The following is a 252,616-nucleotide window of genomic DNA, read 5'->3' on the forward strand; positions in this document are numbered from 1 at the left end:
TTGTGTATGTGTTCTTTTTTTGTATTTTGGGGGCATCTTCATGTAACCAGAAAAACACTAATTATCAATGGAGAAAAAGTTAGTGACTATATTCGGGTGTTTTTCAAAGCAACTTATAAATTTTAACTTCAATTTCTCGCCCAGCCTCGTTGCTTGAATGGTCAGTTAATCATACATTTCAAGTTCAGCAATTAAGCAAAGCACAAAAAATATTTACATACTCCATGATAGTCTAGTCGACAAAGTGAATTAGGTCACGTCGTCTTGTCTTGGCACATTATTGAACTCGTGACAGAAGTTAACTGGGCGCCCCGCCGCGGTGGTCTAGTGGTTAAGGTACTCGGCTGCTGACCCGCAGGTCGCGGGATCAAATCCCGGCTGTGGCGGCTTCATTTCCGATGGAGGCGGTGTAGGCCCGTGTGCTCAGATTTGGGTGCACGTTAAAGAACCCCAGGTGGTCAAAATTTCCGGAGCCCTCCACTACGGCGTCTCTCATGATCAAATGGTGGTTTTGGGACGTTAAACCCCACAAATCAATCAATCAAGTTAACTGGGCACCCTGTATGTCATGACGTGTAGTGCACATCAGGCGATCCGTGTGCGCATGTTGAACGGCCTCCTTTATAATGGCCTCTCTCTCTCTCTCTCTCTGCGTACGCAGGTGTGGTTCCAAAACCGCCGTGCCAAGTGGAAGAAGCGCAAGAAGACGAGCAGCGTGTTTCGCAACCCCGGGGCTCTACTTCCTTCGCACAGCCTGCCGCCCTTCGGCTCAGTGGGCGATGCCACGGCGGGGCTCACCTTCGGTTCGGCCTCGGACCCCGGTGGACCCCCGCGCTGGGCTCCGCACGCCAGCATGCCTCAGATGGGACACCTGGGGCCGGCGCTTGCCAGGCAGCCACCCCTCGGTCCACCCACCTCCGTGCCGACCATCGCGCAGGTAAGTTTGTCGCTTATGTCAAACCTTTGCGTACAGAGTGGAGTAAGTAGTCGCAGAAAACACACATGCGTCAATCTGGCGAGGAAGCCAGAGTGGAGCAAAAAGAAAAAGCCATCTTCACAAGTATTCTTTTTTTTACTGATGCCATCTCCTCCTCGTCACATCACAAAACAAGTAGACAGTGTCAGCACTAAGTGTTGCCTGTATAGTCTATCGGGATTTCGTTGTTTTTTTTGTCACATGCTATTATTTTTACTTCTGCAGACAAAAACGCAAAAAAAATGAAGTTAGATCAGTTTACCGTACACAATAGACAAGTGGGACAAGGTGTGTGACAAGACGTGGTGTGAGACCACATGACAAAACAGGGTAAGTGGGTTCACAGCTGATATCACAACTTTACACCGAGACTATTGAAATTTACTCTCATTCGAATCGATGTATCACTTGGCATCTGTCACCGCTATTGGAATTCCATTGTCTCGACAGAAGTGTGGTGCATGCTGAACCCATGCCTGTAGTAATGTAAAATGGTGCGTTACAAGGCTGCATAAAAACCGATCGCAAAAATATCAATGGCCAAATAAACTATTATCAAGTGCATAGTCATATACGATGTGTCATTCATGGAATTTCGGCCCAATGGTTTCCCGACAAGCGCACACACATATTCTGCGAATGTTTTCTGTAGATGATTTGATTCTGAAGTTAAAATGCCTTTTTTTCACTTATGTTTTAGCTCTAGCAACTTACAAACGTGTTTAAAAATAATGATTACTTTACATTAACTGCAGAGTCGGTAATCTTTTTTGAAAGCACACTTGCAGGCATGCTTTTAATCTTAAGGCGGTAGACGTATCATCATCATTGGTGCAAATTCCTTCTCTGTATACATCATCATCAGTGTGTATCAGCTCAAGCTTGACTGTTTTAAAGCAGTGCCCCCCAAATAGTAGAGGTTTGGTGTAGATATAGTCTATCGTCGCAGATATGCTTGTTCAAAAGCATGAAACTTTTTGATTGCAGGCTGCGAATTCATGCAGTCCACCAGACTTCGGAAACTGCTACAACTCATTACAATCTTGGAGCATGCTCGACTCCAACATGCTATGGAATTAGGACATGCCGAACTACATTGATAAGTGAGTACACCATGTCATTTTTTTTTTCAAGTGAAGAATATTTATTTTGGGTTTTTCACATTGCTGCAATGCCCAACTAGAAGTGACACACTTAAAAATTAATTTTTCACCACCAAAAGTGGATGAAGAAAGTAAAAGCAGCAGCAACACGTTTTTCGTTTTCTTTTTTCCGAGTTGGGATTCCAAAACAGGTTATATATTCTCTGGGCTACATTTAGCTAAATAATAAACATGCGTTTTCGGTCTTTTCTTATATAACGGTTTTTATTTTGAGCACATGCATAAATGCACAAACTTAAAATGTTTGATCAGAAACGTCGAGTGTGAGACGGAGCCACTAGGTGCTCTCTATAGTGACCCCGCAATTTCAACTTATATGACTGCAAAAGTATTGAACGCAGTCTTCTCCCTCGCAAGAAAGAAGTTAATACAAAAAACAAACATTCGTGTTTGGGTTTTTTTAGGTTGGCTTCACCTTAATGTGACTAAATTTGCGGCAAAGTACGCTTTACAAGCAGCTGCATTTTTAAAGGGTCATTCACCAGGTTTGACCATTTTGAGCTGACAATGCGTAGACGAGGCATTCATGATCACGTCTGTCAAAATTTGCAACGCTACGCGCCGCGGAAATGGCTCAAATTTCAAGATGAACGCTGCTCCCCCTCCCGTCTGCCGGCGCGCGCAAATAGAATGAGGGCATGACGTGCGCGTATGAATGGCTCTACGTACCCGGCAATGCAGTGACGTTGGTCCTCCACGTAGACGACTCTGCTCTGACGTTGCAAACAGTAGCACGTGACATGGCGAAAATTATTTAACACGGCATGCGTAGTTTATGTAATTTGTTGCTTGAAGAGATTAATAATGCTCTGGATAAATAATGAGATGCAATGAGGGAATGTGAGCGTGTTTTTTTTTTTCATTTTTCTTCCGTGAATCGCAACGATCTTAGATGCGGGGCTAATGTGTCGGCGTTTCGCATGCGTTCGGGTCCCCGCGGCCAGCGCATCGAGCAGACGACCAGCGTGGAATGCTCCTACGCGTTCGCGCGCTCATTGTGCTCATCTGTTCTAACACGTCTAAGCCAGCGTTTCCAAAGGATCCCGCAGAAACAGGCAGAAGACCACAAAATAACGCTGGTCAACAAAGCAACGCCGCTCGCGTGCTCGGGGGTTGGACTTGTTTGGGCACGTCATGCGCACGTGACCTCTTGGTCCGATGCCTGAGAGGGTGGGGAAGAGATTTGGCTTGCGAAGGCTACGCGGAGGAGCAGCAAAGGTTTCGAGCTCGCCTCTCATCCGTGTTTTGCGCCGCTTCCAAAAGCCCGTTTTCTCCGCTCGTGATGAACCAATTCAAACAAATTTTGTGGCAAAATGTTCCTCATCGGACACCCAACAACTTCCACTATCTAACTAAAATTTGGTATGGGGCCTGGTGAGTGGCCCTTTACTAGCCGATGTCGTTTTCATTATAACACGTATTTTACATACTCCGGGTCATGCCTATGACACATGAAAATCGTCGACGAGTGAAGCGGCAAGAAAGAGGGGTTCAAGTTCTTGTGGGTGTTTTTTTCTATGCAGTGCTCTGATTTTGAGCGTCACAAAAGGAAGCGTTGGAGAAAGGGAAGGCGATTCTGTAGAGGACGAGACGCTGTACTCTGCTCGGGTTGTCTTTTCCGAGCATTTACACACTCAAACTTAGGGCACTGTGTCTCGACGGGCTTGCTATGCTCCCCCCCCCCCTTCTCCTGTCATAAAACATTGTATCGGATGTGATACTGATGTACATACATTTGTATACTTGGATGACAGTGAAATTGGAACGTTGTTTACGCACCCGCACAGTCGCATAAAAGTTGTGCTGCGTAAATACATAGATATGCCACTTAAAAAGCTTACCTGCTTTTTCAACAGCATTCGTTCAAGGGCTGCATTGAAATCAGGCGCAACTGTTTTTGTGTTGATTCCGTTACATAGAGGGACTGAGAAGTGTCACGTAGTTTTTCACGCCTCGTCGTGTCATGCTATATTTACACTTCCCTCCTTACTTACCTTCTCAAGGTTCCTGCAGGCAAGCGAGCTACAACTTGGAAACTGTCGTACCTCACGTAAAGCCTGACATCGGTGTGTCATTTTTTTTTTTTCGTTCATGGTGAGTCCGGACCGGAGACGCAGATGTACGGACAAGAAACTCCCGAGCCTGACGTCATCGTGTGTGCGTGTATGTGAGCCTGCGTGAGTGTGGTGTGACCGTGTTGCTCTCACGTGTGAAAAAAAAGACCACGGAGGGAAGTCGTGAGACGAAGAAAACAGGGCTAGAAGTGACTTCTTTCTCGACAGTCGGCAGACTAACAAGATGTGCGTACATCGTGTGCCAGACAACCTTACATTTTGTTTTTCAGTGCGGAAGAGATATCATCGATTGTGATAGGATTGTCCTGGCACAGCTATCGCAAACGCCGATCGAACATGATGATACCAATCTGACAGCAATGTGTATATACTGCACAACACAAACAGTTTTTTTTTATTTATCGCGCCACTGTCGTTTCCTTCCCTCTTCCTCCACATCTTGTGCTGCTCCCGGGTGCCACGGGCCTGTCGTCATGGCAACCTAAGAGGCCGTAGCCAGTCAGCGCGTGGTCTTTCGTTCCTTTTTTGTTTTTATCCCCAGCTCTGCTGCGTCGTTCGGGCCAGTGTTGCGCATTTGTTTCATTACCGTTTTTGTTTATTGTTTGCTTGCTTGTTTCGCGTTGGTGCCACTAGGCAGTGTCACCTCGCAATTCACAGCGACAAACGGGAAACGCGGAAAAAAGATTTAAAACAAATAGAACTCTGGGTGCACAGAAGAGGAAATAGAGGACAAGCTGTTAGCTTCAAGCGCATGCGTAGCAAACATCTGAAGTGACGGTGTTGTCGTGGTGCGCCTTTTTTTCTTCTTCTTTTTCTTTTTTGCACGCTTCCTGCAATCTTGCAATGCCATCTCACTTCTATCCTTGCTTAGTTTCTGTTTAACGTCGTTCTCAGGAACTTGCGTGAAACGAGTGCCCTTGTGCAGTCCTTCTTTCTCTTTCTTTCTTTCTTTCTTTCTTTCTTTCTTTCTTTCTTTTTCTATTTGGTCCTTTCGTTGCCAAAAAGTTGAGATTACATGCTCACTTGTTTCTACTCATATGCAGAGTTGTAAAAACAGCATGAAGTAATTTAGTTCTGTTACTTCGAAGTGGTAATGCCAGTAGTGACCGACCCGTGCACCAAACGTCCAGCGATAGTGCGTACGACAGTTACGGGATTGGGCGTCGTAAGTGTCACATGTGCATGGTGACTCGTTCAATAGCGCAAAAAGGAAGAGACACTCGCCAACCCACTCGATTATCTACCACATACGAGTGCGTAAAAGCACATTGGTTGAGAAACATAAAAATAATAAGTTGAAAATGAAAGTTTAAGGTGACTCGTAAACGAATGTGTATTCCGATTGTGGAAATGTTCTGCATTAACATTTCTTTTAAAGAAAGAATCTTGCTGACAAAAATGAATCAATTGAGAGAAATGTCTAAATTGAAGTTATTAAGTAGCCATAAACCTCTAAAATAGCTAATTTTCAATATAATTCTGTCTGATCTGCAGAGCAATTAGCACCAATGATGTGTTCTCAACAATAGATGATTTATTAACAGACTCTGGAATACATCCACATCAAACACTAAAAAAAAAACAAGTTAATTTTTATGATTATGAAGGCATCGTGCGAGTATCTTTTCCATGATGATGCTTTAGATTACACCTTCATTATGTGATTACGTGGCACTTGATCACCAGTCTGACCTTTTGGGTAATTTTTGTTTCCTACTGTACGCATACAGGTTTGCATTTCTGTGAAACAATTCTGTTTGTTTATTTGTTTGTGTGTTTGATTCATTGTTTGTTTGTTTCTGTCTTCGTTTGTTTGTTATTGGTGACTATTTTCAAGAGTCCCCATCATACATATAGCAACAATGTCCTGGTCGAAAGATGGTTTTCAACAGGCTCATACTCACTTGGTTTTCTATGGTAAGGGCCTGCACCAATACAAAGCAAGGTTCACACATTTTGCGTTAATGTTTTTGCTAACTCTTAGTTTTGAAAGCACTAAGCGTAAAGTGACTTAATTTTGCACACATGGCTATGCCGGTAATGAAAGTTTATGTAAGCATATTATAAAATCTGCGTTTTCTCACTGTTACGTGAGGTTGAAGAGAAAAAAAAAGTTAGGCAGCAAAAACAATGAAATGAAAATTGGGAACCACTGCAAATACACATGCCACACTAGGACTATGTGTGTCGATATGCCAAACAACTGATGCTGCACAACGTAAGCTGTGAACTATCAGTGTGCCATGTGTTTCCTGTCCAAGTTCTCACTTTGCTTTTTCTTGTACGTTTATTTTAACTGTTTCTTTTTGTTATTGCTTTATAACTGTTCTTTCCGCCTCGTTGATTATTTTCTTTATTGATCCTTCATGAACCAGCTTTATCTTGTTTACATCGATGACATACTTTGCTAAGCATGCTTTCTTACACTGCTCGCGAGGACAATGATCAGTGAACGGACAAACAGGGTTTCTTTGCATGCATTTAATACTCCATGCTCCTCGGGTCGTTGTTGAAAAGACGGGGGTCAAGTTGTTGATGTCTGTCCTTTTGTTTACCCATTTCATTATGTATAATTTTATGTTGATCAACCAGCCTTGTCTTTTTATCTCACATTGCAATGTTCAACTGATGTATATAGCAATAAGTGCATTGTAAACGTGTCGCTGTGCTTATATGAAATGTTTTTCGGTGTTTCTTTCTTTATTTTGCTATGTCATGTTCAACTTTTATGTTTGCAAGCTTTTTTTTTTACAAGATACAAAATTGTTGTTTGGAAAAGTCGTCCTCAAGCTTTACAGTGTTACGCCTGAGTTGATGTCTTTTTTCTCTTTATCTTCTTAAACCATCATATTGGTCCCTAGCGTACCCAGAAATAAGAGCGTTGTTCAAGCTCTTTTACAATTGTTTTGAAAACCCGTCTTTGAAGCAGGGTTTCCTTTTTTGTTTGTCACTTCAATTTAACAACTAGTTAGTACTTATGATCTTGCACAAGCTGTTGTTGTATTGTATACTCAGTTCTCTTAAACTAATTCTGGTAGGAATATTCACAGCAAACGGTGTCGTAAGATTCAAGAAAGGGATATAAAGGGGTTTTAAAATATCTATATTAAAGCATAGTTTACAGCTAATTTAATTTGTTTGCTATGATTACCTGTGTCAATAAGCAGCCTAATATTAGAGCAATGCACTGATATCACCAAAGGTTTTTTTTTCATTCGCCTTGCCACATTAGAGCATGCTTAATAATTATGCCTTTTGTCATATATTTCATTTTGTTGACAGCGTTCTTGTAAAGTTTCAAATGCATTATTTTCTATGCGTTTCTGTTTTCAAGTGTTTGCTGTGCTGTTATTACGCACAGCTGGCCGGAAGTGTGCAATGTTACTTCTTATTTCATCCCTGCGGGGTTTGAAGCTTATCTTGATATATTACTCCGCCTGTGTTACACTCTAAAGCACAATGTCACAATGTACTCGATGCGCTTTACTACTTTCTCCATTTGTCTCTAAGCTCGGGAACCTAGTGGGGAAACATGGCCATGTAAAAACCGCTCTAAATGCGTACGGTTTTTTGCCTTGGTGAACACTGGTGAGAAACAGTTAAACCTTTGTATGCCTTTGTGCTTGTTATTTGTATCTTGTTCTTTGTCCGCTAGGTATTTGTTAATCTCACACAGGGAAAAACTTTATTCAGTTTGCTTCCTTAACAGTTTCTTTCACGCTGAGTTCGCGATTGCCCCTTTTTTCTATTCGTTGGCAGATGAGGTGTACGACTTGCAATCACGTGGGGGGATGTGGGAGTGAATGTATAGCCTTCACGAATGTACATAACGACCAGCTTGAAAGCAAAGTGACGTCATTGTGCACTTTTTCTTGCTCTTCGCTCCGGTGGACCTGCGTCAAACGAAGCGGCAAGGACAGCGTGCGGTGACTCTATGCGGAGCGACACTCCGCCGCTGGTTTTAAGCCGGCGTCAGGCAAGAGACTGTGACATTCTTCGGAATTCGAGGCGTATACGTGCACTGTGACGCGGGAAAAAGAAGCGTGCCCTGGACGTTTTTCTTAGGGTGAAAAGTTCCTCGCCACGAGCCGACAATAAAACCAAAGGTGTGACCCGAAAAAGAAAACGTGCGAGAAGCAGAAGTGTTTTCTTTCGTCCCGACTACCGATGGTGTACCAACTCTCTCGGTCGTCGTGGTGTACAAACCATGCTTCGTCGACTTTTGTTTATTCCCATTACGTAGCACTCCTGTTATCCGCAAAGTTACGTTATTTATTTTATTTACATAATACTGCAGACCCAGTGAAGGGCCCAAGCAGGAGGGACGTATTTACAAAGCTCGTAATAAGGACAACAGAAGATTAAGAAGATGAAAAGCGCGAAGAACAATGACATAACTCAAACAATGAATAAGAAAGACATTTAACACTTTAACAATACAGGTCAAGATACAATATGTTCAATTGAGTCTATGCTATTTATGGACAATGCTGGTATATATATATATATATATATATATATATATATATATATATATATATATATATATATATATATATATATATATATATATATATATATATATATATATATATATATATATATATATATATATATGTGACGGCTTATGGTCGCTCTCATGTGCTGTAAGTATTTAGAATTCAAACAGTGACGCAACGTAGAAAAGTAAAAGTGATATGTTCGTAGATTTCTTCAAACAAAAAAAGATTATCGGATCACATTGCTACCGGCGTGCATGCACTATATATATATATATATATATATATATATATATATATATATATATATATATATATATATATATATATATATATATATATATATATATATATATATATATATATATATATATATATATATATATAGATAGATAGATAGATAGATAGATAGATAAAAAACAAGCTGCGGCCTGCAGTGTCGCGTCACCATCAATGGACGAGCGCGTCTGGGTAGAGTTGACAGTTTCGGCCGCTGTTTTTTTTTGGGGGGGGGGAGGGGGTGGCGCTAATGCTCCGCTCGTCAAAGTGGATGGCACTTCGTGTTTCAATGTGGTTGTGTGAAATTTTGTGCGTGTCCGTGTGCTTTCTCGTGCTTACTTTGTTTACGATTACGTGTGGTGGGCAGTTTGCCTCTTTTTTCTTGTGATCGAGTACGAATCTTGGGTGTGCGTATGTGTAGCAGACCGTTTTTCAGTGGTGTGACGCCGCGAAGCTGTTGTGAGCCGCTGAGCAGCTCGAACGCGAAAATAGGCGCTACATTGAAGCACAACCTAATCCCCTGCGATATACAGCTTCAAAAATCGTATCGGGATGCGCATTATTCGTAACAGAATACTTATGCTTGTCACAAACGAGCGCTTAACCAGACGTGCGCCGCCGCCTCCAGACGACAACATCGAATCACCGTACCAAGTGTTTACGGTGCTTTTCGGTGGGCCGACACATCAGCCCTTGTAATCTGCCCGACGATTGCCTCCCCATGAACGGAATCAGGTGTCCTTTTCATTTCAGGTGAGCCAAACGGGCAGCATTCGTGGATAAGTATCGAAACCTATATTCCACGAATGATTGGACCTCCTAGGGGCAAACTGTGCACATACAGAATCAAACCTGTGAAGTGCAGCTACGAAACGCGTTATTTACAGCCTCTTGTGCCACGTAGAAATGCGTGTGAAAGTGTTTCTGTTGGGAGAAGCGGTGGCGCCACAGCGGGTGCGAGGTGAACTAGGCCTGTCCCGCTGCACCGTCAGTACACAACAGGCCGCACCTTGTATTTTAGCCAGCGGCCGTGATACGGCAAACCTATACTATATGTCGTCGATCTTTCAAGACAAGCCGCAGCGGCCACGTTTCTGACGGAAGTGGCAGTGTTTGAGGCCTGTGTGCTTAGATTTACGTTCACGTTAAAAACAAACCCCGGGCGTTTGAAATTTCCAGAGCCCTCCACTGCAGCATCTCTCACAATCATATGGTTAACTTAGGACGTTAAATCCCAGCAATTATTATTTTTCAAGGTATAAATGTGAACGATATTCGTGTCACACAGTGACTGTAACGCGCCTACCTATTTTGTTCCCGACCAAGAAGATTCAGACCATCCAGAGCCACCTAGCGGTAACAAATAGATTAAATAAAATGACAAAGCACGCAGCACACTTAAACTTCACAGCTGAACGAATGACACACCACCCTGGTCTTACGTACCAAATCAATTCGTAAATATTCATGCAACCATATGTGAGCTGCGCAGTTGCAGCAAATACCACAGCGTAACCTTCCCCTCGCGCTTTGAAGACACGCTCACTAAATGTCGGAATAATTCCGTTTGAATGTTTACTTTTCGCAAATCGTGGCACCTCGAGCATTGCAAGAAGATAAGTTTCAGCGCATGAATAAAACAGACGCGAGCTGTGAATCCGGAAGACGCATTGGCACCGGGGAATACCCGCGGGGCAGGCGACAGATAGCTGACGTCACAGGCCAGCCTGGTTTTACGCTACGTTAAGCTTCCCCCGCTGTCACGCCCGACCGAAACCATTGTGGGGCGGCCAGGAGGCGTCGCGCCGAGAGTGCAAGCACATCATGAATGAAACGGGGCTCATAAATAATGATTTCGTTGACCGGGCTTTTGGCACCTAGACGCAACAGCGGAGATTTCTTTTCTCTACCGGAGCCGGCTGGGGAATACCCGCTCCGATATGGCCGGCGGGACTGAACGACCCGGTGAAAAACAATGACTGCTGGCGTTCCCCTACCGGGCGCTGTAGGTGACGAAGGGAAAAGAAACGAACGCAAAGAAATGGCTGGTGCGTAAAATGGGTGAAAGAGGAACTTGCACCGTCAAGGGAGCTTGGTGTACAGAAAAAAAATCGCAGCACATTCCTAGAGTGAATGATGAGTGGGGTGAAGCGTCCATACGTGCTTCCGTCCGTCCTTTCGGTCTTGCTTTCGTCCGTCCGCGCGAACATCCGTGCGTCCATACATGCGTCCGTCCGTTTGTGCGTTCATCCGTCCGTCCCTCCGTCTGCTAGTCTGTCTGTCCGTCCGTTCATCTAGTGGACACTCCAAGTACCGTCATCTCGCATCCCCAGTGGCACATACCCACTCTAGAGCGGGTATGTGCCACCGGTGGCTACTTACAACAACATACATCGGAAGATGTACAGACCCACGCCTTAAGGAGCTTCGCCCATAAAACTTGAGCCATCTCCACGAAGATACCCTGATGGAATGCGAAGCGGCAGCGTTGCATAGGTGTGGCGCCACATGTTGAACTGCGCTAACGCGGGTGCTGCGGTGAGCGCTGGAAGATTCGTTTAAAGCGATGGTTGGCGAATGTCTTGTGACACTTGCAGACATGTTTCAACGCGTACATTAGGCGCGTGTCATTTTTATTGCGCGTGACCCGACGACTCGGCAGTGTAGCTTGCGGCAGGTGTTGCGGGCGAACGGACGAGGCGAAAACTGCGGGCGCCACGGCGGCAGGCGAGAGAGAGAGAGAGAGAGAGAGAGAGTGATGTCAGTGCGCACTGCGAGAGTAGCGTGACGTCAACACGCAAGGCACTGCGGCGTGCTCCCGACCGGGTTGCAGAGATAAGGTGCCTTTTCTCATCTTCTAACCACTACCACCAACACGCAGCAGCAGCGTGACCTACTTGGCACCGTGCCAACACTTGCGGCGCGTTCGTACAGAGAGACAGTATCACACATACTATTCAAATAGCTGCTTCGCATCTAACAAAATTGCGGGAAGAATTCCGAATCTTTTACTGCGGTGTCTCAGCCAACTGGTGTATTTTGGAAGAATACGAGCTCCACGCGGCACCATTGATAAAACGCCCGGTTTTTACGTGGTAGTACAAAAGCAGTCACATTGACTTAAATTGTATGTGATACTTTTTTAATTGCAACCGTAAGCTTACTGCTCTGATGGATATACACTTAGAAAACTGAAGAAAGTGCTTCTGTTTGTTCCGTAAGGTGAGTTTCCTAATCTCGGCCGGGAAAGAGACACGTATCACGTGTTCTATCTGGCAAAAAGCTAGTTTAGACAGCCCATGCTTCATTCCAAATAAATATGCACCAACTTTGCGTTACACTACACACTTTCCAGTAGTTCACCCTTTATATAGTATAATACAAACTTTCAGGTTCTGCCAACTCTATCGAGAAGTAGAAGATAATCTCACGAGAAAAACTTTTGGTAGCATCGAATGTCTAGTCGAACACGTCGATGGTAAAACTACGCAATATCGAATGTGGAACAAAAACGCCCAGCAAAATCGAATTTAGAAACTTCTCCACCGAAGTAATCCTTACCAAACTTGTCTTTACTATACACTATTTGCGATATCGTTTGTTACCGGCTCTTATGGCACTCCCAATGCACAAGGAATGCCCGATGCCTCACGAAGAGCAGTGCAAAGCTCAAGTGGGAATACTTCTTTGTCCCTGTCCCCGGAAATTTTTCAGATACGTGCACAGTCATACACAAAGTATGGTTAACCCCCCTAAAGAAAAAATTCAGGCACGCCCCTGTCTGTTACAAGAGAAGATTGAAGCATCTTCCTTATTGATACAAACCCTCGTCGAACATTGGTTTTTTTTTCGTTTTGTTGCTTGCCGATGACAATACACCATATGTAAACATTTCCCATAAAATATTACACTTTTATGATAATGTTTGTCACTTTGAGAAATCAAGCACAAGAAATATGCCAAGGCTTTCTGTGACAGTTGTTTTTTTTTTAATTCTATAGTGCCCATATATCGAAAACAGCCTACATACACTTTTTCCAAAGACACTTGAAGTCAAAAGTTGCGACTACGCTGAAAGCGGGCATCATGAAATCACACTTACTATTGATAAGAGAAAGAAATTGCGCCTTTGCGCATCCGTTTAGGTGTGAGGACAAAGTTATTGCATGTGATGTTTGTTTTGTTGTTCGGGGGGCCATGCGAGGACAAGCGTCACTCGGCATTACACGAGATAGAAGAGAAGCCTTTTGCGAAACGTAAGTATGATGATGCGAAGCGGCAATCATGGGTGAATCGGATAAAAGAAGGCGCAAGGATACTTAATTATAATTTAGAGCCACCTCACAATTATTTTGAGGATAATTTTTCGTCGCTAAAAATAAATTACATCTTTTTATAAGCGAACTTCAAATCTTTATAAGTTTCGAAAAATTATATTTAGTTATATGGTCAAAATGCGAAAGAAGAACCTAAAATCTATTAAGTCACCCTGACATTCGGGTTCTGTATTTTCGGGGCGAAACTCTTCCCTTCATTTTCTTTTTACTATATTTTGAAACCTATGGTCACAGAACCACAGTGAAGTTCTATATATAGTCTTGGGCACCATCGAATATTGATGTAAGACCTGGCAAAGCCGGTGTTTTTAGTCTATCGTAGACGCATCGGCTGCACTCTGGGTTAATCATACGAAGTGAGAAAATGACGTATTCGTCATCATTACGAAATTCGACAGCGTACAAAATTTTATACACCGCAAACCATGACCGCATGTGTTCGAATGTGGTTGCTGAATTCTTCAGTAACTTTGGTGTCTTCAAATGCTCTAAAATATTCCAGCACAAGGTCAGACAAAATACGACAAGATACGCTACATTTTTCACCTCATGGCATATGTAGAGTTCTGTAAGAGTTGCTACAGCAAATGTTAGAAAAGAAAGCCAGTTTGGTTTTCGTGTTATCCACTTTCGCTGCGATCGGTCTTGTCAGGGAACGATTAAATTATTTTCTGTATTTCTTTAGTGTTCATTTTAGAGGAGAAGAGAAGTTTTCGTGTTCGCTAACATGGTCCAACACTGCCCAGTCGTAATATATTGTAACAAACAGTTTCTGTAATGTCCATGAAATCGGCTGTCCACTCATGGCCAGTTGCGTGCACCACGTTCGTTGCGACCAACCTCTTTGGTTGTGACACAGTTAGTTTCTAGCTTAAAAGTGTGGCAGCTTAAGCTAGTTGGTATGGTATGACGATAGTTATAGCGCGAGAACAAAACGACGACACAGAGACCTTCGGGTCCTTCGTGTCCTTCGACACAGAGACACAGTGTCCTTCGTGTCCTTCTTGTCTCTGTGCCGTCGTGTCCTTCTTGTCTCTGTGTCGTCGTTTTGTTCTCGCGCTTTAACTATCGTCATAGTTTCTAGCGTTACGATCTATAGTCGCGTTCACACAAGCTTGCAGGTACGGAGTATACCATTTACTTCGCGTACGAAGGGGCCATCACAATACCGTCCCAGACCACTGCCACCAAGACTGTCGTGCTGGCCAAGCAGTATACTCAGCCCATGAATAGAAGGCGCGCGAGCTTTAGGCGCGCTGCGCGACGGGGCAGTCACCGATTCTCCTGGGATGAAAGAACGGTGGGCTCGAGGGGTAAAGGGATCGGTGAGAGCGAGTGCATGGTGGGCAGAATGATACATAAAATATACACACTATACGCTCTACTTTCAGAATCGAGAACGTGCCCTTCACTCTTTTTTTCCCGCTTTTCGCACTGTGGAACAAGCGGACGCGCCCTGTAAACGCGACAACAGCTGAAGTGGGACCGTGGTACCAGGAACGTATAGTCGTAGATGGTGCGGACGGAACTAGGCCGACGCACAGGACACTGTGTACCTATTTCGCTTACAATGAGAGGGAACCGTGAGCGGGCTTCGTCTAAGCTTCGTAGAGGTTCCCGGCTCGTGCTGGTCGTGAAAGGGGGGAGTGTGCTCTGCTTTCAGTGTGGCGGTCTCACTGGGGCTACGCGGCAGTGTCCTGGTGCCAGTGGCAGATGAGATACGAGAGTCCGTGTGGGTGTACGTACGCATACACGGCTACACACGGAAGGGAGGAGAAGCGAGTCGGTATGAATCTCATCTCCCGAGGGAACCGACGCCACCTACGCACACACGGCGGCCTCTGCGGAAGCTTGGCGGATGGCAGGGAGCGAGGGGGTGTAGATGAGTGGCGGCAAAAGGTATACCGCGTGAATCCCTCGCGGCGAAGGGTCCTAAGCGCCCGCCTCCGCTCTGCCGTTTCTCCGGGAGTGCGTACCCGTATGGCTAATGGAGCATGATACGGCAATTTGCGACCGATGTACGCGGGCTGTATTTTTTTAGCGCCTCGCCTCGCCACGATGCGCCGGCTGAGTAACGCGCGCGCGTTCTCTTGTATTTATGCACCTACATGAGGGGACAGAAAAAAAAGAAAGAAAGAATGGGGACGAAGTAAAGCTTTGTGCGGGTATACGACGCAGCACGGAGTGGAATGCCGCTGCTATGCCGGGAACAAAATGGGAAACAGCAAATATGCCAACAAAACAGGCACTGCTCAGGACTTATGCAGAACACCTTTCCGTATATGCAGCTGCGAATGTATCATTATACAGTGCACCTGAGTGAGTAAACTACTTAAGGCGCGCGCAAGCGAACAGATTTGTCATCCACCGAAATTCCACATTGTATGAGTGATAGGAGAATAGAGAGGGGCGAAAAGGTGTGTTGTTATCGATTAGCATACAGACACGCGAAATCCAATACTTTATTTTATTTCTGCAGGTAATTCAAATCCACTGGTACAGAATTAGAAAGATTATACATTGTAGAGAAAATCTGTATTGATTTTGTGTATCGCTGTTATACAGTATGTTAAGGCGTTTATTAGCCGGTCCACAGTGAGCAAGCACAAAGCACAATGGCGACAGTCACGGCCAAGCACGGGCTCTCAGCGCGAGCGGCATCCCTTTTGGGTAGACCCACTAGAAGGCACCTGAGAGTTCCACCAATTTCAGTGTTCTGAAGCTTCTTTACAATTACCCCGGGGTCGAAGAGGGAGCCGCCTGGCGACTTAACAGCTTGTCACTATGAGCGGGTCATAGTAAGCCTTCAGGCGCTCCACGTTGACTATGTCGCGCCCGCGACGGCGCATGTCCGAAGTTTGTTCAATTGGTTCGATCAGATAGTTGACCGGAGATGTGCGCTCGATGACACGGTAGGGGCCTTCGTATTTCGGGAGTAGTTTGAAAGAAAGGCCAGCTACAGAGGTCGGGATTGAGAGCCATACAAGAGAGCCAGGAAGGAACGTGGGCTCAGAAGTGGCGGAGCCATCACGAATACTCTTCTGCCGCTCTTGCTCATGCGTCGTAAATGTCTTGGAAAGCTCTCGACACTCTTCAGCAAGCCTGGCTGTCTCAGAAATAGGTGCACATTCAGATGGATTCGGCGTGTACGGGAGTATTGTGTCGATAGTGTGTGAGGGATGCCTTCCGTACAGCAAGAAGAAAGGTGAAAACCCGGTTGTGCTCTGAGGGGCGGTGTTGTAGGCGTATGTGACGAAGGGCAGTATAGTATCCCAATTCGTGTGGTTGGCGGCGACGTACATCGAAAGCATGTCGCCGAGGGTGCGGTTAAAGCGTTCGGTGAGACCATTCGTCTGCGGGTGGTAAGCAGTAGTTTTGCGGTGGACAGAATGGCACTCTGTGAGAATGGCTTCGACGACTTCTGACAAGAAGACACGGCCTCGATCGCTGAGAAGCTCCTGAGGTGGACCGTGGCGCAGTATGAATCGATGCAGTAGGAAGGATGCGACATCACTCGCAGTAGCCGCAGGGATAGCGGCGGTTTCGGCGTATCGCGTTAAATGATATACGGCGACGATGGCCCAGCGGTTACCAGCCGACGTCAGAGGAAGTGGTCCATACAAATCGATACCTATGCGCCCAAACGGGCGCTCAGGGCAAGGTAACGGTTGCAGACTGGCTGGCGACGTGTGTGCTGACGGTTTGCGGCGTTGGCAAGCGAGGCAGGAGCGAATGAACTGCTGCACGTAGCGGTACATCCCGCGCCAGAAGTAGCGTTGCCGAATGCGATGGTAGGTTTTGAATACCCCAGAGTGCGCGCATTGCGGATCAGAATGAAAGGATTCACATATCTCTGACCGCAGACTGCGGGGTATCACGAGTAACCACTGTCGGCCATCGGTGTCGTAATTGCGTCGGTGTAGAAGGCCGTCACGGATGGTGAAATGGCGAGCTCGACGACGCAAGGCACGCGTGGATGGCGTTGCGGATGGATCAGAGAGTAAGTCGATCAGCGGGCCGATCCAATTATCCTTTCGCTGTTCGGTAGCGATTATGTCAACGTCAATGGCAGAAACAGCAGCCGAGGATACTGAGCAGAGCACATCACCTTCAGGCAGAGGGGAGCGCGAGAGGGCGTCGGCGTCAGCATGCTGGCGTCCGTTGCGGTACAGCACGCGGATGTCGTAGTCTTGTAAACGAAGAGCCCAACGGGCGAGACGGCCTGAGGGATCCTTCAATGATGAAAGCCAGCATAGTGCATGATGGTCGGTGACGACATCGAATGGGCGACCATACAAATACGGTCGAAACTTTGTAAGAGCCCAGACGATCGCCAGGCACTCTTTCTCCGTGACGGTGTAGTTTGTCTCAGCTCTCGTGAGCGTACGGCTTGCATATGCTACGACATATTCAGGGAATCCGGGTTTGCGCTGCGCCAGGACAGCGCCGAGGCCTACACCGCTGGCGTCTGTGTGCACCTCCGTCGGGGCCGTAGGGTCGTAGTGGCGTAGAATGGGAGGAGACGTCAACACATGGCGGAGCTTCGCGAACGCGTCGTCGCACTCAGACGACCACGAATTGAGGGACCCGTTACTTCCAAGGAGCTTCGTCAGCGGTGATATGATCGTGGCAAAGTTTCGTATGAAGCGTCGGAAGTATGAGCACAGGCCCACGAAACTACGCAGTTCTTTGACGGACGCAGGTTTGGGGAATTCGGCCACAGCCCGAAGCTTGGCTGGGTCAGGAAGAATGCCATCCTTGGACACGACGTACCCAAGGATGGTGAGTTGCCGTGCTGCAAAGCGGCACTTCTTCAGATTTAGTTGCAAGCCGGCATTGCTGACACGTGCAAAAACTTCTTTCAGACGTTGGAGGTGCGTGGAGAAATCTGGAGCGAACACAACAATGTCATCGAGGTAACACAAGCACGTGTGCCATTTCAAGTTGCGGAGAACGGTGTCCATCATGCGCTCAAAGGTCGCAGGTGCATTACATAGACCAAACGGCATGATGTTGAATTCGTACAAGCCGTCGGGTGTGATGAACGCAGTCTTCGGTCGAGCGTCATCAGCCATGGGTACTTGCCAGTACCCCGAACGCAGATCGAGAGAAGAAAAAAATTCGGCTCCGTGAAGGCTGTCAATTGCGTCATCGATGCGCGGCAGTGGGTAAACATCCTTGCGAGTGATCTTATTGAGCCGTCTGTAGTCCACACAGAACCGCGCAGAACCATCTTTCTTCGCAACAAGAACAACAGGAGACGCCCATGGACTGTCCGAGGGCCGAATAACGTCGCGTCTGAGCATATCATCAACCTGCTCGTTAATTTCCCGACGTTCAGCAGGCGACACGCGGTAGGGACGTTGCCGTAATGGTGGATGGGCACCAGTGTCGATACGATGCGTAACAGCGGACGCACGACCGAGAGAACTTCGCCCGACATCGAAAGAAGAACGATATTCTCGCAACAGGTTCAGAAGCTGGGAACGCTGTACCGATGTGAGGTTGTCATCAATGTAAGGGCCAAATACATCAGGAGATGATGAATCAGAAGTGGAAACAGCACTGATGGTACGCAAATTGGGACAACGCGAGTCATCAGGTACGTCCAGGACTTGTGCGTTATCCACTGGTTCCACTCTGCCGAGACATTCCCCTCGAACCAAGGTAACAGTGTACGGGGATGGGTTGGTCACGAAAAGAGAGGCGTTTCCCTGGGTGATTTGCACGGTCGCGAAAGGTACTAGCAACCCTTTCCTTCGGCAAGCACGGTCGGATGGCGAAACGAGTGCAATTGTGTCGGAGAGTCCAGCGCAGTAGACAGATACACCCATCGTGGAGCTTGGAGGCACTATGGTATCGTCTTTCACGAGAATCTTGCTCACTTTCGAAGAACTGTCTTCCGGCGTCAAATGCGAGAAGGGGGAGAGTTCAATTTCGGCAGCGGCACAATGGATGACGGCGTCGTTGCGGGAGAGAAAATCCCACCCCAGGATGACGTCATGAGAGCATGCGGGAATGATGATGAATTGGGCGACATACAGAACGTCCTGAACGACAACGCGAGCTGTGCACTCTGCTGTAGGATGGATACGCTGCAAACCGGCGGTACGAAGGGACAATCCAGAAATTGGCGTCGTCACTTTACGAAGCAAGCGGCAAAATTTTTCGTCCATAACGGATACTGCAGCTCCTGTGTCAATAAGAGCAGATGCGTGAACACCGTCCACAAGCACGTCAATGACATTAGATGGGCGGCTCTGAGGGCTTTCACAATGCGATAGCATCGCAGTCCTTGCCTCGGGGACTGCGACGGCTAGTTTTCCCGCTCGTGAGCAGCTGAACTTGGCCGCATGGGGGACGGGGAACGACGTCGTGGAGACGGTGACCTACGAGAAGATGAAGCTAGGCGAGTTGGCGGTGGCATAGACGGCGTTTCCTCGTGATAGGTACGCCTGATCTGGCCAGCAACAGGCGACGAGATATGGGGCGTCTGTACGCGAGTGCAATAACGTGCTACGTGGCCAGCGTAACCGCAAGCAAAGCAAATGGGCCGGTTGTCGGATGTGCGCCATCGGTTCGCCGGGGTAGGTCTTGTCCATGACGCTAGAGCCGATGGACGGAACGGTGGCTGGAAAGGCTGCAGGGGGTGCTGGAGCTGAGTCTGAGAGGTCACGTCAACATACGTAGCCGGCATACCCACTGCAAAGGATGGAGGTCGTGCGGCAGCTTCGGCGTAAGTCATTGGGGCAGGCGCTTGAACGACTGGAGGCGGCCTGGCGACCACTTGGGCGTAACTTGGGGGTACAGGAGCCGGAATCTGTTGTGGGTGGTACGCAGGCATGACCTCCGCTATTTCCTGCTCAATCGCTCGGCGGATGGGGGGGGGGGGGGAAATGGTAGTGGCCGATTGTTGAGCAGCCGGTGGGTGGGCAAAGGGCAGGAGAGAGAACTGCCGTGCGATTTCCTCACGTATGAAGGACTTGAGGTCTGCCAGCAGTGCCACCTGGTCACAGCTCGCCTCCAAGCCTGCAAGCCCTGCATCTCGTGGTGTGGAGCGACGGGTCATCGAACGCTGCCGGTGGAGCTCCTCGTAGCTCTGGCACAGCGTGATGACCTCAGCTACTGTGCCTGGGTTTTTGGCAAGCAGCATCGTGAAGGCATCATCGGCAATGCCCTTCATGACGTTCCGGATCTTGTCTGATTCGGACATGCTGTCGTTGGATTTCTTGCATAGGTCCAGGACGTCTTCAATGTAACTGGTGAATGATTCACCAGCCTGCTGAGCGCGTTCGCGTAAGCGCTGCTCGGCTTGCAGCTTACGAACGGCAGTGCGGCCAAAAACGTTGGTGATAGCAGTCTTAAAATCGGACCAGGTTGCGAAATCAGACGCGTGGTTGTTATACCACATGCCGGCCACACCCGCGAGGTAGAAAACCAGGTTGCCGAGTTTACCTGCCTCGTCCCAATGATTGGGGACGCTGACGCGTTCGTACATGGCGAGCCAGTCCTCGACGTCGGTGCCATCCGCGCCGGTGAAGACAGGTGGGTCGCGGATGCGGGGGACACCGGAACATGGCGTCGGCGCAGGAGGAAGCGTTTGCTGGGCGGCGTCTTGTTGCATGGTTGAAGGCACGGTACGGGATCTAAGCTCCAAGGGCATCGAATGTGAACCGATGATGTTTGAAGGGCACAGCACTCTCCACCAAAATGTTAAGGCGTTTATTAGCCGGTCCACAGTGAGCAAGCACAAAGCACAATGGCGACAGTCACGGCCAAGCACGGGCTCTCAGCGCGAGCGGCATCCCTTTTGGGTAGACCCACTAGAAGGCACCTGAGAGTTCCACCAATTTCAGTGTTCTGAAGCTTCTTTACAAGTATATCTATAGGTCAACGAGATTGTAGCACTATAAGCCTGTTGGCACATGATCGGGAAAGAGGATGTATAAAGCGGCAAAAGGGGAGGCGTGAAGGTAGATAAACACCAGTTGTTGATGGGCACATGAACTAACGCAAGCCTATATTTTGCGCCTGCCGCAAGCATGGCAACCATAAACCAGGGCACATCCAAAAAGCTTTTTTTTTAGAGGGCGGGAGTGGCGGAGTGTACTTGTCTACCCTTTATACTGTTCGTGCGTAGTTTGTGTCTGTATATGCGCGTATATACACATCGACACCATCATCATCATCATCATCAGCCTGTCTACGTCCACTGCAGGACAAAGGCCTCCCCATGTTCTGCCAGTCAAATCGGTCGTGTGCTTGCTGCTGCCAATTTATACCCGCAAACTTCTTAATCTCATCTGCCCACCTAACCTTCTGTCTCCCCCTAACCCACTTGCCTTCTCTAGGCAAGCGGGTTGACTACCCTACCCCAAGTGTATAGGTAGCCAACCGAGCCAAGCTTGTTTAACCTCCCTGCCTTCCTTCTCTATTTATCTCTCTCTCTTTCTCTCTCTCTCTTTCTCTCTCTCTCTTTCTCTCTCTCTCACTCTCTCTCTCTCTCTCTCTCTAGGAGTCCAGTTAGTTACTCTTAACGACCAGCGGTTATCCTGTCTACGTGCGACATGCCCGGCCCATGTCCATTTCCTATTCTTGATTTCAACTATGATATCCTTAACCCTGGTTTGTTCCCTACTCTGCACTCTTTTTGTCTCTTCAGGTTACACCTATCATTTTCCTTTCCATTGTTCGCTGCGTCATCTTCAACTTAAGCTGAATCATCTTTGTAAGTCAGCAGATTTCTGCTCCGTAGCTAAGTACCGACAAGATGCAGCTGTTATATACCTTCCTCTTGAGGGGTAGGGGCAATCTACCTGTCATGATTTGAGAGTGCTTGCCGAATGTGCTCCACCCCATTCTTATTCTTCTAGTTACTTCAGTCTTCTGGTTTGGCTCCACGGTATTACCTGTCCTAAGTAGACGTTGTCTTTTACAACTTCAAGTGCACTATTACCTATCTCGAAGCGCTGTTCTCTTCCGAGATTGTTGTACAGTACTTTCGTTTTCTGCAGATTAATTTTAAGACCTACTTTTCTGATCTTTTTGTCTAATTCCGTAATAATGAGCTGCGATTCGTCCCCTGAGTTACTCAGCAATGAAATGCCATCGGCGAAGCGCAGGTTACTAAGGTACTCTCCATTAACTCTTATACCTAACTGTTCCCATTCTAGGCCTCTGAAAACCTCCTGCAAGCACGCGGTAAATAGCATTGAGGAGATTGTGTCCCCCTGCCCTACACCCTTCTTGATTGGTATTCTGTTGCTTTCTTTATGAAGCACTATGGTAGCAGGTGATCCCCTGTAGATTTCTTCCAGTATGTTTATATATGCTTCATCGACGCCCTGACTTCGCAGTGTCTGCATGACTGCTGATATTTCTACTGAATCAAACGTCTTCTCGTAATCTATATGAAGGCTATAATGTAAAGTGGTTGGCTATATTCTGAGCATTTCTCTATTACCTGATTGATAGTATGAATGTGGTCGATTGTTGAGTAGCATGTTCGAAATCCTGCTGGTTCCTTTGGTTGATTGAATTCTAATGTTGTCTTAATTCTGTTAGCAATTACCTCTGTAAATAGCTTGTATACTACGGAAAGCAAGCTGATTGGCCTGTAATTCTTCAAGTCCTTGTCATCTACTTTCTTATGTATTAGGGTGATGTTAGCATTCTTCCAAGATTCTGGTACTCTTCCCATCAGGAGACACCTCGTAAATAGGGTCGCTAGTATATACACATACAAAATTAAAAAAAATCTTTCGGGATAGCGGGGAGGGGAACACGATGTCCGCAGCTCAGTGAATGAGTGAGGGTGAGGGTCCCGTTGCAGTCGTGTACTTTGGGACCCTCGTCTGTATATTTTGCTCCCTGTAACATCCTTTTATGACATGATAATAAACTGATTGATTGATTGATTAATTGATTGATTGAATCATTACTACGGCATGATGACGACCTGTCGGCCTTTGCGCTGACTATTTCTCGGGAACTGACGGACGTGACGGACATCTTACTCGGCTGCTGACCCGCAGGTCGCGGGTTCGAATCCCGGCTGTGGCGTCTGCATTTCCGATGGAGGCGGAAATGAAGGAAGCCCGTGTGCTCATATTTGGATGCACGTTAAAGAACCCCAGGTGGTCTAAATTTCCGGAGCCCTCCACTACGGCGTCTCTCATAACCATATGGTGATTTTAAGACGTTAAACCCCACATATCAATCATCAATCTTTGTAGCTAAGGAAATCTCAAGGGGATTATGTATGTCAAGGGTAGGTGGCCACGTCCTCGGGAGCTTCCTTGTTTTCTGTGTCCCGTCTAATTCACTCTGTGTGGCCATGGACGTGGCGATGACGTACACGCAGATGGACGCTGTATGCGATGATTTAAGCGCAGCACCGTTGTTTACCTACCCACCTTTCCTAGTTTTTAAAGAGTAAAGTTTACTACTACACGTCTCACAAGGTCGTTCTTCACGTCGCAGTGATGTTGAGCCGCTGTAGCGTATGTCTACGGCGAACATCAATGGTGTTGTGCACGCTGGGTTATCAAAATGCGACTCGCCTTTTTTTTAATTGAAGTAAACATAAATGAAGAAGTTGTCGCCACTTATTGGTGACAGCTACCCCTTTCCGTTTGGTTGTTAGTAAAAAATAAATACTTGGAACAAAAAGAAAATATAAATACGTACAAACAAAGAGTGCGGCATTTGGTAATTTAAGAAGTTTTCGTTCGAAGAACACGCACAATACGAGTGCACAATTTCAATGTAGTTCACTCAACATTCAACACAAATATTAGTGTTAAAAACTACAACATTCAAGCAATTTACTGTTTTGTGATTAGAGACGGATCCAGACACCCATTTTAAAAAAAAGAAGGGGGAGGGGGATCGCTTGGAAATGAAAACCGGAGAGATACTAAATTCACAAGGACCCCATCACAGGACCACCCACCATTGAAACCACCGCTGTTCTCGACTTATCTGTGACGGTGTTGTGCCTGGTATTCGCGCTAATTGAAAAGTTCACTCCGAGTCCAACAAATGGAGTTGCTGTTCAAGTCACTGCAGTGCATGTTTCAGGTTGGTTAGTTGATTGGCTGTTTCTCGGTGTCCTTGGGCAATCCACCGTAAGAGATCGGCTATTAAACCGGCGGTACCTTACTTCATAAAATTTTTTGCTTGGGACGGTCGAGCAACACTTGATTCAACTCCTTGTAGTCGTGGCCTCACGAACATGTTGACGATGGCGCATGCTCTTTCTTAAGCTTCGGTTCCTATAGATCGGTTTTTCTGTAATGCCCCTATATAGTTTTTTCTCCTCATCTATGTACTATAGTTTGTTTACCTAACGCCTCCTGTATTTAAGGTCCACCTATGAGCGGGCTCCTCCTGCCATAACGAGAAAAAGAGCAGGGACCGCGCTATGTTGCTGATATATAATGTTTATCTTCTAACATTGACTGCATGACTGCTGTTAATGTCCTCTTGGAAGGACGTTGAACCAATGTTGCCAATACACTTTGGCAGAATGTAAAGGAGAAGTTAAACGACATAATTTTATCAATTGTGCAATCAACGTTGTGTGAATGTGGCCAACGAATGCATAGGAATTTGAATACGTCTCTGCATGCACTGTGGTGTTTTATCCAAGCAGTTGCCCATAGCGGGCAACCACCAGGCGCTGTCTTACTGATTTAGTTTGCTTGAAAAAGAATCTGTTGCTAAATTCTACACGCATTATACATATTTCATTGTCAGAGATTAACACGTCAAATCAGTCATTAATTAACTAGTGAACTTGGGGCATTACACAATACAGAAAATTTGGAAAGAATTCACTTTCTACTCGCGCAATCTCATCCAATGGGTGTGTGCCATATATGCAGAGGTCAAGGAGAAGAAGAAAAAGAAGAATAGTAAACGTTTAGAGTCGCTCCTAATGAGTTATTGCAATAACTATCTATTGATTACATTAAGAACATAAACAAATTCATTTATACAACAAATACAACCATGGCCGATCCCCCATGGCGTGTTCCGAGAGTTTCATTACGGTCGACCTTGCAACCAACCTTATGTCGGCCTTACGCAGGCATTGTTCCAGTAAGTTGTAAGTCACTTTGCATCACTCATTAGCCAATGGGCATCTGAAAAAATAAAATAAAAGAGGTAACGCTGGATATTCTCCGGCTGATAAGAATCACATAACCTTTGCAAAGATCTAGCTGGGGGTCACGCATGCAAACAGCCCCGCCGTGGTGGTCTAGTGGCTAAGGTACTCGGCTCATGACTTGCAGGTCGCGGGATCGAATCCCGGCTGCATTTTCGATTGAGTCGTAAATGCTGTAGGCCCGTGTGCTCAGATTTGGGTGCACGTTAAAGCACCCCAGGTGGTCAAAATTTCTGGAGCGCTCCACTGCGGCGTCTCTAATAATCATGTGGTAGTTTCGGGACGTTAAACCTCACATATCAATCAACACATGCAAACGGATGTAACATCATCATCAACCTGACTACGCCCTTTGCAGGGCAAAAGCATTGCCCATGTTTCACCAATCAACCCGGTCTTGTGCTTTCTGCAGCAGCGTTATATTTCCTAACTTTTAAAAGGGAAGCATTTCTTAGTGAACTTCGGTGACTTTGAGCGTATCTATCTATCTATCCATCAAGCCGCTTACGTTTGGGTGCTCTCGTGGTCACCCCATCCACTTGGCGTGAACCCAAACTAGCATGGGAGGGTAAGATGGTTTCACGAATATAACGCGCTTGTCAAGACGTGAATAATCTCACAATCTCGTCGCGTACGTCGTCAAACACTTCCCGCCAGACAGTGGCACGTACCCACGGGCGGGTGTGTGCCGCTTGCATGCGGGTATGTGCCACAGGTGATTGACACTTACCCCCGTATTCAGGAACGACCCTTCACTCAACGCTCCACCTCCACTTGAGAAAGCTGATGGGAGCGCCATCCCTTGGCAGGGCAAGTCACTGTATATCAGTAATAATTTGCTGCTATTCTTGAGTAGCGCAGCGCCATTTTCAGCCGAGCAGTGGCGCAGTGCTCAACTCTGTCAAGTGAATGGTGAAAGTCGAGTCGAGGAGCGCTCGTGAATACGGGGGTTAGTATCTACCAAGGAACGACGAGAACACACATGGGCAGTTTTAACGCGTTTTAACATAGATATCGTCAACCCAACGAAAGCATAGAATAAATGTCAATGTTAAGAAAAATCGGACATAGGCAGCGTTAATGCCCCAATGAATGCAAATAATAAATTTCAAGGTCCCAGCAGGAATCGAACCCAAGCATTCTGCGTGGCAGTCAAGCATTCTACCACAGAGCTACGCTAGGTCTCGGAACTACTTTTCAAATATAGACGCAAATATTCGTGAAACGTCTATAGTGGTTGCAGCGCTACCTACCCAATTTTATAAACATTGCATATAAACTCCTTTGATACAGCTGTCACCAACGTTCTAGAAACGTTGGCTGTCACGTCGGGTTAACGTCAATTATGGCTAGTTGCCATGCGCTGGAGTTGATTTGTGTAACAGTGTCCAGGGCGAGCATCTTCGCGAGCATCAGCGCTTCGTATCAGCTTCTGGTGTTTCTAATACGCATGTTCCAGTTGGCATCGTTGCGCAAGTGCGACCATCTGGTTATATAAGCATTTGTAATAACACTTGTACTTATATTTAGCATCATTTCATGATGTGTCGCTCAATAAAAAAATGCAACGTGGCAACCTTCCCTCCGCATGCTTCGCATAACGTCGATTCCCAGGTACATGGGATCTGCCGATTTTTTAGATCTGCCCGCACCTAATATTCTGTCTCCCCCTCGCGCATTTGCTCTTGGAATCGCAATAAAACGAATGCTACGGAGGCACGATTTTAAACTTCATTACAGAATACAATTTCAACACAAACGCAGAAAACACACAAATGGGGCATAGGTTAAATTTCTCTAAACGAGCGTGATGCTCATGTTTAGGTGTAAGAACCTATATACAACCTTGTTATATTTGAGACGTCGCCAGTAGTAAAACATGCTGACGTGCATACAGTTTCGAATTGTTTACCGTGATCAGTGCCGTAGCCAGGGGGTAACACACAGGGCCCATCATGGCCACCCCAAAGAGGTTTAACCACCTTGGGCCGCCCCTCTTTCTTGATTTTTTTTTTTTTTGGGGGGGGGGGGGCATGGCATACATAGCGAGAAATAACCGTTTGGGGAAGTGCTCTCACACCCAACTTTCAAATCAAGAAAGTGCCCCCCTACCCTAAAAAAATTCCGCCTGTGCCCCCGACAATGATCATAAAACAAAACGACAAAATTTGAGAAATGCCTTTGAGAAACTTCCTTTGCACTGCCCCTTTGTAACCTATGCGAAATTTAGATTTTAAAAGGGAATATGGACTACAAAAAAAAAAGGGGGGGGGGTATCGCAGCTGTTGTTGTTGTTGTTGTTGTTGTTGTTGTTGGTGGTGGTGGTGGTGGTGGTGGTGGTGGTTGTGGTGGTGGTGGTGGTGGTGGTGGTGGTGGTGGTGGTGTTGTTCTACCCCTACAAACATGGCCGCTATTGTTATCGAACTTTACGTCAAACTTTAAACACCATAAAACTTGAGCGTTTAAATATTATTTCAACAAGCTTTCAGGAAATCTGTGTGACATTTAAAAGCAGAAAAAAGCGCTACATATATACTTTGTATAATAATTTTTTTGCCACTGCGCTTACTTTGCATGCAAAACCACAACGAGCCAAAGCAAGTCAAGCCTAATGTTGCGTCGTCGTTACCTTTGCAATTGTCCGTCGCCGCGAAGCTAACGAAGTGTTTGTCGTCACTTTATCCACCCTTATGACCATTGCTGGCGCTCTGTGATAAAATAAAGAACTTCACTAAAGCGTGTGCTTGTAGTTCGCCAATGTTGTGAAAGCCAGCTGCAAAGCAAAGCAATGAATGGAAGACTGGACGGATGTCTAATCGTTAGCTGCTGTGATGACAGCACGGATGGTCTTGTAAAAGGTTAGTTTTGCCAGTAGTTTTCGTGGGCAATTGTCAGTGGGCCTCTGAGATAGTGCTGGAATGCATGTCTAATGTTCTACTTCCTCGGTTTCAGAAATCGTCGACTCTCCATCGGTTTCACCTGTCGATGTTTCTGAGGGCGTCAAAGCTTTCCCATGGGCAGTTGAAACCAAGTACTACACTGCAACCATCTACCTCCACACAACGTCAGCGTCCGTAGTTGACTACGACGACAGTGCCGAAAACATTCATGGTCTTATAGTACTTTTCAACCCAAACCAGGTGGGCGTCTTCGCATTTAGCTTGGCCGCAGACTGACTCCACTATTTGTAATTCGGCCGGCAAGCTTGTAGTTCGGCGTACTGCGTTAAGATAGTGCTCATAGAAAGTAGTATTGGCGCGTTTTTGTAGAAACTACCGTAGAAAATATAAGAACCGGCAGATTTTCACTCGCAAATGGCAAAACAAGTGACGGCGCGTTGCGAAAATTGCCAGAGCACCCAACAGTAGATGCGAATGGGAAGCTCAACCCCGTATTAGGTTGCGGCGCAGCAAAGCGTGTCCGAACGCTGCCAGGATTTAAATAAAGGGGGGGGGGGGAGTGAAGGGGGTGTTTAATTACGCAGAGTGCTTAGTTACAGCTGCAAAAAGTAGAGTACTTAATTACAGCAGCATCATTTTTTTTAATTAACACAACCGCACTGGCGCACATATGTGGCTTGCAACATACATATTGGCCTACAACCACACCGGCTTCCATATGTTGGTGGGTACTTAGCTAAACTCTGCACACCTTCGAATGAGACCTACAAAGACAAAAGTGCTTGCACAAGGCATTCAAAGGGTCAGTTTAACACAAACTCATTGTATTTGCTCGTTGCTGCTCATTTGGCTTCTGTGAATGTAAAATATAGATGCATGAGGTAAGGGAGTCTAACGCAATTTTTTTGCAAGGTAGTGTGGTCTGCTTTGTATTTTTCTTTTGTGCTTTAGTATGCACTCATGAGTCACATTAATTGCTCATTGAAAGGACGCTAAAGAGCAAAACGATTTCTTGCGTATTTGTAAAGTACTGTTCCATTATCCCGAAAACGCCACTCTTGCCACGACAGGATGCTTGGTAAGCGAGAAAGCGCACGAAGCTACCTTCAGATTTCTGCAATAAGCACCGTGATATCACAAATTTCAAAGGTGTCTACTGGGTCTCACATAGCTTCTAATCAATAAGATTGAAGCACATTGGCATCTGTAGGTGCCATAGGCCTAGCATACAATGTTTCTGAAAAATGCATCTAGCCAATGACACAAAAATACGAAGAATACATTTTGAAATATTCCACGTCACGCATGTATATTTTGATGCGAAATTCAGAAAGGATACGTCAACCTTGATTTTCTCTGCTAATAACGAACTAACGGTAGTGAAACATATGGCATTAGAGTTCTCAGAGTGCAAGTTATTGATATAAACCTAGCCGTTGTTACTGTTTAGTGTCCCTTTAACATCGTGAAGGTTGATAATCTGTCCCATATCAGACAGGGAACATTTTTCAACTTGGAGCTAAACAAGAACAACTAAATATCGAGATTGAGTGAGAGCTTTGTGCTTGGGTGTTGTAAGATGGTGTATATGAGTATTTTAGTGTTATTTACAAAACCTGCAACCTCGTATAAAGGCCCACTTTGTTTCTGCACCTTCTGTATGGTTTGGTTACTTGTTTTAGCAAGACTGTTGTGGTACCTGTGCGACCCTGCTTTCGTTTTGAAGTAGCTGCATAATATATTTGTGGCGGCAATTGCAGTAGCCGAGTTCCATTCAGTTGCGAATATATGGTGCGATTACTTCTTGTTGCAAAACTATGGTAGCCTATATGTACAGCGCTGTCTAGGTGTGCTTATTTCCATATAGTGGCCTACGCTTTTTCTGCACTGTCTCTATGTTATGGGTACTTGTTGTGGCAGCTGTACTATCATGTTTTCTCATCATGCTGCCTAGTTTGGCAACTGCAGGTGTTTTATACGGTTTTATAGGTAAATTAAATGAAACCCTTTATTTGGCTTGGGCAGACATCTTGTTTTATGTCACACTGCAGGTCGCGGGATCGAATCCTGGCTGCCGCAGCTGCATTTTTGATGGAGGCAAAAACGCTGTAGGCTCTTGTGCTCAGATTTGGGTGCATGTTAAAGAACCTCAGGAGGTCCTAACTTCCAGAGCCCTCCACTATGACGTCCCTCATAATCATATGGTGGTTTTGGGACGTTAAACCTCACATATCAATCATGTTTTATGTCACACTATTGAACACACGTACTCACATACTTCTCTCTAGGAATATAACCGGGTAATGCGTACACATTGAAACATTACAAATGCTGTATGTGTTAGCATACTGATGACTAGAACAAGCACTACTGGTTCCCCTTGTGTGCCATGGAGGTTGATACTTTTATAGCTAAATATGATGTAAGCTTTATGAAGAGGGTGTAGCGATGCACCTGTGCATCATTTCTTATTATGTGTATTGTTCATAATGGTGGTATGTTTCACAAAAGAATGCAGAAACACTTTTAGACAGCAAGAAAGGTGAATAATTGTACCAGAAAAATCAACTTTTTTTTTGTGACTTAGAAAGACACCTTGGAGCAGGCAGACAAGTGGATAGACAAATGTCGTTGTGACGTTGTGCTTCTGGTTTGTGGCCGCTGCCCATCTGCTGCAGAACCTCAAGGCAAGCAGTGATAACAGCTTTGATTGTGATTCTCTTTAATTTATAGACGTTTGTTTCATTGTAATGGACATCAATATATCAAAACTAATATTTATTTTCTAACCCAACATGTGAGGTTATGCATTTTGAATGCTTTTCATGCTAGCGAAATTTCTTTCGGTAGTCATAATGCTGTTTCATGTTAACTGTATAATCTATTTTGCTGGTATAGTGAAGTAGAATATTTGAGTATGCTATAGTACCGGCATCAAATTTTTCAAAGCATTGCAGCATGCTTTAATGAACTATATTGTTTTAAATCTCGGACAGCTTAAACTGATGGGAAGCGATCTTTTATTTTGAGATATACGAATCTATTTCAGGGCTCTCAAGACAGCAAGTGTTGGAGTGGTGTGTGGAACGGAGCTGTGAGTTGATTGAAACTCAGCCAAATGATGAGGGCGATGAGGAAGGTAACTCAGGTTTTGAAATATACTTAAATGTACTGACACAGAATTTTGAAAGAGAGAAGTATTGCAATATATTGTGTGGGTGCACTTACATAATGTACAAAATATCATATATATGTGGTTAATATTAGTTCCCACACACATTAACCGCATAGGTGTGGGAACTCTTATGTAGTCAATAATGTATCGATTTCCAAGACTCTAACAGATCTTCACAGGATTTTATGTATTTTGCCACTCGTGTTTCATCAGCTATAAAAAAACTAGCTTTTGAACATGTCTGAACCTCCCTCACATATTGTTACGGGGTTGTGACGCTGACGAAGGAAGAGGTGGCTTGTGTAAAGTGAATCTGTTTATTTGGCCTTACCTGTAGCCGGTAAATGGATGGTCAGATTACAGCGATGCACACTGGCACTGATAGTGGGGAACCGAGCGTCGGCCGTCAATCAAATGAGAAGTGGTGAAGTGCTTCTGCACTTATACATGTCCCGTCGAATATTCCGGCCTTATAACTAGTCTTCGCGCAAGCTCTGCGATAATCTCGAATGCTCGGGTCTTGCGTCCAATCTTGACAGAACGACCTACAACAATCGCGAACCTTCTCGAACAATGAGGCGAAGTTTGCGGGGAACATTCCTGACAGGCTTTGTGGGCGAAAATCGAATGAAACAAGAATTAAAATTAAAAAATGCACATTGCAATATTGTTCATTTGAAGGTGTGTTCACATGTTTGCCTCACTTATTGGCATACTTTCAGCTCTCCCGATTTCCGACCCGTCTTCTCGATTATATGATCGCAGCCATTAATTTTTTAATGAGCTGCCTCAACCAAATTTTGAAGGAAAGAAAACGTGCCACAGTACTGATATAATTGCAAATAATCATAAGACCTGTTGATCGGATGTGCGACTCTCGGATCTTACCAAATCGTCCAAGTGGTGGCATGGCTCAACGTAGCTGTGTGACAAAATCAGGTCCTACAAAGGTATAGACGTCAACGAATCTAACAAAAAAATACTGTTCTCCAAACCGCAGCAACTGAAGAATGATTGAGGATTTTTCGCAGAAATTACATCCGTTTGTTCATCCGCCATTAATTTTCGCCACGGTGTCGTGCCCCTGAAAAACTACAGTTCTTTAGCAAGACTACTAAGAGAGCATGGATCCAGCATTTCAGCCGCCGCGAAAGACACTTCCCATCAGTGTATGGTCCTCTGACAGCAGAAGAATTATTTCAAGCTGAGCATTATTGGTTGCATATAATGCAGGAAGACTCGTTCCCAATCAAGATCCAAGCGCTGCAGAAAGGTCTGCCGTTATCTTCATCATCCCCTGTACTTCGTTTGTGCCCATTTATGGATAAGGACGGCCTCCTTCACGTCAGTGGGTGACTCCAAGAGCTTCACTCTGAACAAGACATTCGTCACGCCATCTTACTATCAAGTGACCATAAGCTCACAGCTTGCTTGTTTCCGCAGCACATATGCGTACAATCCACAGTGGTGCTGAAGCAACCCTCAGTGAGCTTCGAGAGTGTTTCTGGTTATTGAGAGAGCGTCAAACCGTGAAGAGGATCATTTTTCAATGTAGAATGTGCAAACGCTGGAAAATTACAGTGGAGGCAGCACCCATGGCCCAACTTCCTCGTGAAAGAATAGCGGAAATCAGCCCCTTCACGGTCGTTGGGCTCGATTACTGCTCACTGCTGTACGGGAAGTCGGCAAGCGGTCCAACAAAGAGTTTACTTTGGTTTTCGTGTGCCGCCACACGTGCCATTTACCTTGAGCTAAAATCAGACATGACCATCACTACAACTTTGCTCGCTTTTGGTCCTTTCCTCGCACGCCACAGTGTACCCTCAGTTGTGTACTCTGACAACGCCCAGAGTTTCGGAGTTGTGCTAGATGGTTTGCATCTGCGCTAACTGCGCTTGGCGAGTACCCCGCGGAGATCAAAATACAATGGAAGTTCATCGCAGAACGCGCTCCGTGGTGGGGTGGATGGTAAGAGCGCCTTATTCGTACCACAAAAAACGCGCTCAAGAAGTCACTCTGACACAGTAGCCTTAAAATGGAAGGCCTCACAACAGTGCTGTGTGAGGTTGAAGCTGCGATCAACAGCAGACCGCTCACCTATCTTGGAAGTGAGCCTAACGAGCTATAACCATTAACTCCATTGTATTTCTGGCTGGGTAAACACAGCATATCATTGCCACAACAGGTCTGCCCATCAGAGCCTCACGTATCTGTCGATCTGCAACGAAAGGCTCGTCATCGCCAGCTTCTAACAGCGGAACTTTAGAAGAGATAGAAACAAGCGTACCTGCTATTGCTGGGGTCGGCACACAATTGCTCGACATGCCCAACAACAAAGCTCCGAGTTGGTGATGTAGTGCTCTTGCAAGAAGATACGGCACCAGTGACGTAGTGGAAACTGGGCAGAGTGCTTAAGGTATTGCCAAAGAGAGATAACATTGTGCACGCCTGCTGCATCCGTCTCGCCAACGGTTCAGTTGTGAATCGCCATGTGCAAAAGATTTGCTTGCTCGAAGCCTCTGATTCACCTTGGCCTGCCCCGGATGATGTTGAAAAATGAAACGGTATGGAGCAACTAGAACGTGCGGCGCCAGGAGGGAAGAGGAGAAAGCCGAGAACACAGAGCACGCGAGGGCAGCAGAACAGATAGTTCGCCATGACCGCAGAATAAAGTGGCATTCTCTCTTACGGTTTGGGAGCCACTCATTTCGTAACAAGACCATCACTATGGTGGCCCGTTGTGCTCGCAATAACTATGCAGCGCACAAGCCCTGCTGGTGCTACTGCACTACAGTTTTGATCTGCGAGTGCCTTGTGCTCACGTGTAGTACTGAATCCGGTTGAGTAATGGATATCAGCATAACTTAGGAAGCGCATTTTGAAGCAGTTTCAATTATCTAAGCACCAAGCAATGTCTTTCAAGGTGTTTAGTTTGCAAGGCACGTGGAAGCAAGGATGCATTGGCCAGCACGCTGGTAAATCGGAAACTGACGATATCGACTGGTAGGTACTGCAAACAGTGTGTTTGGTGCGAGGCAAGCGATCCACTGAAGTTCGTAGCGTTTGAAATAGCAACAACTTTACTATGCTGTGAGCCACCACATACGAACTTTTCTTTTCTGCAATTTCACTTCAAAGGATTGAAAAAATATTCTAGAAATGTTGGAGTAACTGTTTGGAGTGACTATATCAGATTACATTGATACTGTTGACCAATCACAGGGTTCACTAGAAACAATTTTTTTCTGCCTCCTCCCCCTGCCACGGTGTGCCCCAATATTTCAGTACTCACTAAGTTGGCAAAAGTGCATTTCCACTTTGTTAAATTTTTACACTAATATAATGCTTTCATGCCACAAAATTGACCACAGTTTCAGAAACATTTTTTACAGCGAAAACTGTTATGAAATCAAAACTCGGGTCATGCGTGGCGCTGTGGTTGTCCGCTGTCCCCGCCGGTGTCTGTAACTACTTCCGCACAAAATTGGAAAAATAAAACCTAGTACCAATGACACAGTGGGGCTCGAACTTGGGTTCGTTGGGTGCCAGCCCAGTATTCTACCACTGAGCCACACCGATGCTTGGGACTTGTTGGCAAACTTGCCTTGGGCAGGCTTGATGTCGGGAAAGCAATTGCGTTTTAAAACAGTAAAAGAACAACTAGTCGTTGCACAATGCGAATAGCGTAATGAGTGGTTCGTCCAATGTTCCAACCCATTACAAAAGCTTGTTTTTGTTCAGCTATTAACTGTGGCGCATACCTACTTCAGGTGTAATTCCTCGTCGCGTCAGCCGCTGCATGTACAATTGGCACAAAATTCCTTGCAAGTGTTTAGCAGATACCACGCTTCTCAGAAAAATGACGAAAAAGAGCACAGCAAATGTCGGCCTACTACCCTAAAATTTTTATTATTAATACCGTAGTGGGTATCTACCAAATGTGCTTGCAGCAGTTACCCAATGTGTGTTTGTTTAAAAAAGGCTCTGAAAGGTTGTTCTGCTAGCTTTCGCTGTGACTGTGCTGGGACTTCCGTGCAAGCCTGGCGTTTTTTTTTTTTTTTGCTAATATTCTCTTTTGTAAACAATTTGTAGTTTTGCTCTGCATGTAGTTTTGTTAAACAAGAACAATAAGAATATTTTTCGTCCCAATCGCAGATGCAACAGGGGTCAGAAGGATTGTTGAAGCGCTCCATGCACATCCATGGCCTCAGCTTGAAATGAAAGGCAAGGAGAACCATGTGTAATTGTCTTTTGCGTGCTGGTGGCATCTGCTGTAGCACGCAACACTGCAGCACTCTTGAAGTTGCACCCCACAGCATGTTCCTTAAAGTGTAACTGTACCATATTGTGATTTCTTTTGCAGCAAAACTTTTGATTTATCCTAAAGTTTTAAGTTTACATATAACTTTTGTAATGTGTTGTATACTAGTAAATGCAGGAAGATTGTATCTACATGAAACTTGTTGTGCTCTAACATTTGCATGCATGTGCTACAGTGTTGGTAAAATGTGTTGGTAAAGACCGTGTTTGTAAAGACCGACGAGGTGAAGCCATGCATGGGAACTCTAAAAATACTCATTTAGTTATAATACTTTTTCCTATTCGTTCTTCCCACGCGTAATTCGAGAATGGAACAAACTGAATCTAGTCATTACACAGCAGCCAACATTAGAGAACTTTACGAAACTAATTGAAGGCACTGATCTATTCTAACCTAGTTAGCATGTACAGTGATCACCTGTTTTTCTTCACGCAGTCCTTCCTGTTTCCGATTGCCATACTAAAACACTTGTCTGCACATATTTATTGTTTAATACGGTTTCTTGGTAACAATACTCAATCTGTGTTTTCTTCTTTCTGTGCTTCGTTTTTTCTCGACTCCTGTTTTTTGTTGGTGTACCACTGGTGTACTTCGTACTTGGTTATCGTTCAAATAACAATGTATGATTGTTGTATGTTCAGTGATTATGTGTTCTTTATTATTCTGCTTTTTCGTGATTCAAACGTCAAAAGTTGTGACAGTGATGCTCACCACTGTAATAATCTCCATGTGGGGATTGACAGTATTCTGTAAATAAAAAAAATAAATTGAAACATTGCATATAAAAGAAAGAGCCAACAAATTTGAAGATAAGCACACTTATGCTTATTTGGTTTGATGACAAAGTGTCGGCTTGACCTCTCGTTCCTCGTGTTCCCAGTCTGTCGCTATCTTGCTGCACTCACAACATCGAACTAGATTGCTTGAACAAGAGTCATTACTTTTTTAAAAGTTATAGGCTCCATCATTTCATTACTTGTTAGAATATTGATGAAGGTCACCAGAGAGTTCGTTGGGGTGTTTGTTCCCATTGGCTTTAGATTATAACTAATAATTGTTTATCTGCTGTTTGGGTTTGTAACTTTTTTGTGCTCCTCAGAGAAAATTCTTCTGCGTGATTTTTTCTTGTTGCCTTGTTGCTTAGTGACTTACCTTACTGCTCAGGTGAAGTTCCAGGACCAAGCAGAGCAGGGAACCAGCATACGAGATTACCTTCAGGGGACAGTGGAGAAGGTGTGTCTTTTTCTTTATGGAAATACAGACACAATATTTTGAAGGTGTTATAACTAAGCATATTGGTGTGGATATACATACAAAATATGAATGGGTAATATAGCTTACAACAAATTTGAAATCGGCATTGAAGAAAGTGCCGCCTACCTGCATGCACAACAGAGTATGTTGCCACACTTACATCAACTTGGTTTTAGTGCAAACGTCGACGAACCAGCTGCGTCACGAGCTCGTGTTGGCAGCCATGCTTCTTGTGTGCCCTCTCTGTTTTCACACGTGTGCAATACCACGCATGGTTAGTGTGTCACTGTCTCATGTGCTCACTTGGACAGCCGTGTTTACCAATGAACTCTACTATGTCCTGCCTCTCTCTGCACTCTCTGAAACTGAAACTGGGTGCTATAAAAATTTGTCCTCATAATTACTCATTGCACACTCGAGCAAACAAGGTTTCGAGCCATTATGAGTGGGTCGTTAGCTACTTTTGTAGCTGAAAAAAACTAGACAAACTTTTTGTGTCAGTGTTCCTCAAATTCTTTAGAAACATTTGTCCATAAATCTGACTAAGAAATTTTTCATTGCAGCCAGCACAGATCTCAAACTGTTTTCCGAAGCCATGGCATCAGACGGCGATGATGTGAGCTTTGAGGAGCTGTTCGCCAAATTTAAGGATATGAAAGGTACAGTAACTTTTCGTCAATCTGTGCAAGTATGAATATGAGCCATTGTGCCATTGAGAGAGGTTGCCTTGCAATTTTAATTTTTAATTGCTTGTGCCACATTTGCTATTAGAAAGTCAGTGTCTCAGCACATCTTGAGGAAATAAGCAAGAGTACACACACAAGGTGCAGCGCTCTAGATTCGAGAAAAGCATTACTGTCAGTAGTTAACAAAGATAATTTTTCTTCTGTATGACACACTGTTGTTTAACACGTCGAGGAGCGTCTGGTGTTGCTGCAAAGCAAAACTGAACCAGGAATCTTGATAACAATGTTGTGTACATCATAACAGGAACTATCTCAGTGGTTTGAATTATCAAATCTGGAAGTTCTGGTTGCTGCCTGTGTTTTCTACTTCTCAATCCCTCTTTTAGAGTGTATAGTATGTGCGAGAGGGGGGTTACTGAGGTCCCGACCGTAATCCAGCGGGTTCTCCCATAATCCGACCGCCATTTCCAATCAGCTAATCCCCTCCGCTGCAAAATTTCTGGGTCAGCCCCTGTCGCAGTACCATGCACACGACTTAAACCATAGTGTAAACACAAAATAATGCTATCAAGCCAAAATAGCACGAGCGCTTCAGGAATCACATACACTTCCATCAACATACCAATCGTTAACATTTGCTGACCGTAATATTGCTGGGAAAAAAAGCAGTATATGATTGGATATAGTATCTATGAAAAGTGTTGGCTAGTAGCTTAAGCTTTACTTGGACTGTCCAAAAAGATTAGCCACAAAAACTCAGTAACACACCCTGTGAGTGTCTTGCTTACCTCAGCATTCCTCAGTAAGATTTCATGTTAGACAGCTGCATTAGCATTGTTGCTTTCTTGTGCAGTCACTTAAACGAAAGAGCAAGAAAACTGTAATGTCATGATATGTCAGCTGAAGCATGTTGCATTGAAGTCTAATTTCATCAAGCTCAACAGCCCAAACCAACATTAAAAACTGTAGCTGCTGCATTTGTGCCTTGTGAAGTGTCAATTTGCAATATCTAAGCAGCACAGTGTCGATTCCACGCCTGTTAATTCTATGTTTCGTGCATAAAAAAAGACGCTGTTAGTGAGCTTTTCATTATGGAAACCATTTTCTTCCCCACAGTCCAAGCTGACAAGCTTTCGGGGGAGGAGCGGAAGAAGTTTGCAGAGAAAGTAAGACTTAGTTGCTTTTGTACAGCTCATTTTTTCCTCTCAGTAATCGTGCTTATAGTGCTTGTTAAAATGTTCTACCTCCCATTAAAGAAGCAGCAGCCCTTGCAGATAGACTTTCCTTACAAGGTTGTCTGTGAAGTGGCCCATTGCAGTTGCCATCTCGCATGACTGCTTGAAGTAAACTTCTCAAGCGACCTTGAATTAGCGGTAGCCCAGCACTGTACAAAAGCTTGCTTAAATGTCTTCACAAACTGGTCTTGTAGCCAGCTTGATAGAGCATAGTTTTGATAAAGTAGGATAGAGCAGGTTTACTGCTCCCACTTTAGTGGCTCTGTGGTTGGACATGTATTCATATCCGATTGCTTTAATGTCACCTTAGTGCTGAGTAGCCTTGCACAATGCCTGAATAGCCTCCATTACCACCAATGCATGTAGATACCCGTGTTTTGCAGCAACCTATCTCAGACTAAATGCCAGTATTTATTAACCATTTAACGGCAGTAGCTATGCTGGTGTACTCAACTTGTTTATGCTAGTTGTGTCAACTTATGGTGTAAAAATAAGCAGTATACATTGCTCGTTGGATGGATTGAATCTTCTCCATAGTCAGTATCTCTCGACTTAAACATCAGCATGCTGCGTACCGCTGTAATCGATCACTTTGGTAAAGGTACTGAGGTGTTCGACGTGCTGCGCTTCAGGACCAAGGTAAAAAGTACTAGTAGTACTTTTCTTTTTTCCAAACATGTGCAACCAAAAGCTACTTGTGCACACATTTGGTGCTTATGATTTCATTTTTTCGTGACCAAATAGACTGTGACTGACCGCAAAAAAATAAAATATTTGATTACACATTATGATTAACTACAATATAATGACTTAAAAATCGCTCAAAACCACACATCGCTTCATTTTATTTCTCGTAATGTAATACTGAGTGCCTTGAAATTATGCTATGTGAACTTGACACATTTATAGACAGTGAATCATAATTCGCACCTGAAGAAGATACAACAGTTCCTGCAATAAAAGAATTGAATATTATGGAGACATTTACTAAAATGGAATATGCTTATGCAAGTAGTCTCTTATTGGCATGCAAAATTGATACAGTTTGTCATAATAGTGTCAACACTACTTACACTTAATAGAAATTTTAAGACGTAATAAAGAACAGCCAGCAAAAATTCCGTGCTGCATAAATGATAGACTATTTTTTCAGTGCTTATAAAGTTGCCTGCAAACTTCAGGCACCTTCAAAAGGATATGGCAGATTGTTGAAAAAAGTTCTCACTATCTAGCAATGAGAGCATTCATCGTGGTAACTACATATACTTTCATTCGGTTCTTTATCCAAAATAAGTGTAGTAAATACGGTAATATCATAGCAAGTGACAATCATTCCTTTGATATGTCTATAGTATTACATATGCGGGCCCGAACAACACGAAACAAAACTTTTGGTAAATTTAATATGCCAGCGACAAGAAATTGGTGTTTACAGATTAGATAGTTGAATTCATTGGTATAAAATTGTGAAACAGATAATTTTATCTAAAATGATGTATTTATTTTTAAATGTGTAAATATTTGATTTCATGCAAAATATTATTCTCAGGAACTGCCTGCCATATTTATATGCTTTCTTGCATGTTGATGTCTGTTTTCGTGTAACTTGGCACTGTGACTTGCCTATTACACATTTGTATATATTTTTACATATTTGTAAGCGGCCCCACAACTAGTAGCCTTTGGCTAAGCGGCCATACTGTGTTCACTCGTGTCTTGAATTTACCTACCTATGGAAATAAACTTCAAACTTTTAAATCGCAGGTTGCCATCCAGTTCTGGAGAGCATTTGGCGGTGAAGAAGATGAAGTATGTGGCCTCAGCTCTGAAGATGAAGCAGAGAAGTAGCAAGCTAGCGATGTATATAAATATGCAAAGCTTAGAGGAAAAAATAAGCATTTTTCTTGTGTGTGAACTGGTAACTGGGCCAAGTTGGAACATGTTCATAATGTTCATGATGAGCAGTGCAACGACAGCAAACAGTTAACATGGGAATACACTTTTGTTTGGCATTTTGATGGGGTTTTTTTTTGTTGCTTGTTATAGCTCATTTATTTTTTTTGTAGTTGTGTATATCTATGTTAGACATGCTGTCAAAGTTTCAGTTAAAAGACAGCAGAACTTCGTATTTTTTTTTATCCTCTGTGTCTCAAGCATCCTTTATGTAAAGCTAGGCTTTTGTGATAAATTATTCAATGAGCCTGTATACTTGCCCTGGCCACTAAAATACAGCACTGTTGTGTGGCGCAGTTTGTATGATCCTTAAACTGAACTAAATTTCTGCTGCTGAGATATTCAGTCTAGTTGAAAGCTTGGGCACTCTAAGTGGGGAGTTCAACCTTGTTCTCAGGCAGAAATTAACTAAAAGAAATACTGAACATAATTAGTTTTTAAAAACTGCCACATTGAGCAATAAGCCATAAACTATATGAGGTGACATTTAACTCTCTGGAAACTGGCATGCCCATCATGCACCCTATCCGTGCTACCCATTGGCTTCACCAGCCAATAGCAGTGGTGGGATTGCCTTCCAGCATTTCGAAGCAGCCATTGGAGCGGGCGAAATCTGCTTTTGGGGCAGCTACCTATGTGTTTGGGGCACAAATGAGCCTTTTTACGATACACACAGAGAAAGAAAACTGCGGAAGCAACAAGCCTACAAAATAATCACAAATAAACAAAAAGCAGGTGTCTATACAGAAGCAGAGACATAAAACATTGAAGGATATTGAACAAACTAGCCGGCATGAAGTTCTAGTGGCGTGCACGTGAACTCACTGACATAGGCGTGCTTTTTTTGGGGGAGGGGGAGGTAGTGCTAGAGTTGCTGTACTATAAGCATATACACTAACTCTACGAGGTGCAAAGGTAACGCCATACATTGTCATGATAGGGAGGGGGCGCTGCGACTAACCTTCGCCCCCCTTCTCTGAAGAGGAACGCTTGTGTACACCACCCACGCACACGTTGAAAGCTTGTTACAGTAAAACATCGCTATTGAGCACTAAACGTAGTAGGCATTAATCACCATGCAAGTACCAATTCTTTACGTGCACCATCGCCGCTGAAGAAGGAAGAAATTCAGTGCTACAGCAAATAGTGCCTGAAGCATGGAGCTCCATGCTTCAGGCACTTCCTCCATGGCTTGAAGTGCCCACCAGAAAGCAATTTCTTCCTCTTCTCCAATTTTCAGAAATGATCGGCACTCTCGCGTGGCTGTCCGATGTCAAAAAAGCAGCCGAAAAAGTTCAGGCCATTATCACCCCTGATAAGGCTCAACGTTTGTCTGACGTCACACTATGCAACGAAGGTTATACTGTACGCTTATATTAGTCTCTCCCTAGCTGAAGCTTCTCCTGAAACGTTGTTTTTCCCGCAATGCATGTTAAAAAAAGTAGCCGAAAAAGTTGAGTCCCTTATCACGCAGTGGCGACATCAAGAAGGATTTCGAAACTACTGCGGAGTCCGGGATACGCAGCCGGCGCAGCGACTGGCATAGCGATGGAACGGACATAAGTGGCTGTCCGCTATAAATGTGTACCGCGGTCTGCTGCTAAGCGAAAACAGACACAGCTTTCTTGAGACGCGGTCAGCCGCAGGGGAGCCGATCGTCTACTGGTTAGTTGCGTGCAGCGCTTCGCCTACTTAGCGCAGTACATATATAGCTGTTCTGTGCTTGGCACACACACCGTGCCGAGCCGCTTGCGCCCTCTCCGCTTCTGATGGCGCACGGATGCGACGAGAAGGGTAAAGTGCGTTAACTCGATGGTGCGAGCTCTCTCTAAGCGATGCTCTAGTGGTCCCGGCAGCGCACGCAGGCGCTTTAGGGTTGTCGCCTTATAAAAGCGTACAGTATGATGCTTGCTGTCTCGGTGCCCGCTATCCACAACGCTACAGCGAGCATGTAGTGGCACGTTTTCGCACGCTTCGCACAGGCCATCTCTGAGGCCATGCACAGGCGACCCGCTTTCGCATGGATGACACGAGATGGTGCCACTGCAAATGTTCATACTAGAGTTCCTGGATATGCTTCCTACGGGAGCAACCTAAAGGTAGCATATACAGTATCTCTAGGCGACGCGCGCTCGTTGCGCCATCTGGCTGGTAACGCTGAAAACACGATAGTTCCCCCAAGGTGGCCATCGCCAGCGGTAAGTGGTCTATATAAATAGCTTGCTGTTCTGACGCTGAAGGAGCTGCTCCTTCGTGGCTCAGTGGCTAACGCCTCGCACTCGCATTTCTAAGGTCCAATATGATTCCGCGCGCTGAAGTCTTTTTTTCTGGATTACTTTTCTTGCATTTTCATATATACATACGTATACATATACGGTGAATGACGGTGACGCCAGCGGCAAAACCCAGCCGATAGTGTCCATATAATTGCTATCGCAATAAAATAAATTTTTGCAAAGCCAGAATTTCCCTGGTGTCTTCGAATGATAATGTTCCTGGAAGGTGATTTTATACCCACATTACGAAATACTTCAGCAATGTCTTGACAGAAAGTGTTCTCTTTTGTTTTCGTTTTATCTCTGGCACAGAGTACTCATATGGTTAAAACACATTTTCTACTGGCCAACGTTGACGCTTAGCTGAATGGTCAAAACTCGCTTTTGAACCGTTACGCCCCAGGTGTGAAACCCGACCCTACTAATGTATATTTCTTTTACTATTTTCTTACAAGTCTTATTACGTTTTTAAACCCCATGGTACACATATTCCCACTTCGAAATGATCTCCAAGATGTGCTAGTTGCTCATGCTGTAGACGGACAACTACGTAGTGACGCGACAAACCTTACTAGAATGTTCTCAAGGTAACGAATATGTGTGATAATGAACGCACTTAGACGCCAAAGGCATTTACTTTGATGAAGAAAACGATCTCAATTCCTTCTTTCCTTTTGTTTCTGATTTGGTGAGCCTGCTTCCCTTGCCCTCTTCCCCAGCACAGGGTATAGCCAGCCGGTTTAAGGACTGGCTAACCTCCCTGTTCCTCTTCTTCCCTTCCTTTTTCCCGGCTGAAGCTTCCCCTGACGCGCTGGCTTTCCTGCAATGTATGTCGAAAAGCAGTCGACAAATTTGAGGCCATTATCATCCCTGATAAGGCTGAACTTTTTGTAACATCACGCAGTGCAACCAAGGATATACTGTACGTTTATATAAGAGTCTCCCGAGCTGAAGCTTCCCTGACGCGTTGGCTTTTCTGCAAAGCATGTCAAAAAAGCAGCTGAAAAAGTTCAGGCCCTTATCACCCCCGATAAGGCTCAACTTTTGTCTGACTGTGCAACGAAGGATGTCTGTACGTTTATAGTCTCCCGAGCTGAGCTTCCCTGGTACGTTAACGCGGCTTTCCCGCGATGTATGTAAAAAAAAGCAGCGTAAAATCTTGAGGCCCTTATAACCGCTGATAAGGCTCAACGTTTGTCTGACGTCACACCGTCCAACAAATGATATACTGTATGTTTATATTAGAGCCTCCTGAGTAGAAGCTTCGCCTGGTGTGTTGGCTTTCTCGCAATGCATGTCAAAAATCAGCTGAAAAATTTGAGGCCCTTATCACCGCTGTTAAGGTTCAACTTTTGTCTGACGTCACACCGTGCAACAAATCATATACTATATGTTTATATTAGAGCCTCCCGAGTAGGAGCTTCCCCTGGTGCGTTGGCTTTTCCGCATGCATGTAAAAAAAGCAGCCGAAAAAATGAGGCCCTTATCACATCTGATGAGGCTCAGCTTTTGTCTGACGTCACATTGTGAAAACGAAAGATGTAGTGTACGTTTATAATAGTCTCGCGAGCGGAAGCTTCCCCTGATGCACTGGCTTTCCCACAATGGATGTAAAAAAAAGCAGCCGAAAATTTTGAGACCCTTATCACCCCTGATAATGGTAAACTTTTGTCTGACGTCACTCCATGCAACGAAAGATGTAGTGTTCTTTTATATTGGGAGCTGAAGCTTTGCCTGATGCACTGGCTTTCCCGCAATGCATGGCGAAAAACAGTCGAAAAAGCTGGGGCTCTTATCGCCCCTGATAAGGTTCAACTTTTGTCTGACGTCACACCGTCCAACGAATTATATACTATATGTTTATATTAGAGCCTCCCGAGTAGAAGCTTCTCCTGGTGCGTTGGCTTTCGCGCAATGCATGTCAAAAAAGAAAAAAAGAAAGGGAGCCGAAAATTTTGAGGCTCTTATCACCCATGATAAGGCTGAACTTCTTTCTGACGTCACACCTTGAAGCGGTGGACCTAATATTGCAACTTTTCGTTTCGCATATGTCGAAAACTGCTAGAAAAATCTGATGAAGCCAGACAAAAGTGGAGCCTTATCAGGGTTGATAAGGGCCTCAACTTTTTCGGCTGCTTTTTTTGACATGCATTGCGAGAAAGCCAGCGCATCAGGGGAAACTTCATTTCTGTAGGCTTTAATAGAAACGCACAGTATATCACTCGCCGCAAGTTGTGACGTCAGACAAAAGTTGAGCCTTATAGAGTGCAATAAGAGCCCCAACTTTTTCGACTGCTTTTCGGCATGCATTGCGGGAAAGCAAACGCACCAGAAGAAGCTTCAGCTCGGGATGTTCCATTATAAACGCACAGTATATTCTTCGTTGCAAGTTGTGACAGACAAAACTTCAGCCTTATCAAGGGTGATAATAGCACCAACTTTTTCGACTGCTTTTTGACATGAACTGCGGGAAAGCCAAAGCATCAGGGCAAGCTTCTGCTCGGGAGGCTCTTACGCGCACAGGAGGTCCGTCTTTGCACGGTGTGACGTCACACTAAAGTTGAGCCGCTATCACGGAGTTTCTTACAATAAATTTCACGCCTATTGATCACCTCCAGCCTGCAGTTTGTAGCCTTGGGACATCATATGCATATTTACCTGCACTCTATTACCCGTTTTCTTACTCGACTAATAAATATTTATTAATGACTCGATTTACTTACACTACTCGAAAAGGAGACTGTGAGCGGAGCTTCTATGTGCGTCGATGCCATAGAAGCCACCTACATGATCAAAGATGCCTGTCCATCCATCCATCTGTCTGTCACGTAATACAAATTGCACTGAAGAAACTTATATAGAGAACAAAATAAAAATTGTAGACTGCGTTGAGTTTCGAAACTGCTGGGTCACACTCCAGAGGCGAGTGCCCTAACCACTGGACTAAACGCCCAGGCATGCACATAATCACTATCTCTGAACCTTGTGAATGCGCCATAAAGAAATTCCCGTATAAAAAAAATTGCAAGGCTTCATTGAGTTTCAAACCTAAGGCTCCACGCTCCAAAGGCGAGTGTCTTACCTACTGGACTAAAAACCCAGGCTTGCAGGACGTGCATCTCTCAACGTTATTTCCGCACATAAGATTAATAGGCGTATAAAACAAAGGAAAACTTCAAGGCTGCGCTGAGTTTCGAACCCACTGTACCACACTCCAATGTCAAGTGTCTCAGCCACTGGGCTAAAAAAGCAGACTTGCAGGAGTTAGGCTGACTTTTTTTAGTGAATATATTTTACAGTGTGAGCCATTTTTCTGCCATGGATTTCATGTTCGGTAGGGCAGCCCAGTGACCGAAGTCCTTGTTTGATTAACCTCCCTGTCTCTCTCCTTCGTTTATCTATTTATATCCCACATTGGGAAAAGAATGCGGCTACGTAAACGAAATTGCTCTGGTTGAAGAAAAATTCGTCCTTGTCCGGGAACCAGGACGAATTTTCCTTCATAGAAGATCTTTGTTCCGAGAAATCATTGCGGATTTTCTCATGGGTTCATGCTAAGAATGTGTGGCTGTCATTTCTCTCTTAAAGTCATAAGCATTCGCTACCTTGCGGGATTCCGCAGAACTCACTCGCTGTAACAAGGCTCACCGATAACCAGACCGATTAAGAAAGTAGCACCTTTGGGTAGCTTCGCAGCACACTGTTCCTCGTGAACATTTTGCGATGAAGTTTCAAATGCCCAAGCCATCACTGAATGGAATGCTTCAAATCGGTGTCGTGTGTTACCCGTGTGATGAGCACCCAGAGTTAGGCTCATTAGAAACATCTTCCTTTTCTGTCACAGAATTGCTCGTCGTGGAGCTCGCGCAAACAAACAACCCTCCAATGGCACAAGGGTACAAGAATAACGACAACAGCAACAAACATGTCATAATCCTTCAAAAACATGTATTTTGAACAAGAGATGGGAATAACTTTGATACAATAGGCTATGGAACAATAACATCGTGACCTCATGTAATGGCCTTGGTCTTGACACAAATAATCGCACATTCGGTTAAGTTTACGAGCACACTTGTTGTGGGTTTTCCTCATATACACCATGGGCTATCATTGCGCTATTTCTTTTATTATAAAACCATCGACACGGACACCTTATGACGAACACAGAATCATCGCTCAGTTTAGTTGCCTGCATATCTCCATTCGCTTGTGGAGTTTATGACACGAACAAAGCCTTCACAATTATCGTTAAGTTCATCGTGATTAAAACACAACGTGATTTAAGCACACAGTTTAACTTACACAACGTGACTTGGAGTGTTGCCCAGTTTTAACTTTATTTACCTTTGCCGCAAGTATATCTATAGAGTGGTGTTTCGGTATATTCCGAGGTATCACAGCTCACATCCTGTCGCCAACACTGCTGCGACGACTAGACTTATCGAATATGACATGATGCATCTACAGAATCGTACCTCTATCACTTCCAACTGCGTGTCAGCCAAAGGCCGCATCAGATCACGTGCCTTCGAGGGCTCTAAGTATGGGCATCAGCTGACGCTTTGCAAAGGAGGCGACGCAGAAACGAGGTAGATCGGGCACTTCTTTTGCCTGTTTTACGAGTACTGTACCAGCAGCTTTTAACAACTTCCAGTACGATTTCAAGTGATCTCTACCACTGTGAGTACAGTGCTTCGTCACAGTGCTCCTTAGATAATCTCTTTCTGAGGCCTGCGATTCCAAATGTGTGCGTTTACGCATTGAGGGAACGCGCGGCAAGGGTATAGAGTTTATCTTCACGATGCTTGCGAAGCGGCTGCATGACGTGGTCCCACGTCAACCCGTGGACAGGAAAATAGTGGAGCACAACCGACATCGCTGTATAGAAGCAGAACTCGCTGTTAAAACGCAGGAAGCCTAAATAATAAAACCAGCACTCTACGACAAATACGCCAGGTGGTTTACCGCGAACCACGCTCGAAGAGATGGACGGTTGTTCCTTGAAACGTTTCCTGATGGGCTCGGTCTTTACCGAAGCGTGACTTGGAGTTCTGTGCGGTAGCGTACATGCAATTCAGAGTGAATACAGACCAGATGCAATGTCTTCGCATGAGTGTCCCTAAATAATCGACACGAGAAATGGTTCGACACGAGAAATGGTTTGCGAGAGGTACACGTAAACAGGAGTGCGAAGGGTGTCTCAAGGCAAGGGGCACGGCATGCCACTGAAGTCCACCGGTCCAACAAATCCTATGTCCGCTTCCAGCAAGCTCATGATGACCGCCATGGCCGCCTCGTCGTTTTCTTCCCTGTTGCCCTGACTTTCGGAAGTCAGGATGTCCCGACTCACGAAGCTGTTCACCAGGTCCAGATCTATAGGATGAAGAAGCAGAACGTAAAACTACAGGCAAGATCTCTTACTGGGGTAAAATACGCGAGTGTATCACAGTCTTATTTGAGTGAGAAATCGTTGATACACTTATTACACGTATTTGCTATTGCCTATTTTCTATTGCCTATATAAGTTTTAGAAGTATACGTGCTTTACTGTTCATTATTTATCATCTTGTGCGTGGCTCAGCATAGTCATCGTCACTTTTCAGCCATAACACTTGTTGAGCTATACTATACACATCATAACTGCATTCGCTACAAAGTTTCACTAGCATTCGCTACAAAGTTTCACTCTTTAGCGCTGAAGATGGGCACCGGTTTGCGCAGGAGATGGGCACCGGGACAGCCCCTGAGTGGTGAAGCCCGGGGGGGGGGGTGAAGACAGCGTCGGTCGTCAGGCATGACGGACGGCAGCTTTCGGCTACGCAATTCCAGGGTCGGGGAAAATATGCAAGGCGAAAAGCGGTATCAGCGTCAGGACAGAAGCAGCAAGAGCTGGCCGGTTAGCCGGGCGTCATCGCAGCAGCAACCATGCAGGCAGTCCTAGCTCGCGCCTCGCGCCAACGTGTTGATGTCGCTGTGGTAGTGGGCATTCCTCTTCACTACAGTGTATATATTTTCAACGCATTTCTTTCCACGGATAATGTTTTATCTACCCCCCCCCTTAACTGAATGCCTCCATGGGGATGTAAGTAATTTGTAAATAAACAAATCAATAAATAAAAGAAAATTGGCAGTTCCTGCGTACAGTGGAAATCGATGATATTCAAAGCACGAATGAGGAAGCTTTGATATGTCACTTTAAAATCAGCGCAAAGAGGCGGACGTAAATTATGCCGTACATTACTTCCATGTCATGATTATCATGTTTGGACGTTTCATTTACCTTCGTCGTCTATTCACGTCTCGTGATACCGAACTTGGTATATGTGGAGCTAGCGAAACTACTGCGAGAGCGTATGAGCATAGTATGTAGTCATGTTTTAGATGACACGCATGTCATGGTTATCATGTTAGGACGTGCCATTTACCTTCGTCGTCCATTCACGTCACGTAACACCAAATTTAGTACACATGAAGCTAGCGAAACGGGCGCGAGCGCATCATGAACATCATTTATTTATTTATTTATTTATTTATTTATTTATTTATTTATTTATTTATTTATTTATTTATTTATTTATTTATTTATTTATTTATTTATTAGAATACCCTCAGGGCCCGTAGGGCATTACAGAGGGGGTGGGTACAACATTTTATAACACACAAGAAAAAAAGACAAAAAAAGAAACAAGTGTCAGATGCGCAAATCACGAAGGCAACATAAGTAAACTAAAAATGTATAAGTAAGAATTCAAGCACATGCAAGACAAAGATAGATAATGGAAACTGCGTATAGTTACAAACATTGCTGAGAAATTGCAGTCTTGAATAACAAAGGGTCTGTTATTGTTACAACGGAAGAGGGAAGGTGGTTCCAATCGGCGGCTGTTTTCGGTAAGAAGGCTGCTGAAAAGAATTTGGTGCGGCAAAACGGAATGGCAACCTTATGCTGGTGATCAATGCGCGATGAGTGGTATGATGGTTGTGAAATGAGGTCTCGCTTCATTGATGGATTGTGAAAAAATATCTTATGAAAAAAAAATGCAGTCGCACCAGTTTCCTCCGGACAGTTAAATTGGGCAGGTCAAGGTTAGATTTCATTTCTGATATGCTAGCAGTACGGGAATAATTAGAACAAATGAACCGAGCTGAGCGGTTCTGAACAGATTCTAACGCGTTGATTAAATTTTGGTGCACGGGATCCCATATAGCGGACGCGTACTCAAGCTTTGGGCGAATTAGTGATCGGTATAGTAGAATTTTGAGGGACAGCGGAGCGCGAGAAAAGTTGCGGCGTAAGTATCCTAGCGTTCGGTTAGCGTTATTACAGATGTAGGTAACATGCGTGTGCCAAGATAGATTGTTGGTAATGTAAACGCCGAGGTACTTATATGAAGAGACATGCTGGAGGGGAACTGCGTTAATTCTGTAGGTACAGGGGGGAGAAATAGATCGCCGGGTTATTGACATGCATTTAGATTTGTTAGAGTTGAGAGTCATAAGCCATTTATTGCACCAGGTTGAGACAGTGTCAAGGTCTGACTGTAGAAATTGGTTATCTGATTCATTGTTTATTTCGTGGTAAATTACACAATCATCTGCAAATAGCCTTATAGTGGAGTTAATGCTGTCGGGGAGATCATATATATATATATAAGGAAAAGTAAAGAGCCTAATACGGAACCTTGGGGTACGCCGGATGTTACTTTAGAAAGAGGTGAGTTATAGTCATTAGTTGTTACAAACTGAGTGCGATTAGTCAGAAAGCATTCAATCCATTTAAGAATGTTCGGGTCAATGTTTAAGGCACTAATTTTCAGGAGGAGTAATTGGTGAGGTACTTTATCGAAAGCTTTTTGAAAGTCAAGAAAAATGCAATGCACAAGTGAGCCGCGATCTAAAGCCGTCATGACAGCACAAGCCGATGCATGTGCTGTCATGCATCGTATATGACACGCATCTCATGATTATCATGTTTGCACCAGTCGTATACCTTCGGCATCCATTCACGTCCCGTAATACCAAATTTAGTATACGTGACGCTAGCGAAACGGTCCCGAGCGCATCTTGAGCGTGGCATGTAGTCATGTTCTTACACACGCATCTCACGATTATCATGTTTCCACTAGACATATGCCTTCGTCATCCATTCATGTCCCGTAATACCAAATTTGGTATATGTGAAGCTAGAGAAACGACTGCGAGCGAACGATGAGAGTGGCGTGTAGTCATGACTTACATGACATGCATATCATGACATCCACGTTAGGGCCTGTCACTTATGTTCGCCATGCAGTCATGTCATACCATACCATTTTTACAACATGTCATGGGAGCGAAACCACCGCAAGAGCAGCAAGACCATGACATGTAAATCACGACATGCATGTCATTATTTTTATGTTATGATTAGTCACTTATGCTCGTCATACAGTCATGTTATGCAATACCAATTTCGGTATACATCCCAATATCTAGATGGCCAGGGTAGACAAAAGTCGTAGGCGGCTAGACGGACGGGCGGATGGATGGATAGAGATAGATAGATAGATAGATAGATAGATAGATAGATAGATAGATAGATAGATAGATATATAGATAGATAGATAGATAGATAGATAGATAGATAGATAGATAGATAGATAGATAGATAGATAGATAGATATATAGATAGATAGATAGATAGATAGATAGATAGATAGATAGATAGATAGATAGATAGATAGATAGATAGATAGATAGATAGATAGATAGATAGATAGATAGATAGATAGATAGATAGATAGATAGATAGATACGCTTATAAGTTCGCTAAGAAATGTTTTGCATATAAAAGTTAATGAAAGAGATAGTATTTTCTGCAACCAATTCTGGAGTTAATCTTCGTCAGGAAGAGTGTTCGCATTAATGCGAGGGTGATGTTATCTACTGGAAAGATTGAGTGGCACTCACTTTTTTTCTATGAAAAGAAATTTCCCGTCGGCCGCGTGCCTAGAGATCAACGGTACCACCTGGGCATCGAATGCGGTCCTTGTCGTGGGGCTACTGGCATGATCTCCGTGCACCCTGTCCACAGTCACTAAGCAGCTCAGGTTGCGCCTGGGAAACAACGTGCACAGTTTATTTCATGACGCCCCGAATAAGAGACCCCTGAGGTGTCAACGTAGCTTATATATCACACAGGAAGAGCTCGCGCACAGAAGGTTCAAAGGAAATTGAAGTACTGAGATATAGTTACACGTTAACAAACCATCGCGCGAGAAATGTTATGCAGTGCAGACCCCACTTTCGCCCACTACCCGCAAACTGTGCCTTGTAAATTGCAGATTCAGAACTTAGAGGCAAATACAATAAGGTTGCTTAGTTCTGCACAGTGTAAATTTATTGTAAATTGAGTGGGAAACGCCGCAAGTAAACCTAATTTTATTTCTTCGACGCCGCAAAAAGCGACATAAGCAGGTACAGTCTGCGATAGTGACGCCATGGTATCCTCGACACTATGATGAACAAATTTGTTTCTCAAAGATGAACGGGTGGTTCGTTAGGAAATGTTCGTGAATAATTTCAACTTATCTGCCAAAGACTAGTCCAAGTGAAACTCGTAAGTACCGGTGAAGTATAATACGTGAAAAGAGACACTGAGGAGGAGAGATTACCGGCCAGATCTGCAACAACACCACCACAGTCACCATCAGCGCTTTTGGCTTATTCTAGTGCAAGTCTGGCGAATGCGATTTCCTTATTTTCCTTGCCCGATCTCTGAAAAATTATCCAGACAGGGCTATTATACGAACAGGCTCAGTTCAGTTCCACATGATGTCGTCTCTTTCTCGCTGCGTACTTCCCCAAAATACTTTTCCCAACTTTCTGGAGTGGGATGGGGGGACGTGGGTGACCCGAGCGATGTCATCCATATCTGCCATGCAACGATTTGTCACACGCTCTAAGCACTTTGTTATCAGCAAGCGCATAGAAAGCTACGCAGGAGGGAGAGAAGGGGTTGACAAGGAGACCAGAAGTTACGTCTGTTTGTCAGCGCACGCTATAACCTTGAGCAATAATACGAACAGACGTACGGGCTAATTTTGGTATTAAACCTCCAGCATTTTACCTTTCTTTATTAACGACGCACTTACCTTCGGCGTTGAATTTAATTCGACACACGGATTACCTTCAGCGGCTTACCTTTGGCCATGCATCAACGTTCGCCATCGGGAACACGAACGCTTATTATCAGAGTCAAGAACGGTGCTCCCTCCCCGCTCATTGTCACGAATGCGGCTGCGTACTCCTCTTCAACGACACAATGATACTGCCGCATCATGAAAAATCAATTAGCAAGAGAGTGATTGAAGTCTTCCGCATCTGAAGTAAAAACGATAAATGATAATGCTGTCAATTGCGCAGAGCGATGCAGAATTTAGCTATTGTTGTGAACGACGGGCCGATCCCGCCGAAGCCACCACTGTTGCGACGCGCTCCTCCGACGACGTTACGAAGGGCGCCTCGAAATCCCACCGCTGACCTCCACTGTTGCGAAAGACGGCGACGCCAACACGGTCCCGAAGGCGCCACTGCTTTCAACTCCGCCGGGAAGGTCACCAGCCGTTTGGTAGCGTATGTTTCTCAGCTCGCGACTGCTTCTGCGCAGAGCTGATAAGACGAGCGGACGAGATGACGGTGAGTTAAACAAGGTTTATGTACAGCATATATACAGAGGCGTTACAATTTCGGCACTGGGGCCGACAGAGACTCGAAGAGCCGAGCTCTCCTCTCTAACACATGGGTCAGCTTTTCGCCTAAGACCGCCGACTCACACACATGTCGGCTCTCCGACACGGGGACTCCTCTCTCATAGGACCGCCGATCGCGACGCGCCGCAGGGCTTCTTTTATTTGCACCGGGTCCAACCAAAATGTCCAATCAGAAGCGCCGCTGGTCGTCAGGGCAGATTCCTCCAATGGGGTCGCCGCTGGGCCACGTCAGACCCTCAGACACGAAGACGCCGGCTCGCTGTCACGTGCGCTGCTGACTCACTGCACGTGGGCCAGAGAGGCGCCGCGCGTGTTTACGCCGTTGAGTTGTTCGCGTCAGGCGGACTGCGGGCTGGCCTTGACCCAGATTGCCTTTTTCAGAGGCACGGACGTTTGACGAGGACTCGCTGGCATAACAGCACCCCCGCCGCCAGACAATGCGTCGAAAAGACGAGCTGCTTCCACGGGGCTCGGATGACAGGCGCGCTCGTTCGCCAGGTCCCTCCAGGTTCGCCTCCAGGGCCATGGGAAGAATGCAGCTCCAGACTCGGTTCCGGGAACACATCCAATTCTTGACGACGGATCCCAGCTCCACTGGCTTGTCGCCACAACTTGCTGGCCAACTTCGCTCGTCTCTTCTGACCATCTTCGGTTTCAGCACTTGTCGATGGTTCTGCAACTTGCTAAGAACGGTTCGACAACAAACAACACACGACACAAGCAAGTGCCCTCGGTCACCCGACAGAACACCAGACAAAGTATAGTACAACATATACCTATCTACGTGTCTATCGGAATTTTGTTCCCTCTACATCAAGAGGCACATGTGGGACACAAGACTCTTAAAGTAAGAACTTGAATTTTTCACACTTACAACAACGCAACGAATTAGAATACCACATAAAGTTGGCCCCTTGAGATCACTCTGAACGAGAGCGCTCAGCCCAGGTCGTGATGAGGTCAAAATTTTGCCCCGAATCGCCAGCGAGAAACCGAAAGGTTGAGAAGTTACTAGCTGGAACGCACTGCTCAATGCACCTGCATTAGCGTTTACCTTTCCTTTATTTTATTTTTTTATAGCGAACGTCAAAGTTGCGCTGTGGAGCAACATGCTCCACTTCAGTAACCGGCCACTTTTAGGCGACGATACCTATGCGGCACCAAGAGCGGCTCACACTTTCGACGTTGCACAGGGGAACAACGATACGGCTTGCTACGGATTGACTCCTCACCGCTTAGCTCGATATCGTGTTCGATCACCCTCGTGTTTCTGGGGCGGTCCGAAAACACGTCTCCAAACTCGGAAACAATCTTTCTCAGGTCCTCTTTCCGGACTTCACTTAACCTAGGCTCTAGGTTTAACGGCTCCAAGATTACCTCCGATTTCCTTTCGTTTACCTCACTAGAACTAAAAATTTCTGCTTCCTCTTCCTCTGAAGCACTTGAAAGTAAATTTACGACTGCTTTCAAGTTACCGTGATAAATTTTGTTCGGCCGCCTTCCTAATTTAACTTCACAATTGGTATCAGAAAGCTTCGATACTACTTTTGCGGGCCCTTCCCAATCAACCTCAAGCTTGTTCCTTTTGAACGGCTGCAGCAGCATTACCTGATTATCAACTTCAAAAGCACGCTTCTTCACCGATTTCTCGTAGTGCTCCTTCGACAGCACTTGTGCCGCGTTTTTGTGGCTTTCCACTAGCGCTTCAATCGAGAGGTCCTCACGCTGCTCTCGAATGAGCGTCTCTCGATCAACTCTCGGCAGCTCGCTCCAACTTTCCGCTACAGGTGAGAGCGTTGCAGCCCTCTCGCTCTGATTCAATGGCGCCATGTCGTCTCCCCTTTCTAGGGAAACCGCGCCGGTCGCTTTAGCGACGGGCCGCTCGCGCGACTGCTCACATGACTCACGCGGAAAATTTCCTCTCTGAGGTTCCGTCGACCCGCCGACAAGGTCACTTGAGAGTTCACCGCTTTGAACCAGATCAAGCTGCCGCGATAGCTTCCGCGCTTGCGATCGCGTGAGGGCCATGCACGCTAAGTTGGGGAAGAACGATTTGCCCTGCTCTTTGAGAAGCTGCTCTGAGTTGTTGGAGAAGAGATAAGGAAAACGATCATTTAGCGCGGCAGACACAGCCGCTTCGGTGCGAAGCTCACCGAACGGGCCTTCAATGACAACCGTGGCGATTGGTAAGCGAACACTCTGCTCCTCGGCGACTTGCCTGATCCACGCGCATTCTCCTGTAAAGTCATCCGGAGACACCAATGAAGGATGGACAACGTCCATGGTTGCCGCTGAGTCTCTAAGTGCTCGGCACGTTTTCTCATTCACCCTAATTTCTTGGAGATACGGCTCCAACAACCGCATGTTTTTTTTCTGATTCTCGGATTGTTGCGAAGGCAAACTTTTCCTGACAGTTTCTCGCGATGTGTCCTTCCTTTTTGCAGTTGTAGCAGATTAGCGGCTTCCGTTTGTTTTCCGATTCAAATGCCTGTGTGGTAGAAACCTCACTCGATTTCTCCGCTTCTGTTTGCCCTTCCCCTACACTGTCCTTCGTAAGAGACGGGTCCTTCTTGAAATTACGGTGCGGAGCGGGTTTCCGTTGATCAGGTTTCTTTGAAAAGCCCTCTTTTCTTTCATCCTTTTCAACGCGCACTGCCCTGCTGTGCAACTTTCGGCCAGTATAATACTCCTCAACTAACTCTGCTGCCTTGTTTAGCTGTACTTCACCAAGCCTGTCCTGCAGCCAAAGTCTGACATTATCCTCGATGCAGCGGTAGAATTGCTCCAATGCAACGCATTCCACCACTTTATCGCGGTCGTCATAAACACCTTCGCCCTTGAGCCATTCAATCAAATCGGTTTTAAGACGAAACGCGAAGTCAACGTGTGACTCATTCCCCTTTTTAGCATACCGGAACCTTTGCCTGAAAGCCTCGGGTGACAACTTATAACGTCTTAAGAGCACGTCCTTAACCTCGTCATAGCTCTCAACCGCTTCCCTCGACAAGCAAGTTATCGCGTCGGACACTTCGCCGGGAAGAAGAGCTAACAGGTTCCGCGCCCAAAGAGGCCGCTCCAAGGCGTTTCGCTCACAGACGTGTTCAAACTTGACGAGATACTTCGCCATGTCCTCGCCTACTACGAACGGTGGCAGTTGGTCCCGAATTCTAAAACCGCTGACCTGAACTGTTGGAGAAGCTACGCTAGGCGCCTGCGAACACTGTAGGATTGCCAATTCTAGTCGTTTCAACTCGAGACGCTCCTGTCTCTCGGCCTCCTCGCGACGTTCGCGCCTTTCAGCTTCTTCACGTTCGCGAGCTTCTACTTCTCGCCTTTCAGCCTCCTCACGGCGTGCTTTAATATCCACCCAGGCCTCATCGACTTCCTCAGCCGACACTCCCTCATCCTTCATGATCTCAAGGATCGCTTGCTTTCGTTTCGCACGGCCCAAAGTAATGCCGAGTTCCTCACAAATTTCGATGAGTTCCTTCACTTTAAGGTTCTCCATCGTTCACACTAGCCTCTTGCTGTTTGCCCCTGTTAAGAATCTACTTGCCGTACCCACTATAAGTCAACTAGCAAGACGCGCAAGCAATTTTTCACACTCCCGTGTTTACTCCCTCCGCATTAACTTTGGTTTCAAAGCGCTTCGACTTGGCTTGAAACGATCAAAGCTCACTTCAATGCTTCACCCAGCCCTTCTCTAAACTACTACAACCTGAGCTAGAGTAGTCTGGTGAACTGAGGGGAAAACATCAGGCACTCACCGCATCGATGTCGCTGACGCCGGCCGATCCCGCAGCTGCCAACCACTGTTGTGAACGACGGGCCGATCCCGCCGAAGCCACCACTGTTGCGACGCGCTCCTCCGACGACGTTACGAAGGGCGCCTCGAAATCCCACCGCTGACCTCCACTGTTGCGAAAGACGGCGACGCCAACACGGTCCCGAAGGCGCCACTGCTTTTAACTCCGCCGGGAAGGTCACCAGCCGTTTGGTAGCGTATGTTTCTCAGCTCGCGACTGCTTCTGCGCAGAGCTGATAAGACGAGCGGACGAGATGACGGTGAGTTAAACAAGGTTTATGTACAGCATATATACAGAGGCGTTACAATTTCGGCACTGGGGCCGACAGAGACTCGAAGAGCCGAGCTCTCCTCTCTAACACATGGGTCAGCTTTTCGCCTAAGACCGCCGACTCACACACATGTCGGCTCTCCGACACGGGGACTCCTCTCTCGTAGGACCGCCGATCGCGACGCGCCGCAGGGCTTCTTTTATTTGCACCGGGTCCAACCAAAATGTCCAATCAGAAGCGCCGCTGGTCGTCAGGGCAGATTCCTCCAATGGGGTCGCCGCTGGGCCACGTCAGACCCTCAGACACGAAGACGCCAGCTCGCTGTCACGTGCGCTGCTGACTCACTGCACGTGGGCCAGAGAGGCGCCGCGCGTGTTTACGCCGTTGAGTTGTTCGCGTCAGGCGGACTGCGGGCTGGCCTTGACCCAGATTGCCTTTTTCAGAGGCACGGACGTTTGACGAGGACTCGCTGGCATAACACTATCTTTCCAGCACCTGCAGAAGATGATGCCAATGTATATATTTTTCCCCTTGCTTGCGGCTTGTTTGGATGTATTGCTGTTTGTTTATTTTTTTCATTTTTTGCTAAGCTTTCCTTCACTTATATATCAGCTGTTCTTTCCCAAATAAACGTTACTCGCGAGTCAGCGCCTGTCTGTATCCTTTTACTTCGTCGTCGTCTCGTGTGCTCTGTTCAACCAAGATGAGCACCTAATGGCGCTCACGATGAGGCTGAAGTCGGCGCGAGCAGAGAATGAAGGCGGCTTCGCCGCGTGAATTTGAACATTCGACGTAACTCTGCACCACGTGACAGCGCTCGCCGAATAGCGGCGTGAGCGGCTGAAGGAAGAGGTATGCGCAACTCTGCTACCTAAAGGTAGCATGTACAGTAACTCTACTTTAGTTCATACTAGTATGGCGTGCCAGTTAATGGATGCCCCGGATTTTAGTCACGCAATAATGTAGATTTAGATATTATCGGTGCTGCTATCTACACACACCAATCTTAAACATGCAATTACTCATTATTTTCACATTTCTGGTAGGGAATTTGCTACCAAATGATTAACACCCAAACTTTGTGTAACGTAAAATGACTTTTTGGGGCACCGGATGATTATCGCGAAACTTGCATCTGCGCCCTTTTTGCAACGCGCATTGAAAGGAATCCGTTCGCGTCGTGAACGGCCACGAAGTGAGGAATCCGCAGGAATTCGCACTTCGTTGCCGTTTTTTACGGGAACATAGTTACGCAGAACGAAGTGCGGTTCAATGTGGTGCTCGCATACTAGCGAATAAATGCTGAAAGCTTTATCTTTCCTGTGGAGGTTCCGCTCCTATACTTCTTTCGGGGGTCGTCGTCCTTCGGTGCGGCGAACAGCGTCGCTTTTGGCCCGTTCGGGTAGCCCGTGCGGCCGCCCGGAGAGAAGCACTGGTGCGAGTCAGTCCGCCCCTTTGTTCTGCAGGCCGCAGGCTGCACGCGACGCTCGCTATCCACGCGAGATGGCGCTAAAGCGCAACGGGTGCTCCCAACACTAACGACACGCAAGGCCAGCACGTTGGCTCAGAGAACACGTCGGGCGCAGCCGCCCGCACCAAACCGCCAGCACACACACTATGAAAATAGGGAGCCCTCATATATGCACACAATAATCTATAATAGCTCACATAGCTCCCAGATACACAGGCGAAGAAAGGACGCACGAAGACGAGCGCTGACTAACAACCGGATTTCATTTCGAATAAGCGTGTATTAATATGCTGAATTGTCCATACGCGTCATTATTTACAAAGTTAGGATCCGCGTGCAAGGGAGTTGGCTAGGCGCAAGAATGATTACTCCTTCGTGGATAGCGTTATACAAGGTTTGCCAATCGCCTTTTTTCCCCTCACATGACGTTTTAGTGATTACAGTATAGTGCCACGCTAGCCGCGAGAATGACAACTCCTTTGTGGATAGCGTTATAGAAGGTTTGCCAATCACCTTTTTTTCTTCAATTGCCACTGCTTAAATAATGAACTTTTTTTTCTCACATGACGTTGTAGCGATTACAGTAGTGCCACCAAAGATATGAGTGCATCCACACTCGCGGCAAAAAAAAAAACATCTCTGCTTTCTTCCATTTTCAACGATCCTCTAGCAGACGCACGTTGAGACACCCGTTTGTCCCACGTATGCCGCTCCTCAGGAAAAGGGTATGTCATGTACCACGTGTTTAGCACACTCTGTGACTATGCTTAATATTGCAGCCTTCATCTTTATTCACGGGACGAGTTCGCTTGCATAGCTTCGACGGTTTATTGGGAGCAGAAGAAAGAACTGTCACCTCGATTCCCCGCTGATTTTCTTTAAACGGTGTGATATCTGATACACATATGTGATGCGTGATAGCTGATGCGCATGGTTAATTCTGCACATTTATACCTTCATGTTCCTTCCAAAAAACTATGAACCATATCCCCGAAGGGAACCTTGATGGGTTGCGAAGCAGCAGCGGTGCGCACGGCGTTGACCCGGTTGAAACGGCCGTCGACGCGGGTGCTGAAAGGACGGTTTGCAGCGATTCTCGGCGTACCATTTACTCGAGTAAACGTTTGTTGAAAACGCAAAGACACAAGAGGCGGAACGCGTTGAAGACGCTTGCGCTCAACTTCCTTGGCTCGCGTCTCGTCGGTGTTACCCGCGCGCCGTCTGTATTCTCGAAGGCGATCGGTTTTCTTTACTCGCACTTCGTCGGTGTCCCTGGTCTTCCACTGCCGACGCTTTCGTTCGACTTCGCTGGCTCGCGCCTCGTCGGTGTTGACGTCACGATCGGCTTCGCTAACCCCCGCAGCGCTGGTGACAGCCGGAAAAGATACGCGCACACTAGTGGAAAGCATGCGGCGACCGCGCGCCCCGCCCGTCGACGCGATCGCGCGGCAAGTAGCGGCGCGAGACAGGCATGCGCACCCACCGGCTCGCGGCTTATTATGGCCGACAGATGGAGAGAGGTGGCGCGGGTGCGATGATGCCCACGTGAGGAGAGGGCTCGAGCATTGCGAGCAGTGGAGATGGTGAAGCAAGAGAGCTGACACGCGGCGAGCCCGCGGCAGGCGAGAGAGAGACTCACCACACACTGCCAACACCACCTAGAACTCTAGTTCTAGGTGGTGTTGACACTGCTAGGAGGGCATGAGCTACTTGGCACCACTCCAACACATGCGTCGAGGGGAGTGGTGCGGACGGAGAGACAGCGTCACACAGGCCACAGCCGGACTAAACTGCACATGCACGCGCTTCTTTCCTTACGGCCTTCTCACCCGTCGCGAATACAATGGACCACCCGTTGGCGGTAGGGGCGCAGCAAACCTGACATTACATCTTTTGCGCCGCGCACATGGAAGTTTGTCGATGTCAAACCGTGGAATAAGGGTTCTTGACGAAGAGGGGGATTATTAAAGAAATCGAGGATAGTGGTAAGATCAGCTACTAAAAGGCAACTAATTTACCAGACGGCTTGGCGCCTAATGTAGGTATGTATGTGCTCGTGGATAATACAAGCTGAAGCTCAGTGAAAATGCGGAAGAATCGGCGAATGAGAGGCATAATTCAGAAGGCATAAAGCTCTCGCAACGATCAGAGAGGTATAAGAACAATGCTGCACCTGTTCTGCAATCAGAGAGCATTAAACACCTTCGTCCCTTGGTCTCGTCGGACAATGACGTCGCAATTAAAAGAGGTCGCTCACGGAATGACGAGCGCGCCTTCCTTTTTTTTTTAGCTATTTTCTATGTTTCTTTATTTTTCCAGATACATTTGGAGTGTTGTCAAGGCTAATAGCTGCTGTCTGCAGCCTGACAATTCTTTTAAACACGTAAGTGTGTTGCACATCAAATTGCTAAACAACTGCGTATAAAGAGAAAGAAAGCAAAAAAAAAGTGAGCGCCCTTGCTGTTGAATGACGTCTTCGGACAGCACACACAGAGAGCGGGGGTGTGCATTATCAATATGTTAACACCACCTGGAGATATTGATTCTGGAGACCACACGCCCTTTTGCATTCCTTTGTACTACAAGCCACGTCCATGAAGAATGCGAACAAAGTACGCAGCTGCTTACGCTCGCAAGCCGTTTGCCCCAGAACTAAAACGGCAGTGCAAATGAGTTTTGCGCTATCTTTCTAGTTCATAGAAGAACATGTTTAGAAATAGAAATTGACAGCATTACAACTTTTCAGCAAGTAAGCCGCTGTTTTTATTTGAAAAAATCTGTATAAATTATTTTGTGGCTTATTGTTACAAGCAGGTTGTTGTGGATTTCCTTTTATCTCTAGTGTGGCTTGATTAATTCTGGGATTTACCCACCATGGCTGCATTTCACTCGGTGCTTTGTCAGTGTTCAGTCTACAGTAATTTTTTTTTATCTAGAAGGCAGTCGCACAACCTTCAGTGCGCGCATTACGCACATGGATATAAGCTGCATGAAGGTGTATTGCTGTGTTCCGTCGCGGCCGCTCGGTCGCCGTGGTTCCGCATTGCAAGTCCCGTTCGGGGAAAACAGCCGGTGTTCCTTCTCACCGATTCCCCAACAATACTGAGATGTGCGCCAAGTGACAAAAGAATATAGCGAGAGACAACCTCATCATCAACGACAAGTAGGCATCGACAGTCGTATGCAACAGACACTTGCGCGATGAGGACTATGTGCCTGCGTTCCGCATCAGAAAACTTATTTCTGACAGCGCGCACTTACTCTTTTCGAATTCCTACATGATTTCAAGTGCATAGAAGCCTCGCAAAGTTCCTGCTTCACGAGTTTGACCCCTACGTCAAACATCAAGGAAGCGAAAAGCGAAGACCAACAAAACAGATCTAGACATTGCAACTTCACAAGACGCTTTCACTGAACAAGAAGCAGCAAGTGTTTGCACGCAAACAATAAGCAGCGTAGCTCATTGGGCGGGTCGATACCAGACTATGATCGGACGATTGCGCTCCCAAGTGTTGCGCCATCGTTTAAAATTCGAGAAAGTGCAGCGATTGCCGAAAAAAGAAAAAAATGCGTCCTAATATTATCGTGAAAGTAAGCACAACGCATGCGTTAAGAAAATGGCAGCCGATGCTCAGAAAGGAAAGCAAAAGGCCGTGTTTCTTCTGCATCAAATAGAACGTGATTGAAGGCAGAATTCAGCGTACCCAGACGATTTTGTGCCCCGCCGCGGTGGTCTAGTTGCAATAAAGAAAAAAAAAAGCCGCGGTGGTCTGGTGGCTAAGGTACTCGGCTGCTGACCCGCAGGTCGCGGGTTCGAATCCCGGCTGCGGCGGCTGCATTTCCGATGGAGGCGGAAATGGTGTAGGCCCGTGTGCTCAGATTTGGGCGCACGTTAAAGAACCCCAGTTGGTCGAAATTTCCGGAGCCCTCCACTACGGCGTCTCTCACAATCAAATGGTGGTTTTGGGACGTTAAACCCCACATATCGATCAATCAATCAGACGATTTTGTAAGGGGTGTGTGGTATGCCGCTTTTTGTCACAAAGAGGCTACGATCATGAGCGCACTTCGGGGCTTGTGATACTGCCAGCAAAGTGCACTCTTCAGAGGTGTATAGGTTCAAGCCCAGCATCATCAGGTATGATCAATGCCATAAACCATTTGTGCGTCTTCAATTATTAAGCAACAACAGGCTAGTGAAAAAGCTGCTTGACATCTAATAAAACTCAGTTGTGAGTCAGCGCTTGTATGTGCGTGCCGCCTCCATTGAGGCAGCCCGCACAAAAGGCTCCCTGTATGAAAGAGGCTGTTATGCCTGCGAGTCTGCAGCGAACGCCCATGCCTCGGAAAAAGAAAATCTGTGTCAAGGCCAGCACGCGAGCCCGCCTGACTCGATAAACAACTTAACGGCGTCATCACGCGACGGCGCCTTTCTGCTGCGCACGTGCAGTGAGTCACCCAAGCCAGCGAGCCCGTCGAGCAAGCAACCAGCGCCTTCCTGTCTGGCGGGTCTGACGCAATGCCTGGCGACGCGACTCGTCCTTGGGTGCAGCCACCTGCAGCGCAGCCTCTCCAGATTCGATGAGAAAAAATGACGCGGCCAAGCGGCGACCCCATTGGAGGAGTCTGACCTCACGACAAGCGGCGCTTCTGGTTGGACATTTGGTTTCTCAAAGAATCCACCCGGTGCATATAAAAGAAGCCCTGTGGCGCGTCGCGAGCAGCAGTCCTATGTGAGAGCAGACATGTGTGGCAGAGAAGAGAGCTATGTGATAGAGAGTTGAGCTGTATGTCAGAGAAGAGAGCTATGTGATAGAGAGTTGAGCTATGTGTTAGCAGACCCATTTGAGAGCAGACCTATGTGTTAGAGAGGAGAGCTCGGCTCTTCGGGTCTCTGAGCTGTCGGCCCCAGTGCCAAATTTGTAACGCCTCTGTATATATGCTGTACATAAACCTTGTTTAACTCACCGTCGTCTCGTCCGCTCGTCTATCAGCTCTGCGCAGAAGCAGTCGCGAGCTGAGAAACCTACGCTACCAAACGGCTGGTGATCTTTCCGGACGAGTTCGAAGCAGTGGCGCCTTCGGGACCGTATTGGCGTCGCCGTCTTTCGAAACAGTGGTTGCAGCGGTGAGATTCGTAGCGCCCTTCGTAACGTCGTCGGAGGCGCGCTTCGCAACAAGGCTTTATATGAAAAGGAGCAGCAGCGCTCCCACCTTCCCTAGCGGCCGTCCAGAGCGTAAAGGAACGCCGGGAAACCAGGCACGCCCCGCCCGTGCGCGTTGAACCAACACCACCTAGACTAAACACGACCGGTCCCCTACAACGATTGACGCGGCCGCGAACGGCACCCCTGCGCGCTCAGGTAGTCACCGGCTGTTAAAAGCGCGCAGTACGCTTAAAGCGACGCTGCGCTGCACACCTAGGATTTTTATCGGCGATGTCATACTGCGCGCTTTTCACTGGTCGCCACATCGCCTTCCGTCTTTGTAAATTACAACGAGAAAAGGCACCTCCACAATCGCGCGCAACTCGGAATACTTGATGGGCCGATTCCGTGCTGTTGCATCAGAGTAACTGCACGCAAATGCAGCAGCGCAAGTGTACAAGATGGCAACCATCTCTTAATTTCGCTCACGGTTACTTTCGGTTCCACAACCATCGTGTGGCGCAGCAATAGCGCAAATCATACAAAAAGACCCTTTTGGAGCAGCATGGCGCAGTAATTTCCAGTTGGCGCAATTGGTGCAGGTTTCCCAACACTGCAATAGGGAGCACGGATGGGGTGCATCAATTTGCAGCTCGCTTCACAAAAGTCGTACAAACCAGTACTATAGTACCCCAAACCAGTCTTGGCACCTTTGTGGACGGGGAGAGTTGGATCTAAAGGAGAGGCAGAGAGAGGTAAACAGGACAGGAAAGGTTGCCTTTGTTGCTGCTGCTTGTTGCTGGCATAGTTGGCGTCATGTCCGTGGACTCTAAACATGGCAGTTGCACGTTGGCGTGCAACTGCCATGCACTCAGTCCCCCCAGAATGACAGCCGCCTTTTCAGTAATATGTGAAACAAACTCTGGAAAAGTCAACTTTTCTGGAGTCAAATTTTGATACTTTGGTCATTTTTCTCATTGTTTTTTTTTGTTCAGTATCCGTCCACAGCACAATCCACCTGCTGTGCAGCCACATCAGCAATGAACAGAGGTTGTGCGACCAAATAGTTCACAACGTGATGGTCACTGCGAGGCATCTTGGTCGAAAAGTGACCCTTTTGGTGAAGTCGCTCACTGACCGATTCTCTAGGTATGCGACTTTTCTCAAAACTAGGGAAACCCATTAGATGGTACACCACCATTGCGACACTGCAATACCTAGAGCAGTACAATTATTTTAAGTGACCATGATTGCACTAGCAACAAAACAGATGTGAACAGGAATATTGGCAGTAGTGACAGAAGGCACATCACTGATACTGGTGTGAACAATGGTCACCATAAGCTCCTCAGTTGAAGATTTCTGTCAGAGTTGGTGTGAATGCCATCATGCTAGCTTAGAATAGATCACACAGCACGCCTTTGACAAAAATCTGTTTCAAATACCAAATGCAGCTACTCATTTACTGGACAGATGCACTTGAGAGAAAACGAGATGGGCAGAGAAGTTAATTAGGTTAACAATCTGGTTAGCTGCTCTCACTAATAGATATGACAGAAAAAGAAAAATTTAGCCTTCAGAAATTTATTTTTCAATTTTTGAAAGTTTCACCTAACTTTAGTGAAATCGATTATTGGCAAGTTTTGATTACAAAGGCAAAGCTCTAGCCTTTGCAAATTTGTATTTTTCGATTTTTGAGTTTTCTCTAACTTAGTACACAAAAAACAAGGCTGGCACTTAACTATTAAGTTTTCAAGTTTCGTAGCATCCCCACACCTGAACTTAAGCTGCAAAATTTCATTAGCTATGCATCTTCACAATTCACAGAGTCACAGTGGTGCAGAGAAATGAAACATAACAAGGACTCGCTTGCTGGATTTCGTGCCGGCCGATTGTGCCCCTGCGATCTCCAACGACAGCGTAGCTCTGGTTGACTGTGCTCGCCCTATGTCATCTCCTGACGCCGACCTCCAGCGATAGCACAACTCTGGCCGACTGGGCCGCCCTACGCCATCTCCTAATGCCGACAAGAGCTCTCGCCAGTGGTGCCCCTACCTCGGACTCCTGCGACCGTGTCCATCTTTCCTATGTCCTCTTGAGTCGCTCGCTGTCCCTGCGCCTCGCTCTCTCCTACCTCTCTCTACATACACCTTTTAATCCTATCCTTTTAATCCCTCCTTACCCCCATCCCTCGTGAGTGACTGTTGAGGTGTCGTACTGTGATGCAGACAGTTATGGGGCTCACTTTTCTCTTCTTTTCCCTTTAAGAACCACATAAGAAACATAACAGGAAAAGCGAGAGGGTTTTTCATGCAGGCTTTGTTGTGGCACCGTATTGTGAGACTGGTACTGCTTGTTTTGTACACCAGCTTCCCAAGTACTTGCACTGAAAGGCAACACTGCACTCACAACTAAGTGGAAAGTCCTGCCAACTTTCTTAATACTTCAACATCAAAGTGCTTGCTAGCATTATAGCCCGATCTGCAATTCTAACAGTAGTAACAGTATGTGGAGTTTCATAGACCAGAACCACGATGTGACTGTGGGGCAAGGCATAGAGGAGGGGAAACCGAGTCTCGTCTTCTCCAACATGCATTGATACCACACAGAATACGGTTTTCTACCTTTTCGTGTCAATTGAAATACGACTGTTGATGCAGGCATTGAACCCATGACCTTTGATTCTGCAAACAAGCACTGCAAAAACTGTACTACTACGGTGGACTGTGTGAATGTGAAGTGTCAGTGCAGGACTGCCACTTAGGCATGTGCGAATATTCGAGCACTTGAAATATTTGACCGATTATTATTACAGTATTCAAATTCATTTCGAAACATGTCTAAATTATTCTAAATCAAAGTATTCGAAATGAATGAATAGACATGTATAATCGGTATGTAACCGTTGCAGTGAAAAAGTGCTTTACCGCGTACTTCCCAGGGAGAATCCACACAGTCCCACTTTAATCATAGTAGAATTCAGCGCAAAAAGCAGTGATGAAGGGACACAGTTTGCATTGTGTTTATGCAATTAATTCCTTCTCCATCCTCGATTTTCATTGTATATTCTACTACGATGCTACAGCAACTTGCCAAACAAGCTACTTTTAAGAAGTACCGCACCTTTAAGGCGATTCATAATTTTTAGATTTAAAAGCTTGTTATATCGGCTTATGTGCTCCGAGTACTACGTTATCATTAGCACTCTACCGAAAATCGAACCTGTTCGAAGTAGCTTTCACTTCCTTTTGAACCAAAAGGAACAACATTTGCACACATTTTGTTTCATGAAAAATATTGTGCACATTAATTGGGTCACGACAAACGTGTTCATTTTTTATACAAGCCATATATACTACACATATTCAATTTGAAATTATTCAATTATATCACTATTCTTCTTTGCATTTGCTTCAAACCTATAACTTGGTATTCACACATGCCTACTACCACTCTACTGAAAAGCTACAAAGCTACCTAGCAGCTATATGGCACTTGCAGCACGGGCACTTGCACTAGAAGCCATTCCAGTAAATTCTTGTAGATGCAGTGTTTTAACAGCAGTGGTAAATTACCGAAGTGCTACAGCTACAGCCGACTAATGCTGCTCTTGCTTCCTTTCCTAATCATGGAGAAATGTCACGGTGGGCACTAGAGGTTAATTGATGCGAGAACTGAATCAAATAGCACTATATTAGCTCCTTTTAAGCATTTAGAATATGTACAAGCCCATACTAACCACATAATGACCAGCCAATGCATAACTCAATTATGCATATACAGAAACTAATCTACATTTGCATCAATATCATACTACATCATACGCTACATTCAATGGCAACTCAGTTCTAGGTGATGTTCACATGTTCAGTAGAAGTTCAGCTTTATCACAGGTCCAAAGCAGCAGAAGCTGCCATTTTGGATAATGGAGCAAAATATATCAAAAAGCATAAATAGACAGCACGAGCATTTCTTTATTGTTGACGAGAGATTCCATTTTACGAGCAGAAACGCTTCGCAAGTGCTTTACAGACTGTGAACAGACAAAAAAACCTCTGTTATTTTCTTTTATAATTGCAGCCCATGCCAAGCTCTTAGGAACTATGACTGACTTGACAAAAATGTATAGGGCTGCCGACTTTGTCTCCACCTATAAATAAGATCAATTTCCATAATTTCTTCACAAAAGCACAGACATTCCAGTATAGTACTCTTCATTTTTTTTTGTCTCAACAAACATCGAAACATCTGTTCACACGTTGGATGCATGCCATACTCGACTTTCAAATTGGCATGCATCACATATAAGACAGCATTTATTCTAGCAGACACATGCCCTGGAAGAATCATGCAGAAGTTGCATAAACCACTTTTTCGTCGCATCTCTGGCTTAGCAGATGAGTTGGTTGCTAAACAACACGATGATGCCATGGCACAATGTGACTTGCTTGGTAGAAAAAAAAAAAAAGAAATGTCAGTTATAAAGGTGTGAGCTCTTACAGAGCCGCCCTGATCAAAACAGCAACCTTTATAAATGACTATAAAGGTCAGTCCTGGCAGCAAATCCGCACATCTAGCTGTGCTGCATATGCAATACCAGACCACCACTAATGAGCACAGCAGTGCAGGAGCAGTTCCTCCTCAAAGGAAGTCTTTCGCCGCAAGCCCAAAGACTTGCCACAGCTAAAACCATTCCATGCATTAAGTACGGTTATCACTCCATCTGATACTTTCTCATGAAGAAGCCTTCGCTCAGTGCAATCCAATGAGGTACCCTTGGCACTTCTTGTGTGGTCCCAACAGGCAAATGGTACCATACTGAGACCATAAAGCATCGCTTCCATCTGCCCGTGATAAGACGGCTTGCACTTCCTCCTCCATGTCATCACGAGACGTCTTGGTGGCTTTCCACTGTCCGTGCAGTACCCGACATTAGAGAAGTGGGAGAAGATACACTTGTGCCTGAGTGAAGTAATGGCAGCATCTTGATCACACCTTGTAAAGTGCTGTCGCAAAAGCTAAGGTGCAGAGAAGCCCATGCAATTTCGTGCTGAACTACCCGCATAGTTCGCAAAGACTCCTCACAGACAAAAGTAGAGTAGGTACACGTCAATATGAAGCGGCACACTCTTGGCAGCCTGTTCTTCTCTATCCAGACGTCAAACTTGTGCTCTATCATGTCCATGTGCACCAAACCTCTTGTAGCAAGAGAAAATACCATGACTAGATGAGGGACTATAACAGACATGTGGCCACAGCATTCTCATAACACTGCTCAGATGTACATGGGCGTTTCCTGACCAGTCAACAGCCTGAACATTGATGTTGGCATTGTCTTCATGTGAATCTGCAAAAAAACAATGAAAGTAGACACTAAGTCTCAAAGTACGAAAGCTTTAAGATCTGTACGGTTACATGTTTGGGGAAGTGGTTATTCATAAAGGGACACTGAAGTCAAATGACAATTTACGTGAGAGTGAAAGCTGAATGTATGACGTCTAAACCGACATGACTATCAACAGCAGTGCCCTCCTTACCGAAAAAATTAAGCTAAATGCACGAGAGCACATGCGCCACAGTAGGACTTTCTCAAAAGGATCTCGAGGACGTCACAGTTACAGCCTACAATTAATCACTAGTAATTGAACTAGCTGCACTAAATCAAGTACTTTCCGTGCATCAAGAGATGTAATAAAATGCTGCTTGTTCATTTTGGTTTGACTCATAAAAAAAAAAAAAAAAAACACCAGACGTTACTAGGGGGAATGGCGCGAGTGGTTCAATTTTCGCCTTTAAACTGGACAGGTCGTTCCATCTAGCGGGGCCCAGATGAACCAAGCACGTGTGCCACCTCGAAGCCAATGGCAGGAAATTGTTCAATGGCCATTGTAACTGCTGTGGCTCCCACTGCTTTCGTTCTGCTGCTACTAGTGTCGGTGGCCGCACAGTAAAGCCGGGCAACGTCGTGCACGGCAACAGTGATGTGAGGTATTCTACTTGAGGCAGGTAATTTGAAGTGAGCTAACCCAATGCGGACCACTAAAACGTGATTGCATTTCAAAATAAGCACTTCTTTGGCACAAAAGTAACACTACGAGGTTTCTGGGCTGCTATTTCAACAATTAACATTGACTTAACAGTTGCCATTAGTGTCCCTGTAAGGTGTCATGCTTTTAATTCATAGAATTCACCAAAGCATCGATTTGAGCACATCAATAGTGGTTTCAGAACCTTGGTGCCGGGAAAAAACTTATTCTTAATAAAACATTACACACAAACAGTACAATTAAAAAACAATGAAATTAAAAAGAAACCTTACTTTAGCATTCAGTGGTAGAAGTGGACTTCAGTGTTTTGGAGCCGCTCAAAGAGCAGCATTAATGCTATTTCGGAGCAGCTTTGGCGCAGTAAAAGGAGAGTTTAGGAGCAAGTTCGGAGAACCAAAAGGTACATTTTGGAGCAACACAAGTTAGTTTTGGAGCAGCTTCCTAGAGTCGAACATCATTGTCAAAAAAAATTTTTTGGTAAAAAGAAATTTCAATGATTTTCACTAAACATTCAGTACTAACAAGCTTACCAGGCTTACTGCCTACAAATTGATTGATATGTGGGGTTTAACGTCCCAAAACCACTATATGATTTTGAGAGACGCCGTAGTGGAGGGCTCCGGAGATTTTGACCACCTGGGGTTCTTTAACGTGCACCCAAATCTGAGCACACGGGCCTACAACATTTCCGCCTCCATCGGAAATGCAGCCGCCGCAGCCGGGATTTGAACCCGCGACTTGCGGGTCAGCAGCCGAGTGCCTTAGCCACTAGACCACCGCGGCGGGGCTTACTGCCTACAAATGTGTGCATGTCAGTGCATAATACTGAACATGTCCATTTCATACTCAGCCTGAAACATAACAAAAGATATATTATAGGTGGTAAAAACATGCAACTATTCGTTTACACGAACGTATCTGCAGCAAGGAGCCTTGCTAGTCTCTCCAGAGTTGCAACTGATGCGTAAAACAGCGTATAGACGATTGCGGCACACTTCGCTTGGCAGAAGTTTATTATCTCCGTGCCAATTGAACACACTACTCTGCTCACCTGTGCTCGGACAGGAGCAAAGTGGCAACGAGCAATTCACACTGCCAATTCATGCGCACAGAACATCAAGCCGCCCGGAAAACGCCAGCGTGGGCAGCATAGGCACTGCGCTGCACACAACTAACCAAGATGTGATCCGAGTCCACGTGACCACTCCGTGTTTCAATCAAATTGTCAATTGTCGCTTAGTACCAGATCATGAAAGAGGAGCGCGCACATAAGCATTGCAGAAGGCCAATAGTGTTCGTTTTGTCACCATTTCAGCCACTGCGTGCTATAAAACGATCCTGCGCGAGTAGCAGCCCAGTATATTTTCCACACTTTGTCAGAAAAGGAAGAAGTAAATACTTTCTGACAGGTACTTTGGGCAACAACATTTGCTTTTGACGATGGGGCGTGTCGAGAGGTGCGCATATGCACTTGTAAATGCACGGTGCCGTTTAGTGCATGATCATTGGCATTCATTGAGTGTTCCCGGCTGGTACAAATTATCGAGGTTTCACTGTACTACTAGATAATTTAGAGTTACTCATGTTGGTGCCACCACCTTTGCAGGGAAACAAACCATGGTGATAACAGCAATGAGACGAGCACTAGCAAGCCCCATCAATGAATCAAATTACGTGATCCAACTCCGCTGGATACGATTCCGACCACATCCTTGGTGTGGCCAACACTCAGCATTGCTCGGTCGAGGATAATAGATGGCTGTATTTTGAGGGTTATACTTCCAATCGACAATTATCACGGAAAGTGAAGTTTATGCACAGCCGGTCAGATTGGCATAGCACTTCTACCCCCGAATATTTCTATTGCCCGAGTGGAGCTTGCAATGTTATGAATGTGCTTCTGTCTGCATTTTGAACTCCTGCTTCTCTGTGCAATAAAATTTATACAACTGGCAGTTTTTACTTTCAAGCATCATTCCTACACCCGTTTTTCTGAGTAATATGAGGAGCTGACAACTAAATGAGAATGATACAGGGGCGTAATTTCAATGTTGCAATGTCCCAAAGCATTTTTCTTACTATCAGAGGCACTATCAAAAGTGATCAGCCTCACATGGTGTTAAACAAAGTTGTTTCATTCAATTAATCAATCAATCACATGGTTTTGGGAAATAAAGGACAAACTGAAGTGTATGCCAACTCGTTGCACAGTGATGACATCCACACTCTGCTGACGAAGCATGAAAATTACTGTTACAGCAGGATGCCAAAGAAACATGCTGTTTAAGGCATCTGTTCACTCACCTCTCCGACCGATGTGGCCAGCAGGTTCACAATCTTCTCATGGGGAACAGCCACAACACTCTGTCCGTTTATCTCAATGATGCGATGACCGACTCGGACACCGCCACGCTCTGCAATGCCGCCACGGAGTAGGCTGCAGATAACGCCATTTTGCACACTGAAGCCCAGCTGGTACTTGGTGTCAGGCCGCTTGATCTTGACTTCAACGACAGGTGCACAGGGAACTACTGTCAGCTTGACCACGCTCTGGTGTTTGGTGTTCTTGACGTACGCCTGACAGGTTGAAAGAGGCAGGCCCACAAGGCTAACTCCATTAATAGCAATGATCTGGTCGCCTATGTTCAGCTGTGAGCAGCGGGCGGCTGGACCGTTGTGCGCCATGTTGGCCACGACCACGGTTGGCAGCATAGAGCCCCAGCCACTCTCGACGATGACCATGCCCAGGATCTCGCCCTTGTGCTTGGGCACAACCACCTCCTTCTGGCGCTCCTTTTTGGCAAACATCTCCAACTCGTTTCCAAAAATCTCCTGAGAGTTGAGCACTTCCTGGTAGTCCATTTCTTTGACAAAAGACGAATCCTCAATTCCATTTGCTTTTAGAAACTCCATGTACGCCACCTGCAGGACACCGTGCTATGGTTACACAGTTGTCTAGATTGACTTGGAGATTAACTTAGTGTCCAAAACAAAGACCTTGCAATACTAGTACCAACCAGCACAAGCTCTAAAATGACATTTTATTTTAACTAGCACAGTTGAACTCCATTATATAAGATATGGGGTGTAAACACAACTGGACATATCAGAACCATTCATTTCCATGGGTGGCTTTTTGTGGCTCCGAGAAGGGTGTGCACAAATTACACAGGGATTTCACAACACTAGCGAATGCATACGAAATAATGTGAAATAGTACTGCCGTGCACAGTATATACATAAAATAAAAGAAAATAAATCGGAGCACAAACGAAGTGTGCTTGTTAATGTAACCGAATCAGCATGTACTTTAACTGTCAGATCCAGTCACGAACAGTCTAATCAGAATCACTGATCGAGAAGTGCGATTGAGAATCATTGTCTCGGCCGCTGTCACCTCTCTCCCAAAGCGCATTGTGCTTGGTTCCGTTGAGCATTTTCGAATGCCCCATTTTTTTTAAAGCTCTTCTCGACAATGCTAGAAAAAACTAGGTCCCACGACATGGCAACACCAGAGGACCTATATGTTTCTTGAATGGCAAGGAACTTGCATGAGCAAGCATGCACTTTTCTGCTTTCTCCCGTACCAGTCACACCGATCGTCACACGTTGAAGAACTTCATGCTGAAGTGCTTGGCAGCAGCACGGTTCCCGTTTTTTTGGCAAACTTTACAACAGCAAGCTTGAATTTCACTGTATATATATTTACTGTAGCACATCGCAAGGGAACCGTCAGAACGTGCTGGCCGAATTAACTTCCGAAATCAACCAAGCGTGCGTTGCAGCACTGACGCAGACAATGCAGGGAACAAATGGCATGACAGGCCCACAGTAACAGCAACTACCGTTTATAGAACAACTTTCATTAACGTTGAGTAACGGGCCCTCATACGCCTCCGATGCAGAAAGTTGTCTGTGCTGCGTTACACCCTAGCCGAATACTAGCCGAATATCGCAATGCCCATAGACTATCGTGCCTCCAAGCGGAATTCAGGGGGCATCCTTTTGAGGATGGTCATAGGCAGACGCTCCGTTGTTGGGCTGTGCTAGCCTCAGTGTTAACACATAAGCAAGAAATGAATACTAACCACTTTGCTTGTTTTGTGCATCAGAGAATAAACCTGACCATGCGTGAGACGATGAATCTGATTCGTTCTTGCAGGACGTGAAGCTTTCGTGAAGTGAAAACTGTGGCAACTCGCACTTCCGATTACAGCCCGCAGAGTACACATATCAGCTTTGCAAGATTTTCTGCAGCAAGAGTTAAATGTTATCGACGCACCTTTGCATTCGAAACTTACATTCATTGTACACCGAAAGTCGCACAGGCTCGAAATTTGCTCTCTAAAACATTACCAATGCTGTGCCGCTTGTTTTTGTGAGTTTGTTGATAGATGGCAGCACACTGCAAGCAATTCGCTTGTGAACAGGTTTCAGAGCGAAAGGTTTTCCGTGCCCAGATAAACGCGGTGAGTGACGCAGAGTTGTGTGTGGTTGAAGTCATTCGGAGGAGGGGATTCCTCAGATTGTTTTTAGCAGCGATGTTGAATGAAACCATCATAATGATGAGGATCATTTACTGAACATAGAAGGTCATCAACACACCAAGAGTGACAGCAGGGATTAACGATCAGCTGATAACTCAGGAGGAGCGAATTGCACTTCACGTCCCCTCGTCTGTTAATGTTTTTTCATTCTCGTAAATTCTTCAAGATTGTACAGTCGAATCTCGATAATTCGAATTCGATGGGGGCCGAAAATTCGTTCGAATTAAAAAAAGTTCAAATAAATGAAAGCTAAACGATAGGAGGGCTCACCATGCAGTGACACATGTTCATTGAGCTAACACACGAGCGGGAAGTCTAAGAATTCTTACATTTATTCACAAATCACAGGACATCCGTCATTAATTGAAGTAATCGCTGATGTGCGTATACACACGCTTGCCTTGCAGAGAGTCAATTTCGCACGCAGCTTGCAAAGCATTTCTTCAGCTTCAGCATTCTCCCGGCAAGAGAAGTTGGGTGTGGCAATGTTCAGCGCCAACACTCTCTAAAAACAACGACAATGACGACTGCGTCTCCGCTACTCTCTCTGCTACTATCCTCCGTGCCGCAGCCTGGCCACCATGTGACGAGAAAGGAAGCAGATCGGCATTTGAGAGAGAACCAATACTCCAGGGAATAAAATGAAAAAACTCTATGTCAGCTTTTATTCTTCATTGTTCTCTTCGCGCGGGTCGTTGAAAGGAGAAGGGTCTATGTGGCAGGGACGGGAAAAGGGGAAGCATGGCACCGGCGCGTTGCAGATCGGCATTTGAGAGAGAGCAAAAACTCCACCACAGCCTTTTCTTTCCTTTATTTTTCCGTTGTGCACAGCATTGAGGTGTTAGAGGTGCCGCCACAGGATTGGGCGTGGTGCCGAGAGCATTTTCGGGGCGGGGTATGTTTGAATTCACCGTCGCAAATCCTTGTGCATTCGAATTACAGGGCGTTTTCGCTCATTGGAATACACATAGCTTTGACGGGACCCCAGCGTGAGTTCGGATTAACCAGAAGTTCAAATTAAGCGTGTTGGTATTAATGAGATTCAACTGTATTTGATATATAATATCCTTCAGCGAGGTCAGAACAAAAGCATAGTTTTTCTTGTGCATTGCATGTAGCTCATTTACAGTGGATATTATGGAGTGCTGAACACTGCCAACACGCTCGAGCTCGACCAGAGAAGCAAAATGGTTGGAGCAATGAAACATGCAGTTACGACTACAATCCACGCCCTCTGCTTATCCTGAGCTTCACTGGTACCTTCCAAATTCTGGACAAATTTTCGCAATTTCGATGTGGCGAAAAGCATACATGTGTATTGTTTTTGATATTCTTGTTTCGATCGCACTGATGAAACCTGCAACACCAGAGTGCTGTGAATTGCGCACGGTTAGAGTTTGTGCATGGTTGTCACAAGTGCTACTTAATTGGAAGTTAAAAGCTTGTGTTTCGTTGAAGAAGTAACTCCAATTTGCTGACAGCGCAAGTAATGACAACAGCACAATATGTTTGCAAACCATCGCCATGTTAAACATTCATTCCCGTTCAGCCGCATGGCGCACTACTCGCTAGCGGCCTACTACTGCAGCAAATCCGTCAGGCTGACTCTATACTAATTACAGTGAAACCCCGCTGTTACGTTCCCCACTGCTGTGTTTTCTCAGCTACAGTCGAGCCCGACTATATGGAACCCGTTTATATCAAATTATCCTGTATATCGAACAATTCCTGAACACGGTAAGTTTACATTGAGAATATATAGCAAAAGTTACTGTTTTAACGAACGAAAATGGCAACGACAACTGATATATCAAACTCCATGTGCCTCAAAAGCGCCCCAGCAAGTTGGTTTTCCCGGCACCACGAGGGAAAACTGCCGGCGCCACCCTAGAAAAAGTTGGTTAGATCCGGTTGTGCGCGGGCGAACACCCGCTCCAAAAAGTGATCCTGGCCCGCTTGCAGCACTTACAGCCAATCAGAGGCCGTCGTGCTTTCTCCAAGGCACGGAGGCGGTAGAAGTTAGCGCCATTTTTTCTTTCTTTATGCTTGTGTGCCTGCTGCTGCCGATTCAGCGTGGTCTGTGGTGTTGCCTGTTGGTGCTCTGTGAACTGTATTGGCGCGCTGTCATCATGGCTTGCGCAAAGAAGCAAAATTTGCCATTCGCCGCTGTGTACGAATATGTTGAAGCGGCCGTTTACAAGTGGTTTGTGGACGTTCGGTCGCGAAACATCCCGGTGTACGGCCCTATGATCGAGCAGAAATCCAAGGACCTTGCTTTTCTGTTTGATAGGAATGATTTTCAAGGCGGCTCAGCCTGGCTTCAGCGGTTCAAAGAACGGCACGACATCGTTGGCAAAGCTGTTACAGGTGAAAGCTGAGCGGCAGACCTGGACAGCGTAGAAAATGGCTCGAGCAAAACTGGCGAGATATCACAGCAAGATATAGAGCCCAAGACCGCTCTATTTTGGCAAATGTTGCCAAACAAGACACTTGCGTGTCGTGGCGACAAGACAAGCGGCGGCAAGGCAAACAAAGCTCGTGTGTCCGTGCTGTTGGCAGCTAATTTAGATGGATCGAAAAAGCTTTGACCTCTGGTTGTCGGGAAAAGCACGGCACCGCGGTGTTTTTGAAATGCGTTGTCGCTTCCAGTTACCTACCGAGCAAACTCAAAAGCGTTTATGACCGGGGAGCTTTTCAGCAGATGGCTATCGTCGTGGAATGATGATTTGGTAGGCGAAAATCGCAATGTGTGCTTGCTCGTGGACAATTGTTTATCGCACCACTGCAGTACGACCTTCAGCAACATCGAGCTGCGTTTTTTGCCCTCGAACACGACGTCTGTACTGCAACCACTGGATGAAGGCAATATACGCGCAATGAAAGCCGGCTATCGGAAGCGCCTGGTGGAGAGGCTGCTGCTGAACCTTCGTGTCGGCAGGGAGCTTAAGATCGACTTGCTCGGAGCTATTTCTATGTTGAGTAGATCGTGGGCAGATGTCAAGGAGGAGACGATCCAGAACTGCTTTAGGCATGCCGGCTTCCTCATGTCTGGTGATGACACCCCAAATTCTGACAGCACTGAAGACACCGCAGGTGTTTCCCCCGAAGTTTGGAATGAGCTGGCAGAGTTCCCGGGTGCTATCGACGGATCGACATTCGACGAGTTCGTCAGTGCGGACGATGATGTCCTCATCATGGGTCAATCACAGGATGAGGATTACATTGCAGATGTCGTGCCGACCACGAGCCAAAGCGTCAGCAATATGGAAATCGACGACGGCCCATTGCCTACATCCTCCGAAGTGATTAGTTCAATTGCGTTGGTCTGGCTCTATTGCTTGAATGTAAAAGGTTGCGGGCTCAGTTCCTCCGACTCGTTGGACAACGTGGAGGCGTGCGTGCTGTCGCAGGCAGCGAAGTCGTTGACACAGAAAAAAATCCGGGACTATTTTGTTCCACAGTAGGGCACGCAAGTAAGCCACCATATTAATAAAGTACTTTTCTTCTAGTTTGTTATGTGCCTTTTTGTCAAAACCTATACCGGGCCTATATCGAATTATGCCATATATCGAACTAATAAACGGTTTTTGGCAAGTTCGATATACCCGGGTTCAACTGTATTACATTGTCTTTCATCAGTCCCGACATAGCTTTCACAGAATCCCATGTATTGCGAAACCAGCTGTTACGTCGCAACTGTGAGAACGTTCCTGCACGATGCATCGCAACCTAGTCCACTGAACCAGCCCAGGCACCACCATTTTGAGTTGATGTTTGACAGACTTGGCTTGCCAATGGAACAGGCTGCAAGAAGCCGCAGGTGAGTAGGAGAGGCCGCCCCTAGATGGTCAGTTGTGAAAAGTGCTATCACCATCATCACTGTGCTTCATCACTACGAGATGCCGAGAGTGTGTGACAGTCCCACCGCCGCATGTCGCTCGTTGTGACTCGTCTTCAGTCGCTTTTGTGAGCGCTAAGCTCGTTACCGTTGAACTTGCCAACGCAATCTTTGTCAAGCCTTAATGGCATCGTGTAAGCAGAAAGCGCTTTCCCTTGAGGTAAAGCTGGACATACTTAGATCAATCGACAAGCAGCCAACGCGAAAAAGGGTCAACATAGCCAAAAACCTTGGACTGCCACTGTTAACGCTCAACAGCATCGTCTCAAAGCGTGCCGAGATTGAAGAGAATGCCGTTCTTTTCAGCCCGAAAGCCAAGCAAGCTCGTGGCGCCACGCACGTGAAACTCAACGAGTCTCTTTTCACCTGCTTCAGGCAAGCTCGCACTGCCGGTATCAACTTCGACGGCAACATTTTACGAGAGAAGGCGATAAAAATAGCTGGCAGGCTGAGCATCACTGATTTTGCGGCGTCAAATGGCTGAATCGACCGTTTCTGCAAAGGTACAGCACCGCTTACAATATGGTAAGTGGAGAAGCGGCAAGTGTGAACGTCGGAACAGCTGATGATTGTAAGTTCACATTATCTCCTTTAATGAAAAGTATGAGCCTCGTGACAATTACAACGCTGATGAAACAGGCATCTTCAATCGTAAGCAGCCATCAAGATCGTTAAACCTGAAGGGCGAAGCATGCCACGGAGGCAAATGCAGCAAAAATCGGCTGACGGCGCTCCTTTGCTGCAATTTGGACGGCTCGGACCAACTAAAGCCTTGGGTGATTGGAAAGTTTAAAATCCCACGGTGCTTGAAAAACATTCGCCTGCTGCCATGCCACTACAGACGTAACAGTTGTACGTGAATGACGTGCACTTTGTTTGAAAATTTTCTTCGATACTTCGATAATAAGATGAGTTGACAGTGCAGGAGGGTTCTCCTTTTCCTGGGCAATTGTGCTGCCCACCCGAGAGACTTGCCGTTTCTACAGAATGTCAAACTTTTTTTTTTCCACCAAATACGATACGCCACTTGTAGCCGTTGGATGTCGGGGTCATAAAATGCGGGAAGCATTCATACAGAAAAAGCCTCACCAAGCGCTGTCTTGCGCGTATTGATTGTGGACAGCAGCCTACCACAATTTTGGTACTCAACGCCATGCATTACGTCGCATCAGTGTGGAATGCAGTGCGCGTGTCAACTGTAGAGCACTGTTTCGCGAGGTGTGGGTTCTGTATGGACAGCAAAGAGGAGCCTGCCATCGAAGCTCAACAATCGAAAGCATCCTTTTGTTAGCAAAGGTCAATGAATGTGCTGGGTGCTACGTGTACAACTTACGACGTCTACGTCGCTGTGGATGTTGCCGTCGTGGCCTCGGAGTGCCAGACAACCGCAGAGATCGATGCAAACTCAATCGCAACTGAAGACGGGGACATCGATGACGACGACGAGCATGATCCATACGATTCTGAAGAGTTGTCAGTGGAGTCGGCTCCTCTCAACTTTGGAGAAGCCGTCGCGGCCCTGGACTATCTTCGCAAGTACGTTGCACACCAAAGCGAAGCTGAAAGCAATGCAGGTTTGAACACTATTGAGAAACACGTGGTGCTTACCAGCGAGCAAAAGACGCGGCAGTCAACTATCTCAAGTCTTAGGCTCACCTAGCTGAAATAAATTGTTTGTAGTCAAAGCGCCTGTGCTTTCACTCATTTTTTGAGCTTTCTTCACTCTAGCGTTTCCTCGGCTGTTTTGTTTTTCCTATCCAGTCCACTAAAAAACATATGAACAGGGTTCCACTACCTCAGAGTGTCGTTCAGTTCATACGTCTATTCTATTTCGCGCAGTTTTCTGTAATGCGCACAGGATTATGCAAGACATTGTTATACACAGTAGATCAGCTGACACTACGAGCCTTCGCACTGCGGTGAAAAATGAGGTAGCGAACATATAGCAGCTTTTATCATTTTGGAAAGTATTTTGGTCTGATATAAATTTATTGGATGGTCAAGAGTTCATTCGGTGAGAGCGGCACAGGGCGTATGTCTATCTGTCCTATCTTTTCCTATGTGAGTTCATGGGTTGACCCTCCTCCCGCTGGCATCTTTGATTGCACGGCGCGCCACCTTTCGCCCGTGGGCATTGCGTGGCGACCCGCCTTGAGTCTTTGGGTACGGTATTCTAAGGGACCCTACTTCGGGAAATTCCTTGGAAGAAGATACTTCGCACTCACAGCCCGTTTGACTATGCTTACCTGCTTGGCGAGGTGCGCGCCCTGTACGCCTGTTCAAAGCATTCAAAGGTTTCAAGTGCGCGGGTCGGCGAGCTCAATCGGGTTTGCCGAGGAGTAAATATGGTAATTATTAAAGCAGGAAACTGCAATACTTTCTCACAATCTGCAGCCTCCCCCTATGCACATTAATGCGCAGTTTCAATGTCCCTATACTGAAATAAGGGTTGATCAAGTAATTAAAACATGATGCTCTGATACGAAAGGTCCCTCCATATAGTAACAAATGAAAACTGCAAATGAAACGACTTTCAGGGGACCACGCAGAACCATTGTATAATCCAAGCGTCGTATAATAAAAAACTAAGATTACAGGCAGTGACATTCAGCCTTGCCCAAAGAACGGGTACAGACTACCCCAATAAGCCCACAGCATGACCTTGTACCTTTGAAAAGAAGGTAGATTAAATTATCTTTGCCAGAGGCTGCTAATGACAGAATTACTTAGTTGAAGACTGTGCGAGCACATTTTTATTCTCAAGTTCCAAATAAATCTAATCGAATGCCGAAAACTGCCTGCACGAGAAAACGAAACCAGAACAGTGTAGCCAACAGTCGCCCGTCACAAGAATCTAACACAGTGTCATTGCGATCACGTAATGGCGACGAAACACGAGTTTGCGTAGAATGCCTTCAGGCATGGCTGAGCAGTGCGCGTTGTAATTTGTTGCCTTGTGAAGTGGAACTAGTGGTGTTTCGCTCTTATTATGAACGTTGACGTCAAGTGAAAGTAATTTTGCACGGTGAAAACAGCTGCGTCGCGCCCTTACGCGTGCGCAAGCCTCTGACTGCGAGTGCGACAAAGGCAGGAGATCAGCTGTATGTCGACCAGGACAAGTTTTTACACGGACTGAAAACATGAAAATATCAGCTTTTTGCCAGCTGAAGCCACTCTGTGTGGATAGAGCTTCATTAGGTAAACGAACCCGGATAGGTACGCACGTGATCGCGGCTTATGTAGAAGCGCATGAACTTCCAGGAGAATAAATTTTCTATTTAAAGAGGACATCTTGTCTCACTCTACTCCTCCAATTGTCAATCTAGGGGAAACCAAGTTCATGTTTCGCGCTCGTGAATATTTGGTCGACAGTTGATTAGAGTAAAGGTAGTTTTCTCTTTTCGAACGAAATCTGAAAGTCATCATAAGATGCAAGGTCGGCGTAGAACTGCATCGTATAACCAAGGTTTTTATGACATTATTTCTATGGTGATTTTGCCGAAACCAGACCGATTCATCGTAAAATGGCGGTCGTAACAAAACCGGGGGACATATAATGGAAGCTTTACTGTACGTGTCTCTGATAAAGCGGTTCAACTGTAATGACAACAGTGAACAGAATTGTATGAATGGTAAACAAGGTATGGCAGAGAGTAAAAAAGAGGCATGTAAGAGCAAGTGTTACTATGACCTCATCATTCATTGAACAGCAACACTATAAAGCATTCGTCCTGAACAAGCCTTACCTGGAAAGCCTGACCAATGGACTGTGCAATGAACTGGGCCTCTTCCGACTCAAACACGTGGCAGACCATCTTCGGAGTGCGTCGCAGCTTACTCCCGCCTCCCGCATCATCCTCCAGAGTTCGCCTCCGTGCCATTAGCACCACCAGGTCCCCAATGTCCGCAATGTAGGAGATGCTTCGCAGTGCATGGTCCATCATGATCTCCTGCAAGTAAAAACACACAGGTGATGTCGAAATGCTTCCATGATTCCATGATATCACCTTTCTATAGCACTATGTTTGTCCCCTGAACTAAACAATACAAATACATTTACAATGCAAAACAACTGCTGTGATTATCGTTGTCAGAAAGAAACAGCATATGCATTAAGAAAGCTGTTTTCAAAAAAAAAAAAAACTGATGTTGAAATGTCAAAACAAAACCTCATTATGGGGTGTGATATAGCTGGGGACCCTCGATTAATTTTGGTGACACTAAGTTATTCAATGTGCACTTAAGCTCAATCAAATGATCATTTATGCATTTCATGCACATCGAAATGCAGCTGTTGAGGCCGGGATATACCAAACAACCTTAAGTTTATCAATGCAAGACAACAGCCACCAAGCTGTCGTGGCAAGCACGTAGAAGTGACCACTGAGAAGCAACTGGAGCGGCTACCTTGAGGTCTGTATTCAGCACCATGATTTTCTCAGTGGAGATGAACAGGTCCACTTCAGTACTAGGTTGCGCTTCTCCTTCGGGAGCCTGTACAAAGCATCGAAACACCATTCACCATGACCGTTATACATGACACTCGCATCACATTTATCTTGATAGATCAAGAGATTGCATGCATGATTTTAATGACAGAGTAGCTTGTCACACATACGTATAGCGTAGTGTCGTTTCATGCTGAGCGTGCAAAATTTCATATATCTCTCTCTACTTAATATAATCAATTATGTGTACTTATAAAGTGCAAGTACAGGGTGAGTTTCTTTGAATGACACGCTGTAAACTCTAATAATTTTTCCTTGGCTGGGCACTTGAAAATGAAATGTCATATTACACTATTAAAAAAAAAATGAGCAGCAGGCTTCAAAAAAAGAGAGAGAGAGAGAGAGAATGATTCCTAAAGTAAAAGCTAAATGCCTTAAGTCACTCTACATGCTATAACCAATGATGCAGACAGTTTATGATGACAATTTCTTTAACAGACGTACTCACCAGGGACTTAATCCATGAAGCAGTGGTAGAAGGAAAAACAAAGCAAGCATGAGCTAAATTTACAGTTTTCGAAAGGGCAAATCAAACTTCAAGTTCTCTGTTTTACTCACCACAGTAAGGTTACCGAAGCAAATGCAGTGTTAACCAACACACCACAACGCAGATTAATTTAATTCCACGTGAGCACAACTGGTCACAAGCCACTTACAATGTCATTAGTGTCGGACTCAAACAAAACCAGAGAGAAAACACTGAACTGTTAATGGCCACCACTGGCTGCAAGTGATCAACTGTATTATAAGAGGCCGCATAAAAAATAACAAGTAATTATAGAAGGCAAGCAGTCTCATATTACTAATGCTACTACTGGAGCTCTTCAGGAGCTAAACCCCCCTGTGCACACTAACATTACATAAATCCCATCAATCAAATCAATTAAATCTGTGAAATGCTCTATCACAATATTTGCCAACTCATGGGAAACTCTAGCTATTCACTGAAAGAAACTCTGCATTCATTTAAAGATTCAATACGAAGCCTTGAACCGGAAAATGCTGTTCAGCCATGTACATCACAACAGGGGTGTTCAAGTAAGCTGTTGTAGTTTGTCAGTACCCACTGTAAAAATCTGAGACAACACAACCGATATCTTGAGCAAAGCAAAGCTCCATGTAAGCAATCGGTTATCGTTGGAGACAAGCAGGGGGATAAGTGTTTAAACAGACCTTGATGCGCGACACGGCCTCCTCTGCCTGGATCATACGAGTGGCTTTGGTGGGCTGCCCCTCACACACTAGCTGCGTCGACCCCAAGTAGCGGGCTCGGAAGAGCACCCCTTCAATCAGCACTGCCGGTTCATGTACCAGAACTGCAGAAATGCAAAACAAAACACTTACATCCAGCAGAAGGCCGGTAGTACAATAAACAGTACAACAAACAGCTAAACATGGTTGTCAACATGTCTGAAAGTGCTGCAACTGCAGCACCTTAAAAGGAGCATTGAGATATATCAACCTTCTTTCTCTGCTTTATAAACTCGCAGAAAAAAAAAGAAACCCTAGATGCAACATCAAAATATAAACAATTTCCTGAAACTACAAACTAGTTTCAGTTTCACCAGTGAATGATGCCATGATATGTTGTGCTTGCTAATTTCTTGCTATTAGGAAAACTGACAGGTAAGACAATCTGCATCATTTTTATTGCAATAGCAATTATATGGACTCTCTCGGCTGGATTTCACCATCGGCGTCATGCACTGCATATGTATACGTGTCTATATATATGAAAACATAAGAAAGGAAGAAATCCCAGAAAAAAAGACTCTGCCGCGCAAAATCGAACAAGGGACCTCCGCGTCGTGAATGCGAGGCGTTAACCACTGAGCCACTGAGAGGTATCTCCTTCAACATTCAAACAGCGAGCTATTCATATCTACCGCTTACCGCGGTTGGCAGGCATCTCGGAGGGGACTATTGTGTTTTCAGCATTATCAGCAAGATGGCACAGTGAGCGCGCGGTGGCTTTCATCTCTCACGCGTACTTTGGCCCGCGTAGAGAATAAGGGGGTGTATGCTTGATCGCGCGCCCTTATTTTGCAGTGGGGAGAACCGTACATGTTGGCTAGCCTTTGAGTTTCGTCTGCATGATTCTGTTGTAGTTACTGGGCGCACAAAGGCTACTGCAATCATTGCGCAGCCTCCGTTAGTGAAAAGGGCATGCTTTTCAGGCGCAACGTAGTAACAACTGAGACGCTTATTCGGGTTAATCTGTACCTGTAAGCACATTTCGCGCGTCCTTTGTGCATGAGAAACGCGAGGCACGTTTCGATCTGCTTACCATTCTGCATGTGACCTTCAAATTTTTTGCTATCGCGTTCATTGCTTCGCCTTTGCGGCAAAGCTGTGACTTTTTATTAACAATGCTGCGCCAACTTTCCAATCATAAGAAGTTGTCAGATTTCTCGCTCCTGTTCATCATGTCAGAATAATATCGACAAGTCTTGAATCTTGATTGATATGTGGAGTTTTAACGTCCTAAAACCACCATATGATTATGAGAGATGCCGTAGTGGAGGGCTCTGAAAATTTCGACCACCTGGGGTTCTTTAACATGCACCCAAATCTGAGCACATGGGATTACAGAATTATCGCCTCCATCAAAAATCCAGCCGCCGCAGCAGGGATCCGATCCCGCGACCTGCGGGTCAGCAGCCGAGTACCTCAGCCACTAGATCACAACGATGGGGCAAGTCCCGCATCTTCAGAGAAATTTAGTATCAACTAGAAAAATTTCCAACCTTTGTGCTTACCAAGTATCATCATTTTACAATGTGTTCGTGGAGTTTTCAGACCTTGTTAAGCAGAAGTCAATGCTCTTTTAAAGTAATCTAACACAAAGTAATCACCCTTATATGTAGTCGTATGTAAGCAATAGCAATTAAAGTTGGTACCCACAGCCTTTTCTTTATTATTTTTATTCTGCATGCCGAGCAGCAAAAAAATTAATTTCTGCTCAGTTAATTTAAGTGATTAAATGAAGCCTTCTCAGTGGTTTTATTACAATTCAATTACAAACTTTATTAATCCATGCTGACAACTTAAAAGGAAGATATCCCCAGTACTGTTCCTCCACTCATCACCCCACAAGAACTCCCAAGAAGTGAAAGCAGAGCCCTCTTTGACAGAAGTGGCCATCACAGTTTGTTAAGGCTCAGAAACTATTCTTGAGCACAATGCCCATGAGTAGGCCACACCAATGTCTGGTTGAATGCACTTTTGTAAAGTGCATTTCATTAAACATTCTCAAGTCATTGAAGTGAAGGACACACAATAGCAGAGCCTCCTTAAGTTGAAGAGTGATTGTGTAGTCAAGAATAACTGTAAGTTGAGGACTGTTTATGAATATGAGGGGTGAGTGCACACATTGTCATAACAAATTAAGTCTTGCACAGGCACACATAGATGTGAACACTAACTCTTTAATTTATCCAGTGCTGCATACGGTGAATATGAACAAAAACTTAACGACACAGAGAAGCACAAAAGCTTAGAATAGTAGCACCCTCTGCGCTCATTTGTACTTGTAACATTCATGCCCAATTTTAAATGCATCACAAAAGGAACAAGGACAACCAGACCAGCTTATAGATAATATAAATCCTGCACTTTGCTATATAAAATACAATAGTTCACACCAACACAAATCAGTGAAGTGCAAAAGGACTGAGCACAAAGCTTTCATAAATACTACTGACCTTCCTTCGCCCGACAAACTTTCGTCAAACTCTTACTACATATCATTTAGGTTTCCTTAAATTCGTACAGACAGTGCCGTGAAAAAGTTGTGCATTACCTTTAATTGCTCAACTCTAGCAGCACAATGAAATCAGGGGCATTATGCCTCCTGAAAATACACACTCCTAGAGTAGATGGATAACACAAGTGATATGCACCATAACCACATATAACAGTGCTCACTTTTCACTGGTGAAATTCAATTTGTTAATTATCCCACTGTCACTTGTCCTGAAACACAATAACATTGCGATAGTTCTAGGTTCAGCAAGATGAACCTAGAAATCAAAATGCAAGCAAAGTTCAACTGCGCAGCTCACGCCTGAACAGCGAAAGAGTGAACTCAATTCAAGGGCCTCGTGTACAAAGCCTCGTGCACCAAAGCATTCACGGCACCCGTGCAAGTTAAGCGTGTGTCTTCCAAATGCAAAAAGGAAAAGTTGAGCGTGTGTCATCCAAATGCAAAAGGAAAAGTTGCAAGTGCACACGTAGAACTCACCAAAATGGGTGACAGTGTTGGTGATCCAGGCGCACAGAGAGAGCAGTGAGCAAGTGAAGGCAAGAAAAGCAGATGAAGACAGTGCAGAGGAAATGGAATCAAATAAATGCGCCCAAGGCCACATGACACCAACGAAGCTGCCAGCACTTCTATTCTGCAAGAAACATCCACCTCTGCTTGCACTGGCGCTGGTTGCACATAGCTCACGAAATAAGGGCATAGGAAAAAAAGAAAGCAGTATGTCTTGCAGTAATACCCCCCACCCCCCTACGAAAAAAAGAAGAAAGCTTGGCACCATACTCATGAAGACTGTAATCTTCGAAAGCACTAGAACATTATATTAGGCAAGTCTTAGCAGATGTTACGCCTTCCCCTCGAGCTTAAATCAGTTTGGACACTGGCGTTAGGGCTCGTGCTGAACAATGGGTTTATTCAGAGACAGTCGGCGCATGTTCACAGCAGCATACGATATAAATTGTTGAAAAACACCGAGAGAAGGAAGATGGATAGCTCACTAGCATTGAAGTGTTAATTTGGTGAAAACAAAAACATATGCAGCGAAGTTAAAAGAAAATACAAAAAGGGGAAAAAAAGAAACACAAATATGTTCCAAATTAAAGAATCAATGAGCCAAACAATAAGTGTCTCAGAGCAAAAACAATGACGTGTTTGGCAAGCAATAGAAGCAATTACATAATAATATCTTTAAAAAACACCACACATACGGTAGTTGCAAGCACAGAATACAGATTTCAGTTGATAGGTAGCCACATGTGCATTCACACAATTGTTCTGCCTTTTCTGTTTTAACAGACTACACAGCAGGGGAATCATGCCTTGTACGGCGTTTTTTTTTTTTTTTACTTGTAATTTTGCTGCGCCTCTTTAACTCCATTGAATAACTGAGAATCAAACTGCATCACTTACCTTCCTTTGAAGTGTTTTTCTTTTTTCCCACAGAATTCTGGGCCTGTGTAAACCACAATGGACACAAAGCAATGCTCAAGGGCAAGCAGAAGGAAAGAGGAGAAAAAGAGGTGTTGGAAAGTAGTCAGATTACCTTGTCGTCAAAAAAGCCCCGGTCATCCGACCTCTGCGCCCCTAGAAGTCGGTCGGTTTCCTGATCTGTGTCACAATCTGGGTTGCAGACATGCACATAGTAGGCATGTTGTGTTAGTTCACAGCAAACCACACATAGCAGGAATATATTAGGGTATAAAAGCTGAGTGTTTTGGGCTCAACCAACACAAAACAATTTTGAAAATGACAATACCACATTCGCAAATATGTGCTTCAGTGCGATCATCCCATCATTTGATGGTTGCACGGAGTCCATCTACACCTACTGAATATAACATAACAATGGAATAACAGTTTCTCAAGCAGTTTCTAAAATGCAATGAACCAAGAGCTCAAAGAAAATGGCTATTTCCTACTTCTGATTGTTCTTGCTAGCTCTGTCTAATTTAGCATACACGGCACTGCCTGCTATCACCATTTAATGCCTTACGGTATTAATGTTCTAATGTCATTGTAGCCTGGAAATATGGCAAGGCTATAGAACAGCACGCTTTTTATGCTTAGTACTACACACAAACCATCTATATTTATTCACAACAGCCCCTAAACCATTCTCCTGCTTTTTAAAATATAGTTATACTAACCCAACAGTGATTGTCAATGTTCAAGATTCCTCAAGACAGCCCACAAGAATCGTACAAAAACCACACAGGCCACAGACCACACAGCCAATTGCACACAGGTATATTGCAGAAGTCGGCAATCAACTTGCTAATGCATTTTGAATAGCTTTATGTGTACACAGCTTTGTTCCCTATGTCAGGAGTAAAGCTAGAAATGGTAATAACAATATGCCATAACAATACGCCAATTTACACTTCCCTACGTTTCATTGCAATACGTGAAAAAAAAAAAAGAATATTGTCCACCTCTTATCATGAAAGTCGTAACGTTAGGTAGTAGCACAAAGTTGCAAAAAAATACTTGCACAGAAAGGATTATTAGAAATGAAGATTCAGTGTCGAATAAAGATTTGTTCTGGTCACGGGTTCGTGAACTCTGGGGCAATCACTTCACTATTTGATCTGACGAGGAAGCTAGCATGCAGCATAAGTGGCAAATCAGTTCTGCAGAAGGCCACAGAACTGATTTGCCTATGTTTTCAGCACTAACAACTTTCAGCCTGCAACATGGGTTCTTTTATGGATTGCACAATATGGCCGACAGGCGATTTAGCTCAGCGGCGTTTAGTATGTCTGTTGAAAGAGTGTAAGAGGATATGGCTGGAAAGCTGTGTCAATGGTTTATAATTATGAGACCACCACAGTGGTACAGTGAACTAGTTTTACCCAAAGTTTAGCCTTTTTTCTTCACACACGATAAGCCTCAAAACAGCTCTTTGAAGCACAGACCAACAAACAAAATGAAATCTGCGACTGTGAAATGTTGCCACCACTTAACAACATGAGTATTCAAACAGCCCAAAAGGGTATTAGTGTGGGATCCACTCGAGGGGCAATTTGCATGCATTTCATGGAACTGCAAGAAAACAATATTAGCTCACCATCATCAGGGGCCTGGTCTTCTCGGGTAGACTGAGAAAGTCTGAAAGTACAAAGTACTTTCAAGCAGGCTCTACGGGCCCTTTTCATTCGCAACGCTATTGATATCAAGCAACAGCACTGACTGAAGAATGTTTAGACTGAAACAACCATGTGATCGCACTAAGCAGTTACAATATTGCTCTCAAAATTAAGAATGATTGACATAGCCCAAATGCATGAATTTTCACTTGCAAGGGATGACGTGAAACCAGAATTGCATAACAAAAATTCCTCGCTGCACAGCACAATAGCTCATATGAATATTTTGAGTTAGAGTGAACCTGCACCCTTTAATGCAGTTGTGATCGAAATGCAGTTTAATGCAGTTGTGTTCGAAAGGTCTAGCATCAATCTATGTTTAAAACTTTTACAAGTAGGGGTTAGTTGAGAAGTTATAATGTGGGAAACTTTCACAATTAGGATTGACCTAATTAAAATAAGATATTACACAAACAATTTTCATGCCACTTGAATCAAGGTTTTGATAAATTATTATAAATGAATTATGAAGCCTAGTTTACACAACATTCAAAATGAAATAGACGTAACTAAGGCCACACGGAAAGTTGGTTAAGTTGACAAAACATTTTATGAACAGGTTTAGGAAAAGTGTGCAAACAGATTGAACAAAGCAGTACGTGTGTTGTGTTTGTTTTCCATGCCAGCTGTTCGCACCAATTTTTCCTACATAATTAATTGGTATTAGAGTGTTACATTCTTTAATGAAGGCAGGGTTAATGTGTCTTTCTTTTATTGCTATCATGAAGTGACGTTATACATTTCAAGTTCCATGGTGATTAATAACTAAGGCAAGAATAGACATGACAAAAAGCATGTCGATCATATTAGGGGCAGCAAGAGCAGAGCTGCATGTGCATTACTCAAAAGTTACAGCAAATTGGCAATGCTAGGGATCCTTCTAGCGAAAATCTCTCACACGCACTGGAAATGATTCAGAACAATTCTATTCGTTTTATTTGCTCTCAGTACAGTCGCACTGCCAGCATAACAGCAATGAGAAATGATTTTATTTTACCAACTCCTGCATCTCGATGTAAAACACACTGTCTAGTTCTTTTTCATAAGCTTTACTATCATCCACACTTGAATAACGAACTAATCAGTCCTCTGCAGTATGTTTCTAATAGACTAGACCATATACATTAAGTCGGAATTCCACCAAGTAGAACTCACGCATTTCTAATTCATTTCTACCGCGTGCATCAAAAGAATAGAATTGCCTTCCCGCGCCAACAGTAAAAATTAGTGGCTCTGATTTATTCAAACGTGCTTTACCAGTGACACCATCGTTTTTTGCACACTTAGTCTACATGGTGTATATGCTATTTGTCATTTTACATGACACATGGTCGTATTTCACCCTTCACTGCGTTACAATTATTTCTTTTCTTTGTTGTCCTCCACCAATTGCCAATGTGTAATATTGTTGGGTTACTTATTGTGTTATTTATACTAATAATCTCTACATATTGTGCAAGTTTATTCTCTTATTGTATATCTGGAACACTTCTTTTGTAAATATAACCGTTCCCCTCTGTAATGTCTATAGAACGTGGGGGTAAATAAATAAATAAATGCGGCTATCGGACAGTACTGTCCTGATACAAGGATAAGATCACTGCATGTGACCTCATACGAACTGACTGTGTGGCAAGCCCCCGTTGCGAGAGTGCGGCACCATTAGTGACACACACTAAATACCAGCAGATCATCACTTTTGATTGATTTGTGGTGTTTAACGTCCCAAAACCACTATATGATTATGAGAGACGCCGTAGTGGAGGGCTCCGGAAATTTTGACCACCTGGGGTTCTTTAATGTGCACCCAAATCTGAGCACACGGGCCTACAACATTTCCGCCTCCATCGGAAATGCAGCTGCCGCAGCCGGGATTTGATCCCGCGACCTGCGGGTCAGCAGCCGAGTACCTTAGCCACTAGACCACCGCGGCGGGGCAGAGAGATCATGCATTTTACCTGGGCACCCAGACAGGTGGGGCGTCCCCTCTTTCGGCAGGGCCGCAGCTCTTGAGTGCCAGGCGCTTGCTGTGTTGGATGGCCTGCTGGATCTCGCGGATGGCGTCGGACACCACATCATCCGAGGGCGGCTGCGTGCCTCCCCCGACCGAGCCTTCCGTGTCCGACAGGTGGCCGCTCGAGAGGCCGTCCTCGAGCACAGGCATGGCCAGTGGTGCGTCGGCAGAGCCCGCTAGTGACATGGCCTCGCTGGCCGACTCGCAATCCGTACCGTCGGGCGAAAGCGTCAGATTCCTCGTCTGCTCGTCCATCTGTTCGCCGGTCTCGGTACTGCTGTTACTTCGCGGCCGCGGACTCAGCCTGCTCCCGGCACTCCCCGGGTCGGGACTGGCCGCCAGCGGCGGCGTACCGCCGAGGCGCGGGGGGCTGGGGGGCCGAGGACTCGGAGGGGTGCGGGGGCTCGGCGTGGCTCCCGCCAGTCGCTGACCGACGTACGAGCTTCCGCACACCGTGGTTTCGTCCGCTTCTGGCTGGGCGTCGGTAGCCACGCGCTGCGGGTAACCGGGCCGCGGTCCGTAACGGCGCGGTGAACCCTCGTACTGGGCGATGGGCACGTTACCGATGAGCCGCGCCGGTGCGTTGGTGGAACGCTCGTCGATGTCGTCGTAAACTTCGGCGCCGCAGACCGGCGCCTCGTACACGAGCGGTTCGTCCTCCCACGCCTCGGCGGCATCGCGCTGGCGCCGCTTGGGTCGACTCCGACTCTTGCAGAAGATCTCCCGTCCGCCGGCAATCTCGATTCGCGACGGCGTGTCGTAGGCGCTCACCACGGAACCGTCCTCCATGGGGTGGTGGTTGTTGTTCAGGCTGTCCGCCTCATCGTCGTCGTCTAGGGAGTGGCCGTCGTGACGACCTCGGCACTTTGGGAAGAGCCGCGCCACCTCGTCCGTGTCGCTGCTCGCCTCGCTCGACGGGTGCATGCTGCCGATGGCCCCTGAGCCTCCTGAAATGCCCCCAAAACGCAGGTTACATAACCGATTCGAGGATGCCGGCAACGCACGACGCCTTGCACGAGCACCCGAAGAACGGGAGATCGAACTACCCGAAACCATTCACGCCTACGCCTCGCGGAAGTCGAAACGATTGGAAGACTCAACGCTCCACACAATTTTCCCGATCGCTTGGCGAGAGACAAGTGAAAACACCTGCGGACGAGCCAGGCGGTGGTCTCGATGACCAAACCGCACGCTGGTAGCGTTGAACCCTGGCTACATCAGTTCAGGATCGATCGGCGTAAGCAGATGATTCATGCTTGAGAAGATAACACACCTTAGCGCATGCTTCCGGCGACGTTTACGTATTAAAATCCGTGAACGCGTAACAAAATCGACACTCCGGAATACCAGTTCACGCATTATTTGTGCAAAACGGATACATTCGCGAGATCAGTGAGCAGCGGAGCCGGTGGTTACAATGAAGTTTCGTGCACATTCGTCGAGACGTACTTGAGAGCTTGGAAACCGAACTTTACGTTTCTATGGGTGAGCGATGGAATTTTACACCAACGTCATTACGTGTACAAGCTTACAGGGTGAAATATTAATTAGAAACGGGGAAAGCAGCGCAGGCTGAAAAGTTAGGCTTACCCAATACCGAGGTAGACAGCCCCTGAAAGCAGGGGTATGGCGGTAGGCATGGATACACGCGAGCGGTCAGACCTGGTCCCCGGGCCTAGGGTGGCCTCGCTGATGTTTCACAACGGCTGCCAGGGCAGAGCCCACGACGCTGGCCGTCGCCGCGAGGGCGGACACACACAGCGCCCACGGACACCCATAACTGCGAAGCGCTCGACGTCGCACCCTACGGTTCCTCGATGCGCGCGCCCTATCGCACCCTCGAGCACAGCGCCAACAGCGCCCTGACGGTCACGTGGCCGAAGACGCGCTCGCAATTTCGTAACCCCGTACTCTCCACTTGCCGACTACCTTCTTACTTTCGAGCATTTACTAGTGTTTGCTCGCGCATTTTATCTAATTTTCTCTAATCCACATGGCGTTATGCCACTTGCGTATACCTTCCGCAGTTGCCCATACGACCTTAAATGGCAGGCAGCACTTTCACACCAAAGATTCACCAAAATGAAGCACACAAGTGAAGACCCACAAAGATTTTATTGTGGTGTAGCTCTGTGGTGCGCCCGTAACCAACGTTCTGACAAGACACGGCGGGACAAAAAAACAAAATTAACAATAAAAAGAGGTCCGCACAGTGCACGATAGACCGTCGGTTCTTCCAGTATTTTTTTTTTTTTTACATAAAACTTCATCTCCTAGTGTTAAAAAAAAACTCAAGGCAGGCCAACGGAGCGACGAGAACTGGTCAGTAACAAGCGCATTGTTAGGCTTGTTGACGATTATAACTTGTCGAAGTACTGATCCAGGTCTGGCAGAGAGTCCTTGAGTCCTTTGCGCTTGCGGGTCTCCATGACAACGTTGTAGGGGCGGGACTTGCCGTCCAGGGGGTCACCGGGCAGGATCTGCCAATGGTCGAACACACACTGCGGGAAGGCTTGGCCTCCAGTGTTGGAACGCAGGTCAGCCGTGAATCCTGCAACAACTCGCATTAAGTTCCCTCTGCACATAACCGGTCCCCTACTTTTGGCATCTCATTCAAAACACTTTAGAATGCAATGTGCTGTTTTTACACTGTTTGCACACTGCAAATAGCTGAAATATCAAGGAATTCTACACAGCTTCAGAAACATAATTAAAGCTGCGGTACACCTTATTACAAGTCTTATTTACGATATGCTGACAATTTCAGCCAAAGCAGTGCTGTGATAAGTTACCCAAGACATTGCTTAAAAATGCAGAAATTATCCCTGAATTTAATTTCATAAAGAGCTGTTTTGCCAAGGTAGATGTACTGCAACAGCAACAACCTTGAGGGACGTACCGAATGACTCATTGACTGGCAGATAGGCTTTGACCACGAACATGGGTGTGCCAGCAACCTGGGACTCCTCAAAGACATGACCTCGACGCCTGTTCAGCACTCCGTAGATGCCACCCACGGCGTTTTCTGGACACTGAATCTCCACCAGGTACACTGGCTCCATAAGCCTAGGCGACGCAGTCAACATGCAGGCATACAGGCACCGTCGAGCCGTTGGGATGATCTGACCGCCACCCCTGTGGATAGCATCAGCGTGCAGGGTGACATCGTGAATGTTGAACCGTACACCCCTCATGTTTTCTTCACAGAGTACAGACTCCTTGGTGGCCCACTGGAAACCAGCAACAACAGAGTCCTTGATTTCATTCAGATACTGCACACCCTTAGTGACATCCACAAGCAGGTTGGGGCCTGTGCCTTCAGGTCCAAATGCCCAGATCTTACGGGCTTCTGTGGCATCCCATTCATACTTGTCAGACAGGTAGCGGGCACGAATCTTGAAATCATCACGTGGGTTCACTTGACCCTGTCAAATTAAAAAAAGCGAACAACACATTATGACAAGTACTGACATACTTTGCTCAGCCAACAAATGCTAAGCAGCTATTGGAAATCATCAGTTCACAAAGCTTTCTGATGGCAACACCTAGGAGTTTTACCATTTTTTATGCACAAAGAAAAATGTGAATTAGTTCTGAATGCAATAAAGCAAACTATATTCAATAAGTAGGATTTGTAAGTCCAGCACTCGTTCTGTGCAAGTCCAGCGCTTGTCCTGCATGTTATTTTTTTAACCGTCTTAGTGTGGTTTTTCGCTGGTTTCATCTTCCTATCACTATAAACCAATTAGTCCAGAAAGAGACGTTACTGAACGTCTAATCAAAGCAATTTGTGAACAGAAACTACCACATTTACTCTTGTAATGAACCCACCCTCCACCCCGGTCCTTTAAAAAAAGAATTATATTAATTTTAGTGTAGTGTAACCAGTGCCAAACATTAAAACGCCATTTTATCACAAAATAACGATGCAATAAATGCCAATACGGTTGCAAGCAGCGTGAGCACAGACGACGTCAATCAATTTAAGTCTTGCCTTTTACACGAATTATGCAGACACGAGCTAGATTATCAAAATGACACGAGAACATGTCTAGTGACAGCCTTGTTGGGTTCTTCGAGGATGGGACCTGTTCATTTCGTTCCCAAGGGGGTTAAACGACAAACAGGCACCGAAGGCAGAACCCTGATCAATGTCCCTCTGTAAACATTCGATCTTCTCCAGTCAGGAGAGAAGATTGCCAAGACAGAGGCCTTACTCAAAAAACTGTAGTCACTGTTATTTATGCATTAGAATTATCATTGCATTGCAAGTCCCCAAGCCTCAAATCAAGCAAAAATGTGTCACTTGTAACTAAATTATATCGACTGCATTATTGCAGCTCAGGTAGACATGATACATGCCTTGTCAATATCCTCTGGAAGTCCATCAGGTAGTGGGCAAGCTTTCATAAATAGACGGTTGTGCTTGTTGGGCGACTTGGAGAGACACATGATGCTAGATTCATCCTGGACAGACTCCCTGTATGAGACGACAGGGTCGGTTTTCTTGAGCGGGATACCCGCATGATCTTCCTCCAAATCCTTGAGGCAGATTTCCAGGTGCAGCTCACCAGCACCGGCTACAATGTGCTCTCCAGATTCTTCAATGATACACTGCACCATAGGGTCTGACTTGGCCAGACGCTTCAAGCCTTCCACAAGCTTGGGCAGGTCGGAAGCATTCTGGGGCTCCACTGCTACACGCACTACAGGGCTCACAGAGAACTTCATGACACGCATGTTGTGCGCATCCTTGAAGGTACTGATGGTGCCAGTCTTCACCAGGAACTGGTCGACACCCACCAGACCACAGATGTTGCCGCAGGGCACATCTTCAATGGGCTCCACGTAACGGCCCATCATCAGAACGGTCCTGAAGGAGAAAAATTGAACAGGCGATATGATAAAAATTTTAAACCAAAAAGCTCTTTGAATGTTGCGTTTCGCAGCGCCAGCAAGACATTTGAAACAAGCCAGCCTCTCAAAAGGCACAGTTTAGCACCCATGTAAATTTAGAAAATGACCTAATGAATGAGCAGATTTTACCTAGATTTTGTCACTATATTATGACACCTCAAAAAAACCTGCAGTAAAATAGAGAATGCCTATTATCGTTCAGTGACGGTTTGATAGCCAAATCACCTAATCCGCTGTTATAACTCTCCCATAGCTTTTTTTTTTGTTCAGCGTAATGAACCCTTTCCCAAATTGGCATCGACTTAAAAAAAAAGGGGGGGGGGGTTCATTACACGAGTAAATATGGTATTCAAGAATAATGGGCACACCAACCTTCATAAAACTGGCAATGCAACAAATGTTTCTACTCATAAAGACTGCTCTATGTTGTCCACGAAAAGCAATGCACATACAGAAAAAAAAGAAAAAAGCAGTGAAGCCGGTGCAACAGGTAGTTGTAGGGCCCAGTGAGGATGGAACCTGCTCGGTCCATTCCCAAGGGGGCTAATGGGGAGCAGGCACCGAAGGCATTAGACCCAACACATCCTTTTATGTCACCTCTGTAAGCATTCGGAACTTCTGTGTGAAGACAAGAAGACCCGCCAAGAACGAGGTGGATGAAAAACATTTTGCTAGGAGACCTTTACACAAGATTTCCCTCTGCTGCTTTTGCTGATTAGCACAAATTTTACAGTAGATCATTATTCTCCGAAGCCTCTCGCCATACCTGCACTATGTATCCAAGAGCAGGCTGTGCATTTCAGCTCTGATGTGAAAGCCTGCTATTCAACTGTAAGCAATATGAGAAGGAACACTGAAATTACTTATTTAAAAATTATAGTGGCTGGCAACACAATTGCCAGCTGCTATAATTTTTAAATGGAAAATTTCAGTGTTCCGCTGCAGTTAGCAATGCAAGTGCAATAGTGTATTAATCTTTAAATAGGTAAGCTATAATCTTTAAATTGGTAATTTCAGTGTTCCACAGCCACTAACAATGCAAGTGCAATAGTGTTATTAAACATGAATACTTAAGTGAAAATCTTGCACCCCCCCCCCCCCCCTTCACATGTCTCGTCAATATCTGTAAACACTCATTCGATGTTTCCTCATATTGCTCATGACAGCACTTCCAAAAAAATAATCTCTTGCTTCTGCAACGTTGTGACCGCTCACCTCTGAATGGCCTTCTCAGCCAAGTCTTCCTTCTTGCCAGGAGTGTAGTTTGGACCCATGATGCGGACTTTCTGTCCCGATGACACGACACCAGAAAAGACTCGACCAAATGCATAGAAGCGGCCCTTGTCGGATGTGGGTACCATCTTGGAGACGTACATCATCAGTGGGCCCTCGGGGTCACATGCCTTTACAGCGACAGCAGCCTCATCGTCCTGAGGACCTTCGTAGAGGATCTCCATACGGTAGCGCTGCGCAGTCACAGGAGACGGAAGGTGGATCGTGATCATCTCGAAGAGCGCATCTCCAGCGGGAAGCCACGTCCTCATGACCACCTTCAGCAAGTTCTTGCCTGCATAGATGCCACAAAACAACAATTCGTAACCACCTATTCCTAAATCGTGGCAACATAGAAGTGCAACCCCCGGCCATTGAAAGGGACAATTAAACGACACAGTTCTGATCTCGCGTAGTAATACCATATGGGCCAAACATGCCTGGATGGCCTCACAACAGTCTAATAATGTTTACAATGCAGGTGGTGCTCTCACAATTTTCGGGCAGGCAGCTATCTATGCCTAGAATTTAGTGCTCATTATCGAGCACAAGATTGCTTTTACATCAAGGGTTACTTAAAAAACAAAATGCACTCACCATCCTTGTCCTTGTCGTCACCCTTGAGAACAATGTTCAGCTTCTCCAAGAGGCGGGCAGTTTCTTCCTTCTTGTAGTTCATGATGGCATCAAAGATCTTGTAGATTGGGTCCAAAATGAACATGGTGAAAGCACGCTTGTAGTCCTCATCGGGCTTCTTGGCCCATTTCTTGGTCTTAGGGTTGTAGAAGTTCTCTCCCCACAGCCGGCTCATCAGCTTGTCTACATCAATCTTGAACTTCTCTGCATAGATTTCAGCAAACTGCTTCAGTGTGAAAGCCCAGCCGTGCAGACCTGAGCCAAAGCCAACGTTGCCCTTAGACGGTTCCACCTGTAAAATACAATTGAACAAGCATAGTAGTTCAACAAGCAGTTACATAGATACATCAAATACTACGCAACAGTGCTGAAGATTCAGGGGGTACTCTTCCGGTAAGAGAAATGTCAAGAACAAAAAAGAAATACAGTACATAAGTGTAATGCACTAATACATAGTTCACACTCCATCATACTGACAGATATAGGAAAGAACCAATGTTGTAAAATTAAGAACGATTCTGCAACAAGAGCCCTCGAAACCCGCTAAATTCAATGTGCCGTGAACATGCAGAGAATTTGGAGAAATTTTAGAACGAAAAGAAATTCTCCCTAGACTCACAATTTACCTTAATGTAACAAAGGGATTCTTCCAAGCGAGTGCTTTTTGGTGTGTAATCTTCCTCCACGTAATGCAGCCTGCCCTTCTGCTAGAGTTTAATGGAAACTGCTTTCTTTTTGTTTCTTCAGGCAGCTTTACTTCAGTGAGAACATATGAGCACCGGCAAGTTTTTGTGAAAAATTTCGCCCGCAAAAAACAATGCTAGCAAGGCTTAACACCGCTGAAAATCTCACATCCCACAATACAACAATTGTGCGTGCTGAAAATAAGGACTCGCTCGCTGGATTCTGTGCCGACCGGTTGTGCCCTCACGATCTCCGACGTCAGCGTAGCTCTGGCCGACTGGGCTCGCCCTACATCATCCCTGACGCTGACCTCCGATGACAGTGTAGCTATGACCGACTGGACTTGCTCTACACCACCTCCTGACGCCGACAAGAGCTCTCGCAAGTAGTACCCCGTCCTCGGACTCCGGTGACCGTGTTTCCATCTTTCCTATCTCTCCTATCCCCTCGATTTGTCGGTCTCTCTGGCTTACCACCTCACGCCTCTTTCTCTACATCTACACCTTTATTCCTACCCTTTTAATCCCTCCTCACCCCCATCCCTTGTGAGCTACTGTTGAGGTGTCGCTTGCTAAACAGACCGTTACGGGGCTAATTTTTCTGTTCCTTTCTCTCTCTTAGAACCACTTTGTGTGCTGAAAATAATAGAAACCTGCTAGATTTAGTGAAAAAATTGGCAACACTAGACAGAACACAAGCAAACATAAGTACAACTCGGCTCGTGTGAAATCCATAGGCTAATGAGCAACTTATTTCAACACACCTTGATGTCTCCCATTGGGCCAGTCTCATCACCATAGGTGGCAATGATTACGTTGGTGTTCTCGACCGTGCGCTGGAAAGTCTGGTACAAGTCCTCAGGCTGCAACTGCAGAGTGAGCAATGCAAGGTCCATCTTGTTCATGAAGAGCACAGGCTTTATACGTTCAGCAATGGCCTGTCGGAGCACAGTCTCAGTCTGGACGCAGACACCTGGAAAAAATGCCATACATATGCACACAAAGCAAGGCACCCAACAAAAAAGTCTCTCTCAAGCTAAAGAGTAGTGACTGAAAATAGCCGTTAGGCGTGTCGGATGATGCTCCATCACTTGGTATTCACTACAAATACATAGTGTGTTGTAATGTAGCTGCCCAACCCCTCTAGCATTTCGTGATACTCACCACTGACACAGTCCACAACAACCAGAGCACCATCGGTGACACGGAGGGCTGCAGTCACTTCTGAGGAGAAGTCAACGTGGCCTGGGGAATCAATCAGGTTGATGAGGAAACCCCTCTCGCCCTTCTCACGCTGGTTATCCTCCTTAATAAAAATCAGATCCTTGTCAGCCAACTCGAAGTACATGGACACCGCCCTGGCAAAAGAAAAGAACCAAAGATAAAAGAGCTATACTATAAAATGCACATGTCTACTTGCGAGACCGATCACATTCAGACTAGCATTGCAGAAGTGTTTTGACACGCCTTTATTTTCTATGTACAGCTTTCATAACACATTATGCATCAAGAGCCAATGATGCATATGATCACACTCCAGCTCTCTCCACCCTTAACAGCCCCAGCTTTGATACCCTCCCCTCCTTTGATGCCCTTTTGGTGCCTCAGATTGTTCAGTGGAACCGGCTGTGTGAAAAGTGAGCTGTGCTACTGAAGGCTAGTTAGTTTACCACCTGTAACCTACCTGCTATAACACTTTCGGGCAATGAGCAATAATCCTTGAATAAGGAATCTCAAGTAGACTCCTCCAATACTTTTACACATTAGCTTGTCGCCACTTACGTAGACTTGATGGTGATGCAGCGTTCCTGCTCGTCCTTCCGAGTATCTGTGAACCGCATTTCACCAGCTTTGGCAGCGGCGATAATGCCAGCCTTGGACACAAGAGAGTCTGTGAGTGTTGACTTGCCATGATCGACGTGAGCTATAACGGACATGTTCCGGATATTTTTTTTCTTGTTCATCAGCCCACGGATCTCGTCCACCGTGAAGTTCACCTGCAAGTCGGAACGGTCATAAGCACAAGGGGGGCTAAGAAACGGAACTTGACAAACAATGAATGAAAACTATATCAGTATTGTGAAACCATTTGTCACGGGAGTATTTTTAAGTCATGAAAAAAGATTTGCATAAGTAAAATTTAAGTACTAATAAAAACACTGCCTCAGAAAGGAATGACCAAAGCTTTATGAAACCACCTGTTACAGGAGTATTTTAAAATGACTGATTTGTAGCATTAAAATTTAAGCGCGAATAAAGTCATGACCATGAAAAAAAATAGTTTTTTGGGGGGGAGGGGACACTCGGAAACATTGTCCCCCAAAACGGCCTATTCCACATGGGACTTATCAGCAGCAGATATTTTCAAGTGAATGTGGCAGCACTGACTTTTTCCATCTCAGCAATGTACCTTTATTTATGCCGACTCACTTTATAATTTGCGTAACGAACGTGAAATGCCAAGAAGGGCACAAAAGCTGTCAGTGGCGCAATTTTCAGCGCCGGCTTCGACAGCACCTCAAACGTGCGACCAGCCTCGTTTATCCCTCCTGCAGCTTTCCCAGTACATGTCTGATCTTATCTCTTCGAGCCTTTCAGCATTTTCAAAACTTCGACCGGGCCCACTTACGTTGCGGATGATCAGCCCAACACATATCGTCATGGTCAAGCGAAGTGGCGTAGCACGACACGGCAAGTTTCAAAAAATAAAACGACGCAATATGCTACATGGCAACGAGAGGTCAGCAACGACACACCCCGCGTCGCAGCATCATAGCACGCACACGCCATCATCGTTAGAGCGCCACATGGCTTCCATACGTCAGTGCCGTACATGAAACTCGGCTACAACTACGTACGAGTGCTTTCCCTCTCCGTTGCCACAATGGTCGACATAGCGATGCCAAGATCACCAGCTCGCCACGTGTCGCTAAACCAAGCTAAAAAAAAAAAGTCGACCTACTTTCCGTTCGCACTATCCTGGTAACTAGACAACGTACGCAAACTATTACACCCGAAACTACGACTAATTTCGGGACGCCACGGAAGACATCAAAACACATCCCCAACCCAGTGTCTGTTGGCAACGAGTGTTTCATTGATAACCAATTTGCGTCTTCTATACACTAGTACTGCGCATTGGGTCGAATTCTGTCAGATATATGCGTAGTCCCTTGCACGGTGAACGGCACTTGGTCAGGCGAGCAAATTAGAGCAAACAAAGTATGTGACAACGCGTCTACATCATTGTCATCGCCCGAGGCAACGAAACGTCGGATGACACCCGCGCAGTCAGCTGAACGTCAGCTATCATTTACTTCCGGCAGCTAAGAAGTCAATTAGGCCTGTACGTTGGACGAAGCGCATAATACGCAATTGACATGAGCGATCGTCATTCAAGATACGCCGAGAAGAATGAGCACTTCTTTGTTTTTTTTATGCCCAGTTTCCCGAAAGACATAATGCCGGCCAGACTAAGCGTTGGGTGAAGTGCACAGCTAGCATATGACTGATACGAGGTCTACTGAGAAAAATTCGGGGCTATTTGTACTCGTAAACATGCTGGGAATGAGGATTGAGTAAGATTGGGAAAGGATGCCACATACCATCTTGAGTTTTTAGAGTTTTCTTCCAATGGATAGAACTTCGGTCGTATCACTATGGCGGATACGGGGAAAAAGGACTGGGAGATGGCAATGCTGGTGGCGAGGTTAACAACTATGTGGCCAGATTTTATTGTTGTGGCGCTGCTTGCATGCCCTTAATTTTTGAGTAAGCGTCTAATATACCGCTTTACTTTCTGAAAATTTTGTCGGCATAAGTTTTAAGTAAATTGAGACTTTTTTCAGAGTCATATATGCCATTATGCGTGTTCAATAATACCTTTGTCTACTAAAGTAAAAACGGCCATGAGGCTGACTCGCTGGCCAAAATGAGAAAATGGTGGCGTCCGTTATGCAATAACGAAACTCGTGCTGCCGAAGTTGCTCTCTATTTTGGTACGCTGTATACCTTCAGATTCAGCAGTCCCTTAAATTGTGGGAGCCTTCTAAAAGCTGCCCACGAATAGCGATTTCAGACGCTTCACTTGACTTCTCCTTTCTTCTGTGGGACGGTATCATTATTATGTCAAGTTTAAGAAGTTTATTTGGAGTTGCCGGCAGGTGCCTCAACGTGGTGTGAGTAGAGTTTCTTATGTTGCCAACAAGTTTTGCCCGATAATTTCTTCCGTTTCTTCTGTTTATGAAGTTCTCTTGGCCAGTTTGAAATAGTCTGCTCGAGTTTTCGTTTCTGATGAAGCGATGCGTTCTGCGCGTGATGGATGGCCCTGTTAGGGATCCTAAACCAGAATTCATGTTTATCACAGGCTCATTTGAACCACAGGTGTCAAGAAAAAAGTAAAACGGCATAAATTTTCTGATTTTTTTGTCCTCCAACTTCTGCTGTCGCTTTACAATCCGCAGAACGTGACATTGAGTTAAAGGCATATTGCGTTTTGACCACTAATATTTTTGCAATGCATGTTCTTGCTGTCAGTTGCTTTCAGTTGTTGCAATGCGATGTACGAATCTCACACTTGTCTATTTAATACTTCAATTTTCCAGATGCAGGGGCCTATCCGTGCAGCCCTGTCAACTGCTACAACCATTAACTGTATCAACAGAGTTTCAGCAAATGAGGACCCTGATGCACCGTTTTTTTCCACGTCCGAGCGAGCACAGGAGACTCGCCAAACATGGCTTCAAGAAACGCATCTCCACTAAGAGTGGAAGAAGAGTTCTTTTTCGTCGTATGCTTAAAGGAAGGCACGTCCTGTCCCATTAACACTAATTTCACCATGCATTAAATCAATATAGTATTTGTCACCAATAAACTGTTTTGAACTATGTATCGTGGGCTGACCTGCACAGTACGAAATGTACTACAGCACTGTATGTATACACGTTTTATTTTTTTTTTCAGCCTTATTTGCTCTTAGTGACCGAGTGATAAAACATGTTCCGAAATAGCCCAGCACATTGTCGATGTGCAAATTGACTTGGTAGTTGGATGCAGTGTATACTTATGTTATGAAATCAGAAGCAAGCATCCATTTTGCTATTCTCTGAAAGTTGAAAAAGATAGTTGCTATTGACGGAAGTCAATATTTCAGACAGTTTATGCTTTGTCTGCTGTTGTCCCGATCGCAATGTAAACTTCTGGTGCAACCAAAGTACATTTCAAATCTTAATGACGTCTTCCCTACTGTGGAGTTTGTCAGTGCATTGTGATGATGGGATGTGCATACTATCAGCGCGCTGTAGAAGAGAATTATCAGCCCTGAAAACTTCCAGTATTATGAGATGTGTGAAAAGCTTCATTGCCTTAAAGCAAGGTCATGGAGTTCCAGTTAAAAAGAAGAAACTTTGAAAGAAGTGGCTTTGCCCAGGAAGATGTACACTTGTACTCTCTTGATCTCCAACTGTATTTGTACATCACCCAAAGTTAGATAACCTGTTGACCGAGACAGGTCGGTTGAACAGACACAAGATACTTGGGCTAATTAGTGGCGATTCATTATGCAGGTCCCGTCATTTAGAGCTGTTGCTACTGCATAATGGCTGGACAGAGTTCTCATGTCTTAAACAGCTGAAGCGCAAAAAGGTAGCAACAGACTGAGGAAACAACGAGGATAATGGAACCAACAGTGCTTGTGCTTGTTGTTTCCTTAGTCTGTTACCTTTTTGTGCTTCAGCTGTTAAAAGAGATGGAATACCAACTAGCCTAATCCCACACCTTGCTTCAGAGCTCTCAATGTTCTTGTCAGCATTATCTTGACTTTCCTTCAATTCTACTACTACTCGGTGAATATCTCATTCAATTCCCTATAATCTGCTTTTTGAGGCGTGCTTACAGGGACGAAAAGTTGTGGAGGGGCACATTTGTCTAACAGAATGGGAAAGGTGGGTGATTTAATAAAGCTTTGCAATATTTTTAGAGCATGGACTGATTCCATCGCTAATTGGCTGTTAAGGTGCCTTCGAACATGCAAACTGTATATGACAGCACCTCGCTCTTTTCTTGGCTGATGAAATCAGCGGGACCAACATGGCTCTTGGCCAATTTGAGCATTCCTGTGCTCTGTAGTGTGCTAGAATTAAACAGTAGTGACACTGCTGTGATTGTGGTCGAACCAAAAGTAAGCCAGAGCATTCAAAGATTAAAAAAGGGGAAAATGCAGAATGTTTCATGCGCACCGTTGCTTCCTGACTCTTTGTCATCCTCCTCCCAACAGCTTACAGCAAGATTGTTAGAGTGAAAGGAGAGAAAAAGCACTTGAAGTGTGTGACAAATCTCTACTATTCCACTCATACGGGATGGATTTGTTATATTTTTATGCTGATCGATAGGAGAGGCAATAAATTCTATTAGCCAGGTCATTCGATGATTGCTAAAAAAAGTGTTGCAGCACCCCGTTAAAACATGAAGGTTGTAACATAATTGAACGGTTGAAGTTAAACTGTAATCTTATTGACATGGGGGTCTTGAAGGGAACGAGTGGCACACACCGCGGCCTGCACAAGCACCAACCTAGCCTCCCTCCACGAGATCCCAAGCACGTCTCGCAAAACACCTGCGAAGAAACCAGAATTTGTACCACCCACATCCAAAACCGACAAGAGGTGAAGACACCGCCTACAGGAAACTACACAGCAGTACGTTTGTACATGGCATCTTACTGCACGGTGTTGAACTGACGTTATGCAGCTATTAGCAGTGCCCCCGTGGCGGCAGGCAGAAAATAGCATCCTTTTTATCTCTTCCTCTTTCATTAACCTCTCTCTCTCTATGAAGCTATGCCTGCCCACAACACCCTCGCACACGTTTTACTTTGATGCAAAGTATTACAACTCTACAGCCAGTAGTAACACATGCAGACCCAAACCTCCTCACTGAACTGTGGAAGGCTGTAATCTTCATGCTGAACCTGGTTGACCAGCCTCGACTGATTGCATGGCGAGCGTGTGCATATATATATATATATATATATATATATATATATATATATATATATATATATATATATATATATATATATATATATATATATATATATATATATGTGTGTGTGTGTGTGTGTGTGTGCATATATATATATATATATATATATATATATATATATATATATATATATATATATATATATATATATATATATATATATATATCACAATACTATCGGGCCACAGAGGAACAAGGGGCAAATGTGAAGATTGTTTCTGCAAGCTAAGGGCATACACCAGGACTAGAAGGATAAACTAGGAGCAGAACAATTACATAAGCGTCTGTTTCAGTTGTGGGCTGTCTCTGAAAATTACAAATTACGCAGTACCATTCCTATGTGTGGCACAGTAACTAGGAACCCATTGCAGAGATTTTTTGGTGGCATTATCTATGGAGACTGTAGATCTTCACTATACTCAGCAAGGAAAGAGCCAGTCTTGCCATTACTCATGTCTAGTCTAGCCAAACACAGTTTCTCAATATATTAGGTTTGCACAATTTATATGCAGACAGACAGCTGCAGGCATTTTTCAGGTGACGAAAAAAATCATGTATACATTGTCTCTACTCAGTGCATGGTCTTCCAAGTCCATCTCATGCACAAGAACAGGTCTAGTTTCATGTAAGCAAAGACTGTTTTCACAATGCCAGTGAAAGATTTCTGTGCCACCCATCAGTGATGTCCATCTCAGAGAAGAACAAGAATTGAAGACAAAAACTAGTTCAAAAGCTTGGCACTTGCATACCTCAACACATCTTTTATTTAGATAGATGGACAATAGACTCTGTACACATAATTAACTTGGTTTGCTAAGGTAATCTACCATAATCTCTCAGAAGACCAACTGAGACAAAGGCGGAGAATTATGTGTTTGCATCTGTGTTTCCCCATTTAAACCAAATCAGTTTTACAGAGCCTTTGCACATTTACAATGAAAATCGTGTGCCAACCATTTCAATTCTCTTGCACTATGGTGAACATGTTTGGAACAGATGTCAGCATTTTTTGTTCGTGCACGTGCCCTGTGTGCTAGGTAGATGCCACTGTGCAAAGAATACTTGGCAGTCTTTGTTCACCTTTGGGTAGCATGATCCTCTTGTCTCTTCATTAATTGAATGGTTGCGCACTGGTAGTAAACCGGCAGTTAACACTGTTTGCAGGAAAGCACATAACTGAATGCCTCCACAAAAGAAAACCAGCCGATATGGTTTCTTTATCGCAAAGAGGGCGGCAGATGTTGAAGGCATTGCTTGCTCTGGAATCACCAGCAAATGCGCATGAAAACCAAAGCGGTGGTTGCTATGACCAGATGCTGAATAGCAGGCGAGAACAGTTCGCACAAATTTGCACCGTACGAATTATTGTTTGGAGGCTCAAAACACTCTACCAAAGATAGTTCTGCATCCATGTACACGTATGTCCCAAATGTGGAAAAGAGTGGCACAGAACAAAAAAAAGTAATCCTTGTATTTCTTTGTATAATCAATTCACAATACAGTCCTGTGTCTGTGTATTAAAACACAACGGTTTTAAAGCAATATTTGTACAGAGACCAGTAAAATAAATCAAGGCACTGGTTCGGCGAGGTATGCTGGCCTCCTCAGGAGTGAGAAGACGTGCTTTTTGGAGCTGGCTCAACGGCTTCTCGCGCGGCATAGCGTGTGCTATCAAACTGCCGTAGGTGGATCTGAAACAAGAAATTCCCAATGGGAGGAGAGCTTTAGACGATACAGAAAGGCAAGCACACAAAGATGGAGACAGTGCATGCCTGAGCACACATGCATTATGTTCACTGCTTTTGCTGGCAGTTCATTGCTTAAAAGCTTAGAAAATGCTGACCAGTCGAAGATTAACAATATCTGATCTCATAAAATTGGGCAACACAGGTTATTTAAGAACAGTCAACTGAATGTGAAATCCAGTGCAATGACCAGGCTCAACTGTACATTTAGAAAGCCATACAAATTATGTTTAAAGTGGTGCTGACACAAAAACTTTGGCCTCGCATTTTTATGCTGTAATGCGTTGCTGGGGGCCTGTTAGTCATGACAGTACATATTGCTTGCTGCAGCACCAGGCAGATAATTAATTACAGGCTCATCATTATCAATCAGTCTCAGTTTCGGTTTGAGAGAGTTCCAAAAACTGGGTGCAACTGTCGCCACCTAGTGAGTGCAGCTCTTGACCACCTCAGCACACGGAACTGGGACTAACTTCCGCACGGTCCGCATCAAGAATTACTTTCGAATAGAAAACAGGACTGGAATGTCAGCAAACACAAAACTTTCTAAGCGTGCGCCACGGCCACACACTCGCAACCAGCCACCGAGAAATATAGACTTCGGGAACTAACACGGCAAAAGAAAAATGGCAGCTATGACGTCATCATAACTTGTTTTGTTGACCGCGGCGTGGTGACGTGAGGGAAGTAGGCAGTCACCTCGGGGTCACCTCCGAGGGTGTCTATAGCGCTATAGAGTTGGTTCCTCACGCAAACTTCAAAATTAATTTAAAGTACCTTCCAAGCTATATTCGCTGTTGATATCTTGCAGATGACATATGAATGTTCATGAGAATTGACCCCACAGGCTATCTCGGCCCTGAAATTTTGTGTCAGTACCCCTTTAACACGCAGCCGCACAGCTACCCTTGCTGTATGAGGAACATCAATAGTATCAAGTTCAGTTACAGTGTCATAATATATTTTTAAGACAACACCATGCATCATAAGTAATTAAAAGGACACTGTTTCTCGACAATAGTCGTACCTACATGGCTATAACAATAGCTGAAAGCACCGAAATTTCTGCCATGTCAAATAGCACCAGCCCTTACCGCTGGTCTTGCACAATACAAGAAAAAAAAGATATAAAATTATAGTGAGATTTTTGCCAATATACCTGCTGAGCAGATTATTGTCACGGTATAGAAACTTGATGTGCTCTGAAGGAAAATACGTACTTGCAGTAAATACAGCTTTAATTCAAGAATTTATTCTTTTCATAAGAAGCATCTGTATTTCTCAACAATTATGTAGTGCTTAATGTTGAAACATGTGCACTGTGCTTGACATTGTGTAATAATAGCTGTGGCTTCTATTTAGCATTGTAGAAAAAGTAGAATAACTAAGACAGCTCGTTTGAAGAAAAACATAGGTTTCTTTTATAGCCGGTCCTATTCTGTTGTCCCTGAAATGCTCTATCAGAACCCTGGTTTTAGCTAATTGGTCGCATACTTTACAGTATGTTCATAGGCACAAAATGAACAGAGAAAGAGACAGGTCTTGATGTGCATTCAAGTTTATTGAAGGCAGTTGGTTAGGAATGTTAATAGCGCACTAAAAATGAGGAAGGCACGCATACACACACACATTCTTAACCATGCAATACTAACGTGCCCAGATGTCCACCTTGTTAAGACAGTTCATTGGAACATCCTGATAACAAGCTGACAACAGCTATATTTCAAAGCTGTCTGTTATAGCTGTCAATTCGCACAAATTTGTCCTTACTTGCTGATAACAATGACCTCACAACATTTAAGGTATCAGGCTAAATAGAAAAAGCAAATTTTTGGTCAAAATGTCACTTTTGGGGTTTTGGTCATTGATTGATATGTGGCGTATAACGTCCCAAAACCACCATATGAATATGAGACGCCTTAGTGGATGGCTTCGGAAATTTCGACCACTTCGGGGTCCTTTAATGTGCACCCAAATGTACGGGCCTACAACATTTCTGCGGGGCCTACAATATTTCTGCCTCCATTGGAAATGCAGCCGCTGCAGCCGGGTTTTGGTCATGCTGATATTGTCGACTATTTTAATATCAACTGCGCCCAGTTGATATTGTCCACCACATTAAGTGCCTTGGTGTTGTATCTAGAGCTCACATGTCTTGTAAATTTTACGTGAAAGTTCATGTTAACAAAATTAGCTTGACTAACTGGAATAGTTGGTCAGCTCAAATACATTCTCTCACCAAAACCTAAAATACAAGTTTACAATTCTCTGTTCTATTCACATCTTAATTATTGTCAACTTGTCTACCACTTCATTATATAATCTACAAAAAGTTTGTTATGCAGAAACGATATCTACGCGATTTTAAAAATGCTGGATATAATGGAACAAGCATAGACTTCTTTCATAAAACTGGTATTACAACAGCTCACAAATTGTACTATTATCTGCCAAGTTCTAGATAGAAATATGAAGTAAGACATAACATACATAATTTAGATACCTAGCATATTTGAAGACAAATGACCACTATTATAAACGAGGCATAGACACAGTATTAGAAAGTTGTCACACCCCGTTTGGATTGGATTGGATAAACTTTTATTTGGTCCTCCAAAACACAGATCACTGTGTTGCGGGCAGCTCCCACGTGCACACCCCGTTTAAACACTAGCAAAGAGCGTTAGTGCTATTCTTTACCATCATTGTTAAACCATCTTTAGTTAATAGATTTTGATTTGTTTTGTTTTTCCTCAGCTACACTTAGATTTGTGTTTGTATAAGAAAACTAATTTTATTGATCCTGGCATTGTATTCTTGTATGCTTTTTTTTGCAGGCTATTGTACACTGTTATTATTCTACACAAATCATATGTTTTCATTAGTTGACTGTTTTTCTTTGTTGTTGCCCACACGCCATAGCTCACGTTGGGCTACGGAACCAAGCCATTTCTCAGCAGCATTTTTTTCCCGTTCTCCATCAGTGAGACTGTACATGGTATAAATAAAGATTTGATTGGATTGGATTGAATACACAATTTATTGCCCATAATTTTACTGCATAAAGTTTGTCTACACAGTTTCTTTCAGAAAATACAAAAAGAATGTTAGATCATCCATCATCTGCGAAATCGAAATCGCCAGTATTGTGTGCATAATAAAGTTAGCTAGATGTGTTGCATTTCCTGGATTATTTAACAATCATATCAAGTTTGAACATGAAATAATGCTATAACAGCACTGCCAATTTATCATTTTTAATTATGAAAGTCACAAAATTCTCAGCAGGTGAATGTGCAATGTCGTAGATGTGTTGTATACGCTTAAGGTATGCGAGCCTGTCAATTATCAAATTTGCTTTGAATGACAAATAATAGCAACAGAAGATTTGATATTTTCAAACAAGTTGGCATCGTGCCTGGCCTCAATGCTGCAAAAGCTTGCCTCACAAATGTTTGGCACCGAATCGCAAAAGCATCCCGTCATGGCACTGATGCTACAATGCAAGCTGGAAAAATATAAATATGTATAATAAAAAATGTCGAGCTGCCATTAACGCAAAATCTGTAAGCAGTAGGCTTGTGCAAATATTTAAATGCTTTGAATTTTTAAACGAATAGTTGAGTATTTGAATTCGTGATTCGAATTTAAATTATCAAATATTTTTGAAGTATTCGCCATAAACGAATAGGTGTATATTAATCCACATGCGACTGCTTGTAAAGCTGGTTTCACTGCAATGTAGAAATGATAAGCGGCAAAAGCGCCTATCCAAGGGAAATTCGCTTTGCCGCGAAGCCCCTCTTCAAGTTTAAAGGGGTGCTCAACACTAACTGAACATGGTCACAAAACGCTGCCGATCGGTAGTCCTAGCTACTGAGAACACGCGAGGCAAATATTATAGCGCAGAACGCGGCTTGTAATTCATGGTAAATTTTCAAAGTTATAAATTGCTTTCTTCCCTCGGCAAATGACACTACAAGCTCAAAAATCAATTGTCACAGCCAAGAAGGAATATACGGAGCATGAAGCGCTCCTCGTTACCGAGGCCGCAGCATGTCCACGAGTACGTGCGCGATTGCATTGAAAAGCAGTCCACGAATACGCGCGTGATCGCACTGAAAAGCCCTGTATTCGAAGAAGAAGAAGAAGGAAAAAAAAAGAGGTGCTCAAGGCCACGAGGTGGGTGTGATGCATTTTCTTTCACCGTGCCTTTCCTCCCTGCTTAACTTCCAGCCATTTCGCCGAGATGAGAAAAGAGAATGCAACTGCAGCGTGCGACAAATTTTTGGAACTCCGCTCGTACTGGACTGATTCTAGAAACCTTACGGCGGTAAATTTGTGAGGCAACATGCATGTTTACTGGTTCCATGGCTACTTGAAAAAGTGTTGCAGAGCCCCTTTAGAGGAGCATGTTACCCCCAAATCAATTCTTCATTTTATTAGGCTTGTTATGACGGCTTATAGGCTCCAAGTATAATAAATTTTAAAATGTTAAGTATCTTAAAGGTTATCACTCTCGTCCTACCAAAACTACTACTCAAGATTGTCTCGACTTCTTTCGAACGAAAAAAAAAAAGGCATTTTCATAGAACCCTTATTTCAATTCAAGAGAAATATTGTGCAGGTTAGTTAGGTCCCGATAGATATTAGTTTTTTTTTATATCTCATACATACCATTTGAATTCGACTCGAAATTATTCGATCAAAATCACTATTCGCTTCGAACCTAAACTTCACTGTTCGCGCAAGCCTAGTAAACAGCCGTTGTGTCGAGCCAACGTTTCGACAAGCGGCCTAGTCTTGCTCAAGGCTGCAACAGAACTACAGAACACAACGTAGGCTCGACACGGCCTGTGTTTACGGATTTTTCATTGCAAGCATCCATATTCCCATTCCTACCGTTTTTTGCACTAACACAAAGGCATACAAGAGTAAGATTCACTATAAAACTGGCCAAAAATGTAGAGGATTTTAGTGTTCCTCATAACATTGTGTAGGTGCTGCACCTGTTTCAAATCTTTTTGTTGTTGATTTCCCATAACTTATATTTTTGGTATTTTTCTGTAGGCGAACAACCAGTTTTTTCCCTAATGAAATTTTTCGTTAGAACTTCATTCAGATTCATCACAATAGTGAGTGTGCAATGAAACTCAATAAGCGAAATCGTGCTGTGAGATTTATATGGCTGCCTGTTATACAAAGGTGCTTCTAGTGTTAGTGCAGAATGTTCTATCTGATCTTGGTTCATTTCACTGACCAAGGCTTCCATTGTGTCCCTACAAAAGGTTTGGTTGTTCTAATGAGTGGAGTTTCAATCAGGTGTTTGCATATAGGCTCACCTTTAATTAAAATTTTAATTATGAAAAGTAAACAAAAAGTAGGGCTTGATTTATAATGCCCACATGTGTCTAAAAAAGGTAAACTTTATAATGTAAACAAAAGATCTCTAGTGCTTAAAAAAGTTTTTTTTTTTTTTTGAAGTATGTGGCATCATGCCTTAACATTAGATGATGAATATCATTGCAAAGAAAAGAAAAGCAATGTTTTTATCACTGCCAGTACTTCAAACTTGAGCTTCAACGGCTGAACTTTATTTAGCCAGAGCCACTCTACAGGCAATGGAGAAACAGTGCATCAGGTAATCACCTGAAGGTGCATGGAGAACTCATCACTGCGGCTCAGAAAAGGAAAGTTGCCACCTCGTTTCAGGTGGGCCCTTTTCGCATGTGGATAGAGTTTGTACAGCTCTTCCTTCACTTCTTGTTTTAGTGCACTGCTGTCGAAAACCTGGATATGAAAAAAGAGAGAGAGAGAGAGAGAGAGAGAAGCATGAATCGTTACTGCATAACTTTTTCAATTATACAGAACACATACATACAATAAAAGATCGGATTAGCTGCAATGCTAGGAAAAGAGATGGGATTATGTAAGGCCATAATGACACAAGGCGAATTGTAGGTGGACGACGCCGTCCGTGTTTGTGCTCCAAGCTCTTAGTCGGCCGATCTCTGTCACCTCGTGCGACATGCAAAAGACGCGTGAGGCGGAGCTAAATGCACTTGCGCGCCAAATTTTCTCCCTTTTTTACAAACATAGATGAGTGGCGTCATCTGGTGTCTTCTTTCGAACTATTGGTAATGTGGCAGTAGCAGAACCGCCATCTTAAAGGGGCCCTGAAACACTTTTTCAAGTATCCACGGAATGAATTCACTGGAAGAGCTTATTGCCTCACGAATTCAACGCCACAAAAATTTTAAGAATCCTTCCAGGGCGAGTGGAGTTACAAAGGTTTGTTGCACGCTGCAATTGCATTCTCTCTACTCTCATCCCAATGAAAGTGCTGGAAGCTAAGCAGGGAAGGATGGCAGGGCCACAGAAAAACGTCACACATGCTTTGCGACCTCGAGCACTTTTTTTTGTTTTGTTTTTTTTCAAATGCGCGGCTTTCTCAGTGGTATAGCACGCGTGGACAAGTAGCAGCCTATCGCGGCAATCTCTGTAACGAGCGAGCGCACCATGTTCCAATCAGCCAATGGCTGATAGATGGGTCATTGACGTGCGATTTCTGGGCATATAACACAATTTGTTTAGAGAAGAGAAAGCAATTTTTAGTTGACTTTGACAATTTCTTGTGATTTCCAGGCCATGTGCTGTGCTATAATATTTGGCTCGCTTGTTGTCGGGAGCCTCTAATACCGACCGGCAGCGTTTTCTGACCATGCTCAAAAAGTGTTGCAGGGCCCCTTTAAGCAAGGCACATGCAAGCCAGAACCACGACATAAGTCTGAATTATATTTAGTTTTACAGATTAACCAGAGTCACAAGAATAAGCATTTAATTAAGAGCTTTTAGTGTATAAAGTGAAAGATCATTTATAAAAAATACTCACGTCAATAATTGTGATAGGAATACCATCCAAGTATTGGGGTTCCACATAGGAGTTCATGCAATTTAATGTAAGTCGTGATGCAAGCTCAGACTGTGTTAAGCTTTCCAGCTGGAAAAGCAAGGACTAGTCACTCATATACACTAGGAATGAAGTGAGAATACCTAATGCAAATACTATGACAATTTTCACAGTGGATATTCATTTTAACACGTAAGTCAAGATCAATTTGTGCTAAAGTGTGTTACTTTGAGCCGTACAAGGTATCGCTGGGAAATCTCCAGCAAAATATTTTTTGCCATATTTTTTTAAAATATCTTAATTCTTATATTTTGCACGTTCCAATGTAGAAAATGTGCTTGTGATACATTTATGCCTCATCCTTGTACTGCTAACCTCTGTAGCAGTAAGAAATCGAGGTTGACTGAGTCACATAACAGCCTCTACACATAGTTCCCCCTTTTTTCTATAACTTGAACATTTCAAGCAAAACATTCTATTCACTTAAAACTCAGAAAGAAGTTTCAATTCTGTAGCAATATTGTAAACTTCACAGAATGCAGAGTCCATGTGGGATCTCTGCCGACAAGATAGTTACATACATGAGCAACAACTGTTTCACACCTGCCATTCTCGAAAAGCATCAAACCAGCCAGCAAAAAAAGAACTACCGTATTTATTCGCACATCTTGCGCTAATGCTACGTTCGCAAGCTTTGCGTACGATATTCTAAAACTGTCCACTATTTGCTTCCAGCATCTGTGTCTCAAATAAATCTTTGGCTACTAGCGTGGCTACTAGCGTGAGAATCACAATTTGCGGCCACTCCATTTTTTTTTTCGCTCCGTATGTTTTCGCGGGAAATTTTCCTCGCTTAACTCTCACACCCCCTAACTTTTCATAGGTTCTCCATAAAAGAAAAAAAAATAGGAGAGGATTATGCGATAGCTGCACGGTATCTGCACAACAACCCTACTGGCATCGACTGCAACGCCCAGTTGCCTGCTTTTTTTACTGGCTATACAGCAAGACACTTCACACGTAATGTTACACAACATTCTCTCGCAGCTCTATTCAGAAGCATGTCAGTATGGGTATGGAACCTACTAATACAGAATTTTTCGGTGCTTTTGCATTCAATGAACTCTTTGGGAAAGCTCTTCTCACTAGTCAATTTATATATTCCTTCCCATTTCCCACAGGAGAGCTTCAAACAGCATGAAATGAGCAGGACAGACATGTTGGGGCATGTCAAGTTTGTCATCCTCCTTTCATTGCACTTGAAGCACCATTCGATTCCTCTCTAATATCCTTTCCAGTGTTTCAATACCACAATCGATCATACCAGAATGCATGCCTTCATATCCTTGCCTTTCAAAGTATTTCTGCATGCTGATTGTCTGCCACAGCAAAAAGAAAGACACATAAGTAAAGTTAATCACTGCGATGCAAGCACACCCCTTAAAGTAGGAATCCATGGCCAAATGGCAAATGCCGCAAAAATCAAGGGTACCTAATTGTTGAGGCAGTAGGTCTAATTGAGCTTATAACAACCACTTAGGAAGACACAGCTCAGATTTCTCACTGTTCCATTGTTTGCAACAACAGGCAGATAGATTGATGTCGGGCCTAATAAATGTGTATGGACAACCAGGCTACAAGCTGCAAGTAAGTTTATTGACTATTAATTTTAGTAATGAAATTTTCCCTGCAGAAGATAATTTCACAGGATGTTTACTGTGTAGATATAAGCACACAAACACACCCACTAAGCATGATTCATGCAAAAGCTGGCTGTTCGTTATTTGTCCACATGAAGCCAAATACTCTTTATAGTGTGGTCATCGCTCCAGTGTCTGTGCTCAGTCACCAATCAGAGACTTATTTGAAAATGTTAGTGGCAAGCTCTCCCACAAAATTTCATTGCATGAAACTGTCATACCCAGTGGCGAGGTTAGTAGTTACACTGCCTGATGCCTCATCCATTATACCAGTACTATTTTATTAATTGTTGGCAATCAGTTACAATCAGCTTTAATATAAAATATGAATCACATCAGAAAAAGTACAATAATAATTCAATAATTGCTGAGGTTTAACGTCCCAAAACCAAGTTGTGATTGTGAGGAATGCCGTAGTGGGGGGCTCTGAAAATTTCAGCCGCCTGAAAGCACACGAGCCTGAAGCATTTCCATTACCACCGGAAAGACAGCAGCAGTGGCTAGAATTCCATGTCATGACCTTTGGGTCAGCACTTGGGTGCCATAACTAGACTTTAGTGGCGGGTACATCAGAAAGGCTGAGCGAGACATTCTACAGGGCTGAAATTTTATTTTTTCGCCATATGTTCTTGTGGGCAGTGTGATAGAGCCACAGAGAAATACAAATAAGTGAGGATTTGAAAGAGATGAGGAGGTGCGAAAATTGGGCATTAAAAAAATTGGTTTGCAAGTGCAAACCTGGTCGAAACCATCCTGTATGCCTATGCAATGTTCAAAAAGAAACATTCTTACCTTTTCGACCATAAAATCAATTGAGTCAGCTATGTCACTTGGTACAGGGTGCAGACTGTAACTGCCCATTACCATTCTTTTAAGCACAACTGCTGGAAAGAGCCAAAACCTGTAACCATTTCAAAAGAAAAATAAAAAAACAACTGAAAAAACATCTTTGGCAAGCTTTATAGGATGTATGGTAAGTACAGGAAAGGAACAATGATGGGAACTACAAGCAGTAATGGTACAAATAGAATCTGCATTGGGTATTTCACAGTGTGTTACTTTTACATGATGTAGAGCCTCAAAAATTGTATGCGCACAGATTCTAGGATACCAGTTTGCTATGAAATTTTAAATTGTGCATTACAGGACAGACTAGTGCATTTAAATATCTCACAGTTAATTCACATCTCTGCAAGTGCAGTTAAATGTACAGTACTCATGGATTAAAAGGAGACACCGTAGGACTAATAAGCCAACCTATTTTCACTTACACAGTCTTCAGTTTGGGTCATATCTGTGTAATTTCAACTTGAATGCAAACATCACAACCAACATATTTAGAGACCAGATTTGTTGTGACATTATGAGGCTATTGTGAATAATCATGCAAATCAGTTGCCATTCTATAAAATTTTATGTCCCATTTAATTTCATGAGTACCGTAACTTGGCTGCAGCAGTGATAACACTCACTTTAACAATGCTAACGCCTGCTTTGATGGCCTAGATAGCAAATATGACGCCATTTTGTGGACTCCTGCAGCACTTAACTTTCCTTTTCATCTTCTTGCCATACCCTCTGCACTCTGTGTATGCTTTCATCTTATGCAGCCATCGGCCATACCATGCTGAATGCGCCGGTTCTCGTCATCTTATGCAATGTTCAAGCTCTGGGTATTAAAGATGAGGCATGCCGACACTCAACGCAGGACTGGGCAATCTCCAAGTATTAAAGATGACAAACACCAACACTCAATGCAGAATTGAGCACCTAGAAGCTGTGCTCTAAGAACTATCACCATCAGCCTGACTACACCCACTTCAGGGTAAAGGCCTCTCCTATGTTCTGCTAATCAACCCAGTCCTGTGCTTTTTGCTGCCACGTTATACCTGCAAACATCCTAATCTCATTTGCCTGCCTAATTTTCTGCATTCCTTTCATGCATTCGCCTTCTCTTGAAATCCAGTCAGTTAAACCTAAGACCAGCAGTTATTCTGCTTACACTCTAAAAACCAGGAAACTTCAAAAGTACAGTCAAACCAGACTATAACAAACTCAGGCAAATTGAATTATCCTTTATATCAAACTATTTCAGAGAACAATAATGCTTTAATGACAGTGCATGGGAAAATTTACGACTACATTGAAGGAAACTAGCTGGGACACTCGATATAATTAAAATCCTGCAGTGCAAAGCATCTCATGAAGCTGGCTTTTCCTGACAAAAGGGGACCCTCCCACATGCATTTGTCAAACACAACACAGTCGAATGCAAAGGAAAGGAGCCTGAAATCCCCCTGCGTACAGCATGACAATTAAATACAAGGCCAAAATTGGGGTCAACGTGAACTAGAGACTTTCGGAGGTTGACGGATAGGCACAATAGTGTATGAAGGTGTCGTGACGCTGTTTCCATTGTGCATAACTCACAATCCCAACACCGAAAAAAATGTAAAAAAATCTGTGAATTTCCATGAAGCTGCCTTCATTGCATTATCGTGAAGCAGTGCCATGTAGCTAACTTGCACACAGAAATTCCACCAGTATATAGATGAATTTTTTTCAATTTTTATGTCAAATCATACCATAAAATAAACTGATTCCCTTTTCTTAAACGCTTGATACGTGCGGTGTATGAGCAAAAAAAAGAAAGGTGAAGGAGGCTCTCACAGCACGGCAGTGTCTGTGTAGGAGAAGATGGAAGTGTCCGAGAAACTATTGCAGAGCACAAGCGAATGGACCCTGGGGCACGTGTGGGTGGCCTCTGCAAACTTCTGGGCCAGAAAGCCACCCAGGGAAGCACCCAGCACATGAACTTTGTCGAGTTGCAGATGGTCCAAGAGTTTCCGGAAGCCAGCCACCCACTCGCGCATTGTCCAGTACACAGGGTACTCCAACTGCAAACAGTTGAGCAAATTGATAGGCTCATCACGTTTACCATCCTGCATGACACGTGGTGCTCTTCTTTTTATACTCGTTAATTGCCAATATCAGCCAATAGTTTGTAGACTTAAAATGTTTATACATTCAAAACTTGCTGGACAACCAGCTTTCATTATAGTCTCTCTTTTCCAATACACCCATCTAAAGACAACAGCTGTCGGAAAATGCTTTGCTATCTCCTTAAATGAGGGTTATCAGTCTTTCACCCCTTGGTTTTTGCTATCTTAGGCCAGAGAGAGAGCATGTGTATGCTACTATTATGTAGTGAGAAAACAGCTGCATATCATTTCAACAGTATATACAGATAGCATGTGTATCCTACTGTTATGTAGTGAGAAAACAGCTGCATATCATTGCAACAGTATATAAAAAGATCAGTGCTCTCAAACAGCTACTGTAGAGACCAGCTTTCAATGTCAGATGTTGAATTACTGATTGGACAACTTTTCAGCAAACATTGATGCCTTCTAGATGCACTGCCATGCGATGTCACTATCGCAATGTTTAGTGTGCGCATAAATTTATGTTGAGGGAAGGTGGACTAAATATGTCTGATTTAGATTTGTTTCTTCCCTGAAATCTGAAAGATTCGATTCGGCACCAAATAACTTTCAAAGGACTTTCTTCATTAAAGAGCAGCAGATATGATTACAAGGAACACTGTAGGATTGGCACGCTGGATTAATTTCTTCCACCCGGGGCTCTTTAACATACACATAAGTTTAATATTTAAGTTATGCATTTTACTTCAATTAATAAGCAACTATTCCGGCTGGAATTCACATTCGCATTATAAAGATTAGCGATACAACATCTTAGCCATTAAGCCATCGCAGCAGTTAATGGTACCGAGTGAGGTTAATTGGTGAGCAGAACAAACCCAATTACCCCAGTTGATACAATGGCAGGTTTTAAATCAGGTTACCCCAGCCAGAATGCACGCGAAGCACCCTAGTGATGCTAAGTGGAATAAAATTGTGATATTTGAATACCCCTCCCCCCCAAACTCTGCAGGTTTTACATATCAAAGTTCAGCAAAGAGCCATAAGAGAGCTGATGAACATCTTTTACAGACTCCAAGAGAACGGAAGAGTGATAGCTGCGATTTGTTTCATAGTGAGGAGTGGTTTTGCAATGGCACTTTGAAGCAATACAAACACCAAGTTCATATTTAAGCTTTTTTTTTTTCTCTTTTCCACGATGATAGCAATTTGTTATTCAGGACACCTGCGGAAACTGGTTTAATTGATGGCTGCTGAAAAAACTAACCGTAGTCAAAAGTTTGTGCCAGTCACCTTGTCGTGCTGCCACCTTCTGCATCATGACATGACGACACATCCACTTCCGAGAACAACAAAGTGTCGAAACAGTACTATAATAATACAATATAATAATAAAACACAACTATAATAATATAAACAGTACTATAATAATACGATATAATAATAAAACACAACTACACTCAAACCTTGATATGAAAAACCCGGATATAACGAAATACCTGTTATAATGATGTAAACAATAAATAGCCTTGCAATAGATATAGTGTTAAGAAAAACCTTCATAACAAATTTTTGGATGTAACAAACTTATTTTCATGCAAAATGCAACTTTGTTATAATGACGTTTGAGTGTAATATGATAAACACTATCACGATATTACGAGCCATTCCAGCATTTTTTCTCTATTGTTCCGAGGTGTAAGAGATTATGGCCCGTATTCACAAACCAATCTTGCCCTTTCCTCACGGTGTCCTCAAGTTTCTGTACTCTCTATGTACGTTATAAGGGCACAGAAATGATAACAGGGAAAAATATAACAATGAGATTGGTTCACGTATACTAGCCTACTTTGTTCAGCAAGCGCAATAATGGCTTAAAAGCGATGAGGGAAACTCGAGGTAAGATTGAGGTTGGTTTGTGAATACGGGCCTAATTTAACAAGAAAAAGTGAAGAGTCGACCACACCATGTCGATACTATTAGTTTTGTGCTACACAAAACAGCAATTTTTTTTTAGTTTAACTTGCTCGAGAATCGAGCCATAAAAAAAAAAGAAAAAAAAACAAGAGCACTGATCAATTTTTTTTTATCTAGATGTTGAAAATATTGTGTAGTATATCTTATGTACTTTCTGAGAAAATGGCGTAGATAATTTTATTAATACTAGGCACAGGTACCAAGCCTGAGTAAAATATAAAATGATGCCAAAACTATACACACCACATATGCATTTTGTTTTGTTTTTTGCACATTCAATGTGGAACTCATGACAAATTGACAAATGTATGCATACATCAACTATTATTCAATGCATGGAAGTTTCTCGATCGCTGAACTTACCGATATCACCCGGTATCCTCTTGCCGTGAGGGCCATAATTTGCCTAAAGAAAACGTCAGCTGTACCACTGATCGGCGGCAGGCAAACAAGTGGACAACTGATGCTACGTGGACCATGGTCATAGTAAGTCCACACTTTGGAGCCACCTTCATCAACTATCACCTGAAACGAGCATAGACAACATTGCTTAATAACAATTGTCAAGATTTTAGCAACCTAACCCTAAAACTACGACACAATTATGAGCGTCCTTGTAGTGGAGAGCTCCTGAAATTTCATTCTCCTGAAGTTCTTTAATGTGCCTCTAAATCCAAGTAAACAGGCCTCAAGAATTTTCACCTCCATCAAAAATATGGCTGCATAGCCTGAATTCAATCCTCTGACAATCAGATCAGCAGCCAAGCACCATAAGCACTAGACCACAGTGACAGGTAGGTAACAGTGAACGTTTGAACAATTTGTTTCAGTAGTATAAACCCCAGTGCTACTTCTGCTACTACTATGAGATCTGTAATAATATCAGATTTGATATACGTAATCATAAAAAATATGAGAAATAGGCACATGGTATGTTTCCTTAGGTTTGCAATATAATACTGCACTGTAACAAACCTGAATGCGAAGCTGAAACCGTTTAGTTTTTACTATTTGTCATGCTTCTAATGAGCCTAGTTTTTCAAGTGCCAAGGAAACTAGACAGAAGTGCTAAACGTGTTTGAATGATTAATAAATTGCATAAGAAACAATAATTGTGTTTGTTATAACCATTATAGGAAAATTTATCCTTTGTTAAAACATGGCTATCTATGTCTCCTTATGAAAAACTTAAGTCACTTTGTAATTCGTTTATTCTATCAGCAATTTTATTATGAGCCACTTCATTATGAAGAACTGAGCCAACCTTCCAGTTTTTCTTTCTTAAAATAGCAAATTTTCCAAGCTTGCAAAAAAGTATTTCTTGCAAAGCCACATGACCAAATGCGTATCAGCCAAACCTATGTGCCGTAGGATAAGGATTGCTGTTGCATAACACATACATATTAATGTAAACTATTTCTTGGGGTTTAACGTCCCAAAATCATGATTTCATCATGAGAGACGCCATAGTGGGGGGCTCCAGAAGTTTCAACCAACTGGAGTTCTTTAACATGCACATAAATCTAAGCACACGGGCCTCAAGCATTCTTGCCTCCATCGAAAATGCGGCCGCTGAGGTCAGGATTGGATCCCTCAACCTACGGGTCATCAGATGAGTGCGTTAGCCAGTGAACCATCGTGGCGGGTACATGTTAGTGTAAAGCTGAAACAAAAATTTCAATTTTATTTATTTATTAATTTTTTTAAGACATACTGCAGGCCCAGGTAAGGGCCCAAGCAGGAGGGGCATGGGAAGTACGAATTATAATAACCAGAGGGAAACAACATTGTAAGTATGGAACGGGAAAAGAAACAATACAAAAGTTGGCATATAAACTAAGCATATGCAAAGCATATACAAGGCAAGAACAAAAAGGCATACACAAGGCATATACAAAGCATGAAAAAACTTAACATCTTAACTGAGCAATAGCGTCAATATTGGACAGCTGTTCACAAGGCAAGTTGTTCCAGTCTGTTATTGTACGCGGAAAAAATGAATACTTAAATACGTTGGTTTTAGTATTATAAGGCGTTAGGGATTCGGCGTGGCAATGCCTTGTCCGGCGTGCTTCGAGTGGAGTTATGAAAGGCTGCGGGTTAAGGGATAAACGGTTATTTTTCAGCTGAGAATTTTACGCCGTAGTTGTAATGTTGGAATGCTATTAGTTAGCATAAGGGTTGATGGGGAATCAGTTGAACGGTATTTGGAGAAAATGAATCTTATTGCTTTGCGTTGTATCATTTCTAATGCGTCAGTGTTACGTTTGGTGTAAGGGTCCCACACAGTACATGCATATTCTAATTTTGGACGGATGAGCGAGTAATAAGCCTTGGAGTAATTTACTACAGCCTTGGAGTAATTTTACTCCAAGGCTGTAGCTGCTGTGGGGAAGGTAGTATATATGAATTATGGAATTGCTTGTGGTATATATGACTCTGTTAAGCATACTACATTTGTAGTAATCCTGATATAAATGACAACTTAAAGTGGACAAAAAGATGACTTGCCACCAACAGTGGCCAAACTTGCCATTCGTGAGAGGCTTTTTGGAGAGGTTCAGCTCCCTGCCCAATATAGGCCACTCGCTTTACCCGGATGATATTACGATTTGGTGCCCGGGAGAACCACTCACAGAAGAAAACGGACTGCAATTAGCCCTTGACGAAACTGAGTTTTACCTAGAAGGCACAGGCCTCCAACTGTCCCCAAACAAATCACAACTATTGCTGTACAAACTAGCCAGGCAAGGCATATGGAAGACTTCCACACCTGGGCCAAACTCCCATCGCCCTTTTCGCAAGAAATGGACAGCGCATTCCACGAGTCGATTCAATTTCTGGGATTACTTAGTGAGCTGAGAGGGCGTAACATGGAAACCCTGACACACATCACAACCAAAACTGAAAACATGCCGAGACTCGTCGCCAGAGTCCTAGGATGTAGGAAAGGACTAGGCGAAAACCACCTACTCCGGATTCATCACGCCTTCCTAATGAGTCACATTAACTATGTAGCTCAGGCCCCTTAATTGGACCAATACCCCCAAAAATAAGCCAAACACACTCATGCGTAAGAACATCAAAAAAGGTACTGGGGTTACCAGTAACCATTCGCTCAGACAGATTAACCCAACAGGGTATGGACAATAATATTGATGAAGTGATCGAAGCAAAGGTGGTCAGGCTCTTGTCAGCTAGGGCAGGGAGACGCATCCTAGACGCGGCCACAATGACTTCTAAATGGTTAATGAACGCGAAATCACCTTATTCAGGGAGGTTCGGGAGACCTTTGTGGTCAGCCCATTACCTCGATATATGCACCCATTGCAATACATTGTAGGGAGGCGAAAAGTCCGAGCATGGGTAATTTTACAGAAGGCTGTGAAGAAAGAATCGAGAATCGATTGTCTTTGTCGACGCCGCTCAGTCTGGTAACTCTTGTACATTCGCACTGGCAGTCATTGACGGCAACGAACAATAATGCTCCTCAGCCTTGATTAGGTTAGCTACTAGCACTGTCGGGGAAGAGGTCGCCATAGCCCTAGCCGTGACCAACCCCTCCCACACCAACGTTTTTACAGACTCACGAGCGGCCATCAAAGATTTTGACTCAGTAACCTAGCGTGAGAAGCTGCCTCCATTCTAGAAAAAAAAAAACGCATTCTGGCACTCACTTCACCTCTTGGTTTCCTGCCCATGTGGGTTTAGACGTTCATCAGACCATACCTAAGCTCAACGAGCTTGTTCATGATTGTGCGCGAGATCTCATGTGCCACGGCGACATGGAGGCCTTGTGGGGACGGGATGAAATCCAGCTTAACAATCCGCTCCCTACTTTCAATGAAATCACCTCCACTATCAGCTTAGTAGAAGGCCATATCCTCTTTCTCTCCCGAAGTTAGACAAGTCTCAGTCAGTCACACTTAGAATGCTCCAGACAGGCTCCTTCCCTTCGCCGGGATTCCTTAGTTGCATCTCAACAGAGATTGATTAGAGTTGTCCGGACTGCAATGAAACTTGTTGTTCCTTAGCGCACATACTTCGGCAATGCCCCGTGTTATCTAGTGGTCCTCCATTCAGCGAAGTCGACTGGGAAGAGGCCCTCCGGAGCTCATCGCTCAATACTCAACTCCAGGCAATCCAGAAGGCCCAAGAAAGGGCGTTACATCACGGTGTCGCAGCCCTGACTTGGATGTGGCCAGCGGTTTTCAAAGGTCCTTGATAAGGGCTCATGCCAGAGCTCCTCACCTCAACATCTAATAAAGTTATTTGTCTGTCTGTCAAAGCTTTCCATGAAATGATAATCTGCCATTGTACATGGGTTCTGTGCAAAGGATTGCAATGCTACGGGTGTACATCCGAATGAATTAGTGGACCGAAAAAATGCGGCCCAGCAAATTCAATAAGCGACTATATTTATAGCCTTAATTAAAGATCAATTTTACAACAAACTGGATCACAAATAAATCAATATAGCCATATGTGACATTTCCTCTTGTATTTCTGGCATGGTATGCAAGATCACAAGGAATATATTGCATATTCATTTCAGTTTCAATCAAGCAGGATTGCACTTGCTATGCTACAGTTTTGTTGTGGGGTGAAGCCATATGGATGGCTGGTTTAGAAGGTTTTATGTCTTAAACTGTCACAGGCTATGACGTGAAATACTGTCGCACAATGCTACAGATAATTTGAACCACCTGGTGTACGACACAGGGGACACTAGAATTCTGCCTCCATCGAAATGATACCACAGTGGCCAGGTTTGAGTTTGCGTCTTTTGGGTCAGAAGATGAGCTGCCACAGCAGCACGGTCAAGCAGGAAGCAAGTCAACCTGCAGTGCCCTATCACCTACAGGAATTTAAAATTTACTATAACATTCTGCATACATAGGCGTATCAGCGCGGGGGGGGGGGGGGGGGGGGAGAGCCCCACAGAAGAGAGTTGACCACTTTCGATAGTGGTCACTCTTGGCTGGACGCTGGGGAAACCAACAAGTAAGGCTTACTTTTCCGTCACAACCATAATCACTAAATTATGTTCTCACGGGAGAATTAAAATGTTACGAGGGAATGTTACAACATAGTGAAATTCTGCCAACATTTCCGCTGTGATGATTTTCCTTGTAGGCTCTTTGCGGTGCGGGTCGCAAAGTTTGCGACCCGCACCGCAAAGCGAGTTTTTTGCGTCTTGTGTTGTAGTATTGCAGAGCAGGCAAGCACTGAACAGGGGCCCTATACTATTACGTCACTTTGTCATGCTTTTGTTCTGCTGTGACTTGTTGATGTAGTTACGGATGGGATCGAGCAAACATTTTAAGGACCGGTCAAGGCATTTGCCGCTTCCCAAAATAATTTTCTTAGAAAAAGATAAGTTGTCACTGCTGCTCTGTCGAAGTTGTTGCGAGCCAATGAGTGTGACGAATCGTTTTTCATTTAAGTTTTTCCGTACTGAAACGCCAAAAATTGTTTCCATTTATTATCCGATAAACTTGATCAGCATTGCTTATGGTAACTCGGAGCTACAGCGGTAACTTGCAAAGTGGTGATGAATAAAGCAGTGGACTTAATTAAGCTCAGTGTAGGGAGCTCAGCTTTTTAAGCTTGCCCCACAACTTGACCCACCGGACCAGGTAGAAAGCAAAAGACCGTGGTTTTTAGCACTATGGAGGCTTAATTAGGAGGCGGGCTAGTTGGTTTTCACTCAACTTGAATTGTCTTTTACAGTTCAAAATACAGATCGAACAGCAAAGAAGCACACACATGCAGCGTTGCTTATCTCTCTCTATTCCTCTTTCTCTTAGCAAGTATGAGCTCACAGAGATGTATACGTGCACAAACTACTTTCATGCTGCAAGTGGAAATATTTTATTACACTCATAATCCACCTCGCCCGCTGCTATAAGTAGCTGACGCATGTTTATATGACTGGCAGCTAGCCTACTTGAATTACAATTAGAAGGAGATGCTTTCCGGCTTTGTGACATCATGTAACAAGCAGGTGATTTTGTGGCACACAAAATTTTAAACGTCGAAGAAGCTATGGCAAACAATATGCCGTATCAAAAATAGTTTACTCTCTTATTTTTTACGTGATAGTGCATAAGTGGTCGATCATTACGCAATGGATCATTTACGCGTCATTTGTTGTGTCGCATACAAGCTGGTGCGGTGTGCATGACGAAGATTGTTTACATCAATCATATACAGCTAACTATCATTTTGAAATGAAGCAACGAGGGATAGTTTAACGGCATAATCACCCACATTGTGTTCTTTCAAAGGAAAGTTTTGTTTACACAATTTGTATTGGCATATTCATGCAGGTACCCAGGGGCCCCTCAAAATTGCTAGTACAAATACTATGAGTGTAAACAATGTACTGCGCCCCTAACACCACAAACTATACATTAAAAAAAATGATTGAGAAGTTGATAAGAAGGTAACAGTATTATAACAATGCAATATTAGTAATAAGTGCATGCTCCAGAAACTGTGTTCAGACTACTAGCAAACAATGCAAATTATAGTACACACAAGCTTGAATATATGCAAAAATGTAATCAGTCATTGAAAAAACATGGTCGATCCCTTCTTCATGGGAATCCGCATGTAACACGAAAATAAATTGTGCCTTTACAGAGGTAATTGAATGTTTATTGTACATTGATAAATGAGCATTTGCCGAATGTATGTTATCGTGTATGGCAGTAAATAAATATATATATATATATATAGGAAGAGAGGAGACAACTTAGCGGTTGCCCTAATTTTTTTCCAACGGTATCGACCAGTGGACCGGTCTTCATCGGGGTTTGCAAACAAGTCCCGTCCACCAGTCGAAACCGTTGGAAATAAAATTAAGGCAAACGCTAAGTTGTGTCTCTTCTCTTCCCAAGTACATTTGGCCCATTGGAAAAACTTCTTAGTATATATATAAATATATACACACACACGCGCCGGCTATGGAGTGAGATAGGTTTGCCCCCCCTCCCCCTCCCCACTAACGAAAGAGTTGGAATGCCACTGTCTGCATATTAATGAGACTCTCTGAAAGAATTAGGGCAAAATATGGCAATCAATGAGGTTCCCTAACGTGCATCTGAACTAAGGAAGTACTGTTGGGAAGAATTAGTTTGAATCACTGCTGCTTCCCTCACTTTACTACTGTAAAACTTGATCTTATAAAATCTGATGTTATGAATTTCCCAATATATAGGAGAAATCTTCATTTGCCTGCAAGTGCTTATAATGCTCAATGTTGTCATCAACTCAAATTAAAGCTTCCACGGCACTGAACTCGGTTTAACAAAGCTTTTTCAGAAATAAATAGGCAAAATTCAATGATTTTTTTTTCCATTTCATACAGACAACCTTTCTTTGGATGAGCACTGCAATGTGACTGCATTAAAACATATAGTCGTGGCACTAGTGTGACGAGGCTGCATGCAATCAAATCAGTATCACTCTTGGAGGGACAATAAACCACTACCACTGGGTGGTAGTGGTTCATTGCCCAGCAAATACTTCCACAGAAACACGCTGGTTATTTTCACTACTTAGTAGTTTATGCCACAGATGGCATCGGTCATCATCATCATTATCAGCCTGACTATCCCCACTGCAGGGGAAAGGCCTCTCCCATGATCCGCCAATCAACCCGGTCTTGTGCTTTCTGCTGCCACGTTATATCTGAAAACCTTTTAATCTCATCAGCCCAGTTAACTTCCTGGCTCCCCTTTGTGCGTTCGCCTTCTCTGGGAATTCAGTCAGTTATCCTTAATGACCAGCAGTTATCCTGCCTATGTGCTACGTGCCCGGCCCATGTTTATTTCTCATTCTTGTTTTAAACTATGATATTACTGCGCGCATGTGCCAGTGGCAGCGACAATGAAGCAGCGCGAGTGTCCTTGGCCGAATGTAGACACGAAGAAGACATTGCAGTCTTTTCCCTGTGATCGATAAAGTGTATTTGTTTGAGGTGCTTTATGTGCTCATCGATCCCACGTCGTCACACTGGTGGAGGTGCTGGGTTGTCTTCATGCTTGGCACCCCTTCGCGGACCCGACATACGAGCCCGGAATCGCTACCACGCGCCGACACACCAGTCCACCGTTTCAGTCGCTGTCTGCTAGGCTAGGCTCCCGAGCTCAATCCCTTGCGAGAAACTGCCTGCAATCACTTGCCTCCTTCAGCCACCATGGCCACTGTGGCTCCATCACACATGACACTTCAGAATCCCATGATTCCTAATTGTGTTCATGGTGAGACCTATAAAGACGCTCAAGACTGGCTGCACCAATTCGAACGCTGTGCGAAGTACAACCAGTGGGCCACCCCAGAAAACAAGCTTACGAAAGTGTAGCTCTACCTGAAAGACAACGTCCAGACATGGTACATCAACAGGGAAAGAAGCATGGCTATGTGGGATGACTTCCGCAACCAGCTGGCTGACACCTTTAACGTTAGCGAAGTTGTTAAAAAAGCGGTGGAAGTAAGAACAGAGGCCAAAGCAACTGCGAATGCCTTTGGTACGCGTTGGTGCAGGGAAATCTTTTACTGCCCGTATTTTATCTTGATCAGGGCAAACCCCTACAGAATCAACGAGATGTCCAAGGACAGAAATTTCACGGCGGCCGAAGTGGCACTTTGCCGAATTGAGTTGCAGTCTCTCCGTACAAAGACAGATAAGATTTTCACTAGCCTTTCAAAGTGCGTCACAAAAGAAGACGAAAAACGATGACGTCGACCAGGCCGCACAAGCAAATGGACCCCTTGAAGTTGTGCAGCAGGGCGTCCATCATACATTCGAACGTGGCGGGCACATTGCATAAACCGAAAGGCATCACTTTAAACTGGTAAAGGCCGTCGGGAGTGATAAACGCCATCTTCTCACGGCCATGTCATCAACGGCAATTTGCCAGTACCCGAAGCGAAGGTCGATAGAGGAAAATTATTTTGCACCATGAAGGCAATCCAGGGCATCGTCTATGCATGGCAAAGAGCAGACGTCCTTCTTCATTATCTTGTTTAAATGCCGATAATCGATGCGAAATTTCCAGCTGTTGTCCTTCTTCTTGACAAGTAAGACAGGTATAATGTAAATGCAAGGTCAAAAGCGGTATCAGCCTCTGTACAAAAGCAGCAAGAGCTGGCCGGGTGTACGGGCAGCGTCCCAGCAACAACCAGGCTGTCTTAGCTCGTGCCTCGCGCCGTGTCGATGTCGCTTTAGTAGTGGGCATTCCTCTTCACTACACTTCGTCCCCCATCGGAAAAGGAGCCATCCTGGCGACTCACGGTGAACAGAGTACGAGCAGATCGTAATAAGGTTTCAACCGCTGTACGTGAACAGTTTCACAACCCCGAAAGCGCTGGTCCGTGGATGGTGTAACGGGTTCGACGATGTAGTTAACAGGTAAAGTCTGCGAGACAATGCGGTAGGGTCCCTGGTATTTTGAAACAAGCTTCGAGGAAAGGCCTGTAGACACAGCAGGAACCCAAAGCCACACAAGAGTGTCCGGAACAAAGTTAGGGTACGGCTGGTTATCGTCACGTCGAAATTTTGTCTCCACTGGTCGACAGTTGTAAATGACTGGGCGGGCTTCCGGCATTCCTCGGCACGGCGGGCAGCTTCAGAGATAGGCGTAGACTCAGAGGAATCTGGGTGGTAGGGTAGATCGGTATCTAGTGTGGTGGAAGGGTGTCGGCCATATAATAGGAAAAATGGCGAAAAGCCCGTAGTTGCCTGTGGAGCAGTGTTATATGCGTACGTCATAAAAGGAGAATGAGGTCCCAATCGGAGTGGTCTGAGGCAACATACTTTGATATCATCTCCCCTAGGGTACGGTTGAATCTTTCCGTCAAGCCATTCGTCTGCAGATGGTAGGCGGTGGTAGTCCGGTGAATGATATGGCACTTGGCAAGGAGTGCGTTGACGACTTCAGAGAGGAATACACATCCTCTATCGCTGAGAAGTTCACGCGGTGCGCCGTGACGGAGAATGAAGTTCCGCAGGAGAAAAGAGGATACGTCGCGTGCTGTGGCAGCAGGCGAAGCGGCTGTTTCTGCGTATCGCGTCATATAGTCGACAGCGACAACAATCCAATGGTTTCCGGAAGCCGTGAATGGAAGAGGCCCGTACAGATCGATCCCAATGCGTTCAAAAGGCCTGGCTGGATCGGACCAGAGGTACAATGAGACAGAGCTTTCCGTCATTGGCACTCTGGGCATGACTGAATGTACTTGCGCAAAAAGTTGTACATGCCTCGCCAATAAAACCGGGAGGAAAGCCGAGCGTATGCTTTGAAGATGCCCGCATGTGCGCACTGAGGGTCAGCGTGAAAAGCTGAACATATTGCAGCGCGAAGATGGCGTGGAATGACGAGTAACCACTTTCGGCAGTCGAACTTGTAGTTCCTGCGATAAAGGAGGCCATCGCCGACCTGAAAGTGAGCCTCTTGACGGCGCAACGTTCAAGAAGATGGAGAAGTCGACAGGTCCGAAAGGAATCGCAGAAGAGTGCTGATCCAGTCATCCTTACGTTGCTCAGACGCCATGTCCCAGTTTTCTGGGAACGCAACCATTTCGTCCACGGCAGATAGACATGCAGAGCTTTCGGAGGACACAGGCGAACGTGATAGGGCGTCGGCATCAGTGTGACGTCGACCAAACCTGTAGACAACACGCATGTCGAACTTTTGCAACCGCAAAGCCCAGCGAGCTTAACGGCCGGAGGGGTCTTTCAATGTGGATAACCAGCAATGCGCATGGTGATCGGTGACTACGTCGAAGGGGTGACAATATAAGTACGGTCTAAATTTACTTAGAGCCCATATAATTGCCAGACACTCCTCTGTCACAGAATAGTTCTTTTCCGCTTTGGTGAGGGTACGGCTTGCGTACGCGACTACGTACTCCTCGAATCCCGATTTGCGCTGCGCGAGCACTGCGCCGACTCCAACACCGCTGACATCAGTGTGTACCTCAGTCGGAGCAGTCGGGTCAAAGTGACGCAAGAGTGGCGGCGAGGTTAACAGGCGGCGCAACTCTTCGAAAGCATCGTCACAGGCGGGTGACCAAGCATAACTTTTCGAGTCACTGTGCAGAAGTTCAGTCAAGAGGGCGCTGATCATCGCAAAATTCCGAATAAAGCGGCGGAAATAGAAGCAGAGGCCAAGAAAGCTGCGCAGATCCTTCAGAGAGGCAGGTTTAGGAAACTCTGCAACTGCCCGAAGCTTGGTGGCATCAGGAAGTATACCGTCTTCAGAGACAACATGGCCGAGGATGGTGAGCTGATTTGCGCCGAAGCGGCATTTCTTCAGGTTGAGCTGAAGGCCAGCGTCAGTTAGGCACTGCAGTACTTCATCTAGCCTGCAGAGATGCGTTGGAAAATCTGGTGAAAATATAACTACGTCATCGAAGTAGCACAAGCATGTTTTCCACTTAAGGCCACGCAAAAGATTATCTATCATCCGCTCAAATGTTGCGGGTGCGTTGCAAAGACCAAAAGGCATAACACCGAATTCGTAAAGGCCATCAGGTGTGACAAAGGCCGTCTTAGGCTGATCTCCAGGTGCCAGAGGGACTTGCCAGTAGCCACTCTGTAGGCCGATAAAAGAGAAGTACTCCGCACCTTGGAGGCAGTCAAGGGCATCGTCGATTCTCGGTAAGGGATAAACGTCTTTTCGAGTTATTTTGTTAAGACGACGGTAGTCAACACAGAAGCGAATTGACCCGTCCTTCTTCTAAACGAGAACGATTGGAGATGCCCAAGGGCTATTCGAAGGCTGGATGACTCCACGCTTGAGCATGTCAGCTACTTGGTCATCGATAACCTGGCGCTCGGCTGCGGACACGCGATAGGGTCTTTGATGCAATAGCGCATTGGTACCCGTATTGATGCGGTGACACACAGTGGACGTGCGGCCGAGGGGAGTATGCTGACAGTCAAAGGAAGAACGGAACTTCTCCAGCAGTCGTAGAAGCTGAGCGCGTTACGAAATGGTTAACGTGTCGGCGATGGAGCTGCTGAGTACGTCAGGCCTAGTAGTCTGCGGCGAAGAGGCACAAGTCATTCCGGCGACTTCGTGTTTGGCGGAAGGACCAGTCGACATGTCAAAAATTGCAGAAGGGTCGAGACTGTAAACCCACCCGACGCACTCACCCTGAAGTAGTGTTACAGGACATGACAAGAGGTCCGAGATGAGCAGTCTGCTGACGCCGTCATGAAGTTCTAGAAGGACATAAGGTAGCGGCGAACACTTGCGGCGAACGAAAAGGGCAGATGGCGTGAAAAGAGCACTCGACTCGGCGAGCGAGTTGCAAGATACCATGGTTAGGGCGAAAGAGTGCGGCGGTATGATGACCTCTTCAGCAAGAAATAGTTTGTCCCCGGTTTCAAGAGCATCATTTAACGGCGTGTCGCCAAGCACTTCAAATTCTACCTCAGCGCGAGAGCAGTCGATGACGGCCTTGTTAGCGGAGAGAAAGTCCCAACCCAAAATGAGGTCATGGGAGCAGGAATCCAAAACTAGTAATTCAACGACATAGATGAGGCCATCAATCGCAATGCGAGCAGTACAGGCAGTGGCTGGCGTGACGTGCTCTGCACTGGCTGTACGAAGTGATATACTTGCTACTGGTGTCATAACTTTTTTGAGCAAGCGGCAGAGTCTGGCACTGACACTGCGGCACCAGTGTCGACAAGAGCGAGTGCAGCGACGCCGTCCACATATACGTCGAGAACATTCGTTGGGGAAGAGAGAGGCCTTGGTCTTTTCGCGGGCGACGCAGTTCCTACCTCTGGAACTGCGGCAATCAGTTTTCCCGCTGTGGCGATGAAGGACGACAACACATCAGGGATGGCGAACGGCATCAAGGTGATGGCGAGCGACGGTTAACAGGAGGGCGGTGGTTGGCGTATGATGACATCTGGTCAGGAGGCTGTGATCCTGTCAGGAGGCTGTGAACGAAGGGTGCGGTGGCACATAAAGGGCAGGTTCGGAGCTCTGGTGGTAGCTCTGGTGGTAGCTCTGGTGGTAGACAGGGACGCGTCGATGGCAGTATCGCGCTATGTGGCCAGGTAGGCCACAGGCAAAGCATATGGGCCGATTGTCGACTGTACGCCATTGTCCACTACTCTGGGGGGACCTTGGCTGAGCGAACCGAGCAGTAGTAGGTCGCGGTGGCACGGCTGATGGCAGTGACGTAAAAGTCTGAAGAGGTGGTCGAGCGGCCACTTCAGCATAGCTTAGAGGTGCATTTACCTCGGCACAGGCAACGGGGGTCGGCAATGGTGAAGCGTCACGGGCAGATGGCAGAGCCGCGCAAACTTGCTCCTGGATGGCCTGGCGAAGGTTTGCTGAAAGAGGTGACTGTTGATAGCAGCGATAGCACGATTTCAGCACGAACAAACTCCTGGATCTGCGATAGCAGGGACTCAAGGTCAGAGGTGGTGGTTAGGCCTGAGAGTGTGTCATTCGCGACGTTAGGCGTCGCGTGAGAAGGCGCTGTTGTCGGAGCTCGTCGGAATTCTGACACAACTAGATGAGCTCAGAGATGGTGACAGGGTTCTTCGAGAGCAGCATTTGAAAGCCGTCGTCGGAAATGCCTTTCATGATGTGTCGTACCTTGTCAGTTTCCGCCATCGTCGGGTCGACACGCCGGCAGATGTCGAGGATGTCCTCGATGTAGCTAGTGAATGTTTCGCCAGTTTGTTGGGACCGACTTCGTAGACGCTGTTCTGCGCGAAGTTTGCGCACACCAGGGCGTCCAAAAACATCTGCGATGCAGGCTTTGAAGGTCGTCCAGGTGGGAATATCTGACTCATGGTTTCTGTACCACAGCTTGGCAACATCCGTTAAATAAAACATCACGGTACCAAGCTTTGTGGGATCGTCCCATTTGTTAGTAGCGCTGGCTCGTTCATAAGATTCCAGCCAATCCTCAACGTCTTTCTCGTCGGTGCCGCTGAAGATGTCGGGTTCTTGCAAGAGCTGGGCACTGGGACAGCTCCTGCATGGCGAAGCCGGTGGGGGTGTGAAGACAGCGTCAACAGGCATGACGGACGGCGGCTTTCGGCTACACAGTTCCAGGACTGGGGAAGACCGCAGCACTCTCCACCAAAATATAATGTAAATGCAAGGTCAAAAGCGGTATCAGCGTCTGTACAAAAGCAGCAAGAGCTGGCCAGGTGTACGGGCAGCATCGCAGCAACAACCAGGCAGTCTTAGCTCGTGCCTCGCGCCAACGTGTCGATGTCGCGTTAGTAGTGGGCATTCCTCTTCACTACACAGAGAATGCCCACGGACTGCGGGAAGGCTCAATAATATTCCGAGAAAGCATTTCGTGGACATCCTGCTTGATGATGCGCCGCTCAGCATAGGAGATGCAGTAGGGTCTCCGATGGACGGGACTCGTAACGCCCGTACCAATCCGGTGCGTAACAATAGACGTTTGGCCAAGGGGGCGGTCGCCAAGGTCGAAGACGTCCCAAAAAGATGCAAGCAGGAAACGCAGGTCTTTAGCTTGTTATTTCGTTTAGTCGGGTGCAATCATCCTGGTTAACACACTTTAGTATGATGGAGGAGTAGATGAAGTTTTCTTGGCACTCGGTATGCTGTCATAACTTAGAGTGAAAATATGGCACTCTGCCGCCAGCACGATTTCAGCGAGAGATATACCACGAGGGAGAACTTGTGTACATAGGCCAAAATTTACTAGTGGTAGGCAGGATGCGTTGGCCGTTATAATAACGACAGTGTGAGAAAGCGCAACGTTGTGCGAAAGCAAGACATCAACAATGGGGGACACAATATAAACACCGTCTGGAATAGTCGCTGAGAGCCTGAACCTCCCGGCACCATCGTGGGTGGGGCCCCCAAACGGTACCCCCCGACAGGGGCATTCTCGTCTTCTCAGGACCAAATAAAGTTCCTTGACTGACTGACTGCCGTAGAACTGGTGAGACGCTTATGTAAGCAACTGTTTGTTGAGGGAGATGCAGGTGTTCTGTGGAACAGAGCCGATTTGGAAGGCAACTTGGAGGATCAACAACAGTGGGTAGAGCGAGTTGCACTATACCGGCAGAACAATCTATCAAGGCCGAATGTTCAGACAAAAAGTCATGGCCCAAAATTATGTGGTGAGGGCAATGTTCTAAAACATAAAACTGAACTGATGTGTGATGTCCGGCGATACTGACGCGAGCTGAGCACACACCAATCACGGCAACTTTTCTACCATCGGCAGTTCGGACCACAGGAGTTGGGCCAGGAGTAAGGACTTGAGAGCACGTCTCTGACTGACACTCCCACGTTTAAATTCACATAATATTTAGTACTTGTGTAGTTGTGCTCTTTCGGTGTTCACTGTTGAGTGCGAAACTACTCAGTGATTGGAGGAGGGCTCATGTTATTTCATTTTTTAAGAAAATCAACCATTCACCTGTAGAAAACTACCCTCCCATCTCATTAACATCACCAATTTGTAAAATGCCCGAACATGTAATATCTAAGTGCACTGTGGAATTTCTCGAGCAAAACTCTGTGCTGACGAATTTTCAGCATGGCTTTAGAAAATATTTATTCAACGGTAACTCAGTTAGTCTCAGTGGTTCATTCATTTGCAGAAACTCTGGATAAAAATGGTCAAACTGACGTCATTTTCCTTGATTTTAGCAAGGCATTCGACAAAGTTGTTCATCACAAATTAATTACAAAACTTGAGGAAATCAATCTACCTGCCATATTCATTTTCTGGATACAACACTATTTGTCAGAACGTTCACAGTTTGTTTCAATAGATAGAGCGATTCGAGCTCTCTTCCTGTTACATCAGGCGTGCCGCAGGGTAGTGTCCTGGGGCCGCTGTTATGTTTAATTTATGTAAACGGCATTGTAAACACAGTACTACCAGGAACTCAAATAAGATTATTCGCGGATGACTGTGTGCTATTTCATGAAATTACTTGTTCTAATGATCAGGAGAGCCTGAACGTACGTCTTAATAAGGTACTAGTCTGGTGTAGTGACAATGGTATGGTACTGAACGCACAAAAAACTGTTTATCTTTGCATGGCTCGTTCAAAAACACCCCTTCATTTTACTTATAACCTCGACTTATCCTCACTACAACAGGTAAAAAACTACAAATATCTAGGTGTGACATTAATGACCTGTCTTAGAACACTCACATAGACAACATACGTTCTTCTGCATTCCGTAAGCTGTGTTTTCTAAAACATAAACTTAGAAATTCTCCTTCTAACATAAAACTACTTAGTTATTATATGCACATAAGACCAAAACTAGAATACTCTTGTGTTGTAGGGGACTCTTTTACTAAATACAACATTAAGAAACTCGAAGCAGTACAAAGGACGGCTGTTAGGTTTGCTTATTCTAAGTTCAAACTTACCGACTCGCTGACTAAACTCAAGACTGCTAATAACATTTAAACACTTTCATTACGACGAAAAAGGAACAGCCTTAACTTCCTATATCTGCTAGTTAATCACAAGTTAGCCCTTGACCCGAGTGCATATGTATCTCCTCTGTCCACTAGGCATACACGTTATCATCATGGCCATTCTTTAACCCCGTATTTTGCCAAAACCAACACATTCAAATTTTCTCTTTTTTTTTTTTTCGTGTACTGTGTCAGAGTGGAACTGCGTGACTGATCTCAGCCAACTTTCTGTTGTTTAGAGCTAAAATAGGCACCATCAATTTGTGTTATGTTTCTTTTTATATAATATTTTGCCATGTTAACTTTTATGCATTCTATTAGTACGAGTTTTCAATTATATTTCTCGTGATATATTCTTATGTTATCACATGTGTTTTTGTATTTATATCCTGCCTCTTGTACGTGCCTTGCTTGGACCAGTTTTTGGTCCGCAGTATCCAATAAATAAATAAATAAATATACCCAATAAAGTGGCTGGGAGAATAGCCGCCATGGTAGCTAAGTGGTAGAGCATCGAATGCATTATTCAAAGGTCGCCGGTTCAGTTCCTGCCCACGGCAAGTTATCTTTTCACCCACTTTCCTTTCTTCACACTTACAATACAATGCGGTCTAATAACTTCCCATATACTTTCCTTGGCATTATTGCTTGTTAGATCTTTTATATATATATATTTCACAAGAAAAGACAGCATATCAGTCACATTGATAGGTCCTACCACCAGCATAAGTATATATGTTGATGACATAACTATGAGTAGTATTCACTGAAAATTTGCAGAATTCATTAGTCAGTGACACCAGCTTGTGTCTAGTCAACATGACATGTAGCATGTCATGGCCAAGCACCTCACTACCCTTGCAGCAGCTAAGTGTGCTATTCATTCATGCCCCTTTCTAGAAAAAAAAAAGTTTGCAGACTAATGCACAGAGAGAGATATCACAATGCTCAAAGAACAGTGTCCCCACAGCTGAAACATTGTAAAAAAAAAACAATGTTTTTGACAGAAATGCCGAAAACAAGGTATTACATTCGTGTTACCTGCTCAGTGCCGTTAAAACGTGTCTTGATTACGCATGCATACTGCAACTGGCAAATGTGCATCAATCATGTCTCAATCTTTGCAGCCGAGCTTATCGCTCACCGCACATGCGCACTGCCAGCGGGTGAATCTGTTGAGAAAACTCGAGAAGTTCGCGCGGCATCGAAGTACGTATGTAGTACATAATAAGAGAGGCCCTCTTCCACGAGAACGGGGCGTGAAAGGACAGTTGAAGAAAATGCATCTTCAGAAACAAACCTTCCTTTGAGGGATGGTGGCTCTGAAGCTGGCATATTCCGGCGACTGGGAGATTTCGCTTGAAGATTTGCTGCTCAGCAAGCTGAACCTGAAATGAGAGCACTGTCCACTTATCGGTGCTTGGCAAGGTACTCGGCTCACGAGTGAGTCAGCTAACGCACATCATGTGACATGCAAGAGCTTCAGCAAGTCGACGAGAGGAAAGACAGTAGTAAAAACCGGTAACTGCAAACGGTCGTGTTAAACCAGGGCCGGGCGGCACAACCCCCCTGCTAGCAGTAAACCGAGCCAATCCACCCTGAAGCCGTGCTTATCTAAATGGTGAAGGGGCCGCTTTTAACGCCGCCCAGATGTATCTTGTATATAGCACTTACACTCTTTCAGCGCTCATAGTAAGCAGGCAGCATCAATTCGTAGTGGGAGCTTCTCGAACGCAGTCGTGGGAACCTGGTACGAAAAGGAGTACGCAGTTTTCAAAGTCCAAACTCTCGAAACCACGCACATTCGTCACGCACAGATACTGTTCCGCTGCCTCGGTTTTGTTGTGAGCTTCGGTAGTAGCTTCGGCGATGCTAGCGGTGCAGCAGACAAACAGCTGTCACTGATATGTCAACATTTACACCACCGCACGTTCACTCTTTCTTATAGCATTGAGAAATAACGTATAAACATATAAAAATACAATTAATATTTACACTTTATAAAGTTACTTTTTGTATGTAAAAAATATGCCAACATACATTTTTTGCCTTTTTCAATAATACGATAGTGCGGCTTTGCGTTAACATTGTTGTGTACGCTCTTTTTTTTTTCTTTCTTCTGATCAGCGTTTGAGCATAGAGAAATTAAAAAAAAAAAAGGCTTTAGTTTCTCTACGGTCGTCCCGGACAAGGTTACAGCACTTCTCTAGAAGTTATGGGTGGCGACCTTACTGAACATGGCCATCATCACGAACCGAAACCTCCGGCGATTCCAGATTACAGGATTTACAAAGTCGAGGACGTCCCGAGGCTGGTGAAAATGAGGGATACCCTAGCCCAAGAGGGCCTCAAGGATCCCTGGATAAGGTACGTTGGGCTTTCGTCGGTTCTACCACAGAACGCCTATTTTTGTGTAAAAGGACGCATCTACGAGAGTCTGAGAATAAAGAGCGGTGCACAGTCGATGAAAACGTTTAAAACTTAAGGAACAGCTGCAGTGTGGCACACAAGCTACGACAGTAGTGCAACGTACTGAGCAAATCGAAACGGCGAATGAAACCATTCGAACGCGCAAGTAAATTGCGGCAGAGAAAAATGAGCTGGATTTAATGTAAAAGCTGGCAACGGCGAGGTTCACGGAACAGAGTTATTTTGTCGTTTTCTGTAGCTTTTTAACCGCAGCAATGCTGTGTTGTTGTCTAGGACACTGTAGTGTGCGCTGCAGTAGCTGTTCGATTGTGATGCTGACTGCCAGAGTTGGATCCTCGCATTTCGAAGCCACATTGCTGTGGTACGCTCATTTACTGAGTGAAATACAGTGCGACAGACGACACAAAACTTGTGTCTATCCTGTTGCTTTGTCTTTATTTCACGATAAACATTAACGAACTTGCCCTAATCGCCATCCTGCTTCATTTACAGAGCAGTGTGCGCACGTTAAAGACCCTTTGGAAAAAAAAAAGCGTTTATATCGAGTTCCACACAAAAGTATCCCTCATAGCCACATTCATGCCTGCTAAGTTTGTTTCATGTTATGCCTGGGAAGCCAAGGAATCAACTACTTGTCTCAATAAGTGGCTTCGCAGTTTGTCAAGCGTTGTGCAGAAATCGAAATTATCATCGGTTTAGCTTTTTGAAAGGTATCGTGAAAGCGAGGTAGACTGCCTATGAGAGTTCATACAACATAATGTTCAAGGAAGGGTGGAAAGAGAGAATTCATGAAAGCATAGGCTTGCTGTTCTTCGTTTCCTCACTTTTGTATCATTATTCAATGTGCTGCTCCTAAAGGTAGCCTGAACCACATTTTTATAATGGTCAGAAAACTGATTCATCTAACTTTTCTTAAGAAAGCATGCAAAGTCCGATGTTGTAATGACATTATGCATGTCCTTTTCTTATGTGAGGTTCGGGTGCATAAATAAAAAAAAGGCTGCAGCCGCTGCAAAGTAGCCACTACAACTTTACACGAGTGTGACATAGAAGATATATTCTCCCTTAGATTTTGCCGCAATGCAACATCAGACCCAGGAATGCGGAAATGTCTTTGTTTGTGGTGTAATTATTTCAGTCTCTGCAAGTGCAACAACACTTTTTTGTGCATTTCAGGAATGAAGTGTGGCGTTACAAAGAGTACACGAAGAACAACAGTTTGACCCTTATCAAGAATGCTTTTTCACGTGGACTGAAGCCTGGCCTAGCGCTGGCTGTAGCAACGGTTGTTTTAGAGAAAGCATACGACTACGCTTTCCCGAAACAGCACCACCATCCTTACTATGAGAAGAATGAGGGCCACCACTAATTAGTACAGAAATATTTGACAAGTAATGCTAATGAATAAACAAGTTAACTTGTAGAGATTTACATTTTGCTTCATTGGCTGGCCACTTAAAACCTGGGTAGTTCTACAACACCACAAATTCTGCCTACAGAAGCTTTAGAAACTGGCTTTGTGCTCCTAACATGGCTGGAATGGTTCTAAACTGTGTTGCAACAAATACATTTCCCTGAAAGAGACCTCTTATGTGAGTTGAAAACACTATGAAGTGCAACATAGTGCAAAGACACTATAGTCAGATACAACTTGAAAAGTCAAAAGAGGCCTCGCCCAGACCAAAGCGCAACAGCTAATCACCTCTGCGAGTAACGAAATGATCCCATGCCGTGTGCTCTGCAATGTTCTCCAAAGGCTGTCACCAGCCGTTCAACTCATGACGTCAGTCTGGTGTGCACGCCCATTGGCGTAGGCTTGTATTCATCCGCCTTTGAAGAGGCAAACGCTGCCGACTTTTAAAGCTGTATCCGACTATAATAGTTCAACTTCTTTAGAAGGGGACAGCAAAGTGATTCTCACACTGTGGAGATTTGCATAGCAAGACATAATGTAGTTCACTCTTTTTTTTTTTTCATGCTGACAAAGGCAATATATTTTTTTCTTTCTATATAACAAAATTTCTCGATCATGCTGCATGCAAGAAATTGTTCGGAAGTGAGAATTTATAAAAGCTAGGATTTTGTGGGAGCTGTTTACATTTACATAAAACACAATCAGTGCAAGAGCCCAAACTATAAATTTTCAATTCCATAACTGTACAGAGCAAGGACATCCTGAAACATTACATTCGGGAGGAAAATTCAGTGTTTTTTTTTCTTTACAAATATACCAAAAGCAAAGCCTTGACAAAATCGAGCGTTAATTCGCTACTGAATTCCAGCAATGATTGGTCAATACACTTTCTGAATGCTGGCCTATGAAGAGTTGCACTCAACATATAAAGCCAAAGGAAAGCTCAGGATGCAGTGGTGCAACTCTGCTAACTGGGAGAAATGTTAACAAAATGTATTTTGCACAAAAAAGCTTATATTACTGCTGAAGATGCCCTAATTCTTAATCGTTTGTAACAAAGCTGTTACTAGAGTGTATTAGAATAGGGGAATGCTTGGAGTGGCTGCAAAAACAATGTACAGAAAGTGAAACCGAAACAAGGTCAAGTCACTTGTGGCGCTGCAGTGGTAGCCTGCGATGTTGTGTGGTGTTGTCGTTAGAGTACTGCGTGGCTTTTCCAAAGTGGTGCAGGAATGCCTGCTTACCACTCAAGAGGTCCATGTTCAAGTCGCAGCTGCATATGGCCGGTTTTTATTTAATTTTAGTGTCACTTGTTATCGCTGCATTGGTTTTCTTTTGTTTCATAAAACTAGCTTCAGTTGTAACGAAATGTGAAGGTCTTGTTTTCGAAAAAATCTCAGATGTCAGGCATTACATTTATGTGCAATGCCGTGAAGGGGCATTGCAAATAATTATGCTCAATGTCAGTTTTTTTTTTTCCATTTCACTTCACATTTCACATTACTTCTGTAGCAACACAGCAAATAAAGCTTAAGAAACAAAGGAAAGTCAAATACAGCTATAACAAATGACACTAAAATTAAAAATTGGAAGACGCTTGAGCTTCCTCTTTAAAGTGCAGAACGCTAGCCTCCTTTGGTTCACGGTGCATGCCTCAGCCGGGCCATAAAAAAATGAACGACTGTAGCTTAACATTGGCCATTTCAAAGTATTATTGCATGCTTATTGCCAAATTAGAGCACCCACTACGCCATAATTCGTTTTGCCTACTACGCGTCTGTGACAACTTTCCCTTTGTTGATGCTTCTGCTGCTGCTGCTGCTGATGATAAATATGTCAGAACTCGATCCACATCTTCTGATGCCTGGCACGATTCAATACTTTTCACACGCAATATGAAATGTGTGAAGGAGACTACATGGCATTCATATAGTGATAACGCTTTTTTTTTAATCAAAGCAATTTTAACAAATATTGCGGCTTTGTGGTAGGACACTTGCTTGCCACGCAGACCGCCTGGGTTCGATCCCCACTCGGACCCAAAAATTCTTATTTTATACGCACCTCCGAGATTTTTCGGCCGTAGACAAAACGATTTTCATCTCCCAACCAATGCCAACACCGACACTGGAATTCTTGCGCAGACTCTGCCCAAGCGGTGCTGCGAAAAACGCCGCCATAAGCGGTGCCATCGACGCGTCGGCCATAAATGGGTAGTGCAACGCGAGCCGTCCGCAAGCGAACGTGCATAGGCCCTTCTTTTTCGTTGGCCTTTAGGCGCGGTTTCCTGAAAATCAAGGACCTGGCAAGCTTCTTACTTCAATACAACCTCGTTTCAGAGAAGTAACTCATCAAAAAAAACTGGGTACAATGCAAAAGATGTTTCAGTTGTTCGGCGTACTGAAACTGGCACGCAAGCGAGCATCGCATGAGTTACAGGCAAGCACTCCGACGTTCGTTCTGTAACGCCTAAATGTGTTAAACTTGGGCATACACATGATGCCAAAGCGACGAGGTGCATACACGAGCAATCTATCTTACGATCAGTCGTACGAAGTTCACTTTATTTGGCACAAATAGCCGTGGCGATTTTCGCCATTGCAGTTGCATTCTCCACCGATCTCTCACTTCTTGTGTGCTGAACTGTTTTATTATGGTTGCTAGAATGTCCTGTTGACGATTATCATCCGTTTGTATATACTGCAAACGGGGATGTGTGCGTGTCCACTTTCTCAGTGTACAACGAAATGCAAAACCGAGGCCTCCGAGATAGCTTGGGCAATCGCGGAGACCAATGGCAAGAAAAAAGAAAACATATTGTGGTCATGATCATTTTGCGATTTGCCTGTATGACGTGCATGTTCGCATTTCACAGATAAAGCCGGAACTTGGAGCTTTGAAAGCCTTCAGGCGTAATGGCGTAAAGCTTCAGGTTATCGGCAGTCGCGGCGTTATCGGGCGCGTCACCTGTCTACTGCTGCACTGTGCGCACCGCGGTCAGAGGCTCTGTTAAGCTTTATAATCAAAGTTACTACGATATCGAAGCTACTCAAAACAATAACAGGAGGCCTCCATTATCACAATTTCTCACGCGAACGGCTGTAAACAACGCGAGTGATTCGCTTACCCAACACAACAGCCCATGGGCAGTGCTCTCACAGTTCTCCTTCGCGAAATCTGCGGAAAACAGTAACACGAAGTCCTTAACGTTCGTAGAAATTCACAACGCAACTGTAGCGTCGGCTCTTTTTTTTTTTTTTCGTGAAGTGCGGAGCTGTTGAGTCTGCTCTTGTTTTCGCCATCGTTCTGGCCAGTGATCCAGCAAGCACTTCACGGCGGTGAGGTGACGCGCCTAACTAACGGAGAAAACCTCGTAGCTCTTTTTCTAAGATTCAATGCTGAAAGGCACCTAATATTTAGCTCAATCGCTGTTTTTTACGCTGTAGTTGCACCTTGTTGCGCAGCAAACTGTGCAGGAGAGTTGGGATTCGCACTACTCAAAACTGCGTCGACAGGTGGCGCTGCGTGACGGAAGTGGCGCTGTTTGACGTACCTACAAGGTTTAGAGGCCAAATTAGCGGGAAGTGGACTTGGCTTCAACCTCTCTTTCGTCAAACAAGAAAAACTCATTGATCAGGCACTACCGGCATTAATGTATGCATATGATATAGTGCTAATGGCCGACAACAAGGAAGATTTGCAGAAATTGATGGACATCTGCGGTAATGAGGGAGATGGGTTAGATTTCAGATTCAGTAAGGAAAAATCAGCAGTCATGATTTTTAATGATAATGAAGGTTGTGAGCTTATAGGATACAGGAAGTCACGCTAGAGATAACAAATAAATACAAATATCTGGGCGTATGGATAAGCAACAGAACCGAGTACCTAAGGGAACACGAAATATACGACTAAAGGTAACAGGAATATTATGTTGTGAGAGGAATGTGGAAAGGGGTAATAGTTCCTGGGCTGACGTTTGGCAATGCGGTGTTGTGCATAAGATCAGAAGTTCAAGCAAGATTAGAAATTAAGCAACGTGGAATAGGTAGGCTTGCTTTAGGATCTCACGGAAATACACCAAATCGGGGAGTACAAAGTGATATGGGATGGACATCATTTGAGGGCAGGGAAGCTAGCAGCAAGATAACATTTGAGAAGCGATTGAGGGAAATGAAGGAGGAGCGTTGGGCTAGGAAGGTTTTCAGCTACTTGTACATGAACAATGTCGGTACAAAATGGAGGAAGCGAACCAGAAAATTGACGATAAATACTTAGAAAACAGCAGGTGGCCAAACCAAAAAGAACTATCGGTTAAGAAGAAAGTGAAGGAAACGGAGACTGACATGTGGAGAATTGGCATGAATAAGAAGTCCGCACTAGAGATCTGTCGAACTTTTAAGCAGGAAATTGCCAAAGAAGTCACTTGTGGCGCTGCAGTGGTAGCCTGCAATGTTCTGTGGTGTTGTCGTTAGAGTACTGCGTGGCTTTTCCAAAACAAACTGGGTACAATGCGAAAGATGTTTCAGTTGTTCGGCGTACTGAAACTGGCACGCAAGCGAGCATCGCATGAGTTACAGGCAAGCACTCCGACGTTCGTTCTATGATAATACGCGGGGTAGTTCTCTACAGTTTGAGGCCAGGACGGGAGTACTGCGAACCAAGACATATTGGGCCAAATACGAAGGGGCAGACACAGTATGCAGTGCGTGTGGAGAGGAAGAAGAAACTGCCGAACACTTGATAATGTTCTGTAAAGGGCTTCACCCTATAGTTCAGGATGATGACGCAGAGTTTTTCAAAGCACTTGGGTTTAGGGACAGGGAGGGCAAAATAGACTTTAAGCGGGTAGACTAAACTAGAAGGAAGTTATCCGATTGGTGGCTAAAAGTCAAGGAACGAGTGAAAATTAAACCCTTCACTGCAAAGTACGAACCCTCAACCTCACTATTTAAAGGGGAAAAAAAGACAAATCTAATGATTAGATGTATTACGGCTAGGTGGCGTTAGCCGGCGCCCGATCTAAAGGGTACAGCCACATACACCCATCTATTCATCCATCTATCCACAAGAGGCTTGACAGTTTGGTATTCACTTTTCCAACCTCGTCCTGAGCAGTCCCCTGTTCTAGCACAATATACTGCTACATAGAAGGCATTCCAATGAATATTCACCTTCTCCATAAGACATAAAAAACACTGTTGCATAACCTCAACTTATTCTCTTGCGCCACCACTGCAAATAGTTCACGCCATAATTCTACTGGCAGGAAGATTGATAGATTTGAAATTTTAGTTTTCTGCTAGCCTAGCTCACATTTGGCACTATTCCTCAGCTTTCATCATTTAGAGAACAAGCATTTTCCTACCAGTTCCCTCGCCACTCATTCACCTATTAAAGGAGCACCGACATCAAATTTAAAGATCGAGATGTGCCCATCATTTGATAGCTTGGTATGCATAGGTCTTCTTGGCCAAATCTGAACGGCATCTGAACAGAAAATCTGAACAGAAAATAAGACTGCCCTGCGACATCGACTCTAGTGCTACGTGTTCGGTGTGATGCATTCCACAAATACCATCCTGAGTGACGATGCCCTAGTAGCGATGACGTGTACGATCCGAGTGTTCTTATCGTGGCGCCGAAGTGCAGAAACGCACTCGCTCGTCTACGGCCGGGCAAGCGCGCGCAGGTGCAGTCAAGGCCGTGGCTTGTCGCGTCTGATCTTCATCGCACCGGTTTGAATGATTACGTGAAATTATCAAGATAAAAATCACCTTTAAAAGAATATCGAAAGAGCATGATTAAACGTGTGCTTGTCGGTCAGCATGTCGAGGAATCGTAAGTTGCAGTCGTCTAGTTCGAAGCACGGAAAACGCGCAATCGGGGTGTATTTTCAGATCACGTATGTGGTACACATCAACACCACCGCAAGCTACAAACGTGGAAGAGCCTGTGTTCAGATATCATCGCTAACAAGTAACACGCAGGTATCGTTGAAGTTTAGTTCATCTGTAGACTTTGCGTCCACGTAAAAGTGGTAATGGCGTGTTAACCACGAGAAGCTGGATAGGTGGGGCTATTTGGAGGCGCAAAAAAAAGAACCTGACAAGCAGGAAACGTATTGTATTTCTCCGCTGATGCTCATTCGCGGTAGCTATATTTCATTGACCCCTGTGCGTATATCGGAGTGCTTTGCACGACAAAACACACCAATATAGCTGAGACACACGAGCGAACATGGCTGAAGCGTGCATCCTCGGGCACCTCTGCAGTGCTGCTTGGAACGGCGTCCATTTCAGAATCACTGTTCTGCAAAAGGTCGATCGAATGAGAAATAATTCGCGACGTCACGAATCGCGGGGATTCCAAGCTCCAGACTATCGTATTGAACCCGAGTCGACACTTTGTACGGCGACGACAGCAACGCACGTGACAAGGCACAACTGAATGCGTCCGCCTAGCAGACGAAGAAATGTTTGCGGAGCAGCTGAGCCTGACGTCACTCTTTTCTGTGGAGAAGTGGTCAATTGTGGCGTGATCTGGAGGTGACCGCGAGGTAGCGCCACTGCTGGTGCTCCCAGCGCTAGAAATGGCGGGATTACCGGCCGTTTTTGAATAGTGCAAGACCCCAGTGATATAAATCAATAAAAGTGATAGTTATTCGTCCCTCAGTTGCGTTTTAGGTCTTGAATCGCTGCTATAGTCTATAGCTACTCGCCGACGCAAATATCTTGGCATGAGTAAATTTGATGTCAGTGCTCCTTTAAGCTCTGCGCGGCTAAGGCTCTGTGAACTTTCCAGTGCATCGCACATGTGCCACACAAATTGGACAAGCACGCCCTCTAGACACAGGCCGGCTGAAAATGAAGGGAACACATGGGTAAAAAACACGTATGGTTCACAAGATGCCAAGTGCATGGGACAAGCCAGACAATGCATGTCGCAAAAAAGGATAATGCGCAAAAATGCACAAGTACCATGCTGCCGAGGAAAACCTCAAAACAGCATGTACTTAATTCAAGACTTGTTGAACAGAACCAATATATATGGTTGCAGGGTGCACGTCGAATGTTTCGAGACTCGCTGCAACTGCCATGTCCTGTGCTGTTTCTGGTCATCTACATTCACAAAGTGGAGTGGCCAACAGGTTTGTTCTGTAGCACAATCATAAATAGAGCAGTAAGCAGCCGAGTGCTATTCGCAGCCCAAGCCAAGAGGAAAAGAAGTTATGAAATGAAAACAAACTTACCTGGTGTGTTAAGAACTTCTGCAGAAGTGTGTCGTTGTAGGGTATTTTTTAATCTTGCATCGCCAAGAATTTAGTACATGCGACACAGACTAGGGTTTGCATTAGGTAAAATTCCACACAGGAAACATCCGATAGAAGTATGTTAGTTGTACAAGTGCACTCTGGGCCATTAATATTTTCAAACAAGTTATTCTAGTATTCCTTATATGGGATGCATTTAGGCATAACAAGTCAACATGTGCATATAAGTAGGTTACTTGATGTACCCAGTCTTACAATTGTCACAACACTGCTCCAATGATTTGCGGTCGACAAACTTGCGCAGCAATTACACAAATAAAATAACAGAAATGCTGATTAGCAATAATGCACTATGCTGTACCCCCCTCCTCCCAAATTCCCCCCCTTTTTTGTCTTGTTTTGCCCTTGTTTAAGCAAACAAACTGTAGGCCTAGATATAGGGTCTTTAATTTCATACCAGGCCAGAGTACTCGTCCTGAGGGCAATTAGTGCCATAGATAGGTTGAACAAACTTACCTCCTGAATGACTCCAGCAAAAACATGAACTCATTAGGAAACTCTTATACGAGCATTACAATTCAGCAATTTCATGCAGTTTTGAGAGAGAGCAAGTGCTATTATAATAGTGAGCGGAAATAATTCATGAGCCATGGAGTGTCTGAAGGCTGGCTGGGCTTTGGAACTAGGTTGCACAAACTTCCTTTTTGACAATTTGTCATAGATCAACACCACATTACAACACTGCAGCGAAACTTGGCATTCAGGGTTGGTTAAATGCACTTCTTTGTCGTTCCACGTGACATATTTATATATGTATTTATATACCTTATAGAGTACCCAAAACTAACTGGACTAGTGCTGGGACGAGCAGAGCGTGAATAGCATGATGTACTCCCGCAGGTGAGCATCAAGGTCATAGAATTTGTTTTGAAAAGAGAGGTGCGGCTTGATGTGCCATCCCCTAGTTACGACGCCACTAGTGAGCATCACACTTCTTAAGCGCAAATTGTAATTGGAGACTGTCCAGTGCAGCACTTTCCAAAGTACCCCCCCCCCCCCCCCCCCCCGGTATATTTTGGCTTGTCCACCTCGTACCAACAAAACATTCTGCCAGACCAATATACTGATATTTCATTTGAGAGTACAATAAACAAAGCATGTTAGCATTAACACAAAAAAAAGTCTTATCTTCTCATAACAGTGAAGATAGTGTGGTCTGATGTCAGCTACTTCGGGTGTTCAAGCAGTGCAACAACTTAAGATTACAATAAATGCCACCATTGTACTGTACAAATTGTTTGTTCTTAGACGAATTATTAAGTGCACAGAACTGAGGCAATAGGTTTTACCAAGGCACAACAACCTGGTAACACTGTAGTACCTGCAATACCAGTAACACAACTTCAATCAGTAAGAGTGATTATCAAAGATACGATGCACTCAAGCTCGAACGAATCGGTGAAGAGCAGGAGAAGTTATCTAGTATATCTTGGAGCTCAGTACCCTGATATTTAGGAGAAAATATGAGGACGAGATGGGTTGCCGAGAGATTTTTCCTTCTGTTAAACAAGCAAAGGGCCAAAACCTGCCATGCTTTGGAAGATCAATTTCAAGGTGATCCAAACTTTTGCTCTAAAGTTATTACTCATGACCAGTCGTACTACTGTTCTTAGAATCCCGCAAAAATATTGCACATATGCACATGATTCACTAAATGTGGCCATCAAAAAAAAGAAACAAGCACGTGATAGATGTTTCCACGCGCGCACACACACACACACAAATGGTATCTAAGGAAAGGAAAAGCTACCTAGAAGAATCCACTGCATGCAATTAACTCGAAATGTTAGGTACGATGCTCACACAGCAGAATTGTGCACTGCGATAGGTCTGCCCAGCGTAGCGCTAGTCCACTACCTTTGCTGTTATTGCCAGCAGCTCTTCGATGTGCCAAAAGATATCCAGCAGGTCCCATTTAAACAATGCTCAGATTCATGTAATGATGCAAGATTACCGTGTGGTGCTATGCATAGCAAATAAGTGGCATATTGCTGAATGTTGGCTCTGGAAGAAGTTTCCTTGCATGTTTGGCGCAAGCAGCAGCATTTTGAGGTGAGTATGTTCCGCTGTCCAGAGAAGCTCCAAACAATGCTGTTTTTGATGAGACTGAAAGGTTTACAGGTATATTGCAGAGCTTTTTCTTAGAAACAGTACACCTGAGTAGACCTAGTGCTTGCATTTATTAATTTATACACCCAGCAATCCAAATCATACTTTGCAGGTTACCAAAAATATTGAATAATGAGGGAAAGGCAGAGTACGTGCTGCTGCAAAACATACACAATCTCGGGCACAAAATTGGGGAAGAAAAATAATCAATGCAAATAAACTTAGAGAGGGGCAGTAAAGGAGGTCCATGGCATGGGCACTGAATGACACGGAAGATAATAGCAGATTACAACCCCCGTGACGTGACGGCAGGAGACGGCCCGGGGAGGCTCCGAGAAAAAAACTTAAGGCACTTGGACTGACAAAAAATGCGCTGAGAGAGAGAGTGAGGTTTCTTGTACGCCCAGTGCGGTCATCGCAAAAATATATCCTCCAATAATAACATGCCTACCAAGCTCTCTCTCCCTCTATCCCTCTGCACGCAACAGAAGTAGTTAAGCGCCCAAAAATCTCGGACTCCCTTGCCTGTGCTCGCCCGTGCTGTGCAGCTACACTCAACTCTGCCCCTATTTGCGAGCTACACCCCTCCCTCTTTCAATGTCAGAGAAGGCTTAAAGAGAAAAAAAATAGGGGGGGGGGGGGAGTGAGAAGGAAAAGCGACTATTTACAAACAATCTGAACATTTCGTTCGTCAGTTACCATCCTCCTATCTAGGCTTCAGTGGAGGCCGGTCAAAGAAAGTTACATTTTGCCTTTAGGGCCATTTGCCAAAACACTTCTTGCTTTTGTCACACACAATTGAAAATAATAATAATAATAAGGCCCTAATGGCTGTGTTCTGCCTTTCCCTAACTCTGTCTTGACTAGGCCCTTTCATCAAACGTCAAAAACACCATCTCCCATATTAGGAAAAAAAAAAGGCAAGACCATACAAACATTACTAAACCAAATGAGCACAATAAACACACTTTGAACATGGGAGAAGGAAGAAAAATGAATCCGCAGATGAAATGGCAGCAAACCCGCATTTGTTGCTGCACTAGGCACACCAAAATGAAAGAACAGAACATAAGAAAAACTTGCAGTGCGCTTGCTTTATCCTGATTTTGTGGACCTCTTCACAAATTTGAGGCTACAGACGAAATACATTCATACCCGCAAAGAAAAGAACTGCAAGAATCAAGTATAATGGAAAAGAAAGAGCCCTTAGGGCTGACCAACTGTATGTGCAAGCTTCCCAAAACGCCCTGCTGGCATAGCACACTCCACTCAATCTGAAAATTGCACTGCACACTTTCTCTCAACACTAGCCTTTGCTCACACCCTGGTCTCGATTCACATTGAAGCCTGCCTGTGCAAACTTGTCACCATAAGCTGTAGTAAAAATCAAAATCCTACATGGCAGGAATTTTTTTTTTCTCTTAACTGGCTTTTTGTTTTTATTTTCATAGCCGGCTATAGTGCATTGGTACCCCAACATTGCGTAACATGGTGCAAGCTAAGCATGCATTCGTTGAGAAACCAGGTGGTACTAATGCGAGAGAGAACATGCACTGCGACATCAGCCGTGGCAACACTGTGTTACAAAGAACTTTGGGAGCGAACAGTTTTTTTGTTTACAAAAAGTCAAAAAATAATGGGGCAGGCACCTCGCACCACGGTTGCCAGTAAACACAGCTTTGACGACAGAAATATCCCGCAGACAAGCTCACACAAGAGACGGAAGACCGCCAGGAAAACAAACGGGAAGCATGCGAGATGCGCACTTAATGGGCAGCACGCCGCAAATATGTGACACAGCTCGTTATGCTGTGCAGGTGGGCACCACCACTTTGGAACATCTAGGTGCCTCTGGATGTTGTTCGTAACAATTGGCTTTTGGAGATTATACAAACACAGACAATAACATATAAAGAAAAAAAAAAGCTATCCACTCCGTTGTTTTGAATGGTAGTAACACTCCTACAAGAACAGTGCTGGAGAACACCAATGGCCTACCTGCCATCATGTCGGGTCTCTTATGTGATCACAAATAAAAATAAAGAAAGAAAGGAAAAAAAAAAATGCCCCAAGAGGGCAGGGCAGGCTTTTCGTGAAGTGCCAGTGTTGTCTCGTCACTAGCCCTACCCTGGGCAGCCCCTTTTAGAGAAGTCGGCCATGGCTTCACGCAGTCCTTTGCCGATTGGCCACTGCCAAGCACGCGTGGTCTTGTAGCACGTATGTTGTTACCATGCTGGTTGCGGCGGAGCCCATGGCGGGTGGGTGGAAGGTGCTGTGGTCCGTCACCTACCACCCTTGCATATTGGCCAGCAGCAAGCAAGGCCGTTGGTACCTTCCTCTTGGGAAAAGCCTCGTGGTGTAGCCACACATGGCTTCCAAGCACACCATCAGCAACATTTTGCAACAGGAACAAAAGTGTTCCTCCCTTGTGGACACTGAAGGTCTCGCAGCGAGGAGGAGCAATGTTCTTTCATCCGGACCGACCGTGAGGTGATTGGTAGGAGGCGGGCAGTGTGCGTGCGCGCGACGTGAATGGAGAGACAAGAGTCATAAAATCAACAAATACTGTCGTCACTTGCACAGCACAGTACCCCCTTTGGGAGCCACTACCTCCTGCCGAGGCCGTTTTGGCAAATGATGTCCTTGGCACCTCACATGGTGGCGAGGATAAGCGTTGTGGCTGCGAGGGCCACACATCAAGCCTTGCACAGTTAATGGGCATCTTCACTTGGTGGGCTGCGGTGTCTGTGGGAGCCAGTGGCTGCAGATCGGCGGTCGCGCGAGTGCGCACGGGGCTCCATCCTCCGGCCAGGGCCCCTCTGCGGCTGACCCACTGGTGCTTGCTCTGGCCGCTGGCCATGACCTGCAAAGAAGGGTCATTCATTCACCCTCCACACCATGATTTAATGGTAAACAAAATCTTGAGGTGCAGCTTTCATAGACTGCTCATAACGCAAGTCGCCAGAGCCACGATTATCTGCATTATAAAGGGTATCGCAGTGCAGTCAAACATGGACTTACTGAACTCAAAGGAGATTGCAAATTGGTGCGAGATGAAAAATTTGATAGAGTATAACCAACAATAGGCACATTTTAAATGACAACTACTTTCGCACACACGCCACAACAGAATGTTTTATTTGCATGAAAAAAAAACTTATCTTGGCCTGCTCCTCAGTTTTCGAAATAAAGTTGAAAACGCTAGTCTCGATTTTATCAAGGCTTTCCAGGTGCGACAATCGTGTTCCCTCCTTGTCGTCGAAATAATGGCAAATTACGCCAAACGCCATCGCCATTTTAGTAGTGGATTACGCGTGTGTAGCCACAGTATCCTCCTCGTCACTTCATCTGTCGGCCTGGGCATGCTGGGTGTCCCTGCGACCGCAGCTACAATGTCCTCATCAGCGAGGCTCGCAACGACCTGAACATTGCAGTGCGCTCACGAAATCGTTTGCAGACACTACGGGTGGAACGCTTGCTGGGAAGAGGGACAACAAATCGCGAAACGCGTCTATGTGCTCGTCGTTGCGGTCTTCACTGGTTTGCAAGTTCGGCCGTCTCGAAGCCTGCCTTGAGGAAGCAGTTGACCACTGTGTCAGTCTTCACGTCTCGCCAGGCACCCGTGATTATTTGAATGCCACCAAGAAGGTCAACCTTCAGCTCAGTGCCCATGCGGAGGTTGACCAGAAGCTTAGCAAGGAGTTGCCTGCTATAGCCATTCCTTGAACCGCTGATGCGTGATCTACGCCTTCTTGTTCGAGGCGTAGTGGACGGGTAGCTGCTCAAAGTTCACGATGCCCTTGCTTTCTCGATCACAAAGGGCTGGAGCTTCCAAGACCTATCATTGCTGGCTCCAGCAGAACGCTCAGGCGAACTCATTTTGCCCCCGGACACGTACTATCTCAAATGTGGAGTCTTGCTCAGCAACATTTGCCAAAAGAGACCAGTCTCATCGACGTTGAAGATCTCCACAAGAGAAAACTTCGCAGAGATTTCCAGCCACTCCTCCGTCACCCACTGTTGGATGTCCTGGCTGCTGACGGCTTCGCTTTCGCCAATGAAACTTTAATCGTAGCAACAAGATCTACTGTATTGACATGCAGCCTCCGAAAGAGTACGGCAATGATTTGGTGCTGCATACTACAGGCTGATGTGACTGAAGAGCAGGACGCTGGCATCATCCAGGCGACGGGGAAGGAGAGCTTCTGCGAGGCTTCTTCTTGACAAAGCACAAGGTTTATTTACATTTTTACAACAGTTCAATAGACTAGGCGTTGAGACGCGCCTTTACATGAGACATGACAAGCCCAAGCGAAGGCCAGAGAGAGAGCACTGAGCGAACACTTGACGCGCTTTTGATACACTCGTCCGTGCAAGCGCTTCTTATTGAACGCCGACTGCGCGTCTCGGCAACCACAATGCGCACTCGAAGTGGCGCACACAGACGCCTCTTGCGTTGCTGCAGGACGCAGACCGCGTTAGCAGGGCTCACCGATGACTGTCTCTTGCAGGGCTATTGTCCTTGCTCTGCCACTCATAACAAGGCATACTGCATGCAAATCACTGCTGGAAAGCAAACCACCTGGCGTCCTGCTTGAATAAACGCAGTCATATACTTTTACTGCACTCAAAATTTTTTTGATTACATCATCAACCAGCGACGAAGCTCTGCGTTTTTTGCTGCAGATGGAAATCTGTGCCATCTGAAAACAATCTGTGCCATCTGCCAGTCACAATTCCCGCGTCGCGTTTTGATCTTGACAGGAAGTGCCGATTGAAATCTTCCTTTTGTGCCGATTGATTTTCCATCAAAAGATGGTGAAGCGGTGCCAAGATGACTTTTTGTAAGCGGGAGTGGCGTGAATAGGCACTTTATTTTATTTCAATATGCCAGAGATGCTCTGCATGCGTGTATCTCTGGTGCTATGTTATCTTGGCACCCGAGATACACATGCAGTTCGAAACAAAATACAGCCAAACCACTTTACAAGAGACACTGATATAAGAGACACCAGTGTTCCTACAGCAAAATAGGGGTTAATAAAAAAATGCATATGAGGTACCCTGCTTATAAGAGACAATTGCTGCCCAGAGCATTTGTCTTATAAAGGGGGTTTAACTGTAGCATCCGCGCGTGCCAATTGTTTTTGCATCCAAAGACAGTGTAGACAACTGCTTGTAAGCAGGAGCAGCATGAATAAGCACTTTTTCACATTTTAAAATCCCAGAAATGCCACTTGCCATCCATAGATACACGCCTTAGCGGTTCAAAACAAGATGGCATCTGTGTGCCCTGCAACTGGAAAAAAAGTGCTCACTCGAGTTCCGAAGACCTGGCTTTGTGGGCTCCTTAGGTTGCTCAGGTGCAGCTTGCGTCGCAGCTCTACTTTTGGCCATGGCAGCCACTTCCGAATAGGTCAGCTTGCGACCTCCCTCTTCCGCAACTGCTGCAGTCTTCTGAGTGACCTGCCAACATCATTTTTATTAACACAGTGGCAGGCACTAGAATAGGGAACCCATATACGTGAGGGTTGGCACCTAAGAGCTATCAAAGAAGCTATGGTGAAACCTCAATTATAGTCCCAAAATCATATGATAGGTCGAATTTTAAGCAAAATAACTTGTTCCAGGCCAAATTTCCATAGAAATAATGTGCTGAAAAATGTCGATCACACTACTGAATGGGGATATGGAGAACAGCAAGACAAAAATGCCCAAATGATTCTAGCAACAACATTTAGAGTAGACATTATATAAGTGGTCATTAGGAAAGTAAATCTGGATCAAGAATGATACGTAGAACTTAGATCAAAGAAAGAACAGTGAAACCTTGTTAATTCGAACTCGGTTATTTCGAAATCCCGTTTAATTTGAAGGATTTTTGCGGTCCGGTATTTTCCAATGTAAGTTTGAGTAGATAATTTGAAGCGGCGGCCGGCACCAGACAAGTTCATTCGATAACTTGGGTTGCCATGTGCCATTTCTACATCCATATTTCGCAGTGAATCCACGGTACGACGGCCATTAATTGCCACAAGGCAATACAACGTATTGATACTAATGAGTGGTAGCTGAAGCACTCCAGTCTTGCTACTTTTGGCGCAAAAAAACAAAGAAAAAAAAAGGTCTTGTGGTCAACCAAAACATGCGCCTGCAGAAAACGAGCCATGTTTCACTGCAACACGGCGGTGACACGCCGGCAGCTTATCGCATGTTTCTCTCAACGAAAGAAATTTATTATATAATAAAGAACAGTTTAGCTAAAATCACGATGTATGCGAACCGCCAATTGCCAGTTGCTCCAGCAATTCATGTCTTTGTACTGCTGGCAGAGTTCTTGCCAGCAACACTTACTTCGAAAACAATGTTCGAAAGTTTCAAAGATCATTTTTTACAGCTAAATCACACCGTGAGCTTCATCATACTGGCCATTACTAAATTCATAATTATAATAAAAAGATGGTAGAATCACGACGTGCTGACGCAGCGAGGAGGAGGCAACATGCTGACCGCGTGTCACTACTGTTTTGCAGTAAAGATGTCTAGTTTTCTGCAGGCGCACATTTTAGTTGATCCCTACCGCGTTTTTTATTTTTTTTTTTTCAGTGGCAGCAGCGAGGCCCACTCTTCCTTTATATTTGTGGCAAGATAAAGACCAGGAACTGCTAGAAAACATGACCTTTGGAGCCACAAGCTAGTCGGCACAGCAAGCTACGAGCACCGATTACTTTGAATAGTTCCAAGTTCCTTGCATTACACTTTTTGTGTATTCTGTTAATTCGAAAACCCGCTTGATTCGAAGCTTTCTTGCAGCCCCAGTGACTTCGAATTAACGAGGCTTTATTGTATCAACAATAGAACTGTTTCTGCCACTACGTCATGGCGCTCTTTGGCCCTTGTGCCTTTGGATATCGAAAACATGCAATAAAATACGACACCTACAGCAGTGGACACAGGCTGTGCGGTAGCTGTTGCAGCTGGTGTTGGTACTGTTGGTGCCGTTGCAGTAGGAGCAGCCGGAGTAGAATTCACAACAGGGGTAATGGTAGCAGTAACTGCCTCTTCAGTGGGCACTGGGCTTTGAACCCTCGCGGGGACCTCCACTTCCTGAGAAGAACCTTCACGCCTGCAAATGGGAACGGCTCTGAGTTGCATGCACATTGCTAACAGCACTGAAAAGTACAGCATACTCTCAGTAAACGGGTACCTGTTAAATACCGTATTTACTCGCGTAATGAACGCACTCGCATAATGATCGCACCCCTAAAATTTGTTGGCTAAATTCGACTTTTTTTCCCAGCGTAATGAGCGCACCCTGAACTTGCCGCATCGACATGTCATGTGCCAAGTCTAGCTGAACGCACCTATCATTGTTTTTATGATCTGAAAGCGGGCATCACTATGCTAATGCCGTAAATATACAGATTTAAATGAAAGCATTCCTTATTTAGATGGAAGAAACTGTTCCGACGCGTGTGACGTACTCACAACCTCCATGACTGACGCAAAGAAAAAAAATACGGTGGCTTCGCTTCACGGAGTGCTTCGCTCCGTCAGCCGCCATGTTTCTTTGACATCCCGCACTGTTACAGAGGCGGCCACCTGTTGGTCGACCTGTGTTCATCCCGCAGCAATGTCCCCCCCCCCCCCCCCCCCCCGAGACATTTTTTTTTGTGTGTGTGTGTCTGCTTTGTGATGGTCTGTTGAAGCGCCGTTTCAACATGGGGCAATATGTGGGCTTTTATGCCGCGTTCAAGCTGAAGGCACTTGACTACGCACTAGAGCACGGCAACCGCGCTGCCGGCAGACATTTTGGAGTCGACAAAATCCGGATTCGATATTGGAAAAAACAGCGCGAAAGGCTCATGGCTACTAACAGCACGCAATGGGCTTTCGTGGACCCAAATGTGGCAAGTTCCCTGACATTGAAAAGGCAGTCCTCGAATACGTGAAGGACATGCGCAAGGACGGTTATGCAGTGTCATTAGACATGATACGGACGCAGACGTGCACAGTTTCCCGGAGTCTGGGAATAGCCACAAAGCACTTCCGCGTTAGTTCCGGCTGGACGACGCACTTCATGCGGCAGAATGGACTGTCACTGGCATTTCCAAAGCGCTCGACGGAACGGAAGATGAGTCTCTGTGGGACAGTGAAGACACTGCCGGTTCCGACAGGAAATCGTGCGGCGACGACACTGACACCAGTGATGCTTCGGAGTCTGAATGAACGTTAAGGGGTCAGAGAGGTAAAAAATAAAAGGGCAGTGTGCCATGCATGTAGCTCCTGCGTAATGCGTGCATTTTATTACAAAGATAAGCCTTTATTTACTTTTATTTTTGGTTATGTTCATGATAGCTACCGTAAGAATTTCGATTAGTGACTTTTTTGCGTTTCCGGTGCTCAGAATATTTTTTTTCCCGGAAAATTTACCCCGCGTAATGATCGCATCTCGAAGTTGGAGTCAATTTTTTGAGGAAAAAAAAGAAAAAAAAAACAAAAAGTGGGATTATTATGCGAGTATATACGGTAAAGCTACTGCTTAATTAAACGGTATTGCCTCTGCTATGTGCATTGGTTTCGGGCTTGTATTCTGCACCCATGTTCATTTATCACTTAGTGAATGAAACTGCTGTTACATGGAACATATTTTCCCAGTTCCTTGAGCTTCCATTTACTGAAAGTCTACAGTATACTGAAAGAGAGAGAGAGAGACACATAGTGCCCAGAGAGACACAAAGGCCCAGTTACATTTTACTGAGAGACTAAGCGAAATGAAAATGAGCAGTCTGAAACTCTCTTCACGATATATGGCTGAACAAGAGCCAATTACTTCTAGATGCTTGTTAAGAAATTATTTGCAGATCGTAAACTAAACCATGCACAGATACCAAGTGGCCCACAAATTACTGTTGCACTGGCGTGGTTTAAATCAGAAGGGGAATGCTTTATCCTGAAGCTTTTTGCGATTTTATATATTATGGTGAAACTGATGAAGTATATTTATGTATATATTTCAAATACCAACAAGTTTTCCAGTAAGACGTGTATTTTTCAAAGTGTCAAACATTTTAGGAGTCTTTGTGGCGGCAAAATTTTTTTCCTGGACAGATAATAACAAAGTCGGCAAATCTCAATTACCTAGGATGAAAATTGTATGCAAGAAAACAAGATTGGGTGTTCCAAACCCAACTGAACAACAGTTAAGGCGCGTCGAACATTTGTGATCAAAATCCAGACTTGACGTGTGAATATTCTGCCAAAGGGCACTTCAGGATTGCATGGTTGAGAAAAAACGAGCACGAGGAGACGTAAAGGCGCAAAGCCCACACTGCTGCACTAATCAAGCAATCACCTGTCCGTAACCTCAGACACTCACATGGCTGTGTTTGGAGACACAGGAGATGCGGGTGGAGTTAGCATTGTCGCTGGGAAGTCGCTGCCATTGGTCAGGGTGGCACTGTCCTTGGTGACGTGGGTTGATGCCAAATTGGCCGTGCTGGCAGCCACTGCAGGACTCAGGGCAGACTCTGCTGTTTGCGTTTTACTGTCACGCATGGGAGGTTTGGTCGAAGACGAGGCTCCTGCGGCTGCTGCGATTGTGGCCGACGTGGAAACGGGTGCGGCCGCTGGTAAGCATGGGCTGACAACAGCACTGTTGCTTAGTGTGCGGCTAGGGACAGCACCACGAACTATGTCCGAGAGCCTGCTGTTGGCTGTCACTGCAGCGGGCGTCGTTAGAGCCAAAGAGCTTTCATCCAACACAGCTCCCTGGCCTAACGATTCCTCCTCCTGAAAGTTATTCCAAACGAAAAAACTTGATGAATCCCATGTTATTGGATGAATTCGAGAACAACTTGCTTACCACCGAAACTATGATACTCCAATGAAGCATTAAACTGCGTTCCAATGATGCGATGCCTATTTTCATTGGGAATCGTAGGCTGCACAAATGCGCGCACACGTATTGGGGACAGCTGAACAAGCTTGTTTTGCCAATTTTTCCTAGCAGTGTTTTGTAATACTGCTCTATCATGACCATGAGCTCTTTGTGCGAGGGAGATGAATTACTTCAGAGTTTTATAATGAAGAGCTCTACAACAATAAACTTTCTTCATATGCCTAAGTATGCTTACTAATTAAGATGCACAGGTACTTTAGAAACCTCCAAAAGTATTTTAAGGCTAATGCACACTGGCAACTATTTAAGGCTAATGCACACTGACAACTAGCAGCGGTCGCACGACCATTTGCAACTGGCGGCCAAGAAGTGACTGATGTTCACACTGGCAGACGCTGCATGTGAGCAACCGGAAGTCGCAAACTAGGAGAGTCACAACCAGATCTTGTTATCAGCGAGAACTCTGGAGACGGGCGCCTATCAGGTGATCGCCGCTAGCTGAGTGAGCGGAGCGAACCGAGTGCGCCGCATTTGTTTTCATCAGTTCCCGCACAGTGTTCCCAGCGGAGTCAAGGAGTTTGATTCAAGCGAAGAACAAGAAACTGTCATGGCACTTATGCCATGGTGTCAGCGCTGGCAGCACAGAAGCCTCCAAAGAAAGAAAGCCGGTGGTGGGTGTGACCACCCCTTCGCTCGCGAGAGTTGGCCGGCCATGAGAGCCGCCTACCTCCCAAGCTGCGCTGAGACTAATAGGAGCATTTTCGAGAGTGGTACGTGTTCAGAAACGGTCCTTGAATTTAACTTGACTTGCCCCAGCCTACAATGTAGCACAAACACGTCTCTAACACGGTGTCCTTAGTCTGTGCCAAAGCATGAAGCACAAACACGTTCCAAGCGCGCTGCATTGAAGGCGGTGACAAGTCAAGCCCAAGACAAACGATTCTGAATATGGGGGAAAGATAGTGCACAATTCATTTTCTCTTTATTTTGAGAGTGTTTAGCGTCTTGCGAATGCCGCCACAAAAATTCAACACTTTGCTCTAGCTGCTGCACCCCGCCATGTCTAAGCCACGTACTCAGTGATGGCCATGGTGCCACAGACTAGGAGGAACGCACTCGTTTGTATTTGGCGGCAGGAAGCACGCAATGAAAAAAAAAAAAAAACAACAACTGGGCATTGCTGGTTGGTTTCACCAGCTTTGTGACTGCAGTCGCGGGACTGAAAAATAGATCAGGAAGCGACGAGCCAAAGCAGTCGCTTTGCGACCGCTTGCAACCATTCGTGACTGCTTGGGACCAGTAACAAATGGTCGCGCGACCACTGCTAGTCGCCGGTGTGCACCAACCTTTACAGTAAAACCATAGCAAACCCGACTAGACAAAATGATCAATTAAGTTGCGATTGACATTCGTTGCAGTTTTTCCAATGTCCCAGCAGCGGTAAACCAGGTGTTCCGGGCAGAAGTGGCCGGATGGAACACCAACGATGCTTGACCGTGGTTTTCACTGTTGCACCCATTTACGAGCAATGAGTGCAATGGCATCCTCACTGCAGATACCTAAGGTGCATTAAGATTCCAGGGAAACACTGTTTTGTTGATGCAAGTGCATCAGGGTTTGCCTGTACAGCACTTCAGTGAAAGTGAGAATATACACGCAGAAATCGTCATCAATTTGAATTCCTATGGTCCCGCATTTCCATTCGCTATTCCATCCCCACGTCCCTTTTCAAATAATGGGCAAATGAACATCTCACTATATGCCATAGACCATTTTTCTTTCTTGCACTGGTCCCAACTAGGCTGAATTTCCTCTTCCATGCATTTTCAACATCCCTGTGTGGCATTACCTCATCGCTTTGCAAGGCCACAATTTCCCTGGGTTCGCAGTGAAATAGGGAATCAATGGCAATATTACAATATTGATCGTGATATCCCGCTATATATGCTATGCTTGAATGTGGTTGCATCAAATTTTTACGTTTAATGTTTGTATAAAAAATTTTTCTGCTAACTAACTGCCACGTTCTCAAAGGAAAGCAGCAGCATTGTAAAAATATAATTTTTACGTTTAATGTTTGTATAAAAAATTTTTCTGCTAACTAACTGCCACGTTCTCAAAGGAAAGCAGCAGCATTGTAAAAATATAACAGAAGATTTAGATGTCAACAGTTCAAGGCATGGCTCATTTGACATGTCCGCTCATTTTCCGTTTCGATTCTAATCCACATTTTGTAGGATGTCCAATTGTAAGACATAGCTTGCTTCAGTGCGGTAAGCAGGCGTAACCAGAACAAAGTGGCTTCAAGTTCACCAGCACGTGCCAATGCTTCATGCACACACAACCATATCCACACCCACCCACTTGCACGTTCACGTGCATGTGTGTGCAAACACACACATGCACCATTTGTGATCTAATCGTGAAAGTACATTAGAGCCTCCAAGATTTATCTCGGAAATTACCACTCATATTACGGGCGATATTGACAATCGGTCAATCCCGCAACAGGGTGCAGATATGTGCACTGGAGCCTGCGTACCTACTCGATTGTCTTCCATGACATCATAGGGAGCACCCGTTTTTCTGGGTAGCAGAGTGAAAAATCGGTTCACAACATCCGTACTCAATGTTCTCTAATGGGCCTTTATCACCTTGAAGTATGCATGAGCCCCAATTGTATGCTCCACATTCGATTGTATATTACATCCATATATTTTTTTAAAATGATAAAGCCTGCCCAGACAAGGAAGAGAAGAAAATTACAATGAAATATAGCATCAACACAGTCACTGTAGCTTACCAGGAAGCCTGGCAAAGGTGGAAAAGCAGCTTCCTCCAGATCAAACTTGGGAGCTTCAGCTTCTTCCCGTGATTTGCCGCAATCTGCATTGCTGCTGTCCTGATAAAAAAAATACAACTTTGTTTGCAAAATAGACCGGCACATTCCGGTTCGCTTGCGTAATGAACACACACTTATAATAAACGCACCCCCAATTTCAGCCGTCAAAATTTGTTTTGTTTTTTTTTACCTCTGCATAATAAACACAACCCCTACATTCCGTTGCAGTCCTGCTAACTGACACATGGCGCCTCCTAGCCCGTTGGACCTCTTTCATTTTTTATTATTATGCCACTCCCCCCCCCCCCCGCCGACTCAGCGCCATATTGTTTTTGCGCAGAACGTCCCTAGTCTTCTTTATCTTTGTGTACAGTGGGCGGTTCACGAACGGTGCGACTGTTGAAACATCGCAGCCGACAAGCACACAGCAAGCGAAGGTCACGAAACTGCCCGTGCCAGCCAACAGTCTCTTACTGCAAATACGAAACTTTACAGCATAACATGCACGCGATATTCGACGCCGACAACAGGATTCGCTGTCGCCATGGCTGTCACAAAGAGCCATTAGCTGCCATCATGTCGCAGGTTTCTGGAAAACCGTAAGAAATCTTTCAAGGCCCACAAAATATCGTGACTAATTCCGCAACATGATAACACCAATTACTCTCACTTCAGTTGGAATTTGCTCTTCGTGCTCATCTGCCGTGCGTACTTCAAGGAAAGCAAAGTATACAGTTAAGCCTGGATATAACAAAATTGATGAAGTCTCGGAAAAATTTGTTATAAAGAGGATTTTATTATATGCAGGTTTTGGTACAAAAATATGGAAATTAAACGTGCAAATTAGGCAAGAGGGGTACTGAAGGAGAGCTATCCCAAAACACTTATTTTACAGTAAAAAAAAAATGTTTTTATTGCGATAGCAATTACATGGATACACTCGGCGAGTTTTTTCCATCGTCCCCATGTTCCGTAACAAGTCCAAATTGATGAATTGAAACAGTCATTTTTTGTGCTTCTCACCATAGATACAATTCACCGACGTCGTTCTTTTGAGATATTTAAATTTTTCTAGAAATTTATTGTGCCTATAATTATGATTTTGAGAGCCTAAAACGGTGTTTTACCTGCCTGCCTATGGCGCCTAAAACACACTTTTTTGGTGCCTAAAAATCCAGCCTCTAGTCATCAACCACCGAACATAAGTGAAGTGCAACAAAGAAGCTGCTTCTAAATAGTGTACGCGTATGTAAATCGCAAAAGGCTAAGCGACCAAACTTTTTTTTTTTTTGCATTACCAGATTTTTCTCTCAGCCCTAGAAAGTTTTCATAAAATGCGCTCCACATAACAGAGGCACCCCCAACTTTGCTCCGATTTTTCTAGAGAAAAAAAGTGTGTTCAATATCCGAGTAAATACCGTATCTAAGGCTGTATGCACATAAACCGGATTGAAAAATATAACTGGTAAAATACTCACTGCTTTGTTGGAGCCATTTTCTTCTTTTTTCCTCCGTCGCATTCGGCTGCTAAGGAGAGAAAAAGAGAGCAAAAGAACAAGCAGTAGTAAGTTGACATAGAAATCTGCTCACCCCCTTAAGGTGGAACATAGCACTCAAAATAATTTCTTGATCAGTTTTGACGAAGTTCATGAGTGTATATGTTTATCTTGGAGCATGTTATTTTCTTAACGAGGAGTAGTAGCATAAATCAGCATATCACAATAATTATGAATTGGAACTGTCAGCAGCATAACAAAAATGAATGTTCTGAACTTGTTTTACAAAAAAAAAAAAATTTATGGTATATTGAACATGTGTGGGTGTGTCGATTTCAAGCTAGGACCTCACTCGCAAATGTTGAACCTAACGTAACTTTTCTTCAAATGACTTTAGAACATCCATTTTTGTTGTACTGCACAACAGTTCTGATTTCAGATTATTATGATATGCCGATTCACTCTGCAACTCTGCTTAGAAAAAAAAAAAAATGCTCTCAAAAAGGTACATAGAATATTTGGCATTCTTGAAAATACAGTGCACTGCAGACTTTTCGAACCCCCGAATTTTCGGACATGCCTGATAATTCGGACATCTTCGCGCACCGCCACGAGCCCCATAGAATCAATGTATAAGAAAGTCTAAAATTTCAGACGCTTGAACCCCCCAGAGTCCAATTTTCCGGACTTTTTTTATGCGACGGAAGGTCGGAAACCACCACTGACCTCCGGTGGAAACCACCACAACTGCCTCACATGCGATTACGATCGCATAAATGAGCGCACTGGTTTACTGTGGCGGCATCTGTTGCTTGGACTCTTTGATCGTTAGCGGAGAAACATATACGGCCTTCGAGATTCCTAACATAGGCCGTGTTTATCGTGCAAGGGTGCTTCGCTGACAATCGAAACTATCCACCCGGAAATTTTTTGGCGCCAATAAAGTTCCTTTCGCTTTAGCGCTTGTGCGTGCCACTCTGGCTTCTCGCGCAGCGCTTTCGCGAAGCGTTTCACCACTTCGAACTAGAACTAACCGTCACACCGATTTGGTCTGGCCACGCTGGCCATCTTGAATGTTTACTAGCGCCACCTCCGGAGTAACCAACGCACCGGCGCCTGCTGTCGCGCCGTTTTGTTTACGCAGCCCACATGGTGTTTAGCTAGCCTAGTGCGTGGTTGTGCAATCGTGTGAAGTGTGCTCTGCAACGCTAAGCCTAGGTGCTTCGACGCTCGTCAGCAAACTCCTTTGTTCACATCGTGAGGATTTCGCTTGCCTGCGATGGCCCCCACTCCGCCTTTGTCGTCCTCGCCGATGGCATCGAAGCGCAGAAAACAGTACCGTCGGTTAACGATGAAGAAAAAAGCCGCCATTATTAAGTTAGTGAAGAGTGGCCGATCGCAGGCTGACGTTCGTCGACGCTGACAACGCGCTCGACTTCTGCGCAGAGCTAACCGACGACGAAATAGACAGTCAGGTTATGGCGGATTCAGACGACTCCCATGTCGAAAAAGAAGAACCAACGCCTGCGCCATCTACGACCGCCGAATTGATGCGAGCATTGATGACGCTGTCATCAGTGTACAGTGATGACATGACCCTTGCTCAGATTGAGGCGAATGTGATCACATGCAAGCAGAACGCCGTTCAAAGAAGAATCAAGTTTTTAAACCCACTGCAGCTCAAACACCGGCTGCCCTGATGGCACCCGCTGTCGGCTGCATGCATTTTTTTAACGGCTCTTTTCAGAGCCATCCCACTGATGCTTTGGCAGAGTTCTGGAAGTCTGGTACTTCGACCTTGACCCTTTTGATCCGAGAAATTTTAATGAAATGATGCGTTTTTTGCTTGCATTGAGAAATACAGTAAAAGCTCGTTAATTCGACACCCGTTAATTCGGAAATTCGAATGGCTCTATTGGTCCAGGCCAAAGTGCTATTAATCTATGGGACCAAATCTTCGTTATTTCGTCTGAATTCGGCTCCGCACCACTTAATTCGGACAAATGCTGACGGCTGCTGCTACACAAAAGTGTGATAAAGCAGCGCTGGCACCACTGGAGTGAAACCGAAACCTGAGTGGCATCGCCATCATCATCAACTAGTGGGGGCGATCGCAGCGTCACCGAACTCTGACGCCATTTTCCCTTGTGTTGTCGTGTCAGAACCATCTCTTCTTGCGGAGTTCTCCTTTTCTTCCATTGTGACCGTATTTGCATGCCACCACCATCGTGCGCTACAGTGATGGCAACGCCGAAAAAGCGGCAGAACTACGATGCGAAGAACTTGGCGACTAAAGTGGAAATTTTGGAAGCACTGAAGAACGGCAAATCGCGACAGCAGGTTATGACCAAGTACAACGTGAAACGGAGCACGTTGGGAACGTACAGGAAAAATGAACAACAGATTCGACAAGCCTTCGAAAGCAAGAAGTTTCATGCCTCTAGAAAGCGGTTGCGAGCCGCAGCTCATCCCCAGCTCGAAGAAGCTTTGCTCCGTTGGATTACTGACTGTCGCAACGCGCATCTGCCTTTGAGCGGACCTCTCATCATGGCGCAAGTTGAGAAGTACGCAGCAATGATGAACATTGAATCGTTCAAAGCGTCAGAAGGGTGGTTTGCGAGGTTTCGAGAGAGACACGAACTTGTCTTCAGGAGTGTGTGCGGCGAAAAGGCCAGTGTTGACGAAAGCGTGACCACCGAGTGGAGAAATGTGAAGCTGCTGGAGCACATCGCCACATATGAACCACGTGACGTGTTCAATGCAGATGAAACTGCTCTATTTTTCAGAGCTCTGCCCGACAAGACGGTGACTTTCAAAGGGGACGCGTGCATTGGTGGCAAGAAGTGCAAGCAAAGGATAACTGTGCTTGTTGCCGCCAATATGACTGGCACGGAGCGCTTGCCACTACTTGTCGTCGGGAAGGCGCTTAAGCCACGTTGTTTTAAGAACGTAAAAAGCCTTCCTGTCGAGTACACAGCGAACAGGAAGGCATGGATGACATCGGACATTTCTCGCAGCTGGCTGGAGCAGTCGGACCGCCACTTCACGTCGAAGGACCGCAAGATAATTATGGTTGTTGACAACTGCAGTGCCCATAACTGTACAGTCGAACTGAAGAGCATCAAAGTAGTTTTTTTGCCGCCCAACACTACGTCTGCTCTTCAGCCGATGGACCTGGGTATCATTCACTACGTGAAGTCGAAGTACCGCAAGCACCTGCTAGAGCGAATGATCCTATGCTCAGAAGCTGGAAAGTTGTATCAAGTGGACTTACTCGGCGCAGTGCACATCATCGCCCACGTGTGGAAAAACACTCCGCAAGTCATCGCCAACTGTCTCTGACCGATCAAGAGATTATTAATGATGTCACGGGCGCCCATGAAGACCACGATTCCGATGAAGAATCATGCGAGGAGATACAGCCGCGACCTCATCGCACCTCACGGGAAGTCTCGGAGGCGCTGTTAATATTAGAGGTCGCTTGCCTGAACACTCCCGACAACTTGCGTGCTGTTGGCCATTTGGAACAGTTAAGAAAAATTGTGATGTCAGCCGGAATCTGCGCGAAAACGCAGACGACAATTACAAACTACTTCAACAAATAAAGGTATGCTTCTGCAGCTTGATTTTAAATGTTGTTTTCCCTGTTCATACGTTAATTCGGCATTCGGTTAATTCAGACAGTATTTCTGGTCCCGTAAAATCTGAATTAACGAGCTTTTGCTGTATTAGCAAACTGGTGCGTTTTTTTTGCTTGATTGAAAATTATCAGTAAAATAATGCATTTTTTTTCTTGCATTCATTTTTTCGGACGGTTTTTCGCTCCCTACAGGGTCCAAAAAATCAGCAGTTTACCGTACATTAATATAAAAAAAAATAGCACACTCAAAATCAGTGCACAAATAAACATGAACTCACGAAGTTTCATAAAAATTGATTAAGCAATAAATTATTTTTAAGAGCAGCATCCCCATTAGATTTATCTTTTTTTCATGCATAAGAAATGTACCATAAGTATAGTGTGTGTGTATGTTTGGCTCACAATGTCACGGCAGCCTCGACTAGCACCTGGCAGCATTTTCTAAAATGTGTTCCAGGGCTCCTTTAAGGCCTTTTTAGTACGCGAGACAGTTGGTTCGGGTATATAACATGATTTGTTGGGAGAAGAGTGAGCAATTTTGCAGCTGAATTCAAACTTTATTTGCAATTTACCTTGCGGGGGTGCTGACACCCCCCCTCCCTTGTAAAGTTGTCTGCGCCGCGTGGCGCACGTGTCTCGCCCCAAGGCTTTATTTCGGTGGTGACCACCGCCGGGCGATAGATGGCGTTGTGTTCGCTTTGAGTACCACTATTGGTAGAGTGGTAGCGCCGGCGGTGGCCCCTGGCGGAAGGCAGGCCTTGGTGGTGTGCGAGAGTTGAGCGAGCCTCTTCTGCGCGTGGCGGCTGCCGAGAACGGTTGTCTGTAGCGTGGGTCCCCGGTGCTCGGCACCGCGGGCTTCGCGCCGGGGTCCCACCATGTGGAAAGTCAGGCGTTGGCGACGCCACGTTGGGTATGTGTTAGTGTGTTGGGTGTGTTAGTGTGTGTTTATCACGTTATTGTGTGTTTAGTGTGTCACTGCGTTATGTTGTTTGTATGGTAGCGTGTTAATTGAAATTGGTGTATCATTCGGCGGACGATATCGTCGTCTAAATTAGTTAATAAATGTATGTATGTTGTGTACTTTGTACTAACCGCATTTGCTGTGTCCGTTCACTCCAAGAGCGTGGCGTGGCGATGCGCTTGTTCGCCTCGCCGAGACCCCACAACCTGTAGTGTGTTGAGTCATAATGTTTGGTTCACACGAGAGCCTCGACTTATTGTTGCTGTGTCCCAGCAGCAGTAAACCAGGTGCTCCGGGCAGAGGCCGAATGGAACACCAACGATGCTTTACCGTGGTTTATCACTGTTGCACCCACATACGAGCAGTGAGCGCAATGGCGTCCTCACCGCAGATACCAAAGGTGCTTAAATCTTAAAAAATTTGCCGTTCGGCTCCCTCCCAGAGCTTTACATAGCAGAAACATCGATAGATGCTGGCTGAGTGTGGGAAGACATTACTACACAACAACAGCACAGCTGCAATCGGTCAAAAGTAGCGTCTTGCCTCGCATGGTGAAGCCTAAACAATATTTGGAGAAAAAAAAAATTAAAAGACCTAATGCACAACCCCACACATAGAATAGAAGCGTGTTGACATTGTTCGAAAAAAAAAATATTTCAGTACGTCACTACTCGGAGCCCCATCACTGACAGTAAATCTTGAAACTGTTTTTTTTTTTGTTCGCTCAAATTTCATGCCCAATGTTTTCCCCCTGACAAGCTGAAAAATTGCCGACATAAAAGCTTCGAGGTACAGTCAGCCAAATCTTTGGCTATCGTGCATGAGTGGCAGTTTTTCTCTGTATCTTTGCCATACAACTTTATTAAGTTTCAAAAAAGGTGAGCAAAGTGTATGCCCACAAGGCACACATTCAAGAAGATGTTTTGTAACTTCATTCCATATTATGGCGCTGAGAGACAAAGCAGTGGCCGCTGCGCACAATAGTTCAAGTTTTCACCGACTATACAGTTGATCACCTAACAAGATGCACTGGTGCAATAGGCTACTTCGTATAGGAAACACCAGTGCACATAAATCGAAATTGGGGCTTGATCAGAAAATGAGAAGATAATTTTGAACATACACGAAAAAAAAAAAGGGGAAGGGGCGGAACACTCAATCGTGCAGCTACTGTGTAGCAGAAAGATGGGAACTACAATTGCGCTCCGGCGTAGCTTCACGGACATCGAAGAAACTACGAGGTGTGTGTGGACTTCGGCCCCCGGATCACCGATGTCTGCGACTTGCTCTGAGAGCATACATGTTGTGGACTATGACGGTGCTAGGGCAAACATTGATGCTATCAGAAGACCAGAGAGCACGAGAGCTGCCTTCACAGCATCATTTCACTGCAGCTCATTTCTATGCACCAACTTACTCTTGGTACTTTTGTGAAGAGCCACTGCCGCCTCCAGAGTCCTTGCCCATGTCTCCCTTTGGACTTCCCCTAGAGTAAAGGGAGTAGAGAGAGTTGCCGGAATCCCGTTTGGAGCTGCCGCCAGACGCGGGCAAGAACTCCTGAATGTATGCAGGCGGGGGTCCTCCACCGCCGCCTCGGGAAAGTGGGAAGGCAGGTGGACCGGCTAGGTAAGTTGAAGGGTAGCCAGGGCCTAGGAGGCTGCCACTGTGCCGCTCATAGAAGCCCCGCGAATCGCCATCGTAGGAGGCCCCACTAGTCCGCAGGTAGGACTTAGACGAACGGCCACCACCCCCCTGCCACAGAACAGGAAAGCCGTGACGACCTGTGCCACCCGTCCCATTCAGAGGCTTGTAGGTTGCCTGGGGTGCCAGGCCATTCATCGAGAACACCTGTGTGCCAGCAAAGTAATGGATATTAGAGTCTCGGAAAGAACACGTCACCCTCACAATGAGACAACAGTGGCACATGCACATACACACTGAAAGAGCACTTCTATATTACTGCGGTGGTTTGATATTTCTGCTAATGGAGCAGTCCACAATGCCTAACAATGGCATCTGCACACGCACCTAGGCACACGCAACACTAAAGCATCAAATTATCGTGCAGTAAGCAGCAACATATGCTGAAATGAAGGGCTGCCAACCAGGCAGCGAAGAGCCTTAAAGAAACTAGAAAGCTGCGTTCTTTTACTTGCTGCCCCTTGCAAAGGCAAAATAACAGAGCAGGGATGGCATGCACAGGGATGGCAGGCAGGAGGGACAAAACTGAGGGATCTAATGCTGCCATGTGATGAGGAAAGACTCACCGTTCCCAGGTCAAAACACGTGGGAGTGGCAGGTGTCCAAGTCTGCAGCATAGCTGGAGGGTAGAAGGGCGGGTACAACTGGGCAGTACCCGGTCCAGCACTGTTGCTGCCCGCACTAGCTGGACCGTAGTTCACCTGCACACAACGTTACTTCCTTCTAAGCATCCTGAGGTGTAAGGTGCATTCACACAGACATTTTCAATGCTTTACAAACTACAGTGAAACCTCATTAATGCGTACCTGCCAGAGATGGCAGCATAGCTACGCACTAAACGTACTGCGCATTAAGCACAAGCTTCAAGTTTGCATCTTTTGATGTGGGCCATCGCTGCCAATAAAGGAATAACTACTGTGCCAAATATTATCCAAGTGTCTACCACAAAATGATTTCTTTTTTTCAAAGTGCAGAAAAGATTCTGTCTGTCACTCTCACACAACCGTCCGATTGCACGCGGTGGTGACGCCATGCTGTATTTCAAAACTACATGTGGTGTCTGGAATAAGCAGCTTGCATAGCGAGAATTGATATAACCGGCTGTCGGCGACATGCGTTTCGCAGACTGTTTCTAAGCAAAAATAAAACTGGCGCAGTTTTTTCGATACGTGATACGGCTGCAGGAGAGCCATACTGTCTACTGGCTAGTTGCGTGCAGCGCTTCGCCTAGTCGGCACATGCCGTGACTGCTGATCCGCTTGCTGTAGAATACGCCTCCTCCACTTCAGACCATGCAAAGATGCGGGGATGACGAGCTTCCTGCAAGCGATGTGCACTCTGTGATGTTCTTTCAGTCCTGGCTGCAGACGGAGGCTCGTTTGAGCTGGTGCCTAATAAATGCGTTCAGTATGGTTACAACAGCGCTACACATGCTTTACCACGCGCTTGTTAGCCTCAATACTAGAAGGTTTCTTGGTGCCCGCGACCCGGAACGCTGAACTCCCCGACAGCGAGCTGCTGGCGTTACTGCAAAGCGCTGCGCGCTTGAACACTGTCCCACAAAACGAGGTGGCAGCGAACGCGATGACCCAGCATGTGCGTGCAGTAGACTCAAAGCAGTGCTACGCCATGCGCCTGACCAGATAGCTGGGGATGTGACAAGGCTTGTTGTAGGCAATAAGTTATACCAGTGTGTTTGTCGGTGGTTGCCGCCTTGCCTTCAGTTTTTAATATGATTATACGCAAAGGCATCACCGCAATCACGCGGAACTTAAAGATCTTAATGGGCAATCTTTGCATGTATCAAGATGACTGAAAACTAGGCTTGTGCGAATATTCAAACGAATAGTTGAGTATTCCAATTCACTTCTGTTCGAATTTAAATTATCGAGTAATAAACGAATAGGTGTATATTAGTCCTCATCCGCTTGTAAAAGTAGTGTCACTGCAATGCAGGAGTGCTAAGCCGTGCAAGTGAAAGCACCTATTCAGGGGAAATGCGTGTTGCCGCAAAGCCCCCTTTCAAATTTAAAGGGGCGACCCCGCCGCGGTGGTCTTGTGGCTACGGTACTATGCTGCTGACCCGCAGGATCAAATCCCGGCTGCGGCGGCTGCATTTTCGATGGAGGCGAAAATGCTGTAAACCCGTGGGCTCAGATTTGGGCGCACGTTAAAGAACCCCAGGTGGTCAAAATTTCTGGAGTTATATGGTGGTTTAGGGGTGTCTTAAGGGGGGACGCGGCACTTCGGGACCGAAAATCAGCCAAAAAATCGAGTTTTCGCGGACCTTCTTTTCGCGTTCCCGACATCATTGCGCACCTATTTACAAAATTTCATAGCCGAATACCATCAACTTTTATCGTTATTCAACTTTAAAAAACCGAAAACGGGCGTCCTGCCCTTTAAAAATTGAGGGCGAATAGCGCAGGTTTCGGCTCTACGATACGCGGGAACTACGCGCTCGATCGGCGCCATTTTGGTCTTGTTTGAAAGAACACGTTTTCAGCTGTTTTTTTTATTCAGTAAGCAACATTGAGCGTTTCCCCGGCTCGAAAAACGGGGCCTCAAAGACGAAGAGCCGCGCTCACTGCCATTGGCTAAACGGCGCACGTGACTGAAATGTGCGGAAAAGGTTAGAACAATTTATGATGACTTGTGCTTCGGCCACCGGGGCAATATTGCCGTTAGCTACGACGGCACGTGGAAGACGCGAGGCCATTCTTCCCACATCGGCGTGGGCACAGTTATCGAATTATTTAGTGGCTACGTGTTGGACTACGTCGTTCTTTCCAACTTTTGCCTAGGCTGCGAGGTGGGCCCAAAGCCTAGTAGTGAGGGCTATCAAGAATGGAAGGCTAACCACAAATGCCAAAAAAATACGAACAGCAAAGCGGGGCAAATGGAAGTGGAGGCGGCTCTAATTCTATTTCAGAGGTCGCTTGAACGCCATGGCCTGCGCTACACAACTATGCTGTCTGATGGAGACTCTAGGACATTTTGCGCCATAGGAGACGCCAAGGCGTATGGTTACATTGACGTGCAGAAGGAAGACTGTATTAGTCATGTACAGAAACGGATGGGCACCGCATTGAGAAACCTGGTGCAGAAACAAAAGTGCGATGGGAAAAGAGGCCTTGGTGGGAAAGGCAGGCTCACAGGTGAGCTGATCACCAGGCTGAGCACATATTATGGCCGGGCTCTGAAATCGCATGAAGGTGACGTGGGCGAGATGCAAAAGGCTGTGATGGCCACATACCGCCACGTCACCTCCACTGATGAATGCTCGGACCACAGTCTAAGCCCAGCTGGTGAAACTTCATGGTGTCGGCACAATGCCGCAAAAGCAAAGGGTGAGCCCGACCCCAGGCATGCCTACAATCTACCGAAAGACGTGGCAGAGGCATTACTACCGGTTTATACCCGGCTTTCGGAAAGAGCCCTGCTTCAGAGGTGCGCACACGGCAAAACGCAGAACTCCAACGAGAGCCTACATTCGGTAATCTGGAGTTTGGCCCCCAAGGAGCACCATGCGTCCCTGTTCGCTGTTGAAGCAGCTGTTGCAGAAGCAGTGCTGCGCTTCAACACGGGCAATTTGAATTCTGCAACGGCAATCTTAGGTGAAATGGACATGAATGTGACAAGTACTGGTGCCAGGAGAGCGAGAGAAAAAGACCACCGTCGCAGCATTGTCTCCAACAAGAAAAGAACAGCCTCATTGGAACTCCGGAAGCTAGTGAAGAGGAGGCATGAGCACAGAATGCATTCAGACTATGCTTCTGGTGCGTTTTGAGGTTGTCTTGTTGCATCTTCTGCAATAAAAATGTGTGCCCACGTTTTTTCTCGATTTCTCAAAACGACAATTTTCATGTGCTTCCCATTATGCCGGAGCAATATCTCTTGTTCTATCTGGGTTATCATTACGATTTCTTTTTTGTTTCGAAGATAAATGCAGGGGATGTGTCGTAAAGTAAGTTTTATTGTAATAATTTTTGGAGAAAATTCTCTAAATGGATCTTTTGTTTCAAGTGTAGATGGGGAAATTTTTCATGTCATATTCAACATCCCACAACTTTGCTTCGAAATAGCCCAGAACAATGATTTATACTTTATTGCACACTGTGAACATACCGAATTGGTTCTATAGGTTGCACATCAATATCCAAGTTACAGTTAATTAGCTAATTAGGCCTTAATTGAAAAAGTCGCAGTTCATTATATCTTTAAAACTAATTGTCACAGCAAAAAAAGAATTAGATTTTTGAAATCAGCAATAAAATCTACATAGGCTCTCCAAATTTGACTGAGGTACTCGCAAAAATAAAAGAGTTTTTGGAAGGTGTAGCATCCCCCCTTAAACCCCACATATCAATCAAATTTAAAGGGGCCCTCAACACTTACTGAACATGGTCAGAAAACGCTGCCGATTGGCAGTCGAGAACCCACGAAGCAAATATTATCGCGCAGAACGCGACCTGTAATTCACAATAAATTTTCAAAGCTAAAAATTGTTTTTTTTTTTTCTCTCGACAAATGACACTACAAGCTCAAAAATCACTTGTCACAGCCAAGAAGAAATATACGGCTCTGGTCACAGCCATTGGCTGATTTGAACATGGCGCGCTCGTCGTTACCGAGGCCGCCGCTTGTACACAAGTACGTGCTCGATCGCACAGAAAAGCCGCGTATTCGAAGAAGAAGAAAAAATGAGGTGCTCAAGGCCATGAGGTGCGTGTGATGCATTTTCTTTCGCCGTGCCTTTCCTTCCTGCTTAACTTCCAGCTATTTCATCGGGACGAGAAAAGAAAACGCAACTGCAGCGTGGGACAAATTTTTGGAATTCCGCTCGTACTGGACTGATTCTAGAAACCTTATGGCGGTAAATTTGTGAGGCAACATGCATGTTTACTGGCTCCATGGCTACTTGAAAAAGTGTTGCAGAGCCCCTTTAGAGGAACATGTTACCCCAAATCAATTCTTCATTTTATTAAGCTTGTTATGACAACTTATATGCTCCAAGCATAATAAACACCGAAACTACAACTCAAGATTGTTTCGACTTGCTCTGAACGAAAAAAAAAAAGGCATTTGCATAGAGCCCCTATTTCAATTCAAAATAAATATTGTGCAGGTTAGTTAGGTCATGATAAATATTCCTTTTTTTTATATGTCACACATACCATTTGAATTCGATTCGAAATTGTTTGATCAAAATCAATATTCGCTTCGAACCTAAATTTCACTATTCGCACAAGCCTACTGAAAGTAGTTCGCGACGCATGGCGACGTCTGCAAGATCACATGATGGCGTCTGCAAGCGGCGCAGTAAATTTACACGGCAACGTCGTGGTATACAGTACACGGTAAGCATAATAACAACCACTATGACTCAAGTGGTCCACGAATGCATTAGTCTTCATGAGACTCTGTCGGGGATTTGTTGCAACTTCGTTTTAACTGTTAGTATGTTTTAAGCGAGAACATACTAAGGAGGTTTGACTGTATTCATTCAGTCTACGCCAATCCACTGTTTGAAGCAATCATGCCGGAGGGCTCACAGTTAAGTGCACAGCAGAAGTCTAGCCCACAAGACTGTTTTCGTCAATTATTAAAGTGTTTTTTTATGAAGTATAATTAAGAGCAAGACTGTGACTGGCCCAAACCATTTTTTTTTTCGTTAGTAACCTGTGCTAAAACATAATAACAAAACACAATTATATTCAGAGTCGTGATTGAAGTCATACTAGAGAACAGACTTGAATGAAACTCGTCGTTACTCCCTTCAGAAATGAACCATGCACGATTTTTTGGAAAAGGCCTCCTTCAAAAGGACATTACTTGTTCAAAACTCTCCTTCCTCCCCACCATCGTTTTAACTGTCCAGGCCCTTGTGGGCGAATAAATTTCGTGGCTGTAACCCACTAGAGGAGGCGAGCTTGAGGCCCCTGCTGTGTACAGAATCAAGGACGCCCACCCACCTGCAGTGGCCCCTGGTAGAAAGTGGACGCCTGTGAGGTCTGCTGAGGCGCCACAGGTGTGCTGGCGGCCGCTGGTTGGCTGTTGCTAAGAGGCTGTGCCGAGACTCCCCCTGGTGCAGGCCCACTGGTGGCAGCCTGAACAGTTGCTGCCGCAGGGGCACTACCCAATCCCTCCCCTCCAGCCATGAGATGAGGAGGCTGGTGCCGCAAACCATTCTTGTATGGTGGCAGAAATGAGGCTCGCGAGATGGGCTTGGCTTTGATGCGGGCCTGAAAAAAAGAAAGAATTGCTCTTTCACTGTAGCAATGAACCAATTAGGTTCCGAAATTCCCAAGACAAATCCATTTTACCATTAGAAGACGACCACAGTGGAGGACTGAAAGTCAATACAGAGAATTCTAGGAGGTTACGGAATTTATACTGTATGACGCCTGGCTTATTTTTTTACTCTTCTACCACACCATATTGTGCATGTTAATGCAGTGTCTTTCCGACAGCAGTTTCAAGCACTGGTATAGCTCTCTGGTGGCCCAAGTTCAAACCCCATTTCAGCCTGAATACTTTTTCTTATTTGCTTTTTCGTTCTTATTTTGTATGAAAACGGTTGCGGATACCTGTGGCGACAGACAACTACAGCACCCTTGTTTCGAGATCTCAGAACAGCTTTCGCAGTTATAGGCATAAATGCCACTCAAGACTCCTAGTAATTGCCGAATTAGAAAAAAAAGTTGCCGACTTAGCATCGGGAGCAAATAAGTAAGAGGGCAGGAAACCAGACTTACCATAATGGGCTTTCCTTGGAAAGAGCGCACATCTTCACGCAGGTACCTGTACGCCTGCTGTGCATCCTCATCAGACTCAAAGGTCACATACCAGCTACTATTGTGGGCAAATTCGCAGCTCATGAACTGCGGGCACTTGTCACTGGCCTTAAATAGCGCCTCAATGTCCTGCGAAGAGACAATGGCGATGAATGAATGACTTCCTCACAGACACTTCTGCAGCATGGGCAAGCCAAGTGCACTTACTTTGACAGGAGTGCTCTCTGGTATTTCTCGAAGAATCAGGACACAGCGTTTGTGGTTTGGGCGCACTTTTTCTCCAGCCTCATCTACTTGCACGTTGGGGGATTCTAGAGGGGGAAAATACCACAATAAATTAGCTAGACTGATTGCGCCCCCTTAGTGATCCTCCCAAGTAGGTTTAGAAAAGCAAGTGCACGTGAAAGAGCTCGAAAAGGTGCAAGAGTCAAAGAAGTTGTGGCATAAATAGAAAATTGTGTGTAGATGGAATGGTCAAAGCATCACACAGTGTTCGCCAAGTAGGTACATGTGTCAATACAGGGTAGAACCAAAATTAATGTGCTTCTGGTAGCATGCAAATGTGCAGTACGATTCTGTGCTGACGTGTACCTACACAAGATATAAACAGTATACAGTGCAGTCCACTTATAACTATATCGAGAAAACCTAAAAATATGATCGTTATAACCGGTGATCGTTATATCTGGACTGCCGCCAAAAAATCGTCGCCGGACGTACCTTTTGTAGCTCCAGGCTTCATTTCGCTATTTTCACCAATTGATAAATATTGTAGAAAGTAGGATGTCAAAAACAAGACTTTATTTCTTACTCCGAAGAACGCATCACGGGTTTGGCACGCCGAAGTAGTCCGAAATCTGCAGTTGCTTCCGCGGAAGCTTCAGCTTCACAACCGCGGTGCGGATAGCTTCCAGCTGCTGCGAACCGCGGCAGCTGGAAACTTTAAAACCGCGTCGCGAATCCTGCAAAATATTCGACTTTGTCTCAAGCGACACGGCCTTTCGCTTCATCGGCGCCATAGAGGGTTGTCTCTGCTCCGCTCTAGACGTTGCTCGCGCGATCGCTGAGGAAGAGAGAATGACCGACGGCGGGGTGGGAGCAGTGGGAGGAAGAAAGCACAGCCAGAGGTACACAGCCGGAATGCCAACGAGGCCCCGCCCCGATGCCGCCGCGGCGCTTTGCTTTTCGCATTTTTTTTTTAAATTCTCTCGGCCTCTCCGCGGTCGACGCGTGGCGAGGCACAAAACGTGACACAGCTGGCGCCATCTGTAGCGCGTCGCGCCAACTCGCGATGCTCTCCTCGGCTTTTTGAACGGCCGGGACGCGCTGCCGGCGCTGTGCTGCAGTGGCGGCAGATACGTACTCGCCTACGCTAACTTTTCGTCTTGTCTCGGCATAGTTCGTTTCAGAGGAACTTATCAATCTAAATGTTACGATTATTCTGAATGAAACATGCCGTCCACGGCAAACTTTTCATCGTTGTATCCGATATGCGGTGGATAACATATCGTTATATATGGTTTTTTTCCCCATAGCCCCAATGTATAAAATGAGACTGTTAAGTCGACCCATCGTTATAACCGATATATCGTTATATGTGGTATCGTTATAAGTGGACTGCACTGTATATAACATGCACAGTATTATTTTCCTTTGCCCCCTGACCCACCTTCATTTGATAAAATTTACCATGTATACTAAAAAATTCTACAATGTACACTCATAACTGAGAGCACCTGGTTTTCTTTGCTTCTAGCATAACTTGGCCCAGTGTGATTACAATGTATTGCAATATCGAACCAGACCTACTAGACATTCAACACAACGAAACAGCAGCATTTTTCAGAAGATGAGAATTTGGAAGCTGCACTGGTGCTCTTGGCAAGCTGCAAATGAAGCTCATGGAGCTACGACTGAAGCACCACAAGCAAATGCAAATTACTGAGTACCTTTAAAGGGGCCCTGAAACACTTTCAAGCAACCATGGACTGGAGACGCTAAAGGGATTACTGCCTCGGGAATTCAACGCTACAAGTTTTAAGAATGAGCCTAGTATGGCAATAAGTACTCAGATTTGTCGTACACTACAATCTCATTCTCTCTTCTCAACAAAAACGCTGAAAGCTAAGCAGGCAAGAATGACGCGGGCAAAGAAAATACGCCATGTGGGCCTAGTGACCTTGAGCACCTTTTTTTCCCGAATGTGTAGCTTTTTCAGCGTGATCGCGTACGCATGTGCGGAAAAGTCGCGTGCCTCCTGCCGTGACCCCAGTAACGACCGAGCATGCCATGTTGCAATCAGTTAATGACTTATAGAGGGCCTTCTTTGCGTAATTTTAGGATGTCTTCCGTCATTTGTCGAGAGAAGAGAAAGCAATTTTTAGCCGACGATTTATTGTGAATTCCAGGCCGCGTGCTGCGCTATACCATTTCGCTCGCCTTTTCCCTGGAGCCTATACTACCGATCGGCAGTGCTTTCTGACCATGCTCAAAAAGTGTTGCAGGGCCCTTTAAATTTAACTCTGCCAGATAAGTAAATGTGTTTTGGAGCATAAATAGCATAATACATTACGACATTAAGGCTTATTGCTTACATAAATGCATGTCGATGCTCGTTTCACACGTATCAATGACTATAATGCAGTGGCACTTCGAGTATACGTTCCCCGGTCCTGCGACGACCCGCGTTTTACGACGAATTGGATTGGTCCCGGCAAAATTCTATAGAACTAATGTATTGAAAACCTCAATTCTACGACGCAATTTCACGCTGGCCCCGCCTCGTACGACGCTTAGCTGGACTGTCCGAGAGGAAAAAAAGAAAACCTACGATGACGCACGCAGGCTGCCACGGAAGCACACTGCGGCCGGATGAAAAAAAGTCGGACAACCGAGGAACCGAGTTCGTTCCTCCACACGTTCTAGCACACTATCCGCGCTGCCACCACAGGGCCTCTTCAATTTTTCGACACGCTGTCGGCCATAGCTAGCAAGAGCCAACGTTATCCAGAGCCGGCCGGAGCGCATTCATTTTGCTTAGTCGCATTACACTGCGCACTTCCGTTTCGCGTCGTTGTACCGGACGTGTTGAACGGTGATTGTTGAGCCCGTCTACGTTAGGGATAGCCGCAGGAACCGGAACTAGCTCCTGTCTAGCTACCAGAGGGCTGGGGAGTTTTAGCCCTTCGCGATTGGTCGAAGCTTGTGCATACGTACGCGCCTGCAAAAATCGAATGGGCCCACTGCCTTGTTGCCTTTCAGCCATACCTTCACATGTTTGTCTCATCGGGGAGTTGTGCGCCGCAGCTGCTGCGTCTAGTACGCGCAAAATTTTCAGTATTCGGACATTGGTGTGCGAGGAAGCTTTCGCATTCTTGGTTGCGAGTGCTGCGTCTCGCAATGTCGCGGAACCGAAAACCGAGACATTGCGTCGCTGGATGACATTAATGAAACTGTGCGTCCTGACACTGCGGGAACTTCCGATGAGGAAGAGATGGATGACACTGCAGAGGCTAGTGCGTCCGTTCCGACGTACGTGGACATGTTGTGCTACGTCGACAACATTCGGCTGTTTGCTTGCGCACGCGACGAGATCGGCGACTTGCTGCCAGATGTCGCAGCTCTCGAAAAAAGCTGATGCATCGTGGCTGGGCAAATAAATAAAAATAAAAAATAAAATTGAAAATAAAAATTTGTTCACACCTTCTATAAAAAGCGTGGTTGTCATTTTTTCAAGTAATTTATTCTACCTTCATCGGAGCAGCGTAGATTTGTGCCGCAGTTTTTCTTACGCATTATGTGACAACTGCTGTGGGGCAACAACGACCATAGGTGCCTATATTCTTGGTTATTCGATTATACGACGCCCGGATTATACGACGATTTTGCGTGGTCCCCTAAAAGTCGTATAATCGAAGTTTCACTGTAGTTGTTGGTGTTATACGTCCCAAAACCACCATTCAATTATGAATGGTGGTTTTAAATAAATTTTAACTATCTCAGTGTGTTGCCAGATGCTGCCGAGCAAACAAGCGAATACTCATCACAGAACAAGCCCCAAAGAAACTGAAACATAATGAATTTTTAGATTCTTGAGAATAACTTTAAAATTACATTGCCTCCAGGATGGCCTCAATTCGGTTGAGACACGTTTGCCAGTTCATGATTAAGGTTACTTACTCATAACTACCAAGTTCACGGATTCTGAACAAACAAACAAAAAAAAAAACGCGAAAAACAAGAGGGGGTGGGTCTCAATTGCAAGCGCCAACATCAGCGTTGCGGTCTTATAGTGGCTCGGAGTGGCTGAACACTCGAGGGTAGGGTTTCCCATTAATGTAAATCTCAAAGGATCAAACAAAACTACCAAAACCTATTTCCTTCAAAACAACTCGCATATGTCTTCCTGGGACACATGTGAACAGACGGGACAGCGCAGCTGGCTGCCACAAAAGTGCGGGTCAAAGCTGTGCTCACTACTAGATTCTTTTGACAGGAACACCAAAATGTGCCTGGCCCTTTTTTACTGCGATATCAATTATATGGACAGTCTAGGCTGGTGTTTTGCCGTCACCGCCACAGCCGTCACTCATTGTATATGTATGCGTATCTATATCTACAAACACTCAAAAAAGAAAAAAATTTAAAAAAAAAAGCCGCCCGGGCTTGGCGCCCGCAGCTCAACACGATGCACGAGTATTTGCCCCGTGGATGGGGAGGAGGAGGAGGGGGGTGGGGGTGGTTTAGATGCTTGTGCAGGCGCGCTTATCCTTTGCCGGGAAAAATAGTGTGCCTTCGGCTTTCATCAGAACGATTGCGTTAGTAACCGGGCCCACAAAAGTCACTTTGGTCTCTGCACACGTCCCGTTTGCAAAAAGAGCGCGCTTTTCATACACAGCGAGGTATAACAACTGGGACACTTGTTAGTTTGTACTCATCTGCACCTGTGATTATGTATTGTGCGTCCTTTTTGTTTGTTTAAACGGCGCGTTACATGCCAAGTGGTGTTGTTAGTTCGCTCTCGTCCTGTGTGCACCATTTTCATGCGTCTTGTGCCTGAGCATCGCACGTTTCGATCTGCTTGCCGTTCTCAGCGTGACATTCCAAGTGGTTGTTGTCACAATCATTGCTTCACCCTTGCGGCAAAACCGACTTTTTACATATTTACTGATTTTAAATTACCGCTGCGTGCCTTCGAAGCTTGTAGATCACTATCGCGTCGCCACGGCCGCGGTTTTGTGCGCGACGGTTGCAGCAAACGGTAGTTCCTTTTACAATCTCTGTGCGCTGGGCTGCGCACGCGCCTTTAACCCTAAGTCATTCCATGCCATCTACGATCACATCTACTGCAGTTTTGTCAGCAGAGTTTGTGGAAAGCAGCGTTGCTTTGACTGGTTGAGTGCACACTTTCGGGGTTTTGTCAGTTACGTCGTCGCCATATATGATAGTGTCAAGAGCGACCATGGTTTCTTCCACAGCTGTTGTGGCAACGACAATCTCACGCACAGTAAAAGACCGTGCAGGGACTGGTCGCAGGCATACTTCTGAAGCTTCGAGTGCGCTGCTCTTGGCTTTTGTTGGACGGTTTCCATACTAAAGTCTGTATCACTTGCCGTGATTAGGAAATGTGTTCGTAACATTCAAATTTATGCCCAATGAACATAGTGCAATTTGGTTTTTCATGAATTCGTATCTGCTGTGGTTTCGAATCACTGAGATTATACTGTACGTTCAAATGAATGCATCTTAAACTCATTTATAATAAAATGGGGTAGTTTTGAAAAGCCTGGAGAGGATTGAGCTGCTTTTTTGTCAATGCGGCCAGATCACTCACAGAAATTTCGATTTTCGGGAGATTTTCTTGACAACCGTACAAACGGAACAATGGGTCGAAATCCGGGAGACTTGGCAGGTATGCTTACTTGTTGATTTCCCCAATGAACGCTTGACTGCAATGAGCTTCATGAAATTAATTTACAAAATCAGCTGGCACAAACAAGTAGTAGTGCCTAATTTGCAAAAACTAGCTCAGAGGTGGCTTCTTTTGGGTCTGACAGCGAAATGTGGTGCATCATGTTTGACAATTTATGTGCCAGCCCACTAATATCAACTTTGCTTAATTAAAGAATTTTTATGTAGCAATAGAAGTCCCAGTGAAGTTTGAATCAGGGAGCTTTCTCTATACCAAAATTTCGCACTCACTGCAATATTGAGGCCTAACTATATACAGTCGACGACCGATAATTCTGACTCCACGGGGAATGCAAATAAGTCCGAATTATCTAAAGTTCGAAAAAGACAGATGCGCATGCGACGGCTCCGGAGCACACGGCGCGTCATCATCGTCAGAACCGCTGTTTGATGGTTGCAGAACCTGCTCAATTATGTCGTCGTCATTCAATTCGACACGACGACACTGCACTGTCAACGTTTGCAAAGTCTTCAAACGTAACAGTGTCGGGAATCGGCACACCGCAGCCATGCAGGTCGTCGATAACGTCCGCAACTGAGCTCTATGCGCTGGGCGGCAGGTCCGGCTCTTCAGTTGCATTGTCGGGTTCTTCGGCTGCAGTGTCGGCGGTGTCGGGCTCACTACGCAACGTAAATCCTGCGTGCCGTAAACAGTTGCTGATCGTGCCTGCCAACACTGCCTTCCAGGCATCAGCAAGCATGCTCAGGGCTGACATCAAATCAACGTTGTATTTTATCTGGCTCTCTAAGCAGAGCAACACTCGCTGCAGCGTGCGTGAACGATACAGCACCTTCAAATTCTTGATGATACTTTGATCCATAGGTTGCAGAATACTGGTCGTATTCGGCGGCAGGTATTCTAGCTCAATGGCTTTCGGATAGCTGATCGGCGCATGGGCAGTACAGTTATCTACGAACAAAAGGACCTTGCGCTTTTGCAATTCAAACTTTCGGTCCGATTTTCCGACATACTCTGCGAACAGCTTCTGCGTGACCCACGCCTTCGTATTGGCTTCGTACCAGACAGGCAGATTTTTTTCCCCCCCTTAAACAGGGTTTTTCGATTTCCCGATTACCAGCAGCGGGAGCTTTTCCATGCCAGAAGTGTTGCAGGCGACAACGACAGTGACTCGTTCCTTGCCGAGTTAACCTCCGTGGCAAGGTTCTCCCGAACGGGCGAGTGTCTTTTCCGGTAGTAGCTTATAGAAAAGCCCGGTTTCATTGAGGTTGAAGGTGTCGTCAGCCGAGTAGCGCCGAAGCAGCTCCACCAACTTTCCACTGCGGTAGTTCGCTACCAGTGTGCTATCCACGGCACCGCTCTCACCGCACATTTTTTTGAAAGCGAGGTCGTACCGCTCTTTAAGGGGAGACGCGGGTCGAAAAGTCGCGTTTTTTTTTCCAAATTTCACCTTTTCTGTTTTTTGTTGCTTTATCATCTTTATACATTATATTTTGACATCTGAAAATATCACAGCGAAATAAGCATCAGAAGTCAGTGAAAAACGCGTCTGAGTGAGCGGCAGTGACGCGCGGCATCACGAAATTTACACAAAACGGGCTGCTGTTCGCGTGCTCGCGGGGCCGCGAAGAGAGCTGTCCGCCATATTGCGGCCGCTGGCTCGTGTAGAGTTGTCCTTACTCTCCACGATCCCGGTTCTTGAAGTCTCGTACGTTCACGAAAAATCTAAAAAAAAAGCAACAAAAACAGTCTTTTCCCGCCGTTTCAAACCGCGCGCCACTAACGCAGGGCCGCCATTGGCTGACAGCACCCGTGTTTTCTTGCCGTAGTTCGCTTCACTGTTTTCCGGAGTTATTTTTCGCTGTTTTCGTGCGATGGCAAGCCCGAAAAAGGCCGTTGCCGACCATCGGAAATACAGAAGTAAGAACAAGTTCAGAGGGAAGCGGCGGAGGACGTACAAGAAAGCCACCGCCAACGAAAATGTCCGCGACGGGCCAGCGGCCGGTAGGCCTAACATCGACCACGGCAACGTCGACCATGGCAACTGCGACGACGAGATCAACGCTGCAGTGAATTTTGTGAGTGCATCGCAGAAAAAGATCGCGTTATTCGAAAACGACATCAGGCCGAATGCCGATCGTGCCGAAAGCGTAGTGCTGTGCGAGTTGGGTGCATTGACGGCCGTCGTCGCAGGCGCGGCATGCCCCGTTTGTCACGAGAGTAAACTCGCAGTTCGGGCACCGAATAAAAAGCGGAAAGGCCTTTCGGCGTTTCTGGAGCTACACTGCGAGAATGCGGAGTGCTCGGAGAGCATCCTTTCGTCCGCGTACTCGTCGAAGCGGGTCGCGTCAGATGGCGGCCGCGGTGCAAGCAGAAGCTACGACAGCGGGAGTTCGCGTGACGCCTTTGCCGTGAACCTGAAAGTGGTGCTTGCAGCGCGTGCCGTCGGTATCGGGCATGAGCAACTTTCACGATTTTGTGCAGTAGTTGGATTGCCAAACCCTATGCACCATAAGACCTTCCATGCTATCGGCAAAAAGATTCACAGTGCGGCAGTAAAGGCTGTCTGTGAAAACATGCAAAGGGCACGCAGCGTCACCAAAGAGGTGGCTGGTAACAGTGACGTGCCAGTCATGTTTGACGGCACATGGCAAAAAAGAGGCCACAAAAGCCACAATGGTGTGGGAACTGTAGTGTCCTTGGACACTGGTTTGTGCCTGGACTATGAAGTGCTTTCCAACTTCTGCCTGGCGTGCAGTTTGCATAACGACATGGGAGGCGATGAAGAAACATGGCAGGCGTTTCATCATCCCGTTTGTGAGAAGAATTGCGACTGTTCTTCGCATGCCATGGAGGCCGAAGCTGCAGTGCGCATTTGGCAGAGGACTGTGGACTATGAGACACCCCTGCGGTTCACCATCTTCCTAAGCGATGGAGACAGCAAGGCCTACAACGGGGTCTGTGATGCCAACGTGTACCCTGACACTCCAATTGAAAAAGAGGAGTGCACCAACCACGTGGCGAAACGTCTGGGCACCGGCCTGCGGAAGCTGCCAACGCCACTTCCACGAGGGGAGAAGCTGAAGGAGACCACCATCCAGAAGCTTCAAACTTACTTTCAGGTGGCCATTGTGAACAATCGGGGAAATGTCCACAAGATGTACACTGCCATATGGGCCTCATGTTTGCACTCGTGCTCAACAGACGGTGCTGGAAGTCACAAGTTCTGTCCTGCAGGCCCAGACTCGTGGTGCAAGCACCGACGTGCTGAGGCGCAGGGCCAGCCTGCACCGTGCCACACCCCCCTCCTGACCAAGGCCCAGGGTTTGGCAGTCCTCCCAATCTACAAGCGTCTCACAGATGCGAAGCTGCTTGCCCGGTGCCTCCACGGCAAGACACAGAACGCGGCCGAGTCCCTGAACAGCAAAATATGGCTGCTGTGTCCAAAGACCCGGTTTGCTTCCCGGACTGCTGTGGAAACAGCCACAGCCATTGCAGTCCTGTGGTTCAACCGGGGCCACGCGAGCTTTGAAAAGGTGCTGGAAGAGCTTGGGGTGCTTCCTTCGGAGGCCCTGGTTACCCTCAGCGACCGCCGAGACAGCATGCGCATGCACAAGATGAATGTGCGTCAGACCGCTGAGGCGAGGGCACACCGTCGCAGTGCAGCCAAGAGGGCCCGGGTGGAAGAGTCCTGCCGCACCAGCCGGGAAGGGAAAACCTACGGTGCTGGAGAGTTTTAGACAACTGATATTCCCTCTGGACATGTGTGTATGTGTTCAGCACAAGTTTCGTGCTACTGCGTTTTTCATTTTTGTAAATACAGACTTTCAAACTTTCAAACGCGTTTTTCTCATTTCGCAATTTTGGCCAATTTGCATTTTTTGCGGGAAGTGTTTCGGGCACTTAGAATGGTCATACGACGACGAAATTTGGCACACACATTGAGGAGAGTGCGTAGGGTGCCGATATCTACTTGAATCAGCACAACCTATCAGCTGTAAATATCTATTAATAAATTTAATGGTGGTCGAGTGGAAAAAAAAGGGTACTTTGCTACACAGATGTTTTTTTCATAGTTTCAAAGTTGGAGCACAATTTCTAGCTAGATATCGGCACTCTATGGCTAATAGGGAGCAAAAGGAGCCATTGAACAACTCTCTGCATGAACATTTAGTATGCGCGAAAGTTCCCGGAAAACTTATCAAGTTTCACCATTACTTGAAACACAACTCCCAAACTATTGCACTTATGTAAAAACTGATTACAGATTTGGAATCAGGAGGAAAAACTGCATCAGTGGTCCAATTTCTGAAGCTCTAAGTTGAATAACAAAAAAAAAAGTGCTTTCGAGGAGCGTCTCCCCTTAAAGTTCCGGAGCCAGCCATCGCTGAACTTAAATCCATCAATGCCAAGTCGAAGTGCCAATGTCTTGGCCTTTTGCTTCAAGAGGTGGCCGGAAACGGGAACCCGTTGAGCGACGGTAGCGTTAAGCCAAATGCTCAACGCTTCTTCCAACTGCGGATGAACACCTTGGCGCACCCTCTTTTGTTCACTTCCGGATGATGCCTCCGTCGCGCCTAAAATCTTGTCATTATTCTTCATGTAGTCCGATGTGGTTTGCTTCAAAATGTTGAACTCTCGAGCAACTTCGACTTGCGGACGACCACTGAGCACTTGCTGAATGATGACTCCTTTCTTTCCCATGGTTAGCGTTGTATATCTGCCTCATTGCGTCGGCGCGGCCTTCGGCGCTGTCTGTGAGGGCACCGTTGGTGCCATTTAAGGGGAGATGCGAGTCGAAAAATCTCGTTTTTAGCGAAATTTCTCGTATTTCTGATTTTTATTGCATTGTAATCTTCAAACCTCTTTCTTTCATCTGTGAAAATTTCAAAACTAAATTCGAACCGCGAAATGCAAGAAAATGTGTATGAAGGCATCGCGGTGGCTCAAAATTTCGTGAATTTGCGCCGATATTGGCCATCTTTGACTGCGCGCTGCTCCCCGTCGCAGTGCCGCCCGCTATCGCGATCGGTTGGGAAAGTTGCGTCCGGCCTTCTTCTTACAGCTCCGACGACCGTCAGTTTCGTACGTGGGCAAAAAAATAAAAATAAAAACGAGGCCTTTTTATCACGTGGTTTGAGCGGTTTGAAACGCGCGGCACCCTAAGCCACATCGCCATTGGCTACCGAGTCATTGTCAGCTGTGTTGGTGGCGGCCATCGGCATTTGGTCAGTCTGCTTTTCTGCGCGTCTACGCATATTTCCGCGATGACAAGCCCGAATGAGACCGCAGAAGTTTCGAACGAAGCACAAGTTCAAGAGAAGGCGGCGCAAAGCGCCCCGAACGACGGCGACGAACGAGAACGCGCCTACGTGTGCTTGGCGGCATCGACGAGTGCGCGAGCGACAGTGGCTGCGATGAAGGGATTGACGCTGTGCTTTCTTTCGTCAGTGCTTCGGAAAAGAAGCTGGGCTTCTTCGAAAAAGACGAAAGACAGTGCGATGAGGTTTGTGCAACGACAGTTTTGTGCGACACCCTCTTGCTGGCGGCACTTGTGGCAGGTGCGGCATGCCCTGCTCGCGGTATTCAAAAACTTGCCGTTCGGGAGCCGGCAGAAAAGTGCAAGGGACTTTCGTCGCTCCTCGAACTTCATTGCGAAAACAGCGAATGCTCAGCGACTGTTCTTTCGTGCTCCTATACGTCACTGCGTGTTACGGCGGACGGCAGCAGCCGAGTGAGCCAACGGTACGACAGTGGGAGCTCCCGAGAGTGTTTCGCTGTAAATGTGAAGGCGGTGGTGGCTGCACGCGCTGTCGGCATTGGGCATGAGCAATTGTCGAGATTTTGCTCCGTTATTGGACTCCCAAAGCCAATGCACCACCGAGGATTTTTTTCGATAGCAAAGAAGGTGCATACCGCTGCCATGGCAGCTGTGAGTGAAAACTTGCGCCGACCCAGAGAGTTGACGAAAGAAGTAGCAGGCGAAACTGATGTGGCTGTTATGTTCGACGGCACTTGGCAGAAGAGGGGCCACAAAAGCCACAACGGGATCCGCGCAGTTATCTCCTTAGATACTGGCCTCTGCTTAGACTTCGAGGTCATATCAAATTACTGCCTGACATGCAGTAGGCACAAGGATATGGGCCCAGACGAGGAAGTGTGGCAGGCATTCCATGGCCCAGTCTGTGAAAAAAATGCAGACTGTTCCTCCCATGCCATGGAAACGGAGGCTGCAATGCGCATTTGGCAGAGAACATCGACTTATGACACCCCACTGCATTTCATGACATTCTTGAGTGACGGTGACAGCAAAGCATATAGTGCAGTTACAGAGTCAAAAGTCTATGGTGCTGTCAATATAGAAAAAGAAGACTGCAATAATCATGTGGCCAAGAGACTTGGCACCGCGCTACGGAAGCTGCATGTGCCATTACCACGAGGGCAGAAAATGAAAGAGCCAGCCATTCAGAAGCTCCAAACATACTATCAGATTGCCATAACAAGCTACAGGGGGAGTGTACGGGATATGTACACTGCAGTATGGGCTTCGTACTTCCACTCATGCTCTACTGACAATGCTGGCAGCCACAAGTTTTGCCCTGCAGGAACAGAGTCGTGGTGCAAACATCAACGCGCTGAAGCACTTGGTGAACCTGCACCACGCCACACACCTCTCCTGACAAAAGCACAGGGATTGGTTGTTTTGCCCATTTATAAGTGGCTAACGGATGAGAAGCTCCTTGCTCGATGCATCAAAGGGAAAACCCAGAACGCATCGGCATCCCTGAACAGCAAAATTTGGCTACTTTGCCCCAAGACTAAGTTTGTCTCCCGAACGGTTGTCGAGACTGCCGCAGCTATGGCAATCCTGTGGTTCAACAAGGGTCATGCTACTTTCGAGCACATCCTGGAAGAGCTCAACATACTGCCACCTAGAGATCTAGTTACTTTCAGTGATTACCGCGATGCGAGGCGCATCAAGAGAGAGAATGTCCGAGCGTCTGACAGCAGAAGCAAGGGCCCACCATCGTCGTGGATTGAAAAGGGCACGGCTAGAAGATAGTGCTCGCAAGGACCGTGAGGGCACAACCTATGCTGCAGGACAGTTCTAGTAACTTGCAGTGCTTTTCAAAGTTCTGTTGTACATTATGGCCAAAGATTATGCATTTCTAACAACTCTGTGATAAAAAGAAAAGGTTTCAAACTTTCAAATGCGTTTTTCTCCTTTTGCAGTTTTGTGTGATCTGTGCTTCTTATACACGCTAGTTCGTATACTTAGAATTGTCATACCTCTATGAAATTTTGCACATAGCATGATGAAGGCCCATAGAGTGCAAGTATCTATTCAGATTGTCAGTGCTGCTTTATTATGTTTTTCAAAAATTACATAACATTGAAAGCCCTTGGCCACTAGAGCCATAGTAAATTTTTCTATTTTATTATTGTATTTCACCTTTTTACACACAAAATTTATATAGTTTTTTGCACTCTACAGTTCCAAAGGATCATAGTCAGCTATATCTGCATGCTTTATCTCAAATTTTTATAGGTCAGAATTGTTGCATAACAATGGCCATAATTTTGCAGTATCTGACCTGCAGAAAGAAAACCAAGCGATCTACATGAAAATAAATGACATATTTGAAAAGAGGAGAAAAAACTATTAGCATGCCAATTTGTGTTAAATTCAGACTCTTATTAAAGAAAATCGTTTTTCGAGTAGCATCTCCCCTTAACTTCAGATCTTGTGAGACAGCTGGACGTAAAATAAAGCGTCTCAAAATAAATATGAACGCACGGAGAATTCAGCAAAATGCTGTACCGCACACACTTGTGACAGAATGGCGGCGATAGCCGCACAGCGAGGGTGGCGAGGGTATACAGGAACCGGAATGTGGGATGATTGCAATGTCGATACGATCCCCCACAGTTGAGCTGTGCCTCGAAGATCGGCATTTTCAAGTACAAATCTCCGAGGCATAAAGTTGCCATCGAAATAAAGCCTCATAGATTACCAATTATATTTCGTTTTGATCTGAGGCCATACTTTGTATGGTTTGAGTGCCGGAGGAGATAATGGCTGCCGATTCGGCGTGCGCGACAGGCGGGCAGGGTCCAAATTATCGAATGTAGATCTGGCAGCTGTCCGAAATATCTGTCGTCTTTACACATTACTTCGATTGGACCATCGGCGGTGCCGCGCGACTGTCCGAATTACCGAGCATGTCCGAATTATCGGTCGGCGACTGCATGGGTACAGCACAAAAAAAATTTAGCAGATAGCCTCCTGTTCCCTGCAGTTGCTTTTGTGTCCCAGCAGTGGTAAACCAGGTGCTCCGGGCAAAGGTGGCCAGATGGACCACTAACGATGCTTGACCGTGGTTTTCACTGTTGCACCCATTTATGAGCAGTGAGTGTAGAGGTGCACTCACTGCAGATACCGAGGATGCATAAGAAGGCATACTATTTTTAGGAGCTCTACGATGACGCATTCCTCGCTGCCGGCGATCGGTCAACGCTCACATCAAGTACACTCGAGTCGAGGCTCACATGAGTAAGAATGCAAGCGCTAGAAGAAACTACATATCAAATTTTAGTAGTTTTTTTCACAACAGCTTAATATACAACCAAACGCACCACCGAGGGTCTCGCTGCTGTCTTCAACTATAGGACCCTGGTCTGTATATTTTTCTGTAAGTGCAGTCTTCAACTATGGGACCCTCGTCTGTATATTTTTCTATAAGAAAATTTGATAGCGTAAGAATAATAAACGACTTTGACTTGCCTCGTAGGACGTCGACGATGAGACTAAGATCCTTGGTTAGCTTTTTGATCTGATTGAAGTTGGCCACTGTACCAATAGGCACATACTGGTCACTGTCCATTTGAGATAGCAGGTATGTGTCATTGGCAAGATTTTCCCTGAAAAATGGAATGAAAACGCTACAAAAGTGAACACAATGCAAAGTAATGTCGTTCACACGTAAACCTAGCATATCCGAATTCTCTTACAGTATTAATCATTCCATTCTATCGACTGCAACACAATATCGGTACTTGGGCGTAATACTGACACCTAATCTATCCTGGTCCGACCACATTACGGCAATCTCTGCCAGCGCCTCGAAATCACTAGGTTTCTTGAGACGTAACTTGAAAGCTGCACCATCAGGCATTCGCAAATTATCTTACTTGACACTGGTTCGCCCTCAACTAGAATATGCCTGTTCGATTTGGTCTCCCCATCAAAAATACTTAATTGACTCATTGGAAAGAATCCAGAATAGAGCAAGCCGCTTCATTGCCAATAACTACAGTCCGCATTCTAGTATATCACAAATCAAACAGGAACTTTCACTCCCACTCTTGAACATTCGTCGCGACATTGCCCTGCTGTCATTCTTTCATAAAATTACCCATTCTTCCCGAATCCCTGTTACTGGTCTGCAAAAACCATATCTCACTTCACGTAGACTACACAATCATCTTAGCTATTCCCGTGTATACGGCTCAACAAACGCGTTCAATCAGTCCGCACTTCCACGTGCTATCCGTCTGTGGAACAGTTTGCCTGACGACATTGCATCCCAGACAAACTTTGACACATTCCGTCATATCTTATCAAGCCACTTCACAAGCCTCAGCAAGTAGATGCCGTATCATAATTCATTGGTCCGTATTGGTTCATTTTTGTGATTGTCACATTCATGTGCGCGAGGATTCTGCCTTGTGGCCGCTGCATGCGCAGGAAATACAGTGTTTCGCCCACGGTTACTATGCGTGTATCTTTTGTACATGTTGAACTTTTGTACATGTTGGTGCTTTTTGTTTGACTTATTATTTTCCAATTGTTTCTTTTGTATTTGTTTTAGTTTGAGATGTATATAAGTATTGCACCCCTTACTGAATTGTTTCTTTTGTACTTTTTTTTCATGTTGAGGTGTCTATATGTATTCCCCCCTTGCTCAATTGTCTGTCTTGTATATTTTTTTCCAGTTTATTTTGTATATATGTATAGCCCCCCTTACTCAATGCCCCCCATGGGGCCTGTAAGGTACTTTGAAATAAATAAATAAACATGCACGACTTCCCAACAAAGAGTTGAACTTTAAGCAATTACTGCAGCAGTACAATAATTGTCAGCTCCAGCAATTTTTTAGCCTAGTATTTCAACGAATCTTACAAACTTGTAAACGTAAGGCATCCACCATTACATAGTGTGACTTAACTCATTTTACTACTGTAAATATGACTTTATAGTATCTCTGTGCAGCTTGAAAAATATAGTTCAACACACTATTTTCAGTAGCACTATTTCTTGCATAAACTTTTCTTCTATGAATGTCTCTGCACTGGTACACAAGGTGGTCCATAAATTCAGCACTGCTAACACTATAAAATCACTTGTGCACTACAATGCACTGCTACAATGCTATCAACAGGTGTCGGAGCGAGTGTGTAATGAAGAATGTACCTGGAGAAGTAGTACTCGAGCTGCTGCATGAGCATGCGACGCAGGTCCGCCAGAGGCAGCTCATCGGGGTTGAAGTGGGGGGGCCCCAGGCCGTGAGGCGGCGGGGGCGCCATGGCTGTGCCCCCCTCCGGTGCTACCTCCGACCCATCACAGCACACTCCTCCACCTCCTCCTCCTGTGCACAACACCACACCAAAATTCAAGCAACAGCGAGAAGCTCGCACACTCAGCGAGGGAGAGAAAAAACACATTTACAAATAGAGACCTCAGCTTGGCTTCAGATCCCGATTGGCTGTATATGAATAGCATGCTAAAAAACAGCAAGAGCTCGAACTGCTCTAGCAGTGCTGGCATGTTTTTCAAAAACCTTGTGACTGGATTAGACATTGATCCAAGGCCAGAGTTTCTCTCCTTTGCTCTAGTCTTCCCAGTGCAGAGTACTACCCTGAACTGTCGTCTCTGCTACCATTTCCAGTCTTTTATCAGTTTTCTTTTTTTTAAGTTACACAGTATATCCAACTGTACTGTTCCCCGAAATTTGCACGAAGAGTATCTTAAGTAGTGCCAAAAATAGTACATGAGATTGACACCTACATGGAGATTTTCACTCGAAGCTGCGGTCTTTTTTTGAGCAGTGCTATAACGAACTGCCAAGCTACTTCATAACTGTACCTTGGGGGAGTGCAAGCACATCCAAGTATTATACATATAAAACGGCAGAACACTTGTTCACATTACATTTAAATGCGCAGTAGCAGGGGGAAATTACGTGAAAAGTACACTTGCGCTGCTAGCACTGCATTTTGTGCCTTGCTGCAGTCAAGGCACCCTGTGCCTCCCTACCTATTAGAAGAATCAGAGAGCAGGTTACCTTCTCAGCTGGGGATGATGCCTAGTTTCCTAGCTGCTACTGTTTAACTTTTTTTTTTATCTGCACCAATCCGCAAGCACTGCAACCCACAGTCATTCCCTGCAGTGCCTCTGCCTTAGTGCAACATACCACCCCAGGAACTTAAAGCGTGAAGCAAATCAAGGAGATCTAAACCTTATGGCGAACTTTAATGGCAGACATTGCACACTTCCAATAGCAGTTTTCTGACCCAAGTGGAGCAAATATCTTCCACTAGCAGACAGAGTGCTCCCTGTAAGTTTAAATGGCAGATCTGGAGCTACTACACCACCAGATCCCCTCCAGAGAGCAGCTCCCTCTAATCTGAGAAGCTGTGGATTCAACCGAAAGTCGCAAGTGCCTGGTCCGTGTGCAGGCTGTGCTGTATCACGTCATGTACACAACATGACGATCGAACAGCCCCATGAATGCAAGGAAAGCCGTGTGCTTCTGGAAGCGAATGTGTACTAGCGCACCCTGCCATTTGCTCTGGTGGGAGTGCCTATCACTGAGCCGAAGGCCTTCTACCGGAGGGAGTGCAGTGCTCTGCTGTAGAGTTCATCAGCCACTTCACAACACGTCTCTCGATGAGCACTTCTGAATTCTTTGCAGTTCACCTCCAGATGAGTGGAATGCCCCACCAGTGTTTCTTATGAATGTTTGTTACAGTTGATGGCTTGATACTGCGAGGTGAATAAACACCTTCAGCTAGGAAACTTGCCCAGTAGCCTTAGCCCACCGAGGTTAAGGCTGAACATGTAAGGGGTTACAGCTCTATTTCTGTTGCAAAAGTGTGTGCAAGGGACTACCTCTACTAGCCCGCCTTGATTAAGAGAGAGGCTACGCCCGTGTGTTCAAATGCCTGCTATACAGTGGGAAATATTTAAACTCCAACCAAAAGTTTTTGAAGAAACCCGACGTTTTGGAACCGACTTGGTTCCTTCCTCAGGGGAAACTGGGACTATGTAATAGCGGAGTCTTCAAAGCACTCGCGGGCGGTCAGTGACCCTCTCTGTCTCTCTCTCATTTCGCCAGGGAGCGCAGTCCACATGTATACACTGGGGGAAAGGTTCCAAGAGAGCTGTTGATGTTTTGGGCTGTTCGCTGTATATGCCACGACTCGAGTCTGCTATACACTGCTATACACTATGCATCACAAACACGACTTGGGTGGGTAGTTTACAGTTGCATCACACCCCTCGCATGATTGAAGGCACATGTCTGAATGTCTTGATCACCTAATGTTGTGTGCGAAGTCTTCCTCCGTCTATTACTGTGTTTTTTGAACAGGTGGCAGGATAAAAAAAAACAGATGTTACTAATCCAAAGAATCCCTGCAATCACAATCAACTTGACAAGGTCAGATTTCCCTCTATGAAAGAATAAGTTAGATCTCCACTTGCAAACCACTTACATTTTCATGCTGAGTTTAAGGCATCGAGCAAAATATCATAGCTTTGACATGACATAAGCAATGACAGCATAACAATGTGTGACACATCAAAAGTATGCTGCCAGCTCAATCACTTTTGCTAGTAGGGGTGCCAAGACCCTGTAAAGTTGTTTGCGTCTTTTGAAGCCCACTTGTTTCGCGAATAGGCCGCATTTAGGATACACAACTATCAAGCGGTAGGTAACGTTGTGCTCGCAAGCGTTTATACCACCACCACCACCACCACCACCATCATAGTTAGCACGGTAGCGCCAGCAGTGACGTCCGACGGCACATGAGAGATGAGCGGGCCTCTTTGGTGTGTGGGGGTTGGATAAAGCCCATGAGAACGGTGGGCTTCCGGTGGGCCCATGAGAACGGCACCACAGGTCGTCGCTCACAGGCCCCCGTGGCAAGTCGAGCGTTGGTGCCGCCACCTTGTGTTTGTTATTTTGTTGAGTGTTTGGAATATTGTGCAAGGTTGTTTCAGTGTGTTAATCACAACTGATATATTTTGATCGTCGTCGTAAAATGTAATTCAATATTTGTATGTTGTTAGGTTTGGTCTGACCGTGTCAACTGTGTCCGCGTGTTCGAAGAGCGGCTCTCCACACGGTTTAAGGCAAAAGTTGTCAGTGGCTATGCAATAAAACAAGAAGATCCACAGGATGACGTGATTAGCGTGAACCGTGTTACAATACGCTGACAAAACCACAATCATCATCACACACAATGCAATAACATTACTTGTGCATCAAGAAGGAGAACCTTTTGTTTTGCCGAGTGCGCATACACAATGGCCTGAAAGCTAAAGCCACATCAAGTAGACCAACATAACAAAGGGTTTCAACAAAAAGCTTTATGAATGAACACATGGCGGCCGTTGCAGCTGCAGGTAAGGGCGTGCGTCGATGTTAAAGAAAAACGAGGGTGGGGGGAACAGAACATTTTACATTTTAGCTAGATTGCAAAGTTGAAGCTAAAAACCTTTACGACTGCTACCAAGGAGCACACGAGTGACTTAGCAAAGAGCCATGTTTTTTTAAAATAAAATTTAAAGTTAATTACATCATTTACAATGATAACATACAAAAAGAGTGACCATTAAAGTGCTTCAAGTCAAGCCAATATCCATGTCAAGTGTAATTAATGCAATACTTGAAATTACTCTCAGCATAAAATCCAGCATTCACTTACAACATAGCCTAATTTGTCGAAACAGCGAGGTTTCGGTCGCATAGATCTGCGTTTTCTGCAGTTCTGGCTACTGACTCAACACAAATTTTTAAGGGTCTAAACAACAACAACCTAGCTGCCACTGTTTTCTTACACATAAGAAAGGCCTACGATTATGTTGACCACAACGAACTTATCATCAACTCCTTAAAAGTTACCTTTCCGATCGAAAGCAATGAATAGTGACAAATGGTATCGAGTCTTCCACTGAGTCAGCAAACTCAGGAGTACCGCATAACTCAGTCATCGTAGTTTTTTCTTTTTTACTATATTTTAATAAAACCTTCCTTCTTTGTTATTGTACTCAAAGCTTTAATGTATGCAGAAAACACGGTACCAATATTTGTTGGAGACAGGCTAACTCAGATTGCAGCTGAAATTAACAAGGAGCTGGAGAGTTTCAAATTATGCCACCTAAATATTAGGAGGAGCATAACTAAGTACATGGTTTTTGACTCCAGAAAGATGATGCCCAAAATAAATAGCCTCAATCTACATACACAGCCTCCAATGTTGTATCGAGTAACCCCGTGTAAATATGCCCAAACATAGCGTGTGGCTGCTACTCATTAAAAGCGCAAAAGTGTTTCAGATATGTTACCCTGAGTTCCCTATACTACTTCGCATTTGTGCACGCTATCTGAGCTACTGTATAGAATTGTAGGGCAGCACATATAAATCATATTTGAAACCTCTCAGCTCAAGAGAATTGCATTTGCAAATAGGACAGATACCACTAAACCGCTATTCTAGCACATGCGCATACTTATGCTGGCGTAAAAAGCGTTGTTTCGCGTTTGAGTAGGAGGCACGGCAGATAACAAGCACAGAATAATAAAACATGACGAGCCTCCACCGCTGAGCCCTTTAGCGCCACTGGCGCTCAGCACAAGAGCTGGAATGAATAATCGCTTTGATTTACCAGTAGTTTAAAATGTCTACAATCGGCAGCCAAAAGAATTTCATAGCTCTCTTATTTGGACGGCTATACTGGCTGATGAGAAAGCAGCACCCTACTTTTCTGCGGCCATGAAGAATTTTATGCTGGTAGATGGTGCAGCTTGATGATTAACCTGTATGCTTTCCTTTGTCTTTAAATTAAAGGATAAGAATGTCCCAGATGTCCTAAAACCAAAATACGATTACGAGACGCTGTAGTGGAGGTCTCTGAAAATTTTGACCAGCTGGGGTTCTTTAACATGCGCCTAAATCTACAGGAGTATGGGTAGATGGGCCCCTTGTATTTTCGCCTTTATCAAAAATGTGGCCGCTACAGCCGCGATTCGACCCCGTGACGTGCAGGATAACCACTACAGTGGGTTGTCTGTAGAAGTGCATTGTATAATCCAGTACATGTGTTTGCAGTTATCCAAAAATGTTTTTTATAATGCACGTAAAATCACACCCACGCACACAAAAAAATGCTAGAGACCGTTTCCCATATGTAGAATACCATAGGCAGCTAAGGCAAAACTTTTTTCCAGAACTCTACATTTAGTCAACTTCATGCTTGGATGTTGTGGCCGAAATGGTAATGTTAAGTGTTTTAGTTTGGATTTTAAGCAAGGAACTAAAGAGTCGGGAAAAGCAAACCATGCCCAAGGGTAATGGTATTCTACAATGCAAGTATGGATTCATGCATTAAAAGAAAGTTGGATGCAGTAGCACCAATTTAGATTACCAAAGTACAGTTAATATCACAACAATGCCAAAACCATAGCCTAGATCTCTGCCTCACTTACTTTGATGAAACATCGCTATGAACAAATACAATTCTGAAATAGCAGCAAAGAAAGCAAATATTTTTAATAAAATGCTACCCTGCTAAAGCATACTCAGAATACACAAGCTAAGCTTGTTTTCACTACAGATTTAAGGCGGCATTGTACAATATTTTTTTATCTTGCTCCACGTGTGATTGAACTACACGTATCTGTGTTCATAGCATTAAAATGGGACTCCACTGCAGGAGCTTCCACATATCTCAAGAGCAATATAGCTGAGTATAAAAAGGCAATAACAGCATCTGTACCACAATGCTTGCAATTTCAAAATTATACCCAACTCGAGACTAGTTCCTCGGTGGCTGACATTGAAATACAATACAGTGAAATTCCAGTCACACTGCGTATCTTCTCCTTTGGATAGGCTTCAGCGCGATTTAGACGAAGACCATAGGAGACACAGAGAACACAGACTAGCGCTGAAGTGTCTGTGTGTCTCCTATGGTCTTCATCTAAATCGTGCTGAAGCTTATCCAATTGTGTACCAACTCTCCCAAGTCAAAGTATCTTTTCCTTTGTTTTTGTTTTTTTCTGCTAATAGCCCATAAGGGGCAATGTATTTTGATTCCATTGATAGAACTACATTTTCATCTAAAATTATATAATAGAAGTGTATAGTAGTCGGGCTTTGCTGCAGATGTTTAGCTGAGCGATAAAATCGTATAAACTTCGATGATTTTACAGAAGAAAAAAAAAAGTTCATACCAAAATGACAGACTGTTTCAATGTTAATACAAGCTGTATGCTGGTTACAGTTCGTGTAGTGTCAAATTAGACTACTCTGCATGATACACTTTTGCTGAGCAGCCTCCCTTAACACGACATCGGCCATTGCTACAGATTTCATCAGACTATGACCATTTTCATACTTTTCAGAGATTGCTTCAGATCATACCAATAATGATTATCATATTCATTATATGTTTTAGTTTTTTGGTTTCCATGAACATAATACCTACAACACTTCAGGGTATAAACGTCACAAAATAGTCTAGCCCAAAATGTAGCTGAAGTGATTCTATTACAGCCAGTACCAGTGTCAGGGCTGAAACAGTTCCCGAAAATCGGACAGTGCCTCGTTTATGCTCAAGGCAGGACTGGCTGAACCTTTTGGGGCCGGCGGGCCCGGAAAATTTCGCCCGAGAGTGCTCTAAAGTGTGTAACAGCAACCGTGCGATAAGCCAAGCAAGGAGGCCCTATTCAGTGACGATCCGTTTCAGCTACAGCGCCGTGTTGGGTGACGTATAACCACGTGCCCAATTATCAGAGCAAGGACTTGCCCGTCTCTCCACTGTCACACAACAAGCCAATCAGCACGCACTGAAGCCGGTACCCCCAAATGCGAGCGTTTCAGAATCCGCGTCCCGTAGCGTCATAGCAACTCGACAACAAACGACTTTTCGGTGAACTACTCAACAAGGAAATATGCGTTAAACACGCGGTATACTCGAGATGGCCGTGTGATTGAAGCACCAATTTGAAATTCGCGCGGGCCGCGCACAGTCACCATGCTAGTTTAGTTTCAGATTCGAAGGAGGCTAATAAAGCATGCCAATGCACTGCCCCGACCGCTTATGACAGGACGTCCGCATAGCCACATGTCAACCGCTCTGCAAATCACCTGTATTTTCAGGCCTAACAGGATGAATAGCGCGTTTTCGATTTCACGCGCCGGTGTGGCGTTTCCTTCGTAACCGGAAAGCCGGCAGGCAGTGCAGCTTGCGCCCGAGCAGAGTTGCAGTATGTTACGTAATACGCACGGGCTTCGTGCTCCCCCCCCCCCCCCTCACAGCGCCGACTGAAACAGATATACGAACGCGCAATGTGCGAAATGAGGTGAGCTGCACGCAAAAACACACTTATAAAGAGGCCAACGACACCGAACGGCACCAGAGCCGCGAGGCGAGAAAGGAAAAAAGAAAAAGAACGCCAGACGGCGGCGACGAGGAAAAGGAATGCGAATACTCAAGGACGAGCAGCGGCTTATCGCGAGGCGAAAACAGAAACGACCGCCGGGGCAGATTAAACGCAACCTGGCCGATGATCGCAAATCCGCTACAAATCCTCGGGGGGGGGGGGGGAGCTACAATCTGTCGTCACCGCAGCCTGCCACGGCGGGCGCCCACACATGAAGCCTACTTGTACCAGACGTGGCCCGAGAGTCGCCCCACGGAGAAGGGAGCCGCCAATAAACGGGGAAAACGAGCGAGTAGCCGGCTAGTGCTGGCCAGTGGCAAAAAAAAAAAAAAAAATCACCTTCACGGCGGTGATGGGGCGCGGTGGTGCGGCCGTGCGCCTCCACGTCGACGGCTGGCGATGGCGCGGAAACAACAGCGTCGTCGGACGATCCTGGCGACGGAGTAGCACACGCCGATCACCGGCGGCACATCGTCACCGCGCGGCGGTGGGGCCTCCTCCGAGCAGCACACAGACGACGACGGGCCGTGAAGCGCGCAACCGACGACGGCGACCGAAGCGCGACCTTTGCCGAGCCTTCGTGGACGCGTGTCGGTGAGCCTGAACGCGGCAGCAGCAGCAGCATCGCCCGAACAATCGCCGGGGCTCCAACACGCGCGCCGCGGTCGAGCCTAGCTAGGCCGCCGCCGCCGGCGTCCGCCGATTAGGAAGGAAACGACGCCGGTGTCCGGGCCGCCGTCCGACGTGGCACACGGCTCCCGAGTTGGATCGACGATAGCCACAAACGCCCCAGAGAGAAGGAAAGCCGCCGAAACGAACAAAAATTCTGCTCCGGCTCGACGAGAAAACTAAACAAAACAACCGAGAAAAAGAGCCAGACACCCGGCATCGCCGCAGCCTCCTCCTGAGGCTGGTGGCGCCATCTGACATAGTGGGCTTAAAACGACTGAAACCGCGCTGGAGAGCGCGCCTCGCGAACACGCGCTCTCGGATTTCTCAATCGTGGAGATACATGGGCAAAAACAAAGGAATCGGAATCAATAGACCATTTCTTTTTATCCTGTAAACGTTATGCTTATCAAAGGAAAAGATACCTGGTCGAACCAACTGAGAAGCTAGGTTTAAAAATAAACGTGGAACTAATTTTATCCTTCGGAGGGATTACATTAGGTTATAGCCACAGGGACGTTTTCTCTGCTGTCTGCGAGTACATAAGGGCAACAAGGAGATTACCCTGTTAGCCTATTGTTATTATTTACGGCTACGAGACTACCTGAATGCCTGACTGAACACACTTGATGATCCTGCCGCCCGGTTCTTGGCCGATCCCCCCTTGTGGGCGAGTGCCAGCAAAGCCGAAGGTTCATTATCATCATCATCAAAGTGACACGAGCAGTCGCAAATGCGAACGAGCATACTATTATTGCTCGCGGCCAACGATTCGGGCTACTTTAAAAATGGCATTACATCAACTGCCCCGTCAAGTCAGACAGGTTAAGAGAGCAGATAATGAGAGTTTGGAGACATTTCCCCTTTCGCTTCTCTCGGCATAGGCAATCTACGGGCACGAAGAGCTTGGAAACGCAACGATCCCTTACGTCACGCATAGTACTGCGATGGCCAACAGAAAGAGATGCGGAACAGGACTCGTCCAATCTTCAAATAAACGGCGCCGAAGCAGGACGGGGGACGTTTTCACGAGCCCAGTGCATCTCGGCGGCCTTGACGTCAGCTCCTCTTGGAAGGAGGTCGACACACTCTTACCGATAAGTTTTCTTCTTCTTCTTTCCTCTCCTCAGACGGTAGGCAAATAACAAATCGACGATAGGAACCAGTTTGTGAGCGGCATTTAACAAATCGCTACTCTACCAGCTCTGTCGGCCAACACCGCTGTACCGTTTGGGTCGTCGAGGTCCGCAGAACTTGCACTTAAGTGCGTTTCCGAGCGATAAGATTTGGGAGACAGTGCGCAGCGTGGCAAAAACCGCCAAAGCCTTGCGAGAATTATTCAATTTCAAGTTCATCGGAGGCAAAAAAAAAAAAAGGCGCGAGGGAGGGGGGGAGGTGTTGTATTTTGGGTTTCGGTTTCGGATTGACATTAGAGGATGCCAGGGGGCGCCGCTCTGGCACCTAGGATTTCAAGGCGACTGTAAAATAAAGCAGTGTGTGTTAGGTAGCCGTGGAGTGCGGTTGTGTGCTTTTCTTTCGGCGCTACGCGCCAACCCGCGTGTTCGGGCTGGTCGATGTCCCCGCCGGCCGCGTACGTCTCCGTCGGCCGTCGTCTTCTTCTTCTGCTTCGTCGGGACCAGCCAGCCCACAACACAGCAGGGGGGGATGCCACATCTAGACATTTTCTCGGCGCACACTAAAAGAGGCTCATTAGATTCTCGCAGACGAAAGTTGGAGTGCTTTCAACGAAGTGCATGAGAATATCACACCAGCAGAGGGAGAAAGGGTCCGCTTGTGTCAAACATGCCAACACGGAAACTATTGCCCCTCACGCACAGGTCGGACAGCGAACTATCCTCCAAGGCGAACTGGAACGAAGTCTTGGACCATGCACAATAGAATGTCAAACTTCAGATAACGCAAATACAAAAGAGCGAAATTGTTTCGAAAAACAAATGATCGCACTAAGAGCAGCTAGAAGTTGGCGAACAGCCCCCACATCCGCTAAGTTGAAGCGGCCTTCAATCTCGCGACCAATCAGAATGACGCCAGAACTTGGTAGTGGTCGTTTTACTCAATCCGGTCAAAGTGAACGTTCCCTGTCGGTTCCGATACAGCAATCCACGCCACAAACGGAACTCGCATGCAAAAACATGCCGTTGCTATCGATATCAGATGCACGGCGATCTTGAAAACTGCCTTAGGACTAGCAGAGTTCTTTCTAAGCCTGTTCTGCACTAAAGACAGGGTGCTTCTCGAGTACTAAAGGGAGCTGCAAGCATCGAGGTCTAGGAACAATGCGAACGAGTGTTGTTACAGCTAGGCACTTGCTGCGTGTAAACAATGTCGCCGGAGAAGTGTCGCCGGAGAAGTGAAACCGGAAATTGATGCAAAGCAGCCCTTCTCTCACCACTGCTGTACCAATGAACCAGGAGACGAAGGAACCAGGTAAGTCGTAAGCCTAACATCACGCGGTAAGTGAAAAGTTCGCACATCTTTAAAACCCTCACGAGAGGGTTCACACAGTGGCCCGTATAAGTGGCGTAGCGAGGAGGTGGCACAGCGGGCTCACGACTGAACCGCAAATGATCAGACGGCAACACAGGGCAGCGGCACGCCAAGCACCACCCCCCATGTAGTGGTCGACACCTCTGTCTATCAAGAGGTCAAACTTGCCTTATTTACCACCAAAGTGGTCTCCTTGTGGAGGCTTCGGTGTCCGGGGGAGATCGTAGATCGCAAACGAATACGCTCTCCTCCTGCCAAGCTCCGCTACGCCCACTACTACTCCCGCCACTCCTCCGTCCAACCCGCTTCATTCAACCAGATAAAATAATTGGCGAAGCGAAGGTTTATTTGTAGAGGAACAGCTTCGCCGTTTCATCAGTGCCAGCGAAGCGCAGCTGGTTTATTGTTTAAAAGTGCGCATCAGGTTACTCCCCTTCCGGCCATAACTGAGAAAGGTACCACTCCCGACGCAGGGAAATTTCACCGCGTGTCACCCTCGTTCCGTATCATACCACGCCCTAAGCCCACTCGGACGCTCTGCGGCCGACTCGAGCCACCATATCGGAGATACCGGGCGGACATTATCGGCTTCGAAAAAAAAAAAAAAAAACTGCATCAGCTGCGTCCTGGTATGAGAGCTCTAAAAAGCGTAATAATCACGTCAATTTTATTTCCCTTTCCATTCAGAATGGAAGCCACACAGGCGCTCAGGTTCGACGTGTACGTTCTGATCTCTTTTCTATGTTTTGCTTTCATAATTCTATAGGCGTGTCGCTGAATCTAGTTGTGGCATTATGAAAAGTTGCGGAAGATAGCGCCGCTTTTTTTTTCCTCTGTGCAACAACCACTGATTATTGAGAGTGCTCGTGTGAGAAAGGATACTTGGCACTTACGTTGCGAACTTTATTAAGCACCTATTAAAAAGAAGAGAAAAAAAACGCCGTACACGAGAAGACACGCGCGCGCGGTTTGGGAAAATCCGGACACTTGGCACCCGACTGCACGTGCCCAGCGCCGAATGAATGGCACCCCTCTCTCGCTCGGCACACAAGACCTACTCCCAGATGCGCCTGAAGAGACTCGTCCTCCGCGAATGAGTCACAAATGAATGACGGCTACGAGCAGCAATGGCGGGTGGAGGCGAGGAATCCGGAACACAACAACGGCGGAGGCGACGGACGGCGGGGGGCTCTGCGCAATGCATCGCTCCTCTAAAATACCGGGTCCGGGCCAACGCCTTCTAGATTTCCCGTGCCTGCCGGATGAGCGCGAAACGCCGTTCATCTATGGCAGCGCTGCCTACGTAAGAGTAAGGGTCTTTGTACTTGGCCTTTGAGATCAGCAATTTTGGCGTATGCTACTAATTTCAGAGGATGCCTTGTATTAAAAAACTGCTTGCTGAATGACGGCCTCACTTACGTAGGGTTAATTATAATTACGTTTACGCCCTTTTAAAACTTGTTTACGTTATTTTTGTTGCATATAAGCTCAAAAACTGTGAAAACATATTTGAAGACACCCGTACTTGAGTGGCGCCACCATCGTAGTTCCGACGACCGCCACTTCCCAAGTGACTTTACGTTATTTTTGTTGCATATAAGCTCCAAAACTGTTAAAACATATTTGAAGACACCCGTACTTGATGAGTGGCGCCACCACCGTAGTTCCGACGACCGCCACTTCCCAAGTGACCGCCGATAATCCGGCAGGCAAGGGAAATCTAGGAGGCGTTGTCCGGGCTTATTGTTTTTTTGTTGCCGGCGTCTCAGTAGCAACAGAGCGATGCCAAGACAATTCGAGGGACTTCTCTGGGGCGATCCATAGTGGCCGCGTAGGGCGATCCTCTCGCTGCACGCGGGGAGCGAAAAATATATGCACCGGCGACGAGCTTCTTCGCGCGGGGTAAAAACACAAACGAGGCGGAAAAAAGAGCTCCGAGACCCCAAAACGACAGACGCGCGGTGGCGGTCTCGTGGCGCCGCTTCGCGGTTGACCGCATGAACGACCGCAAGCCCAGAAGTCTGGACAACCAGCGGGAAAACAAACGGCCCGAGGGGATGTTCCGGTCGCGGCCTTCGACTCTTTCGCGTTCTCCTCGAGGCACTTCCGTCAAAAATTGAGATTAAAGGGTAATTTCGCGCGCAGCCGCGCCACCTTCTCCCCGACGACCATCACAGCGACGATTTGAGCGACGAAATTATACCCAGCGCACACTTATTCTCTGAAGGTGCGGAAAACCGCATAGCCGCGAGACGTTTTTCTTTTCCTTTTTCGTCATGCGCTCGTATGCGAGCTGAATCACAAAGAAAAAAAAAATACGGCACTACTTTTACCACCGGCGAAAGAGCCGACCGAGCCCGTCCCCTTTTATTACCTTGTCCGTGTGTTTAGTAACGCGGTATTGTCTTTCTTTTTCATGCTGGGTGTTTCTGTTTTTTTTTAGAAACGAAATGGAAATTGGGACTTTTTTTTTTCTCTCATTAGGCACCTTTAATTTCAACAAACAGAAAGTGATGCCGAGGAATGTTGTTAGCAGTAAGTGTAGTGCAAACATGAAGGAACAGAAGTAAAAAATAACTTGCGGATGGCATGTACCGAACCTGCGACCTTCGAATAACGCATCCGAAGCTTTACCGACTGAGCTACAGCGGCGGTTATCTTCCGGTCCACTTTTGAAGTATATTTGCGCCTTTAAACGTGGGAAGTGTTAGATGTGGAGGCGCGAGTGACCGGTTTTTCCCGATCGCATTCGCCATTACGAAAATTGTGAGCCATATATATCACAAACATCTCATGACACACACGACAACGAGGGCATACACATGAATCACGCGAGCGTTCCGATATGGTCGTACGAGGTTCCTGGATAAGCGGCACAGGTGTCTTTTTTTTTTCTCTGCCCGGACATAAAAGATAAAGTGTGTGTTGTGTGCAATTCGATGTAATCTTATGCCTATCCCGTATATGCTCCAAATACACGACGCATTTATCGCATAGAATGCAACGCAAATGCGTATCGGCCCACCACAGAAGGAGCGAGCCCCGCAAACAGGGCAGAACGACACTGCAGTACCGGCACTATCACTTGCCCATCACGTGTCCGGAGTATACATTTTTCCCGAGAACGAAAGCGAAACAATACGTTATTTTTCCCGAGACACGAAAGCGAAACAATACGTTATTTTACCACCAAAGGTTTGCTAATAGGCGAGAAAACCAACTTAAAATTTTTCACCTGCAAGTTCAAGTTCCCCGGTAATATCTCAGTTGGTGACGTCACAGATTTCAAGTTTTCTTTTTCGTATTTTGGCCACACGAAATGTTCTTAAACTTGGCATGTTGACTATTCCAGAAGACAGTCATTATATTATTATTGTTGTTACTAATAAGGAACTATGCGTGGCTCCTAGTAGGTCAAACCTATGACGTCATGGTTTAAAACCTATGACGTAAGGGCGGCCGAGCGCGGAGACTTCCCACATTTTCTCCTTCACCGACCGTCTGCACGCAGCAAACGTGATGTTTACAGCGTAGAGTTTGCTATAAGTACACTAGAGGGAAATCTGGCGCTAGTGTCTATGAAAGCTACAACGCACGGCGCTTCAGCCAAGCACGAGAATGGATTTGCCTCACGTCTTCGTAATTTACGTTCCGTTCGGCTTCGCGTTGCTTAAAGGTGTTCTGCAACGAAACGACAATAGGCAATAGCTCATCGGTTACGCTTCACCACCTTAATCTTTTAAGGTTCGCTCTTTCCTTCGAAACAAAACCGAAACAGTGCGTTAAACGAATGCCACAGGTGCGGTCCGCAAGTAGTACGAAGCCTACCCATCATTCCCCTGCTCGCTGAACGATCGCAGCGGCCCCTTTTAGTTAATTTTAGAAAAAAAAAACATTGTGGTTTACAGCAATGGGATAGAGTACGTTACTAATCAGAGAGAGAGAAACTGTTTTCTCTTTTGGGTATTTTTGAGCTTTTTGGATGGTCGAGTTTCAAGAATGACGCCTTGTAGTTGCTTTGCTTCTACCGTTACTGCGATGCGTACGACGTACAATCACGGTCCGTTGTTTTTTTTATTTTTTCTCATTACCATAGCTGTTCTGTAAGATGAGTGTGTCGCCGACAAAGAGTGCGCTATGCGGGGCGAAACAGTTACCGACAGCAGCTGCGTAGCTCCGGCGGCGTTGCGGTATCGAAGAGGACCGAGAACAGAAGATTTCAAAAAAAAAGCGTATTAAAAAAAAAGTCGAATTGAGAGAAGAGCAGGCATACCGCACCCACATTTGACAAACAAAAAGAGAGCTTTCAATTACAGCACCAGCACACGGCAAGCAGTAAGTCTCACTGCACTGTGCACTGTCCGTGTTGCGAAAATCGTTGCGGGCCGTTGTCGATAACGGGCCCTGGCTGTAGATATGCGATATCAAAGCTTTCCCCTTAATTTGGCGATAAACTCGCGTATTACACAAATGTGCTACGTACGTCCAGCACCATTAGCAGAAACGATGCCGTGGGACAAAAGTATTTTCAAGCACGACTCCTGGGTGATTATCTGTACCGCCACGTCCATTTGTAACAGAGTGACCTCGGCAACACCCTCGTTACTCGGCGCCAATCACGTTCCGTTTCATCTGCAGCGATCCAGCATCCTCTTGAATTCACTTTGCGGACCTCGAAAGCACCGCCGCCGCCACAAACTCTCGGCATGGCGTATATAGTGTTTTGCCCCGTGAAGATGCGCAAGCACTTCGAGCGTTCGGACAACAATTGTGACTAGTCGCACGACATGGCGGAGGACGTCCAAGCGTGCTTGAAATACAAGCGATGCAGGCTTTCTTTTTGTTTACTTCCAAAACTAAACTGTACGGTCGCTTAGAAGTGTGGCAGCTTGGGCTAGTTGGTATGGCATGACGATAGTTATAGCGCGAGAACAAAACGACGACACAGACCGGTTGCGTGGGGCGGACGGACGGCGGCCCCTTCCCTCCGAAGGGAAATCAGGGCTCAAGGTCCCTACAAGCTGCGACTTTTTTTTTTGCGCGTGTTTATGTTTTCCCCATCTAAGCTGACGATATACGCACTAACCAGGAGACAGTGTCAGCGACCTTGTAATAGAATTAAACTCTAAGCCCCGCATACGCATGGCAATACGGATCGTGGTGGTGGTGAATCGAAAGAAACAGCCTCCTCCAATGAAGAAAGCTTTAGAGCCTCGTGCCACAGTCACTAATCAGCCATGAGACCGGTTTTTCAGGTCGTTACACATTTCCCGTCACTTTTTTGAAAAAGCGTTTTCTGGCAAAAATTTCAAGGCACTGAAATGAGAGGGGGGTGGGCAGCTAAATGCAAGGAATTCATAGTTGTTGAAATTTTACGCTTCCAAACCATGATATGAGGGACAACGTTGCGGAGGGCTCCGAAAATTCGGACCATTTCGTGCTGTTTGACAAGCACCTAAATTTAGCATATGGACGACTAGGGCCGGGAAATTCGATCCCGCGACCTGCAGGTTAAGGACCATAACCCCTAAACCACCAAGGCGAAACCACCTTTTGACCGAGATGTCGTAATAATAATAATAATAATGATAAATGAACTTCTAGAGAGAAGATTCGTTCTTTCTGGGGGTTAAAAAGCACTGCGAGAACTGAGAGCTCGCAACGGTAGCAGTCTTAAACAGCGCTTGTTAAAATGAAAGAGTGTCTTATCTAGATTGTTTCGTTACTCCTTGTCCTGCGTGCAGCTGGAAGCTAAGAGTTTATTGAACGCCCCCTCCCGTTTTAGGTGCAAAAAGCTATGTTATAGGGCAGTCCATCCTTCCGGCGTAGCCAGCACAGCATATCCACACACAGCATGTGTTCATTTTTTTTTTCTCGTTGATCGCGCCTTCTACACCGCACGCAGCCCTTCAACACGCACAATACCAGTGCTGTGTGTCCTTTCCAACTTTGCGATCGAGCGCGGCGAGGCACAGGCAGCGGCAATCACGCGGAGAAAGTCATCGCGCAGCTAAACTGATGCCCAAAAGCGATACTGCCCGCGATATGAAAACAGACTACAACAGTCGGCTAAACTGATGCCCAAAAGCGATACTGCCCGCGATATGAAAACAGGCTACAACAGTCGGCTTAAATCGAGACGGAGGCCGAAAAAATGAGCGCACAACATCGCAAGGGACGAGCAGCTGGAGAGGGATCGCGAGAGATACGCGAAAGAAAGGGGTACAGAAAAGAGCGCCCCTTTTCTCAGACCAAGCCGCCCGCGCGCCCGTGGCGGCCTTCAATGGGAAAAGATTGGCGGCAGCCAACCAAGCGAAACAAGCTTTGCGCCCAGACCGACAAACGGCCTCCGCCAAGAGCCCGGCCCGTTTCGGTGCCCATGGAAATGCGCCCCGGCAGCAAAACCAGCCACCCTTTCCGTGCGTGGCCGCGGCAAGATTCGGTCACGTGTCGCCGTCGCCTGGGCGGCTACTGCAGCGCAGGCCTTCCCAAAGTGAGCGCCCGAGTAGCACCGCTTGTTCAAGCCTTCGCGACTCCCCAGTCAGCTTTCGGAAGCTGTTGCAAGGTGGGGAAACGGGGGAGGGGCACACATACGCGCGCGGGTTCGCCAAACGTGCGACTAGGCATATTTCGTTCCATTTAAAAAAAATCTATCCGAGTACATAGGTGCTGCTCATACAACCCTACGCGCCATACTCGTGTCAAGTCCGGCCTCGCCTGCTGGCTGCTGTGCGCGACCAAACAGCGCGATTGTGGAGGAGGTTAAGGAACAAGGTAACTACGAAAAATCATGCGCTCGCACGTGCTTATGCAAAAACAAATAAAAAAGTACGCACGCCTCTGTCACCTGTCCTTTTACTACTCCCTCATTCACAGACGACTGTCTCGGTCATCCCGTCATTTTTGTAAGTATTTTCTTTGATACGCTTTAATGCACGTTCCGAACCAACAGGAGTAAAAAATCGCGTTTGAAGTACCAAAATCACGATACGGCTATGACAATGTACAATGGACACTGCGAGACTCCCCGATTAATGATTCACCACCACCTAGAGTTCACGTCCTTTTTGAATTTCACCTACTGGTGACACCGTGCTTCGCAGCACAGCGACGCCGTCGCTCTGTATATACGGGCAGCGCAAACATAAGCGAGAATACTGTTTACACGCGATCAACCCATACGTGGACCGGAAATCCACGAGAACACAAGCGGCGCTGCACGCGTTCATCGGCTCCGGAGCACGTGGTCGTTCAGCGCCAACCGACGTGACACAAAGCTAAAGCGAAGGTTACACGTCGTAGAAAAAAAAAAGGCCACAGAACTCACCGTCGTCGTCTTCGGACTTGGCCAGCGCATTCTTGCAGTAGAATATGTCGGCGTTCGGGTTCAGGCTTTGCGTGGTGGTCGCTGGTTTCGTCTGCTGGTCGTACATCCGGAGGCGACGGTGGTGGTTGACGGGGCACGGACACCGCGCAAGGTGTTGGGAAGGAAGGAGGGGAGAGAGGGAGAAAAAAAACCGGAACAGTCAAGCACAACAGAGCGACAAGCAGCAAAAACTGCGACGACAGCTACACCAACAGCGCTCGACACAAAATGGCGAATGGTCATTTGTGGGTGACGATTCAACTGCTGTCAATATGCGTCTATCTAATCTTCACAACAGCACTACAAAGATTCACCCGGGTTCATTGCTTTTTTTTTTAACGGGGGGGGGGGGGGGGGGGGTTGATTTCTATAACTGTTCAAGCCTCTTCAGCCGTGGCGCACCTTTTTTCGGTCTTCGAAAAGCAACTGTTGCTCAGCCCCTCGCTTTTCGCGCCTATTCTCGTCGAGATTGATTGATATGTGGGGTTTAACGTCCCAAAACCACCATTTGATTATGAGAGACGCCGTAGTGGAGGGCTCCGGAAATTTAGACCACCTGGGGTTCTTTGACATGCACCCAAATCTGAGTACACGGGCCTACAACATTTCCGCCTCCATCGGAAATGCAGCCGCCGCAGCCGGGATATTCTGGTCGAGAACCAGCACCGCAAGGAGCAAACGCTGACAGTAACCCACCATAATGCTCCCAACACCCGTCACGGTACCACGACTGGAAATCAATCTATCACGTTTATTGATGAGCGAGAATAGAGAGTGGCATGCCTCGCAGCGTAGTTTGAAAAACGCACGCATTTCCGCCAGCACGCGCTCTTATAACTACAACGATAAGATTGCGGTGACAAGCCATCGATGACAAACCACGTCGTCATTGACCTTATCACAACGCTTCATATCTAGGAAAACGAATTTGCCACACCAGGAAGCCTTATATACGACAGCTTCTTTTTTAACTTAAAATCTCCTATTTACAAGTATGTCCCCCAGAGAAATCCCTCTCCCACCCGGCAAGTGTATACGCACATTTCAACTAAAGGTCACTGGGCAGTGTGTCATCTACACTGCCTCCTCACACGTCACTTCGCTGAGATGAAGTAAAAAAAAAAAAAAACATCCTGGTTTCCTTGGTGCTGATTTGGCGCCTTCAGGTAGAATGCGCGGGATTATTGGTCAGTTGCCAGCTCGTAATAAGATCACAAGCCACGTGACGCCAACCGGCAGAAAGAAGAATGTTCCACACACACCACAATGGCAACAGACGGCGCTGCTTGACGCTCCCACATTTAATGGCACATATATACCCTATAAAAGTGGACGGACTGCCACCGTAGCTCGGTGGTTAGGCCCCCGGACGCGTTATTCCAAGGTCGCAGGTTCGTTTCCTCCCCGCGGCAAGTTATGTTTTCGTCCCTTTTTCTTTCTTCACAATTACTTCTAACAACATCCCCTATGCTTCATTTCGCAGCATTGTCTGTTTGTGAATCCCCCCCCCCCCCACACGTACAGTGTAGGAGATTGTTACAGCTCTACGCCAGCAGATACACCACGAGAAAATAAAAAAAAAGCACGTTAATACAGGCGCATGACTTCGATATCTTGCATCTTTACGAACTCGCCGCACTCATTAAACAGGCGAACATTTTTTTTTTGTTTTTCCCAAGGCCAACGGCCTTGTGTGTCGAAGCATTTCGAGCTTGTATATAAACTTTCTCGAATCGGCGCATCACATCGAGTCGCCGCTCAGCGTTGACAGCTCCGACCTTGGAATATGGGTCACCCACTGAGAGCAGCGTAACCGAGGAAGCGCTGCTACGAGAACGAAGGTCGTTTGAGGCGGATTCACACGACGGACCGCGTGGCTCATCCGTTCCGCCAACGGTGCGAGACCCGCCGAGGTGGGTGCCGATGAGACACGCCACGCTGGCCAGGTGGATCGAATCGGCGATTCGATCCGTCCCGCGGGTCCACCTCGAGTGCGCGCTTGTTTTTGTTTACTTTATCCACTTGCCAAATGAGTGAAACATGAGCGCCGGCTTTCCGCAGACGTCAAAGTTCAACGCTTGCCTGACCCCCCCCCCCCCTCCCCGTCCCCATCCGCTAAAAACTTAAATGTCAGTCCGGGAACGCAGGAAATTGGAACGGTCGGTGTGTTTGTTTGCTCTAGGATAAACACGCGTGAGGCCTGCATGACGCATGCGTAGGAGCGACTCGCAATTTACAACTCTTTAGCGACTGTTTCCTTTAACCGTACTTCTTACTGCACTCCTTTATCCCTTCCCCAGTGCAGGGTAGCAAACCGGATGTGCGTCTGGTTAACCTCCCTGCCTTTCCTTACATCTTTATCTCTCTCTCACAACTCTTTAGCAGTAGCGTTAACATGTAGACGGTGACAGATTAAAACTAACAGGCTACCCGAACGAGTCACGGCGGACTAAGATGCAAACGCAACCAAAATAACTATCCCAGCTGTGTGCTCTAACGAGAGTGCTCATTCTAGTAAACTATGCCACATCCTGCCCCTCCCTCTTCTCGCGTTTTTCGCGTGACCTGGTCGTTAATTAAGCGCTGCTGCTGTCGAGTCGATACAACCGTGATCGGCATCAGCGCTGACGACTTTTCGAAGCCAGGTTAAACGCAATTCAGTTACAAAGCAGCTAACAGATAACACAAACGGCGAAAAAAAAGAATGCTATTGGACATCTATCGAGCTCGAGAGACAGACCGAAAAAAAAATTGACGCGCCTGCGACGAACGTGTAGAGTTTATGCCCCCCCCCCCCATTCTCGAACGTCTTAAAATCCTCGGAACAGAAAACAATAAAGCGCTTCCAGCGAAGCGAACTACACGTAGCGCATTTCCCGCGCCACAGCAACACCTCGTAATGATCAAGGCGATGCGGGCTCAGCAACGCCGGAAACTATACGGCGAGATCCGAGGGGAGAACACACGGAGATCACCGAGTAACCATGACGACAAGAGAGACGGCAGACTTGAGCCTCCCTCCGAATTAGGGGGTCCATTCCTCGCCGGCAGCTTTGCACGCCGAGCTGCGGACCCGAGGAGGCTTGCGCGATATTACGCCCACAGCAGCATCTGACGCGCCAGCCCCCCTCCACGGGTCGACGCCCCGTACGAGTAACTAACCGGAAAGCATTACACTGCTTGGTCGCGCTAGTAACACGCGACGTGTTCGCGTAGTAATAATGTTTGGACCGCGGTAGACTTAGAAATAGTGCTGCTAAAATAATAAGAGAGCCGCCCTCTTTTTTTTTTCTTCTTTTCACACAGCTACTCTACCGCAAGACGAAGACCCTTTATCCGCACATAGCTCCAACTACCATTCCTCACGAAAGCAGATAGCGTTTCCACAAAACATTACACCGCGACGCGACCACGAATCAGCGGCGTTGTTTGATCGGCAGATGCAGCAAGTGCTTTAGCATAATGAATGGCCTACTGCCACGCGAAACCTCGTTTTCATCAGACACACAGCCTACCCACCCGAATAGCAAGGCCGGTCTACAAACAAGCCTCCCGTTCCATACGAGTTGTGCACGAAGCTTGCCCCCTCAAAACTATCACCCCGCGCGTGTCGAAATGCGACTCAAAGAACCTACACGCAACTTTTCGACCAAGGCCCACCCGGGTGCCACCAAAGTTGCCCCATCTGCGCTGTTGCAAATAAGCGTGACCCATAATAAAAAAAAATGCAGTGCCAAAATAATGGGGAGCACGTGGCGAAATTGCCGACCGCGCCTGTTTTGTTACGAGAGCATAACCCTGGTCACGCAATCAGCAGAATAAATGCTCTCGACAGCAGACTGTTTACCACTATACAATACTACTAGCCATAATAATACCTGGGCTTTCACGTCCCTAAACTAGGATATGCCGATGAGCCACGCCGTAGAGGGGGGCTGCAGAAATTTCGACCATCTGGTGTTCTGTGACGGGTACTGACATCGTGCAGTGCACTGGCCTCAGTATTTGGACACCACGAAAATAAGACCGTGGCTGTCGCGATTCAAACCACGACATTGGCGTCAGGGCACCGTAACCGCTACATCATCGCGGCGAACCGCTCGCCACTATGATAATATGTGGGGTTTAGCGTACCAAAGCTGTCATATGATTATGAGAGACGTGGCAGTGGAGGGCTCTGGAAATTTCGACCATCTGGGGTTCTTTAATGCGCACCCATATCTGAGCACACGGGCCTACACCATTTCCGCCTCCGTCGGAATTGCAGCCGCCGCAGCCGGGATTCGATCCCGCGACCTGCGGGTCAGCAGCCGAGCACCTTAGCCACTAGACCACCACAGCGGGGCGACTGCTCGCCACTACTAAAACGCTGATGTCAATTCAGCAACGTGCTCCCGCGCTCCGTATCATTTCGTGGCGGCCTGTGCTCCCGTGCTAAAGTCCAGATAAGAGATGCTCCCTCACTCCGCCAAAAGGGTCTCTCGGACGGTGCGCGCCAGTGTTCATAGGTAACCGCAGAACGTCACTCATTCGTTAGGGGGAGCCCAAGTGGGCAAAAGCTCCACCAAATTGTCCAAGGTAAATAAGGCACGCAACAAGTGCGCGAAGGCCTCACGAGGTTCCGCGAGAAGCGTGAAACGACTCGCAGCCAAAGAACGGGCGCCTCACAGCCCGCTTAATGAACGAGCCTAGCATTTGGCCCAAGTAGCGGATGCGAACCACATCTCTCCCTCTTTCACACACACACACACACACACACTGTACATATTTAGTTAGACTGAGGGATTTCAGGGGGGAGCAGGAACAACATCGACGACATGGGGCGGAATCGCAGTGCACGCTCACTTCGCTTGTCAAACGAAGGGAGCTTGGCGATAATCGCATTACAGGCGCGCCCTCGCAGAACTAATGCGATGGCACTCAGAGTGGCCAAGCAGAGCTCCACGTTCTCGGAGCGCAGCTGTATACAACGCGACTGTAGTGAGGGGGGGGGGGGGTACGTCGGATTAATTATCTTACTACTCAGGGTGATCACGAACGTTTATGCAGACCGTGCAACGTTGAAATAATGCCGCCGCTGGCACTGATCAAACCCACGACACGGTGCGAAGCGTGGCTGGCTGCCAGGTGCGCCAAAGGAAACACTTGAGGCAATAGCGGACCGAAGGTAGTCAGTAGGGTGTGATGCATAACAATGACCCCAACCAGGCACGCACGCACGCACACACACCCACGGAATTGACAAGCAAGCGCCTTAATAAGGCTTCAATTCAATACGCTTGCGGTTCAACCCACTTCAGACACCGGTCTACTCGATAAAGCACAACAGTCACAAAGAAGACGTTGGCGGTCACAAGTCCCTTTTAAAATGGCCACTTCGGTAAAGAAAAAATCTTGATCGGTAAAGAAAAAATCTTGATTAGACTAGAACAAGACAGCGCAAGGAAGAAAAAAAAAAAGAAACGCCAGGCCTGCGCGGACCGCGCAGCACAACAGTCCCAGCGAAAGCTCGAAAAAAAAAAGTGGCCTTTCAGAGCCTTTCTTTAACACTCTTTGGGTAACTGCTACAAGCGCACTTTCATGGTACCCACTACACCATAAATAATCATAATTTTTGTGCAGGCATTCACTATGCTATCCTTCGCCATTCTTCGGAGAGGCGTGGCATCCACTACACACTTTCAAGGAACTTCGTTCACATTTTTTTTTTATGCAGTGGCTGACGACGATGAAAAACTATGCCTGAAGTGGGCATGCGCCACAGTTAATAGGTGATCAAGAACAAGCTTTTGTAATAACTTGAGCATTAGAAGAGCCACTCGTTACGCGGTTCGCATTGCGTGGCGCCCGGTGGTTCATTTGCTGTACTAAAAACGCTTCATTTCTCTTACTAAAAGGATTCCCTTCCCGACGTCAAGCCTAAGACAAGTTTTACAACAAAGTTTCGAGCATCGGCGTGGCTCTGCGGTAGAATACTGCGCTGGCACGCCGGTGACCCGGGTTCGAATCCCGTTCTTTCCTCGGTGTATTTATCATTTCTTTTGTTTCGCGCGACAGTGGTTCACGGACACCGGCGGACAACTACCACACACGCGGCCTATGTTGCGATATCTCATAACAACTTCCGCTGTATATTAAAAAAAAAAATAACCATCGCGAATAACCGTAAAAAGCTTCTATTACGGGACTGTTTAGCCTAGACACCGTGGCCTATAACTTGGTACTGGCGCCAACTTTGGCGGCAACAAGTTTTGAAGTCAAAACAAGCAACTATACAACTTATACAACTAAATAAAAAAAGAGTGGCTTCGAGGCCACAAAGTTCCCAAGGCTTTCAAACACCGCTACGGGCCACGCGTTGGCGATCGATAATATGCAAATACTGCTGCGAACCCGGTACGGACTTCGGGAGACGGAGCGAGACAAGAGATGAAAAAAAATTATAGCAATTAAACGGGCTTCCCTAAAGGAAATCGTTATAATGGCCAAACGAAAAACCTCGCCCTTCGTGTACGCTTTGTTTCGTCCATACGCGGGCGAAATTAATCTACGAGGAAGCACGACATCAACCAGGACAGCTTGGCTTTCCGAACTGTGTAAATGTAGGCCGGGTTACACGCGATGTCGAGATTGAAAAAAAAAAAAAGAAGACAAGAAGTTACGAAACAACGCCGTTCAACGATTACAGAGAATGAATACGAAAGCTGATACGTCGCTCGCATACTGCGATGTCTTTTGGTCAAACTGAGCGATTTGAACGCGCCTCCAAATGATATATATTTAAATTAAAAAAAAGTACGCCTAATTCGAAAAATAGTCGCCAATGAACGCACTAAACTTGACTGATTGACATGAGCGGTTTAACGTCCCAAATCCACCATATGGTCACGAGAGACGACGTATAGTGGAGGACTCCGGAGATTTCGACCACCTGGGGTTCTTTAACGTGCACCCAAATCTGAGCACACGGGCCTACATACAACATTTCCGCCTCCGTCGGAAATGCAGCCGGGACTCGATCCCGCGACCTGCGGGTCAGCAACGCACTAAACTGTCTTGTTCATTAATTGGGTGTGCGGGTACTTTTTCTATAACAATAGTTGGGATGAGCAAAACCACGACATCAAAAACGCAGAGGTGAAGGGTTCCAGAAATTCCGACGAACGTAACCTAAGAACCCGTAGCATTTCGCCGCCACAGAAAGCCTTTGACCGCGGCCGGAGCGTGTGTGTTTATCTTCAAAAGTACAAGTTAAATACGTGGAAATAACTGGATTGACTTGAGATCATATTGTTACGGTGGATAAGCAGCATTAGGCAGTTCCGGCGGTTCACGCGTAAATGCGGTAGCAGACCGAAACAATAATGATAATAAAACTACACCAGCCACGTCAAAATGGATCCTACGCAGTCGTCAACATCGTAGCCAGTCACACAAAGTCGGCGGACGATGGAATGCTTTTAACGCGCCCCAATTACTGACACCGACCTAAAATGACACGCAATATGACGAAAGTGAACCCTTTTCGCGCACTTTGTTGGTTATGACATCGCTTTGCGCCCTAAGGTGACGTGCGACATGACTTGCAGCTGAGCATAGTTACGTCAACAATAGGAGGTACGTTTAAAATTTGTTTTGCCGTTCGTTATCTATGGCCGGGTCACTGAAAAGCAAGTTGCGTCTCCCGTAGACACGGTATTGACATCGGAAGCCGGAACTCAATAAGAATATAAGGACAGCAGAGCACGTGACGGGAACAACGAATTAACGACGCTCGGAGACAGGAAAGGCGACAGAGTGAACGACTAGGGGTGGCAGATTGCTTAGCAGACAGTACGAGAAGAGAGTTGGACACAGCAGGACAGCCGACCAGTGGTCAGTTTGGGCGACGGAGTGGCTTCCAAGGGTAGCAATGTGCAGCCGAGAACGACCGAGAGCAAGCAGAGGTTGGCGGCAGTAATCTTTCCCGAGCGCCACGAGGAAACGAAATAGAGACGACCAAAGAACGTCGTTTGTCATCAATGTCAGTTCGAGCCTGTGTCGTGCCGTATTGTTCCTTCTTCGTCCACTTCGCTTCCCCGAGGCGCGCAAAACGTTCAGAATATGTACAACCAAAATGGCACCTACCCTGGCTTTTCAAAGTTACAAAATTTACCAAATAAATCTGCAGACATAAAGTGGAATGCACTAGAGCGTAAGACGGGTTTAATTGGAGGTCGTTATGGGAGGATATTCTCCTGTGTAGTGGACACAAAATAGGCGGATGATGACGACGGTGAAAAAAATAAGAGAAGCATGAATGAAAACGATCTCGCATTCCCTCCTCCTCCCTAATTACTCGATATGATTCTATGTGGGTTTTAACGTCCCAAAACCACCACATGACTATGAGAGACGCCGTAGTGGGGGGCTCCGGAAATTTCGACCACCTGGGATTCTTTAAGCCCTGATGACACGGCTTAGCTGGAACGATAGGCGGTAAGCAGGAGGGAAAAGACGAGGAAACGCAACGCATGTGTAACGGCCTTCGTCGCGTACATGGACGTTTGATCAGCTGCAACGTCACTTCCGCATTTGCGTCAAGCGCGCTCAACGCGTTTACACACACACCCTCGCCGAGCGGGGCTCCCTCCGGAACAGCGCCCTCGTTCGCGACCTTTCGTGAAAAAAACTGTCGACGTTTTTTTAAAAGGGACCCCGCAACGCTTCTTGGGCATGGTCAGAAAACGCTGCCGATCGGCAGTAGAGGCTCCTCTGACCAACACGCGAGCCAAATATTAGAAGAACACAGCACGCGGACTACAATTCACAATAAATGATCAAAGTCAGCTAAAGATTGCTTCCTCTTCTATCGACAAATCATGCAATATGCCCAAAAAGCACACGTAGCCAGTCCATCTATCGGCCATTGGCTGATTTGAATATGGCACGCTCACTCGTTACAGATATCGCCGCAGGAGGCCGCAACTTGTCCACGCGCGATCACCACTGATAAAGCCGCGCCTTCGAAGAAAAAAAAAAGTGCTCAAGGTCACGGAGCTCGCTTGACGTTTCTTTGTGGCCCTGCCATCCCTCCCTGCTTAGCTTGCAGCGCTTTCGTTGGGACGAGAGAATGCGATTGCAGCGTGTGACAAATTTTCAACTCCGCACGTACTGGTCGGATTCTTAAAATTTTTGCGGCGTTGAATTCGTGATACAATCAGCTTTTCCAGTGAATTCATTGCACGATTACTGGAAAAAAGTGTTTCAGGGCCCGTTTAATGCCCCAAAACAATGGGGCGGGTTACGAAATATCCCTGGGACGCTGCAAGCGGACGAGGATTGGGTTTTTACCTTGGCCAGTCACCTGGCAATTGTATAAGTAATTTACAACGTGAAGCACCGCATCGGCCAAGTTATTCCGAGGAAACCTCCGTCGTTACCGTATCGATCAATGAAGGTAAAATATATTTCGCGGAGAAATTTCAGCGCCTGAATGTCTGCTTCGGATCACGAATTTCAAAGGTTTTCGTTTCGTAGTTCGGCCGTACAGGTTCGATAGGATTTCCTGCAATTTGACACCTTTTAAGAAGCCTTTGGACGCGCAAAAAACACTCACCGACAAATACCACCCGTGAATGGCGCCTACTCAACGAAACCATTGTCGCCATCAAAACGCCGGCTACAGGACCTGCGCCCGGGACAAAATGTCGAGGACCTAACGAACGCCGCCAGTCTATGACATCACTACGACGCGACGCGGCAAGTTTAAGGTGGCATCCCTTTATCCTCGTCCTCCCTCCCCCCTTTTTATTCTCCACATGAAAAGCATTTATGTCATTACGAAAGCGTAAGTTACCAAAACGCACTCGCAACTGTGCACTCTCTTCACGATGCTTGGACGATAGACGAAAGCAGAAGGCGGGATTTAGTGACAGGTGGGCGAGCTGTTTTGGGTTCAAGATGATGTGAAATGGGGGCAGCGCTATAATGAATATAAAGGACGAGCGCATGTCCTCTTTACCCTTTTTGGATATCAATATGATAGTCGGGGTTTAATATACCATAACTGCCACATGATATTGAGAGACGCCGTAGTGGAGGATTATGGGAATTTCAACTACCTGGGGTTCTTTAACGAGCACCTAAATCTAGAGCACACGGGCCTCAAGCATTTTCGGCACCATCGAAAATGCGGCGGCCGGGACTCGATCCCGCGACCTGCGGGTCCTCAGCCGAGACCATTAGCCACTAGACCACAGCGGTGGGTATCTGTGTCTACCGTCACACACACACACATTTACAAATATGAACCAATACCAACTCGCCCAGGCTGCTCATGTTTGGAACACTAGTGTTTCTCTCGGCCTATCTCTGGTGTTCAACCGGCCCTCCAAGAGTACCCACCCAATAGACACGCGGTAGAAAAGCTGTCGATTTACACTATTATCCCACTGGAGCCGAACGCACAGACCTACTGCTCCGTAGCCATCACGTTGCCGCGGCAGACTCCCGCGAATACGTCACAAGACCAAAAAAAAATGATCACGGGCACCACAGCCGGGCCTGTTGGCCCAAGTGCGGTTCTCTCTCTCAATTTTGTCGATGGACGCCCTAACGCGCGGCGTACATAGACGTAAAAAAAATAAAAACGAAAGTGACGCCAACAGGCACGGCCGGCGATAATGCCTCGAGCAGCGAGGCGGGCGAACAAGCAATCGGAAATCCTTATAAGCCTTGCACTCCCCAAGAATCGTGCTCGTTTCAGGCTGGACTGGATTTTCTCTCGCTGCGCCAAACAGAACGGAAAGAGAGAGAGATGAAAAAAAAAAAAAAACGAGCCCCGTTATTCCCGCACCCACGACCGAGTACACTCAGATGAGCCCCCCCCCCCCCCCCAGAATCTTGACAATTAAAATACGCTCTCCTTAACTAGCAATCTCGGGGGAAAACGAGGTCGCCCCTGTTGCGCCCTGTCTCTCTCTCTCTTGTAGTACTACGACTGTTAACGAGTTGAGACATTGCCCCGACGAGTCACTTCTTGTCCGGTACGAAAAAAAAAAAAAAAAAATCGCCGCCTCCGGCAGAAAGCGCAGAGGGCCGCTCGCGCGGGAGGCGTCAACTGCGCATGCGTCAGCGACGGTCGCACGCAAGTTGGTCGTGCATCGCGGAGGCCTGCCTGTACGCGGAACGCTAAAAAAACTTCCTCGTGCTTCTTTAGCCGGACTCCACCTTTCCAGCAGGGACGGTCACCCGCATGGTACACGCGCCGTCGTCCAAGTGTCGCTTCTCCACGCACAAACAACAATCAACTCGACAAGGTGTCACACACATACCGAATATGTGTAACACGGGCATAGAAAAATGACATTCGGTAGCGAAGGCATTCAGTTCCCGAATGACATTTTCTCCGGCGGCGCTGCTACACGTCCAAAGCGAATGACATTTTGACTCGACGATGTCGATCGCAGCACCTTCCTCGTGAGCATTGGGTTGGTAGCAATGAAAAAAAAAAAGCGTTTACAAGCACCATACATAATTGATTGATTTGTGGGGTTTAACGTCCCAAAACCACCATTTGATTATGAGAGACGCCGTAGTGGAGCGCTCCGGAAATTTTGACCACCTGGGGTTCTTTAACGTGCACCCAAATCTGAGTACACGGGCCTACAACATTTCCGCCTCCATCGGAAATGCAGCCGCCGCAGCCGGGAATCGAACCCGCGACCTGCGGGTCAGCAGCCGAGTACCTTAGCCACTAGACCACCGCGGCGGGGCAAGCACCATACATATCAGATAATAAATAAATGTATAAATAAGCATATTACGCTGCCGTATGACTTCAATCGTTGCTTTGTTTCTCGACGTTGCAAACCGGCCTTGTAGCAACTTAAGCCAATCAATGCTAGTTAGGTTCGCAGCGTAAAAAACAAAATGGCACCCGTTGCACTTATTTTACAGCGTCCACCAGCTGAAGATAAGTGTTTAAGCACTTGTTTAAGTGATTAGTGCAAATAAAATAAGCGAAAAATTACCTTCCAATAGAAATCAAATGTTTTATACGATTACTTCATCAGCTGTGCCGTCGAGAGTACGCATTTCTCAGTCGAATGAGTTCTGGCGAATGCCATTTCGTTCATCCGTGTGGCACCGCGCGAATGACATTCAATCTGAAGGCATTAGGAGGTGAATGCCATTGTCTCTGCCCGCGTGGCACGGTTATAACTGTGCACTAGCGAAGCTAAAAACCAGCGCGACATCGGGAAGGCGCGACGCTCGGAAACGAGATCCCGGTTGAGTGTTTCTACAATGAGCGACAGCATTCGTATTTGTTTAACAGTAGCCGCAGTGAGTGCTTTGCCCAAGTGAAAACAACAGAGGAGAGTGGTGGCAAGAATAGAAAGCTCCGCTAACGCACAATAGTAGACCACGCCGCCAGACCATGTAGCGCCGCTTTTGCCGCCTACACGAGTGGTCTCACCTGATCGGGCAGCGCCACTTCGGGCAAAGCCGCAATATAACCACCTTCGAGAAAGAACGGGGCGCATACAACTTGTTTAGTTTTTTGTTTCCGCACAAACAGCCAGGTCGAGAACGCAAAATCACGAGGCAAGCGTCCGATCACAACAAACGCCGCAACGCGTTTCGCGCCGTCCCCAAGCGAAACAAACCGAAGTCAAATTAAGTCATTTAACGACTTTAACTCGTGCGCATAATAATAAAAAAAAAGCCTTTGACCTAGTGCTCTTCGTCAAGTGAAGTTTATAAAGTTGACACTAGACATGTCAACCATTAAAGGACCCTGGTCCCGCGTCGCTTTGACAGTCAAACCTTCTAGAGAATTCAGTCGTCCCCTTGTGGCCCGGTCAACGAACACACTGCGTCCCGCATGGATAATTTAGAAAGCTTCCAGCTGCTCACGAACAACCGCCACTACGAACCAAAACTGGGAATATCACAGCGCAGCGATTGACGCAGGGGCCAACCGTTCCACAACGAGGAAGAAGAGCGAGCAGAACAAGCGCGGGCTGGCTGTGCGCCATTTTTTTTCGTAAACGAAGCCAACTGCATCGAATGAAAATGACAAAAAAGACTTGAACTGCACGTAGCATCGAAAGGGCGTCCCGTCACGAACGTATGCACAAGTATTAGCAGCTACGGAAATTCGAAGCCGCGCTTAAAACGTCACAAAGTGGTAGTAGGTACCCGACTGACAGCTGCCAAACTTACGTCAATGTACTTGTCCAAATACATGCGATCCGATGCGGCACTGCCGGAATTCTGTAAAAGTGCGAAGAAGAAAAACAAAGCGAGAAATCAAAACAGGGGGAAAAGCGACAATCAGTAACACGCGGATCACGTGCGCGCGATTAGGCCGGCAGCTAGTCGTGAGACGAGAAATCATCGCCGGGCATCCCGCTACTCCCAAGGTCGAAAACAAAAAGAAAAGAAAAAAAAGAAGCACGCACGCCAGCCAGACAAGTCGAACTGAAAATGATACGGTGCGGTGCGAAGAATGAACTGGTGGCGAAGCACCACCGAATAAACAGTGAAACGGCAGGGAGATACACAGTGGAACAGAACAAACACCGTCAGCAATAGCAACATGCATGCGGGTGGAAATGCAACAGACTATGGAGGCGACGCAGTCGCCGCCACGTCTACGCTTTCCCGACGCTACGAGCGCGCGGTGCTAAAAGTAAAGAATCGAAACACGAGAGAAGAGAGACACGACGAGGTGGAGAAAGCTCCGCGCTTTGCTGCACAGGTCGCGCGCTTTACGGGAACACGGTGCGTAAGCGTTACGCAGGAGAGCACACACCAATAAAACAAACAGCCACGCCACACGAAATAAACACACACAAGACACCCACGACAATCACAGTCGGCGGCGACCACAACGGCGAGGCTACCGAAAGAGCACGCACACACACATACGGGCCCGCTCGGCAAGCGGGGCGCCCGAGCGTGTAGCACCAAAATAAACCCAAACTGGCCCGAGGAAAAAGACGCACAAGCCACACGTCGCGCAGCGCGAGAACAACACCTGTTGATCGGGCCGTAGTCGCGCTATGCGGGGCACATACGGGAGCACTGTCGGCTGCATGGCAGAGGTGGGGGGACCGAAGGAGTTTAACGTGGGACAGCAGTCCCCTCCAACCCCCCCCCCCCCCTTCACGTTGCAGCGACAGTCCCCCCGTGGCCCGACTGCACGAGCTGATTTCCGGCGGCAAGAGCCGATCGCGGCGACCGCGTTTCCACGTCGGCCGGCGCACCATCTGGTAGCGCGGCTCGCCGGCCGCGGGGGCCGCGCCGAGAGAGCGGGTCTGACTGCGCACCTTCTGGATGATGAAGCAGCGCGGGCTGTACGCGGCACAGCAGAGCGGGGCCCCCGGCGGCCAGTCCCAGGCTGCGGGGTGCAGGGCGCCTCCGACGTAGGGCTCGACCATGGCCCGGGACCGCGGCGGACTCCGGAGCCACGGCTCTCCCGACGGCCGCCGCTGCGGCACGGACGGACCGCGGCGCTGACGTCGCCCCTGGCAACGCCTCCTCCTCGCGGCGACCTTCTCTCTCCGCTACGCCCGCTCGGAACGGCGCGCCGGCAGCCCTCGCCAGCGGGACGAGCGAGCTCCGTCGCACTTCCGCAACAAACGGCTGACCGACAAAACGCGCTATGCCCACACGAAGGGGCTTCGAGACACCCGCCACGAGGTAGGCGCAACAGGGTCGCCAGCGCGCGGGGGCCCTACGCGGCGAGAAAACACTGCGACTCGCACTGCCTAGTGTGCGAGACACCGCGGAGCGGCAGCACAAGTGCTCCTTTCGAAGGCCAGCCAAACTTGAGCGCGAAAACCGAAACTAGGATACGGCAACCGCCGTGCGAGGCCGAGACGGAAACTGCCGCTCTACAGCCGAGGAAGGAGGTGTCGTCGCGTCCCGCTTTCGTGCGCCGCCGCCGCCACACGTTCGTCCTGCCAGAGGTGCCCCCCCCGAAGCCCCGCGCGCCCCCCGAGGCGAAGGAAGAACGCCTCTGGCGCACACCTTGCTCTCGAGCCGCCCGCGGCGACCTCCAAGGTCATTATCGGTACGGCCCGGAAACGCTGCCAGTAAAGAGCGGAAACAAGCTGGCACGCGCGAGTATTTATCCTCCTGACTTCCGGGTTGGATTTAGGTTCACAGATTTTCCTGAAACTTTCAAAACTGGGTGTGTAGATAACAAAGATAAAAAGTGATACTTATTATTTCAGTAATGTCTGTGGTTTTGGTATGGCGTGATGTCCAATATATTGGACAATGGAACCTAATCAGTTAAATTGTGAAGTAGTGGGCTTGCAGCAACACGAAGCTACTTTACTAAAGAAAATTGTTACAAATTCTGGAAGAACCATTTATTACTCAAAATTTCGCAAATATTAAACAAAATACAAAGAAAAAAGGACCTTAATTTGCTACCTGCAAATTATTTTTGTTAGAAGGTTACTTTGTGTGGGCCGACTCGAAACAGTTCCTTTCCTTCGTTAGGCAAAAGAACAGCTGGCACTTTGTACAGAAGAACTTCGTCTTCATACTGCATCCTTCAAGCCTGCAGCGGGCAGCGTTTGCAGTATCTGCCAGCCTTGGGAGGTGCATTGCAGAAACTGTATTTCGAGCGCGCTTCGATGGCGGAACCCATTCAGTTTCACTGTCGCTTTCAGCATTTTCTTTCATATGGCCCTGCTCAACCAGTGATTCAGCCACTGCGAGACGAAACTCCAGAAATTTGGGTATTTCTTTCTGTCGCTTTTTCTGTGCACGCAAGTCTTCCGAATGCTGCCTCCAAGAATTGCCAAGAGCCATGTCAAACAGGTGAAATATGCTCCTGATGGTCCACTTATTTACGCGCGCCTTGATCCTATAGTAGCTGATCATTCTGTCAGCCAGGTCGACACCGCCCATCTTCAGGTTGTACATAGCAATGATGTAAGGTCGTGGAACATCAATGTACTTCTTCTCTTTGCGTGACCACCTGCGACAGGTGTCTTCCGGCTCCTGGCCATGAATTGATGAGAGCATTGTGATGGCCTTATTGTCGTACCATCGTAGCACTACCTGGCTCTTGCCGTGCCGTATTCATGCTTCGGACACACCTCGTCCTTTTGCCTTGAGCTCCTTTTCACTGGACAGTTTTACACCTTTCGGCAGCCGATTATTCATTACTGGCCCGGTAGCAGCAATGCCCTTTTGTTGAAGCTTGTCAAGAAGGGCGCCCGATACAAAATAACGGTCAAAATAGAGCTTTGTGCCCGGCTTGAGTGATTCTGCCAACCGCAGAACTGCAGCTTCCGCTATGCCGGAAGCTTCTGGACTAATTCGTGCTTTTTTGCCCTGGTAGATCTCGAAGTCGAGGATCAACCCATTTGGTGCAGCAAGAACAAAGTTTTTTAACCCTTCAGGGTTTGGCTTACGCGGAACAAACTGCTTGAGCTGCGTTCGTCCGGTAAATGGTATCATTTGCTCGTCGATACATACATGCTCTGGGCGAGGAAGGTTTCGGCAGCCTTCTAGCATCCAGCAGACCAGTGGCCTTATCCGCCAAAGCAGGTCTTCTTTTTTCTCATCTTCTGTCACATCATGCTCATTGACAAGTTGAAGCCGGCGTCGCAGCTTAAAATACCTATTGCGGGCCATGTGATTAGCAACAAGGGGAAGTCGTGTTTCCTTCTTCCAATACATCTGTATCTGGGGGTAGCCCAAGCATGACATCGCCAACGATATCCCAAAAAAAGTTTTGAGCTCACTTGCTGTCACGTTCAAAGAACGCCCTGACTCGTGGACATGGCTTCTGTTCATGGCATCTGCCATTTTTTCGTATGCCTGTTCAGGTACGTACTGACAAAAGTAGTCTGATGGAGTCCAAGAAACCCTTGCTGCACTAGAATCAACAGCGTCGGGAATGAAATCCGGAATCCACGTCGGAACTGGCCTGCATTAAAAAAAAAAAGAAATGAACTAGCGTGAGAGAGAACACCGTCCCGTGTTCGCACTTTTGTTTAAACTGTGACCACAAAGACACAATACATCACGCCACATGCTTACCCTTGGAGCCGCTTCCAGGACACCTTAGCTGACTTGCTGGTAGATGTGGATGGGCCATCATCACCGCTTTCATCCTCATCGGAGCTAACACCCTGAAGGGGCGCAGAAAAGCTTGGATCAACGATGGTGTCATCGTCACTGTCCGACAAGTCGAGGTCTGACGAGTTGCCCTGAGCTATTCGCTGGAGTATCTTCTCCGCCGTGTCATCCGACACACGAGGCCTATCCCCTGAACAAAAAGAGAGACGCTTTATCCATGCACAAATAAAAAAGACAACCACGCACAAAAAACGCCACGCGACACCGAAATGAACGCAGGTTCAACGCGCCGCGTTTCTACATTCGAAATGACGGCCTTGAGTGCCAGCGTCCAACGTGTTGGACATGCACTATCAAATCACTAGCAGAGAAATGCAGGCACATGCGCAACTGAAATTTTCCATTCAACATGCGCCTCTATCATTACCTTACTAGTTATTCATCCTTAGGACGCTAAAACAGTTAAAAGAATACTATAAACAGCACTTACTTCTCCGGCGGTCGCCGTAGAACGCTGCTCCGCTGAACGTCGCCATGTTGTCTTCTTTATTTTGGAATCCGCTGGCCCAACTTCGATAAAACTTCATAGATGGCGCTAGTAGGCGTCCAAAATATTGGACAACTGGTTCTTAAGGGTGAAAATACGCTGATGTCTTCGTAGTGACGGAGTATTTCATGTCCAATATATTGGACAAATCGCCATAGCTGGAACTCAGGAGGTTATAGTACGCAAGAAAATCCCGCCACGTTACATACGCGGCTGACAGACGTCTTCGCGCCAAACGCTCAACGGATATGCTAATTTAGCGCCTTTCCCGAACGTGACGTCACTAGACTGGGCCGAAGCGATGAGTTTAGGCTGGGAGGCTGCTAACCTACGCAGGCGTAGCAAAAAAGTTAGGACATAACGTTTTTTTTCCTTTGTCTCTCGACTCAGCACAAGACTGGAATGTGCTCCCACATGTTGCACATCATTCCAATATAACAAACTCGAAAGCAGCGATCCAGTAACTACATATTCAACACTGTAGTAAGTCTACACCTCATGTACAATTCCTTCACAAGGGACCTTTGAAATATTGTGAATACACAAAAATATATCTTTACTTTTACGGCGGGTTTCTGCCTTCAAACTGACGCCAAGGGTGAATGCCCATTCTATGCAACTGCATCAGCTTACAATAGTATTGTTGTGTGGCGCAATGTCCAATAATAATATTTTAAATTGGCGGTTACACAGTATGCCAGCTGGTATGCTTTTTCCTGCTCATGTTAACTTTCAAGTTCACTGCAAAGAACCAATGAACTAAATATATGTTTGTTGCGTTTGATAACCCCCATCGGAATGCACCCATTGGTAAGCCCCATCGGTAGCTGTGGCTGTGAATCGAACCGACATTTTTGAGCTTGACGGTGAAACTTTCCGTGCTTGGCTACTTTGGCGAGTCATGCATGCAGAACAAAACACACACACGCACAGAGAGAGAGAGAAGCTGGAAGGAGAGTTTGCATGCAAGGGCACGCTTCGCATACAACGCCGCATGTTGCGTATGTGACGAGCTTTCGTTTTGCCAACAAAAACAAAGCAGTATGTCCAGCTGAAAACAACATTCGTTGTCAAAATGAATAAAAAGCCAGGGCGGACCATGAAAACATAGGTATAACGCAACGTGCCAGTCTGTCCCATCATGTTCTACCTCAGTTTCCGTGGTCCACACTAACTTTTTATCCATTTCCACATGTACCAACTACCCGCTATGCAAAGGACATGCAGAAGGAGCTGAGACGCTAGAAAGTTACGAAATGCACTGCCACCTCTTTGACATTCTACCGATAACAAGGCACCCTCTGGGCTCAGAGGCAGGCACAAATGTCAGGTAAAAGTAAATAATGGAACCTACTGCTGAAGTTTGTCAGATTGTTGGCAGTAGAGTATGTGGTGCTTCGAGCAATGGCACATAAGCGTGCACACTCCTCTGTGCGTTTCTTTTTTTTTAACTTTTATGTGCACAGAAAAGGTAGTTGAAGTAAAAGTAGAGCCTTTGAAGTGCAGGTGAATATTTGAAGCGTCCAACAAGCTGGGAGCCCCAAGAACTGGGGATACCCAGAGCCAAGACAGCCACGCCAATAGCAGAGGCAGTACGGAAGCAGTAAGCTTCTACACTGACACCTCCTTATAATAAAGTTGCCTACTACACAAAAATATGTTTGTTATATTCAAAAATGTGTTATACAAGCATTTTTTAAACACTATATCTAAAGCAAGACTATTATTCTTTACTTCATGATAACCAATATTTCATTATCTCCAGGTTCGTTATATCAAGGTTTGAATGTACCATATGTTCAAGCAGCCTAAGACAATGCGAGACCTGAAGTATGTCATTCCTTGAACAGACGGTGGCTCCAATAACGATATATAGAACACCTATGGAACGAACAGTAATGCCGTCAAACGTAGCACGAGTAGGCCGGTCAACAGAAAGGTAAAGATGAACACAGGCACAAACTGATGCCTAATTTCATTCAGGATAGATCCACATATTTATACATCCACAAGCTGTGCATGCAAACAGTCACAATCATCAATAAATGTAAAAAGCAGAAATGACCAAACAAAGAGTAACAAAATATTGAATTTTTGACTTGCTCAGTGTAATCAATGTGTCGTTTACACTCTTTTCACCTTCTTTCCTGATAAAAAATGCTACTAGGGTATACAAGTTCTTTTTTTTGTTGTTTGGCCGGAAAGCAAGTGAGAACGGTGCGAGCGATACATCGAATGAGCTGTACAATGCAGATGTACAATTGCTTTCGTGCCTTATTGGACGATTTCTGCCTTTTACATCTATTGGTCATTGAGATGGTGCGCCTGGAAGCTTGCTGAAGTGTAAACCTGTTGACCTGCCATCAATAAAAATCAGTTGTCAGCTTTCCCTTGTATTCATCCTTTCTTTTCTCCTGTCATCTATTTGCACAACTTAAGATGGTTATGTCCAAACACCAACTCGCCCAACATTGAACTTTTTTTGAGCAATGCACAGCATTGAGCAAGCACCAGTCCATAAAGTATGTACGAGTAAGTATTGCGTGCAGTTTAAGGAAACCAGGACAATCTGTGGATGTTTAAAAAAAGAGTGATTGACAGATGTCTACCCATCGATCTCAATATTACGACAGCACCGTGGTCCGGGCAAATGTAGGGTAGCGACAAGCCATTAGGCGAATCACACCAGCAAGCGTATGTATATCTCGCAGCAGTTCAACCGCAAAAATTGTACTTTGTACCCTCTAATTTTCGCGAGTTTGTGAGCGTTCAATGCAGCAACTCCGGATACAGGACACCACACTTCGCTTCATACATGAGGTGCAATGTAGCGAAAACAAAAGAAGTTCAGTCAGCAAAATGTGTAACTTCATACATCTTGCGCTTCATTTTCATCGTAAATGCCCGTAGGAACCAAACATGGGTCTGCACTTAAGGCATCACATTAAACACTATCACGAATTTCACTTCTGCTATCGGCAACAAATGCGTTGCGCACTAGTGGAGCTAATCTCTGAAGCAAGTATACAAAAATGTAGACGTTAAGTAATCAAGAACAATGTACGAACAACCCCAGGACACCAGGGATTGTTTGATTTCTCGGGCACAAAGCATTTTTACCAGTTACTCTGTCTAAATTTGAGATGGGTGGAAGAATTATTGAACTATTTCGAGGTGTGCATGCGTCTACTGCAAGAGGTCTCATTAGATCCCACAATGTTGTGCCTGATGTATCAAACAGAGTACAAGCACAAGGAATGCCTTTCAAATAACCCACTGAACAAAGTGAAGCCTAGAGTTTAGACAACCTTTTGAACAAGTGTATGCGTGGCAAAATGCAATGTCAATAAGTGTATCGATGGGCTGCTTTCAATGGTCAGCATGTTCTAAAAAATATGCGAGCTCTTACGTTATGTCTGGAAATTTATAATTATGTACGTGAGTTGAACAACCAAAAAAGTGACATACTGTAGCGGCATGATTGATTTGATTGATTTGTGGTGTTTAACGTCCCGAAACCACCATATGATTATGAGAGACGCCGTAGTGGAAGGCTCCAAAAATTTCGACCACATGGGGTTCTTTAACGAGCACCCAAATCTGAGTACACGGGCCTACAACATTTCCGCCTCCATCAGAAATGCAGCCGCCGCAGCCGGGCTTCGATGCCGCGACCTGCGAGTCAGCAGCCGAGTACCTTAGCCACTAGACCACAGCGGCGGGGCATACTGTAGAGGCAGACCAGCGTTTACCCGACTACTATATAATAATAGCATGCCTCATCAGGGACTGTACATGCTCAAAGGATGCCTACCATAAAATCCCAAGCAAGTGCCACTTTCTCTTCTATGAGAGATTTCAAATATGCTGCCCCCTCTCTCCCAATCCACTGTTTTGTTCAGTTTTCATCTCTCTGATGAGGGCGAATGAAAACACTGAATGAGTGCATGTTCAATAAAGCATTTCATTAGAGGCATGTGTGTGCATTTTTAATTTTCAGCTGATCTTCCACTGCCATCTTGAACTTTGATCTATGACCAAGCAAGAACCCCACCTCCCTTCGAAATCTTGTCAAACCATCCCTCATTTCAAGGGGCACGCTTGCTCGGGAGTTCACGGTACTTTGCATTCGTTGTAAAAAAAAAAAAGTGCCTGAAAGAAACAACCAGTAGCAAGAGAGACTCAAGGAAAACTCATGGTAGGTAAAGAGGGCCGACCATAAGCCTGAGGGTTTTTAGGCCTTCCAATACTTTGCAGCCATGTATATTAAATGTTGCTTTTTTTTTCTAGAAAGTTAGTTCCCAGTTATCTGCACAAGTTACATTTTTCAAACTTTTCATGCTACTTTCGCAGATGTTAAAGGAATCGACAACTGCCAGAACACATCAAAAACATTGTTGGGTGCGAAGGCCGTGCATTTTTGTGACCAAATAGAGCATTATTATCGGAACTTGAAAGCCACAAAAAACCAGCATGTTGTGTCAACTGGTGGAGAAGCCATGGTAATGCCCGAATGAGCCACTCTGACTGCAGTATTTAGTCCGCTGTTGTTTAGATATACCACAATTTGCAATTAAGTGTATATACTGTATATTATTGGGCGCCCCATTTCACACAGTGCTTATTATGAAGTAAAAGGAGTCTATGCTCACAAGTGGCACCCTGAATTAAGCCACGGCACATGCGTGTGGCGTGCACGTAATATAGAGCGCACACAGAACATGAGCACAAGCAGCCGCGACACAGCCAATGACAGCACCTCACTAGTTTGTGGATTTAAAATTGCTATAGGCCTAACTTATCCCTGTTTGCAGCATGAGCTGTGTGTATGACCTCTTCAATGGTGTGCATAGTAAAATTCCAATAAAATGTGTTTAAAGGCATTTTTCACCATACCATCCCAAGATTTGACGGCCTGGCCCGTAAGCGTTGTGATGCGCTGATAAAAGATGCACCATAAAGATTGGTAGCCAGTACATTTACTATCTGTGCAAACAAACTAGGTAATCGAAAACCATGAAAAAGTTTTGATGGTATAGGGCAATCAATTCAGTGTCGAAATCTAAAACCATGTTCAAAGAGATCCAAAAAGATCCATGACTTAAACAAGTTACTTACTCTTGGTAGACTCCTGTTGAGATGCATGAGCCCTTGGTTAAAAGATATTTTAACCAAGAGTTAAAAGATAGCAGTAACACGCTAGCAGCAGTACATATGGATAAGAAGCACATTCTTGTTAGACTGCATGTGCAATGTGAGAATTCGTCCTCAATTCTTTCACCAGATTAAGGCTACCAACAGAAAATTCTAGCTTGGATTTTGTTTTCCTTAACAGACTTCTCTTACTGCATGAAATTCTTGAAGTCATCAGCATTGTGGACAGAACCTGCCAAGTGCCCAAATTTGTTATTTTTCATCTGCATCTGACTAGGTGGTTAGAATGAGAGCTTCGGTGCAGAGGCCCCAAGTACAAAGTAAGCTTTTGGAGCATTTGTAACATATTTATCTTGAGAAATCTCTTGTACTGCAGTGCAAAGTACGACCGACTCGAATGTTGCAGCAAATGAAAGCTTACTGTCTGTTGCAGGTCCGAACAAATATCCTGTCCGTCTCCAAGGTCAGAGGTCATGGGATAAGCCAGATGTTTGCTGAAAGATAGAGCAGAAAGACTATTGGTTCCTGGAAGAGCACACACATGCACAAGCAGAGACAAGTGTACCAGTGCCTTCTTTTTTACCTAGCTTACCTAGTTTCATTTTCATGTTGAACCAAGTTTGAGTTACAATTGTTACAAAGGGAGGGCCCGAAGGGGGAGGAGGGGTCATCTAGGGTATTAGTCTTCCCCCTTTTACAAAGGCCATATTGGTGGCCAAGTGACTTACGTTACCAGCCCTACAAAGCTGCATTTTGTTTAAGACATGCAAAACTATAGTAGAGTGAACCTTTGGCCTTGGATTATATGCAGATTTCAGTGTCCGAGAAATGACCATGCTTGACACTCCCAGTGGCCAACAACAAACAACATATTGATCTCTCCTACAAGAGTAAAAATGGACAGCACAGCTTTGTTACCTTCACAATGCGCTAATGATTTCCGTTACATTTCAGACACATCTTGAGCATCCATAAGCTATACCCAAGTCTCCTGTGAGGCGAAGGTTTAAAGGGGTCATGACACCCAATTCTCAACCATATTCTGTGTTGTGTGGGTTTATGCTTGCATGTTCACAGACGAACTGGCAAAATTGGCGAATTCTGTCAAGCCGTTGCTTATAATTGAATATTTTTATAAACGAGCTAGCGGCGGAGAGAGTGGCAACACTGACGTGATCACTAGCCGTGACGTCACAAACCGCTTGCTGGGCGAGCTGCTGTACAGTGTACATTCCAAAGGACGATCGTTTTCCGTGGTCAGCTGCTCTTGCAATCGAACTTTTTCTGCGTTGTTCAATTTGCCACTGAAACTAAATGAGTTCCAGGGTTTTTTTTAAACAATGCCACAGCGCCACCCTTGTAGCGCTGGTACTTGCAGCAAGCAATTACGGAGATCAAAATGTGTGCTGTGAATGTGCAGCGAGTATCTCATTTGTCACTACTGATCAATATTAATTAAAACTCCTCGCAGACAGTGCCATTGTTGAGCGTCACACTTGCCGTTTTTTTTTTTACTGCAACCGAACGCAATCGACAGAGTTCAAGCAAAGATTCGGCCAAAATGTATAACGCAAGTAACCTTAGCGTTGCAACGACATGCCGTTCGCTTCGGCTTTGTTCACATATGACGCACGCAATTAACGAATGAAAAAACAACAGACCCTACACGCAGCATTGCTACAACCACTTATCTTCAGCACCGAAAGTAGTGCATGCACGTATGCTAGCCAACAAAAATCTGCACGCATCGCCAATTCCATGGCGCTAAGCAACACTTGCTAGCGAATGCAGCGTCAATAGACCTCCGTATGCCAAGCTCGCTTTTCAACCCGACACGCTTGAAATAAAGCTACTTATCATTGCGGAAAGCCGTTTGCAACGTCTGCCACAACGGCGAGGTCGTTGGGATCTTGGTTCACACCGTTTTTGACGCTTTCTTCCGTCATTTGAGCTGGTGGCGATGGAGTTAAAATGTGCAACGTATACGACATCATCGCCGCATATGGTGATGATACCGGTAACACACCTCAACACTTGCAAACCACTGACACGTGCGGACCACGCGGCAAGCAACACTCTTAACACTGACCGCGTGGGGGAAGGTGCTGTTTGCTAGCAGATTTTTGACACTCCACCGAGGGCTTGTTGCGTCACACACGCCATGAAAAATAGCTGTGGGCGGAGTTTACAGTCGTTGACTTCTACGGCTTATTTTGAACTGAAATTATCTCTTACAGTTCAGTTTTTCACATTTGTGGAAGCATATTTGACCTTTTACTTTCGTTTTTCGCCGAAAACCGTCAATTGTTCGGTGACCATGTCATGACCCCTTCAAGTATATTTATCAAAGTGTCACCTCGGCTGACGACAGATTGCAGAGCTAGGCCATCTTGACGATTTTGGGAATAGAACAGGGCCTGGATACCCTGCCCTCCCACTGGACTGCCATAGATGTCTGTAGCTTTGCAGCACGCCGTTCTTCAGACAGTTCATGAATCACGGTTTTGCAGGAATCGCTCAGCTACCAACTGAACATCTTTAGACAGATAGGCAATCTACCTGGAATCAAACTCAAGGTGCTAATTTCTCATATTACAATGCCAGAAGCTCAGCTTTGTGCTTATCTCTGAGGGCCTGCCTGCTGCTACAGAGCTCTGAATCTGTGCAAGTGTTCGCATGATCAAATCTGCCTCGACAAAACGTCAAATTTGACATAATGTGTTACTGCCCAAGTTGGCCACCTGCTGCTGAGCACAACTATTTGACTACAGAGTGTCAATTCCTTGCTGTTATCTGGGCCGTTCTTTAGAGACCCCTAAACCACTTCCGATATTTAAACATTTGACGTAAATGTGCTCATCAAGTTCAAAATGCAGTCACAACCAATAATGCCAAACGCAGCACTGGTACGATCCACGGGAGCCCCCACAAATTTCAAGAAACTTTCCCTTCTACTCTTTGGCCCTTTCGGCAGTGTTCGGCTTATCAGTGTTCACTGTGATGCCAACAGTTTCACCTGCTTGTCCACTCCCCGATACGCGAGCTCACTGCTCTTCCTCCTCGTATGGTGAGGAAGAGCACATGGCCAGGAGGAAATGCGAGCTTACTAATGGTACATAGGTAAGGAAATTGTGAAACGAGTGAGGGCTTTATTTGCAGCACCAAACGGGTGTAGCTCTGCTATGATGGCATCATTGTGAAAAATTCTCACGGCTACGTGTTCACTGTCACATAGCACGGTCAGTAACAGACATGGTGCAGCTGTTTCAATGGGGTCACTTTTACCCTGAGCATACGCACTTTGACACTTTCCTACTGCACGGTGGCGAGATTGGCATGCCTTGCACAGTGACCGGTTTGTGCTGCAACCAACCACAAAGACAGCACTGCGTTTGAGTTTTGGTGTTTCACTTTTTTGCTTATTTAAAATTATCCCAAGCTTTGCGAGTATTTTTTCTATCAGGCCCATGACAGGAGCATCTCTGGAACATAAGAGCACCATTACTTTAACATGGCGAAAAATCGCCAGCCAGTAAAGAACACCACATGAACAAAATTTCCGCGGCCAACTACAGCCGCTATCATAATCCGAGTGATTGCGGTTTTTGGAACTTAAACTCCAACAATTATGTTTTTTGATGGCCGATAGTAGCAAGAGCGTTTATAACCACGAAAGCCAACGACAAGACGTGCAGAGTAAGTTATATGTTTTGTTGACTTCTTGCGTGGCTTCAATAAAGCTGCAGCTGATGTGCGAAACGAAATGTAGTCATATTGTGCAGTGTAACAACAAGCTAGTTGTAGCAAATACTGAAATGTCAACATTGTTTTATAGTGATGGTTTTTTAAAAAGGTGGCTCATTAAGCAATAAATTGTTTTTCAACTTGACACTCTATTCAGCCTACTTTTGGTAACATTCGATTAGCAACAGACTTGATCTGAACATTACTACTCAGACGAGGCTGTACTAAGGAATAGATATGCACTAAATAAAGTGAAGTTTGCAAGTCTACACACACACAATGGACCAGCTAGAAACCACACAAAAACCATCAGGCATCCTGGCTAGATAATTTCACTAAATGTAGTGCCACACTCTTGGACTGATGTCAATGACACTATTTTCCCGCATGATAATGTTGCGTATTTGTATAAGTGGTTTTATGGATGCATAAAGCGAAGTCAGTATGTAAATGCGACACCACAGCACACACAACCAAACGATATCCAACAGTGAAAACGTTGTGCTACTGACGAAACAAAAGAAAAATAGTGTGAAACGCGGCCAAACACTTCATTTAGTAGTTCTCAGCACACCTTTATATAGCAATGCTCGTAAGAGAAACAGCGAGCTAAATCAAGTGGTTCGTAATCCAAACTTTAAAGTATGATAGTTAAGAAGTTTCATATTATCTAAAAATATTATGGGATGCTATTTGGAAGTCTACGGTGAACCTTCGTAGTCAAAAGACGAGATGCACACCATCGTACACTATCGCACAGGTTTTCTCTCTTTTTGTGGAGCGATCACATTATGAATACCAGAAAGCTGCATCAAGACAACAATAAGCTTACCCGAGAGTAGTGATACACTAGTTATGAACTAACAACTAGTGATTTCTAGTTATGAACTAACATAACTAGAAAGAAAACAATCCTGCCGCGACCTCGGCGAGGCAAGGTTCGTTTGCACCCGCTCGGGAGACAGTGCACCCCATGTTTCGATTAGTACGTCGCCGATATGCGGCAACTCTCCGCAATTCACGCACGATTTGTTACAGAACGCGAATACCGAGAGATATCTAAACAAGGGCCTGGTTTGTGCAGCCACTTGGCCAGCCACGTTAGCGTGAGGTTTAGCCACGGCGACCGCAGACGCGATTCTGGCAGATAACGCCAGCCGGCGTCCAAAACCCGACCACCAAATACGGCTGCGGTCGCCGCCAGTTAAAGAGACGCGAAACAATCACAAGCAAAATTAGCAAGACACCGCGACGTTTCAAACTAGGCGGACAACTTCGAATCACAATACAGTTAAATATCACCGCCAAAGCGATCGGGCCGGCAGTTCGCAAGGGAAACGCCGCGCACGTGATCACTGCAAGGTCGGTATGCTGGCTGGCCGCAGGGTAAAGGCCACTTTTTTTATTTTTGTGTCCGCTAAGCCTTCGAAGATTTGTCGCTTCTCTAGCAGCGAGAAGAGACGCGAATCGCCGGTAAGATTAATTAAAGCGTGCTGTAACTAGGGGGGACAAAAAAAAAATTACGACCATCCAAAGCGGCGTTAAAAGTTGCTGCCTACCGAGACGCGCGGCCGAACAGATTCCACCCCACCGGCGAGTGCCATGTTTTTGACATCTTGGGGAAAAAAAAAGAAAAAGACCGCTTCGGAACTTCCTGCAGAGCTGAAGCCAGACTTTGTCGCGACGACAGTTTCTCTGGATTCTCAACGGTACAGGCGCATCTGTTTAGCAGGCGCAGCAGACGAGGCAAATTTATAATAACCCAATTTGCGGCCGCCGTGAAACATGCCTCAAAGGAATATGGGTAAGGGGGGAGCGAAAGAGCGAAGGGCGCCCCGCCGCCGACGCGAACACGACGTTCCATACTGCATTTTACACTGCGAGACCCGCTCGCTGTTTTGGAGACGTGTCAAAACCCACCGAGCTGCAAATGTGTTACTGAGCCGTAACATAATGTCAGTGCCGGGCAGCTGAGAATGGTTGGCATCGCTCCTACCTCCTCCGCCACTGCCCGCTTTCAATGAAGCGATAGCCACTTCTCCCGTCCTTGCAAACAAGCTGCGTTTGGGCGCTCGCTTAGTCAAGTCTAGGAAAACACAAGCGCTGTCGCACGCGCCAGCGACTAAAGGGCACGAGGGACTGAATCTAGTACGGTGTGTTTAACGATCACAATTCAAAGCAAAGTCAATTTCAAAGGACCTCGTGGTTTTAGGCCTACTGGTACCAAGTATGTCCCACTGGCCCGCGCCAATGTCATGCTCGAAGCAAACTCCCAACAACTTCAAGAGACATGATCGCGAAATAGTAAACTCTGGTACTCACGAATTTGTAGACGAGTCCAAATCCTAGCCGAGTAGGATGCCAAAAAATTACAAGGTTTTGTTCCGAACTTCCTAGTTCACGTCGACAGTCCGACTATGCAGACCGCTGGCATAGCCTCGACACCAGTTAGACTCGGGCGGCGACTTCGACCGGCGGCGTTGGGATCGTAGCCGTGGTAGGGTAGCCGTGGTGAGCAGTGCGCGCTCAAAATCAGAACGTTGTTCACAATCAGCTGAACGACAACAACGCTGAAGGCTGTAGCGCAGTCCACAGAGGCGAAATGCGGCTTCACGCAAGTTCCGTCGACGTATTTGTCGCTTCGGGCAACTGGCGCGGTTCACAGCGGCACATAAAACTTCCCGAACGCTTAAGCCGATAAGCGTCCCGTTTTCGCCGCACTGCCTCGCGTTGACACCGAAAAAAAAATTTTTTTTCGGAATTTTTTTAGCGAACACCGATGTAGCTAGTCGCGCGTCGTGTACTAAAATGACCAAGATGAAACGCGGTTTTTGTCAGACGTCACGTGCACACATATATGCAAAACCATGACCTACTACACTCCTGACCTGCCCAGAGAGCACCTCTTCCAGCGCCCACGTTCTAGTTCATACCTTCTGCCGCTAGGGCCGTCACCTACGAGCGGCGTGGCGCTAGGCAGCACCTGTTCGCTGTCGTCTGCTTCAGCCATCGCTGTGGCAGTGCAAATCGTTCTTATTGTGCATGAATTGTGTATGAATGTGTAAAATATGGCAAATAAAGTGATATGATTCCTCGTCAGAGTTGGCTGCATTCGTGTGGACGTTTGAAGCAGAAATAGAACCGTAAAAAAAGCACACAAAGGGTCACAGTGGCAAGCAGACGGGAACTTTTCTACAAATGAAGGAAAATTTATTATGAAAATATTTCTTGAATGAAAACGTAGTCCAACGAGATAAAAAAACTATTGTTAGGCATTCATTGTTCACACTGAATCACGATGGTTCCAGACGATACGCATACACAAATTGCAGAAGATACGCAGAAACACAGTAGGTCGTGTGCAGAAACTTGCAGACGGCAGATAGCTGCAGTAGTCAGCTCTAATAGTGGCCGCGTGCAGTTTTTTTTTTTTAGATGAGCTGACACCTCAAATGTAAGTATGGTGTATTGCTGCGTGCCATATTGCAAATCGGAACAAGGCAAACAAAGTAAAGTAAGTTTTCACGAGTTTCCTGCCACAGACATACGGGAAGAATGGATCGAGGCAATTGGAAGAAAAGGTGAGTCTTGTGTTTTTGAGAGTCGTTTCAATTCAGAACGAGTTGCAAGCTAGCAAGAAGCACCAGGGTGCTTTAGTAAACTTTATTTCCGTGTGTTATGCTAATTCACTGAGCTAAAAAACATGAAAGCTTTTTTAAAGTACCGCGGCTAATATGGCAGGCTCCACAAATAGTGCCAAGAAATTTAAATATAGCACACAAGAAAAAAGTAAATATACGAAATCTGTAAATTATGTAAAAATGCGTAGCGGTGGGTTGCGAGGGGTTCGAGCACCCTTCCCGAAGGCTGCCTCAACAAATGCCGCCGAAATCCATAAAAAAATTAATGATATGAAATATTTACGTGCTGCCTCCACAGTTTGTCTCTCTGTGTGTGTGTGTGTGTGTGTGTGTGTGTGTGTGTGTGTGTGTGTGTGTGTGTGTGTGTGTGTGTGTGTGTGTGTGTGTGTGTGTGTGTGTGTGTGTGTGTGTGTGTGTGTGTGTGTGTGTGTGTGTGTGTGTGTGTGTGTGTGTGTGTGTGTGTGTGTGTGTTTAGCGATGGACAACTCTTGAACACTGGGTGTCACTGAAGTTAGCGACCGAATTTGGTCAAATGTATTTCTCATCTCAAACTTCTATCTTCCCATACAGCTTTGTTCGTTTCTGTATAAGCTTACTTAAGGTAATTAGAAACGTTACGCCGGTAACGAAATGTGGCGATTAACTGTTCACTCTATATAGGGCTGGCAGGCGGTCGGGTATAATGACATAATTGAAGTCCTTCGTGCAATGAGCCCATCGGCTCTGTGAGGGTTAAGAGACCCAGCCGGTGAAACCGAAATGAGGAACCTGGAATAATCAGCGACAGATACTCTATTTATGTGCGTGCTGCATCTGAGATTACATCATGCATGACAAAGATTCGTTTTGGAGAATGCAAAAGAACAAAAACCACTGAAGTCATCGTCGTCAACGGCGGAGTCATTGTACAGGTTAGAGGTTTGCGCTCTAAACCAAGACCAAGGCGCTCAAGTGCGCCTCGGTTTCGGCTCTGTCGTATTGGGTCGCGCTTCGTTACTGAGCAGCCATTAGGAAATTCAGCTTTGTTATGAAACCTTGTATAGCCAATGAGCTCTTCGAATAAAGGGCTTCAAGTATGCCACTGGACTCGACCACGTACCATCACTAAACATCAATCGACGAATGTAGTCATCTAAAAAGACATTTACAAAGGCTGCGAGAAAATATGAAAATGCACTAAATGGGTATACAGGTACTTCCCCAGAATAAAATCGTGGCTATGCTTTTTCTTAACCTCCCCATTTGGCTTGTTACATTTTGGAAAAATTAATTACAAAAAAGGTGTTATGGACTGTTATTTTGCAATCTTGCTAGCCATGCGTATACGCCTTTACCTTTGATGAAGGTTCAGGAAAGCATCGCTGGGAGCCCAGCGACCGGTCGAAGGTATGCAGCCTGCATTTTACCGCTGAAGATTACAGAACAGTGACGAAAAGGAAGATGTTGAAGCCCACAGCCGTGCCTTCCTTATTTCCCGCTTCTCCTGATCCACGCGGGCAAGATCCAATGCCGCGGAAAAAGCGGCTAAAACGAACGCAGGGGGAAACAACGCTGGCACCCATACAAGTAAAAATACTGTAAGTAAAACTTGAAGTCTAACACAACAACGGATAAGAATAATGTTAGCAGTATTCCCTTATGCGTTTAGCGGGACAATATATCTGTCATGCTTCGCTATTTTTTCGGCTTAACAGGGGAACGTCCAACGCAGATTCTTCTCAAGAAGAGCGAGCATCAGCGGAGCCTGGGGAAGTATATAGTTCTGAAAACCCAATTGAAACTGCACAAGAGGCCGAGTGGTTGCATTTTCCATCAAGTCAGGACAACATGGAGGACTGTAGTTCAGTTATACAAGGGGAACACCAGAAGAGGCCAGTGCGGCGCTCCATGACGTCGCAAACGTCGATCGGTTTGAAGAAGATGCGCTCCCTGGTCGCGGCAACTAAGACGTTGCGGCGGAAGTGCAGCAGGCTGAAAGAAATGAACAGTAATTTGCATTCACAGCTAGAGAAGCTAAAGAAAGATTTTTTCGAGATGAAAGCCCTCGCCGAGGCGAATGGCGCTCTAACGCTGCAGGTACGCAGTTACGTCAGTGGACGAATGTTATATTAATCCTTTTATATTCGCACTTAATTTTAAATGACTCTGAACATAATAACAATTTAGGAGTAAGTCAATTCTATCAACATCACCCGTACTACGAGAGGACGTCCGGTGAGCGAAGGAATTCTCGAAACTATAAGAGATTGTAAAGGTGGCGATGCTACCCTTAAGTTCTCGCGCATCGGCTAGCAGTGACGTCATACTTTGACGGCCTCAGGTAATGTCTAAGACTGCTGTGTTAGTAGATGCAAGGTCTGAAGTAGCAAGTTTCAAAGAAATGTTCTCAGCCAATGCGGCCAAGTACACAAGGAGCGACGCAACATAAAGCGACGTGCACGTGTCGAAGATTGTTCGCCAAACTCAGAACATTAAACCTAGTCTTAATTTTTTCTGTTCTAATAGTCGTATGATCGGAACAGGAACGATAGAGAATTATCAGGTACTCATTTATCAGTCTATTAACTTAGTGTCCCTATACTTTTTTGTAAGAAACGTCAGAAAGGGGAGGATGGAAGCTTGCAGTAAAAAACCTGTGAACAGGGGTTGTTCCCATTCTTTAATCGCTGTTTACACACACACAAACACTGAAAATAATCATGAACCAACTCGCTTAATCAGTAGTTTTAGCAAAGTTGTTTCGAGCCGGCGTTTCGACAAGCAGGCTTGTTTTCTGAAAGACTGAAATACAATTATAGCCTTAAGGATGACAAGTCCGCTGTCATGATGTCTGCTCGAGAGAAACTCTGTTTATAGATTTTCTTCTTCATATAAATTTACGTGACATTTTAGTGTACGCCGATGCTGGCAATCTTTCTGGTCATACGAAGGTGTAGGCCTGACATAAGGACACGGAATAAAAGAAGGTTGGTGGGTAAGCGCGCACATGAGCAAGTGTTTAAGATACGAAGGTCGGTGTGTACCCCCTTGCGTGATTGGCGCACCCCGAGTTTATTCCTTTATCCTGCGAACAACGAGTTCAAATTTCTGTCGTCGCAAACAATTAAGGACATTGGACTGACAACTGGAAAGACAGTAATTTGCAAGCTGTGTTGTGTTGGTGCTATGGGCCGATCGGTTTATGCTCGTACAGGAAGCCACGCTTGACGCACATGTGATGTCTGCCTTATAAACTTGAGCGAGCAGCATTGCATTCAAAAAGGAAGGAATGGTTTGGAAAGTGTAAGTGAACAGTTTCCGCTAGTCCGTATGTGTGAGTCGGTGGCCGGTTACTGAACATGACGCAAGTCTGAAGTTGCGCAATTCATTAATGTAGCATAGCTGCAATTGAATGTCCACGTGGTGACATGAAACATCTATTATTGTCTTAAGAGTAAACGCATATCTTTTCTCGCGATTATGAATTGTTGAATAAGGAATGATGCCAAATGCAAGGTTTCGACAATCAGGTGCACTATTCTTTGTCAGGACAGCAACAGCCTCCTTTAGTAGCGTGTGTGTGAACGTTTGCTCACTCTCCCACAACATCTAAACTTGTCTTGACAAGGGCAAGTCCAGTACGTAAATGTCGAATTGTTGGATGCGCCGGCATTCCCTGCTCTACGATGTTTCAGCGGGTCAAGCTTCCATTCTCCCCTGCACTTCCGCTTTCTTCCAGTATGTTATCTTGCGCGTGATTTACGCATTTCAACTGCCCTTTCATCATCAGGAAATGCTGGACGAGAACGACAAGAAGGCTGAATTTTTGAAGGAGCAATTGCAATGCCTGCGTGAGAAAAATCACCGTTGGAAAGAGGTGACCATCAGGCAGGCCATAATGTGGCAAGCTAAATCACCCTGCGGGTACGAAATGTTGCGGAGGTCTGGGTGCCTCACCCTTCCAAGTCGCATGACACTGAAGCGTTACATTGGCTACTGTACTGGAGCAGTTGTTTCGTCGCTAATGAAGCAAAGGCTGCACACGGAAAGCACACACTTGTCCGAACGGGTACGTTACTTCGATCAGAATTATTTACAATATGCACGCGAATAACGAAGGAAGCAGCGCACGCGGCAGTGTTTGACTGATCAAAATACATGCTAGTATAGCCGAATGAAAAGTGATTTAAAGTGAATAAACAGGGACCAGACCTGTGGCAAGGATTACTCGAACGTAAGATGTATTGTTTAAGAGTATACGGCAGTGCGCTATGTTTGCTCTAAACCCTAATCATTTCTGTTAAATTATGGGTCATGTACGGAACAACAAAGAAGGTTATTTATATAATTAACTGTCTCCGCCGATATATAACGCATGTCTGTTAACAGTGAATTCCCCCCCCCCCATTTTTTTTGTTAGGAAAAAATGGGCTCTTTGATTGTGGATGAAATGTCTTTAAAGCAAGCACTGACGTACGAAAAAAAAGGAGACAAAGTCCATGGCCTAGTCGAAATGGGAGGCCTAGAAAAAGAAGTGGGCATTCAGAACGAGCTGGCCACACACCTTCTCGCCTTTGTATTTGTAGGCTTATCAACGCACTACACGTAAGTGAATCATCACTTTGTCTATCACTATACGTTTCGCTGTGACTGAAAGACTAACCCCACCTATAGATATAAAAAGAAAACGTTGTCTTTAATTAACCAATGATGTGCTATTCCGCGACCAGGGCTGAAAGTCTGGGGAGGGGCAGGGGGAGTCGTCTTCTATTTTTTAAGGAGGGCTCCCCCCCCCCCTTTCCCCCGGCAAGTCAACTTTAGCATTGTGCACTTATTTGACAAGCGCTCGAGATGAGCAATTGGCTCTCCTCCTCTCTCCAACGGAGTGAGATTTTAAGCCCAGCTGACACCGACGCTACAGAATACTGCTAATTTTTATCTTTTTCAGGCTACCCGTGGGATATTATTTCACGCAGTCAGTAAAAGGAGACCACCTGCATCAACTAACACTTGAAGTAATTAAGTCCATCGAAGAAGCAGGATTCCAAGTGGTCCGACTTGTAGCTGACAACCACGCTTCGAACAAAAAGATGTTCACCATGTTAGGGAATGGTCGTATGATGCCAGTTGTGCCGTAAGTTGCTAAGTATATATTTTTGCTCTCAGCTCGCATTAAGCTGTGCGCAATGCCTAGTGTAAATATTTTTTTATATGTATTCGCAGTGTGCCCTCAATGTATGCATGGATCGAATCCCAGCTGCGGCTGCTGCTTTTCCGATGGAGGCGGAAATGTTGTAGGCCCGCGTTCTCAGATTTGGGTGCACGTTAAAGAACCCCAGGTGGTCGAAATTTCTGGAGCCCTTCACTACGGTGTCTCTCATAATAATATGGTGGTTTTGGGACGTTAAACCCCACATATCTATCAATCAATGTATGCACGCGCATGCATGCCGTGTTTGAGTGAAAAAAAAAAAAAAAGACTTGGTCGCACAAAAAAAAAAGCCTGTATCAGCATCAGAGCCCCCCCCCCCCTTCTTTTTTTTTAATCAGCGCTGCCATATAAGAAAGCCGTGTCCATAACAAGATTGCTATCAACAGTACAATCGCTGTAAATAGCCCGTCTTTACAAATCAATTGACGTTACGCGTTTGCGTAATGTATGCGCACCTGCATGCGACTGTATGAATGGGTGAGTATACTTAAAGTTTCGGAAGATTTAAGGTGTAGGTAATCTCAATAAAACACACACACAGACCTGCAGGATCATGGCATGAGTGGAGAAATTTTATAATAAGGTAATAATTAACAACGCACACGTCCTTCGAATGGCTAACATTTACATTACTTTGGTAAAAAACAGAAAACCGTATATGCAACTAATTATTCACACCGCAAACGCCGCCTTTCTCCAATTTATTTATTCATTTTTTTTTGTTGTTGTTGCAGACATCCAATGGATATGAATCGGAGGCTCTTCCTTTCTTTTGACCACTGCCACATCCTGAAAAATCTCCGCAACCAGATGTTGTCCACCAAACGCGTTCTGTTCAACAATGGGCATTACTACAGCCCCACGTATTTGAGAAAGTTGCTGGACATAACAGAAAAACAGTCGTCGTTCAAGCTTGTTCGGAACCTTACGCAGAAGCACGTTTACCCGACGAACTTCGAGAAATTAAGCGTGAAGAGGGCCGTTGAAGTGTTCTCTCCACAGGCATGTATAAGAAAAGGTGTAAACCCATTTAGCGTTAGTGTCACACACTCCCAGATTCTCTGTATTCCTTGTAGACATCACAATGCGTGACGCACACAGGTCATGCAGGAAATGCCTTTTCGTTAGCTGTAAATTATGTATGCTTCCTGCAACCTGTATTACACAAAAAAATACATCTAATTGAGCTAGAATCATGCTCGCAGTTTTCTATCAGTAGTGACGTTTATACTTCTCAAATTCTTTGGCGCGCTCGGGCAAACTTTTATGCGCTAATATTACGCCACAACTCATTTTACATCATATTACGTCAAGTGAATGTTCATGCAGAAGCAGAAAAAATTTTGCAGCTTTTCGTTCAAATGAAGCAGTACAAAAACTGCCTTTTAATAGTAATTCACCGCAAACGATACGTGAATATTCATGTTAGTTTCTGGTTTATTTGTTTGTAGAACCCAAACGGAAGCAAATGGTGAAAATGTAATTCAATACGTATATAACTGCTAACATATTTATCAGTATGGTCACATAAAAACATGCACATGAGCTGCTGCTACTGCTGCTGCTAACAGCGCATGGTTATCTGAACATACAATTTCCCTTTCTTAACGAATGTACCTGCGCGTATTGCTTACCACACAATAATTACGTATCATTAGAGCTTCTATAAATATATGTTCACTAACACAAACTCACTTAAAAGTGCACGTTATTGATGACTGCAGTGCCACTTGTAACTCGTCTCACTTGCTGTATACGAACGTCCAAGCTTAGAAACCTCTCTCTAAATAATTCCGATCATTTTTAATATGTCGCGTCTCCTTGGTTTCTAGGTGACATCGGCCTTACGATACCTCTTACAATACGGCCGCAGATTTGGCATTTTCGGGTTTGAAGACTGCCTGCCAACCATCGAGCTGATGGAAATGATATTTAAATGGTTCACCATACACAACATAAGAAATACAACCTTCCACGTAGTAAGCCGGGACCAAAACAGGATGCCGTTCAGTTCCCCAGATGATGACAGGTACATTCCATTTATCCCGCTAGGTTTCATATTTTCTACAATAAACTGCTTTATTTTCAGGTTGATATGGCTGGAGCAGGAATTTCTGCCCTTTTTCGCAGCATGGAAAGCCGCGGCACCACATAAGAGGGCATTCATATCTCTTGAAACATACGAAGCTCTCCAACTGACCACAATGTCCACAGTACAGTGCACACAATTTCTCATCCGTTCAGGTTTCCTATACGTGTTGACTGCCAAATTCTCCAGTGACCCTGTCGAAGCACTTTTTTCCACCATCAGACAGCTTCAAGGAAGCAACGATCAGACAGACGCCCGTGCTGCGCTTTCATCACTGCAGAAAGTCCTCGTGATGGGAATGATGCACTCATCACCAAGCGGCAGTACAGAGCAAACAACGTCTCCTCTTGGATCGCCCAGTGCAAGGCAGGCGTCGTGCTCCACAGCAGTAAAGCAAGCCGGACAACCTCTGGAAATGCACTCGCTAGTAAACCAGAATCAAGGGTCGTCAGGCGAGTGCGCGGCATCGACATCTGCTACTATAACCCAGACGATGCGGCCACATCTAGAAGCCCTGCAGACTTGCCGTGGTGCGCTTTTCATATCTCGTTGATTCCGTGTAATGGAATGATTTACATTATTTAAAAATTATTACACACCGTCCAACAATTCCCCACTATACGATATTATGCATATATTATAAACTCTGCGCTGCTTACTGTGTTACATGCAAGCCGCGTGAGGCAGCGTTTGCGTCAGTGCACGATGTAGATGAAAACATGCTTCTCAATCAGTTATACTGTGTATGTATGTAACGATAAGTCCATGGTACAAGCAGGTACTATGGCTTACATTTAAAAATATAACATGCTTTCACCAGGCGCCCACACAACTCGACTAACCGACGTCCCTTTCCCGCAATCGGGGAAGAAATTTTCGGCGGTTTTGAATCACTGTCATAACTGGCACACAGATGATGGCATGGCTCGTTTGCGTTCGCCTTACTCTCTTGAGATGCTGTCCCTTCCTAATCCCGTCGTCTTTCTCTTGCTTCTTCTCCTAGATTTTTTTTTATTTTTAAACGTTTCTCCCTCAGTTTTTTTTATGTTGTTGTTTATACTATTCTCCGGACTTCTTCCCTCCTGTCGTGACAAGCTATAAATCGACGCGGAAAATGTGTAAATATTATTATACCTTGAAAAAGACGGGGCTCTCCCGACGCAAACGTCGGCTGAATGAACAGTTATCTTGATGATATGTGGGGTTTAACGTTCCAAAACCACCATATTATTATGAGAGACACCGTAGTGAAGGGCTCCAGAAATTTCGACCACCTGGGGTTCTTTAACGTGCGCCCAAATCTGAGAACGCGGGCCTACGGCATTTTCACCTCCATCGAAAGTGCAGCCGCCGAAGCCG

The 252,616-nt window shown here is 45.8% G+C and overlaps 7 protein-coding genes and 1 non-coding gene across 17 annotated transcripts in view; 3 read left to right on the plus strand and 5 right to left on the minus strand.

The window, feature by feature from the left end:
* Positions 1 to 1,682, plus strand: part of LOC142767281 (uncharacterized) — a 19,711-nt gene extending 18,029 nt beyond the window's left edge. Inside the window, exons 4-5 of the mRNA XM_075868668.1 lie at positions 662 to 937; positions 1,677 to 1,682. Of these exons, the coding sequence (XP_075724783.1) occupies positions 662 to 937; positions 1,677 to 1,682 (282 nt within the window). The remainder of the gene's footprint in view (positions 1 to 661; positions 938 to 1,676) is intronic.
* A 26,466-nt stretch (positions 1,683 to 28,148) lies between these two features.
* Positions 28,149 to 41,321, plus strand: LOC142817395 (alpha- and gamma-adaptin-binding protein p34-like). The gene is made up of 9 exons (XM_075894415.1): positions 28,149 to 28,359; positions 28,454 to 28,641; positions 30,989 to 31,088; positions 31,451 to 31,540; positions 35,732 to 35,800; positions 37,062 to 37,130; positions 37,715 to 37,810; positions 38,954 to 39,003; positions 40,837 to 41,321. The coding sequence occupies exons 1-9, from the start codon at positions 28,290 to 28,292 to the stop codon at positions 40,918 to 40,920; spliced, it is 816 nt and encodes a 271-aa protein (XP_075750530.1). The 5' UTR covers positions 28,149 to 28,289; the 3' UTR covers positions 40,921 to 41,321.
* A 27,383-nt stretch (positions 41,322 to 68,704) lies between these two features.
* LOC119188085 (protein lin-10) lies at positions 68,705 to 94,490 on the minus strand. 3 transcript variants are annotated; one of them, XM_075894423.1, is made up of 10 exons: positions 94,261 to 94,490; positions 92,615 to 93,617; positions 90,578 to 90,618; positions 89,054 to 89,130; positions 88,921 to 88,963; positions 84,924 to 85,045; positions 83,650 to 83,736; positions 82,989 to 83,192; positions 73,102 to 73,719; positions 68,705 to 70,097 (listed from the first exon to the last, which is right to left on the minus strand). In XM_075894423.1, exons 2-10 carry the CDS (start codon positions 93,592 to 93,594, stop codon positions 70,026 to 70,028), a joined length of 2,244 nt encoding a protein of 747 aa, XP_075750538.1. In that variant the 5' UTR covers positions 93,595 to 93,617; positions 94,261 to 94,490; the 3' UTR covers positions 68,705 to 70,025. The 3 variants fall into 3 exon arrangements, with proteins under 3 accessions (XP_075750538.1, XP_075750537.1, XP_075750541.1); XM_075894422.1 differs by having other exon boundaries at positions 84,924 to 85,066; XM_075894426.1 differs by lacking the exons at positions 88,921 to 88,963; positions 89,054 to 89,130 and having other exon boundaries at positions 84,924 to 85,066.
* A 391-nt stretch (positions 94,491 to 94,881) lies between these two features.
* On the minus strand, positions 94,882 to 103,921 carry LOC142817408 (translation elongation factor 2-like). The gene is made up of 9 exons (XM_075894435.1): positions 103,784 to 103,921; positions 101,961 to 102,175; positions 101,343 to 101,536; positions 100,943 to 101,151; positions 99,457 to 99,787; positions 98,803 to 99,154; positions 97,033 to 97,543; positions 95,570 to 96,095; positions 94,882 to 95,221 (listed from the first exon to the last, which is right to left on the minus strand). Exons 1-9 carry the CDS (start codon positions 103,784 to 103,786, stop codon positions 95,028 to 95,030), a joined length of 2,535 nt encoding a protein of 844 aa, XP_075750550.1. The 5' UTR covers positions 103,787 to 103,921; the 3' UTR covers positions 94,882 to 95,027.
* On the minus strand, positions 98,080 to 98,240 carry LOC119160190 (small nucleolar RNA SNORA57). The gene has a single exon (XR_005108273.2). It is a non-coding gene; the product is annotated as a small nucleolar RNA SNORA57 (small nucleolar RNA).
* Positions 103,922 to 108,673: 4,752 nt separating the features above from the next.
* LOC119188138 (maspardin-like) lies at positions 108,674 to 140,854 on the minus strand. Its single transcript, XM_075894441.1, has 9 exons — positions 140,785 to 140,854; positions 140,644 to 140,716; positions 140,270 to 140,357; positions 122,860 to 123,021; positions 120,245 to 120,471; positions 118,367 to 118,475; positions 115,857 to 115,964; positions 114,614 to 114,754; positions 108,674 to 108,910 (listed from the first exon to the last, which is right to left on the minus strand). Exons 2-9 carry the CDS (start codon positions 140,658 to 140,660, stop codon positions 108,824 to 108,826), a joined length of 939 nt encoding a protein of 312 aa, XP_075750556.1. The 5' UTR covers positions 140,661 to 140,716; positions 140,785 to 140,854; the 3' UTR covers positions 108,674 to 108,823.
* Positions 140,855 to 141,075: 221 nt separating this feature from the next.
* LOC142817419 (NADH dehydrogenase [ubiquinone] 1 beta subcomplex subunit 3-like) lies at positions 141,076 to 142,830 on the plus strand. Its single transcript, XM_075894446.1, has 2 exons — positions 141,076 to 141,336; positions 142,576 to 142,830. The coding sequence occupies exons 1-2, from the start codon at positions 141,185 to 141,187 to the stop codon at positions 142,766 to 142,768; spliced, it is 345 nt and encodes a 114-aa protein (XP_075750561.1). The 5' UTR covers positions 141,076 to 141,184; the 3' UTR covers positions 142,769 to 142,830.
* A 9,477-nt stretch (positions 142,831 to 152,307) lies between these two features.
* On the minus strand, positions 152,308 to 243,104 carry LOC119188156 (La-related protein 4B). 8 transcript variants are annotated; one of them, XM_037436069.2, is made up of 17 exons: positions 242,659 to 243,104; positions 237,014 to 237,086; positions 227,007 to 227,057; positions 213,759 to 213,852; positions 195,997 to 196,171; positions 194,308 to 194,444; positions 179,801 to 179,904; positions 179,555 to 179,722; positions 178,772 to 179,041; positions 173,363 to 173,497; positions 172,513 to 172,943; positions 166,477 to 166,525; positions 164,960 to 165,058; positions 161,635 to 162,047; positions 159,198 to 159,381; positions 157,574 to 157,721; positions 152,308 to 155,118 (listed from the first exon to the last, which is right to left on the minus strand). In XM_037436069.2, the coding sequence occupies exons 2-17, from the start codon at positions 237,065 to 237,067 to the stop codon at positions 154,967 to 154,969; spliced, it is 2,664 nt and encodes an 887-aa protein (XP_037291966.2). In that variant the 5' UTR covers positions 237,068 to 237,086; positions 242,659 to 243,104; the 3' UTR covers positions 152,308 to 154,966. The 8 variants fall into 8 exon arrangements, with proteins under 8 accessions (XP_037291966.2, XP_037291967.2, XP_037291970.2 ...); XM_037436070.2 differs by having other exon boundaries at positions 213,759 to 213,849; positions 242,659 to 243,103; XM_037436073.2 differs by lacking the exon at positions 227,007 to 227,057 and having other exon boundaries at positions 213,759 to 213,849.
* Between the last annotated feature and the right edge of the window lie 9,512 nt (positions 243,105 to 252,616).

The sequence above is a fragment of the Rhipicephalus microplus genome, chromosome 1 (genome assembly GCF_043290135.1).
Source record: "Rhipicephalus microplus isolate Deutch F79 chromosome 1, USDA_Rmic, whole genome shotgun sequence".
Taxonomy (NCBI): Eukaryota; Metazoa; Arthropoda; class Arachnida; order Ixodida; family Ixodidae; genus Rhipicephalus; species Rhipicephalus microplus.

Bases quoted from the DNA above. Each gene is read 5' to 3' on its own strand.
- LOC119188138 (XM_075894441.1), bottom strand. The intron at 120,472-122,859 runs GTAAGTTCAGCG...AACTGTTTGCAG, and splicing joins GAGGATACCGGGTGATATCG to TTGGAGTACCCTGTGTACTG. The intron at 108,911-114,613 runs GTGATTACCTGA...TTCTTGTTTCAG, and splicing joins AGTTCTCCATGCACCTTCAG to ATCCACCTACGGCAGTTTGA.
- LOC142817408 (XM_075894435.1), bottom strand. The intron at 101,537-101,960 runs GTAAGTGGCGAC...TTCTTTTGCCAG, and splicing joins TGCATCACCATCAAGTCTAC to GGCGGTGTCCATGTACTTCG. The intron at 99,788-100,942 runs GTGTGTTGAAAT...TGTATTTTACAG, and splicing joins GCCCAATGGGAGACATCAAG to GTGGAACCGTCTAAGGGCAA.
- LOC119188156 (XM_037436066.2), bottom strand. From the start codon at position 228,226: ATGGTCGAGCCCTACGTCGGAGGCGCCCTGCACCCCGCAGCCTGGGAC. The intron at 179,723-179,800 runs GTAAGTGCACTT...GTCTCTTCGCAG, and splicing joins CAGAGAGCACTCCTGTCAAA to GACATTGAGGCGCTATTTAA. The intron at 157,722-159,197 runs GTAGGTGTCGTA...TGATGTTGGCAG, and splicing joins CACAGCCTGTGTCCACTGCT to GTCACTCAGAAGACTGCAGC.
- LOC119188085 (XM_075894422.1), bottom strand. From the start codon at position 93,594: ATGCACCCGTCGAGCGAGGCGAGCAGCGACACGGACGAGGTGGCGCGG. The intron at 88,964-89,053 runs GTAATCTGACTA...TGGTTTACACAG, and splicing joins GGGGCTTTTTTGACGACAAG to GCCCAGAATTCTGTGGGAAA. The intron at 73,720-82,988 runs GTAAGGCTTGTT...GGTGTCCTGCAG, and splicing joins CCATTGGTCAGGCTTTCCAG to GTGGCGTACATGGAGTTTCT.
- LOC142817395 (XM_075894415.1), top strand. From the start codon at position 28,290: ATGAATGGAAGACTGGACGGATGTCTAATCGTTAGCTGCTGTGATGAC. The intron at 28,642-30,988 runs GTGGGCGTCTTC...TTTGTGACTTAG, and splicing joins TACTTTTCAACCCAAACCAG to AAAGACACCTTGGAGCAGGC. The intron at 39,004-40,836 runs GTAAGACTTAGT...TTTAAATCGCAG, and splicing joins GGAAGAAGTTTGCAGAGAAA to GTTGCCATCCAGTTCTGGAG.
- LOC142817419 (XM_075894446.1), top strand. From the start codon at position 141,185: ATGGGTGGCGACCTTACTGAACATGGCCATCATCACGAACCGAAACCT. The intron at 141,337-142,575 runs GTACGTTGGGCT...TGTGCATTTCAG, and splicing joins CTCAAGGATCCCTGGATAAG to GAATGAAGTGTGGCGTTACA.